Raw genomic sequence first — 209,226 nt, forward strand, 5'->3', positions numbered from 1 at the left:
TTGGCTGGAGCAAGCCAGGTCCAGAAGCAAGAGGTGGATGCCAGGAACGGAGGTAGGACTTGCAGGCGAGGAAACCTGGTGAGTGGAATGCTGCAGGGAGCCCTCTGACAGAGGGCCTGAGGCCAGTGGGGCGAGCCCAGGAATAAGGGGTTGGTCCTATAGGGAGGTTCCCTGAATGGGGCTAGGACACATGGATGAGGAAGGCTGGAGAGTGGAATGCTGTGGGGACCCTTCTTGTGGCCCTGGGAGACCTGACTTGGGGCTACTGGGGAAAACTTGTGAGACAGAAGCTCTTGGAAATCACAGGCCTGGAGAGTGGGGCCTTGGGACAGGGGCTAAGGGACAAACGGGGCTAATGACTCTCAGGCGAAGGCCCTGGGAACAATGACTTTTCAATGGGATTGAAAAGCTGCTCTGCTGTAACCTTGTGGGATGTGGGGAGACTGGTTGGCTCCTGCGGTTCTGTGGATTACTGTACGGGGACTGGAATAAACCATGCCCAGTGCTGGGTCTTGGAACTAGACACTGAGGCCTGGCATTTTAAAGGTGTTTAGGTATTGCTGCTCTCAGCAGTGCAATGCCTAGCTGATTTAGGAGCCTAAGTCTCACTTGTGAGAGGGATTTAGGTATCTAGGATCCCGGTGGTGGGATTTTGGTGCCCAAACAGAGCTCGAATTGTGCCGGAGTGTCCCGGATTGCCACTACAGGCAGCCCACGGGAGGTTCTGGTATTATCTCTGATGAGAGAGATCTGTGGATGTGCATCTTGAGCACTTTTTTCAGGACTCACATACTGCTCTTAAGTGCCTAAATCCTCTTGAAAATGGGATTTAGGCTTCTAAATCAGGAGTTGTGATGCTGAGTGCAGAAATACCGTTGTTTTTTTAGAGAGTGAGTCAGAGAGACTTTCTGTATGACTATGCCTCTGCAGGGGTGAGTGTAGGGGAAATGGAGACGGGCATACAGCAGTTTGCCACAAGGGGGGTGCTCTAGGCAGAGGCTGTTTAGTGACAGGCTCCCACCAACTTGCCAGCTCCTTTGACAATCCTAGCCCACGGCACTGTTCTGTTTGGCAGCTGCAAGAATATCAGGCTAATGGAAGATACAGCGCTGGCTTTAGCAGAGGCAGCAGGAGCTTTGAGATACGAGGGTGTGTCCACGTTGCAATTAAATCCCGGGTTGGCCTTTGCCAGCTAACTTGGGCTCGGGCTAAGGGGCTGTTCAATTGGGGTGGAGCCGTTTGGGCTGTGGCCCAGGTTCTAGGACCCTGCGAGGATGGAGAGCTTCAGACCCTTCGTCCAAGCCTCGCAAGCCTGGGTCCGCTGGCACGGACCAGCCCCGGGTGTCTAACTGCAGTGTAGACATCCTGGAGATTGCCGTGTTGGTTCTGTGCAGTGTCTCCTGGCGCTTCGAGGGGTATGTCATTAATCAGAGTCCTCAACAGTCTGGGTACGTTTGAAAAATTTCAGTTCACCAATGCACTGATCCATTATCAGCAGGATCAATGCCTGCCAACGGGGTGGTAGGCTCAAAGGCGGAAGGGACCTACAGAGGTCATCTAATCCATCCTTCCCCATGCTGAGGCAGGGCCACGTACACCTAGACGATCGCTGATGGGTATTTGTCCAATCTGTTCTAAATAACTTCTGATGATGGGGGTTCCAGGTAACCTGTTACACGTGCTTTTACGAAGAGTAGCTATTTTCCCATTTCGTATTGCATGTTACTAAAATACCAGACCTTTCACATGTGCCCACATTGTGTTTAAATCACTTTAAGGACATGACACAAACTAACCTACATTTTGCTGCCCGTGATGTTGACATCAGTAGTTCAGTTAATGCTGGCGGTTTACTTATCCCTGCTAGGCTACTCACTCAGACAAGATTAGCATCTGCGGATACGGTGGTTTAAGAAGCAATCGCTTTCTGCCTCTGTCACATCTGTCCCCCTTATCGCTTGCCACATGCGAAGCGTCTTCTCAGGGGATTGCAGCCCTCCACTGGTCACAACCTCGTTATTCTCACTGGTGTCTTAACAGGGTGTGCCATCAGGAGTTTAGACAGGACGGTTTTGTGGTTAAACACTAGACTGGGATGCAGGAAACCTGGGCTCACTTCTCAGCACCGCCACAGACTTGCTGAGTGACCATGGGCAAGTCACTAAATCCCGTCATTAAAATTGTAAATGCTTTGGGGTGGGAACTGTCCATTTTACGGCACCTGGAACTGCAGAGCCCTGGCCATTTGCTAAGATCTCCAAGTTCAGCTGTATCACGTACAATAATAACACACCCCTTTCACTTCTAGTGTTTCCTCCACCCTCCTCTCCTTGCTGTCCCTTTTGTCTCCTACCATCCCCAGCCCTGTGCCAATGGGAGCTTTGTCACCAACTGCAATAGAGCCAGGATTTCAACTTCTGTTTGTTCCCTGTAGAGTATCTACTTGTACCTGGAGAGTGAAAGCACCTAATAATAATGAGGAGGATGAAATAATGTCCCCAGTAGGACTCAACTGCTGGTTCAGAAATATCCAAAATATCCTAGACGTCCCCGTAATCTTCTGAGCAGTCTCGTCTTTTCTCTGTGTACAACTCAGCCTGGTAACCTACTGATTAACTGAGGATAGAAGCTCATTGTTGAGATGCCTCCCAGAAACTGCAGAAATGTAGGACTGGAGGTGACTTTGATAGGTCATCTAGTCCCTTGCCCTGCACTGAAACTGGACTAAGTATTAACTAGACCATCCCTTACAGGTGTTTGTCCAACCTGCTCTTAAAAATCCCCAGTGAGGGAGATTCCACAACCTCCCTAGGCAATTTATTCCAGTGCTTAACCACCCTGACAGTTAGAAAGGTTTTCCTAATGTCCAACCTAAACCTCCCTTGCTGCAGTTTAAACTCATTACTTCTTAACCAATCCTCAGTGGTTCAGGAGAACAGTTTGCCACCCTCCAATTTACAACCACCTTTTACGTATGTGACCCTTCTGCCAGGTGGAGCCGGCAGCAACCAGGGCCGGGTTTAATATCTAGGGGTGCCTTTCCATTGATACAACACAAAACTTGCTCAAGCCCCCACCCAGGAACCTGGGAAATTTACACCCTACCCCGGGCGCCTCTGAGAGGCACTACTTCCCCACTCACAAGCACAGAGTCTGAGTGTAGAAAAGAAACTTTTAATGAAAGGAGGGAAGCCCCAAACATTAATTAGGGAAAATGCCACAAGCAGGATTTATAATCATAAAACTTTCAGCAGGACGCCCACCCCAGAGTGTGTGGGGCAGAGCCTTCCGCCTCACGTTCTTGAGTCCTACAACCAAAAGTTCCTTTTCTGTGCCCCATTGCTCCCTCACCACACCCCACTCACAGTGGTTGTCCTTGGTCAGAGAGGATCCAGGGTTCAGAGGCGCATCCATTTGAGTTCACCTCCCACTAGGGAAGAAGGCACCTGGCTTGCGCCACCATCTGAGCATTTTCTTTGCCTGGCTGCCCTGCCAGCCGCTGCTCCTCACTGCCTCGCCAGCTGCTCGTTCTGCTCACCGCCTCGCCAGCCACTCATTCGCTAGTCGACTGTCAGTCACCTTCTGCTGCCACCTGCCTCTCCGCTGTGACCTCTGCACATCAGTCTCTTAGTAATTTTCAGCTGTCTGCAGGCTGGGCAGAAACACAGTCCCACCACAACTGATTTCAGCTCTGACTGAACATTTAAAATAACCAAAGGCTCCTAATGAAGTCTATTTAGCTCTTTCTTTTAACAGTGGGGAGGAACAGGTTAAACCAGACCAGAGACTTCTGGGGAGAGGCCACACAACCTGGCTGGGACACCTGTCCCCTACTCCTTTTACTTTTACAGAAGTCTGACATTCGAGCCCCTGGCTTGGTAAGTTCCTTTCAGTCGAGGGTGACCCCTCAAAACTCAGCACAGTTGTGCTCTCCTTTAGTCATACAATGAAGATGATAAAATTTCACTGCCCCTGCATTCAATACTAACGTGATTTGTAGCCCGATACCAGCCAAAGCTGGTCACTTGGGGCTACACAACTCCTGTCTGCTAGATACCTACGCAGAGCAGCTGTGTTCATGTAAATACAGTTTGCTCCTGAAGTCTTTCCCCCTCCCGAACTAGCTGTCAGGGGATAGTTCATTCAGACCCTGCCTACACATACTTGAACACTTACCTTGTCTCCCCTCAGTCTGTCTTTCTCCAGACTAAACAAACCTATTTTTTCAATCATTCCTCGTAGGTTATATTTTCTAAAATGTTACTCATTTTTGTTGCTTTTCTCTGGACTTTCTCGCATTTGTCCACATCTTTCCCAAAGTGTGGTGCCCAGAACTGGACACAATGCTCCAGGTGAGGCCTTATCAGTGCTGAATAGAGTAGATGATTTCTCTTGTATCTATGCCATAATCCAAATCATTTATGAAGATATTGAACAGAACCAGAACTGATCCCTGCAGGACTCCACTTGATACGTCCTTCTAGCTTGACTGTGCATCGTTGATACCTACTTTGAGTGTGCTTTTCCAAACAGTTATACACCCACCATATAGTAAGTTCATCTAGGCTATATTTCTCTTGTTTGTTTATTAAAAGATCATGTGAGACATTACCAAAAACCTTACTAAAGTCGAGATATATCACATCTATTGCTTTCCCCCATCCACAAGGCTTGTTACCCTATCAAAGAAGGATATTAGATTGGTTTGATGTGATTTGTTCTTGACACACCCATGTTGACCATTACTTATCACCTTCATTTCTTCTAGGTGCTTGCAAATTGATTATTTATTTGCTCCATTGTCTTTCTGGGTACTGAAATTAAACTGTCTGGTCTATAATTCCCTGGATTGTCCTTATTCCCCTTTTTATGGCTAGGTACTATATTTTCACTTTTCCAGTCCTCTGGGAACTCTCCTGTTCGCCACGAGTTCTCAAAGATAATCGCTAATGGCTCAGAGATCTCTTCAGCTAATTCCTGAAGTATTTAGGATGTATTTCTTCAGGCCCTGCCAACTTGAAGACATCTAACTTGTCTAAGGTTTCAGAGTGGTAGCTGTGTTAGTCTGTATCAGGAAAAACAACAAAGATTCCTTGTGGCACCTTAGAGACTAAGACATTTATTTGGGAGTAAGCTTTTGTGGGCTAAAACCCACTTCATCAGATGCATGGAGTGGAAAATACAGTAAGCAGCATATATATTATAGCACATGAAAAGATGGGAGTTGCCTTACCAAGTGGTGAGTCAGTGCTAACGAGGCCAATTTAATCAAGGTGGACGTTGCCCATTTATACCCCTAGCTAATTGAATCTCGTGTTTTGCCTCGGCCTTTCTAAATTTGTCCCTACATGCTTGGGGTTTCTTTTTATATTCATCCTTCATAATCTGATATTTTTTTTTGTATGACTCTTTTTTTGAGTTTCAGGTCCTTGAAGATCTCCTGGCTAAGCCAGAGCGGTCTCTTGCCATACTTTCCTGTGCATTGGAATAGTCTGCTCTTGTGTCTTTAATAACAGCACTTTAAAAATCCACCAACTCTCTTGAACTCTTTTTTCCCCCTAACACTTGCTTCCCATGGGATTTTACCTACCAATTCGCTGACTTGGCTAAACTCTGCCTTCTTGAAGCTTGAAGTCTTTATTCTGATGTTTTCCCTCCTCCCGTTCTTCAGTATCATGAGTTCTATCGTTTCATGATCACTTTTACCCAAGTTGCCTTCGGCATTCCCGTTCTCAGCCAGCTCCTCGCTGTTTGTCAGAATCAAATCAAGAGTAGCAGCCTCTCCTCTAGTTGCTTTCTCCATTTCCTGCAGTAAGACGTTGTAGATTACTTTTTTTTTTTATTTATTGCAAATGACATCCTACGGTGTTTCGTTAGACAGGCTGCCAGGAATGCAGAAGACAGAGGGACAGATAACAGGTAATGATTGGTGTTGTCAGTAGCTACCGGTGTGGTGCTCTGCTCTTGTTCGATGATGGTAACAGTCGGCTGCGTGCGTGTTCCCTCTGTGTGCTGCCCCGGCTCTGTGCAGATCGCTGACACAGCAAACCCAGAGAGAACCCCCAAAGACCACAGACTCTAGTAAGGTATGAAGGAACCCAAGCCAGGTTTATTGTCAAATGAAGCACAGTAATAGTTTCCTGTAGGCTCTACAAGACGTACTACGAATTTGTGTCCCTGGCAATGGATCGGCTCAGTCAGTGGCAGGACTTTCCACTGCCCACTAGGCCAGACAAAGATGTGCACTCTGGGACCTACTTTTATACAGTTACAGGACAGATTACTCATCCCTACTGACATATTGAGGTACAGCCCCTTGACTCATTAGGGTGCTGTCTCCCCCTTTGATCATGTTGTTTCAAACAGATCTACCCATCATGCTGTCCTTTTGACCCTGTCTTTAACATGCACCTGGCTGTTCCCTGTTATCTCTGTGGAGTGTCCTTGTATCAGAATGTCCAGGTGCCATCTTGGCACAAGTTCCTCTTATTAGCACTTATGTGTGGATGCACTTGCTTCTAGCCGCCCTTTTCTTGCCAACTTCTGTGAGTGGGGCCTGCCTCTGGCTCACAGCCCAGCTTTGGCTTAGCAATGCCTGGAAGTACTTTGGTTCAGGCTTCAGGCCTCAGACTGGGCCTCTGACACAAGAGTTTGTTTTAGGGCCTCATCTTACTACAGTTGGAACCCATAGCGTGCCCTCCCTTGGGAGGGCAGAGTCCTTTCTACTCAGATACCATCAGTATCTTTCTCATTATAGCTGTTGCAGGTAGTTAAGGTTAAGGTTGCCTGACAGGTCCCATTATAACACCCTGTTTTCAGTGTGAAAGGTGAAAGTTTGGCAAACTTAAAAGAACTGAAACTTCCTTTGCTCTTTGTCTTCCTCAGTCTGAATGTTTTTGTACAGGGAGCAAATGTCAGTAAAGCTGTTTGGTGCCATTCTTGATTGGCTACGCTTCCAAAGCTAAATGGGTGCTAATTAGCATCTCTACTTGCTGTCACAGCAGGGAGACCAAGGACTGGCTTGAGCCCTGGAGTGCAAATGACCCTCCTTTCCTAAGATCTGGTCCCTTCTGCTCAGTAATGAGGCACAACTGTGTGGCTGAGTGAGCGAGGAGAGAAACTTGCACAGTGCTGACTGCCCTTGTTCTGCGAATACAGACTTTTTCACTCTGCTCTGAGGTTGTCAACCCAACACCTCCAATTAGCCTTAAATTCCCTTCTGATTTTTTTAAAGGGGGGGGAGGTTTTAATGCCAAGATCTGGGTGCTTATCAGATCTGAACCTGAGAGCACCACCAATTGGCTCTACCTCACCGATGTCCAGTTCTTCATCTCTCACGACGCCTTAGAGACTCATGGGAAAGATAAGGCAGCTGAGTATGTCAGTTTTCCACTTAGACCTGGTCTACACTATGCTGTTAAACCAATTTTAACAGCGTTAAATCCATTTAACGCTGCACCCATCCACACTACACTGCTCTTTATATCGATTTAAAGGGCTCTTTAAATCGATTTCTGTACTCCTACAAAACGAGAGGAGTAACGCTAAAATCGATATTACTATATCGGATTAGGGTTAGTGTGGAAGCAAATCGACGTTATTGGCCTCATTATTTTACAGTAGCTACCCACAGTGCACTGCTCCAGAAATCGACGCTAGCCTCGGACCATGGACACACACCACCGAATTAATGTGCCTAGTGTGGACGCGCACAATCGACTTTATAATATCTGTTTTATAAAATCGGTTTAAGCTCATTCGAATTTATCCTGTAGTGTAGACGTAGCCTTACAGAAACAAGCCCATTACACCAGCTTCATGTATTTGATGTCACTTGGAGTCGGACTTGCTGCTCTGGAAGCGTGATCTATTCAGGGTTATTTGTAGGAGTCTGTAAATCTTGTCAAGTATCAGAGGGGTAGCCGTGTTAGTCTGGATCTGTAAAAGCAGCAAAGAATCCTGTGGCACCTTATAGACTAACAGACGTTTTGGAGCATGAGCTTTCGTGGGTGAATACCCACTTCTTCAGATGCATGTGGTGGAAATATCCAGGGGCAGGTATATATATGTTAGCAAGCAAGCTAGAGATAACGAGGTGCAGGTGAATGAACCAGTGATGGTGTGGCTGATCTGGTTAGGTCCTGTGATGGTGTCGCTGGTGTAGATATGTGGGCAGAGTTGGCATCGAGGTTTATTGCATGGATTGGTTCCTGAGCTAGAGTTATTATGGTGCGGTGTGCAGTTACTGGTGAGAATATGTTTCAGGTTGGCAGGGTGTCTGTGGGCAAGGACTGGCTTGCCACCCAAGGCCTGTGAAAGTGTGGGATCATTGGGTTTGTCTTGCAAAGAAAGAAACCAACAGGACTCCACTGGCCATCACATACAGCCCCCAGCTAAAACCCCTCCAACGCATCATCAAGGATCTACAACCCATCCTGGACAATGACTCTAGCTCAGGAACCAATCCATGCAACAAACCTCGATGCCAACTGGGCCCACATATCTACACCAGCGACACCATCACAGGACCTAACCAGATCAGCCACACCATCACTGGTTCATTCACCTGCACATCCACCAATGTAATATACGGCATCATATGCCAGCAATGCCCCTCTGCTATGTACATCGGCCAAACTGGACAGTCTCTACGGAAAAGGATAAATGGACACAAATCAGACATTAGGAATGGCAATATACAAAAACCTGTAGGAGAGCACTTCAACCTCCCTGGCCACACTATAGCAGACCTTAAGGTGGCCATCCTGCAGCAAAAAAACTTCAGGACCAGACTTCAAAGAGAAACTGCTGAGCTTCAATTCATCTGCAAATTTGACACCATCAGCTCAGGATTGAACAAAGACTGTGAATGGCTTGCCAATTACAGAACCAGTTTCTCCTCTCTTGGTTTTCACACCTCAACTGCTAGAACAGGGCCTCATCCTCCCTGATTGAACTGACCTCGTTATCTCTAGCTTGCTTGCTAGCACACATATATATACCTGCCCCTGGATATTTCCATTACATGCATCTGAGGAAGTGGGTATTCACCCATGAAAGCTCATGCTCCAAAACGTCTGTTAGTCTATAAGGTGCCACAGGATTCTTTTCTTAAATCTTGGTACACTTTCCCCTTTGGAAGTGGAACTTACTGACTTCTTCAACAGCCTTTGTGATATGGAGACATGAGTGGGGATGCCCAATAGAGGGCACTGTGGCCTTTCCAGCCCAGAGGCTGAAATGAAGGGATGTCACAATCTAGACGAAGCCTCCCTTGTGTCCTTTCCATGAGCAGCCCCAATCATTCCAGTGGGCAAACGGAGGGAAGGGGGGGAAGGGATGTAAAAGTGGACCCTAATACAGATAACTGAAGAGTGCATTTCACACTGGAGGGTACCTCTGGGAAGAGGGCTGCTAATCATCAAAGTGATGCACTTCAGGGGAGGAAGAGACTACAGCAAAACAAAGTGTCCAATATACTTGAGATGTTAATTGTGAGGAGGAAGGTCCCTCCCAGGGAGCCCAACCCCTGTCTAATGTCTCTTTCCTGGCGCTCACGAGTGCTTTGGAGATGGGACACACCTGGCTCCTCCAGTCAACACTCTCCCTTCTGAGCAATTTTTAAGGAACAGCCCTGGGACAGTTACTACCCTCATATATTTGTCCTTCAAGACTAACGCGACATCTTCACTACAGGCCTCTGCCAACACAGCTGTGTCAGTCAGGGGTGTGAAGAGGTGTGATTCCCTGACTGATGCAGCTGCACTGGCAAAAGCCTTTGGTATAAATGCAGTTACACTGGCCAAACTTCACTTTTATCAGCATAGCTTCTTCCTCAGGTTGTGTGTGTGTGTGAGTGTTAGTGGTGCAGAGGGAGTGGGAATAAAGTCTACTGGTACAAGTGTAACTTTATGTCTATACGTTGCATCCATGCTAGGCGTGCTTTGCTGCAGCATACCAGTATTCCCTAGTGCTGCTAGCGTAGACGTGGCCTAAACTGTCATGCTGCACCGTGTTTGTGAAGTGTATTGCTCAGTGCTTTCCCAGCTAAGGTGGCTGATATACACAGAGAACAGCCTACTACTGCTACCAGCTAATAGTTACTCCGTTTAGCTCCAGGGTAGAGGGCTGTGTTGTGCTATGATGCTGAAGATCTTGGGCGTAACCCAGGAAGGAGATGTGACAGGGTCAGGCCAGATGGCTACAGGAGAGTGGTGGAAGGTAGGTACATTAGCCCCAGATTAAGCAGGCCCCTTTTCCCTGAGTAAGATAACAAGGACTATTCCAGAACAATCAGGAACCTGCTAGAACCAATAAAGGCAAGCAGGCTAATTAACACCTGGAGCCAATTAGGAAGCTACTAGAACCAATTAAGGCAGGTAGGCTACTCAGGGCACCTAGTTAAAAAAGCCCTCCCTTCAGTTAATGAGGGACACACAAGGAGCTGGAAGTGAGAGGGCATGCTGCTGGAGAACTGAGGAGTACAAACGCTATCCGGCATCAAGAAGAAGGTCCTGCGGTGAGGATAAAGAAGGTACTGGGGAGGAGATCATGGGGAAGTGGCCCAGGGAGTTGTAGTTGTCACACAGCTGTTACAGGAGACATTGTAGACAGCTGTGATCCACAGGGCCCTGGGCTGGAACCCGGAGTAGAGGGCGGGCCTGGATTCCCCCCTACATCAACCCCCCCCAACCCACTATTTGACACAGGAGGAGTTGAGCTGGACTGAGAGTCATAACAGAGGGAAAGGTCTCTGGCCTGATCCCGACCAACTAGGTGGGACAACTAAGACTGCGGGAAGTGTTCTCCTCCCCTTCCCCACATGCCAGCCAGTGATGAGCTTAGCTGAGTGAATGACAGGTTTGAGCCAGTGGCAAAAGAGTCCAAACTGAGGGCTGCCGTGAACCTCTGAGTGAGCAAATCCGCGAATAAGCACAGGCCCCACCAACGCAGAGGAGGAACTTTGTCACAGAGGTCATTACAATGATATTTGTACAAGACCTTTTCTGTGGAGGATCCCCACACATGTTCACCTTGGGCTTCTACCATCCAGCATTCAGATAACCTTCCTCTAGTGCCCATCAACAGCATCTCTAAACTGGCAAAAGAGTTGCTGCAGTGCACTCAGATGCACCCCTTCTCCATCAGGGCCTTCCCCCAGCTCCTGCCAGAGGAGTGCTGTGTTTAGACTGTGTTTCTGTGCAGAATTCCAGTGAGCGTCCTTGTGTCTGCTGTGTCATTTTATCCAGCCATTGTAGGGCCTGCAGCCTGCTAGAGCAGATGGAACTGTTATTCCTGGCAATTGAAATCAGTGTGGAGAGAGAGAGAAAGAGACAACAGCAATGTTTCCGGCTCTGCTGGGAATGAGCAGCTTCTCCTTCAGTTAAGTGCCTGTTAAAGAGGTCTCCAGATCAGGGTAGAAATGCGGCAGCCATTGATGGATGATGTGGCTCTTCTGAAGGACCGGGGAAAGGGGCTGAGAAGTTGTCTCCTGAACATGAATGGGAAAAGCCACCCACCTTGCCTGCCAGGAGCAGCACTGCTAATAAAGTTGGAGAAGAAGGAAGGAAGGCAGGAAGAAGAATGACTGGGTTGAATAGCAGGTAAAACTTGGTAACAACAGATACGTCTTCATGATGTGCAACCCGTTCGGCCATGGGGCGCTTCTCATTAGAATGAGTTTGGGTTCTGGGAATCTCCTGGATGAGTCCCTTCCAGGTTCTTCCCCAGGACTTCGACGCCTGACTCAAAACCTGGGAACTCAGCCTACAGCATTGGTAATGACCTAGCCAGGAGCTGCCTGCGCAGTTCAGTTCCAACTCACGCACTGGACCAAACTCCTCACACTCTGATCTGGCTCCAGAGGTCTCCGGATGGCCTCATCTCCAAGCCAAAGAGAGCCAGCCCCTAAAAGGTTACATGCACCTAGTGCGTGTTGTCCCTTCCAGACAGACATTTAACCAGGCTGAATGTGTCCAATAAACCTGCCTGCTCTTTACCTGAAGACTGAGTAGCTATGTGGAACTTAAATGATTCTTGGAACACATGAATGGCAGTGGTACAGTGCTTCCTGGTTGGGTGATAGAATGTCCAGGAGGGGAATAATTGCGGGGTGGAGAGGGGGATTATGAGCAGGAGCAACTGAGAGTCTGAAGAGGAGCACAGAGTTCTGACTACCTCATGAGCGAGGAGTCCCACCCTGCCAACGGCTAACTGCATCTCCAGCTCAAGATCCAGTTTCATCTGAGCTGCGTAATACTGCGGAGTGCTCTGCAAACCTCCCACCATCTGAACATGGAGTTTTATCGGCCAAAAAAGGAGTAACCTTGGACTGCGGGAATTGCAGGATCAGACATGATCCTTGGCGATTGCGAAACAAAAGAGGGAGAGGGAATCTTAATGCACTGAGGGTCAAATCCAGATCTTGGTTACACAGGGGTAAATCTGGAGTAAGTACACCAGAGTCAAGGAAGGAAGGACTGAATATGGGTGACACGGCCGAGGAGACTGAATGGGAGGGCGAGCTTTGCTCCCAAATAGAACTTCACAGAGAGGATTGGGTCCATTGGGGCAAAGATCCTGAATCACCCCATAGCACTTAACCGTCGGAAGAGAGAGGTTTCTGGAGCACCCTTCCAATAGAGGTAGTGGGGCAAACCACCTCACAAGCTGTAAGCTGGAGCATGATACAGTTATGAATGGGATGATATGGCTGGGTTGCCCACAATAGCAGGGGACTGGACTTGATCACTCAGGCCCCTTCCATCCAGTCCTGTGTTCCTGTGTACCTTGCCAACCCCTAAAACATCATCTTCGTTGTCTTTGTTCTACACCTGCTGAAGGTCCTGCTCCCCCATGGGGGTAGTGCTGGCAACCCTCCGTTAGCACCATGTGGGAAAGGAGAAATCTGAGATCTATTGGGGGGAGGCCTCATTGAAACCCTCATAGAACCCCTCTGAACTGCTCCAGACCTGTTCCCACAGAGCCCTTTTTCTCCCTTCCCATACCAGGACTAACTAACCCAGGGACTCGTCAACTCCAGCTGCAGCGCCCTCTTAAACGGCTGCTTGGGACTTTCGTGACCTGGTGACAAGGGCCTCTGAACTCAGCACTCTGTCTCCTCCTCCGCTTTGAAACATTAAATGACATTGGCAAATGGCACTAAGAAGTCCCAGACACCCCAGCGAGCCCTCCTAGGCTTGGCTGCACTACGCCGTTGCATTACGGGCTGCCCTGTTTGCATGGCTCCTGGGCTGCGTGAGCCCAGGTGCTGGATGGTGGGTGGACACGACGCACCATATAACAGCACTCGTCAAAGTGCCAAAGTTTTCCAATCCAGGCAAAAGAATGATTTGTATTCCGGCCTGGGAAACAGGATATGCAGCTCACCCCCACCCAGCCCGTTCCTAGGCAGACGCTTCTGGCTCTCTTTATCCCATAAGATCCAGAGCCAGACTCTTAGTACCTCTGCCAGAATGAGCATCTCCAGTTTCCCCAGGGCCTTGGCTAGAGTTGCTACTTGGCAGCAGCTATTCAAGGCTTTAGTGGCATTTGCCCTTCTTGTCACATCGCAATTGCTGACTTTCCTCAAGTGTCCTTGCAGAGGCAGCATTAGACTTGGTTTCCTGATCCTCAGCTGCCTTTTTGCTGCAGCCTCCGCTCAGATGGTTCCTTTGCCATCTGTTTAATCCAGCGTCCTTCCCACTCCTACTGTCTGCCATACCAGGGGAAGCAGAGTTCAGGAGCATGGCGGGCGGCTTCGCACACTCACTTACACTGGTATAAATCTCAATGAAGTTACTCTAGATTTACACCAATGTAGCTAGAGCAGAATCTGGCCCTACAACTCCCTTCCCCCGTTGTCTCAGGCACACGTTCTCCAGCACCCAGGGACAAGTGAGGGCATCCTGAGCTCTCTTGCTTGCACTGAAGTCAATGGAAAACAACTCAGTGATTTCAAAGGGAGCAGAACTGGGCCCAGAGGAAGTGAGTGGCTGGGAACTAGGGTGACCACATGTCCCAATTTTAGAGGGACAGTCCCGATTTTTGGGTCTTTTTCTTACATAGGCTCCTATTACCCCTCACCCCTGTCCCGATTTTTCAACTTGCGGTCTGGTCACCCTACTGGGACAGAGGCCAGGTCCTCAAAGGCACTTAGGCTCCTAACTCCCATTGAAATAAAGGAGCCTAAACCCCTTTGTGACTCTAATGCACAAGTACTGCTAGTGGCTCCACTGTGTGGCCCTGTCCTGCATGCCGCAAGCCCTGACAGTGGACACCCACCCACAGTGCATGCACAGCCGCTGCTCTGAGTCTGGGGTGGAGGGGGGCAGGGCCATGGGGGAGCAGCTGCTCTCCTTGGCAAGTTCCCCTCTGAATCTGGCACATGTTTGAATGGAGTTAACATAGCTCCAAGTGGCATTAACACTGCCTGCCTGCCTGTGCCTCCTCACTCCAGGAGAAGGGAGGTTTGCACAAGCAGCTGGCCTCTGCAAGTGCCTTCAGACGGGGGCCAGCTGCCATGTGTGTGCTGGGACAGCCTTTGCCATGGAGGTAGGGTGACCACATGCCCCAATTTTAGAGGGACAGTCCCGATTTTTGGGTCTTTTTCTTATATAGGCTCCTATTACCCCCCCCACACACACACACACACCCTGTCCCGATTTTTCACATTTGCTGTCTGGTCACCCTATATGGAGGTGCTGGCTCTTGCTGGGGTTTCAGTGTCTTTTCGAGGTGGAATCCCTGCTCTGGGCAGGGGTCAGAAGCCAAGCCCCTTTCTAGGGGTCAGGGAGTGGTGTGGGTGGGGGAGTACTCTTCCAAGCTTCACCCACCCAAATAAGCTCCACCCTTGTAAGTCAACAGAATGAAATGCCAAATGCAGTAAATTGTGCAGCTATTTAAAATCAGATCATGCGTGTTCTCTGGGCTCCTTGAACTCGGCTTCCCTTCAATGGGGCTTGATTATGCTATGAGCTTGGCTCTTTCTTGAAAGGGGGGGAAACAAGTGGTGGAATTGCCCAAATGCTCGCTGGAATGAGACATCTCGTACTGTAAACTGAGCAGATCTGTGACTTTCCCTCTCCTTCCTCTCCTTTATGAGAGAGTTAACAATCCTGACGTTTAACTTCTCACCGGGCATCTGTGTTAACCCCTCACTGAGCTGAATGGGGTAGTTTATATCACTGAGCTATTGTTCCAGCCAGGCTCGTTGCAGGTAGACATTTCTGCATCGGTTACGCTCCGTTCACATTTTTTAAATTTTCTTCACAACCATAACAGGTAGAGACTAAATTTTTTTAATGAAAGCTGAGATTCTGGTGAACAAGAGAGCAGGTTCAGAAAGGAGCTGCTGGCTGCTTCCAAATCCTGCTCTCCAAAACCTCTCCCCCTGGGAAAGCATCCCCAGGATCACCATGTGGTGAATAAATTTCATGATGTTTCCCACGGAAGAGTAGGAGAAGCCCCTGGTCTTGGAGAATATCCTATTACTCTGCACATTCAGGGCAATCTCACTTTCTGTTTGGCAGAGGAACCAGTTGAGGGCCGGACTTAACTAATTGACCTTGTTGTTAAAGCCCTGGACTAGAAATCTGCGATTATAGAATATCAGGGTTCGAAGGGACCTCAGGAGGTCATCTAGTCCAACCCCCTGTTCAAAGTCAGACCAGTTCCCAATTAAATCATCCCAGAAAGGGCTTCGTCAAGCCGGGCCTTAAAAACCTCTGAGGAAGGAGATTCCACCACCTCCCTAGGTAACCCATTCCAGTGCTTCCCCACCCTCCTAGTGAAGAAGCTTTTTCTAATATCCAACTTGAGACCATTGCTCCTTGTTCTGTCATCTGCCACCACTGAGAACAGCCTAGATCCATCATCCTCTTTGGACGCCCCCCCCTTCAGGTAGTTGAAGGCTGCTATCAAATCCCCCCTCACTCTTCTCTTCTGCAGACTAAATAATCCCTGTTCCATCAGCCTCTCCTCATAAGTCATGTAGGTTCAGTTCCCAGTTCTGCCACTGATTCCCTGTGTGACCTTGGACAAGTCACTTAACCTCTGTGCCTCAGTTTCCTGTCTGTAAAATGGGAATAATTATCTTGTCTATGTATGTTGTAAGGTCTTCGGGACAGGGACCGTTTCTCACTGTTTTTGTACAACGTAGCCCTGATCTCAGCTGGCACCCCATAGGCATTGTTGGACTACCGATGATGATGAGATGAGAAGTGTTGTTCAGCACTCAGAAACTGCTGTGTAGGCAAACCAAGTCAGACTTTGAAATGGATAGCCTCTCTCTTTTGCACCTTATCAAAACAAATAGATGAGAAATGCTGTTAGGCACCCAAATGCAATCAAGGATTCAAAGTTGGTTCCAAAGGAACAATTTAAGTGAAAAATCTATAGGTTGTTTATTTAAAACAAACACACCCTTCATTTAAAAAAAAAATCAATTGACTAGATTTTTCTTTAGACCTGGGTCTACCCTGAAAACTTACATCGGCATCGCAACATCTGTCAGGGATGTGACAAATCCACGTCCCGGAGCGATGTCGCTCTGCCGACCTAACCCCTGGCCCTGTGCTAGGTCGACGGAAGGATTAAATACAGCAATGACAGAACCCCTCCTGTCCTTGTAGTGAGAGTCTCCACTGAACCGGTACAGCAGTAGCTGCGCTGCTGTAGCGTTTTAAATGGAGACGTACCCTTAGACTACACAACAGACCTACGTTGGTCTAACTACATCGCTCAAGGGTGTGAAAAATCTACACCCCTGAGCGATATAGTGATACCGACCTAACCCCCCACGTAGACAGCTCTGTGTCAGTGGGAGAACTTCTCCCGTCAACAGAGCTCCCGCCACTTGGACAGGTGGATTAACTACGCTGACGGATGAAGCTCTCCTGTCAACATAATGGAGTCTCCACTGACACACCATGTCGCTGCACGTGAAGACAAGCCCGAAAACTCTTACAGTTGTAACAATTCTAGTGTCAGGAAAAAGGGGAAAGAGACCCTTTAAAATCTTTTACAAAGCACCTAGCTAATGGCATATGCAAACAAAGAGGAACAATTTAAATAAAAAAGCTCCAAGGAGATTTGATTCCAATTTTATTACCCCTTCTCTGCACCAAACAATATCCTTCTAGGGCTGAGAATCTGAGAAGCCAAGTTTCAGTCCCGAGGATATAATTGGCCATAAAACACTGAAAATATAGGTTTAGAATAGGATGTCTGACAGCCCCTTAAGTCCAGCAGAGTGAATTATAGGCCTAATATTAGAAAGCCAAGTATCCCTAGATAGTCATGCGTATCTGTGTCATGATCGCTTGCAGATATTCCAAATAGCTTCCACGGGCTGCCAAATCTTGTTTTTAAGGATAATTATTGTCTCTGTTTGTGTAGCTTTGGTTCTAGCAGATGCTGGAAGTGAGTTAGAGAATGCAACTATTCTTTCGGTGATCTCTGGTGAGCTCCTAGAACATAAACCAATCTAGGCACAAACGCTCTGGCTTTAATCCAGCAAAGCACTGAAGCACGTGGTTAATTTTAGGCACCATGTAAGTGGGCCCTTTGACTTCAGTGAGACTACTCCTGTGCTTAAGTGCTTTGCTGGATCGTACAAACCACTAATTAGGAGCAAATTCTACCCTCAGATAAGTGCCTGCTGCTCGCGTCACTTGTGCACTCATCCGAGTGCAGTATTTGGCCCTGAGAAAATTAACAGCTAGGGCTGACTTTCATGTACCCTAAGGCCAGAAGGTCATTGGGTGGAGGGATAGTTCAGTGATTTGAGCGTTGACTTGCTAAACCCAGGGTTATGAGTTCAATCCTTCAGGGGGCCACTTAGGGATCTGGGGCAAAAATCAGTACTTGGCCCTGCTAGTGAAGGCAGGGGGCTGGACTCAATGACCTTTCAGGGTCCCTTCCAGTTCTATGAGATAGGTATCTCCACACATTTTATTATCTAGTCTGATTTCCTGCATAACAAAACCCCTAGAATTGCCTCCAGGAAATTACCTGGCTATACCTTGAAAGACAGCACTGATCATGCAGAAATTGTTTTAACATGTATCTAATCTAGCCATCAGATGGACGTCTTCCAAAGGATATCCTGCATGGAGAACTTGGAGATGCTCAAGTTCACTGAGCCGACCCGGGCATGGGTTCAGGGACATTTGCAAGAAGGACCTGAAAACATCACCCGCAATGCAAGCTGGGAAGACGCTGCTAGCAACGGGCCACCCTGGAGACCTGCACTGTGCCAGGAGGAGAGCTGGTTGAGAGACGGGTAAGTGTAGAGGGCAAAGGGAAAGTGAAGCAGGCCTCAAACCCTAGCAGTGCACTGGCATCCTCCTCTGGCCCTGCACCTAGTTCCTGCAAAAATTGTGGCAAGGACTGTGGCTTGAGAACTGGACTCTTCAGCCAGTCATGATGCAGCAGCATCACACAGGTTAACTGATCTGCTTTGGGGCTTACCCCATTGTCTGTTGAATTGGATAGTTGCCATGTAGTTCAGACAGCAGCAAGCATCTGCTGTATTTCTCAGTGTCACATGAACCAACAGGACGGCAAACTCTCTAGGGTGTTTTGTGCATGGGTAAACATAACATGTCATCATTGCCTAAGGAGACCACTGGTTGAGATCATGTCAAATTCTGCAGTGGAGGAGGAACAAACCCTGGCTTGTCTAGGTCACTTTGGCCAGAAGCCTATCCCAGGTCTACACTACAGATCTATGTCGATCTAACTACATCATGCAGAGGTGTAGCTCAGTGGTTTGTGCATTGGCCTGTTAAACCTACTGTTGTGAGTTCAATGAGGGGGCCATTTAGGGATCTGGGGCAAAAATCTGTCTGGGGATTGGCCCTGCTTTTGAGCAGGGGGTTGGACTAGATGATCTCCTGAGGTCCCTTCCAGCCCTGATATTCTATGACATAACAAAAAGGTGTGAAATATCCACACACCTGAGTGATGTGGTTATACCAATTTAACCCCCCTGTGTAGATGGGAGAGCTTCTTACACCAGCATAGGTACTACCCCTCAGGGAGGTGGACTAACCACGGGAAGCTCTCCTGTCGGTGTAGGAGTGTCTTCACTTAAGTTTTACAGTAAACGCTTGTGCTGCGGCATTTTAATTGTAAACCTGCTTCTAGGCAGAGCTAACAGAATAGGCACCCAAGGTGATATTAAGGAGCTGCCTAATAAACCCAGAGAAGGCAGGAAAATCAAAGTCAAGCTGCAACGTTGTACTGCATCCTCCAGTTCCAATTTACTTTTGTGGCTCTCCCTTAATGCATCTTGTCCAGTGATAGACAGACAGATCTTCAGCCCCAGAAATGGGTCTCTCTCTCTCTGCTAAGATCTGTAAAGTGCCCTGTACGCTATGTGCTCTGAATAAATCATAGCTGAATAATAATGGTCCTTTAAAAACTGTAGACAGCAGAGGAAAAATAAGGACCTACCTTCCTAACCTTATTTGAAATACTCAAGACAAAAAGGAAAAAAAATGGCAATTTATTTCGCTTAAAGGCAGGGGCTGACCTTCCAAACTGGGCATGATTGGCCTGTGACTCACTCCGTCATGCTAATGTACAGTGTGCAAAGTGATCCATTGTCCTATGATTGATTCCCTGCTAGAGGACCCTGGTGGTGATTGTATTAGATGTCGTCATATGGGAAGAGATTTTCAGAAGAGCTCACCACCCACAGTAGGGACTGTGGATTTTCAGAGGAGCACAGTGTGTTGAGTGCACACTGGGTGCTGAGTGTGTTTGTTTAATTGGGCCCTTTTTTAGGTGCTTAAAAGGAAGCTGCGCTTTCCTGGAAAATCTAGATCACTTGATGATCACCTGTTCTGAAGCACCTGGCATTGGCCACTGTCAGAAGACAGGATAGTGGGCTAGATGGACCATTGGTCTGACCCATGATGGCTGTTCTTATGTATGGAAGAATCCAGGGGTAGTTAAGGCTGGTGATTTCATTGTCCTCTGCAGACACAGAATCCCACCTTGCTCCTGTTAAAATTGATGGGAGTTTTGCCATTGACTTCAGTGCAAGCAGGACGTTTGCATGTATGTGGCTATTTGCAGGCGGTGACAATAATTTAAAGAGACAATGGCCCTGCTGGCAATGGAACAGCTCAGATTGTGTTTGGGTTTTTTTACTTGCATTACTTACGGGAGGAGGCTGAAGGTTCCAAATACCTGGAACCATAGTTGTGTAGTTGCTGCCTTCCACTCAAGAGAAGGTGGTATTTTAGTGGTGCACTCTGTGCATTGTTTGAAAGGTGCTTTTTCATCAAAAGAGCTGCGTGAGCAGGAAGGATTCTTAGTACCCACTATATTGTCATGGCTTTGATACTGATGTTCTATGTGATCTGAGGATTCTATACTGACACACAACTCCCCAGTGAGGAACGTGCTAAAGAGCTGTAGCCTGTACCGGAGTCCCGAACCCTTAGAAGATGGAAGCTTCATCCTATAATTGTGTATTTAGGGTGCAATTAACCCACTAGCCAAGGCCCGATGCAAGGGCCTGTGATGCCCCACTGCTGGGCAAAACAGCTACACAAGGAGAGCCTTTGGCCCACCTAGGATGCTGACTCCATGTTGATTGTGTACATGCCAGCAAAGAGAGAAGTGTCAGGGGTGGTCTGGAGAACTGGGTCCTTACATTTGATATGGAGCTAGTGGCTGGGAAGCCATGGTCAGTTGGAACAAAGAGGAAGCAGCTGCTTTTCCAGCTCATAACATTATGGGTTGGAGCTGAAACCTTGTTCAACTTGATGAGTGAATGTGCCCTTCAATTGAGAGAGTTGTAAGAGACTGTCAAGGGGCCACATCTAAAATAAAGCCTATTACAGTCTGCCCAGCAGCAAGACCATGTGGGTGGGGGGTCCACAGAGTATTGTGACCTGGTGGGAACGTAGGTGTGCGAGAGAACAGCCAAGAACAGAGAGACAGGGGCAAAAAGCAAGAAAGTCAGTGGTAGCTGTTGAGCCCCGTGTCCTGGGAAACGCTAGAGAGACAGCACTTGGGTCTGTTGGCGAAAGTGGCTTGCGGCTGTAAGGTTAGAAACTGCTCCTTTTGTTTGTGGGTTCTGCAGCATTTGGAGAAGCAGGACTTTGTACACTCCTTGTAAATAAACAAGCCTGCCTGGAAGAGAATACTGGACTCCATACATTACTGTTTCCAGCTGGAACGTCCTCCAGGCCTCAAAAACTGAGTAGTCACTCCGGTCAAAAAACGGCAAAAGTACTAATGAGGTCACAGCAGAGAGGCACGATAAGACCCAATGGCTGGGAGCTGGAGCGGGACAAATTGAAACACGTCATAACACAGGTTTTTAACCGTGAGGATGACTAATCATTAGAACAAACTGGCCAGGAAAGTAGTGAATTCCCCATCTCTTGGTACCTTTTAACATCACAACTGGATGCCTTTCTAGAAGATGCATTTAGTCAAATGCAAGTAATGGGGCTAAATTGAGGGGTAACTGGGTAAAATGTATTGGGCTGTGATATGCAGGAGGGCAGACTAGGTTATCTAATGATCTCCCTTGTGGCCTTAACCACTATGAATCTGGGTAGAGGGGAAGAAAAGCTGAAATAGCAATCGCAGAAGGGCTGCTTTGAAGCCCCATGCCCTTCCCTATGGGGGCAGGGGATGTTTCTGACCACTCCCCAGTCCTTCATTTGGTTCTTCCCGCCCAACCAGTTTTGTGCCAATGTGGGTAAATTTCACCTTTTAAAGATTTTACTTTTAAAATGCTTCAGGGCCTGATCCTGCCATCCATCAATGCCCAAAAGACTCCTTGAGCCCAACAGGGGATCCTGCACATAGGCTGGTGGCAGCATTAACCCTCTATATTGCTGTAAGGAGAAAACTGCTTCCTTGCTCTTCAGCTGCCATGGAATCATCATATGACTGACCAGCCTAATTCCAATTATGCTGCGAAAGATCATGTCCCGGCACTGCAACATTTCACAGACAGTATCTTAATTACAGATGGGTAAAGAGTGAGGGAAATTATCCACTAGGATTTCCGCAATTTCTCAAAAGGACTTTGCTCTGACCCTCTTTGCAAAGAGGACATCCGAATCTGAGTCTATAATCGGCATCACCTCCCAGGAGTGCAGTAAGCACCATGACGACGGCTGTCACCTCTTGTTTGTTCTCCTGCGGGAAGAAGCACGTGCAGTGGGGTGTTTTGTTTTGGAAGGCTTTTTTCAGTGCTTAATTTGCAATGAAAGGTGCTGGAGCTAAAACAATTTTATTACTTTCATAACTGATGCAGCGAGCCAAGAGGTGCCGGGGCTGTCAGCTGCCCAAGCGGAGAGGTGCTGGGCCTCACTGGCACAAATTAAGCACTGTTTTTGGTTTTTTTACTGCATAGTAACATCTATGTTTTGGAGAAGGCAGAGGGTGGGGAGGCTGGTGTTTGTCCTGCTTTCAACCGTCCAGAAGGGGAGGGGGTGAACCATCCCCTGGGGCAGGCCAAGTCCATGGAAGGTGAATTCTTGGCCAGCAGCTAAAATTTGTTTGACACCAACATGAAAGGTGTTTCAAGGCAAAACAACTCATTTTAGGAGGAAGTGGTTTATAAAGGCTAGATCATCCAATGGGCACCAAGCCCACGTGACCCAAGGGACCAATCGTGCCGCTCAAATAGCAGAGGTTCAAAGGAATCCTCCCAGTTCACCAAGAATTTGGGAAAGAAGAAACCTTTGGGGGCTGGTTTCAGCTGCCGAAGGAGTCCCGGGCCGGTGAAACAGCATCGCTCGTGTGACCCAGTCAAAGCGAAAGGCCCCGATCCTGCAATCGGATCCACGTGGGGTGGGGGGGAGGCTTCTTCCACCCATACGGAGCTTTCGGAACGTTGCCCCCCCGCGGGGCTCTGGGTGCAGGATCGGGCCCTCTATTGACCGTGTAGTTTGTTTAAAAAACGTTCCCCCAGGTTAGGGACACGGAAGGCTTCGCTGTGTGCCCCAGCTGAGCGGGTTTGAAAGCAGCTCCTTAGGATTATTTTTAAAAATACAATTTGCGTGGCACGTTTGAGAGCGTCTCTTGCACGGTCGCTTGAGGGGTATTTATTCACTTCGGAGGGGCAACCCCCCTCGACAAAGCGATTGAAAATATTTCTTGCCTTCCACGAACGAGATGGGAGCCTAAATTGCAACGACCCCGCAACCCTGGGAAACCGGGGAGGGGGGGCGGATTTCTGTGTGGATTAAAGAAGCAGTTTCTGAAAATCGACTTCCCAGGGGGCTACCTCCTGGTATCGGTACGTTTCAGGCTGGAGGGGCCGGGACATCCGAAGGGGGGGGGGGATTCTCCACCGGGGAAGCTGCCATGCAGTCCCGGTGCAGAGTGCAGGGGAAGTGGCTTCAGGGGGGCGCCCCGCTGGCTCTGCGCGGGGGCGGAGTGCCGGGGGCTGGGCGCTGCGCGCTTTGCTCTGATCCCACCCCTCGCTCTCCCAGTTACTAAGCGCCGCTGCCTGGTGCAGCTGGTCCCCAGCTCGCTCGCTGCCGGGGCAGCTCAGCTGCAGGGGTGCGCGGGCGGGCGGCAGACCCAGCGCTGCTGCCGCCGCCGGAGAAGCGGAGCCGGGCGCTGCCCCGAAAGCGCTTCGCGGGACTGGGCACTGCGCGCCGCGGAGCCCGGCGAGTGCGGGCAGCCAGCCCCGCCCAGAAGAGCCGGGGAGGAGGACGCGGCGGCGATGCCTGCCCGCTGATCCCCGAGCCGGCGGGGAAGGCTCCCCGCTGCCCCGGCGCGGCGCTCCGGTGATGCCCCAGCAGTTCCCCGCGGCAGCCCCAGCAGCTCGGTGAGGGGCCCGGGGCCCCAGCTCCCGGAGGGCGGCGGCACAGCTGTGAGTAGCTGGCGGGCTGGGCTCGGGCAGGGACTGGAGCCGCTTCCAGGGAGGGAACGGAGCGCGGCCGGCTCCGGGGGGTCTGTGGCCCCGCAGCCAGCGGGCTGGGGGCCCCTCTCCGGGCTGCTGCACTGGAAGTTTCCTGGCAGCGGCGCCGGGCGGCTCACGGGGTGGGGTTGGCGCTTGGCCTTACTTCTGCACTAGTTGCAATCCAGGAAATGGGTCGCCTCCGGGGAGCGTCCCCGGCCCACGGGGGCTGGCTCTGCCCGTCAGCCCCCCGGACCCCGACCCCACACGAGCCCGGAGGAAGAGCGCTCTGCGCAGCCCGTTTTGATGTGCACCCTGCAAAGGCCCTTGCTGGCACAGGGCAGCCTGCCAGAAGCGGTTTGCAACACGATCAGCGGCAGTCGGTTACCAGCGCCTGGGTCAGGTTAACTCAAGTCAAATGCTAAATGCAGACCATGGCCCCTGTTGTTCCAGCCCTCCTCTTTGGGAGGGGCTGCCTTGCCCAGAGGCCACCTCATGGCACACGCCTTGCACCCGGGGTCCTACCCAGCCTAGCACTAACTAGGGGGAAAAATCCCTACTGGTGTAGCTGATAGTTAGAGCTGTGATTTTCTTCTTTCTTTTAAAGCTACTGAGTGCTCAGGCCTCCTAAAAATATTAAACAAAATCCAAGTCTTTAGTGCCTGGCAGGGAGAATCCATTACAGCGCATGGACTCTGGATATGTCTGCAGTGTGGAAGGGAAAACACTGTATTTCTCTTCAGAACTGTGTGTGTTCTCTGCCACTGGAAGGGAGAGGAAGAAAAGGCTCTGTTAATGTTGGTAGGGGCCCACATCCATCCACCCCTAATGTTTAAAATACCACCCAGACATGAGAATGAACCTGATTCTCCACAGCCGCTCTGGGACCTTCCGGGATTTGTTTAGAGTTGATAGTACACGTGTCTTGTGGCACATTTTAAAGCCAGTTCCACTCTCTCACCGTGTGCCACAAATCCTGCTTACAGCTTACTCAATACTACTCCTTTGCTCCCACTCTGCCTGTCTCACCAATTAAGATAGTGCACTCTTCAGGGCATTGTGTGTTCATAGCCGCCCAGATCTGGCTTGGAGCCTCTTGGCTCTATCATAGCACATGGTTGTAGCAGCCCCGCTGACTTTGACAGGACTGTTGTTTTGAGTAGGGTGACCATATGTCCTGTTTTTATAGAGACAGTCCCGATATTTGGGTTTTTTTCTTATATAGTTGCCAATAACCCCCACCCCGGTCCTGATTTTTTACACTTGCTGTCTGGTAACCCTAGTTGTGAGTGTGGTGATTTAGGATTTAGCCTAGATTCACGGATACCCAAAATTTTACCTTGCAGAAGAAATCAGTGACCCACTTTGCCTTCTGATGGTTAACATCCAGTGACCTTGGACTCGGTGCTGGATATCTTTCTGGTAGCTCAGTGGTACAGGGCCCCTCTTTGGTCTGCCCCACTTGCTGTGGGTTGGGAGTCAGAGTGAACGGCAGTCAGCTGGTGAGCTGAAGGGCAAAGGTGCTTGTTTGTCTGCAGTTTGCGATGTGCCTCCACTTTTGTACATCCTCACTGTTGGCTATTGTTCTCCTCAGCGCTGTTTGCTTTGTAGCAGCTGGGTCTGCTGGAGCCCTGGTAGGTGATTCACTATTTTGTGTAGGAGGTGGTGGGAAGGGCTCCCTTTCTTTGTAAGAACAGCTTCCAGGGTGTTAGTGACAGCTCTGATGGCTGGCTGGGTTTACGAAGTCCATCATTTGTATTTGGATAAATAACTGAGCTACCAACAAGTAGTGCGCTCCACTGCTCCATCTAGCTTCGGGATCTACTGAATGCCTCCCCCCATTGCCAAACTTGGAGCTTGTCTACACTACCAGCCAGATCGATCGATTGGGGATCGATTTATCACGTCTAGTGTAGACGTGATCAAATTGATCCCCGATCGCTCTGCCGTCCACTCCGGAACTCTACCACGACGAGAGGCGGAAGCAGAGTTAACGGGGGAGCAGCAGTGGTTGACTCGCTGCCGTCCTCACAGCCAGGTAAATCAACCTAAGATATGCCGACTTCAGCTATGCTATTCATGTAGCTTAAGTTGTGAAACTTAGGTCCACCCCGCCCCTCCCAGTGGAGAGCTAGCGTAAGATCCTGATCCTGTAGCACTTCCTCATGTGAGTAACTCTTACGCACGTAGCCTTGTTGGAGTCCAGGGACTGCAAGGAGCAATCCGGATTAATGTACTGGCATGCCCACCTTTGTGGTCACTAGGGAAACTGGTGACGTGATAGGGAATTTGTGGCAAAGAAGGCCTGAGGGCCAGGTTCTGATCTTTGCTACGCCTCTGTAAGGGTCTGATCCACTTCCCATTGAAGTCAATGGAAAGATTAATCTCAATGGCCTGTGGATCCAGCCCTAAATCTGGAGTAATTTCACTGACTGTACCAAAGTTGCTCCTGAATGATGCTGGAGGAACTGGGGTGAGAGTCTGGCCTTTCATGTAGACATATCCCTAGAGTTCCCCTCTGAACCTTGGTGTTACTGCAGAGTTCTGTTCGGGGCGGCCCTAGACTAGCTGTCAGCAACTGACACCCTAGGCGAACCATGCACCACCCCCTAACCCCAAGGACAGATCTAGGCTGAGGTTTTTGGTAAACTGGGAAACATTTTGCCCCTTTTTTCCTTTTAATGTTTTTAAGCCTTTTTTTTTTTAAACAGAGGCTTAATTATTTGGTTTGTCCGTCTGTCCAACTAATATTTCTGAGATCAGATAAAATAGAGAGACAATTTTCAGACTAGATTTGTACATGACAGCTAGATGATATTTCAGTCCGGTTTCAAATAAAAATGCATTAAAAATATTAATTATAATTTTTATTATTACAAATCCAGAATCATCCATTACACTGTCCTGCTTTAACTGCCATTACCACCATATCCAATATAGAAAGAAATAAGAAAATTCAATGAACTTTAACTTGTGTTTACAGAACACTTGGAATAAAAAACACTCTGTGCTCTTAAAACATGCCTTTTCTTGCTTTAAGTTTTGAAAATTCAGTCACTAGTTCTTTTAGATCCAGTTTTCCAGCTATTTCACGCTCTATTGACATTGTGGCAAGTCCAACAAGTCTCTCTTGCACCATTGTTGAACGCAGATATGTTTTTATCAATTTTAACTTTGAGAAGCTACGTTCCCCACTAGCTGCGGAAACTGGCAAAGTTAAAAGAATGCATAGAACTCTAAAATGTTTGGAAAACTGAGAGTTTATTTTCACAAACAAACTTCAGTACTTTTTCAGCAGTGGAATGTGTCTTAAATCATCTTGAAAAAGCCTGAAGCTCACTACACAAATCTGTAGCATTAATGTCTTTTGAATTTTCATGAGTCAATGCTGTCTCCAGTTTTATACAAAATTCTCTTATCTGTTTTGCTGTTTTCTTTTGCAAGCTGTGGATATCATATAGAAAGCCAAATACTGACTCTAGCTGCTGCATCTGTTGAAATCTTTCGTTAATCGAGAGAATAGCAGTATGAAGGACTGTGAAATAAAAATTCACTTTGAACTTTGTTTTGGGTTCTGAATGGGTGTGTCTCGTTCTTCATACAAAAACTGCTGTTTCTTTTGCCAAATGCGAACTGGCTCTGGTTCAAATTCTGTCAGAAAGTCTATTTCTTCAGCAAGCTCAAAGAATCTACCAGTGTTCTTTTGAACCCTTCATCACTTCTGAATTCCTCCAGAATATTTTTAGTTTTTTGCAGTTTTTGAATAGCAGAATGTATGTTCAAGTTCTTTTTCTGAAGCCGCTTACTAGTGAGGTTAATCTCAAAAAGGATATTATACCACAAAATGAGTGAAGACACAAATGTGAACTTGGAAAGGCCATTTGCAGAAGCTTCTGCATCTGAACGTGCCATATTGCCAGATGATCCAGTAAAGGTAGTATCATCAGAAATTTCAATTAGGGCATCATAAAAGTTTCCAAGTTCATAGCAAAGAGGCTTCAAAGCATCAGTGCAACTCTCCCATCTTATCTGACTAAGTGGTTTCACAGTTAAAGAATTCACATGGCGAGTCAGAATCTCCCAACGGTGTGTTGAGCCTGAGAAAAACACATAGACACGTTGCACCAGGTCAAAGAAACTGCTTGTCTTCAAACAGCATCTAGCAGCATCTTTGACAACCAAATTCAGAGAATGCGCACTGCAAGGAATGAAAAAGGCCCTAGGATTGATTTCCATAATTCTCCTTTGCACACCATTGTCTTTACCCTTCATATTACTCCCATTATCATAGCTTTGGCCACGTAAGTTTTCAACAGATAATGACATTGTTTCAGAATTTGAATCCGGATTTGAATCTGTTCATTCTGCATATTTTTTCCTAAGCAATGAACCTGTGTTTCATGATCAGTTATTTTACGTAGATGCTCCTTCATGACTGGATCAAACAAAGCGAGCTATTCAACAAATCTTAAAAAGTTTCCATTACCTGGAGTGTATAATTTTGTCATTTCTGCCATGGCTGCAGAATGCTACATTTTGCCCACCGAGAACTCTCACTAAAGCAATCAAATGCCCTAATATTTGTTGCCAATATTCTTCTTGATCACACATAAATTTTCTTTGATAGCTGTTTCTTTTTTCAACCGTAATTCAAGTTCTTTCCAATTTTGAAAATATTCCAAATGTTCTGTATTTCTTTCATATGAAGAGAGAACTGAAGATGCATTTTTCCAGTTCTTCGAACCACTTTCAGTGAGTGATGTACCAATTGCTTGATTTCTAAACAACTTGCAGCAAAAGCAAAACACAAGAGTCCTTCAACACTGAATATTGTAACCAGTTTCAATGAATTTCTGCCCTATTAATGAGTTTTTCCTCTTGTAATGCTGAGCGGAGAATTTTCTTTTATTTCCATCCTTAGGGAAGGGAAATTCATGAACTTGTTCAGGTCCATGTTCCACGAGGATTTGCCGCACACTGTCATCACATCTGGGCCATGAAGCTGGGTCCCCATATAGTAACTTGTTTGTAACTTCCTCATCCTTTCTTCCTTCTACTTCATTTACTTCAATGTCTGCATGTGTCTCTAAAGGTGAATAAATTTTCTCCACTTCCATATCAGTCTGATTCTGTGAGCTGCCTTCATCTAGAAGTAAGTTTCCATCATCTTGAGTTTCCAAACTGCTTCCATGCGGATGTGAGCTGCCCTCCTCTCCAAGTAAAATTTCTTCATCTGGATGCTGTTTTGCTTGGTCCTTTTCCTTCTCAGTCTTTTGTTTATGACACTCAGCTCCCGAGGGTTTTCTTTTTCCTCTTTCTGCCATGGAGCATTTGAATACTATGTGCTCCCGACTGCAGCGTTATAGTGTTAAGGATGGCTGACACTCACCACATGGTTGGCGATTTAAAACACATTGCAGCCATCCCAACACATCTTTTCACTGCTTAAAGGTTCAGTGCTTAGTAACATGCACTCGCTTACCTATTAACACAGTTAGTTACAGTGTTTACACAGAAACAAACTAACCTTTTTTGATGTTATAACCCAACACCGGTTGTTTGGAAAGTAATCCCCTTCCTCACAGTTAGCCGCTTGGAGTGTGATGTCATCACTTTCATAGTCTATTAAGCGTTAACGCTATTACTTTTCTTTTATGGACCTTATTTATTCTATGTGAACCAGTTATAACGAAGAAAAGTTCATAATTATACAGTGCGATAACGCTAAGGTTTAATAATGCTTAAAGATACTCCCATTTTGGATTTATAATGCTGAAAGACATTATTATTTAATCTTTGGCACCAAGAAACACAATTTTCCACAGTATTTGCTCGATTCTTAACCATCTACCTGCGATACGTATAAAAATGACCATTTGACATGTATCTACTCTCGATAGCTCTGCTCTACGTGAATTTCCAGCTATGCAACCTTGATGTATATTCGAGTTAGGTGTCATGAGCATTGCAGCTCTTGCTGCTGGTGGATATGTTTCATTGTGGCTGAGTTATTGCTACAGTTAATCCCTCTGTTTAATAAATAGTTTAGTTGTAAAGATAGAACATCTTTTGATAAGAGAAGGTTACTTATCAAAAACACTAAATGTTGTTTTGTTTAATAAAAATCAATTGTAAATGCTGTTTTGTATTTAATTACGTTCCAGTTACCATCTTAATGCAGCTTGATACAAATCATGGGCAAAAAGTTATCCCGTAAATAAGCAATATGTCATTCACCATTTCTTGACATACTGAAAGTGTACAGGTTTCAGTGAGCTGTAGCCCACGAAAGCTTATGCTGAAATCAGTTTGTTAGTCTCTAAGGTGCCACAAGTACTCCTGTTCTTTTTGAAAATGTACAATAAGTATACAAAAATATCAAGCTATATAATTGCTTAAAGAAATGTATATAGTTAGTGTGCCCTCCTAGGTAGCGAGAAGATGAACCGATCTCATGTAAAGGCTCTATTTTGCTGTAAATGTTTTAACGGTTATATCAACTAAGGGGAACATCTTTCTTTAGAAAATAACTGAAGTACAAATGGAAGAGTGGATTAAAATCAATTATTTAAATTGAGGCTTTCCACGTGACGTTTAAATCACCCCACCTCGTGCTCTGGTTGGCTGAAATCCAGCTAAAGCATCTAAGCTGAGAAAGGCATCTTTATGTTAGTTTAGCTAGTTCACATTTGCTAAACCTGAGCTAAACTTGGCCGCTTTTCTGGGTCAAAACAAACCCTGAGGTTGTCACAGTCTGTGTGTTTGCCACCCTCCATGGCTCTGGCTATAAGACAGCTGCTTTTTAATTTTTTTTTTGTTTGTTTTTTTAAATATATAGGGAAACAAATGAATCAATGCCTCGTTTCCAGACCTTTCTCTCTGCAAACACGTACCCTGGTCAGATTATACCTGGGATTTACCTCAGGCCACCGGGACAATTTTGTGGGAGCCTTTTGCTTAAATTATCCCCAGTTTCATTGCCTCTCAGGATTGTATCCTAACCCTGCTGTTGTTTAAGGGTCTGTACGGCTCAGCATTCCCTAATGCTACCCCTGCTAGGTATGGAAGGTTTTTTAGAATGCGTTAAAATAACCTTCTCTGTAGCAGAGTGTGTCTAAAAACATTGTTTGCCAGGAAATTGCAACCTACAGTCTGAGTGGCTTTGTTGCAGTGTGGTCTGCATTGTACGGGGAGAACAAGCTTCTTATCTGATTCCTCCTCCCCGGTGTAAGGAAAACAAGACAGCCTAATCTCCAGTGATGTTAAATTACATGTGTTGGCTTGGAGATGCAGCTTGTAATTTTAAAGGCCTTCGGATGTGGCTTTTCCTCCTGCCTTCTGCTGCGTCTCTCTTCTCTTCCCAGGTCCTGGTGAACAGGTTGTGTCACCCTAGAGCTGTTTGACTGCATGGCACTGTGAACTGACCGCTTGGTGCAGTAGCAGCCAGGGTGGATTAACAGTCTTGCTTGTTTGCTGTGATAGCATTGTCCATGTGGCTTTGAAACTGGCATTTTTGTTGTTTTTAAGTGCACGGAGAGTGATGATACTAGTCTCCGAGCCAGTAATAACCTAGGGCTGGTGTCATAACATAATCCCAGATTTGGACCTTAGCGTCCAAAATATGGGTGTTAGCATGAAAAGCTCCAAGCTTAGTTACCAGCTTGGACCTGGTAAAGCTGCCACCACCCAAAAAATTAGAGTGTTTTGGGGCACTCTGGTCCCCCCAAAAACCTTCCCTGGGGACCCCAAGACCCAAATTCCTTGAGTCTCACAACGAAGGGGAATAAACCATTTCCCTTCCCCCTCCTCCTTCCCAGGTGTTCCCTCCCTGGGTTCCTGAAGAGATACACAGAAGCAAGCTCCGTGAATCTAAACAGAGGGATTCCACCCTCCCTATTTCCAGTCCTGGAAACAGAAGTACTTCCCTCTTCACCCAGAGGGAATGCAAAGTCAGGCTAGTAAATCTAACACAAAGAGATTTTCCCCCTGACTTCTTCCTCCCACCAATTCCCTGGTGAGCTGCAGACTCAATTCCCTGGAGTTCCCCACTAAAGAAAAACTCCAACAGGTCTTAAAAAGAAAGAAAAAGTACATTAAAATGGTCTCTCTGTATTAAGGTGACAAATACAGGGTCAATTGCTTAAAAGAAATATGAATAAACAGCCTTATTCAAAAAGAATACAATTCAAAACACTCCAGCAACTACACACATGTAAATACAAAATAAAAAAACATATAAATCACTGTCTTATCTTTTTTGTACTTACAACTGGGAAACAGAAGATTAGAAAAGCAGGAGACAGAAATCCTCTCATAGCCGAGAGAGAGTACAGGCACAAGACAAGAACAAAGAACTCACACACAAACTTCCCTCCACCCAGATTTGAAAAAGTCTTGTTTCCTTATTGGTCCTCTGGTCAGGTGTTTCAGGTCACTCCTTTCCAGGTGACCAAGAGGGGAAAGAGAGCCAGGAGGCATTCAACCCAGGTAGAAGCATCAAAGCATTATCAGATGCTCAGTAAGTCAACTCTGGAAGACCCTGTCTCTGGAGGACTAGAACAGAAAGCTACAGGGGACATATCTGATGGGCATCCTTGTTGTATGAAGTAAGCAGCTATGACGAAGTTTCTTCAGCCATCTTAAGAAAGTAAGCAGTCCTCATCAGCCACTGCATATTAAGAAGAGAAGACAGACAGCAAAAGACAAGGGCAATAGGACAGCATGCTGTCTCCCTCTAGCAAAAATACAAGATCTCACTGGGACAGTTTCCCCTCAGGGTGTTGTTTGGAACGAGGTTACCACTGAGCTGCCTCACCCGCCAGGCTGGGCTCCCTATACATTGTACTGCTGAGGCAAGCTAGCCCAGCCCTCCCTCAGGCTTCAGACTTCACTTTACTAGCACACATACAGGTAGGGACACATCCTGCTGCAGCGTTACACACAGATGCTGAGATCAGCTCTGCATGGGAAGAGTCAGCTAAAGAACTGCCCAGGTACTCAAGTGCACACCCCTTTCTGGAGGGTAAACCCAAAATTATACCGTCTGCGCTGCACAGAGAACTGGACAGTGCAAGCTCATGAAATTCGCCCCCTCCCTCAATGTGTGGAAAGATATGCAGCAACTTTCTGCCCCAAACTATAATTTCCACACACAGGTTATAGACAAAACAAAATCAAGTTTATTAAGTATAAAAGGTAGCCTTTAAGTGATTGATAGCAAACAGATCGAAGCAAATTACCTTAGTAAATAACCAAAACCTCAAACTGAGCTTAACACACTAGATAAGTAGGATATGAATTAGCAGATTCTCACCCTGAGTGATAAACAGGCTGGCAGATTCTTAAGGGTCAAGTTGCCTTGGCTTTCCCAGGTTTTAATACACAGGCTAAAAATCCTTCCAGCCTGGGACCATCACTTCCCACAGTTCAGTCCTTGCCCCTCAGGCATTTCCAGGTGTATTGTTGCAGGGAGAGTAAGGTCCCATCATGATGTCATTGTCTCCCTTTTATATCTTCTTCCCACTTGCTGGAAAGCTCTCTTGCCGTGACCTGGGTCAAACAGTTTCCACTGAGTAGTGCTATCTCTGAGAGGTTTCTGTTGTACACAGTTCTTGGGGTAATCCTTGTGCTTGTGTGCATTTCCTCAATAAGCCATTAACGTTGTTGGCCTTTTTACTGTTGTACCTGAAAGGCTGCTTGTGGGTGTTTTCAACCTCACAACATGTTTCAGTAACACATACGTAGCCAGATTCATAACTTCACATATGATAATAGCACATACAATCCAATGAGATATTACTGTCTAGCACAGTGGTTCTCTAACTTTTGTACTGGTGACCCCTATCACACAGCAAGCCTATGAGTGCAACTCCCGTTATAAAGTAATAACACTTTTTTAAAAAAATATTTAACACTGTTATAAATGCTGGAGGTGAAGCGGGATTTGGGGGTAGAGGTGACAGCTCGCAATCCCCCACATAATAACTTTGTGCAGGGCCAACGAGAGAGGGGGGAAGCCGGTACAAATTACCAGGGCCCGGTGGTCCGGAAGGGGGCCCAGGGCCTGGCTTACCCGGCTTCGTTGACCCTGTTTAGCCAGTCCGCCCTTGCTGAGGGGCCCGAAAAATTTTTTTCACCATGGCCCGAACCTGCTCTCGGTGGCCCTGATCTTGTGACTCCCTGAGGGGTCACAACCCCCAGTTTGAGAAACCCTGGACTTGCAGATCAAGACTTTTAGAATGATACTTCACAAGGCATACTTTGTACAAAACATATCCTACTTATATGACAGTAGTGAATATTGGGGTGCCAGGGTGTCACAGACACCATAAGATTGGATAGGATTATGAAGTTATCTGTCAACTCTTCACCTGTGATAATACACACTGGAACTAATAACTCAACACCGCATGAAACGACACCAATTATAGAAGACTTCAAGGATCTTGGAAGGGAGCTGAAGAAGAGGAAGGTGCTTAGAGATCCTGCTGGACCAATGATCATGATTAGATAGAAGGCAGAATATACTTGGGCAAACTTGGGCTGTGTGACTGTGGTGAGAGTGTCAGCTCTGGAGCTGTGAAACATTGGTCCATGGTTCCAGAGAGAAGGGACGTTGTATAAATGGGAAATCCTGCGTCACATAGGTGGGAGGCTAATCTTCTTGGTTGGAGATGAGCTGGAGCAGCCTGGAGGGCATTAAACAAACAGTGCAACGGGAGGGTGCTAAGAAGACAAATGCAGTACAAGCACAAACGCCATATGTCACGAACGAACTGAACTAAAGTGCCAAAGAAAGCGAAGAGAAGAGATTTTCCAATGCTAGGAGTGTGGATAATTAGTAAGAGGAATTGGAAATTCTCATTGATGAGAAGTTTGACGTAATTGGCATTAATGAAATCTGATGGGATGACTTGCATTATTGGAATGTTAAAATCACCAGTAATAACCTGTTTAGGAAAGAGAAAGTGGGTAAAAGATGTGGGAGGTGGCGCTTGACATTAAAGACACCTTTGTCTGCTTTACAATTATTGATAACTCAGAGGCACAGGAATCAATGTGCTAACTAAGAGAGCCAAGGTGTGAGTACTCGTGGGTATATCAGAGGCCACCCAATCAAACCAGAGCAAAGGATGAGTTAGCACCTGCATGTAATGTGTGGAAAGAAAAAATGTGGTGTTGTAGGGGACGTCAGTTTGGGAGGCATATGCTGGATAACTCATACAGTGAGTAGTAAAAATGTCATTAGAGTTTTAAAAAATGATAGACGATAATTTTCTAATACGAAAGGTCTTGCACTCAGCACACGGTAACTATTTTGGACTTCATTATGACAAATAAAGATGACTCAATCACTGGACTGGATTTTTGAAATTGTCTAGGGACCACTTATGATGACCTGATCACCCTCAATAGGGGTGGACTGAGGACAGTGGACAGTGCCAATTAGTTATATAGGTACTTGGTGCCACGGGCACTGATGCCATGGGTGCTCCAGGGCTGGAATACCCACAGAAAAAAAAAAGGGTGCTCAGTACCCACCAGCCACAGCTGTTTGGCATCAGTGGCACTGCCAAACAGCTGTTTGGTGGCTTGGGAGAGGGTGGAGATCAACGGCGCATGATGGGATCCAGTCCGTACTGCTTTTAGGGGTGGCAGTTATCAAACGGCTCCAGAAATGAGGCTCTGAGGGTTGTTTCTTTAACACTCTTAGTGCTCAAAAGCAGCAGTTTGTTTCTTCAAATCAGCGCTGCGGGAAATCGGTCCTAATGAGGCCAGTGCAGGACACCGTGTCAGACTTCAGATACCCTGCTGCTGGAAAGTGCTCCAAGCAGGGTTAGACAACATGGTGGTGAAAACCCCCTGTCTCCGACAGCAATTCCATTATTGCTGTCATGGTGGAGCAGCACTGGTGGGAACATCCTAGTGTAGCTGCTTCCTTAGAAACGCTGGGCTGTGCTCATCCCTGGAGTAAATATGTTGAACTCCATAGCATTACTCCAAACATGAATATGGCCCATTTGTGTTACTGATCTGCTCCTCCAGCTGCCAAAGGAACCAGGACTTTGTAAGTTCCTTAGAAATAAACAACCTTGCATCAAAGAGAATGCTGGACTCCTTGCATTTCTGCTTCCAACTGGAACGTCCCTGGGGCCTGGAATTTGACTAGCCACTAAGGTCAAAAAGGAGGCAATGTTATTCTCATCGCCAATTATAGGACAAGGCTCCCGTGTCACTTCCCAGAGATGATGTATCACTTGTGTAAATAAGATCTGCCTGTTCCCCGAAGTAGTGCAGTGCTAGATCAAGTCTGACAGCTGTGTGGCGAGTGGAAATGTTAGACAGTTTTCTCTGCACATGCAGGGCTAGGAGGACGTGGGAGTTCTCAGGGTACCCGAGATGTCTGGAGTGAATCACTACCACCCACTTACAGTGTCAGAGATCCTAGCTCAACAAGCTCCTCTCTTTCTCAGCTCAGGCGAGCAATTCACACACCCCACCTCGTTACTCTCGAGTGCTCAGTGCCTTATTATGTGGGCACCTGCAGTGTCCACCTCTCCACTGCCTCTACGGCCCCGTTCACGGCCGTTAGCACAAGGCACTTAGATGGGTCCGTAGTAAAACCAAACTGAAGTTTATTTAACAGAACATGAGAGAGAGAGCGCAATTCAAATAAAAGCAGGATATGGGTTTGGAAAGTGAGGTGACAAGTAAAAAATATCCCATAAAAGCAATCTATAGGCTGCGCTTATTAACGAGTTACTTTCCTGTCTAATAAGGTATTTTTCATCCAGTTCAATATTAGTCCCAGCTTTCTCAACTAGATAATCTTTTATGAGACACCCCTTCTGGTAGGACTTCTGCCACCAGACTCCTTGTTCCCTTCTGGTAGGGGATCCCCTTGGTAACGGGTGACCACTTGTGCTCTTCCTTCATCTCTTCTACAGTTACAGACTCTTCTCTCACCTTAGGGGGTCCCTATTCAGAGACTGTTCTTGGGATTCTGTTGTCTCTGTAAATCCTCACGCCTACCCCTGGGTCTAGACAGTAAACATGGGCTGTCGCTCCATTGTTCTAAGTGTCGATTGAGTTGACCCTGAGACCCACCTCCCCTTAGGTGCCAAGTTTAAATTCAACAGTTTTGAAACCCAATATCCTGCATATTACATAACTGTACTTACTTCCCATGCCAACATCCCGCAATAACCATGACAACTGGCTAGTTCTTAGCATTTGGCAGAGACCACACCTGAGCTCCTTCAGTGAAATATTGAGAAGATAGTCAGACAGGAGTCATATATCTGCCTAGATATGTCTGTAACACAGAGGAGGATGCCCAAGTGATGGGTTATGTATAAACACAGCTGACTGAAACTTGACAGTATCAATTTGCAGGGCTTCATGGAATCCTTTACTCTTGATTCTGCTCTCATGAGTTTTTACTTTTTGATGCTGAACGGCAACCTGGACTTGATCACAAGTTTGCCAACTTTTTGGTGCACCTAATGCAGGCTTTGTCTTTGTGGGGAAAAAACCCCAAACTCAGTCAGGTTCGCCTAGTTTCAGGCTTGGTTACAGAGGAGGCAAGCAGCTTTGTCTTCAGCTGGGTGAGGAGAATTCTGCAAGGCTGCTCTGGAGAGGAAGGATGGTCCAGTGGTTAGAACATTCGCCTAGACTTCCCATGTGACCTTGGGCAAGTCACTTAGTCTCTGTGTGCCTCAGTTCCCCACCTGTAAAATAGAAATAATATCACTGCCCTGCCTCACTGGGTTGTTGTGAGGAGAAATATGCTAACAGGTTGTGAGGTGCTCATGTTCTGCAGTAATGAGGGTCTTGTAAGTACCTTAGATATAGATAGTTCCCTTCTAGCTCCCCCTCCATCAGTGATCCTACGTCGTATTTCCAAGCAATGAGCTTCATACTGCCACAACCTTGCTTGGAAAACAGCCAGTCAAGCCAACAGGCAGAGAACAAGTACAGAACAGCCTGATTCAAGGACAGCTTCACAGGATGCTATGGGCCAGATTCTGCTCTTGTTTGCCCTGGTGTAGCATGTCTTCAGTGGAGGAACTCCACTTTTACACTAGTATGGTGTAAATGGTACGGAGATCAGAATCCTGTTATCTGGCTTCTGGAGGAAGGAAGAAACACCTTTTTAAAAAAATGTAACCGTTGTGGGTGGGAGTTTGTGGTTTTCTAAGTGCTCTTGTGAACCTCAGTTAACGCCTCTCATTGTTTGAAAACAACACTGCCTCCTTAAATGCATCACTATTTGGGCTGGAGAAGCCAGTTTTGCTTTCATTTACCAACTTGTTGCTGCTTTGCCATCTGGGAGCAATGCATATGCCCTGACCATGGCTGACTGTGCCAGGTAGGTGATGTCTTCTCTCTTTCTGCTTTATATGCAGTTAGGAGCTGATTGCATCTCCTGTCTGTTAATTGGTTGGTGTAGTTGCTGTGGGAGATGCCGTGTAACAGGATTTTAGACACCTCTTTAGGGTGCTAATGAGAGTGACGTTTGGTCCAGGGTTTGTCATTTTAACATGTACTTTTTAAAATAATATATGTTATGTAAACATACTGGACATGTGACATTGTGGACCAGGCCCAGAGGCCCCCTGCTGGAAGCCTCAGCCTATCCCAGAAAGGAGCAGTAGCTCCAGGTGACCTAGAGAGACTGCGTGGGAAGCAGCCAATCCAGAAGAGGCTGCAGGAAGCAGCCAGTCAGAGGACTGCAGGCTCATATAAAAGGAGCTGCAGTACCTGAGGACAGGCAGTTGCTGCCTGGAGTTGGAGGAGTGAGCTGTGTGTTCCTGGTTGGCTGAAGGAATGGCAGGACCTCAGACAGATCAGTTGCTGGCAGGGGAGCACGAGGGAGCTCCTGACTTGGCTGCTGGGACTGAGTAAAAGATGTCAGCCCTAGGGTAAGGGTGAAGCATTTGTGAAGGTGCTGGGGCTGCGGGGCGTGGCCCAGGGAACTGTAGCAGCACAGTGACTAGTTAAAGGGGATGCAGCAACATGTGGCTGCTACTCAAGGGTCCCTGGGCTGGGACCCGAAGTAGTGAGTGGGCCCAGGTCCCCTCCATTAGCCACTAGGGAAGTGGCATCAGCCTCGAAGAAGGGGAACTTATGTAAGCCCAGGAAAGGGATTGAAGGCCTGGTAGAAGGTCAGCCATTGGGACATTGGTACACCCAAAAAGGGATCAGATGTTTTACTGGCCCACCTGGAGAGCTGGGACCAGAAAGGTCCAGAGCAGGCAAAGACAGTGTCTCCAGGGAGGAAGCCCTGGGGGTACAGCCTCATACCAGGGCCAGGATTATTTAAAGACTAAGCCCAGGGAGGGCTGCAGAGATACCAATGGAGGGACACTGGGACAGGCCCCTGTTGGACTGTATCCCCTAGGAGGGGTCTGTTTTGTTTCACGTACAAACTGCATGTGACTTTGCTGGAGGGCTGAGTCACTGAAAACCTGCTGAGAGGTCACCGCAGACTGAGAGAGTGCAAGTGTGCATCCTTAGCTAAGGGGTCCCTTGCGAGAGGTGGGTGCCACCCCATACAGACAGATTCTCTGCTCCAGTGCGCTTCCTGTGGCCCACTCGGGCACGCAAAAGGAGCAGGAGCACCCTCTTGGTCTCCCTAACCATTGTGCAAAGTCAGGGCTGGGCAGAAAATAAGGAGATTGATTGCCTCTGCCGTATTCTGCATAAGCTGGTTTCAGGAAGGAATCCAGGACATTGTGCCATGGACTAAATTTGGCCCCATTACACCTGTGCAACCCCACTGACGCTGCTGGAGGCAGAGTGAGGGCAGACCCTGACAGCCATTCTGGGACTTCAGGTGGGATTTGGTGACTGTTGGCAGCGTCAGGTCTCACCCGTTTTATTCTCTGTGCAGTGACAAGAGGGGAGACTTTGGCTTTGCAGTTTGTTCTAGCTTTGCGGACGCTGACTGTTCAGGTCAGGGTGCCTTTGAACGGTGCCTAGTCTTTTTTTCTTTTTTCAACCGCACAGCCAGTGTAGTGAAACCAGCAGCCCTGCTTTCTTCAGAGAAACAGCCGGCTTGCTTGGCTGTCAGCAGAGATAGGCAGAAACTAAGTGCAGTGGAATTCAGAGGTGCTGTTTGTACTTGGTTCTCGTGTCTAGGTCTCTTGCCTGTTGCTTTCTTCATGCCTGCAGATGCTCTCACCTTTTTTTCCAAAGGGTGTTTTTTTTCATCACTTTTTTTTTCACCCTTTTCCTGTTTCTAACCCCCTTGGAAGCTTGACATTCCTCTAAAAGCAAACAAACAGCCTGCCCTGCTTATGCATATCTATCCAAGGTACTTCAATGGCCCCGTTACTGAGGTGTGTGAGCACCTCATGATAGTACTGTGTAGGAGGGAAGTCCCTGCTTTGGATGTGGGGAACTGAGGCAGAGAGAGAGTAAGAGACTTGCCCAGGGTCACACAGGAAATCTGGGGAGGCAGAGCCAAGGATTGAATTCTGGGCTGCTGAGTCCTGGGCTAACGCTGTAACCACTGAACCATCTTTCTTCTCTGACTCATACTGGTGTAAATCAGAAGTAACTTCATCAGAGTCTGAAGCTGCACCAGTGTGAAACTGAGGTGAGTACAGGAACATACTCAGTAAACTGGTGCTGACTTGTCTGGTCTCATTCTCCAAGATGGAGGAAGAGCCGGAAGGACACAAACAGCGCAGGGAAATGAAACGATATTATATTTTGAAAATAACGGTTTAATAATATCATCAAACCAGGGTCTCCTGGAGTCTCAGGCTAGTGCCCTAAGCTCCAGGACCGTCCTTCCTCTGTGGACAGATGAAGTATGGTCTGGTGGTCAGAGTTGCCAGGCTCCTGAGTTCAAATTCTACCTTGGTCATTGCCTCACCATGGGGCACTAGGACAAGTCTCTTCTTCTGTCTGTTTCAGCTTCCTCATCTGTAAAATTAGAAGTGAGTCGCGGCAGCAAGATCTGGGTTTCGCACTCCTTAAAGTTCTGGGTCTTTGGATCCAGGTTTTTGGTTTGGCCCATTAGAAGGAGAGAGTGGGGCCAGCTGTGAAATTCCAATCCAGTCACTCCACTACCAAAATCGGGGTGTGTTTGGGTCAGACCCATCTCTGAGTACAATATTAATAATACTTCCCTGCCACAGGTGCATGAAGTTGGGGGGTGAGGTTTAATTTATTAGTGCTTGTGAAGCACTGAGAACATTAAAAAGCATTTTGTAAGTGCTAAGTGGTGTTTATTGTACTAGCAGCAATTACGTGTGTCATAGGAGCTCTGGTAGCATGACTAATAGTAAATAATGTATTGCTTCACACTCCTGGAGCACTAGATCCTTCATTCAAGGATCTGGTTCCTTGCAAAATAAACAAGATTGTTCTGCCAGAGGATGAGGCGAAGCCCAGACCGATGTTTCCACTGACTTTTGGGAGTTGGATCAGGCCCTGGGAGACTTGCTGAAAGTTGTAAGCAAACAAGGCAGAGTTGGCAACTGAATCCAGGAGTCTTGTCCCTGAGTCCTCTGCTGTATCCATGTGAAAGCAAACGAGCTGGTAGCAAATGGGCGATGAGCATGTGTGTGTCATGCGTACAGGGGTGAAAGTAACTTACAGGGCTTACCGGTACTGACGGGGGCATGGCCTCATCCAGAATAGGTGTGGCCTCATCTGGAAGAGGCGTGGCCTCTCAAGATTTAAAGGGTCTGGGGAACCAGCTGTGGGGACCCAGAGCCTTTAAATCAACCAGGGGCTCCCAGCTGCAGAGGTGGCTGAGAGCCCCCCGGGGCTCAGGGGCAAATTAAAGGGCCCAGGGCTCTGGCCGCCAGGGGGAACCCTGAGCTTTGCAGGGCTGGGGCAGGGATTTAAAGGGCCCAGAGCTCCTGCCGCTGAGGGAAGCCTGGAGCCCTTTAAATCCTAGCCCCAGCCCGGCCACCAGAGCCATGGCCGGCATTCAAAGAGCTCTGGGCTGCCCGCAGCCAGGGGGAGTTTCTGAGCCCTTTAAATCCCAGCTCTGGCCGGGATTGAAAGGACTCTGGGCTGCCCGCAGCAGCGGGGAGCTCTGAGCCCTTTAAATCTCAGCCGCGGCCGGGATTTAAAAGGCTCGATGCGGTCCAGCACGGCTTACTGGCTCTTACCGGTATGCCGTACCAGACCGCACTGGCTTACTTTCACCTCTGCATGAGTATGATTTTGAATGTTCCCCCTCCCCCATTTTTCATGGACCTTCCATTTTGCCAGTCACTCTTGCAAGCAGCCCCATATGCCCACTCCAGCTGCATGTCACATGTCCATGCATGACTCCGTTTTCTACAGGAGGTTCCCAAGAATGCTCAGATGTGGACTGGCATCTGTCAAGGTCCATTGTTAGCCAAATACTCCCAATTATTTGAATAAGCCCTTCACACTATGTTGACCAAATCTGCCTTAGGTGCTTTCTACAGCAAACACTTTAAATACAAGCTGTCACAGAGTGTGGGAAGTCTGGTCCTGCACCCCTCTTCCTGGGACCCACAGTGACTCTCAGCCAGCCAGTAAAACAGAAGGTTTATTGGACAACAGGAACACAGGTTACAGCAGAGCTTGCAGGCATAGTCAGGACCCCTCCATCGAGTCCTTCTGGGCTTTCAGGGTGCTTGGATCCTAGCTAGGATACCCTGAATTCCACCCACACAGCCCCAAGCCCAAACTCAAACTGCTTCCCTCCTGCCACTCCCTTCCTTTGTCCCCCTTCCCGGGCAAAGGTGTTGACCTTTCCCCTCCCTTACCTAGCTCAGGTTACAGGCTCCGGTATTGTCTATTCCTTAAAGTCCTCCCCTGCTCTCCCATTCCCCACACAGACAGCCCCTACTCCATCACATCTCTCCCCTATTCGAGACTGAACTGAGTGGAGTCACTCTGCCCAGTGACCTGGGGAAGTTCAGGGCCCCCTCTCTGGGACAATGCGTCCGCTATCAGGTTGGCACTTCCCTTCACATAGACCACGTCCATGTCATAGTCCTGCAGGAGCAGGCTCCACCTCAGGAGCTTGGCGTTGGCTCCTTTCATCTGGTGCAGCCAGGTCAGGGGAGAGTGGTCGGTGTACACGGTGAAGTGTCGCCCAAAGAGATATGGCTCTAGCTTCTTAAGGGCCCACACCATGGCCGGGCATTCCTTCTCGATGGCCGCGTAGTTTTCCTCCCGGGGTAGCAGCTTCTTACTCAGGTACACGATGGGGTGTCTCTCCTCCTTTTCATCCTCCTGCATTAACACCGCCCCCAGTCCCGTGTAGGAGGCGTCGGTGAACACCATAAAGGGTTTGTCAAAATCTGGGTTTGCCAGAACTGGGCCACTAACCAGAGCCTCCTTCAGCGCCTGGAAAGCCTCCTGGCACTGCTCAGTCCAGATCACCTTGTCTGGCTTCCCCTTTTTGCACAGTTCAGTGATGGGGCTGGCTATGGCACTAAAGTGGGGCACGAACCTTCGATAGTACCCCGCCTGGACCTGCTTTTTGGTTTGGGGAGCAGGCCAGTCTCTGATCACCTCCACCTTGGCTGGTTCCGGCTTCAGGCAGCCGCTCCCCCACCCGATGGCCCACGTAAGATACTTCAGCCATCCCCACCTTGCACTTCTCAGCCTTTACTGTTAACCCAGCCTTTCGGAGTCGGTCCAGGACTTGTTTAACCTGGGACATGTGGTCCTCCCAGGTCTGGCTGAAGATGCAGATGTTGTCAATATACGCTACGGCAAAACTCTCCATCCCCTTCAGTAGCTGATCCACCAGGCGCTGGAAGGTGGCCGGCGCTCCCTTGAGGCCGAAGGGCAGGGTCAGAAACTCGTAGAGCCCCAGAGGGGTGATAAAGGCCGATTTCAGCCTGGCATCTGCGTTCAGTGGCACTTGCCAGTAGCCCTTTGTAAGATCCATAGTGGTGAGGTACCGAGCACCTCCCAGCTTGTCTAGGAGCTCCTCAGGCCTGGGCATGGGGTAGGCATCAGATAGGGTGATGGCATTGAGCTTTCGATAGTCCACACAGAACCGGATTGACCCATCCTTCTTGGGGACCAGCACAACTGGCGAGGCCCAAGGGCTGGAAGACGGCTGGATCACCCCCAAAGCCAGCATGTCCCTGACCTCTCTTTCAAGATCCTGGGCAGTTTTACCAGTGACCTGAAAAGGGGAGCATCTTATAGGGGGATGTGACCCGGTCTCCACCCGGTGGACAGTCAAATTAGTGCGTCCAGGCTGGTTGGAAAACAGCTGTCGGTATAGATGCAGCACCCCTCTAATCTCAGCGTGCTGGCCTGGGGTCAACTGATCAGAGAGGGGAATCGCCTCTGGGGGGAACCAGCTTTTGTCCCAGGGAATAGATCCACTAAGGGGTCATCTCCCTGCCCCTTCCAATGTCCACACACGGCCAACACCACATTCCCCCTGTCATAGTATGGTTTCATCATGTTCACATGGTACACCCGATGGTGATGTGCCCGGTTTGACAGCTCCACCACATAGTTTACCTCATTCAGTTGCTTGATAACCTTGAAGGGCCCTTCCCAGGCAGCCTGAAGTTTGTTTCTCCTCACGGGGATGAGAACCATCACTTGATCCCCAGTGGCGAAGGCATGGGCCCGTGCCGTACGGTCATACCAGACCTTCTGCCTCCTCTGGGCTCGGGCCAGATTCTCCCTGGCCAGGCCCATGAGCTCGGCCAGTCTTTCCCGGAAGGTCAGGACATACTCCACCACTGACTCTCCCTCGGGAGCGGCCTTCCCCTCCCATTCGTCCCTCATCAGGTCTAGGGGCCCCCTTACCCGCCTTCCATACAACAGTTTGAAAGGTGAAAACCCGGTAGATTCCTGGGGTACCTCCCTGTACGCGAACAGCAAGTGAGGTAAGTACTTGTCCCAATCCTGCGGGTGCTGGTTCATAAATGATTTTAGCATCATCTTCAGCATCCCGTTGAACCTTTCCACCAGCCTGTTGTACTGGGGGTGATACGCTGAGGCCCAGTTGTGCTGGACCCCACATTTCTGCCATAAGGACCGGAGCAGGGCCGACATGAAGTTGGACCCCTGATCCATTAAGACCTCCTTGGGGAACCCCACCCGGCTGAAAATTGTCAGCAGCGCATCTGCCACTGTGTCTGCTTCGATAGAGGACAAGGCCACCGCCTTGGGGTAGTGAGTGGCAAAATCCACCACCACCAGGATGTATTTCTTCCCTGACTGGGTCGTCTTACTGAGGGGTCCCACTGTGTCCATGGCCACCTTCTGGAAAGGTTCTTCTATGATGGGTAAAGGCCTCAAAGCCGCTTTCCCCTTGTCCCGGGCCTTCCCCACCCTCTGGCAGTGGTCACAGGATTGGCAGTACTGTCGGACCTGGGTAAAGACCCCAGGCCAGTAAAAGTTCTGTAGCAGCCTCTGCCTGGTGCGCCGGATTCCCTGGTGCCCTGTGAGAGGGATGTCATGGGCCAGGTACAGTAGCTTGTGGCGAAACTTCTGGGGAACCACCAGCTGCCTCCTGATCCCCCATGACTCTACTTCCCCTGGGGGAGCCCATTCTCGGTACAGGAACCCCTTCTCCCACAGGAACCTCTCCTCATGGTCTATACCGCACTAAGGTCAGCCCGGTCCCTGGGCTTCCACAAGGATAGATCTTTCTGCAACTCGGCCTGGAACTCAGCAGCTGGGACAGGGATGGGGACCGGCTCTCTCTTGCTGGCTGGGTCTGAGGCTGCAGCCTCTCTGAACCGTGCCCCTGAGCGTTCCACGCCCCCTGGGTTAGGGTCCTGCACCTCAGGTCGAGTACCTTCGCCATTGTCGGGGTGCAGTGCCTTTTGCTGACTCTGACTATGAGTCACGACCAGGGCACTCTGGGTGTTACTAGGCCAGTCCTCGAGGTCCTCTCCCATTAACAAGTCCGTGGGCAAATATGGGTGTACCCCCACATCCTTGGGGCCCTCCTTGGCCCCCCACTTCAGGTGTACCCTCGCCCCGGGCACCTTGAATGGGGTCCCGCCCACGCCCATCAGAGTCAGGTAGGTGTCGGGCACCATCTGACCTGAGGCCACCACCTCGGGCCAGGCCAGCGTCACATCTGCGCCCGTGTCCCAGTACCCAGTGACCTTCCTCCCATCTACCTCCAGGGAAACAATGCACTCTTTCCAGAGGGGCAGCCCCACGCCCACCCGGTAAACCAAAAACCCAGAGCCTGGAACATCCAGCCCTCCAGAGGAGCTGACCTGGGGACCTCCTCCCTCCTTCACAGGTGGTATGTTGCCAGCCTCCCTTTCCTGGGAATGTAGCCCCTCCTCCGATTGGGTTTTTACCCAGTCCACCCTCTGCGGGTTGGGTCTGCTTGGTCTGACCCTGAGCTTGGGGCACTGGGCCCATATGTGGCCTCGTTGGCCACAGCGATAGCAGCCCATGTCTCGTGGGTCCCCTTGAGTGGGTCAGAGGTCACCACCTCTCTGCCAGGGTCGAGCTGTAGACTCCTCTGCCCCTGGGACTGCTCGCTGCAATCCCCCGGGGGACCCTGTTACTGCAAAGTCCTTTTCACTGGGCACACACTCCCAGGGGTTAACCACCCCTTCGTTTTACTGCTCCCTAGTCACTTACTACAGGAAGCGTCGTCCACGGGGTGCAGTATCTCCCGCCGCTGCCACCAGTTGTCACGGAGTGTGGGGAGTCCAGTCCTGCACCCCTCTTCCTGGGACCCACAGTAACTCTCAGCCAGCCAGTAAAACAGAAGGTTTATTGGACAACAGGAACACAGGTTACAGCAGAGCTTGTAGGCACAGTCAGGACCCCTCCATCGAGTCCTTCTGGGCTTTCAGGGTGCTTGGATCCTAGCTAGGATACCCTGAATTCCACCCACCCAGTCCCAAGCCCAAACTCAAACTGCTTCCCTCCTTCCACTCCCTTCCTTTGTCCCCTTCCCGGGCAAAGGTGTTGACTTTTCCCCTCCCTTACCTAGCTCAGGTTACAGGCTCCGGTATTTTCCATCCCTTAAAGTCTTCCCCTGCTCTCTCATTCCCCACACAGACAGCCCCTACTCCATCACACAAGCATAGAGCCAATGCTTATAACTTCAGATGTAAAAATGATACATGCATACGAATAGGATGAATACATGCAGTAGAACATAACCTTTGCAGAGATATGTTACATGGCATATCTAGCATAAAACATTCCAGTTATGTCATATTCACTCTCATAAGCATATTTCTATAAAGCATTATGGGGTGCAGTGTCACAGAGAGTTTAGGGCCCCATAAGCTGTGCAGGGAGCAACCCCCTCTGGGTGGATGGAGCTACCTGACTTCCAACTCCTTTATGCTACCGGGTGTTTTAAAGGGGTGGGAGTGTGCCCCAGATTCAGGGCAATGGGATTGAGCATGAGAATGCCACTCGCCTGTTTGTGAAATGCGGTGTCACTGGGAAATCCAGCCGTGTCTCTGGGATTGCTCAAGAAAGCCTGTTTCCAGCAGCAATTGTCTGCTGGTGGCAGGAAAATCAAACCCTGGAGGCTGAAAAGTCCTTGCAAAAATAAAAAGGATAAATCTGCAGCGTGTGGAGCCAGCGAAAGAGATTTGGCACAGAGAATTTCCCAGGAATGTTAGGCTTTAAACAAATAAACTTACAGCCCGTGTAAACACCCAGCTGGCTAGCAAGGCAGAAATGGAGGCTCTCAGGAGCCAGCTGTCTGCCTGCCATCACTTCCAGGAAGGGAAGTACCTCTGGGATGAGCTGGGAAGCGTCCATCCTTCCCTAGGAGGGTGCAGAAAGACAGCAGAGACAACATGGTTTGAGGAGGCCTGCTGAGGTTCACATGTGGGCACAATCAGTTTCCCATATCAAGGAAGCAGCCTGGGATCTGTGTGACCAGCAGTCTGAAGAAGATCAAAGACAAACCACAAGCATCTGTAGATATCCAGCCTGTGCCTTCCTAGAACAAGAGAATAATCACTTCTGGACTCCCCTGTATGACTGCCTTAACACGTAGGGGTCTCCCATCAAAGCACTGGCCAGGCACCTCCCCACTTTGTGAGAATCAAGATTGTGTGGCTGCAGCAGGCTTTATTTCTCCTGAAGCACCTGCCATTGTTCACCAGCATAGACTTGTTAGTGGGACCAGCAATCTGTGCTTGGTTGGCAACTCTTATACTCCAGCCTGACTGCAGGGATGGGAAGGCTAGTAAGGGATGGGGCATAGAGTACAGAAGGCTTGATACAGACAAGCTCTGGGTCAGTCGCATTGCTGTGTCTGGGGATACATTTCTCCAGAGCAAAAAGGAAAGGTTAGACGTCATTATGAGTAGGCCACAGCAGAAAGTTTAAGCAATTGAAATTGCTAAATGTTAACAAGGCACTAAACACCGCTGTGTTACGCTAAGGGAGGCAAGCTTTTAGTAACTGAGATTTTTCTGTGGCTCATTGCTACAGGGATTAGCCAATTTTTTTTTTTTTTTGTATTTATCATGGGTGGCTCCAGGAAAGTGAGTGGGACACCTGTAGGGGTGATAAACCTGGTGGCTTGGCCATATTCCAGTGTGAATCTTACACAGTTTCCCTACAAAATAAATGCTGGGAGAAGTTTATTTTATATGGCTGCACTATTTTTTCTTCACTTGGTGTCCTGAAGAGTAGTGGTGTTGTGAATTATATATATGTGTGTGTGTGTGTGTGTAGCACCCTAAAATTCTACCTGAAAAGAACGCTAAGGTTGCAAAGTCAAGTACTCAAAAGTTACGATCTGCCAGAATTGAAGGTTCTTGTGCAACCTTAATTCGGCCTCCTTGTGCGTATGCGTTATGATATAGTATAATGACATGGTCACAGATCTGGCCTCATTCAGTGCACAGACTCAACTGTGCTCATTTCATGAGCAGCTGTTCAGTATTTCTTTTTATTCTTGTCATTCAGTGTGTGGCCTCAGGCCCTGTTTACTGCGCAACATCCGGGCCCTGTACTAAATCGCTAGTATGAGTGCATCCCAAACGTTAATGAATTATCTTCACAACACATCTGTGAGGTAGGTGTGGTTATACTTGTTTTAGAGAGAGGGACACTAAGGCATGGGGAAATTAATGCCAAAAAATTGGCAAGCGTTTTCTAATTTTGTGTGCCTGGCTTGAGGCACCTAGGACCTGACTTCTTTTTTTCAGAGTACTTAACATTTTATATGGTCCTAGCACAACTCCCATTGACATCAGTTACAGTTGTGAGCTCTCGGCACTTCTGCAAATCAGGCCTCAGGTGTCTTACCTTGGTCATCCAGAAAATGATCAATGCACAATTATTGGCCAGCTGTGACCCATTCTATTAACTGACATGCCCAGAGTCACACAGGAACCCTGTGGCAGAGGCAGGGATAGAATCTAGTTCTCCAGTGGGGGCATTGAAGTACCTTAACCATGAGGCCATCCTTTAGTTTCCTGCTGTCTTCTGCCTCATGCACTACACACCTTCCAACATCTGCATCAAATGGTTCAGGGGTCCCACAGACAACAGACTCCTTTACCGAGCAATCCTGATTTACCTCTAGAGATTCAGCCAGCCTGTGCACCCCTCAACATTCTTTTGTGGTTTTTTTCACATAATATTTGACACTGTGAACGTACAGAATTGACTCACTTCTAGACGGTAGCAAAATCTGTAGCATGAGCTACTTTGTAAGCTTATTAATGTATTCATTCTGTGGTATTAGAAACTGTTATGACTCAGCAGTATCTGCCTCATGATTACCGTTAACAAACATTATTTTGTTGATTATATTTCCTGTCATATAGATGCGTGTGCTCACGCTCTCTCTCTCTCTCTCTCTCTCTCTCACATAGATATAATAAATTAAATTAAATTTTTTTTTTTATGGAGGCCTTAATGGTAGGTCTGACCTAGCCTCTGCCTCAGTCATTTTTCACTGCTCTGGTAGGAATTCCATAGCTGTGTTATGATTTTTCACTCAAATCGTGATAAAAGCCCCAAGGACCTAGAATCATAGAACTGGAAGGGGTCTCGAGAGGTCATCTAGTCCAGTCCCCTGCACTCATGGCAGGACTAAGTATTATCTAGACCAGGGGTGGCCAACCTGAGCCTGAGAAGGAGCCAGAATTTACCAATGTACTTTGCCAAAGAGCCACAATAATACATCAGCAGCCCCCCATCAGCTTCCCAGCCCCTAGTGCCTCCTGCCCGCCGATCAGCACCTTCCCTTTCCTCCCCACAGCCCCCGTCCAACTGTTTTGTGGCGTGCAAGAGGCTCTGGTGGGGAGCAGCGAGGGTACAGCAGGCTCAATGAAGGGGATGGAAGGAGTGGAGTGGAGGCAGGGCCACTGGCAGAGCCAGGGGTTGAGCAGTGAGCACCCCCTCCCCGGCACGTTGGAATGTTGTCTCCTGTAGCTCCAGCCCCTGAGTTGATGCCTATACAAGGAGCCACATATTAACTTCTGAAGAGCTGCGTGTGGCTCCGGAGCCCCAGGTTGGCCACCCCGATCTAGACCATCCCTGACAGGTGTTTGTCCAACCTGCTCTTAAAAATCCCCAGTGATGGAGATTCCACCACCTCCCTAGGCAATTTATTCCAGCACTTAACCATCCTGACAGTTAGAAAGTTTTTCCTAATGTCCAACCTAAACCACCCTTGCTGCAATTTAAGCCCATTGCTTCTTGTTCTATCCTCACAGGTTAAGAAAAACAATTTTTCTTCCTCCTCCTGGTAACAACCTTTTATGTACTTGAAAATGGTTATCACGTCCTCTCTCAGTCTTCTCTTTTCCAGATTAAACAAACCCAATTTTTTCAGTCTTCCCTCACAGGTCATGTTTTCTAGGCCTTTAATTACTTTTGTTGCTCTTCTCTGGGTTTTCTCCAACTTGTCCACATGGTTATGCTTATAAAAAGCACACACAAAAAAAGGCAATACGCCGCATTTATTGAGAATATAGCAATTAGCATATGACTCTCTCTCTCTCTCTCTCTCTCTCTCTCTCTGATGTTTATAGTTAAGTCTTTGGCCAGCCACATTGGTCACAGAGGGGAGCCGGGCTCTGTCAGTCACGATCCGATGCTCCTGGAGTTGTCAAGACAAACCCAAAGATTCATGGCAAAGCTCCCTGTTCCTGTAGTCCTTTTTCTCCATTGAAGTCTGTGGATTTTGCTGTGTCATTTATGACCGGTTACTCCTCAATTGGTGTCATCTTTTGATGTTAACGCTCCAAAGCACCTCCAGGGTCATCCTGTCCTGGTTTCGATTTCATCAATTGTCTTGTCTTTAGGGGTGCCAGCCTCCACCTCAGAGTTGTCAATCTGCCCTTCCTCAATTATAGATGTGCGTTGATGGTTCTCTGACTTTAACAATGGCCTTCACACCTTATCTGTTTCTGATGCATACACTCCTCATTCACACAAACAGTCTTACAGAGACCTTCAAAGGTATACAAACAGCAGTGTTTTATGTTGAACAAAAAAAGACATTGTAAATTAAACCTTACTAAATCTTGTTACCAAAACAGTTCACACTGGGGCCCAGGCCTTCAACATGCCTCTAATCTTATTAACATAGACACAATACAAGATCCTGTCTCTTACTAACTAAACCTTAAAACCAAGAAATATATATTTAACGGAAGGGCCTAATTTGTAATGCATATAGGAAACAAGACCCCATAGTCAACATTGTAACTTATCCTAAATCAGAGTAGGACCATAATCGGTCATAAGGATTGTTCTGGTTTGTCTCTGCCTTAACATCAGTACAGACGCTGGCAGTCTGTCAGATGTGTTTCTACCAATGTCCCAGAGGGTCATTCCTTTCTGCTATCCAAAAAGGGTGGCTGGCAGGATGATCAAATCATGCATTAATACATTTAATACATACTACATTATTATAACCGTTAATCATTATAACCTCTAATACAAATATAAAACCCTACTCCTACAACATCTTTCCTGAAATGTGACACCCAGAACTAGACACAATACTCCAGTTGAAGCCTAATCAGCTCGGAGTGGAGCAGAAGAATTTCTTCTCGTGTCTTGCTTACCACACTCCTGCTAATACATCCCAGAATAGTGTTTGCTTCTTCCCTTCCCCCTCAATAGTGTTACACTGTTGGCTTGTATTTAGCTTGTGGTCCTCTATGACCCCAGATCCCTTTCTTGCAGTGCTCTTCCTAGACAGTCATTTCCTATTTTTTATGTGTGCAACTGATTCCTCCACTTAAGAAGAAACACTTTGCATTTGTCCTTATTGAATTTCATCCTGTTGTAGGTGTTTTTTGCAAAATGCTTTAATTATTTGCTCTATTATCTTTCCAGGTACTGAAGTTCAGATAACTGGTCTGTAATTTCCTGGGTTGTCCTTATTTCCCTTTTTATAGGTGGGCACTATATTTTCCCTTTTCCAGTCCTCTGGAATCTCTCCCATCTTCCGTGACTTTTTGAAAGTAATCGTTAATTGCTCAGATTAGCTCCTTGAGTATTCTAGGATGTATTTCATCAGGCCCTGGTGACGTGAAGACATCTAACTTGTCTAAATAGTTTTTAACTTGATCTTTCCCTATTTTAGCTTCAGATCCTACCTCATTTTCACTGGCGTTCACTATGTTAGATGTCCGATTGCTACTAACCTTCTTGATGAAAACTGAAACAAAAATGTCATTTAGCACCTCTGCCATTTCCACATTTTCTGTTTATTGTTTCCCTTCTCCCCCATTGAGGTCTACCCTTTCCTTGGTCATTGTCTTGCTCCTAATATATTTGTAGAATGGTTTTTTTGTTATCCTTTCTGTCTCTAGCTAGTTTAATCTCGTTTTGTGCCTTGACCGTTCTAGTTTTGTCCCTACGTACTTCTGGTGTTTGTTTTTCCTTTGTAGTTTGACCTAGTTTCCTGGCTCGTTGTTATACACAGATGCAAGGCGCTGGATTAGATGACCCAGTAGGTCTTTTCCATCTCTAACTTTGCTGATTCACATATCTAACGTGTCTGCTCCCATGACCTCTCCTGGCAGGCAGTGCTGCTGGCTTGTTTCACCCCAGATCTCCTTCCTATTCAGGATCCAACTTCCACAAAACTACTGGCCAGCCAAATCTTTTTTGCTTCCTCGCTTTGTTTCCTTACGGGTCACTGAATGGAATGAGCCCCTGAACCATCACCTGTTCAAATTCTTTGTTCTCACGTGTTGGTGCCGGGCCTCACTTCCTACCACCCTCTGCTGGCTCGGTGTGTGCGTGGCAGTGGTGCTGGTTCACCCCAGTTTGCCATTTTCAAAACCCATAGGCCTTGTCTACACTCGAGCACCCCTACTCAACCAGCGGTGCCCAGCCCACGTGCAGCGGTACTGGCCCCTAAGTGCAGGCAAGGGCTTGCACTGTTTGGGCTAATTTGGGTTTATTTTGGCTGCCTGAGTGGATGCAGACCCCAGCATGCTCTTGTTTTGGGGATCAGCGGCACTGCTTGCTGAGCAGGGGCTAGTCCCAAGCGCATACACGGCTTTACTCCCTGTGGCCCGTGCTGCCCGCATCTCTGCAGTCCTCCTCCTCTGAAGCCAAGTCTGGTTTTAGCTGCTGACTGTGGCGCTCTCCCTCCAGCAAAGGTGACCAGACCACCCCAAATCGGATTCAGTTTAGAGAGTTAAAAATAATGCCTGGGCAACCGAGCTGTAGTGTTGTTGAATGCAAACCAAACGGACATCTGAGTTATGTCATCAATGTGATTTTTCAAGTGTAGCTACAACTACATATATCTACATACTGGCCCTGTGCAAAGAAGCACAGTGGAATATGTGATGTAGCGATTATACATCCCACTAAGCACAAGAGAAGCCCCTGCCTTCCCTGTTAAGAAGGCCCCTGAAGGGCCCCAGCAGGTTCACCAGCCTCTGTGCTGGGCTGCCCAGTGCCTCCAGACAAATTTTGTACCATCGGGGATGCAGGCAGCACCTCAGAGCATGCACAGCTGGGAACTGGAGGTGCCGAGGGTCTAGCTGACTCTTACAGTCAGCATGGGATCCAGGGGCTTTTGCAAGGGGATGCTTGCTGGAGCCTGGGATTGAAGATCTGTGTGCAGGTGCCGTGCTGTTTAGTCTAAGTATCCCCAGTGTAAGGTAAACTGTGGGGAAAGAGACTTCCCTGGGCAATGGAGCAGAGACACCCATCCCCGATCATTACACTCCAGCCTTGTAGCCCCTACAGCTACTGTGCTGCTCACTGTGGGGTGATTGGTGTGGCAGATCTGTGTGCATGGTCTCCTTCCTCTTCCCTTTGGTGCCCCCACCTCATCCCCAGACCTGTCCATGGACTGGACTCTCTGCAGGTTTTCAAAAGTGCTCAGCATTGGCCTCACTCTGCTCCCATGGAGGTCAATGGGAGAGTGAGTTCAGCCAACACAGAGTGCTGCTGAAAATCCCACTTCATGCCATGCAGGGGCTGTGAGCTCCCTATGCGGGTTCTACTCAGCCTGGCCCATAGTGCAGCAAATCCAGATGGGTTCCACTGGAGCCAGGTTCTTCCAGGACTGTGGAGAAGGGATGGGAATTGCGCCTTGGTGTACAGAGATGAACTAGTCCTTCTTTCACCACTGTCAGCCGCTAAACTCTCACTGAGGTCGTTGGGAGCAGGATTGGGCTGCGGAACCGGTAAGAGAACTGGGCACTGTGCAAGACGCTCTTTGACTGGTTCATAACTTTACAATAACAATAAACCCTTTTGCGTTCATGCGGTGCCTTGAACCTGCCCAGCTCAACGCTATTTGAGTGCTAATTAAGCCTCAACACCCCAGGTACAGGATTAGTGTCCATGTTTTATTTCTAAGTCAATTTCTGTTCAGACTTGGCACAATCCACAGTCCCCGTTGCAGAGAATGTACCTGCCAAGCCTGACCAGCTAAATCCAAACTGGTCCAGAGTTATCTGAGCACAGAGAAGCACCTGAACGGTTTCCCAGACCATTAAAATCACCTTCCCTCCCTGCTCCCCATAATCAGCTTATTCAGATACTGCAAAATAGAATTGTAACCAACAAAAACCTCCTTTAAGATGAGAATGACGCTTCAGTCCAAAGAGTAATATTTTTCTCCACAACACCTAAGAACCCAGATTGGAGGAAGGATGGTGGTGATGTTAGTGCACTGGGCTGAGACTTGAGACAGGTGGGTTCATTTTCTGGCTGTCATAGACTCCCTGTATGTTCACATAATCTCTCTGTGCCTTCGTTCCCCACTTGGAAAGTGGGGATAATGATAATTAATACCTCGTCTTGCAAAGGTTCATTAATGTCTCTGCTGCACTTGGATTTGACAGAGAGGGGTAAATAAGTAAGTAGATGGAGAGAAAGTTCTTTCTGCACCTTAAATATAGTAAAAAGAACAAGGAGTACTTGTGGCATCTTAGAGACTAACAAATTTATTTGGGCATAAGCTTTAGTGTCTCGGAAACAGGGCTATCGGAGGCTTTTGACCATCTCATTGTAAGCACCACAATGGTTTGTGATGTTTGGGACGTTGAGGTCTGTATTGCCTCTTGGCACGTTTTCCATCCGTATAGTGTCTCGCGTACTGTGGGTCCAGATCCAGGCACCATTACTCATCATCTGCTGCCCCGGTTTCTACTGAGCACAGCCCAAGAGCTGCAAGAGAGCCAGTGGCAGCTCCCTGATTCTGAAAATTGTTCTGTGCCAGCCTGGCGCGGGTGTAGACTAGAGCAGCCTTCAGGGTTCTCTAATCTATGTTGATCTGCCACAAACTTGGGCCTGTCAGAGTACAGCAAGCCACACTCCTCCCCCTGGGTGTTGTGAAGAGTGAAATAGACATCAGCTAGGCAACTACAGTGGCTCTGTACCTGGGGGGGAATCTCCAGCTGGGGAGATTCTGTGGCTTTCTGGCTCCTTTACCCCACCAGAGCAGCAGAAAGGGGGAGGATAATTAATAGAGAATCTGGATTGTATTGTCCCATCTATCTCCTCTTTCAGTTTGGATTTAGACTATAAGCTCATCAGGGCAGGGACAGCCCCTTTGTGTGTTTAGGGACAGCTCCTGATCTCTACTGAAGTGCTCCTCTAATACAGACGTTACCGGGGTGCCCATGTCGAGGTACAGTCTGCCATCAAACATGAGTGTGTAGGGCGCAGTGTTTGTTGCTTTATTCGGTGTTCTGTGCTCTGCTGCTGGCAGGAATTTTCCTTGGGGAGGGTTTAATTTTTGCAAATCCCGTGTTGACATTTGTGTGGAGACTCATTTTCTTTTCCGTTGTGTCAGGTTCCCTGGTGATAGGTTCCCCTATGCTTACTGGGTTGGCTAAATGAAGGGGCGGGTTGATGGCGCAGCGCTGCTGTAGTGAGAGGTATTTCTCCTCCTCTTTCCCTGACAAGGGAGGGGTCTCTGAAACAGTAAGAGCTTCCCCAAGGAGGGCTGGGGCTGAGGAAGACCCTTCCGTGCCATGAGAGACCAGAATTGAGTAGAAAGACAGTCTCCTCCCATCCCCCAAAACAGCTCAGAAGAAGTTGTTAACAGCAGAAGAACAAACCCTTCTAAGGCATTGGAATGAGAAGGCGGGTTGGGTGTTGCAATGGGTCAGCATGTGGCCAGATCCTCAGACCCTGCATCCAGAGAACTGGTCTCATTGGCCACCTGGGGATATCCCCAGGGGTGGTTTAGGTTTGGCTTCACTATCTCCTACAGCACCTGCTCCTACTCGGGTCTCCTGGCTTCAGGGGAGTCCCCAGTTGCTGGGATGAGGCAGCTTTACTGCCCCTTTGCACCACTGTGAGGCATGAAGGTGGGTGGGTGAGGGGCTTGAGGTGTCGGTTCGGAAAGACGGCATCGTACATTTGAAAGACCACTGGCCCCGATTCTCTCAGTGAGGCTTATCTTCCCTGGAGATTTTCTCCAGTACGTCATCTGTCTAGCTGCAGCAGTGCCATCTCCCTGCTACCTGCACCCATACCCCTTCCCCCAGGGCCACTGAGAGTGGGTTCGGGCCGTGGTGAAAAAAAATTTTCAGGCCCTCCAGCAAGGGCGGACCGGCTAAACAGGGCCGACAAAGCTGGGCTCCGGGCCCCCTTCCAGACTGCCAGGCCCCGGTAATTTGTACCGGCTTTCCCCCCGACTCTCGTCAGCCCTGCCTTCCCCTAGACTCGAGCAAGGGTAAGCTCTGCTGGTGCTGGCTGTAGCTTTGCCTGTCAACCATAGAGGTTTGCCCAGGTGCAGCTACATCCCTGGCTGGAATTGGGGAACTCAGCAGATTAGGCAAGGCCTTGCGCTGATGTAAACCAGGAGCAACTCTCTTGGCGTCCATGTAGTCACACCTTCTACAGGCAATTAGCCAACCTAGTTCTGGAATGATGATTCTATCTGGTGCCAAATTCTCCTTTCCAGTTACTGGTGATGGGATAAACTGAACGGTGAATCTGCCCTTCCCCCATGTTGAATTTAATGTTGATTATGGATTTCACAGACTTCAAGGCCAGAAGGTACCTTTATTGTAATCTAGTTTTACCTTCTGCATAACGTAGGTCCTAGAATTTCCACCACTGATTCCTACATCAGGGCCAATAACTTGTGGTTGAGCTAGAGCGTAGCTCTTAGAAAAAGCCATCCAATCTTGATTTAAAGACTCCCAAGTGATGGAGACTCTACCACATCCCTTGGTGAGCTGTTCCGGTAGATAATTACCTTCACTCTCCGAAATGTGTCTTATTTCCACATCGATGCCCATCCTTTGGTTCGATATGAAATGGTGGCTAAAATGGTAGAAGAGAATAATGGTTCAGTATTTAGGACACTTGATTAGGCCTTGGGAGATCTGCTCTTCACAGATTTCTGTAGGACCATGGGTAAGTCACGCAGCTGCTCTGTGCCTCAGTTTCCCCTCTGTACAGTGTAGGTAGTAGCACTGCCCTGCCTCACAAGGGTGTTGTGTGGAGAAATATGTTAATGAATGTAGAGCGCTCAGATGCTCCAGTATTGGGGGATCAGATGAGTACCTTGGATAGGCAGCTGCAGAACAGTTTCTGAAAAATATTTGATGCGTTCTGTGACAAACATAAGGCCAATAGCGCTCCCCGAAAGATGTTTTGTGTTGCAGGCTTTCTGTCCACACAGCACTTTCATGAACAAATGCCTCTTTTCTGTATCATTGCCTCTGTACTAGATGTTTGCCCAAAGCAGAGGGTTTGCTGTGGATGTAACCAGGAAACGTTTAGAGGAACAGTGCTGTGTATATGATTAATACGGAGTGGATTTGAAAGGCTGCAAGGTTGTTATTAAAACCAGATGTGGGCTGGTGAGCCCACCATGCTGTGTGAACAGGAATGAATGGAAAACATTTTGTTTTGTAAAATAATTCCAGGATTACAGTATTTGTTTACTCAGTAAATCAAAGCGGCTGATCCAGTGTTGGAGGGGTGGAACGGAGGGAAGCTTAGAGTCAGTAGAAAGAACAGGAGTACTTGTGGCACCTTAGAGACTAACAAATCTATTTCAGCATGAGCTTTTGTGAGCTACAGCTCACTTCTTCAGATGCGCAGAATGGAACACACAGACAGGAGATATTTATACATACAGAGAGCGTGAAAAGATGGAAGTATGCATACCAACGGAAAGAGTCTAATCAATTGAGATGAGCTATCGTCAGCAGGAGAAAAAAAACTTTTGAAGTCATAATTAAGATGACCCATAGATGGTGTGAGGAGAACTTAACAGAGTCAGTAGCTAAATCTGTCTTGTGGGCACGTCCATCTCTAAAAGATTTATTTTTAAAACGTCTTATGATGCAGTTTTGAGCACTGGGTATTTGTCAGAGCGGGTAGAAAAATGCTATGTATTTTCTGTGAAAAGAAACGTTTTCATTTGGTTTGACTTTTTTGTGGAATTTTTGATGAAACTAAAACTGAAAAATGTTTGTTTTCAAAAACCCCACAATGTTTGGTTTTCAGTTTTTTTCTCCGCAATTATTTTTTTCTTTTTTCCCTGAAAGGAGGAAAAAAGGAAGAGAAGAGGTAGAAAAAGGGAAAAATTATTTTTGATTTTTTTTTCTAATTTAAAAAAAATCAGAACACTTCAATTCAAATGAGAAATTTCGGTCACTATCTGTTTTGGTTGACAATTTATTTTTCATCAAAATATTTTTTGAGGGGGGAAATATTCAGCTAGCTCAAGGGTATACATTTTTTTAAAATGTCAAAGTGGCTTAGGAGGCTAAATCCCATTTTCAAAAGAGAGGCATGGAGAGTCAGTCATGTAAAATGCAGATAGGTGCCCAGTCGGGACTTTCAAAAGCACCTAAGCAGGTTAGGTACCCAGCTCCCATTGAAATCAATGGGCCTTAGACGTGTAAGTCACTTTAGGACAAGATTTTCAAAAGTGATTTTGGATACCTCGTTGAGTGGGTGCCCAATTTCAGACACCTTTTAAAGGGGCCTGATTTTTATAAAATTCTGAGCATCCACTCTCTGAAGGTGTCTTAAGTTGGGAATCAATAACTTGAGGCACCCAAATCACTAGTCACTTTTTGAAAATCTCAGTTTTAGCCACATTTCAAGCTGCTGTGCATGGCTGCGTTGAAATGCCACTTTTACCAAATGCTGCTTTTACTTTTTGCAGCTGTGTTCAAGGGGTGTCGAGTCTCAAGGGAGGCCATGTACCTTTGTATAGCCATTCACACTAATGCTACCACCCTGATCTAGAGGCATTGACACCCACCGGGCACTGCTGGAAAGGACTACTCAAAATGCCAGGCAATGGAGACGCTTGCCCATAGTGAATCCATGGCAGAGATCCCTACGCCACCTATAGCAACAGTACATAAAGTGGACTATTTTTGTTTCTTCCAGGAGTGGAATAATATCATTTTCTGAAAGCTGTGCTAAACTATGGGATGGTCACTTTTTCTACCAGTGCTATCGTGGATCTTGAACTTAGAAGTTGCTGGGCAAAAAGTGACCTACAATTAGACTTGCATACTAATGTACTGTAATTACCTAAGATGTGAAGCGCTCAGTGGTTGTGCCCGCATATAGATAATTGACTGCAATGGCATTTCTCTTGATTTACACCAGTGCCACTGAAATCGGATTTGCTTTCGTTCCACCCCAGGTGATTGCGATTGGTGCAGGAGTCCCTGGATAACATTTTTATGGCCCATGTTATGCAGGAAGTCAGACCAATCCCATGTGCTGTCACTGAAGGGCGAATATACTAAATAGTCTATTATCATGCGGATGAAATAGAAATGATTCTATAGTCCTGGTGGAGGGAAATCTGTCTGTCTCCTTTCTTAATCCAATTTTTACCAGCACAAGATTTTCCACTGATAAACAACAGCTCTTGGTAAACAAAGTGATTAGCTTTTTATTGTACATATTGGGAGGAGGGTGATAGAGGGGAGACTTGGGGGGGGGGTAGGGGGTGGATATCTTAAGACAGAAAACTGCTCCCCCATCAAAACAGAAAATAACCCAGACTGCATCTTGTCTCTTCTTATGTGCAGAGCCAGCTGAAAAAGTCAGTGGCAAGAGAGCCAATTTATTAACCTGGTTCTCTTAGCTGATGTCAGGCTTTCTTGTGTATTTCCCCCTCTCTCTCCTCTCTAGTGAGAGATGAGAAATGTCTTCTCTGCGATACAAGGGGTCATTTTTTTGTGATTTCAGTGAGTGGGGAAGTAGCAGCCACATCAGTTGAATCAGCACCAGTTCATAGGATACTGTGGGCATAATTATCCATTGTGAATTTTATGCCAATATAACTCCACTGATTTTAGTGGCATAAAACGAGGGATGTTGCGGTGAATTGGGCCTTTCGTTTTGTTTTGGAATAAGATTTTTTTCTCTTTATTCCATAACACTGTGGTGGACAGGGTGTGGTGGAATGGCCATCAGTAGAAACCGATCAAGTCTTGACAATAGGCTGTTGGAGATGGACTTGAGATCCTGCCCCAGTGATCTACTGGAAGTCTCTTCTGGCCCTAGGAAGGCTATGGTGTTTTTCATCCCCTTGGCATAGGGGAAGGAGGGAGTTGAAATGTAGGTGCAAAGTGGCATAGGGGAAGGAGATGTCTTCTGTAATCTTTATTTTAACACAGAGGTGATTAAGGGCTTGTCTACACTACAGGTTATGTCGGTATAACTAATGTCACTCGGGTGCAAATAAGCCACTCCTCTGCATGACTTAAGTTACACCGACCTAAGCACCGGTGTTGACAGCGCTCAGTTGGTGGGAGAGCTTCTCCTGCCAACATAGCTACTGCCTCTTGTGGAGGTGGTTTTTTTATACCGACAGGAGAGCTCTCTCCCGCTGGCATCGACGGGTCATGCAGCTGGAGTGTTTCTAGTATAGACTATCCTTGAGAAGGTTCAGGACCATCTGTCACTGAGTTCTCCTTGTCTCTCAGAAGGGTGGGTGCCGACTCCTTAACTTCCCTTGAGAGTAAAGCATTTTCTGAGGTTACATTTATAATCCTCTCTTCTCATCTCTCCTCCAAGCCTTGTAGTGCCTCAGATGTGCAATTTATGAGCTCAAGAGTTGTTTAATTGCCTGATGCCTTGTCCAGCTGCTGCTCCTGCCACATGACTGAAAACAACAGACCAGATCCTCAGCTGGTGTAAATCTGCATAGCTCCAGTGAAGTCAGTGATTTTATGCCAGTTTACACATGAGGATCTGCCCCCAGGATCATGGAGGAAGCGTGTGTGAAAGTGGGAGGCTGGGACAGGAAGATACTAACGAGAAACAAAGTGAGACAAACCAGTTGCTGTTTTGGAGTCAATGGAGGAATGATAGGATGAAATTGGCCCAGTGATTCAATTTTCCAAGATTCATTTACCGACAGGGGAGCTTTGGCTGTGCAGCTGGAATTGTTACTTATTGTAGGGTAGTGCCTGGAGGACCTGTCTGAGATCAGTGTCCCATGATGCTAGTGTCACAATTCAGGAAAGCTGCGCCTATATTCCCCCACTATGGTCTAGGGAGGGCACCCGCTCTAGGCTCCAGGCTCCCCAGCCATCACCTCTCTTTTGTGTAGAGACCCATGACATTCTCCCTCCTGACTGGCATTTTTCCAGGCTGCACAGTTCTCTACCTGCACTGTCATATCCCCAGCAAGTCAGACTGCATAAGTAGGGCAGTTTTGTCTTCTCTTTGGAGGCTATCCACAGTGTAATTGCTCATAGTTAGTGTGACACACAGCTCTTTCTAAGCAAGCATGTTTATTCTTAAGGTAAAAGCACTAAGGAGGTAACATATTAAAAGAATCTACATGGATGATAAGAAGCTTGCCAGAGATCACCCCAGCTCCAACCAGGGCTCTGACAGATGATCAGTCCTTCAAACCCCACCAAAGGTTTTTTTTCCTGTGGTTGCAAGTTCATAACAGCTGTTACCTCAGGACAAGCACCTCGGTGAATCTGAGAGTTGCTTCTTTATATAGTTTGGGTCTTTGAGCGTCAGAGCCCACAACTAAGTAATCACAATGGTCCCCTTCTCAGGGCAAAGCTTCTAAAGCTTGGGTCTTTGCATAACCAGGATGAGTAATATGCGTTCACCTCCCCCCAGGTATTTCACAGGAGAACCCCGCTTAAACTTTGTTTGTCTAGCACATTGTTTAAAAGAGTCCCTTGAGGCTAATACCACTTCCCAAGGTTTACACTGGCCAGATCTCCCCCCTAGAAAAGTTACCTACAATCCCACAGTAATACATAGACTTTGCATTTCAATGCAGTGAACTGCTACAACCCTTAATCTTCATTCAGTGAGGATTATCCAGGCTGTTGCCATCCCTGACCCAACGAGACATACAGGGAGCTCCAGGCACAGCTAGGAACTCAACCCTGGTTTCTTCAATCTCAGTCCAAGGGCTTTACCGGGTCACAAGTCCTCTTGCTCGGGCCAGTGCTCACGCCTGGTGCTGCCTTCACACACCCATCCTCTGCCTCCCGCTCTCCCCGAGGTGGGGAGCAATCTCAGCGGCGTGCGCTGTGGTATTTTGGATCGTGAGGGAGAGTAGGGTCAGTGTGGGGGGCAGACATGCCGCTCCTCTGCGAGCAGTCCTTGAAACGAATGTGTCTCCTTGGGAATCCTCCAGGAAAATCGGAGCCAGTCAGTTCTCCAAAGGAAAATATCAAACTGATGAAGTTAACAGCACAATGATAACCGCCTACCTTTGATAGCAGAGGTATAAATTGAGACCAACTCACCTGCCTGGCATCTCCTCGATTCATATTGAACCAGCTACCTTTAGGGGGCTATCTGGGCCAACAGAAATCCTTCCGCGTAATCTAGCCAGCTGTTGAAGGAGCATACACACTCCAGTTCTGTCTACACTGCAGTGTAAACACTCGGGGTTGGCCTACGTCAGCCGACGTGGGCTGCGGGGTTGTCAGGTTGTGGAGTAGGTGTGAGGGGCTCAGGCTGGAGCCCAGAGCTTGGCCTCGGCTGACACAGGCCAGCCATGTCTGTTTAACTGCAGCAGAGACAAACCCTCGGAGGCCTCAGCCATAATGTTGCTGCTTGAAATCCACCCCAGGGCAGCCAGGATGTCTAAGAATTGTTCCCCTCTCATTGTGGGGTAGCTGCTGTGAAATGCGTTGCTCTTGGGTCCGATCCTACTAGGAGTGGGCTATAAAGCAAAGTTCTGCTCTGCATGCAAACACTCAGGGCTTAAATTCTCATAGAGTATTTCCTGGACACCCCCCCTCCTCCCAACATGCTATTAAAAACCCCAGGGGGGTGGAAAATATTTACCGGTGCTCTGCTCCGGAGAACTCCAGCTCAGTTTAAGCCTGCAAACAGTGCAGAAGGGCTCAGAGCCAGGAGCCTGGTCTGAGTCGCTCTCCGGGGCACATCTGGTAAACAGCCTTTGCTGTCTGCGAGAGAGGCCAGGGATTGAAAAGGTCTGGAGGACTGAACTCCCACTCACTCTTAGAAGTTACCCTTCTACATCCAGGGTTGAGGGAAATTGATGGGGCCATGTGGAGTAAGCTGCTGTTGGTGTACCTGTTAAATCTAGCACTTCAGACTCCAGGGCTGTAAAACCATCACCTCCCCGCCGGCACTGAATGCACATGATAAAATGTTAGCGCTCGAAGGCCAGATCCTCAGCTGGGGTAGATCAGTGCAGCCTCCTTGGCTAGGCCTTGAGTGCTGGGTGAAGGAGACGTGGGAGAGGTTAGTGTCGCTGTTTATTGTCCAGCATCCACCGCAAAGAGAAATTTCTGCCCTGCAGCTTGACAAGCTCTGTGGTTTAGTAGACAGGGCTCCGGGCTAGGACTTGAGAGACCTAGGCTGAGCTTCTGTTCCTGGCTCTGCTCCTGATGTGCCATGCGGCCTTGGGCAAATCACTTCACATCCGCTTGCTCTCCCCTGTCTTGTCCGTTTGGCTTGTAAGCCCTTCTATACATTACATGCTAGTTCCTTGACGCCTCCGGATGCAACTGGAATAGCAATGCTGCTACTGAAGCGCCTAAGGCCCCTGCTAGAGGGATGACCGGGAGCGAACCCGAGGGATGTGCAATGGAAGGATAGTTGTGGTGTGCCCATCTGTACTGAGAAAAACTCCTCTCCGGAGTCATTTACTGCCTCTGCTTTCAGGAGCAATAGCTGAGGTATGGGCAGCGGGGCAGGGAAAATCCGCAGGATCGGGCTCCTGCCAGCACTGCAGGACTGTTTGCGCTTTCGGGAGGCAGAGGCAGACAGACGTGGTGGTATAAATAGAACAGGTCTGGCTATTTTAAGGCTTTGATTGCATGACGTGTGTATTTAAAAAAGAAAAAAAGAGGGGGCAATCCAGTGTTTTAACTGTAACTGGAAAAACAGGCTTCAGGGGACAGAGGCGGCTGGAAGATCTGACACTTGCAAATGTCAAGCCACCTTTTCTTGGGGCAGTTACCCGCTTCTGGGATGGATGGGACGAGAGGATTTTCTCCTCTTGTTCATTTAACTACATCCACTCCCCTTGGAGACTTTCTGTGTCCTGGGTCCTTTTTGAAATCCCATATTTCTCCTTGAAATTGCAATACGTTACATCAGGGTAAACCAGACTAATCCATTACACTGTTGTAAGTGAGATCAGAGTCAAGCCCTGGGAAGAGAAATAATGTCTGAGTTTTGGAGGCATTGGGGTGTGTAGAGAGGAAATTAGGCTTCTCTCCTCTTACTTCTCGACTGGTAATTGGAATCCTCCCCCTGACCATGTTGGACCTGAAATGATGGCCCCTACCCTGCTTGTCTATACCTGTCAGTTAAATAAACGCAATTAATGCCTATCAAGCTCAGATTTTTCTAGCAGGAGTTAAAATTAAGCCTATTGCTAGAGTGGCTTTTAAATGCTAGGCAGAAATCGTGGCAACCTGGACAATGAGGCTAGAGAACTTAGAAAACTTTGGTGTTTTTTTCCAATGTAGAGTGAATTTCAATCACCACAGCTGTGCGGATCTGCTTGTGGTTCGAGCAGACCTGTGCGCTGTGTATAAATGCATGGGTATGGGTGGGCATAAGCGATGTACATCACAAAGCATGTGCTCTGTTATCCTTGGGGTGATGTTCCATATGGTGCTTGGGCGGGGGGGAGGAGGTTTTCCCCTGCTCTTTGTTCAGGCCTCTCACCGCAGCTGGTGTGTTAGTGATCGTGTGGGGACAGATCTACAGCTGGTGTAAACTGGTGCAGCTCCATTTACACCAGAATGGGATGTGGCCTGTTGTGGATAATGGCAAGTGTGCCTGGGCAGATCTCGGTTGTAGTTGCAGGCCAGAGGCAATGGAACAGCTGGTGTGTGAATGTTCTAAGTTCAAACTCTTAGCTACACACCTGTATAGATAACAACTTCGATGTGCCTTTCCAACCTGCCTTGTTATTTTGCATGACTGAGGAATCCTGCCAGAGGCAAGGTGGTAGGAGAACAATTAGTCATAATACTGAGCTCTTAGATCGTTCTTTTTATCCATAGATCTCAAAGAGTGGACATTATTCTTGCCTTTCAGTTAGGGAAACTGAGTTACAGAAGTGAAGTGAAGTAGCTCCCTGAAGGTGCAGGCTGGTAGCAGTGCCTGGAGCAGAGGCCAGGTGTCCTGCCTTCCAGTTCAGTGGCCTGTGCACTGACCCCGTTGTCTTTGCTGAACGCGGGGCTTGATTCGGCTGGTTTAGACAATGCCGATTGCACATCTTCGGTTGGTTTTTTGTTTAACTGTCTGTGACCTGTAACCAGTGAAGGAGACCCCTATCCCCATCTCTCCTCCAGAAATGAACAGTTGGCATTAGTATGCTCCTAGGTACAAAGATTCAACCATAAGCGAACGCAGCTTGGAGCAGGCATAAACCACCGACCCTTCATAGCATAGGAGCACAGCTGGCACAACTGGAGAGCCCGGTAAATAAGGGAGGACGAAAATCACATTTTAATGCCCTGCCATATGGAAGCAGAGACAGTTTAGCAGGCTAGGGGAAGGTGATATTTATGGTTTTGGAGTGGTGGTTCCATGAGCTGGTCTCAAAGACCAGGAGTATGAGAAGGATACTGGGTTAAAGACATCCTCTTGCCTGAAGCTAGGAATGGATGACAGGGGATGGGTCGCTTGGAACAAACAGACCAGGTAATCATCCTCTGAAGCACCTGGCATTGGCCACTGTCGGAAGACTGGATATTGGGCTAGATGGACCTTTGGTCTGACCCACTGCGGCCGTTCTTATGTTCTCCCTTTCCTCCTACCCCAGGGATCACTTGTAGGCCTAGTCAGAAAAATCTTGTCCCCTCCCCACCGCCTGAAAAATTGAAACTCTTTGTCAAGAAACCAGAAAACCCAAAAGTTTGGGGGGTTTGAAATGTGACCCAAAAGGAGATGCTTTCTGCAAAAATGTTCATTTAGTTGAAAACCCAGTTGTCTGTCAAAAAACAGTGGCACCATGGAGCCGGGCCCATGCTCAGAAGGGCCCTGGTCTGCTCTGCTTGCACTGTGCCCCAAGACCCCGCCAGCCCGCCGGCTCCCCCTTTCCTGCCCACCACTTGCTCCTCTCGGCCGGCCGAGGGCTCCTCCCCACCCGCTGGCTTCTCTCTGCCTCCTGGCCGGACCCCAGTGCACCTCCACCTCTGGATAGTCTCTGCTTCCCACCACCCGGGGAGCCCCACCTGTCTCCCCAGAGCTGAGCTGCCTGGCACTGGTGCAGAAGCCTGGCTAGTCTCAGACAGTTGCTTGGGTGGGGAGTGGGGTACAGTGTGAGGGACTTGGCAGCGCTCCTCCAAGCAAGTGAAGGAGCCCGGGTGGGGCAGGCCCTGGCCTGGCTGATCTCACCTCCTGAGGGGCCGGAGTGATTCCCCGGCCGGAGATCAGCCCTGGCTGCGCTGGCAGCTCAGCTTGTCTACTACTACACAGTCGCCTCCTAGCAGAGCCAGTGAGTGGGGCTGGGAGGAAGAGTGTAGGGGAGTGGGGCTCTGAGGGGGCAGGGAAGATCTGTGTGTGTTGGTGCACTAGGGAGTGGGGGTTCTGTGTGGGGTACTGGGCAGCTGTAGTGTTGTGCAAGGCACTGTGCATTTGTGGCAGGGTCTGGGTGGGGGCCCTGGGCATAGCGGGTCTGGGGGGGCTCTGGCCATAGGGAATCGGGGGTGTTCTGGTGTTGGGTGGAGGCTGTGTGGCACGACATGGGCCTGCCCCTGAAGGGAAGGGACAGGCTGGCAGCACAGGGCCGGGTGGGCCATTGTGCATCTGGCAACTGCCAGTTTGTAAATAGTGCCCTCACACTGGGCTGGGCAAAGCATGGCCGCCCCTGCCCTGCCCCGTTGCTCCTTGTCACCCCCTCGCTCTGGGGACTTACTCCCCCTGCCCTATGCTCCATTGCCCCCATGGAGGGCCCACAGATATGTTTGGCACCGGGCCCACAAAAGGTTAATCCAGCCTCAGTGAGTGCTGCTGTGTGATAGACTCCTACGCCTACCCGGTCCCAGCAGTAGTGTCCGAATGTAAGGCTGATTACATGGGCTGCACTGAAACTGCCAAACAGGCGCCCTTTCGCTTGCCACAAACTCATGGAAAATACACACAGTTTAAATCTTATTTCCACCCTGGTGCCAAAAATCTACTGGAAGCTTAATTTAAAACGTACTAGGAGCACTACACTGAAAAGGAGGGGCTGGAAAACTTCTTTCCCTTTCCAACCGAAATGAAACAGCAGAGACAGAGGGTGCGTGTTTTAATTTGCATTTCGGAGCTGAATGAACTCTTCTGAGTTGGATCATTAACGTTGTATTATCATCAGGTGTGTTGCTTCTCAGTGCCTGCTCTCCCTGAAGGTTAGCTGATAGGGGACATGGGACCATCCACTAGGATGGTGTGTATTTTGACAAGCAGGGGCGGCTCCAGGCCCCAGCATGCCAAGCGCGTGCTTGGGGCGGCAAGCCGTGGGGGGTGCTCTGCCGGTCGCCGGGAGGGCGGCAGGCAAGCCGCCTTCGGTGGCATGCCTGCGGAGGGTCCACTGGTCCCGCGGCTCCGGTGGACCTCCTGCAGACGTGCCTGCGGAGAGTCTGCTGGTCCTGCGGTTTTGGTGGAGCCACGGGACCAGCAGACCCTCCGCAGGCACGCCTGCGAGAGGTCCAGCGGACCCTCTGCAGGCACGCCTGCAGGAGGTCCACCAGAGCCGCGGGACCAGCGACCGGCAGAGCGCCCCCCATGGCATGCCGCCGTGCTTGGGGCGGCGAAATGTCTAGAGCCGCCCCTGAAGACGGGTATTGCATTCCGGGACTTCCACCTGGAAAAACACATTTGGCCTGATTCTCGCCAGTTTTGGCTCTTGTGTTAATATGATGGGAAATGCTGCTGTATCAGAGGTAAGGGGCCCTGGGGCACTTAAATTGGCTTTCAACTGAGCTTAATGGGCTGAGGTGTCACCGGAAGGGAGGGAAGCGTTCCCCTGTAAATCAGAAGGTTGGCCACACCTAATCCCGGGTGAACACCAGCCTGCGTTTGCTTTCTCTTGCCCTAGCCAGTAGCCCAGCTCCAGCTAGGTGAGGCAGCTTTAGTGGCGAGCAAGAAAGCCCTGCTGTTTAGAAACCACCTCCCCTCTCTCTCTCTCTCTCTCACTTGAATCCAGCATTTGCTGCTACAAGAGGCTGGATGTGGCAGTAAGTCTATCTTTGAATTAGGGGTCTGGTTACAAAAGCAATTCACCATAGCTAACACTCTGCTCTCTGAATGCTCCATAGGAACCTTGTCCATGTTAGCAGTCAGTAGCTGCAGTGAGAGTCACTCGCTCATGCAGGCTTTTCTCCTGTTGGTCTGAGACTGTTGCTAAGGCCCTCCCTTTGTTTCTCTGGGTAAGTTTCCCACCATTCTTGTCCTGCAAGGTGGGGCATGGAACAGGGGCTGGTTATCTAGAATAGGCAACGACCCTTTTATACCAAACAAAAGCCTTAATCTTAAGGCAGGGGAGGGAGTAGAAAGTGGAGAACTCAGGTTCCACCAACATCCTGGAGTTTCCTTTTCAAACACCTTAAAACTGCACTTCCTAAATCAATTGAAGACTCTTCTTGAGTTTCCCAGAAATGGTGCGAGTCCCAGGCTTTCTATTTCTACCACCACATTAAGATCATGGTACATAAAAAGTTGAGTAATTACATATGAAGCCTTCCTCCCTCTATGTAGCTGGTTCAAACCCAGCCTGAGTCAGTGCTGACCCAACAGCCTTATCAGTAGACAAATGTTCGAGGGTTATGGGCAGTGAGATGTGGCTCTCTACCCAGTTCTTAGTGTGCAGGTCTCGATGTCATCAAAAACAATGTTACATTTAACACAACTTGGCAGGTGTGTTGGCATTCTCAACAGAGAGGCTAATGGCTGAATGGGCACGAACAGGGCCCTACCAAACTCACGGTCCATTTTCGTAGATTTCATGGTCACAGCATTTTAAAAATATTGACTTTCACAGTTTCAGCTATTTAAATGTTACATTTCACAGTTTTGTAATAAAAACGGCAAAGCATTTGTAAAGCCCAGACTGAGCATTTCTCACACTGGGGGTCCCGACCCAGAGGGGTTCACAAAGCAGCGCCGCCGCCGGCAGCAGCAGTACAGAAGTAAGGGTGGCAATACTGTGACCCCTCCCCCCAATAAAAGCCTAGAATAGTAAAAGTGCACAAGGCCAGATTTCATGGGGAACACCAGATTCCATGAGCCGTGACACGTTTTTCATGGCCATGAGTTTCGTGTGGCCCTAGGCATGAACCAGTCATTTTACCCCAGAGGTGCTGCTGTTTGCTTTGTCCCTGCCCTGTGGATACACAGAGGAATTTCAGTTGCCCTGTCCATGCACAAAAATGGTATAGCTTTAACCATGCTACTGGAGTTCAAGTGGTAGGACCCGCCTAGTATGGGTGCAGTTTTATCTACCCCAGTGAACTCATTCCTATATGGAAGAGGGCATTGGCTACACCAGTATAAGGCACCTTTATACTAATGTAACCATAGGCATACTAGGGGTTGTTCCAGCTCAATCTCTGTTTTGGTAACAAGTCATATCCCTAACCAAAATAGCTATACCAATACAAAACCAATGTGTCGACTGGGCCAAGGGCCGTCATTTTTCACTGGCAATAAAAACTCTTTCCTAAAAGCATGAATATCTGTACGTACAGTTTTTCATGATTTACAGCCCTACTCAATGTTCCTAAATTTTAAAAAACAGATTTTACAGCTTTCAGAAAGTGTCAGCTCCTAGACTCATAGGCCATGGCTACACTGGCGCTTTACAGCGCTGCAACTTTCACGCTGAGGGGTGTGAAAAAAACACCCCCCTGAGCGCTGTAAGATACAGCGCTGTAAAGCCTCAGTGTAAACAGCGCTGCAAGCTACACCCGTAGAGGATGTGGAGTACGTGCAGCTCTGGGAGAGCTCTCTCCCAGCGCTGGCGCTGTGACCGCACTCGAAACTTCAAAGCGCTGCCGCGGCAGCGCTTTGAAGTGCAAGTGTAGCCATATCCATGGACTTTAAGGTCAGAAGGGACCATTGTGATCATCTAGTCCAGGGGTCGGCAACTGTTCAGAAGTGATGTGCCAAGTCTTCATTTATTCACTCCAATGTAAGGTTTCGCGTGCTAGTCATACATTTTAAAGTTTTTAGAAGGTCTCTTTCTATAAGTCTATAATATGTAGCTAAACTATTATTGTATGTGAAGGAAATAAGGTTTTAAAAATGTTTAAGAAGCTTCATTTAAAATTAAATTAAAATGCAAATCCCCTTGGACTAGTGGCCAGGTCCCGGGCAGTGTGAGGGCCACTTAAAATCAACTCACCTGCTGCCTTTGGCATGCGTGCCATAGGTTGCCTACCCCTGATCTAGTCTGACCTGCACGTTGCAGGCCACAGAATCTCACTCGCTCCTGAAATAGACCCCTAACCTCTGGCTGAGTTACTGAATCCTCAGATCATGGTTTAAAGACTTCAGGTTACAAAGAAATTCACCATTTACGCTAGTTTAAACCTGCAAGTGACCCATGCCCCACACTGGAAGATGGAAACCTCCCCAGGGTCTCTGCCAGTCTGACCCACAGGAGAATTCCTTCCCAACCCCAAATTTGGCAATCCGTTAGACCCTGAGCATGTGGGCAAGACTTGCCAGGCAGATACCTGGGAAACAATTCTCTGAATTAACTAGATTTTTTTTTTGTTAGATTTTGACGTATCACTGGTTTTCTTTCTTATATTATTATATAATATTATATTATATTGTTAGTCCTTGGATTATTAAAATAGAACATTTAAAGATCTAGTTTACTGTTCATTTATTGTTGCATTTCTCTCAGCTTGGACAATGAGAATAAACTATTCTGTTTCATTGCTTAGTCTGTTTTTCAATCATTCACTTCTAGGCTATCAGAAGAGCTGGTCAAATCTTGTGATCAACCTTTGAAGATGTTTTGTTTTTGCTAAAATTTTACATTTTCCAAAAAGTGTTGGCCAGGAGAAATCTTTTAAAAATGGCCTAAGTCCCATTTCCAAAAGTGATTTAGGCTCTTGAGGGCCTAAATCCCATGGCTTTCAATGAGACTTGAGCCCTGGTTTTTATAATTGAGTAGAGATTTTTGGCTGCCCAACAAGAGATACTTTAACACAGCCTGGTTTTTCAAAGGGTAGATGTTCAGCCCTTTCTGAAAATCAGGCTCCTTTTCAGGCCCTGCAGATTGGGCACCCAAAATCTCTAGTCTCTGTTTAAAATCTTAGTTCTTCAGTGCCTACGTCACTTTTGAGAATGTAACATAGACTCCTAAATCACTGAAAACTAGACTAAACACAATACTGCTTTGGCTAGTTTTTGTTCGTACAGTCCCTAGCGTGAGTGCAGTTATACTGGTCTAAAGATGCCTTGTACCAGTATAGTTCATTTCCCCTTCCCATACTGGAATAGTTACACTGACATAAAGCATCGTTTATATCTGTGGAACTGCATCCACACTGGCGGAAGCTGTACCACTTTCACTGTAGCAGTAGAGTTAATGCAGTGCAACAGCCCCAGCACCACCACCACTCCAGTGTGGGCAAGGCCTGAGACTCTGGAAAATTTCTCCCCCTCTCCAGTGCTCATGCACGAGGCTGCAATGTCTACATTACAGGAGCTGCCAGGGAATGTTTTTGTTTAAAGCACTTTCAGTCTGATTTTAAAATTGATGTCGCGAAATAGCATCTGTTGGCCTTACGTGTTGCTCTGACGTGATTGAAATGTGGTGTAACAGTGTTCCATTGTCAGATACACCAGGCTACAGGCAGCTTTTCTAGCTCTGTTTGCCCAGCCTGCAGCGCCAGTTCCTGTCCCGCTCGTGGTGGGAGGCCTGCATCCTCAGTTGGAAATTACCTTCTATGTTGATATGCCCCATGAATAGCTTACTTATTAGGTTAAATGTTAGAGCCTGACCTGAGCCTCCTTATATTTGTGTAAAGGGTGTAGCTGCTGACTCAGACACGGGACTTGCTGTGTGTTTTTTTTCTAGGGTGTGGCCGAACCATCCTGTTCTAATTTAACTATTGGGTACTGGACATACGCTGACTTATTTTTAAATGACAGCCCACACTTTGCGGCTCTGCAGCATTGTGGCAAGAACTTAATAAAAGTGCTCAAGCAAGTCTCGTTTCTGTTCACTAGGATCTTCCCAGAATTGCACCTTTTTCCACCTCCTTCCCTCGATTATTATTGTTGTTGGAGCCTTTCTGCTTCTTATTTCAGATGACGCTGAAGCTAGACAAATGCAGACTAGAAACAAGGTGGACGTTTTTAACAGCGAGGGTAATTAACCATTGGATTAATTTACCAGGAGTCGTGGTGGATTCTCGATCTCTGGAAGTATTTCAATCAAGCTTGGATGCTTTTCTAAAAGAGATGTCTAGTCCAAACAGGAATTAATTCAGGGAAGCCCTATGGCCAGTATTACACATGAGGTCAGACTAGATGTTCACAATGGTCCCTTTCAGCCTGTTGACATACAAATCATTTAGTCTGACCTTGTATAGAACACAGGCTATAGAATTTCAACCAGTAATTCCTGCAGTGGAGGGGGTTCTTTTTCCCTCATGTGCGCAAACACTGAGCCCAAAACCATATGGTTGAGCAAGAGTCTCTCTCTGAAAAAGGCCTCCAAACTTGAGGAAAAACCAAGTGATGGAGTAATCACCATGCCCCATGGTGAGCTGTTCCAATGTTCACTACATTCACTGTTACAAAAAAGATAAATCTTCTTTTCAATTTTCTTTCTTCAAGCTCTTGAACTTTATTTCTTAATCTGCTGGGTTATAATGTTTTCCGATATCGGGTATCTTCTCTCTGGTCACTTGGACCTTGATGATGTAAACATGAGTAGAAGTCAGAGACAAAATAAAATGCTTGGAATAGATCAGGACAGGAAGCCATGTTCCAGGATGGAGCTAATGTAAAAGGCTCAGACTCTGGATATTTTGGGAGCTCTGCTGCTGAAGCCTGAACTGACGTCGTGTTTGCTGCAATAAGCCTGCTGTTTGCTTTTCTGCCGTGACTGAAGCTTTCCTACATTCCCTTGTCTCCTGCAGATTGTCTGGAGTTTTTACTACTGGAGTCCATGGCGTATACATTAAGCCCCTCCCCTGCTGGGCCTATCGGGACCCAGTACTGTGTTTGCAAAGTCGAATTATCCGTGTGTGGCCAAAACCTTCTGGACAGGGATGTGACCTCCAAATCTGACCCGTTTTGTGTCTTATTCATAGAAGTCAATGGCAAATGGACAGAGGTAAGTCACAAAGTCCTCCTATTGTCCACCCTATGCGCTTGGTGTGTACATATCTTCACGGGTGTGAATAGTCCCACTGAAGCCAATGGAGCTACATGCGTGAGTGAAGTTATGCATGCCCTTAAATGTTTGCCTGATCAGGGCCTGAATGGACAGGAAATACAGAGTGGAGAAACTGAGGCACAGAAGGGTCAAATGCCTCCATTTACAAATGTTCTATAGACTGAATGGCTTGATCAGTTAAACCCCACTATTTTCACAAACATATATAATAAATGTCTATGTGGTGTAGTTTTGATTTCATCTGAATTCAGTAAAAGGGGGTAAGAAAATTAATGCTATTTAATGAGGGCTGGGTGAACAAGTGCAGGTAAAAAAAGAAATCACCTGAACCTTCTCCCAATCAGAGCCACAGCTGCTTATGCCATAGTTGGAACAAGTTAACACCTAAAATATCTTCCGTGTTCCCCTATGTCTGTCCCTGTAGCCTAGTCAAAATTTGCAGTGGAAGTACTGAAATACATAGACTCTTGTCTTAGTGCTTCCAGCTGGACAGGAAGCAGGAAGTAATGGGAATAGCATGAGAGCGTGTGCCCATGGGATATGTAGCCCAGTTTTTAAGACACAATTGGGGGAGAGATTTTTCCAAGCTCTCTAAAGCCCAGCAGGACACCTAGTTCCCATTAAAATGAAGCCAAGTTGTTTAGACAAGTGTCCACGTTTTTCCAGTATCCCCTGAATTGTTTATGGTCTGTCAGTCTTTCATTTAGACACAGTTGCACGTGTCAGTGCCTTTTCGTGTTTGATCAGTTTTACATTTAAGAGAAACGATCAGCTAAGTGTGATCATCTCTGGTGGGTATTGGAAACTTCAGAACATTCCCAAGTTTGCCTGATGAAACCCTCTGTATTAGGTATAAGTGATCGTCTCAGACCCGCGAGTGTGGGTATGTGAGTTCTCACTGTGATGCGTCTGGTTTCGCTGCCATTGCATTCATCTCGCAGACTTGTCTCTCTTGTCATTTGGACAAAAATCTTAGAATTATGGTTACAAGGCTCAGAAATGTCAATCTCTGTCACAGCACAGTGAAGGCTTAAAATCATTCCTTAATATTCCAAAGCTGCCCGAGTCACAATCCACAGTCCTTTGCAATGTGTAGAGGCTTGGGGCAATGCTGTCGTGATCCCTATTGGCTCGAGCCCAATCGGAACACACTGCGATACTGACCTAATGTGGAGTCCCTGATGCCAAGGTCCTGGTTAGAATCCAGAGGTGCCATTCCAAGCTGTACGATAAGCTGTTTTTTGGAGCCCCAGCTAAGTGTGAAGCTGCTTTTTTGATCTGAATTAGCCAGTCATTGAGTCGGTATTAAATGTTACTTGATGGCGTGGGTTTGTACTGGTATATTGGGTACTGCTGTTGATTTGCATTGTTCAGGGGGACTGTGGAGATGGGTTGTGTTTGATTACCTAGGGCCTCAGCCGAAGTCCAGGGAGGTCAATGGACTTGGGTTCAGGCCTTTAAGGAATTTCAGATACATAGTTTGGGACAGCAGGTGGGGGCCACTAAGCAAGAAAAAGGAGAGGCATGAAAGTGATGAGGTTCAGTTCCGTGCTGTGTGAACTGCAGTCCAGTCAGTGACTCACTGGGAAAAGCCTCTGAATGGTTCATGAGTCGTGATCATGGTTGGCGGGATGACACGTATGCACCACACCTGTCACCTTTTATTGGAGGAGACACTGAGCAGAAGCTACATCTTAACACTATCAGGGCTTGTTTCTTTGCCATCAGATCCAAACACCCTAGAGCAGGGGTGGGCAAACTCTTTGGCCCGAGGGCCACATCTGAGTGGGGAAATTGCATGAATGTAGGGCTGGGAAGGGGGTTGGGTGCAGGAGGGGGTGCAGAGTGTGGAAGGGGGCAGAGGGTTGGGGTGCAGAAGGGGTGCAGAGTGTGGGAGGGGGCTCAGGGCAGGGGGTTGGGGTGCAGGAGGGGTGTGGGGTGCTGGAGGGGACTCAGGGCAGGGGGGTGGGGTGCAGAGTGTGGGAAGGGGCTCAGGGCAGGCAGTTGGTGTGCAGGAGGGGTGCTGAGTGCGGCGGGGGCTCAGGAAAGGGGGTTGGGGCACAGGAGGGGTGCGGAGTGCGGCGGGGGCTCAGGGCAGGGGGTTGGCGTGCAGGAGCGGTGCAGAATGCGGCAGGGGACTCAGGAAAGGGGCTGGGGTGCAGGAGAGTTGTGGGGTGCAGCAGAGGGCTCAAGGCAGGGGGTTGGAGTGCAGGAGGGGGGTAGGGTGCTGGAGAGGGCTCAGGGCAGGGGGTTGGGGTGCAGGAAGGGGTGCGGAGTGCAGCAGGGGGCTCAGGGCAGGGGGCTGGGGTCCAGCAGGGTGTGGGAGGGGGCTCAGCACAGGGGGTTGGGGTGCAGGAGGGGTGCGGTGTGCGGCAGGGGGCTCAGGGCAGGGGGTTGGTGTTCGGGGTGCAGGAAGGGTTCGTCGTGTGGCCTCTGGCCTGTCGCCGCTTTCCTTGAGTGGCTCAGAGGTGGCAGCCGCTCCCAGAAGCAGCCGCCACCATGTCCCTGCAGCCCCGCAGGGTGGTGTGGGGCAGAGGGCTCTGCATGCTGCCCTTGCTTACGGGTACCTCCCCCAAAGCTCCCATTGGCTGTAGTTCCCCATTCCCGGCCAATGGGAGCTGCAGGGGGGCAGTGCCTGGAGATGAGGGCAGCGCATGGAGCCCTCTTCCCCCCTTTACCCCAGGGGCCACAGGGATGTGGTGCCGACCACTTCTGGGAGCAGCGCAGTGCCAGAGCAGGCAGGGAGCATGCCTAAGCCCCACTGGGCCATGGGGCTGGCAATCCCGCGGGCTGGATCCAAAGTCCTGATGGGTTGGATCCGGCCCGTGAGCTGTAGTTTGACCTCCCCTGTCCTATAGCCTTATAGCTCATGCCACCATGTCAACACTAACATGCTTGGGGAGAACAGAACCGAAACCAAGTTATTTCCCGGGGTGGAGTTTGACAGGTCTAGGAAAGTTGAGAGGAAATATGAAGGAGTCAAATCTTATCCATTTGTGCTGGATGTTGTGCAGACCTGTAATAGGGGGTCATGGCAGCAAAGAGCCTATCTTCTGAAGAGGACAAGGTCCAAAGCCCAAGGGAGAGGAGGGGGAAGATATGGTTAACCATTTTGAGAAGACAGGGTTGCATAGATTAGCGATTGTGTGTTTATTTGAAGGCTTATTCTGTTATCAAGAAGCCTGTGTCAGAAGGCACACGTGCAGGATGGGGAAACAGAAGCTCTAAACCTAGAGGGAGAGAACTAGAATATCACTTCCACTCCTTTTAGCACATCCGGGAAAACACCAGCCCAGCCGCTATGACCAGAGGTTAACAGCTCTTAGGCGGTTCCTTTTGCAAACAATAATGGTGCCCATCAGCTGGAGGGTCCTTAAAGAGAAACACGCTGCCCCTGCGTGTGTTGAAAATCAACCTTGGCAGCATGATTCCTTCTGGTGGGTTGCTGAGGAGCAGAGAACTGCTTTAATTTACTCCCTTCCCCGCCCCTTCAATTCAGACTGGGCGCCCTCCCCATGCCTCATGGCAGGGCCTGCAAACCTGAGTTTGTTCTGGGAGAAGAGGAACTCCAGCACCCACCCAGCCCCATGACAGTGGAACAAAGAAATCTCATTTGTTTCTCCCTTAAAAATGCAAAGCACAAAGAGCCGTTGCGTGGTCTTGTTTCAGGCACTCTGCCTCTGCAGTATGAAGCTGCTAATGAAACTAATGGTGTGTGTGAATTGGATGAATTATTTGATGATTTAAGTCGGTTCTGGCCACATACCAAGGCTCTACCATCCAAAAAAATAAAAAAGAAGCACCAGCCAAACATCTACTCCGCTGAAAATAGGCCTCAGACTGGAATGCAGCACATCGCACACATAGGAATACTTACAGTCCCTTGGGGCACTGTTTGTGTTTGATAAGCAAGACGGACCTGGCCCAACTCGGAGGCTGGGGAGGGAGGATCTTACAACTTCCTAGGAGCTATGGGACCACTTGCGTAAGAGGGACAATACTGCAAGTCTCCTCATCTTTCATATGGAGACTACAGGCCCTAACATGTAAGGGTCCTTCCTAATCTGGGCAGCCTTCCTTGTGGATGGGGGCAGACCATTGCATGCTAGGAGTTGTAATCTGCGTGGGTTGAACCTTTGCATTTATAGATGAGAGCTACTGCAGGTTGGATTGCAGAATAGCATGGACTTCACTGTTGATATGGAGTGTCTTATAGACTGGCCATAGTTAGACAGCTCTCTGGTGAGACCACCAGAAGATCAACCCCAATTTCTCTCTCTTCTATCCCCTGGGATTGAAGTGGACATTCCCCTCTTTACATTAGAGGTTCCTGCAGTTCTTTAGAACCAAGAGTTCACCACTTTCTAAAGGGCAGCCTTTGGTCTTACTTTGTAACTGGTCCCTATTTAGACAACACGTTGTTCTGAGGCATTATGGGCAGCCTATCCTCTAGTCACAATGGTGGGGGAGGTTTGCGTTTTAAATTAAAACCCAAGATTGTGCAGACAACACATTGGCTCAGTGTACAACAAAAGCCGTGAAGAAGGCACGGGGCCAAAATGTTTGTGCAAGGAACTGCAGGTTTATTTTTATGATTCTGAGGGATGTAATGTGTTGGAAGGCTTTTCCTTACGTAACAAGTTGCTGAACGGAAATAACATAAACAGCACTGGGAGAATTGTGGAGCCATTTGCTTCTAACCTGTAGGTCACCGCTTTGAATTTGTTCCAGGCCAGTAGTGGTAGAAGATAATTAATAGCTATGGACTGGTACATAAGAACATATAAGAACATAAGAACGGCCATACTGGGTCAGATCAAAGGTCCATCCAGCCCAGTATCCTGTCTACCGACAGTGGCCAATGCCAGGTGCCCCAGAGGGAGTGAACCTAACAGGCAATGATCAAGTGATCTCTCTCCTGCCATCCATCTCCACCCTCTGACAAACAGAGGCTAAGGACACCATTCCTTACCTATCCTGGCTAATAGCCATTAATGGACTTAACCTCCATGAATTTATCCAGTTCTCTTTTAATGGAACAGATAGATTGTCCCTGGTAACAGGACTCCCCACCAAAAAAGCATTGACAATTGGAACGAATTGGACTGACACCAGAAGGGTCTTGGCAAAGAAGCCGATGAATGAACTGGGTTACTGGGTTATAGCTTGAACCATCCTTAGCTCCTAGAGTTGGTCCCTCCAAGTCAGGGTTGAGGAATATTGATGGGGCACCCTGGGTGGGGTATGGGAATCTTTCACTGCCATGTTTTATCTGTTCTGTGAGGCTAAAGAAGATTTTAAGACTCCAGGGCTCTGAATTCTCACCACCTTTCAACAGTAGTAAAATTTCACTTAAATCGAAAGCTAAAACCCATCTCAGTCTTGATTTTTTTTCTTTTGCTAACGTTAATGCGGTGATCTGGGTTAGATTCACAGGATTTCTAATCTTGTCATGCAGTGTCCCTTTAATCTGCCGTAATTCTAAAGTCCTCTTTTGCTATCAATAAGATTGTGTCAGATGGCTTCAACATCAGCTTTTTTTACGATGCAATCAAGTGTGTGGTTTATTTTTTGCATCTGCTCTGTTTAGCCCCTGTTACTTTGCAAAATACAGTATCGACATTTGGTCTTGAATGAGCAGTTTCTTAGGGTATGTCTACACTACGGGATTATTCCGATTTTACATAAACCGGTTTTGTAAAACAGATTGTATAAAGTCAAGTGCACGCAGCCACACTAAGCACATTAATTCGGCGGTGTGCATCCATGTACTGAGGCTAGCGTCGATTTCAAAGCGTTGCACTGTGGGTAGCTATCCTGTAGCTATCCCACAGTTCCTGCAGTCTCCCCCGCCCACTGGAATTTTGGGTTGAGATCCCAATGCAAAAACAGTGTCACGGGTGATTCTGGGTAAATGTCGTCACTCAATCCTTCCTCCGTGAAAGCAACGGCAGACAATCATTTCGCGCCCTTTTTCCCCTGGATTGCCCTGGCAGACGCCTTAGCATGGCAACCATGGAGCCCGTTTTGCCTTTTGTCACTGTCACCGTAGGTGTACTGGATGCTGCTGACAGAGGCGATACTGTAGTGCTGCACAGCAGCATTCATTTGCCTTTGCAAGGTAGCAGAGACGGTTACCATCCCTATTGCACCATCTGCCATGCCATTGTAAATTGGCGATGAGATGACGGTTATCAGTCGTTCTGTACCGTCTGCTGCTGTCATGGGTGCTCCTGGCTGGCCTCGCTGAGGTCGGCCAGGGGCGCATGGACAAAAATGGGAATGACTCCCCGGGTCATTCCCTTCTTTATGTTTTGTCTAAAAATAGAGTCAATCCTGCCTAGAATATGGGGCAAGTGTACTAAAGAACCAGAGAGCACAGCAGCTCAGTGTCAAAGCCCTAGAGATCCCACAGAAATGATGAGCTGCATGCCATTCTAGGGGGTGCCCCTGCAACAAACCCACCCATTGCTTCCCTCCTCCCCCAGCCCTCCTGGGCTACCATTGCAATGTCCCCCCATTTGTGTGATGAAGTAATAAAGAATGCAGGAATAAGAAACATTGACTTTTTAGTGAGATAAAATGAGGGGAAGGAAGCCTCCAGCTGCTATGATAGTCCAGGCAGGACATTAAAAGGGTGGCAGGGGATAGGAGCCCAGCCTCCCGCTGCTATGATAGTCCAGGCAGTACAGAATATTTTCTTTAGACATGAAAGGGGGGGCCGATAGAGCTCAGCCTCCAGTTGCTATGATGAAGACGGTTACCAGCCGTTCTGTACCATCTGCTGAGGATGACCGGGAGTCATTTCCATTTTTACCCAGGCTCCCCCGGCCAACCTCACTGAGGCCAGCCAGGAGCACTCACGGGCTGATGATGAAGACGGATATCAGGCATGTTGTACCGTCTGCCATTGGGAAGGGGTTGCTGGTGTTCAGCGCTGCAGCACCCCGTCTACCAGCAGCATGCAGTAGACATAGGGTGACATTGAAAAAAGGCGAGAAATGTTGTTTTTTTTTTTTCCCCTTTTCTTTCGGGGGAGGGGGGAAGGGTGTAAATTGACGACATATACCCTGAAACACCCGGGAAAATGTTTTTGACCCTTCAGCCATTGGGAGCTCAGCCAAGAATGCAAATACTTTTCGGAGACTGCGGGGACTGTGACATAGCTGGAGTCCTCAGTACCCCCTCCCTCCCTCCATGAGCGTCCATTTCATTCTTTGGCTTTTTGTTACGCTTATCACACAGCACTGTGCTGTGGCCTCTATCATAGCCTGGAGATTTTTTCAATTGCTTTGTCATTTCGTCTTCTGTAATGGGGCTCTAATAGAACAGATTTGTCTCCCCATACAGCAATCAGATCCAGTATCTCCCGTACAGTCCATGCTGGAGCTCTTTTTGGATTTGGGACTGCATCGTCACCCGTGCTGATCAGAGCTTCATGCTGGGCAAACAGGAAATGAAATTCAAAAGTTCGCGGGGCTTTTTCTGTCTACCTGAGCAGTGCATCCAAGTTCAGATTGCTTTCCAGAGCGGTCACAATGGTGCACTGTGGGATACCACCTGGAGGCCAATATCGTTGATTTGCGGCCACACTAACCCTAATCCGACATGGCAATACCGATTTCAGCGCTACTCCTCTCGTTGGGGAGGAGTACAGAAACCAGTTTAAAGAGCCCTTTATATTGATATAAAAGGCCTTGTTGTGTGGACGGGTGCAGGGTTAAATCGGTTTAACGCTGCTAAATTTGGTTTAAACGAGTAGTGTAGACCAGGCCTTAGACACTCTGCTTTTGTGAAGTTAGCGAAGGTTAGGTCAGCGCATTGTTAGAACTTTGCTGACAGTGGCTGGGCTGCCTCCAACTGGAAAGGGGGAGTGGTCACTGCTCCTGAATGCTAATTGTTCCCGTTTAGAGAGCAGCTGGCTGGGATCCACAAATGGGGGCTGGGGCAGGGAACTGGGACTGGCCAGTGTTACTCCCAGTAAGGTGCTGCTATGGCAACAGGAAGGTTTTGTCCTGATATTTCCAGGTTCGTCTGGATACAGGATGGTCAGTGGGCTGATGTAGCTTTGGGGACCCTCGGCATGTCATCATGGGATCTCATGCCCTGAAATTGGTTTGAGGCAACATCATGTTGCAGTACCCCATACGATGTAAACGTTACGGGATTGCAATGGAAGGACAAATCGACGAGTGTAGACTCTGTGTGTGTAATGGGGTTGAAGTGATGAACTCCCTTGCAGGAACTGGCATAGGTGGGAGAAAGCATGATGTTAAAGCTCCTTCAGAATGTAGGTAAAATCCTTCAGTAATGAGCCACTAACGATCAGTCCAGATGACAACAATGGAGGCTACAGTTAAGCGAAAGAAATATCCCCAGACTTGGTGCTTGCAATGTCTTACATGAGGTGCCAGATAACCCCAACGGAAGATTACGATTCAGTGTTGTTTCTAGCAGTCAGATTGGCTCCCAGGTGCAATGATTCTGTCTCACTAAGCTTAACAAGAGCTGAAAATATGCCATGAATCAGCCTTTGAAAAAACACAAGCCAAGGAGCTACATAAAAATTAGTCATGTCTTAATTAAACTTTCCATTGAACTGTTGTCATGTTGCTGTGGCCGTAGAGAAGCCGCTGTCAGATGCAACGAGGCACACTGACAAACGCCATTCCTGGTGTGCTCTGCAGAGAACGGCTGGCTGCTTTTGTACCACTCCTGCACAGGTCATCTCCGATTGATAGAGACCCAGTGACTTGCTCTGAGGGTTTGGCTATACTTGCAGCTGTACAGCGCTGGGAGTTAAAGCTGTCTTCGTACAGCTGTGTAGGGAAAGCGCTGCAGTGTGGCCACATTTGCAGCATTTCCAGCGGTGTTGGGAGTGGTGCATTATGGGCAGCTATCCCAGCGTTCAAGTGGCTGCAACGTGCTTTTCAAAAGAGGGGATGGGGTGGGGTGGAGTGTGACAGGGAGCGTGGGGGAGAGAGAGAGAGAGTGGATTTTTGGAGCCGACACTGTGGCCTTGGCTACACGGGCGCTTTACAGCGCTGCAACTTTCTCGCTCAGCAGTGTGAAAAAACACCCCCCCCCAGCGCTGCAAGATACAGCGCTGTAAAGCGCCAGTGTAAACAGTGCCGCGAATCACCATGAGGAGGTGGAGTACGTGCAGCACTGGGAGAGCTCTCCCAGCGCTGGTGCTGCAACCACACTCACACTTCAGAGCGCTGCCACAGCAGCGCTTTGAAGTTTCGAGTGTAGCTAAGCTCTGTGTCAGCTCCCTGCCTTGCAAGTTCCGACCACTTCCCCCACCCCCTCTCATTCACTCTTAAATGCAGATAGCCTTCAGACTAGATAAGCAGCTGCTCCGACGGACTCCACCCTCCGCCCCCTGCCGTGCTGTTTTGCTAGCTGTGGACATTCCCTGCCTGCCTCTGCTCGAGCAAACAATTGCTGTGTTTGTTTTTAGATAAGCAGCTCCGGGAGCCCCAAGTTCACAACAAAACAAAGAGAGTTCTTTAGTTAAAAGCATTACGGGAAAATTCCGGAGGTCAGTTACAGCGTAGTAAGATTAATCACTGTTTACACTGGCGCTCCAGCGCTGCAGCACCAGCGCTGTTCTCTTTATTCCTCTTGTCCATGTGGAGTACAACCAGCGCTGTAGCCAGGGAGATACAGCGCTGTATGTGCCTTGCCAGTGTGGACGGGGAGTAAGTTACAGCGCTGTAAAGCCACCACCAGTGCTGTAACTCTCAAGTGTAGCCAAGCCCTGAGTCTCATCCTGCTGTTTCTATCCTGTCCCCTCTTTGCATTTCACAGCCTGGACTATCTGGTCATGTGTAGCAGTGGCAACATGGCCAATGCTTATCTTCCACTGGAAGTGGCTCACAAGGTCTCTGCCCCACGGAGCTAGCAGACTAACTTCATGCAAATACTGCCTGGGCCAGATTTTCAAATGCTCAGCACCCACAATTGGAGCCAGATTTTTTCCGAAGCGCTCACCTGCTGAGCTGTTCCAAAGCTCCGGCTGTGTTCTTGGGTGCCGAAAATGGCAGCTGAAGCTCTACTGAAAATCCAGTCCGACATATCCAGGTCAAACACCACAAGGCATGGAGAGACATAGGACCAAATTCAGACCTGGTGTAAACAGGAGCAGCTTCTTGGCCCCTGTTCTGTGTTTCCCTCTCTCTCCTCAGGGTTAGAGATGAGGAGTTCTGGCTCCTCTGCCTCCATTCCTCTCTTTCTCTCTCTCGGGGGTGTTTGAGTGAGGCTCTGCAGGCTCTGGACTGGCCCTCCCTTTTAGGTTCATCACCCTGCCAGCACAAGCTTTCCTTAGGCCCCCTAACAGCGCTCCCCAGTTGTTGAGGACTATGGAACATCTCTAATAAATCTCCCTTCTGTTGCTATGGCGCTTTAAATTTGTGTTCATCCTGGGCAGGCTCTGCTACTTGGGGAACTTTTCCTCATTTTGTGCTTGTAACTCAAGGTGCCCCACTTGGCAGAAATCTTTATTTAGTCCAGTGCTCTTTCTAGGACAGATTAAAAATACCAAACTTCTCTTCCATGTTTGGACGCAAATGACTCTTACCATTGGTTTAACTTTCTTTGCAGGATTAAAAGAATTCCATACAGGTTATGGAAAGGAGAGGAGAGAGGTGGTTTTCTCCTGTGTACTGGCTGTGATGTGAGAAGGGGGTTGCACTTTGTAATGGGTCATTGGCAGGTTTGATGGGTACCTTTGTGACACCAACAATCAAACTGTGCCGAAGGACCAGAAGGTAGCCCACCTGCATTTTGTCGCGCATTGCAGCGTGACAGACAGATTATAATAATGTCAACTCTAGACCTGTTCTAAGGGAAGCTTTCTGCCTGTGAGTGTGGTGAAGCCGCCTTTTTCAAAGCGCGTGGAAATACCGTGCAGCAGTCGGCAGGGATGAGAGCAGAAGTGATCTCATGACACCCAGGTCCTTGCAGCAGCCCCTAGGTTAAGGGGAAGTCTCTTTGTATTTGTTGAAAGGGGCTGTGAGCAGGGTCTCAGGGGAACCAAGTGAGGTTGCTCAATTAGGGTGCACTGCAAAGAATGGGGCAAACAATCCCTAAAACTGGTGGATATTCCAATATTTTGATTTACCAAGCCAGCACAAAACAGGCTCTAGAATACCTCACTCGTTGCACAGAAGCCAAGAACATCGTTCCCTTAAAGCCACCCAGCCTTAGGCCCCCACCCAGACACCCAAGTCAAATATGATGAGGGTTACTGAAAATCTTATTCATCATATAGAAAAGTTCTACCAATCCCAAAGGATCGGACACATTACCTCCCAGGTTAATGAATACTCCAGATCTTACCCAAATACATGCTTACAGCCAGTTCTCATTAACTAAACTAAAATGTATTAAAGAAAAGAGACAGAGTATTGGTTAAAGGCTCAGTATACATACAGACATGAGTACAGCTCTTGAGATTGAATTCGTAGTAGAGATGACGAGCATTGTAATTGCAAAGAGTTTTTTCAGAATTCGTTCATAGGTTATAGTTCAATCTTCGTATTCAGGGTGTTCCGGTTTAGGACTGGGATCTCAGCCGCATGACTCAAGCCCTTCTTGCATGAAGCATCAAGCAGGTCTGAGACAAAAGGATTGGGACCCAAAGGTCTTTTATACAATACCAGGTTGTCTTGTGACAGCTGGCCAGGTCCACACTACAGCGTTAAATCGATTTAAACACCGTCCACACTACAAGGCACTTAAAATCGATTTTAAGGGGTCTTAAAATCGATTTCTGTACTCCAGCTAAACGAAAGGAGTAACCCTAAAATCGATATTACTAAATCGATTTAGGGTTAGTGTGGACGGAAATCGAAGTTATTGGTCCCATTCTTTTACTGAGCTACCCAGAGTGCACCGCTCCGGAAATCGATGGTAGCCTGGGACCATGGACGCACACCACCGAAGTAATGTGCCCTAGTGTGGACGCGTAAAATCGATTTTATAAAATCTGTTTTATAAAATCGATTTTATTAATTTCGATTTTACTCTGTAGTGTGGACGTGGCCTCAGAGTCCTTTGGCGAACAATAAGCAATTATGGGGACTTTTGAAGTAAATCCGTTTCTTAAGCATCACCAGTAATTATCCACACAGATTAACATAAGGCAGTTGCCCGTTTTCCATCGTTCTCTGGTGATTTGCTGTACATTTCAAAGAGAGAGGAACACATCGATATCCTATGTTTACAGTTCATTTAAATGTTAATACTCCTTTTTGATCTCTGAATCAACAGCTATAGTGACAAACAGGAACTGTCTGTTTACGTGGCTAACATATGAGCACACACATACAATTGGTATCACCTCCAATTTCTAACAATTTAGGTTTGCATTTCAAAGTTCATCTAGCCTATTTACCATGGAGTGGCCCTAATTACCACTCCCTTGTCTCTAATGGTTGAATCTGTGTCATTCATCCTGCAGGATGCTTAACCCGTTCTGGCCATACATCACACTTTGTATAAGATTTGTTGCATTCATGTAACAGTGGTAGCAACCATAATCTGCATGGTCATATTTTAATTAGATTACATCACAGGGGTCTACCTTTGTAGCACAGACAAATAGGCAGCCTGGTCCAGCTGAAAGATGTTCTGCGAAATCTGGAGCAACTGAGAGGTGTGATCAGAGGTGTTTGGAGCCAGAGATAACTTCTGTAATTAAAGGGATCAATAACCTTGTACAGTTTGGTTTTGAGGCAGTTCCCTACCCCCCAGAGGGCCCTTCTGTAATAGCAAGACTCAAATAACTAACCCTTTGGGATCAGCTTAACCCAAAAGCAGATGAAGATCCCCTTCCTTGAGCCCCTGGCTTTTCTTTCCAGCATTTACTCCCCATTAGAAACAGAACCATATGATGTGAATCAAACAGGAATTAACTCAGGGAGGGTGCATGGCCTATGCTTACGCAGGAAGTCAGACTAAGTGATCAGAATAGCTTTATAATCCATTCATCTTGCTTTAGCTTCTCCATAAATTTCACCTTGTTGGTCCCTGCTAACTTTTTGTTCTTCAGCCCGGTTTATCTCTCCCCCCCCTGCCAACAACCGGGCTATTTTCTTAGAGTGAGGCTAGCCCAAGGGCACAGCTCTGTTCCCCTGACCCTCTTCCAGAGTGGTGCTAATGTAGAGTTTAAATAACAGTGCTTTGAGGGTAGTAATTTCAACGATCTCCCAAATTGAAGCGCTAATAAGGGTCTTTGGCATCCTAATTAAGGCTGTAGCATTTGCTCAGCGCGGGGGTAGGAATGGTTTGTTGTTGGCTGGGTTTTGCAAGTTGGGAGAAATGATTTGTGAGACTGGTACCCTGTGCTGGGCTCCTCTACTCACTTTAAAACTATGGCTGGGGTCCTCCGACTGCAGACAGGGTTACTCAGCTCTGCTGCTCCAAGTCTATTGCATGGAGCGAAGCAACGAGGGCAAAATGAGCTCTCTGTGATGTGGTCCACAGGGATTCTGTCTAATCATGTTACTGAGGTGCCAGTGAAAATCTCATTTAAAAAACAATAAATCAGCTGCTAGCAGAAAAACAGGCCCCTCTGGTGTCATGGTTTTGCTGATGCAATTTGGAATAATACAGAATTCATGCCCAGAATAGGGGCCAGATTCCTTGTGGGTTTTTGGCCCCCTTAAACCACCAAAACAGCCTGAAGAGGAAGTGGAATACATACACCCTGTGAATCCGGTGCACTGGTCAGTGTGGAGTTGCTGGAAAGGCTCTTCCTCAGCCCTGCTCCCAGCAGAGGGAGCATTTGGGGGTTGTGCATAGGGAGACGAGAGTGTGGCTGGACTGTGCTGTGCTCGGGCTAGTCTCACCTGGCTGATGGGGTCCCTAAGAGCCTGATCGTTGGGGACCCATTGCAGCCTGATCATAAATGTGAGTAGCCATGTGGCTGCTGTGATTTATTCTGGAGTTCTGGCAGATCCCAGCTGCCCAAAATATTACAGAGAGTATGAAGGTGACTTAAATCCATTTCTGTGCCATGTACTGCCATGTTCCTGTGCAGGGACAGAGGAACAGAGAATCAAGGCCTCGGTCTTTTATATATGAGATAAAACCGAGTAAGTGGATATAAAAATGGTAGGAGATCTTTCTCTCAGACACGGGATTCTGGCATGCCCTAGCCCAATACCAAATTGAGTAATTCTGCCTACTCAATATCCTGCCTCAAGAGATCAAAAACTGTCAGGTAAAAGCATTGTGAGATTGGCTTAAAAATAATAAATTCTGGTTTCTGACCCTTTAGGGAGCTGTCACTTCACATTTTCAAGCCTTTCTCCATAATCACAAGGACTGGAAACGTACGTTTTTAATTTTAAATAAAAGCTGAGATTTCGGTGCAGTCTCCTGATTCCAGCAGCTAAGGGTCTAAGAAACCCACCTGATATCACGAGAAGTTTTTCTTCACACAGCGCACATTCAACTTGTGGAATTCCTTACCTGAGGAGGTTGTGAAGGGTAGGACTATAACAGCGTTTAAAAGAGAACTGGATAAATTCATGGTGGTTAAGTCCATTAATGGCTATTAGCCAGGATGAATAAGGAATGGTGTCCCTAGCCTCTGTTTGTCAGAGGGTGGAGATGGATGGCAGGAGAGAGATCACTTGATCATTACCTGTTAGGTTCATTCCCTCTGGGGCACCTGGCATTGGTCACTATCGGTAGACAGGATACTGGGCTCAATGGATCTTTGGTCTCACCAAGTACAGCCGTTCTTATGTTCTTATGACTTGCGATAAAAATCACAGCAGCTGGCATTGTTGTAAATCCCATTTCCTGCAGGACCAGCTGGCTCTATAGCTTCATTTCCTGTCCCGCACTGTGTAGCGTTGCTCTGAGCTGTTACTACAGCTGCTGTGTTCCATCCAAGAGGTGGATGCATTTCAGTGGTGGGGCAAAGGATTTCTGTATGGCTGCATGTGGTTGGTGGAGTGGCCTGTTTTGGGGGTTTGTGCTGCCGTTCATCACCATAGTATTTGAGCACCTTCCTTGTGGGCCAATAGCAGTCGGGAAGTCCCTAGTGTATTTCATGGGGTTTCTGGCACACCTCCCTTTTTAGGGCAAAACCTCTGTTTGTTTTTTTAGATTTTATTACTATCCCTTGTGTGTTGGTTGGTAGGGTTTTAATGGGTGGAAATCTGGGGTCCTTAGTATGGAGCAAACCTATTAATATTTAACATGACAGCAGCATCCAGAGTTCTGAATCAGAAGCAGGGCCCCATTGTGCTGGATAATGCTACTCACATGTTGCTGATCATTTGATTTTCATCTTCCCAGCGGGTGCAGCAGGGAGCTATTTTGAGATATTAGTTTACTCCACATGTTTTCCTGGCAATTAAGATGGAATACGTTACAGCCTTATATAGACCAACGATCCCTGTATTTTTAGCAAAATTATCATATTTCCATTCTGTCCCTCCACCCAAAAAAATAAAATCTCTCCTACACTGAATACGTTTCGGTGGAAGTAAAAGGTGTGTCCTTGTTTCCACTCCTGTCACGTATCTATTTATAGCTTTCCAATGTTTGCAGGCATTCTGTCTACATCCATTAGCCTTGATGAAGCCAGTAGTCTTCATGGTCCATATGGATGAGTGTTTGTGGCAGGTGGTCTTTAGCAGCAGAAAGTGTTGCCTAGTGGTTAGAGCAACGGACTGCGAGTCAGGAGAACGTAAGTGTCCCGTTCCAGGCTGTACAGCTTACTCAGTGTGGATGTTGGGGGTGTCATAAACCTCTCTCTGGTGTCTGTTTCCCAACTTGCAGAATGGCGATGATGCTGGTCTAATTAACAGGGAGGCAAAATTCCTTCCTTTTTGTGCAGTTCTTTGGGGCCCTCGGTGGGCAAAGAGTTGGTAAGCACCCTAGAAACGCGGAGGAGGGAGTGGTGAGTGGTAGCATCTTCCTTAACAACCAAGAATGCGAAGACAAGTTGTGGGCGATGCTGGAGTTGAAGTGAGGAAGAAAACAGATTCCCTTATTGGAATAGTATTAAGAGAGGAAGATTGGAGTTTCCCTTGTTAGCCTGAATGGCACCATTTTTTGCCTATTGTATGAAAGGATGGTCTAGTGCAGGGTGGCCAACCTGAGCCTGAGAAGGAGCCAGAATTTACCAGTGTACATTGCCAAAGAGCCACAGCAATACGTCAGCAGTTCCCCCACCCTGCTCCCAGCACCTCCCACCCACTGGCAGCCCTGCCTATCAGGGCATCCCCCTCTCTCCCCACAGCTCCTGATCAGCTGTTTCATGGCGTGCAGGAGGCTGGGGGGGAGGAGCTCAGGGGAAGGGGTAGGGGCCTTAGGGAAGCGGCGGAGTGGGGGCAGAGCCAGGGGTTGAGCAGTGAGCAGCCCCCGGCACATTGGAAAGTTGGTACCTGTCGCTCCAGCCCCAGAGTCGGTGCCTGTACAAGGAGCCGCATGTTAACTTCTGAAGAGCCGCGTTTGGCTCTGGAGCCCCAGATTGGCTACCCCTGGCCTAGTGGTGAGGGTGCTAGCCGGGCACTTGGGCGACCTGAGTTCAATTCCTTGTGTGACCACCTTGGGCTTGTCTATACTTGGAAATTAGTGCTCATTCAGGCAGGCTGTGACGTGAAAGCACAATAGCTGTCGCTGAGTAACTCTGTATGTGGACACGCTTTTTCTGGAACAAGCGTGTCGTGTTCCTGCTTCGCTTACCCCTCGTTAAACAGGAACAAGGCCCTCTTCTTCTGGAATAGAAGTGTCCACACTCAAGGGCAGTTAATCAGGAACAACTCTGTATCCAAGCCCCTCCGTGGCTCGGGTCCTCATGCATACACTGGGGCTAACGGCACTGCCCTGCCTCGCACAGGAGAGATGGTGAGTGCTCAGCTACTGTGGCAATGGGGCTGTATCAATACAATTGGGACGGCTGGAACTGGACCTACGAAGCTGGCTTGTTCTTGCCTTCTGGGCTGTGACCCCCAGGTGAACATCACCAATTGCCTTAGGGGAAGGGGACAGTTTAGTCAACCCCATCCTGTTCCCTCTGCCTCGGTAACCCAGAGCATCCCATAAACCTATGTACTGTTTCCTAAGCTGCCTCCTTTAGCAGCGCCATGTGACCCGGTGCAAAGAATTATGGGAGGACTGCAGTAGAGGTTGGCTGGTGGCTGATGTCTGAATGTTGGGGTGGCAGTTTGAAGGAAGAGTTCGCCTGTCTTGGTCGTGTCGGGCTGCTGTGAAGTGACAGTGATTGACTGGTGAACAGAGAGCAGAAAGGCTCAGGGCAGTTAACAGGCGGCTGCTGAATTCATCAGACTCTGACCAGCTGATGGTATTGTGCCTCAGAAATCCAGGCCCTGAACGCCAGCCCCAGCTGTGCAAATGCAAACTGTGCTCCCTTTCAGAGGCAGTGGCCGTTGCTGTGTGGAGCACAGCTCCAGGGAAAGCACATTGACCAAGGCTCAAAGCATCATCATTTTCCAGCACCTGCAGCCAAGAACAACATGTCCGAACTGGAGTCCCTTTGGGTCAGGAAGCTTTTGGAACAAACCATGGTGCTATTAATCTGTCTGAGGCTTGGTGCTTGAAAACTGAGTCTCATGAGGCCGAGCTTCTCTAGTCCCTTAAACGTAGCCCAGTTTGATCAAATCGCAGCGATGTGCTTTGTAATAGCTCCAGCAGCTTTGAGACATGAAACAGAAAAAGACCTATTAGATCATCTTACCCAGCCAGCTGTGTCAGGGCAGGATGGTTCCATGTGCCACGTATTTTGCAGCACTTTACCCAGTTCATCCTTAAGTGCCTTAGTGTGGGTCTGCTTCCCTTGTGAGTCTATCCCACAGCCTCGTAGATCTGATAAGAAGTCTCTTAAATCAGCCTGGATTCCCCCTTTTGAAATTCATCCCGGTACCTTGCTGAATGTCCTTGTACCACTCTCATTCTTCTGCTTCCTGTGCACTTATGGCCTGGAAACCTTTGTAGTGGCTATCAGCTTATACACCCTTCACATCCCACTTAGCAGCTGCCTAGCCAAGCTAGATTTACGGAGCTCTTTGTATTTTCCCTCGTTAATCTCCCTCGTTAGCTTTCTGGAAGCATTTTTGAGCCTCTTCTCTGAACTTGCTCTAGTTTGTCTCTATCATCAGAGTTGGTTTTGTGGCTAAGGGGCTAGACAGGGACTTGAGGATTAGGGTTCAATCCCTCACTTAGCCACAAACTTCCAGGGTGTTTTTGGGCAAGTCACTTCAGTGTCTCTGTACCTTGTTTTCCTGGTTGTAGAAATGTGTTGTTTTTCTCAGTCCCTGCCTGGTGAGAGTATCAGCTTTTTAGAGCAGGGTCGTTCTCACTATGTTTATATAGTGCCTGGCCCAGTGGGGCTGTAGGATCAGTCAGGGTCTCTAGGTCTCATTGCAGCAGAGAGAATGTTTCTGATCACAAAGTTCCGAGATTAGAGTTCAGTATCCCATGGGTGCAGTATCCCAGCCATGTCCCAAGTGTGGAGAGGGACATGCGCTTTCCTGACCCATTGGCCACTTTCTGCCATAGCGCATGCAAACTCATGTCTACTTTGCTGTTGTCTGGGTCTCTCGTGCTCCATTACTGCTTCCTGTGTTTCTCCCTCCCATTGTCAGTGTGTTCAGGTTATTTCTTCCTGTGTGTATTTCTGCGCTGAATCTGGTTTTATTTGCTCACCAACCCCCAGCTTCCTTAATAGGATTTTTCTGTCCTTCCTGGTGTTTGTAATTCCTCTCAGCTTTGGGCCTCGGCCGTTTTCAGTCTACACCCTCTCCAAGATCAGAGAGGACCTTATAGAAAACCAGACTCAGCACGATCCCCGTGTCATAAACAGATAGCTAAGGGTTAATGTCTCTTTCACCTGAAAAAAAAAAGTAACCTGAAGCACCTGACCAGAGGACCAATCAGGAAACAGGATTTTTTTCAACTCTGGGTGGAGGGAAGTTTTGGGTGTGAGTCCTTTGTCTTGAATCTATCTCTCTCGGCTATGGGAGGATTTCTGTTTCCTGCTTTCTAATCTTCTGTTTCCAAGTTGTGAGTACAAATATAGTAAGACAGTAAGGTTTCTATTGTTTTCTTTGTATTTACATGGATGTAGTGGCTGGAGTGCTTTGAATTGTATTCTTTTTGAATAAGGCTGTTTATTCATATTTCTTTTAAGCAATTGACCCTGTATTTGTCACCTTAATACAGAGAGACCATTTGTATGTATTTTTCTTTCTTTTTTATATAAAACTTTCTTTTAAGACCTGTTGGAGTTTTTCTTTAGTGAGGGACTCCAGGGAATTGAGTCTGCAGTTCACCAGGGAATTGGTGGGAGGAAGAAGTCAGGGGGAGATCAGTGTGTGTTAGATTTACTAGCCTGACTTTGCATTCCCTCTGGGTGAAGAGGGAAGTGCTTTTGTTTCCAGGACTGGAATTAGAGAGGGTGGACTCCCTCTGCTTAGATTCACGGAGGTTGCTTCTGTGTATCTCTCCAGGAGCACCTGGAGGGGGGAAGGGAAAAGATTTATTTCCTTTTGTTGTGAGACTCAAGGGATTTGGGTCTTGGGGTCCCCAGGGAAGGTTTTTGGGGGGACCAGAGTGCCCCAAAACACTCTAATTTTTTGGGTGGTGGCAGCAGTACCAGGTCCAAGCTGGTAACTAAGCTTGGAGGTTTTCATGCTAACCCCCATATTTTGGACGCTAAGGTCCAAATCTGGGACTAGGTTATTGACACTCCTGCATCACCCCCCTGTGCTCCTTCCCCCCACTCAATATGTTGTTGTTTGACTGCAATCCTTCAATTGATTGCCAGTCCTCACCGGCTGGAACCAAGTTCACACTCACCTCAGCCATTGTGTGTGGTGTTTTGGGGCATGCATGGGCACAGGAGAACTAGCTGGTGATGCCAAGATGCTGTCACTCTTCATTCCCAGCCATTCTGGTAAGGTGAGTTCCATTGCAGCTAAGCTCGTTAATGAAAACAAAACGTACAGTAGCTTTTTCAGCTGCTAGTTAAGTGGATGCCAGTGCTGGTCCAAGCTTCCAAGCAGGAGGGAATGGTTACATGCTGTTACAGGCTAGGGAACAGCCTCGTGAGATGGGCCCGCGTTTCGGGTACTCCCTTCTCCCCACCCCATTCAAGCCCTTTCAGCTCTCCCGAGACTTCAGGCAGAGTTGGTCATCCCCCTCCAGGGACTCGAGGCTGGAATACGCCCGTGAGTGGCGGGACAGCCTGGCCTCTTGGCCAGCGAGAACACCTGGCACTGGGAACCCAGAAAGGGCCCAAGTGACCAGTCGATGCTTACGCTGCTTCCCAGTGACCCTTTTCAAACAGTGCGAACTTGCAAGGGGGAAAATGGCCAGTCTGTCCAAAAAGAAAAAACCCCGTGTGTGAGCCCTAGAGAAGGCGAACTGGGGTCCACGGAGAACCAAGGGGCCCTTTCATATTCAATAAGCCCTGTTCAGTTAGGAGAGGGGGAGAAGGGACTGAGGCCAAGTGGCTGGCGTTTAGGCTTATGGGAAGAGGAGGACTTAGAGTTTGGCTTCACTGGCAACTTCACAGCGAAACAAACATCAGCCTGAGCTTTCTCCCCACACTTGGCTGGTCTAGGGGGTTGTCTGCCTGCCCTCCGCTGGCCCAGTCCCTAGTTCCCTCTGCCCCAGATCATGGACACTCCAGCCACTCGGCGAACAGAGTCAGCCTGCCAGCATGGGTCACCAGTCAGGAGACTAAGCAGAAGAACTTTAGCCTGGTTGCTAGAAGCTGCCTCCCCGTTAAGAGATCTAGAATTTGTCCCCTTCTTATTCCATTACTTAATGCCCTTGGTTGTAGCCACGCAGGGCCAGCTCCAGGCCACAACACGCCAAGCACGTGCTTGGGGTGGCACGCCGTGGGGGGTGCTCTGCTGGTTGCCGAGAGGGCGGCAGGCAGCTCCGGTGGACCTCCCGCAGGCGTGCCTGCGAAGGGTCCGCTGATCCCGCGGCTCCGGTGGAGCTTCCGCAGGCATGCCTACGGGAGGTCCACTGGAGCCGCGGGACCTCCGAGCTCCCCGCAGGGAAGCCTACGGGAGGTCCACCAGAGCCGCGGGACCAGCGAGTGGCAGAGCGCCTCCCGCAGTGTGCCACCGTGCTTGGGGCAGCGAAATTGCTAGAGCCGGCCCTGTAGCCACGTTTCTGGTTGCTGGAGAGCAGGGCTGGGTTATGCCGTGCCTGCCTGTCCCCAGAGCGCGCTGAGCCCAGAATGCTCAAAGCTTGGCTTGTGACCAGCCATTTCCTATGCTCAGGCTGTGCCTTTGAATGTCAGCTCAGGCCCATTTTTTCTGCTGCTGTTGTACATGTTCCTTAGAAACAGGCATATGTAAAAAGCTTGCATGATGGGAGGGGAATTCCGACTTGGGCGTGCATGTAGTCCAGAGTTTAGCACAGAGGTGACAGTAATTCTAGTGCAGTGTAATTGCGCAGATCAACAAAAAAGATACCGTGCTCTTTCCTTCAAAAAGAGACCCGTCTCCCCTCTTTTCTGCTGCAGGAGAACTAGCGCACCAGTCTTTGTGTTAATAATATGCCGGCTTAGTAGCAAGCTATACACATTTCTTACACACACAGCGCCTTTGTATCCAGGTGATGGGTGTTATGGCCAACGTCGTCCAAGTTGGCACCCAAAATAAGAGGCAGCTTCTTAGCACTTCTGAAAATCAGGCCACTTATTTTGGGTGCCCAAATACAGATCTAGGTACCCATCTGTAACAGCAAGACCACATCTAGATTTGCTGTGAAAGGCAGGGTTATGTCCCGGCAGGTTGCACTGGGGCTGCTCCCAACCTCAACCTGTTATGAAGCTAACAATACATTGGAAGCCACTCTGGGCCAAGCCCTGACTAGTGCACTGTTGAGGGTGGACCAGGGTGGGTTTCTAGAGGGCTGTTGAGAATGTCCCTTCCAGAATCTGGGTCCGATCTGCTGCAACGCTGTGTTGGGCGCAGCTCTCACCCACGGAAGGGGGTAAAGGCTGGGACCTCATCTGCCAGGTACATCCTAACGTTCCACAGATACCCAAGTCATGTGGGGATGCCAAAGAACAGCTGTGGCAGAGAACCAGCAGCAGGGAGGTTATGGAAAATTGGTTTCCTTTCAAAGATTTTCAGTTTGAAATACGTCAAGGCGTGGACATGAAATCCAAACAACACAGCACAACGCAGAAGGCTACCAGCCAGAAAGTAACACCTGCTGCTTTAATATGTAGCTACATGTACCCAGACCATCCCCTCCACCTTCCAAAGGATCCCTCGTTCACCCTACCCCAGAGTCTATTGTTAAGAGCGGGCTGTTTTGGACAGCAAACCTCAGTGGTGGTATACTTGAGAATACCAGCATTCCCAGCCATCTCCTGCTAACATATTGTCCTTCACTGTGCTGGGCTAAATCCATGGAAATTGAGTGTAATGAGTTTATTTTCTGGCAGCCCTAGAGAATAGAAGTCAGAGGAAATATGGAGGGCTCTGCACCCCTCGCTCTGAGTTTGGAAGAACCTGTTGCTTGTTTGTGTTGTTGCTTCTTGGCAGAGACTGTCTGGCTCATAGGCTGGAGCTCCAGTAGCTTGGGCCCAACTTGAAAACATCTAGGATATATGAGAGCATCTCTGACCACCTACACATGCTGATGCTCTGTTTCCAGGCACAGCTGAGGTAATCGTACGGGTGGGTTAAGTGCACAATTGCACACCCACTTGGGGTGAAATTCCTCGGGTGAGAAAGCCCAGTGAAAGGCCCTCCGTGCAGTTTAAACCCTTAGAGAAGGGGGCCTGACTGAGCACATGTGCTATGGAGACCCCTGCATCTGCTGTTATGGAAGGGATCTCTGTGCCAGTGCAAAGGGCATAAGTGGGGGAGAACCGGGTTCCAGGAGGCGCGAGATGTACATTGATCCCGGGGCCCTAGCAGAATGTGCAAATAGGGCCTGTCCCAAAGCCCTCCGAAGTCAACGCAGAGACTCTTTCAGGCTTCAGTGAGCTTTGGATCAAGCCTATAGCATGGAGCAGAGGCCCTGTGGAGGAGATGCACTGCAGCCCTGTGCTTTGGCCCCAGGACCAGAGCAGGATTTTGTCATTTCTGCACTTCACCCTCATGAACCTCAGTTCTCCAGTTTAATGAGTCCTGTCTCTCATGTGCTGAGTACTAATGTCCAGGCCCATGGACGTGCAATGTATATCCTGAATGCTGTGTATTTATTTTGAACATTGGTTAATAATTGCTGTGGGGTTTCTGAATGGCAGGGGAGCAGGTGCAAGGGCTTGTCTACTCAGAGAAGCTAATTTGGATTATGGTAGGGTGTGAATTTAAAGTGGAATCGCTGTTCCTGATTAACAAAGTGGATTAAGCTTTCAGAGTTAGGCACTTTTATTCTGGAATAACAGCATCCACACAGAAGAAGTTAATTAGGAATCGTTAGGATTAACTCCCCATGTAGACAAGTCCTACGTGAGTGATGGGGTGGATACAGCTTGTACATATCTGGTAGACCTGTTGATCAATTGCTCAAACTCCTTCTCTAATTGCAGATCGACAGGACAGAGACAGCCGTGAATAACCTCAACCCAGCCTTCTCCAAGAAGTTCATCGTCGATTACCACTTTGAAGAAGTGCAGAAGCTGAAGTTTGCTCTCTTTGACCAGGACAAGTCAAGCATGCAGCTGTATGAGCATGACTTCCTGGGAGAATTCTCCTGCACCTTGGGCACGGTAAGTCTGCTGTACAGCAATGCTGCGCCCTGGCAGCTAGCAGACACTTGTGTGCCTCCCTCAGTCAGAAGGATCCGTTACACCAAAACTCACAACCGTGTTTCAGTTACTCCCAGTCCCAAAGCAGCAATCACTTACCACAGGTCAATTGCAATTACAGGTCAATAGATCTCACACAAAAGTCAATGCTTGCAGCCAGTCGTATAATAAACCATCTTAAGATTTATTAACTAGGGAAAGGAAATAAGACTGTTATTTACAAGGTTTAAGCAAGTAAACACACACCCACAAATGAGTTCGTCTTAAGTTCTAAAAGGTAATAGAAGCTTCTATAATAAGCAAGTTCTGTGTCCCTTAGGGCTAACCCAGGCTAAACACTGGGGATTTCTTGCTTCTGCCTAGAAAACCTTGCCCTCGAAAGCCCAAGCATCAGAGAGAGAGTTTCTTCTTATTAGGGATTTTTATTCCCTTTCTCTGACCAGCCTTCCCAGCTGATGGAAGGCAATTCACTTGCGTGTTTCCTCTTCCTGGGGGGCGTGAGAGAGCAATCAGCAAGTCTATTGTCCTCTTTGATGTTCCACAATAGTTCGCCTGGCATTGATGGACCTTCTCTGTTAGGCAGAAAGTAACACCTTCTGCTGGAAGGTGGCATTTCACACTAGTTAACATCTTTCTTCCACTTGATGATTTACACCATTACAAAGGACTGCCGTGCAAACACTTAAATATTCCTTTTATAACACGGGCTACAGATGTTATAAGTGAAATTATGAAATCCTTGTAAATTGCTGCATGCCTTAAAGTCTAATCACTGAACACATTCTTATAATTATAATTCATATTTTAAGGATACTAACACACAGGTGAGCCAGACTGGTTCTCGTTATGTATTTGTCAGAGTTCAGTTGAGACCTAAGGGCCTTGGCGTGAGCTGGCACCTCGTCTGCCAGCATCACAACCTCCACATCCACCTGCTGTAGCCTAGATTGTAAGCTCTTTGATGGCAAGACTGCCTTTTCCATAAGGCCAGGGCTACAAAAGAGAAGGGTTGCTGGTATAACTCTACTGGCAAGCCCTGCTAGCTTAGAAACAGTTTATACCAACAAAGAGTGCATGTACTGGTATAGTTTACACCAGTTCGGCATGTGAAATAAGTTACACGGGCAGAAACACATTGATGGTGGTATAACTGCAGCTACACTGCTGGAAAAACCTTACAGAAATATTACAAAAAATTGCACCCCCGGCCACATAGCTACATCGGCAAGGGTTTCTAGAGTCGGCCTGGCCTACACATACAGCAATGAGCACAGTGGGGCCTTCATCCCCGATTGGCGTTTGTAGGGACTACCACAATACAAATCATTGTGCTTGAAGGGTGACATCAGACCAGTTGCTTTCCCTTTGTTCATAGTCACTTTCACTTCCTAGAGCTGTTTTCCTGCCCCCAGCAATGTTTCAATACTCTCTCCAAAAAAAAAAAAAAAAGGCCACCCTGTTTTGCTTAGATTCCCTTGAAAACTTTTCTGTTCAGTTCTGTCAAAGCCTCTTATAAAGAAAAAACACTCGACATATTCAGCACAAACTAGTCTGAGCTCCAGCTGATGTTCTGATTAACTAAGGTCAGTGATTCTCAAGTTTTTTTCCCCAACGGGGCCCAATGTTACAGTGAAAACTTTCTGGATCGCCCTTCTCTCCAGCCATAAAGAGAGGGTTGCAACAAGGCTGTGAGCTCCTGGCCATATCCAGTTAACTTGTCTGTGTGTGTTCTACACCTGGTGGATTAATGCTGGAATCGAGCCCCTGACTGGGGCGTCTTGCTGGAGCACGATTGCTTTGTGGCTCTTGATGGTCTCGCAGTGGACAGCAGGTTGTTGCTGTGATGGTCTGGCAGCCCAGAATAACCATGGGGCAAATTGGAATGTCAATACTTACTTTGGTGTAACTGACTAGACAAGATGCAATGCAGTGGAGTGTCAGGCTCAGGGACTCAGCTGAGAGAGGTGGTGGCTTTTTTCACTGGAGTTTGATCACCTGCTTTTTGCCCTTGTAGGGTTTTATGAAACCTGCCCAGTTTTGAGGTCCAGGCAGCCATTAGAAGGGACAGGAAGCTGCCTTAGGTACAAGTAACCCGGCTCTGAAGAGCCACTAGAAAAAGCATTTGACTTCCCCTTTTAATTTCCCTTTTGCATCAGAGCTCTGTCAGATTAGTTTGGAGTGTTTTGTTGCACCTTATTAATTCTGCAGCTGGATTTAAAGGGAAGACTGTTTCGTTCCATGACCCCAAACACCTCTGCAGCCGTGTGAACTAAAACTATGAAGCATGATCAAATCTCATGCTTCAGGGCACAAGCAGAAAGCCTGCCACAGTTAGGAAGCAACTTTTAACCTCCGATGTGCAGCGTTGCATAAATGCCTAGTTTCACTGAAGGTTTTGGGTTTTTTTTGCCTGTCTCTGAAGCAATCACTTTTGGCCAGTGCTGGAGCAAAGATATCAGACTAGCTGGAATGATGGCCTGGTCCTGTAAGGAAAATCCTGTAGTCGTTGATGCAATGAGACCTGGCTGTGACTTAGGTTATGTTTACACTTCAAACTGCATCAGGGCGGCTGCAGCGCTTCAGTGTCGACATTCACTATAGCTGCGGGACGGGTTCTTCCACCACAGCAGTGAATCCACCTCCCCAGGAGGTGGTCGCTAGGTTAATGGAAGAATTCTAGCAGTGACCTAGTGCTGTCTACTCCGGAGGTTAGGCTGCATAGCTGCGATTCTGGGGGGTGTGGATTTTTCACACCACTAGGGGATGTAGCTATGCTGATATAAATGTTCAGGGTAGACCAGCCCTGACTGTTGCATCTGACATGCGTCTGACAAAGTGGATGTTCACACATACGTCTGTTAGTCTATAAGGTGCCACAGGACTCTCTGTCACTTTTTAGAGATCCAGACTAACACGGCTACCCCTCTGATACTTGTTGCATTTAATGTCTTCTTCCTTGATTAGAGGAGTGGTCTGTCTTCCAGAGGGGGGTGAGCTCTACTGAGAATCCATGATAAAATCCAGTTAGACCTGTGCCACCATCTCTTATCTCATCTGGGTGGAAACTGCTCTGGCCTTGGATCGGAGCTGGAAATTGCAGGAAAGCACTTTAACTAAGTGAATTTTTCCCTCTAATGCTGCTGCTAGTGCTCAAATTACACATGATGCCGTATTGCAGCTAAGTAGATTGCAGAGGGTTATTTCAGCTTCCGAATGGCTGTTTTCAGGCTTCTTAGGAAGAGAACTGGGAATTATCCAATATATATCCACTTCATAGTATGACCAGTGCTGCTCCTCGTTTGGGATCTGCTGAGGCAAAATGCAGAGTGCCCCTGAAAATGACAGGAGTTTGGGACTGCCCAGTATTCTGCGGGATTGGGTCCTTAGGTAGTGAGGAAATCAGTCATCAATGGAAGAGCAAAACTGGCAGAGAAAGGAATTTTACTGTCATGCTTCTATGAAGTTATTTAAACAAGGAGGAGGGGTTCAAAAAGTAAGTCTGTATCCTACGTTGGTGCAAATCACTGTAGCTCCATTGACTTCAATAGAACTGTGCCCATGTACGCTGGCTGAGGATATGGCCCATAGTTTGAATTGAGTACAGTATTCTTTCACTCAGCCTAAAGTGTTGGGTAGTGTTGCTGTGCACCATTTAACTGGTGGCACGTTCCACCGTAGAGACAGCTGCATTTTGAGTGGGGTGAGCTTTTTTCCCTGAATATATTGTTTAAGAACCCAGTCCTGTGAGCTGCCAAGCACACGCCATTAGACTTTAGGAGGGGCCAACGGTGTTTTGCGTAAAACAGGAGCAAGGCCTATGCTTTTAAAGAGCTTTGGGAAGGAAGAACTTGATGCAAATGTGCATTGATGAGGATGGTGACATTAATCAAGTACTGTGTCTCTGTGGTCCTTTTAAGATACGTTTTGAAAAGGTGTGACTGTGAACCTGTCACCGGAATTGGCAAATTTAGGCCACGATCAGTTCCTCCTCACATTGTTTTTGATCATTTACACCATTACATCTCTGTTTTTTTGTGGCTTCCTTAGATTGTCTCAAGCAAGAAGATAACAAGAACACTACTTCTGGGAAATGGGAAGCCAGCTGGAAAGGGGATGATAACGGTACAGTTACTGATTTATTATATATATTGTGTGGAAACGTAGATAATAGACACAGTGCGGTCCGCTTGATAGTGCGCTGGATTGGGACTCTGTAAACCTGAGTTCTATTTTCTGCAAGTCGCTTCACCTTTCTGAGCTTCCATTTCCTCTCGTATCTTTTGTCTATTTAGATTGTAAGCATTTGGGGGTAGGGACGGCCTCTTGCTGCGTTTTTGTACAGGGTTTAGTACAATGGGCACCTTTTCTTAGCTGGGGCCCGGGGCACTGAAATGACAAAATCTAAATCTCTGGGTAAGTACAAAGTAATATGCTTTTCTTGTTATGCACATGGTCTCTCTCCAAACCTCCCTGAGACAGACTGAGATAAAGGGGTTGATTATATTACGCTGCTGATAATCAGTGGGTTTATTTGTAGTAAGAGGACAGGACTTACAACTTAGCAACAGGTCTCTTAGCAACAGCATCGCTCACAATCCCCCCAGGTGGTGGCTTTCCCATTGTTGGTATATGTAACAATCGTTTCTTTACACGAAGAGGATAGATTTAGGTCTGGTTTTTGACCATTGGCTCTTCTAAATGTTAGATCTGAGCTCTGTCAGATTTTTAGCTGGGTGACAACAGTCCAGCTGAAGAGCTTTTCCTTCTATGTTACGTGAGGTGGTTAAAGGGTATTGAAATTAAGACCGGTTTTAAACAGAATGGCTAAGCGTGGCTGCTGCAGTGTGTCTGTATTGCTATTCACTGTAGAAATGGGTAAGATGGTAACAGGATTTCGCTAACATTAAAAGAACATAAGAACGGCCATACTGGGTCAGACCAGTGGCCCATCTAGCCCAATCTCCTATCTTCTGTCAGTGGCCAGTGCCAGGTGCTTCAGAGGGACCGAAGAGGATAGGTAATCAACAAGTGATCCACCTCGTTTGTCCAGTTGCAGCATCTGGAGTCAGAGGCTTAGAAGCGCCCAGAGCATGGGGTTGCATCCCTGACCATCTTGGCTAATAGCCGTTGATGTACCCTATTCTCCATGATCTTATCTAGTTCTTTTTTAATCTAGTTATAGTTTTGGCCTTCACAACATCCTCTGGCAAAGAGTTCTGCAGACTGTGCATTGTGTGAAGAAATACTTCCTTTTGTTTGTTTTAAACCAGCTGCCTATTAATTTAATTCGGTGACTCCTGGTTCTTCTGTTATATGAAGGAGTAAATAACACTTCCTTATCCACTTTTTCTTCACCAGTCATGATTATAGAGACACCTTTCATATTCACCCTTCCTCGTCTCTTTTCTAAGCTGAACAATCCCAGTCTTTTTAATCTCTGCTTGTATGGAACAGCTTCCATACCCTTACTCAGCTTTGTTGCCCTTCTCTGTACCTTTTTCATTTCTAATATATCTTTTTTGAGATAGGGTGACCAGAACTGCAGGCAGTATTCAAGGTGGGTGGGCGTACCATGGATTTATATAGTGGCGTTCTCATGTTTATGGTCTTATTATCTATCCCTTTCCTAATGGTTCTTAACAGTGATGGGTTTTTTGACTGCTGCTGCACATTAAGCTGATGTTTTCAGAGAACAATCCACAATGACTCCAAGATCTTTCTTGAGTGGTAACTGCTAACTCAGACCCCATCATTTTGTATGTATAATTGGGATTACGTTTTCAAATATGTGTTGCTTTGCATTTATCTACACTGAATTTTATCTGCCATTTTGTTGCCCAATTTCCCACTTTTGTGAGATCCCTTTGTAACTCTTCACAGCCTGTGTAGGGAACCGCGGAAGATTGTGTTACGGCCTAGCTAGGGTATTTTCGCTTTCTCAGTGACCGGTCACTGTAGGACACAGCACACCAGTCATAACCCGCTTTAATTGGTTAGAACCGCTTTGCATGGCCTTTGGCCAAGGGGCGAACACAGCTTGTAAAAAGTCCCTATTTGCTGATGCATAAATTGTTTGTTTTTTAATTTTATATATATAGCTGCATGGTCCTAGTCCCGCTTTTAAACTCCATACCAAGCCAAGCTTCGGTGCGCTGGGTTCCCCGCCTCCATAACAGCAACGCCAAAAGTCCCCGTTGCGGGTATGTCTCTTTACCTTCATTAAAGCTAATAACTCAGTGTATGTAAGCCTTGTTCTTGCAAAGCACCCTGGGTAGGCCTGTAGCCTCCCAAAAACGTTACAGCCTGCTTTGGACTTAACTATCTTGAGTACTTCTGTATCACCTGCAAACTTTGCCACCTCACCATTTGTCTTTTTCCAGATCATTTGTGAATATGTTGAACAGCACTGATCCCAGTATAAATCCTTGGGGGGCACCACTATTTACTTCTCTCCAGTCTGAAAACTGACCGTTTATTTCTATCCTTCATCTCCTGTCTTTTAACCAGTTACTGATCCAATAGAAAACCATCCCTCTTATCCCATGACTGCTTAGTTTTCTTAAGAGACCTTTGGTGAGGGACCTTGCCAAAGGCTTTCTGAAAGTTTAAGTACACTATATCCACTGCATCACCCTTGTCAGCATGTTTGTTGACTCCCTCAAAGAATTGTAATGAATAGATGAGGCATGATTTTCCTTTACAAAAGCCGTGTTGACTCTTCCCTACGTGCGTGGTAATTCTTTTCTTTACTATAGTTTCAAGCAGTTTGCATGGTACTGAAGTTGCCAGGATCACTTCTGGGGCATTTTTAAAAAGGCGAAAGAAAATGCAATGGCAAAATTAATGAGCAGTACGTAATTCATATGTCTTTCCTGATTAATTTCAGAGTAGCAGCCATGTTAGTCTGTATCCGCAAAAAGAACAGGAGTACTTGTGGCACCTTAGAGACTAATAAATTTATTTCAGCATGAGCTTTCGTGAGCTACCGCTCACTTCTTCGGATGCATAGAATGGAACACACAGACAGGAGATATTTACACATACAGAGAACATGAAAAGGTGGAAGTATGCATACCAACAGGAAGAATCTAAGCAATTGAGATGAGCTATCGTCAGCAGGAGAAAAAAATCTTTTGAAGTGATAATTAAGATGACCCATAGAAGGTGTGAGGAGAACTTAACATAGGGAAATAGATGCAATTAGTGTAATGACCCAACCATTCCCAGTCTCTGTTTAAGCCTGAGTTAATTGTATCTAATTTGCGAATTAATTTGAGTTCAGCAGTCTCTCTTTGGAGTCTGTTTTTGAAGTTTTTTTGTTGCAAAATTGCCACCTTCAAGTCTGTCACTGAGTGAGTGGTTAGAGAGGTTGAAGTGTTCTCCCACTGGTTTTTGAATGTTATGATTCCTGATGTCAGATTTGTGTCTATTTATTCTTTTGTATAGAGACTGTCCGGTTTGGCCAATGTACATTGCAGAGGGGCATTGCTGGCACGTGATGGCGTATATCATGTTGGTAGATGTGCAGGTGAACGAGCCCCTGATGGCGTGGCTGATGTGATTAGGTCCTATGATGGTGTCACTTGAATAGATATGTGGACAGAACTGGCATCGGGCTTTGTTGCAAGGTTAGGTTCCTGGGTTAGTGTTTATGTTGTATGATGTGCGGTTGCAGGTGAGTATTTGCTTCAGGTTGGGAGGTTGTCTATAAGCGAGGACTGGCCTGTCTCCCAAGATTTGTGAGAGTGATGGAATCATCTTCAAGGATAGGTTGTAGATCTTTGATGATGCGCTGGAGAGGTTTTAGTTGGGGGCTGTAGGTGATGGCTAGTGGCGTTCTGTTATTTTATTTGTTGGGCCTGTCCTGTAGTAGGTGGCTTCTGGGATTCTTCTGGCTCTGTCAATCTGTTTTTTCACTTCAGCAGGTTGGTATTGTAGTCTTAAGAATGCTTGATAGAGATCTTGTAGGTGTTTATCTCTGTCTGAGGGATTGGAGCAAATACGGTTGTATCTTAGAGCTTGGCTGTAGACAATGGATCCTGTGGTGTGTCCTGGATGGAACCTGGAGGCATGTAGGTAAGTATAGCTGTCAGTGGGTTTCCGGTATAGGGTGGTGTTTATGTGACCATTGCTTATTAGCACAGTAGTGTCTAGGAAATGGACTGCTTGTGTGGATTGGTCTAGGCTGAGGTTGATGTTGGGATGGAAATTGTTAAAATCATGGTGGAATTCCTCGAGGGCTTCTTTTACATGAGTCCAGATGATGAAGATGTCATCAATGTAGCGCAAGTAGAGTAGGGGCGTTAAGGAACGAGAGCTAAGGAAGCATTGTTCTAAGTCAGCCATAAAGATGTTGGCATACTGTGGGGCCATGCTTGTCAGCGGTACTGTGAGACAGGCCAGTCCTCCCTTATAGACAGCCTCCCAACCTGAAGCAAATACTCACCTGCAACTGCACACCATACAACATAAACACTAACCCAGGAACCTATCCTTGCAACAAAGCCCGATGCCAGCTCTGTCCACATATCTATTCAAGTGACACCATCATAGGATCTAATCACATCAGCCATGCCATCAGGGGCTCGTTCACCTGCACATCTACCAATGTGATATATGGCATCATGTGCCAGCAATGCCCCTCTGCAATGTACATTGGCCAAACCGGACAGTCTCTATGCAAAAGAATAAATGGACACAAATCTGACATCAGGAATCATAACATTCAAAAACCAGTGGGAGAACACTTCAACCTCGCTAACCACTCACTCAGTGACAGACTTGAAGGTGGCAATTTTGCAACAAAAAAACTTCAAAAACAGACTCCAAAGAGAGACTGCTGAACTCAAATTAATATGCAAATTAGATACAATTAACTCAGGCTTAAACAGAGACTGGGAATGGTTGGGTCATTACACTAATTGCATCTATTTCCCTATGTTAAGTTCTCCTCACACCTTCTATGGGTCATCTTAATTATCACTTCAAAAGTTTTTTTTTCTCCTGCTGATGATAGCTCATCTCAATTGCTTAGACTCTTCCTGTTGGTATGCATACTTCCACCTTTTCATGTTCTCTGTATGTGTAATATCTCCTGTCTGTGTGTTCCATTCTATGCATCCGAAGAAGTGAGCGGTAGCTCACGAAAGCTCATGCTGAAATAAATTTCTTAGTCTCTAAGGTGCCACATGTACTCCTGTTCTTTTTCCTGATTAAGTCTCTCTCCACCCTGCCCTTGGCACTTACTTTGGAAGAATTGAGCCAGATTAAAGGGTCACTTGTCAAGTTTAAAAAAACACATTTGTTTCAAAAAATAATTCCTCACGTCTTGCTAATACCTTGGATTACTAAAACTGAAAGGGTTTTAAATGTCTAATTCACTCTGTACAATTTATGTAATTTACTATTTTGCATTTAAATCTGGTTGGATAGTGAAAATAAACTAGTTTAAACTTAACTGTTGCTTTTAGTCAGTTTCTTTTTCTGGTTCTCATACATAATACTGCAGTGTTTAAACAGTGTTGCAGTGTTAGCATGGCAAACACTGGAATGCAATAATCTTCCACATAAACAGTAACATGAAAACACCCTGCTGTTTTTGGCTCTTATACACGTTAGTTTGCACAAAACATAAAGTTTGCACCTGTGGTGTCCCTTTCACTTTTTAAAGAAAGTATTGTTTATGTAAAAGTGGCGAGTGCGTTAGAAGTACCTAAGACCGTTATAGGTCAAATGCTGGTCGTGTCTCTTCGGATTTTCCCTCTTAATATAAACTCCCTCACCATCATGTTTGTGGGGATTGAATTTGGGATCTTCAGCACAAACAGACAGGCGTCTTCCACTTGAACTAAAGGCTTGTCTACACTAGAAGCGCTACATCGGTATTGCATCTGGTGAAGACGCTCTGTGCCAACGGGAGAGGCGGCATAATATACCCACCGTTGTGAGAGGTGGTAGCTATGTCTGCGAGAGAAGTTCTCCTGCCAATATAGCGCTGGCCACACTGGCGTTTAGGTTGGTGTAATTTACGTCAGTCGGGAGGGGTGGCTTATTCACACCCTCGAGCGACATAAGTTATGCCGAAGTGTGTGGTGGTGTAGACCTGGCCTAAAGGATTAACTCTGCTAGCAGTAGTAGGCTCTTATCCTCTGGGCCAGCTGTGAAGAGGTGACACAGAACCCTGAGCCAGCATGTTAGTTGAGCAGTAGGCAGTTGCTTAGCGACTTGGCGCTGTCTACCTGGCTTTTACTGTAGCATGAGTTATATCCCAGGTGTCTTGGAATATGGTTGTTTCTTCTACTGGGTTCTGAGTCCCATATTTCTGAGTGTTCCTAGGGAGATGGAGAGCAGTTGTCTTTAATGGAAGATGGAGCAGGGATATATTAGTGTATGTGCTGAGGCAGCGGGCTGTTCCTTTAATTCTCGGAGCTCTTGGTTGCTGTCTGGGAGCTCTTTCTGTTTCAGTCCTGCCAGCCCTCCTGCTGCTCCTCCGGTTTTGTGTGTGTCCGAGGGTCCCCTGCCGAGTCTGAATCTCCACATTCCTTTCTGCCCGACTAGACTAGCGACCTTGCTGGCTGCTTCATTATGCAAATTGAGCCCATGCGAATGCACTGTGCTGTGGAGGGCTTTCATCTCCCTTCCCGATCAGCAGCTTGAAAGGAATTATTCAGTGTGTCGGAAGAGATCTTCATCTCTGCCCAGATCGCCCACCGTGTGTGCAGCCAATCGCCAGTCTAGGAGTGGGGGTAGGGGTTGGGGGTGGGTAAGTAAGGTGGCTATAGAAGGTCCACTGGCAGATGGCATCGCTTAGTTATCTTGAGTGCTTCAAATGTTCAAAGCGCTGGCCCAGACGTTAACCAGACGTTACACGTCCCCTGTCTGGTGAGCAGTTATTTTCCCCATGTTACTGATGGGGAACTGAGGAACATGGAGTTTAAGGACGGGGTTTACAGAAGCATCAGTGATTGAGGAGCAGAATCCCTGTTAATTCTCACACATCCTGAGCCATTCTCCACTCAGGAATGCACCAGCATCCTCATAATACTTGTGGCACTGCAAGGCATGGGAATGCATGCCCCTAAATCACTTAGGTGCTTTTGAAATGTCCACCCCCAGTGACTTGACCAATGTCCCGAGGCTTGTCAGCATCAGTGATTTGACCAATGTCCCAAGGCTTGTAAGCATCAGAGCCTGCAACTCTAGGTGTCATGAGTAGAACTGGCTGCAACTTGGGATTTTTGGTTCCTGGGATATTTCAAAATTCGACTTAGTTCTGATGTGGAGTTGCGGATCCTGTAATCCCATGTTCCCCAGGACCCCAGTAGGAAACTGGGCAGGGTTCTCTCAGAGCCCTGGGACTTGGAAAAAGACCATCGAACCTGAACCCTTCTCACAAAACATTTCAGGTTTGACAGACCAGCGTTATCCAATGAAACTGTCGTCGGAAAATTCCCGGCCAGCTCTGCTCACAAGTGATCTGGTTGGTTGAGTGCAACTTTTCACTCATTCTGTTTCAGGTGTAATCGTTCATGGGAATTAGGCTTTTTAAACTTTGCTTTCTGCAAGCAGTTGAGAGTGGGCACTTCAGGTTTGCTTTCCACGAGGTTTGGTGCCAGCAATACCCAGTGAAGACACTTGGGGAAGGCAGACCCAAAGGGAACGCAGATACAACTGGAGTGATTGATTCCAATGTTCTAACAAATATCCATAGGAAAATGTTCATCCCAGTCCAGTGTTCAGACAGGCCTACTGCTAAGTGTATAGCAATTGAAATCACCTTCTAAATGGTTAGACCAAAGGGCCACTGAAAAGGATCTGGCCCTTGAGGTTTTTGTGGAGGGGAAGGAATTTAATGCCTAAATCATGTTTAGAGTAAATAGAGAAATTCAGATGATTAAAGAAGCTACTTTAAAAAATAAATGGCCCCGTGCCAAGTGTCCCATGTGTGATAAGGTTGTCCTTGGAAACCAAAGATTTGGGTGGCTGTTGCAAATTGTGCATTGACAAAGGCCCTTCCTTGTGTTCAGGGTGTGGAAGAATTTCCAATGTGTGAGGATGATGTTGAGATCGAAAGGAAGCTAACGGAGGTATCGTGCGTGAATCTGATGGGAAACCTTCTAGCAGAGTGTGCTGGAGGGAGATTTATTTTAATGTCGTGTTTAAGAGGAGAGTGACTGCAGAATGTGTCTGCTGATCTCTATTGTTCTGGTAGGTCTAATTCGGAGTAGTGGACAGAGGTTCACATCCCTGAGCACCAGAGCTGGGATTTTTTTCAAGTATCCAAAGAGAGTCAGCCTTATCCAGCAAGGGTCAGGTTTACACCAAGAACAGGCATCACAAAAAACACTGGTTTTGGAAAAGGCCAAGACTTTGGAGACTGGAATCCCTTAGAGTTCTGGGTCCCGTCTGCTGCCAATGCTGGGCACCTCTCATGAGCGACCAGAGAACTTGGATTTCTAGGAGAGTCCATCCTGTGCTTTCACCAGCTCCAAACTCACATACATTATAGTTTTTTAAAAGAACCAGAACTAGAGGCAAGTCTGGCATGTGGCAAACAGAACTCCCAGCTGGGATGAGGTTACATCAGCCAGTAGCCTCTGCCCTGTATCGTACAGCAGATCCCTTCTCCCAGATGACTGCAAGCAAGTTAGACTAACCTGTCTTACCAGCCCGTGTCACTAGTCCGGTTCCGGCTGGGTTATTTCCCTGTGCTTTTCCTTACTGGATGAGACTCTCCAGTCCTTGACTTAGCGTTGATCTGGAATAAGTTCAGGGCACACTCCCTGTAGCTCAGCTCAGAGAAATACAGAGCTGCGTTTGCATGCTGATCTGTCCTTTTGATTTATTCTTGCTGCTTTTAGGAAGAGCATCTCTGGCTGACACATCCCTATATCTTGTGCCTCATGGATTGTCTCAAACTGGGCCTAATACATTGTAGCATACTGCCAAATATGGGACTGAAATACTCTGACTGGTACCTCTGGATTGTCAAGGGGGGATATGATCTAGCCTAGCAGAATGGGCAGCAGGCTTCTGTTTTCCTTCAGTGGTCATTATCAAGGGAAAATATACATCAGCTGCAACACAGACATAAAGGATTGTTTAGCCCTTTCACTGTCGCTCTGTCAGCCTCTTCGCCCTCTGATTTCGCTAGAAAGTTGTGCGCTGGAGCAGATTGGCTTGGTTAGTCGTGGGCGTCTTTCTACAAGTGCCGGAGCCAGGGGACTTGCAAGGGAATGTGCATATATTGTGATTTTGAGAATCCCAAGGAATCCCAGTAATCATGAGAGATGCAAGGTATTACTGTCCCTGTTCGGATATCTGGGATTCCCAGCTGTTCATTTGGGTTGTGCATGCATTGAAATCGTCTCAAATCCTGCAAACAGGACAGAGATACTTTCGGTATGTCATGCATCTTGGGCCTGTCGGCTCTGTGTATTAGGACATCCCTGGCCTATTCACCGATGTGGCTGGTGCATCACGCTGAGATTTGCTGTACCCGGTGTATTGGGCAGCAGTGGTACGTTGAACTGGGGTACGTACTCTACCTGTTGTGTTTGGCGCTAGATATCATATCCACTTAGCTCATCCTTTCAAGAGTGCTTTCCTCTAACCTAGAGCTGGGCAAACATTTTTGGACTAATAGTTATATTTCCTGAAAAAAATGCAGTCTTGGTCAACTGGAAATTATTTGCAAACTTGGCCCAATTTAGTTTTGGCTGGGGACAAAGTTGTTTGGGGACAGCTTCAGGAGTGTGAGCGTCCCTGTCCCTTTAGCTCGGACACTTGCCTGGGATGTGGGAGACCTAGTTTGAATCCCTGGAGACTTGAACTCAGCTCTCCCCTCTCCCAGTTGAGCAGCCTAACGGTCAGGCTGTCGGCCATTCGGGGATGGGTTGATCTCCGTTTCCGCTGTTCACGCTGTCCCACTTTGCATAAATAAATAAATATTCATTGGGCCAAAGAGCGAGCGTCTCTCTCGCCTGGTGATTTAAGGAGCTCAGCTTACCAAGGGTCGTGGTGGATTCTCCATTGCCGGCCATTTTACATCAGGATTGGATGTTTTTCTAGACCTGCTCTAGGCATTATCTGGGGGCAGGTCTCTGGCCTGTGTCACACAGGAGGTTAGACTGGATGGTCACAGTGGTCCCTTCTGGCCTTGGACTCCAGGACCCTGGGAGGCAGGAGAAGTGGATTCAGATCTCTGCCCTGGAACCTGTTGCAGTTTGAGTTGTCACTGCTGATGTGCTAATATTTGGCGTCTTGAGCACCGCCAAACAGCTGATGGGCAGTTGGCTGGTGGGTGCTGAGCACCCACAGAGTCAGCAACTATGTCGGGCTATACATTTATATTGATGTCCGCTGCCAAGACACCTGGGTGCGTTACCAGGGCAGGGGTCCGAGGGGACGTCTACGCTGTGATAAAGAATCACGTGGCACCAAGTCCCAGAGCCTGGGTCAGCTGACTTGGGCTCATGGGGCTAGAAATAGCAGTGTAGCAGGTTTGGGCTTGGGCTGGAGCCCAGGGTCTCAGTTCTCTGGCTCCAGCCTGAACCCTAGCATCTACTCTGCAATTTTATAGCCTGAGTCAGGTGACCCAGACCAGCCACGGTGCCGCCGGTTGTTGATTTCAGTGTAGACGTGCCCCTGGAGCTGGAATGTAATTTCCCAGCTGGAGCGCTGTCCGTACTAGCTCTGATGGAACCAGTGCACTGACAGAAGCAGGGGAGCCCGGGCGGCACAGCCTAGCTGCCGTGAGTGTGTACCTAGGACTGTGCTCAGAGCAGTTACCCCATCTCACCACTCCGCTGCTCTGCTTTTCGTGTGCTAGCTTGATGCAAGCTCGTGTGGGTACATCTGTTGCCGCTGGAAATTCTACCTCTGGATCTGCCCCGACTCAGTGTGGCTTTCAGCACTTCCCTTGCTGTGCCTCATTTTCCTTGCCTGTAAAAGGGGCTTAATAAGACTAATGCACATTTTGTAAAGTGCTTAGATGATCAGATTGGTCCCTTCTGACCTATGAGTCTATGAGTCTATGAAGACACCACCCAGTCGATGCAATGGCTGGTCATGCCTGTATCAGTGAAACAATGTGCTAATCAGCAAATTACTAATATTAACTCCCCTCTCCCCCGCCCGTCTGACCTATTTATAAATATGACAAAGGCCCCAGCACCGTGCCTGGGGCTGTACAAGAGACAAGAGGAGGATGATCCCTGCCGGGAGGGATTTATGATCCAGGTTGTTCCCTAGTCCAATATCGGTTGGTCTCATCTTTTGATTTAGGAGTCTTGTTCCCCTCTGGAGGCTGGTGTGGCTGGACCGTCGGCAGTGCCAGGGGATGGAGGTGTCAGCGTTGCTGCAGCCGAGGCACGTGAAGCCCCGGAACGGAGAGCGAAAGCCGCCTATGTGGGTCGTCGCTCCTGGGGGCTGAGGTGGGGAGGAGAAACTTTCTGCCCAGCCATAGCAAGCGGAGTTGGCAGCGGGAGGGGTGCCTCATGCTCTGTTCCCGGTGTCTGCATGGAGCCAGGATCTTCTCCATCACTTACCGCTCCTGGGGAGTCTCCCTCCTCCTGTTCACAGCAGGATGTGGTGGCTATTGTGCTCGGAGTGAGACCTGAGCAGGGAAAGCGCAGGAAACTCCTGCTCTGGTTTTCCATCCAAGGCCCCTGAATCGCTTGCTTTGCACTTGTGAGTTATTCGCCCCTCTCTGTGCCCCCTTTGCTTGCCCTTCGGTGACACGGCTCACAAGGAAGACCACAGCTCCCATCCCTGTAACCCCCTTAGCTTAGCTTACATGGGCCTGCATGGAAGGGACTCTTTCTAAGTGCTTTGCGACAGCTTTGCCGGTTTTCCTGGTACGTGAAGGCTCCCCCGTGACATGCTGCTGCTTTGGAGCCCCCCAGTGGGTGTGCAGTGCCCAGGTCACTAGAGCTGCTGCTCGGGAGTCCTTGGAGCCATTCAGAACTGGGATGAAGCAAACGTCTCTGACCCTCCCACTCTCTGGAGTGAGTCACTTTGCCATTGACACACTCCCCACTGGTGCTGGGTCACCTACTCTCTCCTCCCACTCTCTGTTAATGAGCCAATGACCTCCCTGTCCCCAACATTTTTCTTGGGGTGCTAAGTCTTTTCAACCAGAGTGTCCCTCCTTTGAATACGGAGGCCAAATTTCCAAGGACCCTTCTTTGCAAAATGTAGAGGTGGACCCCCGTGTGCCTACAGAATGGACGGTCATGGGAAAGGAGTAAATTCTCCACTAAGCTCTGTACAATGCTTGACGCTTGCGCTAAGAGTCCACAATCAGGGCGTGGATCCTACGTCCAGCTGAAAGACCATCTGAATTTGTTTGTAGGTAGAGTGGGAGGGGGGTTAATTATGTGGGAGGTTTTTCCCCCAAGCACGAGCAGGGAAGAGGCATAAAATAATTTCAGTCACCAAACTCAGTTATGCAGCTTAACTTATTATCCGAGGAGATAAGGCTGCCTGGTAACTGAACTTCTCTGCTGCAAAGGTATGTGCTTCCAAAGCACCAGCCATCGCTTGTTAGATTGTTAATAGCTGCGGTTCTTTGAGTCAGACTTGGCATGGGCCCAGAGCGAGCGCAAAATGAAAGGGGAACGAGGAGACAACAAGCAAAAGATACAGTGCGATTAAACGTTACAGTGGGCTTGGGAGCAGCTGCCAGTCCCACCCTGCTGCAGAGTCTGTGTGCACACGGTGTAGGGTCATTCCTGGGGGTTGGCCTTATCAGCAAAGGAATGAACGCTGTACAGCCTAAGTTCCAGCCCCAGCCTTGGCTTTGTGTCCTCCTGTAGGGCCTTCCGTGCTAGACTCTCTTTAATCTTCTGCCCACTGTCATCATCCCCACATTAGAGAGGGGAAGCAACTTACCTAAGGTCACACAACACATCTGTCACCGAGCCAGGACTTGCACCCAGGTCCCCTGACTCTCAGCCTGATGGCTTAGCAGTTAAGGCATGCAGCCTCTTCTTAAAGCCCTCTCTTTAGCCCTCATCAGCTTTCCAGGCGCCTTACTCATAGGAATGACCCATCTCCCTCCTAGCTCTGGGCCTTGAACATTGCCTGTATAGGGCAGAGAGTGACGTATTTGGTCCTGAGAAGGGTGAAAGACGATAATGAGAGAGCAGCCTTGTGCTTAGCATCTCCTCCCTGGAGCTGCAGGCAGCCTGTTGCAATGCACTAACCAACAGCGTCTTGGTGCCTCTCTGATGGCCAGCCCGCCTGCAGAGATCAGAGTCTGCTGTCACTTCCAGACATACAGGCCTGGTTCTTGAGCCATTAATGCTTTTAAATCCAGAAATCCCGGGTTCAGTCCTTGCAACTGACCCATCCACAGGTGTCCTTACACTGCGAAACATGCCAGCGCTGACCGTTCTGTCCATCCTCCTGAAGCATCCTGTCCCCTGTGTGCTTCTACCGTGAAATCTCCACTTCTGTGCTGGACCGTATAGTGCCCTTGAACCACACACAGCATGTTTTGGGATTAGGAAGTTCAGCATGTACCATAATACAATCAGCATCTCCCTAAGCATGCGTATTGTCTCTGTCTCCTAGAGCAGAGGGCTATACTTAAAGTGCTTTGTTCTAATAGTTATTCAGAGGCCATAAATGGTGTTCTTTCCCAGCCGTCTGAAGAGGCATGACAGGCTATAACTCTCTACTGCCTCTGCATTTTTCTTAAGCAGTAAGAGTCCTCTGATTGCTCCTTCTGACGAAAATTGTCCCTTGATTTCCCAAGTTTCATAATAACCTAGATGTGATCATGCCCTCCTAAATACTTGTACAGGGATCTTGCGTTGGGGAATGCTCTGAAATATTATCGTACTAATACAAATCAAAATGTGTGTATTTCTACCCTTCTGAGTTCTCTGGAGCCTGATTGTCTTCAGCTGCTGTTTCATACCCCTGTGCCCTGCTCCCGAACTGCCACAGTGACGCCTGGAGTTTGTCATGCCTGGTAATACCTTCTGGGAGGGGGACAGCTCTTAGAGGAGGATGAAGCTTTTTCTAAAAAACAGCAGATAATCACTGGCAACATAAAAGACTTATTTTTTTTGTTATAAAATGTTCCCTTCCTTAAAATACCAAGAAACACATTAGAACATATTCCAGACAAAACCAGCCCACTGGTGTTTGGCAGTGAAAGCCATTTTTCAGTTTATAGGAGGATGAAAGATGCCTTTTTAACTCATTATGTGCTGGGCTACGTTCATGCCTGGTATAACTTGAGTAGCAACAATGGATGGTTTTGGCCATTGGGGCCAGGTCCTCAGCTGGTGAAAATTGGTGTCCACTGACTTAACGGGGCTGACCTGTCACTACTGTATCTGTGATAGCCTTGTAAACTGAAAGCAAGTTAGAAAGTTTGCCAGTGAGGAATCTGATTGATCTGGCTGGGAGCAGGAACTGAACTTTTGCATCAATTTAAACATCCCAAGTGCCGGGATGACGAATGAAATGCAGATCCTACCCAAAGTCATAGATACGGTTGGGGAAACCATTTGCATCTGCAGAGAAGACCCAGTAGGGTTTAACTTTCTAATGTCTAGGGTGAGGTAATATCTGTTATTGGACCAGCTTCTGCTGGTGAGAGAGACGAGCTTTCAAGCTTACACAGAGCTCTTCTTCGGGTCTCTCTCGCCAACAGAAGTTGATCCTGGTGTAGAGGGTGGGCCCAGGTCCCCCTACAAGTCACTACTGGAGTGGCACACTAGGGATAGCCCATTTAGAGGCAGCTGGAAGCAGACGTTGATGTAACCCTGGAAGGGGAGGGAGAACTTAGCCAGAGGGCTAAGCCATGAAGAGGAAAGAGCTGCAGCTCCTGGTGCATGAGAAGCCACAGAGTAAGTGAGGGAAATGACGGGCTGAGTAACCTCATGAAGTGGCATCAGACCAGGTGGCAGAGCTCGTTCCCCGGATGAGCCACAAGGAGGCGCCGTTGAGCAGTTAGTAGAGGTGATCCCCTCACAATATCTCAAATTAAAAAAAAACATTGCGGGCCAAAGAGGTGCAAACATGCTTAAACAACAGAGCAAAAGAGGTGGTTAGAGAGCCTTTAAAAATTGAAAGTCAAATTCTACTGAGGAAAATAGAAAGGAACATGAACTCTGGCAGCTCAAAGGTAAGAGTAGAACTAGGCAGGCCAAAAAAGACTTTGAAGAGCAACTAGCAAAAGACACAAAAACTAACAGCAAACTTTTCTTTTTAAGTACATCAGAAGCAGGAAGCTTGCCAAATGATCAGTGGGGCCACTGGACAATCTAGGTGCTAAAGGAGCCCTCACGGAAGATGAGACCATTGCGGAGAAGCTAGATGAATTATTTGCATTGGTCTGTAGAGGATGTGAGGGAGATTCCCACGCCTGAGCCATTCTTTTTAGGTGATAAATCTGAGGAACTGTCTCAGATTGAGATGTCAGTGGAGGAGGTTTTGGAACAAATGGATAAATTAAGCATTAGTAAATCACCAGGACCTGATGGTTGTCACTCAAAAGTTCTGTAATAACTCACATATGAAATTACAGAACTACTAACTGTGTTAGCCTCTGTACAGATGACTGGAGGACAGCTAATGTGACGATTTTTTAAAAAGGCTGCAGAGGCAATCCTGGCGATTACTTCGGTACAAGGGGAAATGGTTGAAACTATAGTAAAGAACAGAATTGTGAGACACATAGATGAACGTGATATGTTGGGGAAGAGTCAGCCTGGCTTTTGTAAAGGGAAATCATGCCTCACCAATCTATTAAAATTGTTTGGGAGAGAGGAGGCAACAATCATGTGGACTAGGTGATCCAGTTTACATAGTGTACTTGGACTTTCAGAAAGCCTCAACCTATTCATAAATGATGTGGAAAAAAATGATCTTATGTGAATAGTGAGGGGGCAGAGTTTGCAGATGATACAAAATAACTCCTGATAGCTAAGTTCAAAACAGACTGCAAAGAGTTACAAAGGAATCTTGCAAAACTGAGTGACTGGGCAACAAAATGTCAGATGAAATTAAATGTTGATCAAAGAAAAGTCATGAACATTGGAAAACATAATCCCAACTATATGCACAAAATGATGGAGTCTAAATTAGCTGTTGCCACTCAGGAAAGAAAGCTTGGCGTCATCATGGACAGTTTTCTGAAAACATCAGCTTAATGAGCAGCAACAGTCAAAAAAGCAAACAGAATGTTAAGAACCATTAGGAAAGGGGTACATAAGAAGACAGAAAATATCATAATGCCACTGTATAAATCCCTGGTACGCCCTCACCCTGAATACTGCCTGTGGTTCTGGTTGCCCCATCTGAAAAAAGCTAGATTAGAGCTGGAAAAGATACAGAGAAGAGCAACAAAAATTCTTATGGGTATGGAACAGCTTCCATATGAGAGGAGATTAAAAAGACTGGGACTGTTGAGGTTAGAAAAGAGATGACTAAGGGGAGAGATATGATAGAGGTCTCCACAACAGTCATGATTTTAGAGAACATGGATAAGGAAATGTTACTTACCTCTTCACATAACACAAGAACCAGGAGTCACCCAATGAAATTAACAGGTAACAGGTTTAAAACAAACAAAAGGGAGTACTTCTTCACGCAACACACAGTCAACCCGTGGAACTAGTTGTCAGGGGATGTTGTGAAGGCCAAAATTACATCTGTATTCACCAAAGAATCCGATAAATTCAGGAAGGATAGGTCCAACTCTATGCTCTGGGTGTCCCTAAGCCTCAGACTTCCAAAAGCTGGGAGTGAATGACAGAGGATGATGGCTCTGTCAGACAACAGGATAGTGGGCTGGATGGACGATTGGTCTGACCCAGTATGTCCATTTTTATGTTCTTATGATGATAACCAACTCCACTTGGCTCAAGCCCAACAGATGCTCCATGACTCACTGTCTTTTAGTCTAATCGTTTTGGGAAGCAAAGGTTGCTGGAAGAAAAAAGCTATTTTCAATGTCGCTTTTCCAAGGCTAGGGCAGGAGGCGAATTGAGGGGGGGAAATGCGACACTTTGCATAAATGCCAGCCATATTATTCCCATGGAATTATTTTTCATTCTACCAGTTTGATTTCACAGAAGCTTTTTGAGTAAAATCTAAATGGGGCAAAAGAGAAAATGGCCCGACCTGCATTTACAAATGGGCGCAATGTTTGCGTTACGGATGTTGTACTGAAGCGTGACGTGGGAAGACTAGAGAACAGAGGGAGTCCACCATCTGGTCAGATCTTCTGTGGAGTGGGAAAGTGGGAGGCAGGAAATAAGCATTAGGCGGATAGACTGAGCTAACTCAGCAGCTGTACAACAAAGAACCAGTATGTCTAGGTTATAGGGATAAAGGAGACTAGATTTTAGTTTTAAGCTTCAAAGACACCGAGCAGTACTAATGAGGACTAGTGGAGGGGAAGAAAAGTACCTTGATGGTTCCTTCTGAATCCTAGTAGCAACACTTGGAGCCGCATCCTGCAACTGGGTCTGTCTGAGTTCAGTGGGGCTGCACATGGGCAATTGGATGCGGACGTTTGTATCCAATTGCAGGATCAGGGCCATAGATGGTTTAATTATGAGTCATGTGTCTAAATCAACCTTGTAAATTTCTCCATTCAGTGACAAGTGTGATGTTTTTATAAACTCAGTAGTCTTTTTTTGTTTTTTCATTAACAATTATAGTAAAAGGTGGGCGGGGGGGGAGGAAATAGCCTTGTGTCTGGACTGGTAAAATTACCTACAGTTTGACAACGGTGGTATTAGTCCTAACTCTTGCTGTATTTTTAGGCTATGTAATGGGTTTATCTGAGAACAGGTCTTGTGCAGCTTGTAGTGATGCATCTCATTCTAAATAGTAAACGATTAAACAAACAAACAAAGAAGGTCTAACGTGCTCTCTCATAGTTTGGGCTTTGGAATCTCTTGTGCAGTTAATCAGTGAATTTAATTTTCATTCAAAAAATGAATAAAACTTTCTCTTGTCTTTCAGATAGCTGCCCAAGAGCTGTCAGATAACAGAGTGATCACTCTCAGCATGGCTGGCAGAAAACTGGATAAAAAGGTGTGTGGGTGTTTTATTCTCAACATGCAAACGTTAAACCTCTTTATCAGCTATGGGATCCTGAAAATCATTACTTGTAAAGGTATCAGTGTCTCACGAGAACCTAATGGATAGAGCATTGGACTGGGACACAATAGACCCATGGTACTATTCCATCTCTGTCATTGGCCTGCTGGGAACCAGGGCAGGCATTTTGTCTCCCTGTGCCTCACTTTCCCCATCTGTAAAATGGGGATATGGATTTCCTTTGTAAATTGCTTTGAGATCTGTTGATGAACGAGGTTGAAGTGGAGTGGAGCTGGGACCCTGGGATCAGTTCAGGAACTGGACTGGACGAGGTGACCTCTGGAGCTCCCTTCCAGTCCTGTGATTCGCTTGTGTTTGTTGCTGCTTCCGCTTTCCTTCCTCTTTCCATCAGCTTTGTTGAGTCTTTTGTCTTTTGAGGATATAAAGCAACAAACGTGTTTTCACTCACCATTCAGGGTCAGAGTCTGATCCCTTTACTCACTGAGTAGTGCCTTGCTCTACAAGTGATGCCATTGATGGGAGGTGGACTGCTCAGGGATTAAATTGTGGGTCTTGGCTGTAACTAACAGTGCCAATATGGTTCCCTGCGCCCGGTGTGAGTGCACCTATAAATAATCTCTCTGCATACATAGAGTGTGTGTATGTCTATAAACTGGCAGGAAACAAGTGGCTCTTTATCGGGGTATCTAAAAATAGAGTGAAAGTTAACAACAAACAGCATTGGCTGGAGCAGAGTCAGCATGTCTCTAATTATTAAGTGATCTGTCTGTCAAGGCTGATATGGTTTGCTCTAGAGAAACCATAAAGGGTTTGCTCTGTTCGCTCCTAATTGCTGTGTATATCTTTCCGTTCCGGACGTTTTTCTAAACCTGAACTCAGCTCCAGGGTTTTCCGTTGCATGCGGGATGCATATTCTCTATAGAACCCACTCAGCATGTTGCTGTTAGGACTGTGAATGTGAAATTGCGCATGGAAAAACTCTAGACTTGTGCAGTTTTTCTACTGGAACAATTTACCGTAAAATATGGGCCAAATGGAGACAGGCATTTAGGATGTTGCAGGGTCCATCTGTACTTGGTTAATGTGTTTGCATTTGTTGAATTTATGCATTTCTCTGGGCTTGTGGGTAAAATAGTTACCTGCAGCCTTGTTTGGCTGCAAGAGTTTAATGTAGCACTTCATAAATATACCTCTGCCTTGTAAGTCTTCAGGGTTGCACAGAATTTTAGCTTCACGGTTCCCAATAAAGTTCGTGAGCTCTTTCATAAAGGCAGACCCTCTCCCTGTGCTTTTGAAAATGTGGGGCTTGGAGACCTTCTTCCTATAGCCAGTGTTACTCGTTGTCTGAGTGGCGTCTCTAACAATGTAAGGGCTAGTCTACGCTTATAGCACTGTAGCACTTCATGAAGACGCTACCTACGCCAACAGGAGAGCTTCTCCCATCAGCATAGGTACTCCACCTCCTGTACGAGTCTGGTCTAAACAGAGTTGTTGAACTGAAGGTGGGATTTTAAACCAGTTTAATTAAAGGGATGCAATATGGTGTGTGGACATTCTTAGGCCTGGTTTACTCTGGGGGAGTGGGGAGGGAATCGATCTAAGATACACAACTTCAACTATGAGAATAGCATAGCTGAAGTCGACATATCTTAGATCGACCTAGAATCACTTACTTCGCGTCCTCGTGGCGCGGGATCAATTGCCACCGCTTCCCTGTTAGGGTGATGAGATGTTCCGATTTTATAGAGACAGTCCCGATTTTTTGGTCTTTTTCTTATATAGGCTCCTATTATCCCCCACCCCTGTCCTGATTTTTCACACTTGCTGTCTGGTCACCCTATCCCCCATTGACTTTGCTTCCACCTCTCGCCGAGCTGGAGTTCAGCAGTCGATGGGAGAGCAATCGGGGATTGATTTATCGCGTCTACATTACAGGCGATAAATTGATCCCCAATAGATCGATCGCTACCCACCGATCCGGCAGGTAGTGTAGACATACTCTTAAATTAATTTACACTTGTCTAGTGTCAGTTTAGCCGCCTCCTGTTAAATATACAACCTAAATTGCTAGAAATTTGAAAGTGCTAAAAATGTGTCCACGCTTCTGTAGACAAGTCCTAACTGTTTAGGGTTTGCGTTTCAAGAGGGCTTTGCTGTAACAGTGCACCCATCACATCACTGGAGTTTTATCACTGACTTCAAATAGGAGCAGCGTCAGACTAATACCAAGAGCTTTTGAAAACCACACCCTTAATACTTACAACGGGCAGGTCAAAATAAATAGAAGACCAGTCTCTTTTATATCAATACTCCCATTCTAGGTGCTTATTACTAATCCTATCAGTTAATCTTCCAAAACTTGCTAGGGGATGTTTAATAACCATGTATTGTCACTTTTATTCTGTGTTATATTCTTCTCTGCCTCGGCAGAAGACAACTAGGACAATGAAGTCCTCTCACTTGTAGTGAAGAGTGTCATTTTCCTTTTACAGGGTGTCCTGTGCCTGAGCATCATACAGTTGAATGGAAATAATTGTGTAACCCATGTTGCATTTTTCCACAGGACCTGTTTGGAAAGTCCGATCCATTTCTAGAGTTTTATAAACCAGGCGACGATGGGAAATGGATGCTGGTCCACAGAACGGAGGTGAGTGGGACCAGTATTTGAGGGCCACAGATGAAAGCTCTGGCTGGCTCCTAGGGGAATTGAGGCAGTTTTTCAAGCCTGCGGGCACCTGTAGGCTACAGCTGTGCTGAAGCTCTGTCCTCGCTGACAAATGATGCTGAGAGGATGTTTGCTGAGGTGCCATAGCCCTTCCTCTCAGCTTCACTGTTGAGCACTGTGGTTCCAAGCATGGGAGGAAACAACAGGGCTCTTCTCATTTTAAAGTTAGACTTAATGCGTGCTTTTCCCCCACCCCCAAAGCTCATGTCAAAGGTAATGGCTGCTGTTTACACATGACTCTTGCCACTTAGCAAAGAAGGGAAGTGGGGCAGTTCACTGACAGCTTCACTGTGACGATAGTCCTGAAAGACGGGACTGGACACAGTTTCTCTCAGCTCTTGAGGATTTAATTGAGGATCTGTTATCGCAGGTTAGTTCTTTCAGGGAACATCACCTCTTGGCTTTCTGTCCTTGTGTTCCTGGTGGGGAAATGGTCAGTGAGGCCCTGATTCAGCAAAGCATTTAAGCAAGTGCTTACGCCTCATTGAGTTCAATGGGGGAATTGAGTGGCGTAGTGTGACATACCAGGGTACAGTCCAGACTAATCCCCACAATCGTGGGTGTCTTACAATGCCTTGCTGAAGTAGCTCCCACCTGGGCCACTCACAAACAGCCTTCCAGCATGCAAACCCCACCCTGAGTGTTTGTGTGACTGCAGCCTGCCAGCCACGCTTGTGTTACACTCTGGCTCTCACCAGCCTTGGTTATATGGCAGGGTGACCCCTACGTATCCCCAATCTTAGATTTTCCCCCAGAGATGTATGTCCTGTACTGCCCAACCCCCTCCTGGACAATATAAGTTATATTAAATCCTTAAGTTATATATTCCTTTAAGAGAATAACATGCACACAATTTGTCAGCCTCAGTGACATTTCCTGGACACTTCAGTTTAAACCCACTATATTGGATAAAACAATAAAACAAGTTTATCAGCTACAAAGAACTAAATTTTAAATGAGTACAAGTAATGAGGCATAAAAGTCCTAAATGGTTTCAAGAATAAAAAAGATAAGACGTTTACTAATACCTAACTTAACAAACTATATCAGATTCAAGCAGCAAAGAATCCTGTGGCACCTTATAGACTAACAGACATTTTGGAGCATGAGCTTTTGTGGGTGAATACCCACTTCCTCAGATGCATGCAAGATTCAAGCAAAGTTTCTTACCACATGCTTCTGGCAGTCTTGCTGACCAAACCCTGTCACTCAGGACCCCTTCTCCCAGAGTAGCTTCCTTTGTTGCTTTCGGTGCCGTAAATACGACGGGCTGGGGGAGAAAGAGGGCTGTATTGAGGTGTTTTTCCCTCCTTTTTCTAGTTTCAATCTCCCTCTGGAAAAACATTTCCAGTTGGGCACCGGGAGACAAAGAGTCTATGTGGAAGGATGTTCCCTGCTGCTTTTTTTCCCTCACCCGTTCGAGCTTTCTTTGTGTCCCTTCCTGCTTGATGGCTCTGTTTACTGCTTAAGTGCAAATTAAGTAGAGCACATATTCCTTTGTTTAGGACAGTACTGTTTGCCAGTCAGTTTGAGCAGGGCTGTGGGGTTTGGCACACGTGTTAAGATCACCATAGTATAACTTCACATACAGTGTTGCCACACATATGTTGTCAGGACGATACTGACCAGCAAATTATGAATTTTCAAATGATACCTCACAAGGCCTACCTTGTACAAAAATGATTACAGTAGGTTGCAGGATGTGAACACAGGGTTACGTTCTGCCACACACAGCCACTGCTGTATAATTTAGCTCTTCTGGAATAGCTCCCTGTGTGGATGCCCTGTTTGTCATAAACTGTGGGCTGGAGTTCCTTCAGTTGATCCTTGGGCTGGCTCAGTCCTCAGGCCAGTAAATGAGCCCAGCTGGGCTGCAGCAGCATCATTTCATTGAAGCCAATCAGGCCATCCGGCCAAGGTGCCCACAGGTCTGCCTTGGAGTTCAGCAGTAGCAGCAGGTCACTGGCTGCTGTACACTTCCGCTCACAACTGCTCCTGCTCCTGCTCCAGCCTTGTTCCCAGTCTTGTTCCTGCCCTGCTCCAGTCCACACCAGCCCTGCTCAGTTCCTGACTCTGGCCCTGACCCTGGGCTCTGATTCTCCTGGTGCCTGGCCATGCTCTGATCCATGACACTATTTCAGAATAATTAGCAGAGTCATTATTGCTAGAATAGTGTATCTGCACGGGAAGCTATTCTGTAGTGGCTCATCCTGCCATAGCTTTGCTTATATTTGGCCTGTATGTGTAGGGGCTTTGAAAATTTCTTTGAAAACTTGATCCCCAATGTGGAAAGAGCATATTATAACAATTTTTAACCATCTAAGTAATTCAGTTGTCCCTATACTACATCACACAACTCCTCAAAACTTAATAATGACAGTGGGAATAGAATTCAGATCCCACAAAAGCACCCTGCCATTTGAGCTAAAGGGGAATCTCCACTATTTTCTGTATATGGCCTATGACACACAGTTGTGCTGTCCTAATTCCAATCATTCTAATTCTGATGCTGCAGACATACACTAGCCAGTTTGTTGAAATATTATTGTGTATTTGGGTGTAATGGGTCACTTTTTTGTATGACTCCATAATATCAAATGCATAATTAAGAGGACAAAATGGACTAGTCTGAAAAGCATTAATTATTCTAGGCTATCATTCACTTTTCAGAAATTGGGTTCACAACTTTGATATTCTTCTTCTGAGGGGGTGGGAAACTAGTTAATATGCTAGATTTGTTGCTAGCAAAAGGGGAGGGAAATACTGTTTATAGGAAAAATACATGGTATGAGTGAGGAAAAGATGGAAGAAGCTGAAAAGACCTTGTTCCGTACTTTTACTCTGTGATTTGTGCGGGTCTTTTGAGAGCTGTTTGGATTTTTTTTTTAATTAAACAAAGAATACAAACATTTTCCAATTTTTTGACCACTTGTAGTCACCCCCTTACCTTGACTTCAGCCAGAGCAGCAGATACTTGGTGTTTCTCAAAAATGGCTCACGTTGGGCACTCAAAGTCAGAGGCTGCTTTTGAAAATGTTGGCCAGGGGCAGAATAATCAGTACAGTTCCCGTGACTGCTTAAGCCCAGGGTAAACAGAGAACTTCAAACCCAGGACCGTCAATTCAGACCTAAGGTGAACTGAAATCTAGAGCTGGTTGGGAATTTTGGAACAATTTTCTGACACAATGCACCTCTCTTACAAAACTGAAATTTTCCATGGGAAAACTAGATTTCCATTTGCTGGCTCCCGTTTTAGTGAGTCCCATTTAACTTGTCGTTGGCCACGTGGCAGTTTGTTTATTATCTGCTGCAAACTTCACTGGGAAACCTGAGACTAAATAAATACATGGGTTGCGAAGCATAGTGCCATACATAGCAGCGGAATCTATTGAAGCTTTATTTTCTTTAAGCAGCTAGGGGAAAAAATTCTCCATGTTTTGAGAGGCTTAAATAATGTCGCACTTAACAGCCCTGAAAATAAACTGCTGCTCTCAAAGGAATTCCAAATGACAGAAACATCTAGATTCTTTTTTTGGGGGTACCAGAAATAAAGCGATTGCTGGTTCCTTTGGGCTGCAGCTTTTGGTATGTTCCTGGCTATTAGTCTGAGCCCATTGCTGTTTATCAACAGAAGTGTCTGCTATGGTTGGATAATACTGTCATTAGTATGTTTTAAAATAAGGTGTGAATCTCCAGGTGAGTGCCGTGTGGTGAAATAAGCATTGATCCTTTCATAGACACCCACCTCAAAGACCTGGCGTCTGGCAGCATACGGGCACCATACAGTGTGTATTCTTAATGTGTGTGGGTCCCCCCCCCCCCGGTCTTTCCAACCAGATGTAAGAGGTGTTTACAAATCCTTCATTAAACTGTGCTCTTAATGTCAGGTTTTTTTCCTGTTCCCTAACGAGGGACTGTCTGCATCACCCATCGTTGCAAAATAAAAGCCAGTCCTTGGTTCCTGTTGCTAGTTGCTGACAAAGCTCACCCTATCCTGCAGGAGCAATGCTAATCCTGATTGTAACTAAACCAAAATGCTCTGGTTGCAGTAGAAGCCACTTGATGGCTTTGGAGAAAGCAAAATTTCCATGTATAAATAGGCAATGACCTGCCACATGTATTTAGCATCAGGGGGTAGCCATGTTAGTCTGTATCCACAAAAACAACGAGGAGTCCGGTGGCACCTTAAAGACTAACAGTGTATTTAGCGTTACGTATTTAGACTAACTAGTATTTAGAGCAGACTAAATAGTGTTTAGCGTTTAGTTTTAGACTATCAATGTATTTAGCGTTAACCTTTCTGCATGGCCAAAAACCTGCTGTGCGTGTATCCTTAAGGAATGGAAGGTGTATTAAATGAGAGAAACACATGGAAAAATACAGTCTTAATCTTATCTGCTAGCTTTTCAAAAGCGAGGCTGAAGGCAAGTTTTCTTTGCTTGTGAAGCCTGCTGTTTAGTGTGTGTTACGCTTCTCAGCGATTGGTTGTTCTCGAGAGTAGGACAAGAAGTAATCAGTGTAATTTGCAGCAGGGGCGATTTAGGTTGGGTATTTCAAACTTTTTAACCCTAGGAACAGTTAAGCACTGGGACAGGTTACCAAGGGAGGTTGTGGAATCCCCATCTTTGCATATTTTTAAGAACAGGTTGGACAGACACCTGTCCGGGATGGTCTAGATTTACTTGTTCCTGCCTCAGCACAAGGGGCTGGACTAGATAACCTCCTCCCTACACTTCCATGATTCACCCCTCAATGCTTGTTCTATATGAGTGTCCTACGGCTCCAAGTTGGTTCTTTAGCTCCTGCTATAGATGCTCATGCTCTTAACTCTGGAAGTCCCAGCATCAACCGTGGAGGAGGACTAAGATGCTAGACCAGAGGTGGGCAAACTATGGCCTGCGGGACTGTCCGGCCCGGTCCCTGAGCTCCTGGCCAGGGAGGCTAGCCCTTGCCCCCTCTCCTGCTGCCTCCTGCAGCCCCCCCCTCCCGCTGCAGCCTCAGCTTGCCACACTGCCTGCACTCTGGCCAGTAAGAGGGTGGGGAGTGGGGGGGGGGTTGGATAAGGGGCAGCGGGTCCCGGGGGGCAGTCAGGGGACAGGGAGCAGGATCTGTTTGGATGGGGCGGAGGTTTGGAGGGGGGCGCAGTCAGAGGACGGGGAACAAGGGGGTTGGATAGGCGGAGTCCTGGGGGGCCTGTCGGAGGTGAGGGGGTGGATAGGGGTCGGGGCAGTCAGGGGACATGGAGTGGGGGGGTTAGATGGAGGTGGGGTCCTGAGGGGTGGTTAGGGGAAGGGGTCCAGGGAGGGGGCGGTCAGGGGACAAGGAGCAGGGGGGTTGGATGGGTCAGGGGTTCTGAGGGGGGCAGTCAGGGGGAAGTGGGAGGGGGCAGATGCCAGGCTGCTTGGAGAGCTACAGCCTTCCAACCCCAATGTGGCCCTCGGGCCAAAAACTTCGGCCACCCCTGTGCTAGACATTAGATTTGTCTGGGTTTAGACTTTGATGAAATGCTACAAAATTGTGTCCTGACCAACAGGAAAGGTTTCCAAGCAAGAAACTGCCATTTCTGAGACCACTTAAGCTGAATTTCAACAAAGGAGTGACAGTGTGGACCAGACCAATGGTTCAGTGCTTAGTGTTAGTGACAACCACCATGACTGGGTGATGGTACTCCCATATAATGTGGTGGAGCACCTCTGACGTCAGCAGAGCTATGCCAACCTTATGCCAGTTGTTATCTGTCGAAAGTTACTGAAAACATGTCTCCAGCCTTTACTTTGTGTTCAACGCTTCGCTTCCACTAGCTCCTTCTAATTGAACCATTTTCCTTCCTTCCCAAACTGCAGGTGATTAAGTACACGTTGGATCCCGTGTGGAAGCCGTTCACTGTGCCTTTAGTGTCGCTGTGTGATGGAGATGTAGAAAAGCTGATCAAGGTAACTGTTAATATAGGGCTGGTCTCCACTTACCGGAGAATCGATGTGCAGTGATCGATTCACCGGGGGTCGACTTAGCGGGTCTAGTGAAGACCTGCTAAATCAACTGCCGATCACTCTCCCGTCGACTCCGGTACTCCACTGGAACGAGAAGCATACGGTAAGTCGACGGGAGGGTTTCTCCCATCAACCCAGCGCGGTGTAGACACTGCAATAAGTCAGCCTAAGGTACGTTGACTTTATTAACATTATTAACTTAGCTAGAGTTGCGTAACTTAGGTCGACTTAGCCCCGTAGTGTAGACCTGTCCATAGAATGACCCTTATGTTGCTCTGGCTCCTTGTTGCATTATGGTACTCAGCCTCTGACAGTGTGGCGGATAGTGGGGGAGGAAGGGTGAAGATGGCTTTGAGGCTGAAACTAACACAGATCCAGAACCGCTGAGGAGGAGTTCATATGCTACCAAGAAGCAAGGTCACATTTCTATGATAAATCCAGGGTGACTGATCTCTTTCTCCTAAAGTCACATCAGCTGTCTGCAGCAGCTGAGCAAATGTTTCCTGGCAAATTGCAACAGAAATTCCAGCACATGACATCACATTTGCTAGCCACATGGGTCATGAACAGGTTTGGAGCCTTTAGAGTCACTACACACACCTGCAAGTGGAGCTCATGGAGTAACTGCTAGCAGGTAGTACGAGGAGGTTGTGGTTCATAGTGGAGCAGCATTAGAGGGGGATGAGATGCTTTGCCAATGGGTTTCACAGTGATTTGCTGACGGCAAAGGATGGTGAGGATCTGGAGGGAATGTGCTGAGAAGATCTAGCAAGTCTCTACTGAGCATGTGCAAAGTCCGATTTTTATTTTTTTTCAAGGGCTTAAAACTTGGCCAACCTATAACTTGGCCGGGGCAGATTTTCACAGGTACAGTTAATGGCATTTCCCTGACACAAAAACCACCCTCCCTGGTCAATTTCAAGCCCCTGGTCTAAAGCAAAAAAAAAGGTCACCAAAATTTAACATAGGAAGAACGCAGCATGTTCTCCAGCCTTGTTTCTGGAAACAGTTGAACCATTTTGTCTGAAAATTTTCAGAAAAATTCAGCTTGAGGCAGACAGACACCTAGACTTAAAAGTTTTTCAGTCCAAGCGGTTACAGTTTGGCAAAGTTATCAGCAACTGGATATAGGGCTTTATAATGGGAAGTGTTAGGTGACCTTAATAACAGGTGACACACTACCAATCCTGCTGTAATAAAGAACCCTTACAATCAGCACAAGGGGCGAGCAACTGTGTCAGGCTGTTTCATTACCACACACTCAGGAGACACTTAGCTCTAGAAAAGATGATGAGATGTTTCAATCTGTACTAAGTAGGAACTGCCTGTCATGGTTTTAAAAAATAGAATATTTTAACTATGACATCAGATAATGAAATGTCAGTAGTGGCAGTGCATATAATGCCCTACTACAGTTCAACAGGTCGTGAAATAATTTAAAATCAATAAAAATGAAAATAAAAACCTTTACAACATTTCTGAAACAGAATCTTTGGAAATTTCAAGTCTGGAGCAGTGCTAGTGGACTGGTTCCTGGTGGTGGTGTCATCCTCACGTCATCAAAATCTGTTCTGAGTAGGTTAGACCACATGCTGATGGTTACAGCGCTGTAGGCTGGCCTACACTAGCGCTCATTCTGTTCCCACCGCTGGTAGAAAATTTCTAGTAATAGGTCCCGTCCGGTGCTTAATTTGTAATGGCAGACGTGCCAGGGCTCAAGCAATTTTTTTACTTTCATAGCTGACGGGGCGAATCCAGAGGTGCCGGGCCTGTGAACTGCCAAGTCTGGAGGTGCCGGGGCTCAGGCCTGGCACAAGTTAAGTACTGATCCCGGCCCCAGAGGAAGGAGCGTCTAAAGTCGTTCTCTGGAGATCCCTCCCTTCATGGTCAAGGCAGAGTTGTTGCTGACAGGATCCAAAGAGCCATGCTCTGCCTTCATTGGCTGGCAGAAAGGCTGTTATGAGCCAGGGCTTTTGGGAGGCAGTGTTGGGATAGTGGGGAAAGCAAGAGAGAGGATAAATCTGAAGGGTTGAGCACTGTGACTCATCTAACCATAAGCAAGACCCGCACCTCTGCTGTGCATGAGAACGATCATTTCCACTCCTCTTCCCCAGGTCATGTGCTACGATTACGACAGTGATGGGGGACACGACTTCATTGGGGAGTTCGAGACCTCTGTAGCCAAGATGTGTGAAGCCCAAGATACCTTGCCGGTAAGTGCGGAAACACCGCCGGGTTTTAAAAAAATGGTTTGGGGAGGAGGAACCCAGGGTCCCCTTGGCTAAGGGTTTCAAAAGTGGCTCTTACCATGAGTGACTTCATGCTTTAAAACAATGCTAAAGCACCCCTCTACTCTGAAAATCAGGCCCTTTTAAGGTGTCTGGGCACCCAGAATCACCAGTCATTTCTGAAAATCTTGGCCACTGCTGTCTCCCCTTTTTCTAACATTTTCCTGTTCTCGTTTCTGAACCTGTTGCTGGTGGAAGTGCTGTTTGGCTAACTGGGGTCGCTGCCACATGGGGGTTGAGCTTTGTGTCCAGCCCTGGTGACGTGATGATGCTACTCCATTTCACACTGCAGCTGTGTCGCAGCATGACACTGCAATGTTTCTCCAGCCCGACTGAGATTTGGGGGTCTTGTTTTAGATATTGACCTGTCCTGGGGAAAAAATTGGGCTGCATAAAATCCAGTATGTTCAAGGTAATAAAGGCATATAATAGACCCCTATTTCCTTCAGCGGGTTCTGGGTTGTTATTATTTATTTGTATTGTAATCACACCAAGATTAGACCTCATTGTGTGGGCCATGTCCATGCACATTTGGTACGTCCACGCTTCCAGCTCCAGGAGACATACCCGCGCTAGCTCTGATTGAGCTAATGCACTAAAAATAGCAGGGTAGCCATGGCAGTGGGAGGCACCCTGAGTGTGACCCTAGTCAAGAACCTAGGTGTGTAGTCAGCCAGCTAGCCACTCACACCACCGCGGTGATGCTGCTATTGTTAAGAGCTAGCGGGGCTATATCTACCTGAGCTGGCAATTGCACCTCTGGTGCCAGTGTCAATATATACAGAGTGAGAGGCAGTGCCCGCCCCAAAGAACTCACCGTCTAAACAGACCAAACAGAAAGGGTGGGAGAAGATAAGAATTATCCCATATGAGAAGGAGAAGGACAGTGACCCCACCCAGGAAGTCTGTCAGAGTTTGGAATCAAACCGATTTCCCCTGATTCCCAACCCACTGCATTAGTGGCAAAACCCACTTTCCCTTCAGTAACCTTACTACTAAAACCTCCTTGAGTGCCATCCCCCTTCCGAGTGCTGTGCAGGCCTTAATTAGCTCCTCTACAAACTCCTCTGTGATGTGGGTGAGCATCATGATCCCTGTCTTACAGATGGGGAAACTGAGGCACAGAGGTGTATTGACTTGTGCAGACCCAGTGAAGGCTTCAGAGTTGGCTGCCCAACAGAGAAGCACAGCTCTCGGGCCATGATCTCCTGTGAATTGGGTGGGTGTTGGTGTGCTGAGATTCCTGTGTGTCCTGCGTGTTCCAGTTGGATTGCTCTGCCGGCGTTTCCTCGTTTTGATTCTTTAGGGCTTTTTGAAGGGGTCTGATTCTCACTCATTTAATTTTGTCCTTGCTTTAATATAACTTAAAATGCCACTTGCACTGCCACTGGGAGACTGAATCAGAGCGGAGACTGTAATTCACGTACATGCTAACACCCAGCGCGCGTCCATCTCCTTTGACAGCTAGAACTGAACATACAGAATAGCGCAAGCCCAGACCTCCCATTGACCTGCCTGCTGCTGCTGTCGAGTTCTCACTGGGACTATGCCCATAAATGTCATATTTTTGTCCCTCTTCACAGCAGTAGGGCATATTCTGAGAGGGCTGGAAAGAATCGATGCTTGGACCATTCACTTGCATCTGCATCGAATCCCAGAAGGTGCTTTGCTGCACATATAAGTGCGTGTTTTAGCGAAGACGCCCCATTCCATCACTGCAGTGCTGCAGGATAATGAGAAGAGTATTTCCACCTGGTGCTTAAAAACTTCTCTCAGACAGGCACCCCTACTGTCCTTTGTCTGGGATCTGGCATCTAAGTACAATTTTAGAGGCAGCCATTAAAAGAGGGTGTCATAGGTTTCACCCCTACTCTGAACTTTAGGGTAGATGTGGAGACCTGCATGAGAACCCCTAAGCTTAATTACCAGCTTAGATCTGGTTGCTGCCACCACCCAAATCGTTTAAAACAGCTGTTTATGAGTCATTTGGGAAACGCTGTCTCCCCCCAACAAAATCTCTCCCTCCCAAGTACTGTAACCCTTCCCTGGGTAACCTTGAGAGACTTCCCCACCAATTTCCTGGTGAACACCGATCCAAACCCCTTGGATCTTAAAACAAGGAAAGAATCAATCAGATGCTTAAAAAGAAGAATTTTAATTAAAGACAAGGGGTAAAAGAAATACCCCTGAGAGATTAGCATGAAAGCTATTCTCACAGACAACAGATTCAAAACACAGAGGACGTTCCCCTGGGCAAAAACCTTAGTTACATGAAAGAAAACCCAGTTTGAATATCCCTCTAATGCAAAAAGACAAAGTCACAAAAGGAAATAAACATAAGCTAATTCATTCCTTCTCTAATACTCACTAACCTGAGAGAAGGCTGATTCCTGGATCTTTTCTCTCCAGCACACAACTTAATGAACAGACAAAAGAAAAACTCCTCTCCTTCCTCTAGAAACATCTTGTCCATCCATTGGTTCCTCTGGTCAGGTGTCAGCTAGGCTAGGTGAACTTCTTAACCCTTTACTGTCTATTTATGACAGAGGGCACTCTCCTAGCTCCACACATGTGTAAAGGCAGACTGCCCCTGTGGCTGGAATGGAGGGGTGGCGGTAAAGTGTCCCAGCTTGGGCAGACACACACACATCCTAGCTCTGCTCTAGCCATTGCACTAAAATCAGCAGCGTGGCACAGGCTCACCTCCTGCGTACAACTCCAGCTGCTCCTCTGAGTGCATATTCGGGCAGCTAGTCCAAGCCGGCCACCTTTGCCACTGTGGCCACACTGCTATTTTTAGGCGCTACTTTGAGCAGAGCTAGTCTGTGTACGTCTCCCTAAGATGGGAATTACAGCTCCCCGCTACTGTGTAGATGCAGCCTAGGTCTGCTCACTGCGGTGCATACGGGATCTGCGTGTTCTAACCACCCCCCAAATGCTAAGGTGCAGTGGTCCCCAGCCTTCTTTTGGCCACTAGCACATTCATGGTTTCAGAAGAGTGTGGCGGGTGCCAACAATTACTCACATACAGGGCCAGCTCCAGGCACCAGTGGAGCAAGCATGTGCCTGGGGCAGCACATGCTACGGGGCGGCATTCCATCCATTCTGCAGAGTCGTAGCGTTTGGGTTTTTTTGTTTTTTGTTTTTTGTTTTGTTTTTGTTTTTTAGGTTTTTTTGGCGCCAGTTCTGGGCAGTGCAGAGAAAAGCTGGAGAGAAGCTGGGAGGACAGAGAACACCGGCGCCTGCAGACTGCAGCCCTGGAGTTCTCTGTCCCCAGCAGGCGCGAGGCCATGGCTTCTCTCCGGCTTAAGCCGCGGCCCCGCACTTACCAGGGACCGAGAACACCGGCGCCTGCAGTCTGCAGCCCTGGAGAAGCCCGAGAGAAGCCGCAGCCTCGCACTTGCCAGGGACAGAGAACACCGGCACATGCAGTCTTCAGCCCCAGAGAAGCTGGAGAGAAGCTGCAGCCCTGCTCCTGCCAGGGACAGAGAACACCGGCGCCCGCAGCATGCAGCCCCGGAGTTCTCTGTCCCCGCCAGGCTTGGGGCTGCAGCTTCTCTCCTCTGCTGGGCACTAGATGGGCGCACATAAATGCCCCGGCGGGCGCCATGGCACCTGCGGGCACCACATTGGGGACCACTGCTAAGGTGTCTCCTGCAGCTTAAATGTCCAGGCCTCTCCCCAATCCTCCAGCCACATTCTCTTTTCATACCAAAGCAGCTTTTAAGGTTCTTTCTCATTAAAATAACTGGAAACTATTGAGTTACTCATTTCCTGCCCTGGGATTTCTTCCCAGGGAATGTGCTGGAACTTGACCTACATGACAACACAAGATTCCTGACATACATGGCCAAATATTCTCTTATTTATAAAAGCTGTGAGAGCCACAGTGCTTCGAGCAGCTGAATTTTGGTCCCACTTGCAGATGAGTTGAGGTCTGATTTGCTGGCTGTCTGGAATGGTGCCTGTCGAGAATGTGGATTCTCTCTGACCTAGTCACACTCCTCCTTTCCTCTGTCTCTCTCCCTTTGCTTAGTCCTTCTCCTTGAAGGGTGGCCTCTCACTCCTGCCCATGCCTACATCTACAGATAGCCCCTGTAACCTATGCAGTTTGACGTGCTTCTGTTAGTTGGCTCTGTGGTGCTGCTTGTAGAGATGACGTGATACTGCAGAGAAGAAGGATATTCTTCTGGTTAAAGTTGGGCCTCAAGAGATCTGGGTTGGATTCCTGGCTCTGCCACAGATTCCCTGCATTAACTTGGCCAAGTCATTTAATCTCTCTGTGCCTCCAAACCCCACTCCTATCCCGTAGATTGCTAGGCATATAGGTTAGGGACTGTCTTTTATTTACATGCATGTACACCGCCTCGGAGAATAATATCTTGATCTTGGCGAGAGCTTCTAGGTGCTGCACAATAACTGTTCAAGAAGACAGTGTAACAGGTAGATACTGACATTCCCAGATCTCTTGTGTATGTCACACCTTTATTGTACATATGTTTTGGAAGAGGAGAGGTTTATGGTGAAAGGGGGTGGCTGGGGAACGTCTCTGTAACAGCTTATAAATAGAACAAGTACACCCACTGATTTACCCAGTGACTAATCAACCTCTGCCTTCCCGCAGCTTGGACTCTCATCCGTTTCCCGCTTTCTACTCTGTCTAGTACCCAGTGCTCCTAATACAATTACTTGCTGTGAATAATCCAGGCAGCCTCTTCATTGCAGACCCCGGGAGCTGAAGCTATCAGCAGTGTCTCTTTGCTCCTTTCTGGTGACTATACAACAGCATTCCAATGGCACCTATTTGGCAACATTATCCAGACTCAGTTTTCCCCTAGATCTTGACTCCCCTTAACATGCCTGTGTTTGCTAAAGCCGAGGCAAGGGGCTGGGTTTATACTTTCTCTGTTCCGCTTTGCCCTGTGTTGGAAATCTGTTTGTTTATAGAGCTATGATCTTAAGCATACAAGGGAGTCGCTATGGGCTAGATTTTCAATGGCTCAGTACCCAAAGCTGGTCAGCGTCTCTTTCAAAAGATCTCAGTGTGTGGTCAGAGCCACCTTTTCAAAACCCAACATAGCTGAGCCTTTTTTCAAAATCTGACTTAGATGCCCAAAGGGGAGCTGAGCCTTCTCTGAAAATCTGGTCCTGGGGGGACCATTAAGGGGAGAGGTATCTACTCCCCAACAAATATTATTGTGTCAAATAAAGAATGGCCTTGCTCGGCAGATAATGAGTTAGTGATTTCAGTGATTCAGTGCAGGGCTGCCCAGAGGATTCAGGGGGCCCAGGCCAAAGCAGGGGAGCTGAGGCACTTGTACTCACCCAGTGGCGGTCTGGGTCTTCAGTGGCATTTCAGCGGTGGGGGGCCCTTCAGTTGCTCCACGTCTTCAGCAGCACTGAAGGACCCCATGCCGCTGAAGACCAGTACCGCCATCGGGCCAGGGCTCGCGGGGCCCAAGGCCTGGGGCAAATTGCCCCACTTGCCCGCCCGCCCACCCACCCACCCCGTGCGGCCCTGATTCAGTGACTACAATGGTTCTGGTATAACTAGATTTCAGTCAGAGGTAAGATAGACCCACTAATGGGTCCTTGGGTGTGTCCCATAGTGGATAGAGACGGGGGACTGGGAGTTTTAGGAGATTTTGGTTCTCCTGCCAGTGGTAAGTCACTTACCTGGTTCACCCATCGGTAAAACGGTGCTCGTTCTATTTTGAAATGGACAAACGATGCCAGTTGGATACTACTGCAAAGGCCAACACAGCAATGGCAGGGGACAGACCGAGGACTGGGTTGAGACTTCAGGTAAAGACGCAGTGGCCTAGCACAGAAATCAGTGCTGGGACCCATATTTACTGGTACGTAACACGGACGCGCTGGCGTCCCACCTTATTGTGTGGAGCTCCTCAGCCTTGGGCTCAGGTATTTGCATGTCGCCTGCTTTACCTGCAGTAAAGAAAGCACCAGGAATACTTCAGGGGGTATGTCACTGTTTAGGGGAAGAGGCAGTGGACCCCCAGGCAAGCACTGGGAGGCTGGTTGCCTGCAGCATGAGGCTGTTCAACATCTAAAGCACATCCGTATGCTGTTTATAAACAGAACCCTGCAGCTAGGCATAGGAAATAAAAAGCACTAATAAAAACTGGCCGGCTAAACATGTTTATGTTGCTAAACGTAAACCTGCTGCAGTTGCTGTTCAATATAACTCTGCCTGCAGTTCTGATCCCAGTATCTGGGGAAGGAAGTAGGAGAAACTAAAGGACATTAAAAATGAGGCAAGGCTGGAAGACAAGACCTTGAAGCCAAGGGAGCTAAGCTGATGTAATCTTGGGAAGAGAAGGATGTGATTGGCCCTACAAAGTAACAAGCTCGCTACTGAAAGGGAATTATCCCGTCTCCAAAGAGAGCAGAGATGAGGAACCAGTGACCCAACCTTGAGGAAGGAAATGAGTGTTTAGTTATTACAGCTAAGTTTTTACCTGTTAGACCCACTGGGCACTTTAACGGGCTCTCTGGGAAGGGGATTGAGGCACCATCTCTGCTGGGACTGAAGCTCGGTTTAGGTTTGGTGGCAGGATTTCCCCTACCCCATTCCCGAACGCAGGCAGTCTTGGTTCGAGCCAAGTGGCCATAGCCGACCCTGGGTCTGATTCCATGACCAGGTTCTGTGTTTACTCTAGCCGAGTGTTGGTTTGTGAGCTGGGTCACTTGGGCCACCAGATGAAGGGAGCTGCAGATGAGCAATGGTGGTTAACCGAGATAGCGTGCTGGTGCTGCACGACACCCAGGAGCTGCGTGTGCCTGCGGGCCACTGAACCGTCTCCCTATGTGCTTGTCTGGAGGATGAGAAGCCATTCTGGGAACCCCTGGGTCGGTACTTGGCCCTCCTTGGCTCTGACATCACATGTGAACTGTTGGTGATGCTGCTGAGCCTGCTACATGCTGATACTCAGACTGGACATCACCACTAAAAATTCTCATGATGGGCCTGTACACCACTACCTGGGGAAGGACTCTGACTCTGAGGTGACCAGCCCTCTGTGGAGAAAGAAGGGGTTCGGGACTGTTTAGAAAAGCTGGATGAGCACAAGTCCATGGGACCTGATGCGCTGCATCCAAGGGTGCTGAGGGGGCTGGTGGATGTGATTGCATAGTCATTGGCCATTATCTTTGAAAACTCATGGCAAATGGGGGAGGTCCCGGATGACTGGGAAAAGGCTAATGTAGTGCCCATCTTTAAAAAAGGGAAGAAGGAAGATCTGGGGAACTACACGCCAGTCAGCCTCACCTCAGTCCCTGGAAAAATCATGGAGCAGGTCCTCAAGGAATCAATTCTGAAGCACTTAGAGGAGAGGAAGGTGATCAGGAACAGTCAGCATGGATTCACCAAGGGCAAGTCGTGCCTGACCAACCTGATTGCCTTCTGTGACGAGATAACTGGCTCTGTGGATGAGGGGAAAGCAGTGGACATGTTATTCCTTGACTTTAGCAAAGCTTTTGATACAGTCTCCCACGGTATTCTGGCCAGCAAGTTAAAGAAGTGTGGGCTGGATGAATGGACTAAAAGGTGGATAAAAAGCTGGCTAGATCATCAGACTCAACGGATGGTGATCAATGGCTCCATGTCTAGTTGGCAGCCGGTATCAAGCGGAGTGTCCCAAGGGTCGGTCCTAGGGTCAGTCCTGGGGCCAGTTTTGTTCAATATCTTCATTAATGATCTGGAGTATGGCGTGGATTGCACTCTCAGCAAGTTTGCAGGTGACATTAAACTGGGAGGAGTGGTTGTTACACTGGAGGATAGGGATAGGATACAGAGAGACCTAGACAAATTAGACGATTGGGCCAAAAGAAATCTGATGAGGTTCAACAAGGACAAGTGCAGAGTCCTGCACTTAGGACAGAAGAATCCCATGCACTGCTACAGACTAAGGACTGAATGGCTAGGCAGCAGTTCTGCAGAAAAGGACCTAGGGATTAGAGTGGACGAGAAGCTGGATATAAGTCAACAGTGTGCCCTTGTTGCCAAGAAGGCTAACGGCATTTTGGGCTGTATAAGTAGGAGCATTGCCAGCAGATCGAGGAGTGTGATCATTCCCCTCTCTTCGGCATTGGTGATGCCTTATGTGGAGTAATGTGCCCAGTTTTGAGCCCCATACTACAAGAAGGATGTGGAAAAATTGGAAAGAGTCCAGTGAAGGGCAACAAAAATGATTAGGGGGCTGGAGCACATGACTTATGAGGAGAGGCTGAGGGAACTGGGATTATTTAGTCTGCAGAAGAGAAGAATGAGAGGGGATTTGATAGCTACTTTCAGCTACCTGAAGGGGGTTCCAAAGAGGATGGAGCTTGGCTGTTCTCAGTGGTGGCAGATGACAGAACAAGGAGCAATGGTCTTAAGTTGCAGTGGGGGAGGTTTAGGTTGGATATTAGGAAACACTATTATTATCATTTCACTAGGAGGTTGGTGAAGCACTGGAATGGGTTACCTAAGGAGGTGGTGGAATCTCCTGCCTTAGAGGTGTTTAAGGTCAGGCTTGACAAAGCCCTGGCTGGGATAATTTAGTTGGGAATTGGTCCTGCTTTGAGCAGGGGGTTGGACTAGATGACCTCCTGAGGTCCCTCCCAACTCTGATATTCTGTGATTCTGCCTGGGGTGGAGTTTTATTCTCCTGGCTGGACCCTTATTTCACAACAAAACCTGTAGCGCTGATGTTAGCGCAGCCTGCTCAGCCTAGCACACAATACTTGGATATACAGCAAGGGAACCTCAAGTAGGAGTAGGGAGATGGCATTACCTCTATATATGGCATCTGGGAGCCCACTTCTAGAATGCCATGTCCATGTCTGGTGTCCACGCTTCCCAAAAAACCTGCGAAAATTGGGGGGAAAAGGGCTCAGGAAAGACCTGCAAGAACGTTTCATGGTCTGGGAAACATGCTTTACGATGTGAGATTTACGAAGCTCAATCTATCCAAGAAAAGGTTTACAGGTGGCTTGACCGTGGTCTATAAATACCTGCACAGGGAAGAGATTTCTGTTTGTAGGCAGCTATTTAGCAAGGAAAAAAAAAACATCATGAGATTCAGGGGTTGGAGGCTGAAGCAACACAAATTCCCATGAGACAGAAGGCACACATTTTTAAGTGAGGGTGACCAGTCATTAGAACTGCTGAAGGGAAAACCAGGGTGCATCTCTGCTTCTCAAGGAGGCTCTCCCTATCCAGTTACTGCTGAAATCGCTGCTGGATTGAATTGGTTTCTGAAGAGCATGTGTGTCCCTTTGTAATGGAACAGATTGTTGAAGTCCCAAGGAAGGATGCCCCATTTCCCCACTTGCAGTGGTTTTCTCTCACCCTCCCATCCTCTTTAGATAACCCAAGGTGAGTGCTGTATTGGGGACAGAAATTAGTGGGTGTGAGCACCTCTATAAATCACTCGCAAGGGTTCTCCAGGTAGGTACTCAAAAAGTAGATACCCTATTATCCCTCCATTGTCAAACAGAGATAACTCATAAGGTTCATTCGTGTCTGTTAAGCACTCTGAAATCCCTGGGCAGAAGGTGCTGCATGGGGTAAAATGGTAGATATTGTTTTAAAGATGAAAAATGATTAAAAATGAAGACTAATATTAACCATTAATTATTGTGAGATGGTTTTGGTTGTTGCAGCAGCTGGCTTACACTGGGAGATTCAGCTGTCGGCTGAGAAGTCCTTAGATCACTGTTCAGCTAGCGTGCCCATGAGCTGCGGACTTGCGGGTAGCTATCCCACACCGAATAGGATGGCCAGCCCTTGTCAGAACGTGGCTTTCACATAGTGTGCTGTGTGTCTTGTTTGTTACAGCTAGAATTAGAATGCATTAACCCCAAAAAACAAAAGAAGAAAAAGAATTACAAGAACTCTGGCGTCATCATTGTGAAATCCTGCAAAGTAAGTGCAAAGCTTTTTAAAAACCCTGTCTCTCAGGGGTCGGGGACGGGGGGGAGGTATAGATATCGTAGGTACGTTAGGAGCAAAATCCCCTGGAAAAACTGGGATGGACCTACTGGTGCAAATTCATTAGTAAAGCGATGCTCCTCTGCTCTCCCAGCAAGAAGTAAAATATCATGGCACCGCCACCTTGGGTCTGGTACCCAATCGTGATGCTGCAGCAGCGCAGTCTGAAGGATTCTGCAGAATTAGGCAGAGCGTGGATTATCAAAGGTTTCTGTGGAGCAGGACAGCATGACTGGATATGTTTGTGCTTCCTGTTCTGACTCTGCCCATCTTGTCACCTCTGGTGGCAGGTCACCCCCTGCTTACGGTAATAACCTACTGAGAAGGAGCAGAGGTCTCTGGTCTGTTTAATTGTAGGAATTCGTACAGAAGCGGGGGAGTAACAAGCTGGTAAGAAGGGGGATGTGGAGTTGGGAGTTGTGCAATCACTGGCTTGGCCATGACTTATTTTAGGATGCAAGGACGTGCGCAATATCCTGAGTGGCCATAAATAAAACGTAATCCTCCCCCGATAATTCTTAAGGCTTGAGGGGGATAAAGCCAGGATTTCACACCACATATTGAGCTCGGTAGGTGTCCAGTTCAAGATGGCAGTCATCACGCTGACACAGGGCCATCTCTCAGCGGCGCTACATTCACTTTTGATATGGACACGGAAGGCTGCCTGGGGAAATCCGGACATTCCTTCACGTTTGCTTCCTCCTGCGAGTCAAGCTTGAGAGAATAAGGGGCAAAATGTCACTTGCTCAACAGTTACGCAACTTTTTGTTAAGCCTTCCAGGACTTTTTTAGTGATGATGAAGGGGGCTGAAATGCAGCTTTGAAAGTCTTTCTTTCCCTTTCTTTCAGATAACCAGGGATTACTCCTTCCTGGACTACATCCTTGGGGGCTGCCAGTTAATGTTTACTGTAAGTATTTTTTGCTGCTCTTTGTCCATCAGCTGTAATGAATGAAAAATGTCATTGGTTGGGAGCTCTGGGCTGGGGTCTGTGCATTATCAGAAGCATTGGGCAAATGTTTTTAAAGGTGATTGGAAGCTCGCTGGTTTAGCCAGGGACATTGGCCTGGCCTGCTTTCCTACAGCAGCCTTGTCCATTATAGTAGCTAAGAAGCCTTGCCTTCACCCTAAGCTTTGTCTGCACTAGGATTTTAGCCACCAGCAGAGCTACACGGATGTATCTGCACCAACGGACCCCCCCAGTGGAAACATAACTTATCCTAGTGCATTGTGATTTTTTTCACCAATGCAACTTCTTCCCATTTCTAACAAGGGTGAGTGGCACCAGCATAAATAGTGACTGGTTTGCCCCAGTGAGACCACATCAGGTGCTGATTGTGGACTCTCAGCCTTTCAGTGCTTCCTCCAGGCTCACTCAGGTGCCACGTATGGCATGAAGAATGGCAGGATTAGCTAAATCGTTTCTGTTGATCACAACTGGCACAAATTGTACATAATTATCACGAATGCACATACCCAATCATAGTGACTATACATGCTTCTTAGGTCAATGGTTACCCAAGCATTTCTGTTGCTGGATCCATGTTCACATTTTTCTGGGTATGTGACCCAAGCAGGGCCGATGAGAGGCAGGGAAGCCTGTATAAATTACCGGGGCCCGGTGGTCCGGAACAAGGCCCGGGGCCCAGCTTCCCCGGCTTCGTTGGCCTTGTTTAGCTGGTCCGCCCTTGCTGGGGGGCCTGAAAAAAAATTTTCACTGGGGTCCGAACCCGCTCTCGGTGGCCCTCGACCCAAGCAATCCTCTCAGAAAGTCTCCCTGACAGCTGGAATTTCTACAGCTCGTACCTCTGAGTCCTGTTTGTCTGCAGATGTGTGTCTCTGATACTCTCAGGAGTGTATCTGTTGGTCAGAATGTCTCACACGTATTGTCCATGGTCCAAGAACCCAGCCCCGCCCCAGTACAGCCAGTATAGAGTAGCCTTTTTTCTGCTTCCTCTTCAAGAGGTGCTGCACCTCCTCTCTCCATCTTGTTTGGGGCCTGCGTGTTTGGATAAACTCAGTTATGTTTTGTTTGGCTCAATTTCTTGGTAGGCTGTTAACTCTCCAGCATGTGACAAACCTTCATCAGTGCCCCGGGCAAATGTACCGTAGTTCAGGTTTGAACAGCTTGGAACCCAGTAAGAAATTAGAATATGTATGATCTTTCTTATGTATCTGTTTCCTGGAATTCTCTGCTATGATACTTCATGGAGTGTGCAGAGGGGGAGGGAGACAGACTTTTTTTTACCAGAACCACAGAGCAGTTTTCAAGATGAACGAAGATCAAACTTCCCCCAGATCCTTCACTCAAAACTACCAAACCTTTTGTGAGGTTTGAAAAAGATCCATTAACTTCTCCCCATTATTTTTCACACTGGCTGCTGCCTCTGCTCTTCCTGGTTCCGGCTCAAAGCGGAAGTGCAGATAGCTCATTGGCCTGCTAAACCCAGGGTTGTGAGTTCAATCCTTGAGGGGGCCATTTATGGATCTGGGGCAAAAATCTGTCTGGGGATTGGTCCTGCTTTGAGCAGGGGGTTGGACTAGATGACCTCCTGAGGTCCCTTCCAACCTTGATCTTCTATGAAAATACTACAAATGACCCTGTTCTTGGAGTCTTGTGTTCCTGAAGATGAGCCAGGAAGCCTTGGGAGTCTCATGTGGGAGACACAGCTCCAGCTAACTCCTGCAGACCTGTGAAGTTCAAAGATGCCTCCACGTTCTTCGAGGCTTTATTCTATCCCAGCTGAATCTCCAGATCGTCTTCTGAGGCTCGCAGTCACTGGTTGGATCTATAGTTATTTTGCCTTGAAGATCTGATCTGATTATTGAGTGGAATTCACTTATTGGGCACATTGCTGACATACGTGTTGCAAGTAATGGGAGAATTTTGGTGTTTCCATTTGCATTTCTAACCCCTCTTGTTTGATCCAGAGTGCGTGTGATTTGTCGGGAGCAACTCGAGAGGAAATGACAGCCCTCAAGTTTAACTGCTTAATAAAATGGATGAGATTTTCCCCCAGTCCTTTTAATTTCTGAAAATTCCTTTTTTTAGTACAGTATCTAGGATTTGTGTGTGCATGCAGCATGTCAATTTTTATTTATTGTCTAAAAAGAGGCGAAGAAGGAAGAGGTGGTGGGGCGGGGAGAGGAAGAATTACCATAGAAACAGAAATGAATGCCAGAGCTTTTTATATGCAGCTCAACTGTTGTGTTAAGGTCTTAGAGCAGAAGAGTGAACAAAAGAGAAAATGACTAAGTTTGCTGGTAACATCAAACTCCTGTGTACATCAGCATGAAAAGCTGAAATCCACCCTATAGTTTAGCGATCTACCGGTAATTGGCCAGCTTTGTTGTTCAGTTTTCGTCAAAGGGAATGTTCCTTTGATTAGCGTTTCAGTCGAGGAGGGTGGTTCTTCATTTATTATCCTGTAGGCACAATCCCAACTTGGGTTACCAGCAGCACCTGCGGGGATGGACTTGAGGAGCCACTGCAGAGAGAGGGCACCCAGAATTATGACAGGCCGCCTGTCGACAAGGGCCTGGTGCCGCCCTGAAGGTCACGTGGTGTCACAGGACACCAGGAGAAACTGAAAGAAGGAAGCAAGAGAAGGGCAGGAAATGGGGTTCTACAAGTGGCACTTCCCGGCCTATCCAATGGCTTTATGCTTCAGGGAATTCACAACTTTAGACCAACACTCATCAGCTTTCATCTACTTGGTTCCCCATTCATCTTCCACTGTTGTGATGCTGCGGGCATTGATGGTGTCTGTATATACATAAGAGGAGAGAGAGGACAGAGACTGGGAGCCAGGAGACACAAGTTTCCTTTCCTTGTCCTGGTGTGCGGCAGGGGAGAATCACTTCCCCGACCCGAGACTGTTTCCCCTCCTGCCCTTTGTTTCGATTGTGAGCTCTTCTGGGTGTCTCGCGGGGTGTCTGTACAGTGCCTAGCACAACAAGGGCTGACCGCAACAAGGGCCTCTGCCTGCTAAGCAGACACAGATACAGGTATACGTGTCATGGTGGAACAACAAAGCCGTGAATGTTAACACTTTGATCGTTCTGTCTGCAAGTGCCCTGACAGGCAGTGGGATACTGCACAGGAGGGCTCGGCATTGAAAATCTGCATAAGCTAGTTTCTGTGTCTAATAAACATCTTTTGCAGGAAATGTGAGGGAAGCCAGTGGAAAGCACAGAGCTCTTCCCAACACCCCCCCCCCACCCGCAATTTCCATTTCTTTGTCTAGAGCATTAATTTGCTTCTGACTTAAGAATCAGCAAACCATTTTGGATAAAATCAGAGCTGACCAGACCCCAGCTGAAAGATGAGGTTAACGTTGCTGTGCTTATCTGTGCGTCCTGGCTTTCCTTGTTTGCATCCCGAACCAAAATACTGGAGTAACAAGAGGCAGTTCCCACAGGTCCTCAGCTACCTCTGCTGGGCACGACCTAGAAAGCATTTCCGTCTTATCGGGGACCTGGAAGTACTGGTGCCAAGTGACCCCTGCAAAGAAAAGAGCAGGCGAAATGAACTTCCATGAGCCAGGCTGATCCCTGATGTAAGTTGGTATCAGTGGAGTTACCCAGGGGTGAATTTGCCTCATTAATTGGGGTGGGCCTAACTCAGAGCTGATGTCACTGGTGATGACTGGTAAGTTTGCATGATTTTAGCTCAGTCACCAGGGAAGTGTGTGTTGGAGGGTTTAGTAGGAATTGCACTTTCCTGGGTTGCTTTTCCTGCTAATACCCTGCCTTTTCGTCCCCAACTGGCCCCAGCTCACCTATGTAGTCACTTTATTAATGCAGAGTGCATGTTAAATGGCATCCTTCTGCTTCGTAATGGGGCCTGATGCACTCTGCTCAGCCCTGGCCAGAGGGAGAACTAGGGGCAGGACAAAGAAGAGGCGGCTGTTGGTGTGTAAGTTTACACTCAGGCTCAGCAGCGGCTCCAGGCACCAGCACTCCAAGCGCGTGCCAGGGGTGGGAAGCCGCGGAGGGTGCCCTGCCGGTCCCTGCGAGTGTGGCAGTCAGGCAGCCTTCGATGGCTTGCCTGCAGGAGGTCCGCCGGTCCTGCGGATTCGGCGACAATTCGGCAGCAGGTACGCTGAAGCCGCAGGACCGGGGACCTCCCGCAAGCAAGCTGCCGAATCTGTGGGACTAGGGACCTCCTGCAGGCAAGCCACCGAAGGCAGCCTGCCTGCCGTGCTTGGGGCGGCCAAAAAGCTAGAGCCGCCCATGCTCAGGCTCTTACTGATTTGCCCGTTGCTCTGTCACTTATGTCCCTTCTGGATCTGGCCCAATCGTTTGAGATTTGCTCGCCCACTAGTGGGATTTCTCCTCTTTCTCCGAACATGCAGAGTAAAATTCAGCTCTGGGATAACACCACTGAATTTGCCTCATGGAGTTTCTTCCTGGGCGTAGCACTTTGGAGTGGGCAAGGTGGAAGCACTGAGGAGCACACCTGCTATTTCAGTCCTTCTGGGTCAGGCTGTAAATAGGACGCACAGAGACGCATGGGGAAGCTCAGCCCAGAAATTTTCAAAAGTGGCCACTGACTTGAGAGGCTTTATTCTTTTGGCACCTGATTTAATCTGCTTTATCCGGGGCCTGATTTTTAACAGATCTTCTGAGGACCTTAAATGAAAATTATCTTCAGCATGTGCCACTGGTGCTCAGCACCTCTGGGAATTAGTCTCATGGTCCTCTAATGGGACACCCAAAAATGACTGTTACACCTAAAACAGCAGCCACTTTTGAAAAATATGGACCCGATCCTCAGAAGGCGTAAAACCTAGACCGAATAGACTCTGGTTTTAATCAACCAAGCTTTGTAGGAAAGCTGGTGAAAAAGAATTGAACTTCTAGAAACTCTCAAAAATTTTGGCATGGGGTGAGAGGTTGGCTTACGTTTTGTCCAAACTGCTTTGCTGATCCCAAGTGAAAATGAAGTAAATATGAGTCAACAGTGTAATGCTGTTTCAAGAAAAGCAAACATCATTCTGGGATGTGTTAGCAGGAGTGTTGTAAGCAAGACACGAGAAGTAATTCTTCGGCTGTACTCCGATATGATTAGGCCTCAACTGGAGTAGTGTGTCCAGTTCTGGGCGCCACATTTCAGGAAAGATTTGGACAAATTGGAGAGAATCCAGAGAAGAGCAACTAAAATGATTAAAGGTCTAGAAAACATGAGCTATGAGGGAAGATTGAAAAATATTGTTTAGTCTGGAAAAGAGAAGACTGAGAGGGGACATGATAGCAGTTTTCAAGTATGTAAAAGGTTGTTACAAGGAAGAGGGAGAAAAATTGTTTTTCTTAACCTCTGAGGATAGGACAAGAAGCAATGGGCGTAAGTTGCAGCAAGGGCACTTTAGGCTGGACATTAGGAAAAACTTCCTAACTGTCAGGGTGGTTAAGCACTGGAATAAATTGCCTAAGGAGGTGGTGGAATCCCCATCATTGGGGATTTTTAAGAGCAGGTTGGACAAACACCTGTCAGGGGTGGTCTAGATAATACTTTGTCCTGCCATGAGTGCAGGGGATTGGACTAGATGACATCTCACGGTCCCTTCCAGTCCTATGATTCTATGATTCATCATGAAAGGGGTGGTGGGGAGACGGTGAAGTTTTCTGTCTGGTCTATAGAGCTGTTAGCTGAATTTATAATGGAGATTTCTACAGGTCTGTGCTTCTGTCATCGAATTCAGGTTGGAATTGATTTCACAGCATCCAATGGGAATCCGCGGGACCCCTCCTCGTTGCACTATATCAATCCCATGGGAACAAACGAATACTTGTCAGCTATTTGGGCAGTCGGACAAATCATTCAGGATTATGACTCGTAAGTACTGCCTCGTCCATTTGGATCACAGCTGCTTGGCCCAGAGTGTTTCCTTCCCTTGGTAGGGTATTGGTAGGGTACATTCCATCCATTGCTAGTGCACACGGGCCACTGGTCTAGTAGGGTGGGGCACTTGACTCTTCACTTTGCTTGCTGCGAGACCTTGGGCAAGTCACTTCCCTTCTGTGTGCCTCGGTTTCCCCATCTGTAAAATGGGTTTAGATACCCACTTAGGTGACACTCTGAGATCTGTGGATGAAAACTGACCTAAATTCAGGTTGTTGTTTCATCCATGTATTGCCTAATAAATACAGAAGAGACTCTCTTTTCTTTTTTGGGGGAGAGGGGAATTCAAGCATAAATGGGATGTAAAAAGTAATCCCATCGCCCTCACACCATCAAAGACCAAGCATTCCCCCTCTCAGGGATAGGTCTGCACTGCAGTCTTAGCCCAGCTCTGTGGGACTGGGACTTGTGGACTTCGTGTTTCCAACCCCATGCTTGAGCATTGTAAACTTGGGCTTATAGTTGCTGGACCTAGGTGTCAGAACGGTGCTAACATGTCCACATTGCACTGTGCAGGCCATCTGACTTGGGTGTGCCCCTTGAGTCGCATCCACACTGCAAGCTGACAGGGACTCAGGCTCTGACTCTCCCCCTTAGCAGAGTCCTAGCACCCAGCTCCTGAGTGCTTACTCACCTGAGTCAGACTGATTTGTGCATGGACAGAAGTGGGGCTTGGGCTCAAATTTGAGTCAGAGCCTGGGCTTAGCATCCAGTGTAGACATACCCTTAGGACTTGTCTACGTGGTGGAGTAATGGTGGCTATGGGGATACGATTTCTAAAATATACGAATGTGTTGCATATTAATTGGTCCCTGCTGATGCAGTGTTAAAGTGCACTAGGGAACCTTAAGTGAGCACTAGCAGAGTCTACACAAGCGTGCAATGCATTAGTGCACTTTGGTAATCACACTCCTGTAGTGTGCACTGCTGCTCCACGTAGACGAGCCCTTACAGTGTGTGTGGGCTGTTGATATGAAAAGCAGATGCCCTCAGCCTAGTATCTTTTACCATAACAGCTGCGCTAACGTGTGCCCGTGTCCCTCGACTAACCTGTTGGGTGGTCCTATAGTGTTGCATAAAATCAATAAATCGAACAACCACAGAAACGTCAGCGTTCTAATACTGGATAATCTATTACGGCCTGATCCTGGGAGCAGGGTTGCCAGCTCTCCTGATTACGATAGGGAACTTTGCAATGGAATAGCTGGTGCTGTTCTTAAACCCCAAACTCTGGAAGTCCCGCAATGACATGAGAATCTCAGCCACGACTTAAAAAGAGAAGAAATTTCTGGCTCTTGTGGTTACAGAGCAAACCTTGAAAACGTGACCCCAGAAGGCTGAAAAACCCAAAGGCTAATAAAGCCCCCACATCTATTGCCCTAAGACTCATGACATATTAAAAAGATAATCTCGCGATTTGGGGTCCGCTTGGGAATGACTGTGGGAAGGTGCCACAGATCTGCAGCGCCCACTGTATTCGGTGACTGCTTCAGGTGTTGGGTACCTTCCAGACTCATAATCCCTTTCATGAGTAAAGAAGTGTTGTTGTATGTTTGGAGTGGGGGTGCAAATTCAGTAACACTTCCTGTTTTGTTTTGGTTTTTTTTAAGAGACAAAATGTTTCCTGCTCTGGGGTTTGGTGCCCAGTTACCGCCAGACTGGAAGGTAAAGTACTCTGCTTGCCATGTGCTCTGCATGTTTAAAATGTGTGCGTCCACTTGAGCAGGAGTGAAGCTGTCTGTGGTTTCCTGAGGGCTCAGGACAGAATGGCTGCCTGTTGCATCTGCAAGAGCTTTTTATGCAGGGGATGGGCTGGGGGGATGGGATATAGAAGGGCTCTGGTTTTCAGGCTTTGGAGAAGGAAACATGATTGTATATGTGCGTGAAGGAGTCGGGGGGAGGGAGACTGGCAGCCAATTTCTCTCTCCCTTTCAAGCTGGCATTAAAGCAGCCACAATGGCATTAATTGGCATAGTCAGCCACTGAGTCACTCTCCTGGCAGGAGGCAGGAATGATTCGGGGAAAGTAGCAGGGCCCACTTGGTAAGTGTGTCAGACAGACACAGAGGAGAAAATAAAAGGGACTGGAAGTGAAATGTCCATTGTGTAACGTTTTACAAGTAGAGTGTGGAAATGGACCTAGCCAGATAGTCATGGGTTTAAAATCTTTACACCTTAAGGATTGCATCTTGTACAGTCTGCGTTCTCAGGTCACTTCCAGTGCTGGCTCTCAGCGAATCTCCTGAAAGCCATGTTGATCTTTGCTGGGAGTAGGCACTCAAATGGTTAAAGCAGACATGGTTCTGCAAATGCACATGCCAAAAAAAAAATCTCTGCTAGCATATGGTGCGGTGCTCGGAGCATCGTTACACAGCCAGCCCAGTCAGCGATTCCACGTTAAACACTCATTTCTGTTTGTTTGCTGTAACGTCCTGCAGAGACTTCGGAGCAGCTGGCAGAATTAAGATCCCAAAGAATTCTTAAGAGCCAGTGCATGCTATAGAAGAAGGCATTTTAGAGTGTATGTGATCCTTCTGCTGAGTTTCTGGCTCTGTCTAAATACTGGGCCGTGTTTGGAACTGCTCTGGTGTCTATGAATGAATTTAGCCCATGGAATCTTGTTGTGTTAAGGCCTGTAGTAAATTAGCACACAACAAATCTCTCTGTGTTTTTGAACAGCACGGGCTGAACACTGAAGCTGTCTGCCTCTCCCCATCACAGTTATTTGTGTTCATTGCATTGTCCTGTTTTTGCGTACATGCAATTTTAGCCTCCGTACACGGAGAAAACACTGACTAGGACCCAGCTTGCTTCTGGCACGGTTTTAGACCGAAGTGGACTACCGCATCTCTGTTTTTGGCTGAGGGAGGGCGCGGGGCACTCAGACTTCAGAACCTGCTCCTGTCCAGTGGGAGAGCAATTTATTGGTAACCTGTTGCCGACCCTGTTGTGCCTTTCTGAGGCCTTTACAGCAGGAGATTTCAGTACGCATCTCTCCCCCGTTTTGTAGTGAAATTATTTCTCCAGCCCCATAAATATGCGTGGTGCTTCAGACAGAACAATGTGGACCCTGCCATAAGGAAAGTAGTCTACGGCTCCAATCCCATGAGTTGGTGGGTGCCTCTGGTGACATCAGTAGGAGCTAAGGATGTTCAGCACCACCGATTGGGTCCGTAGGTGACGTGAGGTCAGGCTGTTTAAAAGTGGTTACGCCGGAAATTCATTATCATGAACAGGCTGTGACCTAAAGCTGGCCTTCTGATGGCTTCAGAGGCATGTCTATGTGGGGCGTTACAATGGTCAAACAAACTTCAGCTTGTGTCCGATGATAGAGCTGTGCTCTCTGTGTCCGTAGTGGGTGGATTGCTACTGCCTGCTAACTAACCCCCCTCGCTCGGAAATGTTCTGCTTCTGGACGGCGGAGACATCCCAGCAGTGCCCATCATGGCCCGTCTAGCGAGCAGGACGTTCCACCAGCCCTGGCGCTCTTTGTACGGCAAGCGAAACTCTCCCATTTCCAGACACGGTGCCTTCTTTGCGGCCTTGTAGTTTTTCTGCTGACCTCAATGGGCCTTGGATTGACTCCTGCACTGAAGCAGCAAAACATTTGAGTAGTAGGAAAACTGAACAGTGGGGTTTGTGAGCTGTAGAAGAGATGATCTGGAGGCTCCATACTGGAGCATTTCAAACTGCGCAGGCTGAATCGTTAGAGAATACACTGTCGGCACGGGCTAGATGGCCTAACAGGTCTTTTCTCATCTCTGATTTTCTACTCTATTGAGCTGTGCGCTTCATAACCCAAGGCGAGGATGCTAAATGTTGAGCAAGACCTATGTAACCTGGTTTTTACGATGTTCAAACAGTCTTTAAAATGCACCAATCTGGGACATAAATTAACCTCCCATCCAGTCTCTGGGGCTGGCCGGACATCCCTTCCTTCAGGAAAAGTGTTGCTAGCCCAGAGGCCAGAGAGCCTGAGTCAGAGCCCTTGGCCTTTCTCTCTCCCCAGCTCCAGCAGCCGAGAGTCGAGGAGCTCACAAAGCTTTTGTCAGATTCCTGGCAGAGACTGAGATCGGAGCAGTCATTTCGCTTCTCCGTGTGGAAAATCACAATTGTCCTGTGGAAAAGTTTGGCTTTTCAGAAAGGGCATTTACTAAAAATCATCCAGTCAGCTCTACCCATCTCCTTTCCATTGACATGCATGAAATGCCCTGGGCTATGTCCTGCAGGGCTTATAAAGGGAGGTGGTTTTAGATGTTTGTTTTCTCATGCTCGCCTTGCATTGCAATATCAGGAGCAGAGGAAACTCCCTAAAAATGGAGAGGCCACGGGCGCCTGAACCGTGGCCCCACCCTGGCACCTCCTCCCAAACCCTCACCCTTGTGCTGCCTCTTACCTCGAGGCCCCACTCCTGTGCCACCTCTTCCCCCCAAGGCCCTGCCCCTCTGCTCGCTACTCTCTACCCCTCCCCCCGTCACTCGCCCTTACAGCCGGTAAAAAGCCCTCCCACTTTTAAAAGTGATGGGGTCGTGGCACTCTGCCCCCCCTATTCCAGCACCTCTGATTGCAACCCACCTTAGCTTTAAAGACAGGCCTTTACCTGAGCTGATACCGCTGAGTGATTTTTTTCCATCTCTCTGTTTGAAAACTACCCAGCTGGGGAGCGTCTGGATTTCTACCCTCAGTATTGATTTGATGGCGCTTTACAGATGAATAAAAAAGAAAGCCCTGTCCTGAAAAATGTATAGTCCAGTGGCTCATTCCTGCCAGAAGTAATTCCTCTACGGGGTGCCATAACAGTCAATAGGATTGCATGCCGAAGTCATGGTTTGTAGGACTACAGAGGCAGAGTTGTCACGGCCCAGTGGCAAGATCGCTGGACTGGGACTCGGGAAAAGAAGGGGTTGTGTTCCTGACTCTGCCACTGGTGTGCAGCGTGAGCTTGAGCAAGTCACTTCACCCTGCCTGTACCTCTATTCCCCTCCTACACTTGTCTATTTAGATTGGGTCTCTTGCAATGTATTTGTACAGTACCTAGTGCGATAAGGTCCAGTCTTAGATAGGGCCTCTAGGTGCTACTATCATCCTAAATTAGATCCTGGTGTCACAGGAGATGATAATAGAGACTGGAGGAATGGGAGGCAAAGGTTCCACCCATGAGTTCCAGTGATGCGCATGTCTTTAGGTTATCTTATAGTGTCACTTTGCACATCTGTTGGCTGAAAAATAGCTTTAATTTTCAAAATGACATTTCGCTGCTACTCTGCACTGTGCTTTAAAAACTGCTCTGAAATGGCCCCAGCGTTTTCATTACTAACTGGCTCCTGGAATGGCATGCAGCAGACAGAAGTGGTGCCAGGGTTTTTGCTGCCCTAGGCAGGCAGCATGCCTCCTCTGAGCATTTGGCGGCGGGGGTCCTTCCGCTCCACATCTTCAGGGCACTTCGGCGGCGGGTCCTGGAGCAAGTGAAGGACCCACTACCGAATTTCCGCCGAAGACCCGGAGTGGAAGGACCCCCTGCCGCTGAATTTCCGCTGAGGGCGGCAAAACACTGCCCCTTAAATCCTGCTGCCCTAGGCGACCGCCTAGGTTCGCCTAGTGCAAGTGCCGGCCCTGGCAGCAGCTCTGTTAGCTGCTCTTTTTACTGTGCCCGAGCTTGCTGCACACTCTTCCTGCCAGCATTGTTCTGCCCTAGCCCATCGGGGTTTTACGCTGGGTGGACTTTGTTCATGCAGCCTTTGGTATCTTTGGAATACTCACTTCGGGGGAGGGGAGGTGTGAGAGAGCTTATTGCTTCACACTCACACTTCCCTGGTCCTTCTCGCATGAACAGAGAGCAACAAGACCCGAAGTCCGAAGGTGCAAACAATTCGATGTTTATTGGGGTGAACTTCCAGCAAGCTTTAATTCAAGTTCCTTTTCCTTATTTTCGAATCCCAACTTACTTCCTGTTTGCCCCTAATTTATATAGTAATATTCTCAGCTATACCTTAACCAATCATTCTACTAAAATTTACTTAACCAATCCTAACGTATTGTAATATGATTAGCTAACCAATTATATCCCACCACCTTAATTAGTTTACACCCAGCAAAATTAATTATACAGAAGACAGAAACAATCACAGAACCAGACAGAGACCATGCAAATAAACATACAAAACAATACAGAAGTGAGGATTTCACAACTACATCTATAGAGACCTAAGAGTTTTACAGCTACATCTATACAGACATAGGGGTTCTCCACTGTGTCTATTGATAAGTGAGTTCTTACCAGACAGAAAACTATCAAACTAAATTTCCTTTTACATGTTTTAGGCTCTTCCCTTTCTCTGGAGGTGATAGTTCGAATCACCTTCGTAACAGCCCCCGATTGCCTTATTTCAATATGACTAGTTTGGAATGTGAGGATGTGACCATACATTTCCCAGTTTATAGCTGGCCTCTGCTGCTTAGCTGAAGAACCAAGCCTCAGACTGTCACAGTAAGAGAAGGCCATTACACAGACAGACAGTGATTTTTGATTCTTTCTTTTATACCTCTATAACTAGCTAAGTCAGTAGTCCCCAACCTTTTTGTGGCCAGTAGCACATTCATGTTTTCAGAAAAGTGTGGCAGGCGCCAACAATTTTTGAGGGCTTATTTTGTATTTGTACATTAAATAATACAAAAAACATCATATTTAATATTACATCATATGTGAATCCATAAGATAAAAAGGGTAATTTTACATGTAAAAGGTATTAATTAAATTATTCGGCAATTACTCTCTCACCTTACCATGTGAATTTGCTCTTTTTTATCTACCTGGAAGAAAAATTAAGGAGTTTTTACAAAATAAATATCATCAACAGTTTTCATCTTATTTATTTTAAAAAAATAAAACATTGTTGAACTGCTGGTCCAAATATATTTATTATTCTTACTGTAACATTGAATGAAGCCTGCAGCCCTGGAGTTCTCTATCCCTGGCAGGCACAGGGCCGTGGCTTCTTTCCCATGCTGGGCATTAGGCAGGCACACATAAATGCCCCGGCAGGCGCCATGGCGCCGCCAGGCACCGCGTTGGGGACCACTGAGCTAAGTGATAAGAATACACCTACATTCTTAAAGTATAGGCCTTTGCAGAAAGGCCTGAGTATCTATATCCTAACAGGAGGGTTGTTCCTAAGCAAATGGAGTATGGGCTGAAGAGACCACAGTGCCAGCTCTGAAGATCCAAGTTTTCTGTCCCCGGATTGCAGGGTGGGGGGTGTTGTAAGTGGACAGCCACCATCTTGGCAGACATACTGGGGACCTCATAAACTGCAACAGCTTGAGATAAGGAGCCAGGCTCTGTAGCTGGGGGCTGTATCAGGCTCCCACCTAGGGTGACCAGACAACAAGTGTGAAAAATCAGGACAGGGAGTGGGGAGTAATAGGAGCCTATATAAGAAAAAGACCCCAAAATCCTATCCCTATAAAATTGGTCACCCTACTCTCACCCTCGGGGCACTGGGCCCAGTGGGATGCATAATGCCTTGACCAGTGGACTGCACCATTTCCCCCCACACTGGTGGGACAAAGTGCCCCAAGGCTGCCCACCTCTAAGGGTGATAGGTAGGGCCCTACCAGATTCACGGTCCATTATGGTCAATTTCATGGCCATAGGATTTGAAAATAGGTACCTTTCACATGTTCAGATGTTTAAATCTGAAGTTTCAAAGTGTTGTAACTGTGGGGGTCCCAACCCAAAAGGGGATGAGGAACGTTGCAAACCTGTTGTAGGGGAGTCATAGGATTGCCACCCTCACTTCTGTGCTGCCTTCAGAGCTGGACTCTGAAGGCAGCAACTGCAGAGCTTCCTGCAGCCTCAGGAGGTTCCCAGAGGTGGAGGTGGGTCCGATCTCCACACGCCCCGCCCCCCCAGAGCAGCTGTGCAGGAGATGGACAAGTCCTGTCCCCCCACTGCCCAGCTGGAGCTAGGAACCCCCTTTGCTGGGTTCGCCCCTAGACATTGGATTTCACAGGGAAGGGTTTATTTAACTGTCCGTGACACGTTTTTCACAGCCGTGAAATTTGTAGGACCCTAGTGATAGGGTAATTCTGGCCATTCAATTCCTAGCCTCTCTTCTGAGTGTCAGCGAGGGGGGCAGTTCTGATGGTTATACAGCATGGACAGGTGGCTACTAGGACCTAGAGTGAGAACATTAACCCTTTTGACATGCACCATCAAACAGCCATCAGTGGGCCACTTGGGGGTTCGTCTACACTGCAGTTAAAAACCACGGCTGGACCATTTTCTCTCTTATGCTTTTTTCAGTATGGGATTACCTAGGGAGGTGGTGGAATCTCCTTCCTTAGAGATGTTTAAGGTCAGGCTTGACAAAGCCCTGGCTGGGATGATTTAGTTGGGAATTGGTTCTGCTTTGAGCAGGGGGTTGAACTAGATGACCTCCTGAGGTCCCTTCCAACCCTGATATTCTGTGATTCTATGAACTTGATGCAGTTTCTCTTCTGTTGATTATTCAGCCACAAAGTCCCATGGAGATAAAATGGTTGGTTGCATCAGTGACTTAGTTACTTACAAAAATGCACCTACCATGTTCTCTAGGCGCATGTACAAAAAAATACTGCCACACCATACGCCCATCACAAGAAACTCAGGGCACTTTCCTTTCAAGTCAACCCTTCTGGAAAAAAGCCTGAGTACCATAGAGAGGCCTTGCAACTTGCCCCAAATGGCTTTGTCTTCCCTAGGGGAAAAAAGAGTGTTTGTAGGGTGTTAGATACTGGGCTGAAATGCTAGTGTGGACAAGGCTGTGGAATTCTAAGCCCTGATAGCTGGTCAAGGACCCTCTGCAACACACTAGCCTTTCCACACCCTGTCTAAACATGTTTTTCCTAGTGTAGACGTGGCCAATGTCAGTCAGCTCTGGATGGGGGCCAAAGGGAGAAGCAAATTCCAGTGTGGAGGGAACCTCACTGGGCATGTCTACACTACAAAATTAAGTCAAGTCGACGTACTGCCACCGCAGTCATTAAAGCGATGCTTCATGTCCACACTGTGCTGCTTCTGTGGGTGGTGCGTGTCCTCACCAGGAGCGCTTCCGCCGACTTAACTGTGTGGGACATGGTGGGGCATTGACAGATGAAGCTCCCCCCAGCCCCGCTCTGCCCTGGGGTTGAGACCTGGAGCCATTTGCCCCATATAAGTCCATTGCTACAGCCACCCTCTCCCCCACCAAAATTAGTTCATACCCTCCTTATCTTGGCATGGGGCCTGCTGCTGTCCTGATCCTAGTGCTCTGCTGTAGGAAGCCCTTAGTCAGCTCGGGCTGTAGCTGTGAACAGGCGATGTAAGTAACACAGTGTCCATACAGACACGGCATTGCCCTAACTACATTGACCTAAGCGCTGTCTCTCTCATGGAGGTGGAGTTAGTAAGTTGATGTTGTGGGCGACATACACTGGTGGGAGCTACATTGTAATGTGGACGCTTACACAGTTACCTAACTCTGTAGTGTAGACCAGGCCATTGCTAGGCTCCGTTCCCCTTCCCTCCCTGCTCCCTCCAGCCATACAGCTAAAGTAACTCAGCTGAGATGCACAGGGCCCCAATCGTGAACATCAACAGCTAGTGTTCAGTCTGACAACAAATGGGTAGCTTGTGCTATGGAGAGCGCCAGGGTGCCATGTTCCATGCATGCTCTGGCTGGCTTCTGCTCTCGCTGAAGTTACCCAATAATCTTCAGCTACAATACTGGGATCTGCCGTTCTGCACTGGTGCAGCTCCTCCAGTAAGGACAACGGTGGGAGTGGTATGGTAGGCAGGGGAGAGGTGTGCTGTCCGACATTGCTCTGTTGCCAGTGGAGCCGAGAGAGGAAGGCTTGGTAACGAAACGCTCTCTGAAGAATGGTTTGGGTATGTTGCTGGAAGTGTTTGAGTGACATGACGTTGACTTACCATATGCTCCAACCTCCTTTGTCTCTTCTTTCTCCATCACTTCTCTGTGTGAGGTTTTTGACCACACTGGGTCTGATTCTGTGGCCTGCATGCAGGCAGACTGCCATTTGATTGCCTGTAGATCAGGTTCTCAGTGTACACCTTGGAGATGATTCATCTCCCCCTCATCAGTCCATGTCACTCCTGTCTGTCATGTCACCAGTTTCAGTGGGACAAATCTCCGTAAACAACTTGCAGTGAATAATTCTCCCACCAGTTGTTTTGACTGACAGAAACCAGAAATTGAAAACATAATGGGACTGAAGAGAATATGGAAGCTCCAGATGCATCATGTGCTGGTTTCTCTCTGAATATTGCCACGCTGCTCAAACTGCTGAGATGTAATCTGGGCAGGGGCCAAGTCTGCATTGCTGTTTGTAAAACCTCTAGCCCAGCACTGGCACTGTCTTAATAATAATTTCACAGTCCGGATTCCAGTCCTCTTCACATTCAGAATGGAGAATTCCAGAATTCAAGCCTTTAATGAATATATGGAAACGAAGGGCCCTTAATTCCCACTGACTCGATATAAAACTGTGGCCATGTTGATTTTGATGCTCTGGGTATTGAACCCTGGACCTTTGACACCAGAAAATAGACCATTCGGTCCCGATCTGCAGTCTTTGTGCTATTTTATTGCTGGGTCTTTGGCCCTAGCTCTGGCAAATGAGCCTTATTCATCTCTTCCAGCGCTCCTTGCTCATTTCAGTCTTGGGTCTGCAGCCCTCTGCCGCTTCAGGTGTGGACTCCCACATGTAACTTGCTCTGCCCAGATTTTCCTGATAGTCAAAACCAAAATGCCCATTACTCACTGAGATCACAGTCTGGTTTTAAGACAGGTTCTCTAATAGGAGTTTCCCCCCTCCTCCCCAACTGTCGCTCCGTCAATTTTTACATAAGACCCCTCGCACGTGTAATAAAATGTACATGCAGCAGGTTAAAAGTGACCACAGAGGAGTGTGACTCTCCTACTGTGAGGACCAGAATAGAAATGGGGAAGATCATTAAAGAGAAAAGTCATATAAATCATGCTTTGTTCCCGTGATGTGCTTGTTGCCATGGTGCTGCCAAATGCTCTCAAAGAACCAATATGAATACGATATTTTGCACACAAATGGAAATGTCAAAGAACATCTTGAAATTCTAGCGTCTCCAGAAGGAGAACCTCAAGGCTTCTCGCTGTCGGAGATGGGAGAAGGAAGCAGGTGGGTTTAGACTTCAGTGGGAAGACACAGAGGGTATATGGCATTGGCTGGATTTTTGTTCAAAATCCCATCCCTCAACCCCATGCCACTTAATGCCTTGCGTGAGATCTGGGTTCCCGGGTAGACTCTGGAATCCGACCTGATTTAATTTCTGAGCTGATAGATGAAGGCTCCCAAAGCAAATGTTGTTGTTTGTTTTATTATTCTTGGTATTACAGTGGCACCCAGGGCCTCCATCAGATTTTGGAGGCTTTGTACTAATAGTGCCTTAAAAAGAAGTGTACCTAGACCAGACAACAGAAGTATGATCCCCATTTTACAGCTAGGGAAACTGAGACTTGCCCAAGGTCCCCATCGAGCTAGAAATTGAACCCAGGTCTCCTGAGTCCCAGTCCTGGACCTTATCCACTGGCTATCTGTTCCTCTGTCCACTCTAAAAGCAGCACTTATACGCACCGTCAGCCTGAAGACAGTGCTTTTGCTGGAGACATCCTGAATGAACTAGAATGGCCGCGCCCACCTTTAGCCCCGAGTTGTGAGAAGGAGTGTTTCTGGTCGTGTTGGGAGGGAGGGGGTTATAGAAGCACCTTGACTCCTTCCCTTCCAACCCTGCTGCCAGCTGAGCCAACCCAGTGGTTTGGGAGCAATGCCCTGTGCAGCTCGCTGGGAGAGACTCGTTCCGTTTCTGAGCATACTCCTCATCTGGGAGAGCTGCAGCATACGGCTGGGGGCAGGGGGAAGGTCAGGGCCTTCTAACCAGCTGAGCAGTCTGATCCAAAGCCCGTTGAAGTCAATGGGTTGCTTTCCACTCACTTCAACCGGCACTGAATGAGCCCAAAGGAACTGTTGTTGATTGGCTCTGCAAAGGGCTACGCCGTCCGTTCTCCTCATCTGGGAAGCCCAACGCCCTTAAAGATAGGAGGGGGGCTACACTGGGAAATATCAGGAGGCTCGAGAAGTGGAAAGGGTCTTAGTGCACAATGCTGCCATTGTAACGTCGTCACCTTGCAGTGTGCTCTCTGGTGCACAGGCCTGGTGTGTAATGTCTGCGGAACGCTGCCAGCCAAGGGAAAGCCGCATTACAGAGCCCAGTCACTGAAGATTTGGCACATGCTTGGGTCACCAGGTCAGGGCTTGTGCATATGAATGGCAGCATTATTCATTGCCCTAAACAAGCATGAAGAGCCCCGGAGAGGAAATGGTAACATTACCTTGTGCAACAGCTAATCGGCTTTAAACACAGAAAAGAGTTCTAGAAGTTTTTTTCCACGGAATCTTACAAAAAAAGGAAATTGTCTTATTCTCTAGATAGCATGTATTTTAAGTGGAGATGGGGGACATGGTGAAGCAGAGAGATCTGTATTTCCCTGGCAGTCTGGAAAGTTTTTGTGTTCTATACAGGGATAGTTAATGCTAACTTCCCTTGAAACTTAAGGTTTATTTCATTGGTTTTATTAATATTTGTGGACTGCAGCACCCTGTGTCTGAGGATATCAAGGCACTTTGCATACATTAATTAACCCTCAAAACCCGTAAGAGATGGGGGATTTATTATCCCCAATGTCGCCGGTAAACTGAGGCTGCATCTTCATATTTGGGCACCTGAGATCAGTGGCCTAAATAACCGGCCTAATTGTCAGAAGTGTTGAAAAAGGGAGTTGGGGATGCTCAGCACTGCTGCTAGTCAGACTAGTTATTTAGGTGCCTACATTTTCTCCTCTGAGTTTGACAGTTAAGCCCTAAGTGAATTGCTCACCCACAGCAAATCACTGGCAGAGCTCGTTAACGAGATCCCGAGTTGTAGCCCAGCCCTTGTACTAGAACCAATGCATCGCACTCTCCGGTAGCAGTTAGGCTAAAGAAAGTGGTGCATCTCTCTGTTGCTGATCTGTCTAATCTGAGAGTCTCTGTAGTATCCATAGTGTCCAATCTGCATAGTGAGATTGTTAGTGGGTCTCAAAGAGTCACTCCTCTCTTCCGATTTCTTTAGGCCTCGTCGGAGAACAGTACATGCTGATTAATTCAAAGCATCTGCTACTGCAAGGGTTTCCAGCCTCTTTCATAGCATCACTTCCCACTCTGTCCCTCACTTCGGGTCTTTCCCTGATGGGCCTTAGAATCACCAGGGCATTTCAGTGGAGTTGTTGCAGGAAACAGGGCAGTGGTTTCTGGCAATCACCAGTCCAGAGCTGCTGAGCAAATCTTCTACACTGGAATGGCAGAGATGGGCACTGAGACCTGGCTCCGTCTGCGTTTCATCGACTGTTCCTATCACTCTGGGATACGTCGTGCTCTCACGCTTGTGCACTCCCCGGGGAGCCCGCTTCCTGAGTCTTTCATTCATATGGCATGAGCAGAATTATTAGGAGCAATAAAAGCAAGCGTCTTTTAATGTAATTGATGCTGGGAGTAGCTTCCTGAGGAGAGCTTTGCAATTAGCATTGCTATTAATTTTGCAAATGGCTGGGCTGAGCCGCCACGTAACTGATAGGAAACGCCAGGCACTCTTCAGTTGCCAGCGTCCCAAGGAATCCCATTTCGGAAGCATCTCCCCATTTCCGGAGAGGTGAATAATTCCTCCCACATGGTGTCAGTTGCCTGAAGACCTTGAGTGTCTCTTGCTGCTGCCTAGGAGGGTGGGCTTCCTTAAGTATTTTCCTTGACGGTTGGGAAAGCCAGTCCCAGCAATTCCAGGAGTTACCTCTGTCACTTGCTCTCCAGTGCCAGCTTGCAAAGGGATGGGGAACAGGGACTGTGTCTACAAGTAGGACATTGTGTCACGTGATTAACATTGTTTGAGCCTTTTGTGACTTTACATGGAATTAAAGTCACTTCTTCTAGCGAGTTTGATTCTTGGTGGGGTATGTGAGAGATGTGCCAGCAGATTGGCCTGGCTCCGCGGCTCTGCCCACATCCTCAAAGATTATGTAGGTGTCTAGCTCCCACTGAGGTCAATAGGGGCTAGGTGCCTAAACACCTTTTGAGGATCTGGGCCTTTCTCCCTGTGCTCATCCTCCAGGTAGGCAAAGGGAAGCAATATGGACACACCCAGTTTCTTCCTATTCACTAAGGAGTTAGTGATGGGAATCCCAATTTCACAGGAATTTGAGTGGAGATTTAGTCAAAAGGCCTTAAGGCAAAAGAAACTATCCCAGTCCCCCAAAGCTACTGAAGTCTGCCTGTGTTAATTTTCACTTTTCCTACACTTGGCATAGCTGGGGGCATAGGAAATGTTGCAGACCCAGCATGGGGAATTAATAAATCGGTGACACTGCCAAAACAAAGCAAGACTTCCTTTGGGGAGTGTAGGGGAGTTCTGCCCATCAGACCCAAAAACTGCCTTACGTTCTTTTGCCAAGCCTATTGCCAGAAACCCCACTTTGTGCATAGTTCCCATATCAATTTGGGTTGTTTTGTTTTTTCCTCCTCCAGGTATCGCACGAATTTGCCATTAACTTCAACCCCACCAACCCATTCTGTTCTGGTAAGTACATATGTGGGCCCAGACCTTTCCGGCTTGGGGACCTGTATTTACTGACTACTAGGACTTGTTACCTCCCCTGTGGTGTCTTCCAAAGAGCAGTGGAGCAGGTCCAACTAAGTCTTCGGAACAACTTGTGTTCGAGCAGTGCAGCGTCCTGGAGGCTCATAGAACAAAGAGCACTGCGTGCCTCCTGTACTTTTAAAAGTCCTCTTGAAGTTGAAATTTGGTTACAGTGACTTTCACAGATCCCATGATAGATTTAAAGCCAGAAGGGACCATTATGATTCTCCAGTCTGACCTCCTGCATAACACAGGTCTTAGCAAAAACTAGGACAATCTCAAGTGAGCTCTCTCAGCCCCTTGTACTTGCAGAGAACACCTCTAGTATTTGTGCTGTACCTACTTCACTAAGTCACTATCCCATTGTCCTGATTTGTCAGAGAGCTTTCTATGGTACTGTTCTTTATTTGTATTACGGTAGCATTCACAGACCAGAGGCCCGATGTCCTAGGCACTTGTAACAACGTATGGAGTTTGCCATCTAAATAATATAGACCAAAGGCAGGTCTACACTTAAAACGCTGCATCATCACAGCTGCAGCACTTATGTGAAGATGTCTTGCCTTGATGGGAGAGCTTCTCCCGCCAGCGTAATTAATCCACCTCCCCGAGAGGCGGTAGCTATGTCGATGGGAGAAGCTCTTCCATCAGCATAGCGCTGTCTACACGGGGGGTTAGGTCGGTGTAACTGCGTTGCTCACGGGTGTGGATTTTTTACACCCTTGGGCAATGTTGTTATACCGATTCAGATCTGCAGTGTAGACCTGGTCTAATAAATTGGATTAAAGTAATCTAATATCCAGGTTCCACTTAACTCTTTACAGGGTTAGCCCATGTGTCTCCACAGTGCACTTGCTCAGCTTTGTCATCGTGGGTCAGTATTACTTCTGTTATTACAGATGGGGGAAACCGAGGCAAAGTGACTTGGCCCACGGTCACCTGGAACTAGAACTCTGTCTTCTCCCTGAGGCTGTGCCTCCAGGCGTGCGTACTGGCAGGGGTGGGAGGATGGAGATAACGACTTGACAAGACTGATAGTCCTGATTCTGCTGGCTGGAGAGAGGGAAGATGGTCCAGTGATTAGGGCACCAGTCTAGCACTCATGAGACCCAGGTTCAATTCCCACCTCTGCCACAGGCTGCCCTAGGCAAGTCACTTAATGCTTCTGTTCCCTCAGTTTCCCATCTGCTAATGGGATAATCTGATAACAGCACCGCCCTACCTCCTGGGGATAGATAGTGAGACTGTGGTACTCAGATGTTCTGGTAATGGGGGACAGATAAGTACCTTCAACAGATGTTGCTGGTCAGTGATGTTAATAATTGTAACTCTGCAGAACCACAGTGCCGGTATCCTCCATAAACCTCTTGTGCTAGTGTAGCCTTTTATCAGACTGTTAAACCAGTACTAAACGTTTAGATTAAATGGGAATACATTTCTCTGATTGGTAAACAGAACAATGCAAGATATTATGCTCTATTTGCATGTCTGTGCATATGCACAGAATAATGGTTGAAGTACTATTTGACATACATGCTTGGGTGGCACGAGTCCTTATTACCTCTTGGTAATGACATAATAAATTTTAGGTTGCCACATTATGTCCTATCTTCTATTCATGATAAATTGCCTTAAATCAAAAGGGGGGAGGTGAATTTCCCTGGAAATGGGGCATCTGAAGATAGCACGGATCTGATTGGCCATGGGTGGTGTTGATTGCATTGTTCTGGAGTGCCATTCACAGTTGAACATTCCTCTCTGCAAGAAAAAGCTGACGGGGAATGTTTCAGCAGAAACTGTGAAATAGTTTAAATTGTCATCAGTAGGCTTCAGATTCAACATCCATCTGAGAGGAATCTCTGGATCTGACGTCCTTGCTACGCTCCGGGCTATATGTGCAGACTCGGACAGCACTGCACTGGGTCATGTTCAGACAGTTCTCTTTCTATTCGGAAGTGGATATCAAACTCGTTCTGTGGAAAGAGCCAAATTATGTCAGATTATGCCATTATACTACCCTTGAAGCACAGTGGAGGTAACAATGGGACGCTTTCACAAATATCAAAGGGAAGAATCTGACGCTAAACCTTTCATTCATAAAATGAGAGAAAATAGTGCCAGGCCTCGTAGAACTAGTGCTGTCTTTCTGCTCTGTGTTTGCTCATTTTCGCATGGAATTACCCAGTTTACATATACAATCACAGTAATTCTGTGCATAAATTAGGTGCACAACTGAATATCAAAGTTTTATATTTTATAAAAGGGTTTAGTGTCACAATTAGGGTTAAGTGTTAACACCCCCACTGAAATGAACAGGGCAGTTCAGACCTCTCAGAGCTATTGTTGCAGACTCAGGCAGGTACCACAGCATCCATTCTGCTCTGTGCACACTTGGAAGGTTTTCTTGGCAGTCATAGCAACATATTTGGTAAATTGAAAGCTTGCCAAAACTTACTTCAAACTGTAGCAGGCTCGGGGGTCTCCCCCCGCTGTATTACAGGTGGGATTTTCAAGAGCATCTAAGTGACTGAGGAGCACAAATCCCATTGACTTTCATGAGAGTTGAGCATCTGAGTCATTTAAAATAGACACTTAGACCCAGATCCTGCAACTTCTTGCATGCAGGCAGATTGCTGTGCTTAAAGGGGAGCCCTGTCGACTCCACTGATTCTCCAGGCAAGGCACAGCAGCCCTCATGCATAAAGGTGGTTGCAGATTAGGGGTCCTGCTGGTAGCTGAAATTATGCATATGGCAGCTGGGCCCACCGTGACTCTACTGTAATAATTTATCACTTGGAATCAGCTATATTCAAACATAAGAATGGCCCTACTGGGTCAGACCAAAGGTCCATCTAGCCAAGATACTCTTTTCTGACAGTGGCCAATGCCAGGTGCCCCAGAGATAGTGAACCTAACAGGTAATCACCAAGTGATCCAACCTACCCACACCCACCCTAGCTGCCCTGCCCCATTCTTTGGAGCCAAAGCCTTAACCCATCAATAAGAAGGGGAGAGAAAATGATTAGTTCCAGTTGATATTTATTGTGTGTGTGTGTGTGTGTGTGTGTGTGTGTGTGTGTGTGTGTGTGTGTGTGTGTGTGTGTGTGTGTGTGTGTGTGTGTGTTCAGAGACAGATAGCTGTAACTTTTGCATGAGTGCACTTTAAAAGAGAGGTGAAGGGATGGAAAAGAATGGAGCTGAGTTCAGGACACAGTTGGAAATCGAACCTCTCAGTGTGGCCGCATTCATGTCTTGCATCTGTGCAAAGACTTTGGCGGAGGCTGGTCTCCTAGGTGATCAGAGCACAGATGACCCTCGAGGGAATCGGCGTCACACTGTTCCAGTCAGGCTGGAAGGCGGTGTCGTCAGCTAGTGGTCTGAAGCTACAGGCATGAAATAGCCTGTGTGTTTCCTTTTTGTGTGTCTTTACTCCTAGATATTTCCATTTGAGCACTATAACAGTCGCTTGTCCAAGCGGCTTAGATTCTTGCTTCCCGTCCGGCCACAGAGTTGGGCGTTGCATGTTAGCAGAGCATTGAGTTTAAAGCCATATTCGGTCCTCTGATGTGAGTGGGTGGCTCCCTTTTGAAATTCCAGCTCGCTTTGCACCCATGTTGCAGAGCAGAAGTTGGCCTCGTTATTTCAGAAGTGAGGAACTTTTTTTAAAAAACATTTTTCTCGGCTAACTAAGGCAACAAGAGAGAATACAGTAATCCAAGCCACTTGCATAACCTGAGCTTGTAAATCTACTAGCAACCGTAGAAGTGCCCTGCAAGCTGGTGGGAGAGTTCAGACAACGGACGTGGTAGGGATAGACCAATGTAATCCTTATCGTACGATCACTCATGGCAAACGGTCAGTAAGGAGTCCGCTCCAGGGATGGATTCTTTCCTTGCCTAGCCTGAGCTGAGGCAGTCCTGTATCCCTAGTCTAATGTGCTGACCAGCATGTACACACCTGAGCAGAGCTATCAGTAATGAAAGCAGAAGAGCCTCCTGTAACTCACAGAGCAGAGCAACACTTTCAAAACTTCAGTGAAACTTTTTGGTTCAAGTTTCCAGCCAGACTGTTCCTGTGACTGCGGCTTCTCTCCACCACTTTCCCGCTTTATGGCTGTCTCAGTTCTTTCTTAGGCATGGTGAGATTCTTTCAAGGCATTTACAGGGATGCCCGGGGGGGGGCAAGTGGGGCAATTTTCCCCAGGCCCCGGGCCCTGCAGGGGCCCCCACGAGAGGTTTTCGGGCCCCTGGAGTGGAGTCCTTCACTCGCTCCAAGGGCCCTGGAAAACTCTCAAAGGGCCTGGGCTCCCGGAGCTTCTTCCACTCCAGGCAGGGCCAGTGCAAGGATGTTTCGCACCCTAGGTGAAACTTCCACCTTGGGCCCGCCCCCGCCCTGAGCCCCCCCGCCCCGTAGCAGCTCCCCCACCTCCACCCTGAGGCGCCCCCCTTGCGGCAGCTCCCCCACCTCCACCCTGAGGCGCCCCCCTTGCGGCAGCTCCCCACTCCCCACCCTGAGGCACTCCCCCACCCCAGCTCACCCCTGCTCCGCGCACGAGCACCCCAAGCACGCCGTCACTGCTTCACTTCTCCCGCCTCCCAGGCTTGCAGTGCCAACCAGCTTAGGCGCCGCAAGCCTGGGAGGCGGGAGAAGTGAAGCAGCCACGGCGTGCTCAGGGAGGAGGCGGGGTAGGGGTGAGCTGGGGCGGGAAGTTCCCCTGGGTGCTGCCCCCCCCACACTTGCTGCAGGCGTGTTCCCCGCGCTCCCCTGCTCCAGCTCCCTCCACCTAAATACCAGCGGTGACTTGGCTGCCGGGGTCGCTGCTGAAGAAAATGGCCCCCCCCAAATCCCAGGCAGTCGCCTAAATGGTTGCACCGGCCCCGGCTCCAGGTCTTCGGCAGTGGGAGGTCCTTCCGCTCCAGGACTCGACGCCGAAGTGCCGGGTCTTCGGCGGCAATTCGGTGGCGAGGGCCCCCTGCTGCCAAAGACCCCAGGCCCACTGAATTCTCTTGGCAGCCCTGGGCATTTATTTGTGCTCCCGCTCAGGCAGATTCATCACATGGCTTGGTATATTTCCAAAAACCAAAAGCAAGCCCTATCTGAATTCAGGCATTAGAAGCTCACTCTCTTAACCACAAGGGTTCAAGTGTCTGCTGGAAAAGGTTTAACACCAAAGACATTTGAAGCTTTGTTTTCTGGAGTTCTGAGCATCCACAATGCCAGAGGAAGTCAACAGGTGGTTTCAAGAAACTCTGGTGTTAGACTGTGGCTGTATTGCCCAGTGGTTAGGGTACTGGACTAGAACCCGGAAACCTAGTGTCTACTTCTGGCCACTGACCTCAAATAACTTCACCTCTCTGTGTCTGTTTCCCTTACGACTTGTTACCTGTCTGTTTGAATGGTAGGGTATAGCGCTGTTTGTATGATCTCTCGCAGAGGTAGGCTCAGATCTCTGGTGGGGCTACAAGATGCTGCTGTAAGATAAGTAGCAAAGTGAAATTTAGCTTCAGTGATCTCAAGCTTCTGCCCATTGTATCTGAAATCCATTTTGATGTGTACGGAGAAGGTTCCTGCAAGGAGCCAGCTGGGAGGCTGTCTAGTTAATGTCTGGTTTGTCTGGTTCTCTTTAAGGAGTGGAAGGCATTGTCCAAGCATACTCAGCCTGTCTGCCTCACATACGCTTCTACGGACCAACCAACTTCTCTCCCATTGTCAATCACGTGGCTCGGTTTGCTGCCCAGGCTACGCAGCAGAAGTTTGCAGCAGTAAGTTAACAAGTGTCTGTCCTTTTATCTGTAGCGCTGCCTTGGCTTGGAATTTCAAAGCAAGACTCATTAAGCTTACCATCTTGTTATCTCCTAGAGGGCACAGGATCAGAGAAGTGCAAGATAAAAAAGACCTTTTAGATAACTTAATCCGTTCCTTGCATACACAGGCTGTGGTTCCTTGGTAGCAGATGTATTGATGTCAGTGATACATACCAGGCTTGATCTTAGCCAACAGGCCAGTAACTAGCTCTGTTTAAAAGCTGATGGGATGTCTCGCCGTTAAAGGCATGGAACAGCTATATCTGAGGAAGAAGTAATTTCAGGATGTTTAAACATTGTTGATTTTAGTAAGACCCGTTGCTGTAGGTTCATGACAAAGGCAGATGCAGTGATACAATGACAAAGGCAAGATACAATGGAATTCGGCGACTACTAGGAGTTTGAGGGTCTGTTCAGGGACTTGCAGCCTCTGTTACTGCAACAGTTGAGCATCTTGTAGGCACCACAGAATTAAGCTCTATGCCCCTGGGTGGTACGGAAGTGTTGTTCTCTCCATAATATAAATGGGGAACTGAGGCTCAAGGACATTAAGCAACTCACCCAAACACACAGGGAATCAGTGGCAAAGCCAAGAATTGAACACAGAATTGAACTCCCGAGCCCCAGTTTAGTAACTCGGGGCCATCCTTCTTCCTCTTGTGCCATGTGTGTTTTCAGGTGAGTGAAGAGATGCAGTTTATCCTAGGTACTTATCTCACTGTCATAGCGCTTGAGAACCTCTCAACATCCTGTGAGGTAGGGCAGCGCTTTTATCCCCATTGCCAGACGGGGGCCTGTGACACAGAGAGGCCAAGTGTCTCGTCCAAGGTCTGTACCAGAGCAGGGAACTCAGCCTGAGGCCACGTCTACACTACAGCATAAAATCAAAATTATTAAAACCGGTTTTATAAAACTGGTTTTATAAAATCGATTTTACGCGTCCACACTAGGGCACATTAATTCGGTGGTGTGCGTCCATGGTCCTAGGCTACCATCGATTTCCGGAGCGGTGCACTCTGGGTAGCTCAGTAAAAGAATGAGACCAATAACTTTGATTTCCGTCCACACTAACCCTAAATCGATATAGTAATATCAATTTTAGGGTTACTCCTCTCGTTGGGGAGGAGTACAGAAATCGATTTTAAGAGCCCTTAAAATCGATTTAAAGTGCCTTGTAGTGTGGACGGGTACAGTGTTAAATCGATTTAACGCTGTAGTGTGGACCAGGCCTGAGTCTCCCAAATCCCAAGCTGGCACTGCAGCCACTGGGCCAGGCATCTGATCGACTGTTTTTTTTCCATTGCCCATAACACACTGGCAAACAAATGTGTGATTTATTTATTGACATAATAGTTTGAGTCATTTCCTAGGTTAAACTCCGTGGGTGAGGTTTGGAAAAGCATTCAGTGTCAGTGTTAATTTTGCTCCCATTAAAAGTTAGTGGGAGGCAATGGGAAATGTGTTAATTGCTACAGCTTACAGATGAGGAATATGTATTGCCCACGGATAGGCTACACCGTAAGGATGATTCATCTAAAATAAGGAACCCTACTTTTTCCCCGTGCCTCTCATTTGAATAGGTGTCATTCAAACACAAGTGCTCCAGTAACGCTGAGATGAGCATAATAGGCAGGAGAGGAGGAGACGATTGGTCCGTGGAATAGACTGCAGGGTGGGAGGGCTAGTGCTGTTTAATACAGGGCCTGTTTTTCCTAGTGTAGAACATCAAGGGGTAGCCATGTTATTCTGTATCCACAAAAACAACAAGGAGTCTGGTGGCACCTTGAGGTTTTTTTCCCCCGAAAGCTTATGCCCAAATAAATCTGTTAGTTTTTAAGGTGCCACCGGACTCCTTATCATTCAGGTGTAGAACAGTGTTTTGTGTCTGGGAGCTGGGCTTTCGGGCTCCTGTGTTTTGTATGCTGTGGTCAAACAGGCAGCACTGCAGCTTACCCAGGAAGAATGAGTCAAGCGATGGACCGCCTGGGTTCTTATGGGGGGTGGGGAGGGGTGAGGCAGCCTGGCGTGGGGTAAGTCCACCAGCTTTCTGCCTTTGGAGCTCCGTGAGTTCATTCCTGGTGGGGACACAAAGTGATAGTAGTCTGGATCCCCTCCCTAATGTGTGGCTGGCCCCACAACAGATTGCCCCATGGCACTGCATAGCATGCTTAGCAGTTTGTGCTTCAGGAGAGCCCCCGGGACTGCGGAGTCAGAACCACGATGTGTTACTGTGAGGGAGTGGACTGGAGGACAGGACTGAGGTGCAGTGGCAGCACTATGAGAAACCTGTACAATAGCTTTGGAGGTTGGGGTCATAATTCAAAATGATCTGGACAAATTGGAGAAATGGTCTGAGGTAAACAGGATGAAGTTTAACAAAGACAAATGCAAAGTGCTCCACTTAGGAAGGAACAATCAGTTTCACACATACAGAATGGGAAGAGACTGTCTAGGAAGGAGTATGGCAGAAAGGGATCTAGGGGTTATAGTATACAAGCTAAATATGAGTCAACAGTGTGATGCTGTTGCAAAAAAAGCAAACATGATTCTGGGATGCATTAACCGGTGTGTTGTGAGCAAGACATGAGAAGTCATTCTTCCGCTTTACTCTGCGCTGGTCAGGCCTCAATTAGAGTATTATGTCCAGTTCTGGGCACCGCATTTCAAGAAAGATGTGGAGAAATTGGAGAGGGTCCAGAGAAGAGCAACAAGAATGATTAATGTCTTGAGAACATGATCTGTGAAGGAAGGCTGAAAGAATTGGGTTTGTTTAGTTTGGAAACGAGAAGACTGAGAGGGGACCTGATAGCAGTTTTCAGGTATCTAAAAGGTTATCATAAGGAGGAGGGAGAAAACTTGTTCACCTTCTTAGCCTCTTAGGATAGAACAAGAAGCAATGGGCTTAAACTGCAGCAAGGGAGGTTTAGGTTGGACATTGTGGGGAAGGGGTAGCTCAGTGGTTTGAGCATTGGTCTGCTAAACCCAGGGTTGTGAGTTCAATCCTTGAGGGGGCCATTTAGGGATCTGGGGCAAAAATCTGGGGATTGGTCCTGCTTTGAGCAGGGGGTTGAACTAGATAACCTTCTGAGGTCCCTTCCAACCCTGATATTCTGTGATTAGGAAAAAGTTCCTAACTGTCAGGGTGGTTAAACACTGGAATAAATTGCCTAGGGAGGTTGTGGAATCTCTATCTCTGGAGATATTTAAGAGTAGGTTAGATAAATGTCTATCTGGGATGGTCTAGACAGTATTTGGTCCTGCCATGAGGGCAGGGGGCTGGACTCAATGACCTCTCAAGGTCCCTTCCGGTCCTTGAATCTATGAGTATGGGCCTGGGCCTGCAAGAGACCAACTCTCATTGGCTTTAACAGAAAGGGCCAGTGCTCACAGCTGATCTGGTTCTGGCATTGGCTCCAACAGGTGTCTTCAGTTGTTTGTTTTCCATGAGCTCCAAATCCTACAATGTCCTTTTGAAGCACTCTGGCTTTGCATACAGTTGAGCTGTTTCTTTTCACAAGGCCTAGAAGGATCCCCAGTTAATTCCACACAATATGTGAGTTGTCGAGCGACGCACCTTTGAGAGAGTAGTGCACGTCATTAGTGCAAGGCCTGCAAGGTGTCTTTTGTTGCTTTTAAAACAAAAATGTCTCCTGCTTCTGTCTTACACTGGTCTTACCTCTCCTGTCCTGTAGCTGACTGGAGTACTAGTAAGATCATGATGTAACAATTGGAACCTGAGCAACTGGACAGAGAAGAAATTCTTATTCAGATGGGTTTTTAAACTCTTTGGTTTATTTAGCTCCAACACACAACACAGTTAGGAGGAAAATCTTTGTTAAAGATTCAGCGTCCTCACCCTTCCAGTTAAGAGCAGAGAAGGCTCCCACTCCAGTTCTCTGGGTCTTCCAGGGAAGATTTGTTATACCAAAGGTGAAAAGCAATCAACAAAGAAATCTTTAGTTTTATAACACAGTTCAGGTCTTCAGATATCATAAAGAAGCCACAAAGTGGGAACAACCTGTTTATTTCCTTTGAAAGGAAATTCCACTGAACAGTACACTCAATATGTACAGATCGCTGCTCAGTAGCTGAGATGATTTTGTCTCTGACCCTGCTGATGTTGATGTGGTCTGTGATCGAACGTGAGCCTTGAGCTGAGGGACAATTAAAAAAAAATCCCTGTAAAGTCAGAAAAATATTCGACATCTTTATTTATGGTTTTTTAAGTCATGTGGGCAAACTGCCGATTCTGTGCCAGCAACCCAGTTCCAAAATGACGCTTCAAGTCACTCTATAATCCCGGAAGTCCTGATTAATTAGCCCATCAGACTGTTTACACACACGTGCCAAAAAGCTGCTTGTTATCTCTGAGGATGGCCCTCATGAATCCGCTCTGTTTCATTAGCACGTGAGTTTCTGTCTCATTCTGAAGAGACTGTACCAGGACTTCAGCATGGTTTAAGAGGCCAGGTTTTGCAGGTTACTTTCTGTTTAAGCAGGTAGGAAGGAAGGGCTGGGAGGAATGTGGTAATTTAAAGAGATGCATGCAGCTGAAATAAAATCCTGGCCTAAAATGGAGGGAATCACAGGACTGCAAGCGGATGGGTGTGAACCAGTTTCTAATGCATTGGAATCCCACACTTGTTATCAGACTGAACTATCCTGTGCACCAAGAACAACTTTGGAGCTCTTAGGTGCTTCAGGTCAGTCTAGCCTGATATCCTGTAGTGGGTCTGTCCCAGGGTGCCTGTCCCACAAGGGAAGTTGAGCCCAGCCCCATCTGACACTAATCAGCTGATGCTGTGAGGCCAGGGACCAGGGAAGGGCTGAAGATGACCCAGTCCTCATAAGAGCAGCCGGTAGCTCATGTGAGATGGAAATCTGTGTGGGGCAGGGAGGGTTGCTTCAGGAGAACAGCTGCAGAAAGGGGCTCGCCCCACTAGCTAGGCGAAAGACCTGGCTGGGATACCTGCTGCTGTGTAGGCACCAACAGAAGCTTCTAGGGAAGAGGCCTTAGGAGAGGCGAGGTAGCAGGGCCTGCTTCACCTGTTTCGATTAATGTTTTGAACTGTTTTGTTGGAGCAGTAAATGCATCCCTGGGGCAAGGGATTGAGCTACTGACACCAGTGGGAGCTTCACTTGATGCGCTGGCTGGTGGGTGGGCCCGCCCCCTTACGTAAGAGTGGGGAGACAGTGCTACATGTTGTCACTGGGTGCCATCCCCACTAGAGCGCTTCCTCCTAGTTGCTCTGGGGATTAGCTCCTTCCCTGTCCGACACCTCCTCCTGCCGCCTATTCGGGAGCCCGGCCACTTCTCTCACTCTCTGTTACTCAGGGTGCTCTCCCTTCATAGCTTAGCCCTCCAGCCAGGTCAATGTGCTTTTTTGCCTTCCAGGGGTTGTTAGTTTTTCCATCCAAAATGGCTGACGTCTCCCTCACTGCCCTGACTATGCCACTTCCCCAGGGTTTGGTAGGGGAACCCAGGCCCATCCTCTACTGTGGGTTCCAGATCAGGGACCCTCTGATAGTGGCTGAAGTCTGCAATGTCCCACTTTGCTGTCGTTTCCCTGAGCCTTTCCTACACCGCCACTCTCAGGCTTTTGCTCCATCACCCTTCTTGATATATCCTTCCCTCAGGGCCTGGAACCCTGGGGGTTTCTACACTCCCCCTGGGTTCCCTTCCTTCCCTGTCTAGCATCCAGAGAGTGGCTGCAGGCTCCTTCACTGCAGCCCCATTTCTGCTGCTGACCTCCTAGCTTTCTACAACGTAAAGATGGCCATGTTGTAGTCAGACCAAAGGTCCATCTAGCCCAGTATCCTGTCTTCCAACAGTGGCCAGTGCCAGGTGCCCCAGAGGGAAAGAACAGAACAGGGAATCATCGAGTGATCCATCACCTGTCACCCATTCCCAGCTTCTGGCAAACAGAGGCTAGGGACACCATCCTGCCCATCCTGGCTAATAGCCACTGATGGACCTGCCTGAATTTATCTAGTTCTTTTTTGAACACTGTTACAGGCTTAGCCTTCACAACATCTTCTGGCAAGGAGTTCCACAGGTTGACTGTGCGTTGTGTGAAGAAATACTTCCTTTTGTTTGTTTTAAACCAGCTGTCTATTAATGTCATTTGGTGACCTCTAGTTCTCCTGTTAGAAGAAGGAGTAAATAACACGTCCTTATTCCCTTTCTCCATACCAGTCATGATTTTATAGACTCTATCATATCCCCCCTTGGTTGTCTCTTTTCCAAGCTGAACAGTCCCAGTCTTATTAATCGCTCTTCATAAGGAAGCGGTTCCATTCCCCTAATCATTGTTGTTGCCCTTTTCTGTGCCTTTTCCAGTTTCAATATCTCTTTAATAGCCCCACCTGTTCCTTCTCAGATGGGCTCCATCATCAACCCAGGGTTACCTAGCCCACCTAATTCCCCTAAGGTGTAGCCTATCCACTTAATTGGCCCCTTCTCAGCTTCATTAATCCTTCCTAGGCTAGGGTGGGGGGCACACTCCATCACGCGTGCGCATATCAACATGCATTAGAGCTGTCAAGCACAGGCCCTGTGGGCAGTGCTGGGACCAGCCTGTGTGGGGTGTTGATGTGGCCTCTATGACCTGCACTCTGCAGAGCCTCGGCTTTCGTTTGCAAATACCGTTTGTAGCCTTCCTGACTGCAGAGTGAACTTTCAAGATGTGAAGGGAGTGAAAACCAATGTCATGTCTGCTTGAGTCTGCAGACAGCCTGAAACAATGGCTTGGGCGTGAGCTCTCCTGTTAATCAGCCTGGAGTGTCTGCTCTAGAGTCCGATAAACTTATGGTTAATGCTGACTGTTCCGTGGCTGGTCACTGAAAAGAGGTGGGAATGGAGCCCTCCAGTGGTAGGGAGGAAGTTCCTGGCAGGGAAGGAGACGTACAGCTTGGAAAGACGGAGGGGGAAAGAGTCAGGGAGAGAAGCAAAAGGCAGGAGCAGCGATAACCGAAAGGGGAGCAGATCTTCTCACCGAGTGATGCCTAATGGGACAATGAGGTCCTGGATAAATAATAAATGACAACTTGTTCACTAGGTGAAGCCTATGCTCTCCCCTTAATCTCTCTGAAATCCTCCCCCTGACATCCGTGAGGAAGCCGCTGGGGAAGAATGAAGGCCTGAGTCTGTATTCTGGCCCACAGGCTATAATTAAACCTGGAATCTGGCCCTTGCCTCCAAATGAGTTTGACACCCTTGCTTTAGAGGGAGGAAAACCCCACTGTGCCGCCAAGGTTCTTACAATTCATGAGATTCTTTGGTGCCCAAAGGGAGTTGGGGAGTGAATCAGCCCATGTGCTGTGGCATTGGAAGACTAGAGTGGTTACCACAGAGTCCCTCCCCTTACAGCCCCAGTGCTGAGGACGAGGTCCTGGGGTGCAAAGCCCCACTCAAATGTGAGGCTCCTGAACAAACCAGGTCCAAAGCAGCTGTTTGCCTGGCTGGTACTTACGGCCCGCTCTGAAAGAACCAGGACAGCTGTAGGATGTCGCACCCTGGAGCCACAAGTGTGTACGTTCACCTCTCCGTATCCTGGGTTGGCACCTTCTGTATCAAAAGGCAGGAGTTCAGCATTTCACACGTACTTAACACCCTCCTGAGCATCTCTTATCCCTGGCCAAATGTTCCCACCCCCAGACTGAGCAGAACTGATTCCAAGGCCTGGTCTAAAGTGTGGTTACTCCTGATTTCAGCATTCGGTGGCCAGCAGCTGGCCTAGCCCCACCGCGAAACCCTAATGTAGATGGAGTTAGCAGCTCTCAGCTGGTGGTTGCTTTGGTGCAGCTTCCATGAAGAGTGAGCTCAGGCAATGCAGATTGTGGCTTTGCCCACCTCCAAGAGGGGTTTGCATAGGTGCTGTGCACTGGTCCCCACTGGCTGATTCCCATCCAAGACCAGGCTGAGTTCTTCCCTGCTTAGGCAGCAGGGATTACGTTTGCTACCCTAAGTGAGAGCAGGATACTGTGTTAATGGTGACAGATCTGCCATCCATTTTGGTCTCCCAGGTAAGAGCCAGTGGCCAGCGTGAGTGATGCTGCCTTACTGTCTGGGCCCATGGAAACAGCTCTGTTCCAGGCACACAGTGCCCCAGTCCCAAATGCCAACTGGCTGCATAATTATCCTGCCTCCCCATTACCTGTCTCCAGCCATTTTTCAAGCTGTCTGCGGGGATAACTCTGCTGTTCTTCCTTTTAAACTCGGGCCCTGGGTTTCAAGCTTGTGAGAGACCAACTCGCACGTTAGCCCGTGCAGAACTGAGAGAGAGCTAGAGGTGCAGCGTCACCGAGTGGGACGCGGTGACAGCTCGGCAGTGGGCCCATATGCCCCCTGTGCCCCATGTGGTGCAGCTAGTTGGAGGCGGGGCTCTTGGCAGCATATGGGCGCAGGTGTGAACATGGTAAGGAAATGGCCTTTGGCACTTCGTTGGCTGAGTGCTGCCGTCGGGGTGTTTGCAGGCGTGTCAACAACCAGACGAGTCTAATTTGCGTAACGATAATGAAGATATTCCCAGGTCACTGGGCTTAGATAGCGGAATCCATGGTCCCTTAGCCCAGTGACCTCTATGGGGCGGGGTTCTGGGCCCCAGAGACTCTTAAAAGGCCAGCACAGCAGGACCAGGATTAGTTTTCCAATTCCCTGTCCTCAGGGCGACAGAAGCAAAGGTGCTGCACTGCCCCCGCCCGCACAAAGCAATCGGATGGGGCAGTGGGCATGACCAGCTGCCTCTGCCAGACTCAGGCGGGGCTAGAGAGCTGAAAGAGGGAAGCTGAGCCACTGGCAGAAGGGGGCGGGTGTGGTCTGAGGTCCTGGGATCTTCACCTTCTGGGCCCAAGGAATGGAATTGCTGGGCTCTGGGGATCTTCACCCCCTCCCCCAGCTGAGACAAGGGCAGCATGAGACCAATGGCCTGTTCCTAGCTGAGAATGGATTGTCGTGGGTGAGGGGGTCGGTTTGCTGTGTGCCGCCCTTTAAATGTAAGAAGTTGGCTTGCCTGTTGGCTAGGGTTGTACCTCTCTGACGGAGAGCTGCAAAATCCTGGGGTTGCCTGCACCCATTGGGAGCCCAGGGCAGAGGTGGGGAGGAGCTGCTTTCCTCACAGCCCTCCAATCCCGTTGCTGATTCCAGCTCCGCTATGCCCCCTCCCATCCCAGTTCTTCGCCCCACGGGCCCTCCTATCCCTGGAACTGGGAGGCAGGACAAGCAGTGGGGAGGAAGAAGCCCCCTTCACTCCAACAGCACCAGTCCCCCTTTTGTCCAGCTCCCCCTAGCACCTTTGTGTTACGACCACCACCCTCCCCCAATCCACAGAGAGACCAAAAACTCTTCCTGTGGGACAGGGTGGTTGGAAGGACGATATTGGTGGTTGCTAGTTTTGTCATCCTGGGCCAAGTAAAGTTGAGCCACACCACACTGGGGGACAATGCCATGATGTGGGGACTCAAGAGGGAGGGTCTGAATGTGAGATACAAGCACTCTGCTTTCTCTCTCCTGGAAAGTGCCTGGGTGGTGGTGTTTTGGCTGGAAGCGTCATGCTCTGTCATGTTTCCTCGGTGCATGCACGCACAGACACATGCAGTCAGCCGTGTTCCATATGTAAAGATCCCTGTGTAAGAATACCTGACTACCTCTCTGTTCACCGCTCTTCATGATCAGAGTCACCTGCCTGTGAGAGAGGCCTTACTGGGAGAATGAGACGTAAGCCAAAGTTTTCAGAAGTGGCCACTGATCTGGTGTGCCCAACTTGAGACAAAGGTGCCTTGAGCTGGACGTGCAAAAATGGAGGAAAACGAGGTCAACAGCGACTTTTGGAAAATGTTCGCCGTCATTTATATGCTGTATAATCTGGAGCTGGAGTGGAAGGACCAGCCCAGTGACTGGGACACTGGCCTGGGACATGGGGGCCCCCGATTCAAGTCACTGCTCCGCCATGGGCTTCCTGTGTGACCTTGAGCAAGGCACTTAGTCTCTGTGCCTCAGTTCCCCATCTGTAAAATGGGGTCCTAGAGAGGAGTGGGGCACCTCTGGGATAAAACCACCTATTGAAACATTAGGAAAATGATATCCTATGACCAAGCTGGTCACAGGACACACAGACATGTAATCTGAAATTGTTGGCCAGGGAACATGCGGGAGGCAGCTGGTATAGCACTGATGAAGACAGGGTCTGATAAGAAATGCTACACATATTTGCAATGTACTGTTCAGTTGCTAGATATCTGTGTAGCAGAGTTCCAGACTCTGCATGGTCTCTGGTAAACAAAGGGGACAAAGCTGAAAGTCAAGCTGAGTGGAAGCCAGTTTGTACCTGTAGCTGGAGTTGATTTCTTTTATTGGGAAGCATTTACTGAGAGAGACTGTGATGCCTCAGATCACAGCACATCCCCTGTTCCTGGTCTTTAATTAAAATACACAACTTCACTTGTTTTCTTTCCAAAGGAGCTGCAACAGCTTTCCCCATCTGCTTTCGGATCGTAATATCTTTCTGCACTTCCATTTCAGTCTTCCATCCCTTTTAAAAAGGTCAGCAATAAGTTGCTTTTCTAGGAGACGCCTCTTGCATCGGCAGTAGTTATATACTTATTTTGTTGTTGGCAAGTCTGAATTTGGTTTCATTCACTATGAATTCCGATCACTCTTTATTTTCAATTTTTTCTTTTATATGTCAGAATTCAAGAGGTGGTGGGGAGAAGGCTCCAGACCTAGGAATGAATAGAGAAGCATTAATCATATGTAAATTGCACCCCTCGGTGGCACTAATATTGTAATCAAAGGAGCTTTTAAATAATACTAAGGTAATAGGGCTACCGTAGGCAAGTCTGAACCGGATTTTTCTTTTTTAAGATGCACAACGAATAATTGATAAGAATTTGATTCCCCCATGACCTGCCCTCTTTAATCCCATCTTGAATACCTAGAGTGAAGAATGTCAATAATGTCATTTTTAATAATAGCCTCCTGACAAAGAGGCGTCGGCTGAGAAGATGGCAGCAGCTTCTTTTCAGGGAGAGAAGCCCCTTTTATTTTTAGGAATGAAAGCAGCCACAGGTGGGTGGGTTTGTTGTAAAAGCACAAGGGGCCCTGTGAGCCAGGTAAAAACAAGGGCTGAATAGCTGGGGCCCAAACCTATTTGGAGACCCCGGGCTCTGAGGGTCAAAGGGTTTCTGCTGGAGAAAACCAAACCTAGATCTTGGTGTTCCCAAGCATGGGAAGATTTTGGATCCAGATCTAGAATTTCCTGACCAGGAATGGAACATTGCAGCTCAGTCCCATCTCTGTGATCTTCACCAGCAGCTGCTGACCATCCCAGCGGTGTTGGTGCTCGATGCGTGGCTCTCCATGGCTGCTTCAGGCCCACGACAGAGACCTATGGAGGGTACTTCTACACCGCAGATGAAGGTGTGATTGCAGCGTGGGGACAGGTACCACCTTTAGCTAGTGAAGACATGACGGTGCAGAATTTGGCCTAGGCTGCCTGCCCCAGTAAAAGCCTTCTGGGGACACTGGGTACCTAGTTGTGTTGCCAACTTCTACCAAGTCTTCCCTGCTATCATTACCTGCCCCAACTAGATGCAAGCTAGCCCAGGTCTGCCTACCCACGCTGCAGTCACACCTTCATGGGCAGTTATGACATACTCAGAGTGGTAGAAATTAGTACAGTTGAAGCCAGTGGGGCAGCGTCAGTTTGCACCAGAGAATTTGGCCCTCTGGTTGCAAATGGCTCCTGATGAGGATGGAGATTTGGAGAAGTCACATGGTCACCTTTGAACATTAAAAAAATGCTGCTCGTGTGTCTTTGATCCACCTCCCCCCAGCATTGTCGTTGTTCAGTCTCCAAGGCTAAAATCCAACGCTAGTCATGGCCACACTATCTTGAAGAGAGAAAAGGAGTTATAAGAAATGAAGCAACATTAGCAAGTGGGGTGATTTATTTGGCTGGAACTCTATGGCTAGAGAATATTGATTTGCACATGAGGAGGGGATCTAGAATATAGTTCTCCCATCAATGTGTGTGATAGGGCTTGGGAGGTTACAGAGATAACTTCCATCGTGGGTAACCTCCCTGCTATATCGGGGGGCAGATGCAGAATAGACTTTTACTAGGATAATTGGCAAACGAACAGAAAACAGCTGGCTAGCTCTGCCTCTGGTTTTATCAGCGTGGTTTGTTAGTGATTCAAACCTTTGCTTCTCAGGCTGTGGGCCTCAAGAACTATGAGCTTCATGCAGGTGTAGGGAGTGGGGGTCATGAGCCAGCATCCATTTCTCATCTCAGGTTTTTGGCTGAAACGAGTTTGCCTGGTCCCTGTCCAGCCGAGCAGCCTGCCCTGGGGAAGCACCTCTGGCGCCATTGTCAGTTCAAGTTACATCTCCTTGAGGTGCCGTAGAAACTGGAATAAATTATACGAGTGTGGAGCAGAGTAGGGGCCGTTGGCAAGCAGCCAGGGGTCATTGTGTGAAATAAGCAGTGGCAAATGGCAAAGGAAGTATAAGTTGAAAACGTTAATGCAGATATTCTAGGCATGCTTGTAAATATCCAGCCTTGGGGATAGGTGGATGCAGCTCTATTGATTTCTATCTGCCCAGCAATCTAATTGGATGTCGTAATTCTAGGCATTTACGATTTGTGAACATCGCCATCGTACCTGGGAGCCTGCACTGTCACAGGGTCTGAATCAGCCCTGTTCTCGTTCAGCTTCCCTCCCAGAGGTGTGCCATTTCCTAGCACTAAAAAACCCACCCTGCTTATACCTTTTCCATGGCAACCCAGGTCACAAACAATGGAGCTCACCAGCTTTTAGGAGGTGGAAGCAGAAAACAATGTGTGTGAGAGAGGGAGAGAGACTGCACGCGCCTGACTTGACACGAAAAGGATTAACAAGCATTGGGAAATGAAAATTACCTTTCAAAGAGAATCTTTGGTTTCCAAATAGCCTCGTCTTTCACTAGCATACTGGATATGTTGGATAATCCCTAGCAGGCTTGAATCTAATTGCCGACTTAACTAGCAGAAATAATTAGTGGTCACATTTTATAGGCAATACAGCCCATATGTGACTTTAATATCAAGTAACTTAAAAAACGGATGGAAACAATAAATGATATTGGAAGAGCAGCCTGACTGTATGCTAACAACCCATGCTGAATACTAAAAAAGGAGGCATAAGCCTCTAGAAGGCACCTTACTATGGAGTCCTCTGCCCTTTCTTCCGCACTCGCAGATTTGCCCAGAAGCCAGCAAGTCGTGAGCTGCTATCACTCGACAGGCCGTCCAATTATTAAGACAACCTGTTTCTGAACTTGCATCTGCCCAGCACATGGAAAAGCCCAGTCTGTCCCCAGCATCCCAGGATCTGCTTCCCTGTACTTAAGTTTTCCCCTCTTTATCTTACAAGCATGAAACTCCTGCCTCAGCCCCCCAGGTCTTCCTTTCTAAACCCCAAAGATAGTGGAGGGAAAGAGAAGTGAAGCTGAAAAGCTGGTCCTGTTCATTGGTCTCAGAGGTCCCAGAATCTGCACCTCTGTGCGTCCCTGGTTCTCCATCCTGCTCCAAATCCTGTGTGAAAAGATTTCCATGCCTGTGCTTCTCAGATTCTTTGTCTCTCTCTGTTATTGGCTTTGTGACAGGGAAGTTCCTTCAGCGTGTGATCTCTTTGCACCTGACTCCAGGAGTTTATGCAGTGTTCATGGTCCTGCCTTATTTATTCCTGCAAAGCAGCTTGGTGTACGCTTTGTATGTACGACAGTCTCCAGGGTGAAACTGCTCGTGATCACCTGGATTTGTGGCCATCCTGTGCCTCAGCCCAGCTGCAGCCACACCAGGGAACATCTCCAATATCATGAGCTTTCCCCTCTCCAATGTGAACTCACTGTGTGTTACACAGCCTACTGAGAAAAGGGCTCCTAGATACCTGCATGAACCACATGGCTGCTTCACGCTGTAATGTAACGAGAAGGGAAGCTGTTCCTCCTGTAACCGAAGGCTGAACTCCAGTGCTGAAGGCCTTCTGGGGCAGCCAGCCCTGTGTTACATGGTCACCTAGTATCATGGGGGGGAAAGGAAGTTCCTGTGGTAGCTGTTAGTGAGTTTCTTTACATGTAGGAAGTGGCGGAGCAGAGAAACATGCCCATTCTCATCCTCATGTGGAATTAGATGGCCTTGGTTCACATTCTAGTGAACAGGATCCCCATCACCACCAGAGCTGGCACTAACTGACCCCTTTCGTGGCAGACTCAGTGGAGTGCCCGAGGGCTGAATGGGGCCTGGAGACTGGCCTAGTGACGAGAACCCTAGACCGGGACGCTGGAGAGCTGGGGGACCTATTCCTGGCTCTGCCACTGACCTGGGGCAAGTCATGTCCCCGCTCCATGCCTCAGTTTCCCTATCTATAAAATGAGGGAAATGATACTGGGCTCCTTCATAAAGTGCTTTGAGATTGACAGAGGCCAGGCATTATGTAAGGGTGGGGTGGGGCTCTTATTTTGGAGGTGAGAATGGTTTTGCGTCAGAAGGCTGAGGTGCATTGCGAAGGCCGTTTGGTGACGCGTGTCCTGCTACTGCTCTGTACTGCACCTGTGCTCTGGGCGAAGAGGGGACAATAGTTTGCAGGGCTGTCAACCCAGCCCCTTTGGCCAGCCCTCACTTCACTCTTACTGAATGTCATTGCTTCATTGCATTTCACTGCTGCCTCATTTAGAGGGCTTGGTGTTGTTAACCGCTGGATTTTTAAGCGTACTCATAATTGGAGCTTATCCATGCTTGCCTGCGTTCAGTGCAAGGCTAAGTAAATAACGTAGGGCTCAGGGCAGCAGATGCCGTGCTGCGGGGCATGGACTAACTGTAAGTATTTGCGGCTTATTCCTTAGACAGCTCAATTCCGATGCATGGATTCTTCACCTCCTCCCTCCACCCCCAGTTATCTGATTCCAAGTCCAGCCCTGATCTCCCTCACTACCTCTGCCCCAATATTCAGGTGCTTGCAATTTCTGCTACGTACAGTCAAACCCCGCCATAACGCGAAATTGCATATAAGGCGATCGCAGGTTGGCTCCCCTTTAAGGTAAAGTAGGATGCTGTACCAATGGTCCCCAACACCATGGCAGGGGAGAGAAGCTGCAGCCCCACACCTGCTGGGGACAGAGAATTCCGAGGCTGCTGGTGCCGATGCTCTCTGTCCCCGGCAGGCGGGGAGCCACGGCGCTTGCAGCGGGAGGGAAGCCGCGGCCCCACGCCTGCTGGGGACGGGGACGGAGACCACCGGCACCCGCAGTCCTGGAGTTCTCTGTCCCCGGCAGGCGGGGAGCCGCAGCTCCTCTTGAAGCGGGAAAGAAGTCGCAGCCCCGCGCCTGCCGGGGTCAGAGAGCGCCAGCGCCCGCAGGCCCGGAGTTCTGTGTCCCCGGCAGTCGGGGAGCCGTGGCTCCTCTTGTAGCTGGAGTGAAGCCGCGGCCCCGCATCTGCCAGGGACAGAGAACTCCGGGGCTGCGGGCACCCGTGCTGTCTGTCCCCGGCAGGCAGGGAGCCACAGTTCCTCTTGAAGCCAGAGAGAAGCCGCAGCCTTGCACTTGCCCGGGACAGAGAGCACCGGCGCCCGCAGCCCCGGAGTTCTCTGTCCCCGGCAGGCGGGGAGTCACAGCTCCTCTCCCCTGCTGGCCACTAGGCACCAGGGGCACTAGGCGGTGCACCTCAATGCACTGCTTTGGGGACCACCTGACTGATTTGAAACCCCACTATACCGCAACCCCACATTTAGCGCGATGGGATTTTTTGGACCCCAAAGGTCACGTTATAGCGGGGTTTCACTGTACTTCCAGTGGGAGAATCCCTGATCCCACAGGGGTTATGCTGCGAGCCGGGTACCATTAAAAACAGGGGATATGTTTCCCTCACGCACACTCATCCCTTTGAGGTTCAGCTACTGGCCATGGAGAAAATTGTTGGCAACTTTATGGTGAAACCGAGGCAGAGCCAGCCGGGTAAAGGCTGAAAGTAAGGTAGCCCATAGGGAAAAAAAGTTAGGAAGAGGCCAGATGAAAAGAAGAGATGTGAGAAGACCAATCACCGTGAAAAGCAGCTTGGATCACAGAGCTCTTTTCAAGAGGTGACACAAGGAAATGGCTTTAGGAATAGCTCTGCTCACAGAAAGTCAAGAATTGTTTTGTGACGGCTATATTACCTCCAATCCCCGGGGAATGGGGCAACACTTCCGGGTGTTGTACAGGCACATAGGAAGACACAGCCTCTGCCCCAAAGTGCTTAGGCGTTAGCGACAGCCAATGTGTGCGCAGCAGGAGGAGGGGATACGACACAAAGGTAGAGTAAGCAGGAAGATGGCCAGCACGCAATGGGTTAATTCCATATCCTTCCCCGTCTTCATTATACATACACTGTTGCCAACTCGTGATTTCTTTTATCAGGGATCTTGTGATAGTTGGTGTCTTTTTAATTAAGTCCCCAAGTGCCTAGAGTTAGGGATTATTGGAGACTATCAGCTTTCATTTAAAGAAAAAAAAGTCTCTGGCTGTCATTGTTCTGGAGAAAAGGCTGAAAACGTGAACCCCTAAAGTTTCGAAAAACAGAGGGCAAATAACTAGAATCTCAGATGCATTATTTAGAAAACAAAAGGAAACCCACTTGTGATTTTTAAGCCAGTCTCATGATTGTGGGGGCCACGGCTTGTGATTGTGGAGTGCTTGGGTCTGCCAATGGTGGGCTTGTTTCCCAAATGTTAGTTTGGGGGGGGTCGGTGTTTGTGAGAGAGGGGGAGAGGTGCTTGGAGTGAGAGAGGGAAGTGGGGAAAGGGAAACGGAAACCTTCGCTACAGAGTTACCGCAGGTTAGCCTAGCTCACGTGAGCTGCGCAGAGTGACTGCATTACTACACGGGGGTCATATTAGTAGCTGATTCAAGCTGTAGTCTGTGCCCCGGATGGGTCAGCCGACTTGAGGTGCAAGCACCACCGTACTTGAGTTCCAGGGGTTTGTGTGTGGACAGGACTCGAGTTGGGGGCAAGACTGGAGTTATAACACAAGTTAACTCAGCAGTGTAGACGAGCCCTGAAGGCGAGGAGACGGTGAACTATTTTGGAGGGCGGTGGCTGTCTCTCGCTGTGTGTCTGTAGAGCACCAGGCTGTCTCTAGGCCCTACAGGAATATAAATAAATGATATGATGAGGAGAGGGGTGAGAACCAGGCTGAGACGTACGATGGGCTGGGAAGGTGAGGCCAGGTAGCTGTGGGGCTGCTGCTTGTTGAGTGCTCCAGCCTCTTTGGCGTGGGGGAGAATAGGCTGTTTAGTCTTTCTCCCACTCAGTGAAGCAAGCGATGCTAAGCCTCTGACCCAGCCTCCTCACTGGGTCCCTGTTGTTCTGAGTAGCCAGCCTCGGAGTCCCTCTCATGAGCTGTTGGGCGAAAGGAAGCCCTCAGGTTGCTTACTCCCCAGTGTAATAAAGCCACGTGAGATTTCTAATGGGGTAGGCACATGATGCTACAAACTACGCACATTGCACTGGAAAAACCGGCTGGGGATTACGCACTAGTGGCCAGGTCTTGTCCCTGCTAAGTGACCGCATTGCATGTACCGAGTGATCAGTCGTGGATAGCATGAGGGAAGGAGAAAGGGCGCAGGACAAGCTCTCTTCCCGCTCCCCAGGTTCTCTGTGGAGCATAGCTCTGCGGGAGATTTCTCCAGGGGGTCCTGATCTGATGTAGGGCAGATGTGAAGTGCCCCTGCTGGAGATATCGCTCCTAGATAAAGGGCCGTCCCTCTCTTTTGTGGTGTACTCGACTGGGGGTTCTGGTTCTGATCTCTTGCCACCTCTGGGCGCAGAGTGAGGGGTTCTGGGCTCCTCCAGTTACTGGCACACATGCAGTAGCTTGTTCCTCCTGTGTGTGACGTACGGAGGGATAGGAAACGCAAACTCCAGTGTTGTGTCTGCAGAGCCGGCAGCTCCCATCTACTGGTCCTATCCTCATTCTCTGGCAGATAGTGCGCGGGAGGGCGACAAGGGGCGTCTGAGGCTGCTGGGACAGTTATCAGGGTGGGGCGACAGGAGGAAAACAAGTCCCGAGTGTGATTTGGGGTAGGGAGCAAACACCACGGTGATGGTGTGTCTGGGCGAGGAGAGAGAGGGCCTGGACCGGTCTGCAAAGGAGCGGGGTCGCTGAAGTTCTGTGTTTGGGAGTGGGAGGGGCTGCGGGGAGAGCTGCTCCCCCAGAGGTTGATCTAAACCTGATGTAGCAGGTGGGTTTCAATGGAGCCTACAATTGTCTTTATAGAATGTACTTGCTTTGCACAGTGACGAGCGTGATGGAGCCTGTGCTTCTCCCCTGACAGATCCCCCATGCACGCACGCAAGTGGCACGTTGCCCCAGACGCTTCACCCCGCTGCTATGGCGTCGGCTGCCAGAGTTGGGTCTGTTCGGGCCACGGCGGGCTTTGCGGGATTTAATAGGAGCCTAGGCCCTTGTGCTGACAGGAGGCAGGGAATCCTGGGAGTTTGCAATGGGAACCCAGGGCCTCAGATGGGGGCGGGGGGGGAAGGAAAGGGAAGTGGGTCACTTGGACCCTCAAACAGTAGAATCAAATGTGCCATCAGGATGGGCATTAAATGCCACCAAGTGACATTTCATCAGCTTGCTGTATGGGTGTAAGGGTTGTCAGCCAGCATTGGTCTGACAGTCCAGCAGGCAGCCATTGGCAGTGGGAATAAAGTACCTGGCAAGATATGCAGTGCCAAGGGCAGGAGGAAAATGCCCTCTCAACCCTTGGTTGAATGCAGGGGGAAGAACTTTTGTGTCTATTCATGTGGATACCAGTCACGGGGCCAGATTCCCACAGGTGCCGATTGGTACCTATTGGGGTTTACAGAACCATCTAAGCAGGTTAGGCACTTAATTCCTATTGATTTCAAGGTGAGTTAGGTACTTTGGATGGTATTATAGATTCCTATCTGCATCTATAGGCCCCTAAATGCCTTTGGAAATTTGTCCCCCGGTCACACTGATGGAATTGCTGATGCCTTTTCATCTGGGGTGATTGCTTTTGTAAGACTGTTCACAGGAAAATAATCCTGCGAGTTTTCATTTGATTGCACATTAGGGGAAGGTTTGTGTGGCCATCCTGAAATCTCTGAGTTTCTGTTTGTCACAGTTGGCCATCGGATCAGGATTTGGAAACAGCATGGAGACTCAGGTGGCCTGCATTGCAGTCCTCGATGAGCCTGGGGCCAGGGGATTTCGACAAAACCTCTGGGAGTTAGGCACCCATTTTCACTGAATTTCAGTGGGAATTGTATGCCCTGCTCCTTAAAACCCCTTTGAAAACCCCAGCCTGAGTGCCTAAGTAATCCTTGTGTAACAGCTCCTCTAATGACTTGCTGCACTGGGCTATGTCATGGTCGTATGGCACAATAAAAGGTGGGCTCTTCAGAAAACGTTCCTGGTTGGTGGAATGCGAAAAAAAATTAGAAGCATATTTACAGCTGGATTTTTGTAGCCTCAGGGCTGGATTTTCTCTTGATGGCGTAAATCAGGAGTAGCACACACAGGAGTAACTTCAAGTAACACTGAAGTCGATGGAGTTATGCCGCTGTAAAAGGAGACGGAGGGCCCTGGGTGGTGGGCCTTCTGTTAGGGGTAGAGCTTGAGAAGAGGATACGAGTATTAAGCAATTTCCATTGACCCAGGCTGAAAAGTTAAAGGGATAAAGGCAGTGAGGAGATGAGAATTTCATTTCGGTCCAGCAAGGAGATCGATAGCTACAACGTCCCAGGATCTGTTGCTCTCCACCAGCTCTGATCATGTGTCCTTGCCAGACTGCTCTGCCGTAATCCCGAGGATGATCTTAGCAGATATCCCTTATTTCACTTAGCCTTTGAAATAGCCTGTCAATATAACGTTTGATAAGCTTTACTCCCTCCTCCTCTCCTGCATGCCTTTTAGTGCTCGTCTCTGATCCCATTGCTGATTTCACAGAGAGAAAGAACAAAGGGAAACAGATTTTTTTTAAACATGCATTGAGGCAAATTCTGCCCTGTTTTATGACTGAAGCGGGTAGAGTTGTATGGGGAGGAAATCAGCACCAAGTCCAACCCATGGTGTTTTGTACATTTACTCCTTGCTCATAGGAATTGCCAGACCAGATCAAACCCAGTGTCCCATCTCTGACAGTGGCCAGTGTCAGCAGCTGCAGAGGAAGGTGTAAAAACCCCATCGTTAGAAATTGTCTCAAGCCCAGAAGCACGAGGTTAATATCCCTTCCAAAATTTTTGTTGCCATGAATTCTGATAACATTCTTGATATCCAGACAAATATCCTTTTTAAAAACTTATGTTCTCTGCAGCTGCAGACGTGTCCGTGTGTGTGTGTGTGTATTTATAACTACACAGCTGTCAGATTCATGGTTCCCTTGTATTAGCTAGTGCCCTCTGATCCCTAATCATGTTGCAAAATCCACATTGCAAACTGGATCTTTTCAGTAGAGTGTAAAATAATCCAGGCTTTTTCTATTGCCAGATTGGCTTTATTTTAAGCGTTTGGAGGCTGAGGGTTGGTTTCCTAAATCTCCCTGATAATACAGCATTACCAGCCTCAAGGATTCAGAAATCACAAGTGATTTAAATAATCATACGATTGCAGTTTAGACTTTTGTTTCGATTGACATTTTCAAAATGAAATTCTGGGTTGAAATGACATTGTTAGAACAAAATGTTGATTTGAACATATATTGCAAATGTGATGTTCGACCCCAATGAATATATATTTTTTAATTTATGTTCACAAGAAAACATTTTTCTGGTTTGGCTGAAAATCAATGATTCACTCAGGTCTGGTGGCCAGCAGCAGCTGCTCCAGAGGAAGGAGTAAGAACTTCACAGTAGGCACATGTGGGGTAATCTGCTCATAATGAAATATACTTCCTAGCCCGCATTGGGTAGGAGTTAGTTTATGCCCTGAAGCATGAGGGTTTATATCCATTTCAAAACCCTTGTTGTTAAAATAAATAAATAAATAAAGCATTATTGTAAGTCTGAATTTTCTTGTTATTTACATAAACTTCAAGTCCTTTTTTGGATCCTCTTAAACTCTTAGGCTACGTCTACACTGCAATAAAAAACCCACAGTACCGAGTCTCAGAGCCCAGGTCAATTGAGTGGGACTCGCAGGGCTCGAGCTGCAGGGCTAAAAATAGTAGTGTTGACACTCAGGCTGCAGCCCACTCCCTGGGACCCGCCCTCCTCGCAGGGTTTTGGAGCCCAGGCTCCTGCCCACGCCTGAATATTTACATCACAATTTTGAGCCCTGGGTGCCCAAGTCAGCTGACCTGGGCCAACTGCGCCTATGCCATGGGTCTTTTATTGCTGTGTAGCTGTATCCTTAGCATTAGTGATACTTTGTTAGCAATGAGTTTGCGGCTGATCAGTGTTTTTCTTAAACTGGGGCTGGAACCATGGGACTCATTTTTAATAAGTCAGGATGGGTCACTTATTCACCTACTACATGTACTTCCTTTCATCGTAGCTGTTCTGCGTGCCCATGGGCCTCACCCCATTTTTCCTAAGACCCCGCCCCCCCTCCAAAGTTCCCCCAAGCGGGGAGGTGCTCAGATCTGGGTGGCTTGATCCAAGCCCATGTCTGATCAACACAGAGCAAGTCAGCTGTGACTCTCACACACCGATGCATTGTATTAATTTCAATGGAATAGCTGAACCAAGGGTGTCAGCATAGCCCAGTCGCCAGCCAGCCTTTAATAAAGTCTGGGGTTGGGTATACAGAGACCTCAACCAGCTGAGCACCATGGCCAAAACACCATTAAACATCCTGTGGGCCTTTTATTAAAGATACAGAAAAGACGGGAAACCAGTGAGTCAGGCTTCCCTCTGAACAGCATTTCTTGTTCCCTTTCCCTGTAGCTAGAGAGAGTTTGAAAAGGAACCTCCACTGCCTTTTTGACACACTCTTCGATGGGATCAAAGATAGTAACAACTCTCCTTTTGGGGCAAAGAGAAATTGGTTGAGATGGGCTGGAGCTGCTGTTAAATTCAATTTTCGAAGGAAAAGCTCCCTTGTTTGATAGTGTCTGGATGGTAAGGACGGTCATCCCAGGTGGTGGTTGGATTCAGCTGAAACCGGGAAGGGGAAGCAGTGTCATCTGGCTCCCGCTCTCTGACCCAGTCTTGTCAGGACACCTCTCAGGATCAGAGTGAAGAAGGCCTGAGGTGCCAAGAAACGGTGGGGGTGGAGCCATGATGCTGCCATAGTCTGTCTTTTCTTCCCAAGAGTTCCCCTCCCCCACAAAAGGTCTCTTTCCCACAAAGGGAATGGTGGGTGGAATAGCCCACCCCCTCATAATTTTGTCCACCAATTAGGCCTAATATCCAACCCACCAGTTTTGGATTCATTAACTTCCGGGTCTATATCATCTGTTTTTAAGAAACATCATTTCAACAGTCCTTGGATTCTATCAATGTGGCCTTTTTGGTTTAGACTAAAATAGTTTCTCTCTCTGGTTCTCTTGCACCTGTTTAGAACTTTACGCTTTATTATATGTTACCGTGACAGATTTTTACAGCTGAACTCACAGTTCGGGTAGGCCCAGTTATCACAACAGACCCTTCTTGAAGCCCCAATCCCTGGAAAGGGCACTAGTGCCCAGCCAGCTAATGACTGGATGTTTCTGTAGAAGAGGATGGAAGAACAAAAGCAGGATTTCAATGGTGCTTACAAATAACTTCAGACAAAACCATTAACTTTTCACACCAGCTTAGGATCTGAAAGGGGCGTGAGATAAAAAAGCCTGTGAGCGGAGTGTGTGGAGTTCATTATAATTATGGGCATGTTTGAATCTGTGCGGTTATAATGGGTGGTGTTTTAGCATGGAATTAAATCTTTTGCTATTAAATGTTCTCTATTAGCGAGCACGCAAGACATGTCAGCTGCAAGATGCATCAGCTTGAGTAATTCAGGCTCTGAATAGAACAGCTGGTTCTCTGGTGATTAGGGTGATCTCTGAGCATTTAATGTTGACCCTCAAAACATCTCGCTCCCTCCTCAGATACGTTTCCTTCAGATCTTGCAGTGTTGGTGGAGAAGAGACAGTCCTTGGTTGTAATGAATGTAAAAAGGATGCTGAATCAAGGCTGCTGGACACAATCAGATCTTTTGGTTCTCTCTGGCTCTCATACTTCCAAGGGGACTAACACGACCAATGCTGACTTTTGTCACCCACAGGCCTGGAGTGAGTCCTCGTGGAAAGGACTGCTGATTGCACTCTAGGACCTGCAAGTCCTGTCGTTGCATACAGATCCATGCAGGCCATTCGATTGGTGTTATGGAGTTGTGACCCCTGCAAAATACTTCAAAAAACAGTGGCACTTCCCTTTGACCAGCCCAGGAGCCACTCTGAGGTTGGAGAACTTCTGAGGGAGGGAACAGAATGAAAGGGAGCCGTCAATTCTGACAACGATGAGAATGCAGCAGCTGATTTAATAACACTGGTCATCAGGAGCACGTCACTCCATTAATCTCTTTGCTTCATGAGCTACCCTCCAAACACAGAGTCAGATTCAGGGTGTCACTCCAGATCTTCAAAGCCCTCTGTTGCATTGGCTCAGAGTTTTGGACCTTACTGCTTTCCCAGCAAAGAGCTAAAGCTCACTGCTTCAACTCAGCTTTCCCGTGATAGGGGAGTGATGGGAGGGGAAGACAGATAGGGAGAGGCATGTTCCAAATCCAACTGAAGATGACGCAGAAATTTTTTCACCCTACCTATAGTTGCGGGGGACGTTAGAGATTTTACGTCTCCACCGTGACAACTGCAAAGTTTTGACTAGTGGATCACCTCTTGGTGATGGACAGTCTGACTCAATTCAAGCTGCCTCCCCTTGGAGAGCATTGGGTATCTCTCACTCCGTCTTCATGAACAGGACTGCTCAGATCCATGGCAGTACCACGTTCCGTGGGTACAGTATCCGAGAGGCTCTGGGGATCTTTTGGCTAAGTCTGACTAGGTTTCGTTGATGGAGTTTTGGGATGTACCTGTCAGATGGACCTTTGTAAAAGCCATTGGGGAGAGCTTGGTTCTGATACTGATGAGGCTATTTAATGCTTCTCTTTTTTAAGGCAAGATGCCACTTATCCCATAAGCGGCTAGTCTTGACACTAACCAATATCTACCATGTCTTGAACCTCCCTCTGTGGGGAAGGTTACTGAGAAGATCAATAGTAGCAGATCTAGACTGGCATCCTCAAAATTCTCCCAGTTTTCTTATTCCTTGTAAATCTAGTCTCTCTCTAGCATGGAGACCGCACCGGACTTTTGGTTCCCCTGTAGGGCAACCAGACAGCAAGTATGAAAAATCGGGACGGGAGTTGGGGGTAATAGGAGCCTATATGAGAAAAAGATCCAAAAATCGGGACTGTCCCTATAAAATCAGGACATCTGGTCACCCTATTCCCCTGTCGGTCAACAAAGATCAGCTATCTATGTTCTCAGACTGTTCAGTAGTTCTTGATATGCTTGACCATGAGGACATAAGTGGATGGGATTGCTTTTGAATAGAATCTGCTCATGCCTCTCATCACCCCTGAGAGGGAATCACTGATCTCCTCTGAGGGCTCTCTTGTGGGGTTCCCTCACCCATCCCATCTGATGAGCACCAGGCTGCTGGGGAAGACTGATGGTTAGATATTTGAGCTGCAGCAGCATCTGTTTGCTGAGGATCCCCAGCTCCCTTTGTCATAGAAGCTGGATTCTACACTCTACAGGAACTCCTCACTTAACATTGCAGTTCTGTTCCTGAAAAATGCGACTTTAAGCGAAATGATGTTAAGCGAATCCAATTTCCCCATAAGAATTAATGTAAATGAGGGGGTTAAGTTCCAGGGAAACTTTTTTCACCAGACAAAAATACACACACACACGCAGTATAAGTTTTAAACAAACAATTTAATACTGGTACACAGTGATGATGATTGTGAAGCTTGGTTGAGGTGGAGGAGTCAGAGGGTGGGATATTTCCCAGGGAATGCCTTACAGCTAAATGAACTAGCAATTGACTGAGCCCTCAAGGGTTAACTCTCACAACACTCTACAAGCAGGGATGGCTCTAGCTTTTTTGCCGCCCCAAGCACGGCAGGCAGGCTGCCTTCGGTGGCTTGCCTGCAGGAGGTCCCTTGGTCCCGCGGATTTGGCGGCTTGCCTGCGGGAGGTCCACTGGTCCCACGGCTTCAGCATACCCGCCACCGAATTGCCGCCAAATCTGCAAGACTGGTGCTCTCGCAAGGACTGGCATGGTGCCTTCCGTGGCTTGCCGCACCAGGCACACGCTTGGAGCACTGGTGCCTGGAGCCGCCGCTGTCTACAAGGCAGCAGAAAAGGAGGGCGGACAGAGAAACACACCCTGTGTGAGAGAAAAAATGCACATTTCCCCTTTAAGCAGCTGACCCCAGACTTAAGTACACTGCCTTGTTAATTAAATCAGCTTGCTGAGACCTGAAAGGGCAGCTACTGCCTAGAAGCTCCCTCCCTCCATCATGTGTTCCCCCTGTTCTACGGAAGATGGGGTAAGCAGGGTGCAGGGAGAGGGGGAGACACCCTGACATTAGCCATCTTTTTTCCCCCTTCCCCGATACAGCAAACAGGAGTCTCTGGGAGCAGCTCCAAGCCAGAGGGCAGGAGCAGCACATGACAGTTGGGGGAGGGACAGCAGCTGCACAGGGGAGGAGCTGATAGGGGGGCTGCTGATCCACCCTGGTTCCAACCACCCACCAGCTAGCTTCAATGGGCTGCTCTTCCTGCAAGCAGTGGACAAAACAGGCAGCTGCCAAACGACTTAGAAGAGAGCATTTCACAACTTCAAACGAGCAAGTTCCCTAACTGATCAGCAACTTAACATCGAAACAACGTTAACCGGGATGACTTTAAGTGAGGCGTTCCTGTACATATGAGCAAAGATAGCACCAGTAATTATACTAAGAAATACAGGTGCTACCAACCCTCATGCTTCAGGGCATAATCTAATCACCAGGTGGGGTCAGGAAGAAATTTCCCCTTCCTGGGAAAGTGTTGCAAAATTAAGCATATCACTGTGAGTTTGTGCCTTCCACCTAACACATGGATTTGGGTGTTACTAATAAACTAGACTGTATGGGTCCCATTGGTTTGATCTAATCATTGGTCTGGGTGGGTCCATGTCAGTAACCCTCTTCGAAGCTCAAGTGAACTGTTTTTTTACCTATATGGGGTTTGTTTCTCATGAAGAGAGTGAGTCGGGTCTGAAATACAGTCAAACCCTGGCACATGGGCTCAGTCCTCTGTGTTTTACTGGCAATTAGGGTGTACCAGAAGCAGCCGAATGATAACTGACTTGAATGGTATTTCTCCATTTCTGCACCAAAGTTTTGCCTTAACTAGAAGTGACACAGAGAGCAGGGCCTCTGTCTCAAGCTGTTACATCTTCGCTGGCAGCGCTGGAGGTTGACAGGAGAGAAATCATGGCTCTTGCTCTGTCAGGTAATCTCTTCCGGCCTGCTTACCTCTGGCGTAGGAAGGGGGGAAGAGCTCAAATACTTGAGCATCACTGAGTCATCTTGCACCACTTGGAATGACGTTGTCATGGAAATGTCATAAGCAACTTCACATCCACCTGGTGTCCGACCTCGTTGCAACTGCACAGCCATTTTCACTGGTGTGTGTGTGTGTGTGTGTGCGCATGTACACACACACACACACACACACACACACACACAATCTCACTTGCCACAGAACTGCATGAAATATTTCTGATGCTGGATCTGACTCACCCTAGAACTGCATGAAATAGTCCTGGTGCTGAATATAGCGAGCGATGTCTGTAAGTCCAGAGGAATACTCACCAAGGACGTGGGACTAGGCTTATTTCTGACATATCTGACTTCCTGGGGTTCACATGGAGGATGATGTTGGCCCAAGGAGTAGAGGCCTAGACAGTGCAGCTATAAAGATCTCCTCTTTAGAGCATACAATGAAAGGTGCTTTAAGCTGTGTGGCACCTAAAAACCTTAGCTGAAAAGCAAGGGAGATGTACCGGATCTTCCTGAGCTCTGTACTGCTTTGCTCCCAGGACGGAGGCAGGCTCTGTGCTGGAGTTTCTCTCTCCAGCAGCCAAAACTGCAAAAGCAGGGGATAGAAGAGTAAAACCCCTTCCACTCCCCCCTTCTCCTGCCCGCACTTCCAAACTGGCTGTGCCCCTGGAATTTGCAGGACCATCTGTTGCACCTTCCGAATGAGCAGCTTCGGGTACTCCTCGAGGCAGGTTTTGCACATGTAAAGGCAGGCGTTGGGGGTGCACTTTGGATGGGCTCACTTGAAAATGTTGGCCCCAACAGTCTATAATCCAGTGGTTAGAAATGTTTGAAGCGGGTTAAAATTCATGGGTGCCAGAGAGCGACTGGTGACCCCTTTAACTCTTAAAATGCTGGGCTCTGAGTCGAAGGGAGAGGTGGTGCTCACGTTGAGGCAGTCTCATTAGCCAGTAGGATGAGTGTCTTGGTGGCACATTGTACACCAATGGGAAGACCCATGCCAGAAATCTTTACACCTATATCTGAGCAGGGATTGGGTGAATCCCTAGGCTGCTTAATAGCAGTGTATTTGGAGGCAGAAGTCCGCTTGGGTTGGCCCAGTAACGTTGCAGGGAGCGTTCTTGCTCCACAGTTGTGGATATTTCCCCAAATCTGACAAAAAGTCAGTGAATTTCTTATCCCTTTTCCCGGGGAGGTGCACTAGCTAGTCAACAACCTTTCTATTGGCAGTCAGCAGGGGACCGAACGGGAATTTAGATCTCATTTCCCTCTTTTGCTTTACTTCCTGCCATATACGCAGCACTATTGTAGCACAGTCCTGGACACACCTGCGTGACTTTGAATAGAATTCCAACCCTTTGGTTTTTTTTCTTTTAGAAGCAGTGGAATGACCCAATGGGAGTGGGGAAAGGTGACCATAAAACCAGAAGTTTTACTGAGAGCAGAAGTGATACTCGGGCCATTTGCTGGCTTTCTGCTCATGGTGACTTTGCCCTTGATGACTAGAATGGATGGGATTTGCGTAGCCCAGTCAATGGCATAGCAAGCTGGGGAGAGGTGGACTGTCTAGCACAGTGGATCGGTAATGGGCTATGGAGAAGAGCAGCGTGTAAATTACCAGGTTTGGTTTGTCTGGGTTTTGGCTCATGTTGCTTCTCACACTCCTTGAGCAAAGTTGAATCTTGAACTCTCTGTGATGGAGGCAAAATTTGCCCTGAAATAGGGCAAGTTTTGTTAATAACAATCTCTAGCTCTTCTTATCACTACAGCTCAAAGTGCTTTATACAGGAGGCTAGGATCACTGTCCCTGTTTTACAGATGGGAAAACTGAGGTACGGAGACACCCAGCAGGCCAGTGGCAGAGCTGGGACTAGAATTCAAGTATCCTGGTCTCAGTCTAGTGCAGTATCCACTATGCCACGTTGCCTCCCTCAAAGCAGTTGAGCACTGCAGATCCCTGGGGCTCATAAGAGTTGGTTTCACCCAGTGGCTCCACTAATGGTTCTGCTACAGGTATCTAATATTTAGCAAATGTCCATTTAACAAAGATTAAACGGCCACAGCTCTGACCTGTTTGTCTTAATGGGACAAACACAGGCACTGAGCAATACAAGAGGAAGGGAAGAGGGTGCGAGTGAACAGAGATCATGAGAATTGTACTGTTTCATAGGAGACTCGGGACCAGTTGTGCAAAGGTGCATTTGGAATGCTTGGAAACCAGACCAGCTTCTAGGCGGGTGAGACCTGGGAACTAGATAGTTCTTAGAAGCCGGGAGATGGGTGCGGTAGAAGGTGCTAACCCAGGGGTGGCTTCAGTCTCAGGGCCTTCCTCTGGGTGATGTCAGTGGCAATGTGGGTAGGCTGGGAGCAAATGTCCAGAGAGTCAGTGAGGAAACCATAAGGGAGGTGGCTGGGTGGGCGACCAGTGACCAGGAGGGATGCTGGCTTGAGGCGCTTCCTGAGGGAAGGGTGGTTGCAGGAGTGTAAGGCAACTTGGAGGAGACCGAGTCTCCTGGCGAATGAGGGGAGAAGGTCTGAGGAGGTGAGTAAGGGGTCTACAGGCCTTCAGAGCAGTGGGTTGATGGAGGACGGGTGTAGCTGGATGGGATGGTGGATCGTGAGAAGACACTGGCCCAAATTTTCTGAAATAGGAGCCTAAATTTAGGTTGCAAAGTTTATGTTTAGGCACCTCCGGGTGGGGTTTTCAAAGTGATATAGGAGCGCAAGTCCCATTGAAAGGGAATCTCATTGAGTCAGTGGCGCTTATGCTCCTAAATCACTTAGGCTGTTAACATGACCATATCATATGGGAAAGGCATCTGCAATCTCTCACACTACAGTCGCCCAGTCACATGGGCTGGGGCTGTGTTCATGTTAACCCTTTCCTCTCTCCATCGAGCAAGTCTTTGCGGGGGAGTGCACGGGGCTGGGAGAAGCCTGGAGCCCATAACCTACCCGCAGCGCCGCATCTGATTTCACTCTCGGCTCTGTCCCCCCAGCAATACTTCATCCTCCTGATCATCACGGACGGCGTCATCAGCGACATGGACGAGACGAGACACGCTGTGGTGCAGGCCTCCAAGCTGCCCATGTCCATCATCATCGTGGGGGTGGGCAACGCGGACTTTGCAGCCATGGAGTTCCTGGATGGGGATAACCGCGTGCTCCGGTCGTACACCGGCGAGGAAGCCATGCGGGATATTGTGCAGTTTGTTCCCTTCCGCGAGTTCCGCAGCGTAAGTGCAGGAGGCTTTGCTGTGCCCGCCAGACCCTGTCTGTTTCCAGCAGGGTGTAAGTCAGCTACAGAGACCCATCCCAGGGGGAATCTGCCCTCGAGCTGGCATGCTCTGTTCATTTCCCTCATTAAAGAGAGGGGAGAGGCTCATACTTTTAGTGCTGTAGCATTCTAGGTACTTAGGCTGTGTGGTGCAGCTGGTGGTGTCCCAGCTCAGAGTCAAAGGCCTCTTGCTACCCAGTTCTCACGTGGTGGCACTGCTGCAGATGAGACGTGAACCCAAGGGACGTTAACTGGCATTTTCCAGGCTGCCAGCAAAATCAAAGCACAGATAAGCATGAGGCTGGGCAGCAAGGCCTGGCACTTGCATCTGTCTTGCAGGCCAGAGGAAAGAGAGCGTAAGTGACGCTGCCCAAAGCTCACAAAGCAGGTTGGTGGCAGCACTGGGGTTACAAGCCAGAATCCCTGACTCCCAGTCCTGGGCCATAACCACTAGGCAATTCTGCCTCTGCATGGAAGTTTTTCAGACTCCACAGGGGCTAACGTGAAGTTCCTGCTGTCCAGCGAGCAATCCCGTATAATAGCACTGTGAGGCTAGTCCCAGTGTCCGGGCCGTCATCCCTTCTCCCTTCAGAGCAGCTGCTGCTGGCCAAGGCTGTGTGAGAGCTATTAGAGAGTGTATCCTGCCTACGCAGTCACTGCAGGGTAACCGTCTGACTCAATGCTCTAAGTGCTTTGGGATGCCGGGAGAAAGAGAGGCAGGATAGCAAGGCACATTCTCTAACGTATCAGCCCCGCTGGCCTCCATTGTAGTGATGAGTGGGAGTGATGTAAAGCCACCGTGGCAACAGTCACCTTCTCTACCAGCACCTGGGCTTGCATGAAAACCTGGTAACCACAGGTGGCCTACACCCACCCTGGTAATTGTACACGGGCCTTAATACCAGCCCAGGGACCTGCTGCGGCAGCTGCTGGGCACAAGAAATCATTTGGCCTGTTTGTTCTTTTTTTATACAGGCACCTAAAGAAACTTTGGCCAAAGCGGTGTTGGCAGAACTCCCCCAGCAAGTCGTTCAGTATTTCAAGCATCAAAATCTGCCTCCCCTCAGCTCGGAGCCAGCATAGCGCTGGGAGCATCGGTGTTGTCTGCATGTTGCCGGTTTCCGAAGGATGCATGTTTCACATGCTTTTAAACCTTTGTACTCTTTTAATTTAATTAGTTTATTTTATTAAAAACTCTCTGACCCGGAGAAGCAGCTGAATTGGCTTTGTACGTTCCCGGGCCAGGGTAACAGTCGCGGGCAGAACGGAGACCTCTCCTGCCTCGCTCCAGTCCCTCTTAAGTATTGAAGGTACTTTGTATAATTTCAGTAGAACAGGATGAAAACTTTTACAGATCAGAACTTGCTTTTTTCCAAACAACAAAATGCTTAATATATTACCACCCACTCCTGTGTATAGATCACGTATCTGTGCTGTACCCATAATCCGCTCATGCTCTATGGTCATTTTTATACTGTGTACATGTTATATTTGTTATACTCAGGTTAATAAAGAAACTCAGATATTTAAAAGCCAGCCTGGGTCCGTTGTTTGGGTCCAATGCAGAAAGGCCTCGTAGCGCCCTGTACAGCATTTAATGCTGGCTGCCTTGATCTGCTGGGGCAATCGCGCGAACATCTTACTCCTTGGCATAGGCGCCAACTTTCTCCGGCACCAGTGGGTAACCGCCTCAACTCCACCCTTTCCCCACCCCCATTCCAACCCCATCCCCTAAGTCCCTGCTCTAGCTCCGCCCCCTATTGGATCCCTTCCACAAATCCCCGCCCCAGCTAGCCTCCTCCCCCAGCCCAAGAGCATCCATGGAGCCGGTGCCTGTGCTCCTTGGGCAAGAACAGTCCTTGATTGGGTCTCACCCTTGCCTGTATCTTAAATGGTTGACTGGGGCCCTGATTCAGCAAAGCACAGAAGCAAGTGCTGAAGTCCCTTTGACTTCACTGGCTCTGAAGCATGTGATTAAAACGAAGCACAAGCGTGGAAGTGTTTTGCTGAATACGGGTGGACTTGAGCAGATGCTTAATTTTCATCACGTGATTAACTTCGTGGCTGGGTCTTCTGTCTGACCTAGACTGATGCTTAAGGGGGCCCCATCTTTTGTTTGGACAGCACCAAGCACAGTGGGATCCCTGACTAGAATAATAGTAGTGACCATGTCGGAGCATCGTGCACACATTTCATGTATCAACCCTCACAACTCCCCTGCGAGGTAAGAGCGTTGTAAAGAGGGGAAACTGAGGCACATCACGGTGAAGTGATTTGCCCCATGGTCACCCAGGGAGCCTGTAGAAGAGCCAGGAAGTTGCCCCTAGATCTTCTGAGTCTCAATCCAGTGCCTTAACCACATGGCCGTGCTACCTCTGTGTATGTGCTCTAGCACATAGACATTGAAATACAGTAAAAAAGAAGCATAAGTACTCTAAACAAAAGTGACCCCCCCCACTCTTGCCTTCTAAGGGTGCAGCCGTTGGCCTTGCATTATTTTTCCCTTCGTCTCTTTTGCTCGAGGGCCAGATGTTTTGAGCAGGGCCTGCATGGCTGTGGAATCTCTTCCTGCCAGACCTGAGGATGTGTCTGATCGCTTTCAGAGTGCAGTGCAAAACCCGTCAGTTGTGCAGGTCAACCAGACTGACTTCAGCAGAACAGTCCACCCCTGTTTCTCATGGAGCTCTCCAGAATTCCTCACCATAGGTAACAGCAGCTGAAACCCAGAACGGCCATGCAAAGTGGCCTTTATGGACACATGCTGCTGGTGCGCAATGCCCCAGTCTCCCTGCCATGGGTATGGCAGTGGCACAGATAGATCCGTCCTGCCAGGTGTGCGTCTTGCACTTGGTCTAGCTGAACTGCTAGAGGTCTGACCTTGGAAACCAGTGGGTCACTGCACGTCTCCTCGCACAGCAGCAGGCTGAGGTTTCTACAGGGACATCTCGTGTGACTCTGGTTCGCATTGTGCTGTAAAGCCTTGATTCCGTGCAGTAACCTTGTGTCTGTCGTCAGAGTAACTGGAGGGGCCTTGCGCCTTTCCGCTGTAGCCAGGCCGCTCCACGAGGAAGCATCTGCTATCAAACCACTTACTATAGTTGAGTTAGGCCAAAAGGTCTCAGAGGCAATAACGCCACCGATGGTGCAACACGGACTGTCGCCCTGGCATATTTGGCAGCTTTTTTGTGTCTGGGGCCAAAAGTGTGTCGGTCTCCCCCAGGAGCAGTTCTTCATTCCCAGCGCGGTGATGCTGGTGGAGCAGAAGGTGAGTCCGTGAGAGGACGTCTTCGGAGAGTTCGTAAACCTTGCTGCCTCTCAATGAATGTCTGTACGGAAGCTTTCAGACTGCTCAGGAACTGACCAGGAGTCAGGCCACCCGTCAGATAAACCAGTCCCAAATGGCACAGCTTGTGGGCTGAGCGCACACAGCTGCCGTCTGCCTACCCACCCCCCCACCCCCACAGCACGCTTGGTATCTACCTAGAGTGACCAGACAGCAAATGTGAAAAATCGGGATGGGGTAGGGGGCAATAGGAGCCTATATAAGAAAAAGACCCAAAAATCAGGACTGTCCCTATAAAATTGGGCCATCTGGTCACCCTACATCTACCCTCTTGCTCTAAGTCCCGCTGGCGGGGGAATGGCCTTTCCTGCACCGTGTACCGTAGAAAGCCAGGGTCAGTTTTTACTGTAGCCAGGAAGTTGTCTTTAAGCAGAGTAAATCATCACACAGCCGGCAACAACCGCAGCTGTGCTCTTAAGACCAAAGCGTAGCATCAGCTTAAACCAGGGAACCCCAGTGACTGGCAAACACGCTCCCCTGGCTTTACCGGCCAGCCAGCAATCCCTGACTGACAGGCTCTTTGCCCTATTGTCAGCCATCTCGTCCCGCCCTCAAGAACCTAAAGGATCTGGAGGGGGGCGGCGGCAGCTTCCTTTGGGCAAAGCAGCAGCCAGAGCTGAGACGGGTGCGGGACAGTGGCGTGCCACGCCCCGGCAGTGAAGAAGGTTGTCAGTGGCAGGGGAGAAAGGAAGGCCGGGGGCCAGTTGACTCCGTCCCTTCACGCTCTGCTTTGTTTCGTTGTCCCCACGTTCCTGGTGCCAAGCCCTGGATCCTGCTCTGGTGAGTTTCATTCAAAGTTAATTGCAGATGGTTACCTGGCTGATGAGGCCAATCAGTAGCATTTCTATCCAGTGTCCCCCTCGGCAAGATCCTTTCATTGCCTGCACCTATGGGGTGGCTACCAAGGTTTCCTTGTGCTAAGGAGCAGGCACCTGCTGTATGCAGATGGGTAGAGAGGAAAGGTGGTCCAGTGGATCAGACACTAAACTAGGATTTGGAAGATTTGCTCTGCCACATACTTCCTGTGTGATCTTGGGCAAGTCACTTCGTCTCTCAGTGCCTCAGTTCCCATCTGCACAATGGGGATGACAGTACTGCCCTGCCTCACAGGGGTGTGAGGAGAAATGCATTGTAGCTGGAGAGGTGCTCAGATGGGACGGTAATGGGGGACATTAGGTGTGTTTTCCTGTGTTCCTATCTGTGTACCATGTCCTGATGCTGTGGGGAGTGACCTGGCTTTACCATTTGGCTGTTAAATTGGTTTAGCATGGTGCTACCTTGGGACCTTCACAACTCCCTGCCCATCCTTGGCTGCAGGGGGAAGCACCCATGCGTATCTCACTCTTTTGTACTCCCTCCTGTATTTTGTTTTCTTGGTCTTCTGTGCTTATCAGGAAGTGTCTCTAAGGTGGGCGGCTTGAGCTGGATTTGTATTTATTCTGTAACCAAAGACACTTGGTTGACACCACAATTTACCCTTTCCTGGGATCCAAAAGGCCAGATAGAAGGGTTACACAGATCTGCAATTCCCTTTGGAAGTGATCTTTGCAGGGCAGAAGGCCTATTGGCTAGAACACTGGACTGGGACTCAGGAGACCTGCAAAATAGGGATGTGATACCGACGTCCTCTGTAAAGTGCTTTGAGCTCTACTGATAGAAACACTGCAGAAGAGCTTGGTGGTGGTGGTATTTATTCATACCAGATGCACCTAGAGGCCCCAGCTGAGACCAGGGTCCTAGTGTGCTATGCTTTGTAAAGACATATCCTGTCCTAGAGAACTTGCAATCTAAATAGCCACTGTAACACCATTTCTGCTCCATGTTTTCCTTGAAGATGATGCCTTGGAAGACCGATCTGGTGTGCTGGGTCACACTATCCTACACTTTCCGTACCATAGAAACAACCTATCGTATTTTATACGTTATCTAAACTGATTGCTTTCCCAGTAAATACCTTCTATGCCAGAGCGTGCAGTTACTCCCATGGCAACTTCTCCTATAGTGAGTAAGGCCCCATTCCTCAATGATTTCAATGGAAATTAGAACTGTAACTACCTTTGAGGGATCTGGCCTGGAGAGCTTCCTTCAACAGTGAATACGATACTAGATCTCCCTTGCTGCACTAGGAAGTGGATTATGCATTGCTGGCTGGTTAGGGAGATACTGTTATTCTGCAGTTTTCTTTTATGTTTCAACAAGTCCTCAATGTTCAGCTCTACTGTGAAAAGTGACTGTGTAACAAGGTTGCTGGCATATTCAAGAGATCTGCTCTTTGTGCCTATTCATTCATAGCTGCTGATCTGTGCATAAAATAGAGTTTTGCTGCCTTGTCACTCCTCGTCGCCCTGCAGAGAACACAGCCACAGGGGCATGAGCTGGACTCTGCCTTCAGCAAAGTGTTTAAGTTCCCATCAGTTGTACCTGTACTACTCTACTGAAGGAGGGGGAGGGGGAAGAGATCACACAGGGGTAACTGAAGACCTGATTTGGCCTGCAGAGACATGCACAAGAAGGAAGGAGTCCAGCTTTATGCTGGGATCCCAAATCAAGCTGTCAGGTTTGCCACTTGAGGGCAAACGACTCTTTGTAACTTGGGAATGGGGCATCCTGGTGCTGAAATCATGGAAACCAATTGAACAGGCAGCTCCTCACAGGGCCACTTACAAGCTGATGTCCCTAGCAGACCTGCACACTTGAACTCCTTGATTCCAGGTGTGACTAGACAGTGAACTCCTCCCTTCCCTTCTCCCCACTCCTGGAGCCCCTACTGGACCCCTGAAAACTGGACCCAAGTCACTATCTGCAGCCAGTGGAGTTCCTGGGTTATTTTTATTCTGGCTTTGGATGCTGTGACTGGGGTCCTAGTGGGGGCCAGCTCTGGTCACTCAATGAGGGTGAACTGCAAAGAATGGGGCAGACAATCCCCCAAAAGCTGGTGGATATTCCAATACTTTAGATTTACCAAGCCAGCATAAATCAGCTTCTTTATTATCTTACAGGTTACTCAGACATCCAAACAACACAGTTCCCTTAAAGTGACCCAGCTTCCGGCCTCTACCCAGGTACCCATGTCAAATATGATGATTTCTGAAGATCTTATTTCATCATATAAAAGAAAAGGTTCTACCAATCCCAAAGGATCGGACACACCACTGCCCAGGCTAATGAATGTTTCAGGTCTTACCCAAATACACACTACAGCCAATTCCTATTAACTAAACTAAAAGACAAAAGAGAGAGAGTCTAGTTAAAAGATCACTATATAGACAGACTTGAGTTCACTCCATTGAGGTGCAGATTCACAGCGGAGATGGTGAGCTTTGAAGCTACAAAGAGTTCCTGTAGAATTCAGTTAACAGGTCATAGTCCAATGTCCAAATCTCATACTCAGGGTGTAGCAGCATAACTGGGCCCTCAGTTGTGTGACTCAAACTTCCTCTGATGAAGCCTACGCAGATCTGAGAGACAGGAGCAGGACCCGGTCCTTTTATAGTGTCTTAACATCCCTTGACCACCCAGTCCTGGTTAAGCTTTTGATGTAACCTTTTGCTTTCTAAACACCACCAGTAATTAGTTAACAAATTAACACAGGGCAATTTATCCATTAGGCAGTCTATGACAAACATCAAAAAGACATATAAACAATGACATTATTTTAAACCAAGACTCATCCAAACGTTAATATTCCCTTTTGATCTCTGAATCAATAGTTATAGTGACAGACCGGAACTGTCTGTTTAGGGGAGCATCTAAGATACACACAGTTAGTCCTACTTCTAACAATATGGGTTTGAATTTCAAAGTTCTAGGTGATTTAGTATGAATGGCCCTAAAACATGACCTCAAAGGGGGGCTTTGGGTCATCCAGCCTGCAAGCTGGTTAACCCTTTCTAACCATGCATCACAGATGCCCTTTATTTCCTTTCTCCAGTTAGTCTGTGCACATGACTCCTTCCTGCACGTCCCCAATGCACGTGACACCCACCCACCCAGACACTCTCCTCCTCCCTGCCTGGGATCCTGAAGTGGTGGTGTCATATGATGCACCTTGGAGTGGGAGAATAAGACTAGAGCATCCCGCTGTTCAGACCATGCTGCTTTATTGAATATGGCAGATGAATGATACGCTGGTCACTTCAGATTGGATAAAGAATTGGGAGCTGGCTGCAGGCTAATTTAGAACCCGTGCCCAGATACCCTCGCTGCCGATGGTAGTGAAGACATGGAGTGCCTAGGCTGCTCTCTGATGAGTAACAGGAACTGGGTGTGAGTGTAAAGCTTCTGGCCTTAGATCTGTGTCCAATTCAGAGCAGGAGAAGGAGGGACAATGTTACTGACAGCTCAAGGTTTACCCAAGCTCTAACGCCAGCTGAACCAGACCAGAGATGAGGATGCACTCCCAGTGTCAGGGTAAGCCTCCAGTAGCCCAGGTCCACTGCCTCTCCATGTTGGCATAGTATGGAAATGCGATGTGACCAAAGTGGGTTTAGCTGGACTGTCTCTAAGCCACATGTGTGTCACCTGACACAAATCAGAGCCATTTTCAGAGTTCCTGCCGTGCTGTGGAATTGACCTGTATTGAGCAGCATTAACAAAGCGCTATGGTGATCTGTGCTCACAACCCTCCTGCTCCAGCTAGCTTGTGCTCTGTGCAGTGTAGACACTCCTCAGGGTTTAACTGTGTAGAGGGATTTCACGTTGTCCGTGCTTTATGGCGCATTAGCTCTGCTTCTCTTCCCCCTCAGCCATCAGCCAGTCTTAGGAATCATCCTGTTTTTGTTTTGTTTTTAAAAACAAAAAAACCCCCTGAATACAGGGCTCTAGTGATGTCTGATGAGATTTAATCTATTTCACAGATTAACTCGTAAATTACTTTGCATGCCTTTGAAGCACTGCCCTTGCTTCTCAGTTCTGCTTTGGCAAGGCTTGTGGCTAAACTGAATCTGCCTCACGCTGGGAAGAGAGTTTGGGGTTTCTTTATCTTTGTGGTTTTTACGTCTTAGAAACTTCAAAGTGATGAAGGATCTGTGCCAGTTGGGAAAAACTGGGCATCTGCTAATTAGAACCATGTTCACTAAGCGTTTATTGATGAGTGAAATGATATCTTCAGCACTAATTACTGCTTTGTTCTGTCACTAACTAGATTAACCAGCTTTAAAGATAAAATTGTAAAACGTGAATTCTGTTATAAGAACCACTGACAAGCACTCCTCATATCAAACTCTCTTAGCGCACGTCCAGACTAACCCGCGGCATCGGCGGGTTAAAATCGATTGCTCGGGGATCGATATATCGCGTCTAGTCTGGACGCGATGTATCGATCCCCGAGCGCGCTTACATCGATTCCGGAACTCCATCAACCCGAACGGAGTTCCGGAATCGACACGGAGAGCCGCGGACATCGATGCCGCGCCGTCCAGACGGGTGAGTACCTCGATTTTAGAAATTCGACTTCAGCTACATTATTCCCGTAGCTGAAGTTGCGTATCTAAAATCGATTTTAATACCTAGTCTGGACGTGGCCTTAGACTTGATTTCTTTTTTCCTATAGCTAAACTGTTTGTAGTGGAAGCTTCCTGCAGCTCCTTGCTGCCCCCAGGAGTAAATACAATAACAAGCTGGAACGACCATTACTTCTAGGTTGCCTGGTCATCTCTCAACTTGACTGGAGTGCTGGCAATAAAGCCAGTACTCCAGTCATTTCAGATGATTCTTTGGAATGCTATCATTTTAATGCAAAAGTGCTGCTCAGCTCTGCTCATCATGGGCTACTTAGCACAATCTATTGGCTATCACTTGAGGTAAAAATCAGAACTGATTTTTAAATACAGCTCTATTTAAGCATAGGACTTGGTCTAGCAACGTAATCCTTGTATGTTACATTGGTCTTTGCAAAAGATGGATCTTAAGGAAACATTCAGCTCTTACCCTCCAAACTTTAGAAGGGTGAGAAAGAGGTTTCCAGATAGCCTCTTACAAGATTTAGAGCTATTTTTTACAATAGGTTGACACAACTCAAAGTAACCTCCCTCTCCCCCTACCTCCAGACTTTGGGGTGTTCAACTTCCAGATTGGAGTCTTACTGCTCAGACTCACAGCTGGTTCTTACCAAGGAAATTCCATACGTGTTGGCTGCATGCCTCTACTCTGGAAAGATGTCTTCACCGCTCAAGTCTTATTTGTCCATGTTCATTTTATTTTTAATTTTAATATTGCAGAGTCTTTTGCTAGATTAGTCACGTGCTCTGTAATGAGAAACTGGCATTTAAAAATAAATGAAGCAACTTAGTTACTGCTACCATGCTGTCAAACTTGCCCTACAGATGCACTGACCCCAAGGCAATGCATGTCTATTTCAGTTCTTTCTGCCTCCGCCCTGAAGAGCTACCAACTCAGTGTCAGATTAGCCAGCTGATTTTCTGCATGTTCTATTTCCCACCCATTCCTCCAGCAAATCACTGGATGCGCTTCGTGTGCTTCAAAGCAGTGTATTCTAAGGTAAACAGATAGCTTTCCCCTCAGGAGTAACAAACCTTCCCCTCTAGGAAAGTATTTATACCGGTTCTTCTGAAGCTTATCCCCCTCAGAGCTTTATCAAGTGTTTCGCATAATGAAGGGAACTGACTATTTTGTCAACTTGCAGCTGTGGGTGAAGCATCACCATTCACAAAGCAAGCCCAACATATTTGAAGTTAGGCCCAATACCGCCATCTGTAAGGCGGATTGAAAGTGCTGTGCACAGTTCTGACTAACTGTGCAGAAATAGATGGATCACTTGCACAATTCATGCTGCTTTACAAAGAGGGGCAGGCTGCTTCTGTCACTTAGTAGCTGTGCACTTAGGAACCAGTAACGGCAGGGAACATAAACAAAAGCTACATGCTATGCAGGGAAGTCCACTTAGAGCTTGTGGCATGCAAGTGCGTGAGTTGATGCAACAGAAGCACGTTAGCCAAGGACAACGCCTGAGGAAAACGTGTGGGATGTTGGATCCATGTAACCCAAGATCCACACCCATGAAATGTGAATGGAGTCAAGGGACCTATCTGGTTCCCTAGGCAAAAGCCTGCAGTGCTGCAGGAGATAGTGGGGGTCGAGCGGCAGCTGAGGAACTGCCCATTTCGGGGAATACTCATCTTGTACAAATAAAATGTTTAGGAGATGTCATTGCACAGTTACGGTTTGTGCCTTAACAAGAAATGCCTGGTTTCCTTCGGCCTTCATCAGATCTATTTCTTTGTAGGATCCTCTGGCGTTCTCCATAAGACATCACATTCTTTTACAGGCAAAATGTTAGTCTCAGTATAGACCAAGCCTTGCTCCCATACAATCCCATCTGATGTTGGGATAACTACATTGCTTAGAGGTGTGGAAAATCTACATCCATGAGCCAAGCAGATATGCTGACCTAACTCCCGGTGCAAATAGTGCTGTGTCAATGGGAGGGCTTCTGTTGCGATAGCTACTGCCTCTCCGGGACGTGGAGTAGCTACTTTAAGATATCCTTCTCTTGGAGGAAAGCTGCTGGTCACCACATTTACCAGGATCCCAGATTAGTGTATATCTAGAGAGGATATACTCTC

At 48.0% G+C, this 209,226-nt stretch overlaps 1 protein-coding gene and 1 non-coding gene across 3 annotated transcripts; both read left to right on the plus strand.

Annotated features, from left to right (window-relative positions):
• Positions 1–23,692: 23,692 nt before the first annotated feature.
• CPNE2 (copine 2) lies at positions 23,693–199,832 on the plus strand. 2 transcript variants are annotated; one of them, XM_050922780.1, is made up of 16 exons: positions 23,693–23,860; positions 73,879–74,075; positions 97,696–97,875; positions 101,962–102,036; positions 119,908–119,979; positions 122,570–122,653; positions 128,575–128,664; positions 130,836–130,934; positions 140,851–140,937; positions 141,853–141,912; positions 147,707–147,840; positions 149,517–149,571; positions 162,531–162,582; positions 168,271–168,404; positions 198,023–198,259; positions 199,276–199,832. In XM_050922780.1, the coding sequence occupies exons 2-16, from the start codon at positions 73,908–73,910 to the stop codon at positions 199,381–199,383; spliced, it is 1,635 nt and encodes a 544-aa protein (XP_050778737.1). In that variant the 5' UTR covers positions 23,693–23,860; positions 73,879–73,907; the 3' UTR covers positions 199,384–199,832. The 2 variants fall into 2 exon arrangements, with proteins under 2 accessions (XP_050778737.1, XP_050778738.1); XM_050922781.1 differs by lacking the exon at positions 23,693–23,860 and adding an exon at positions 38,241–38,258.
• On the plus strand, positions 186,307–186,448 carry LOC127034512 (small nucleolar RNA SNORA57). Its single transcript, XR_007769411.1, has one exon. It is a non-coding gene; the product is annotated as a small nucleolar RNA SNORA57 (small nucleolar RNA).
• Positions 199,833–209,226: the final 9,394 nt, after the last annotated feature.

This window comes from Gopherus flavomarginatus, chromosome 14 (assembly GCF_025201925.1).
Source record: "Gopherus flavomarginatus isolate rGopFla2 chromosome 14, rGopFla2.mat.asm, whole genome shotgun sequence".
NCBI classification, from domain to species: Eukaryota; Metazoa; Chordata; order Testudines; family Testudinidae; genus Gopherus; species Gopherus flavomarginatus.

What these genes read in the sequence shown, in the direction of transcription:
- CPNE2 (XM_050922780.1), top strand. Translation starts at nt 73,908, where the DNA reads ATGGCGTATACATTAAGCCCCTCCCCTGCTGGGCCTATCGGGACCCAG. An exon ending in ATCATTCAGGATTATGACTC is followed by an intron (nt 147,841 to 149,516) that starts GTAAGTACTGCC and finishes GTTTTTTTTAAG; the next exon opens with AGACAAAATGTTTCCTGCTC. An exon ending in AGTTACCGCCAGACTGGAAG is followed by an intron (nt 149,572 to 162,530) that starts GTAAAGTACTCT and finishes TTCCTCCTCCAG; the next exon opens with GTATCGCACGAATTTGCCAT.